General features: G+C 39.1%; 2 protein-coding genes across 9 annotated transcripts; one reads left to right on the top strand and one right to left on the bottom strand.

Annotated features, from left to right (window-relative positions):
* The first annotated feature begins 11,383 nt into the window (after positions 1-11,383).
* Positions 11,384-39,687, top strand: AASS (aminoadipate-semialdehyde synthase). 2 transcript variants are annotated; one of them, XM_062609666.1, is made up of 24 exons: positions 11,384-11,539; positions 13,788-14,008; positions 15,141-15,317; positions 15,957-16,041; positions 16,781-16,848; positions 16,957-17,103; positions 18,090-18,168; positions 18,268-18,395; positions 18,559-18,707; positions 19,882-20,004; positions 20,157-20,268; positions 20,822-20,881; positions 20,987-21,054; positions 23,534-23,655; positions 26,212-26,341; positions 27,208-27,318; positions 28,649-28,757; positions 29,155-29,295; positions 31,109-31,276; positions 33,466-33,561; positions 35,197-35,312; positions 35,471-35,559; positions 35,880-36,056; positions 37,572-39,687. In XM_062609666.1, exons 2-24 carry the CDS (start codon positions 13,796-13,798, stop codon positions 37,688-37,690), a joined length of 2,787 nt encoding a protein of 928 aa, XP_062465650.1. In that variant the 5' UTR covers positions 11,384-11,539; positions 13,788-13,795; the 3' UTR covers positions 37,691-39,687. The 2 variants fall into 2 exon arrangements, with proteins under 2 accessions (XP_062465650.1, XP_062465648.1); XM_062609664.1 differs by having other exon boundaries at positions 20,157-20,295.
* Positions 39,688-43,510: 3,823 nt separating this feature from the next.
* On the bottom strand, positions 43,511-178,999 carry PTPRZ1 (protein tyrosine phosphatase receptor type Z1). Of its 7 annotated transcripts, none has more exons than XM_062609667.1 (31): positions 178,741-178,999; positions 146,186-146,251; positions 109,654-109,833; positions 107,645-107,796; positions 106,071-106,166; positions 105,740-105,806; positions 100,877-101,034; positions 100,158-100,308; positions 93,643-93,827; positions 92,787-92,913; positions 86,127-86,170; positions 79,088-82,655; positions 75,245-75,389; positions 68,033-68,124; positions 64,825-64,910; positions 62,534-62,554; positions 62,258-62,354; positions 61,405-61,487; positions 60,531-60,665; positions 59,117-59,250; positions 57,944-58,111; positions 57,166-57,249; positions 55,431-55,566; positions 54,302-54,448; positions 52,117-52,210; positions 51,726-51,799; positions 50,570-50,698; positions 47,422-47,568; positions 46,988-47,130; positions 46,216-46,351; positions 43,511-44,531 (listed from the first exon to the last, which is right to left on the bottom strand). In XM_062609667.1, exons 1-31 carry the CDS (start codon positions 178,796-178,798, stop codon positions 44,391-44,393), a joined length of 7,044 nt encoding a protein of 2,347 aa, XP_062465651.1. In that variant the 5' UTR covers positions 178,799-178,999; the 3' UTR covers positions 43,511-44,390. The 7 variants fall into 7 exon arrangements, with proteins under 7 accessions (XP_062465651.1, XP_062465652.1, XP_062465654.1 ...); XM_062609668.1 differs by having other exon boundaries at positions 57,944-58,107; positions 59,116-59,250; positions 178,741-178,998; XM_062609670.1 differs by lacking the exon at positions 57,166-57,249.
* Positions 179,000-243,793: the final 64,794 nt, after the last annotated feature.

Below are 243,793 nucleotides of genomic sequence, written 5' to 3'. Positions count from 1 at the left end.
TCCAGTCTTCCCTGTGATTTCCCTGCTGCTGCTGTGGGAGTATGCTCCTGGCAGGAATGTTGCCTGCTGCAAGATCCCCATTCCAGAGCACAGCAGTCCCTCTGAGGGAGCTCTTCTGCAGAGCCAGCCAGCAGTCAATGCTATGCGGTGAATTTGTTCCAATGTGCAGGGATTAAAAGTCACATTCCTTTGCATTTCTAAATGTCTCATGGCAAACATTTATTTCTAACACAGAATCACCTGTCAGGAGGGAAGCTTGCTCTGGCAAATCTTCTTGAAGGGGTCCCAGGAGCCCTTTGGTGCTTCACCTCTTATGGAAGCACCTTACTGTCACACTGGACCTGGCAGACAGTAACATCCCTCAGAGGTGGGTAATGCTTGACACTGCGTAAGCTGCTTGTTCACTGAATGTCCATCAAATCCTTCAGCTTTATGTTAGGGACAAATTGCTCGGAATAAACTTCAGCTCAACAGAAAGAATAGTCACAAGCCTCAGAGACCTGTGCCACTGAAAAAAACAAATTTCCTGCCCTCTGGATGCTTCTTTTTCAATATCAAGCCACCTGGATTAACCTAAATAGCTCAGGAGTTTTTGTTATTTTTATTGAGTTTACAAATGTTATACTGAGCAAATGAACATTTAGATATTTATTGTTTTTTTTTAAAGTATTTATAAACTGAAGTAATTTTATTTTGGAATGTTTAATAATCACTTACAATAACAGAAGTGTCATTTTTGCCAAACTGGGATTCTACAGTTCAAGCTGAAAAACCATATTATCTTTGAATTCTTGTTAAGTGAAATATTGGAAAAACCCTTCATTTTGGTCACTTCTGATTTTTTCTTTTTGTTCAAGTTCTGAACTGTTATTACCTAAAGTATGTTGTTTCTGTTATATTCAGGGAGATCACTCTTGACAGATCACACTTAAACTGTTGATGATCTTACAGGTCTTTTCCCACCTATCTGATTCTATGATTCTATAATACATACATGCGTATTTTATGGAAAAGATCAGATAGGACATGGCCAAATGCTTTAAGGATCTCATATGAAGTATATTTAACTATGTATGCGTTATATATCTTTGCTTTCCGTGTCTTACCTCTTGAAGGTGCCAGGGATATTGCTATGACAAAAGCATGTACTTGTTCCTTATGCATATGGAAACTAATAAACTATAAGACCTTACATCAGAAGAACAGTGCACTCTTGTTAAAAAGAATGGGAAGTTTATTATTTAATTATTTGGATATGTGATTTGGTTTCTAATATTTGAGAAAGGGAAAATGGTTCTATAATCACTTTGAATAACATCAGAATTTTTCCTGGTTTCTAATTCGCCACTAAGAAAATTCTGCTCAAGAATTGACATCAAGGTAATGGTTTAGTGGTAGGCTTTTGTTGCTATGGAACTATTCATTATCTTATGATATGGCATGCACAGAGCAGAGTCACAAAGATTTGATTTCATAAACAGAATATGAAGCTTTTAATCCTTTCACCCTTATTGAACAATTTATGTGGCACACTAGTTTTTAGTACATCTTTTATTCCCCGAATGTGTGTGTTGGATGTATTTTAAATGCTTTCCTGAAGAAGATGAAGACATAAAGTATGAGTATGCATACATCCATGCGTTTGTATGTGTGTGTGCATGTGCATATAAACGTGTTCACATATACTTATGTGGTGGGTATTTTTTCCCATAGTGTTTTTAAACATACCAGATTTAAAATCTAAATATTAGAAATCACATTAAACCTAACTGAGGTTTAACTTATTGTTCTGCTAGATCAGCATGGGCAAGCAGGGAATCACACCAGATTGGGACAAAGACCAAAGCTTGTTGGTGGGAAGTAGCAGGCAAGGGACACACTAGCTAGTGCTATCAGAGTAGGAAAATACTGTAAACAACTGTAGTAGCGAGCTGGTGGAACATATTAGCTGGCCCTACCTCTGAGAGTTTACCCTAAGCTAAAGCCCAACCAGGCAAAAATCCCCTCTTGCTTGAGTTAGAAAAATCTGCTACTCCAAGCAACTGAAACTGAAGGAGAAGCAGCTTGATGATTGGAATAAACTAGTGAAATAAAAATTAAAACCATGGGTAAAAGGTAGTTGAAAATGCATTATGTTCCTAACTGTGTTATGGTGGAAGGATGCGGGGAGAGTATCCTAATTAATCTGGTGACACAAATACCAAGCAAATGCTTTGGATGGTCTTCATGCTGCTAATATGAAAATGTGATTCTTGAACAAGCCAAGGGCAGAGAAAAACACAGCTTCCTGAAGACTACCTTCCAGCCCAGTATGGACATATGACTCAAATTTCCATCCACCAGCTTTTTTTAAAGCAGAAGCACTGACTCTAGAGAAGCCAATTTTGGTCATGGTGGATGTAGGCGGTTTTGTTGTCTACCTGTCTGGGAGAGGCTTTATAGATACAACAACAAAACCAGGGCAAGTCAATTGGCTGAATCCCAGCACTCAACAAAAGGGAGCTAGCTGCAGTACAACTTGTGCAGGGCAATGACCCACCAGGTATCTTTGACACTTTTTGTGAGGGTGGTGGTGCTGCGGAGAGGTGGGGCTGAAATGTTGTGGCTATCAGTAGAAAGTGAAGAGCTACTGGAGTCACCGCTGGCAGAACAGATGAGACAGTGACAGATTTGCATCTGGGCAAAATGCATTCATCTCTGCTCTTCCTTTACTCATTTGGTTCTTTTCATAAACAGGAAGGAAAGCTAGGAATGAGAATGTTTTCTCATTCTTCCTTCACAATGCCAGAGCTGAGGATCAGAAGGACATAACCTGATATTTAACAGTGTCAGGCTTCAGATGCTGGAGGTGTCATTTTGACCAGAAGAGAATGGTCTTCTATCCAATAGAATTATCATCAGAGGTTCAGTCTCCCTGCTAGAGATGCAAGCAGCTGCCTGCACAGAGTTAGGTAAAACTTGGGGAAAAAAGGTTAATTAGATATGAGTATTTGCAACCCATCTGTGCTTGCCTTGCACCTTTGCATGAATAAACTGCACGTCACATTTAGAGAATCAAATTTGACTTTAAACAACCACAGACAACCATAAAGAAATTTCCTTGTATAGGCCAAAATGCAGTTGCACTTCTTGTGCTACAGGGAAGCTGTAGCTCCAAAACCGAGAGAAAGTGTCCAAGTGGCCTTTCCTCTTGAAGAGATGACGGTAATCTCAAATTACATGTAATGGGTAATCTCAGTAGGTTGAATTTTAACAGCTCGTGGTCTAAAGAATAATTTTGATCAGAATATGGGAAAATCTGGTGGCAACTGCATCCTCATCTCCATTTTCCAATCACATTATAGACTAACAAAAATAAACCCAACCATTTATATATGATACAACTTTGCATTTTGGCAGACTGTCATGATAAACCATAACCAGTGAGATCCATTTATTACATAGGGACATATTGTATAAAGAAATTTGCACATTTATGTAGCTCTGAGATCAATACTAACTTCACTACACAGGCTGACAAGTGAGATGTTTTTATTTATGTGTATAATCAATCAGGTAAACTTCTGCTCCTTGGTATGTTTCCTACTAGACAAAGAAAACAAATGGAAGCATCCATTTGCACCCTTGCTTGTTCTTTTTTAGTGCACCACAGAAATTAGGAACACAAAAGACTCATTCGATCATATCCTGATTTGTACCCAAAACTTCAGGTGATGTAAGAATTCCCTTCTAATTTACCCATTGTCCAGTTTGCAGTCGAGCCACTGAAAAAAAAACAAAAAAAAACCCAGAAAAAACAAAAAAACAACCCCACCAGATTTAAAGAGTAGTTTTAAGGAGTAACTTCTGCATTTCAGTATGCACACAAATTGGGTCATAGTAGAAATGCCTTCAAGTAAATATTTCATATGTCATTTGAAAGCAGGCTGGTCCTTGGGGGTACTGTCACCTTCATTTCATGCAGGAGAATATTGGGGACCTAGATTGGGACAGCTGGTTGTTATTCTTGGGTAAATTTTGGTTACACCCTCTGCTCCCACATGTGCTTCTCAATGGAAGCCAAATGCCAGCATATTGAGTCAATAGTCTTTCTTACGTGTCTCCTTTTTTTTCCTTAAGTAGAATTTTCTCTCTCCTTCCATCCCTGTCCCACTTTGTCCTGCCTGCATGCACCTTTGGTTGTTTGAGTCTGCTGAGTTCCACTGGAGAATAAAAAGTATCCTCAAAAAATTATTTTTAAAAATTCTATTAAAATACTAAATAGTATTAAAAGAAATAGTTGTGCTCTTTTTTAGCTAGATCAGTTCTGTTTTATTACAGAAATAGTTGTACTGGTTTAGAACTTGTCACTGCACACATTACCTATTTCCTATTTTGATGGTTTTGTTAAGTTTTAAATCTCTGACTTAAAAGCCCATAAAGAATCAAGAACTCTTGTAAAAATTAGTCAAGAGGTCCTGAACTTCTGTTCTGACACTGATCTGAATGTAAATCATGGGCTGAACCATGATTTTTGTGTCATTTTTCCTACCTTTAAAATGTTAATAGTACCCATTCTCCTACTGCCAAACTGATAATGACAGTGGTACAAAAATGGAAAGAGCTAAATAAATGCAAAAAGGTGCTGGGTTTTGTTGTGATTTTTTTTTTTTTTTTCAGGAGAAGGTTGGCACTTTCTGACAAACTGCTGCTGCAGGAGCTAAGGCAGGAACAACCATTATTTGTTGAAGGAGCCTCAGAAGCAAGGTTGCACTTTTAATGCAGCTATGGCATAATTGGTTTAATGGCCCCTTTAAGCACTAAACCCTGATTCCCTCAAAAGAAGGTCCCTGGTTTGATTTTATTCACACTATGGATCCATACTTAGTGGTTGATTGTTATTGACTTGAAAGCCCTACTTAGAGTGAGCATTGGTAATTTTAATTAATAGACTCAATGAAGATTCTTATGAAAGTATATTTTGACAGATTATTTTAGCTGAGCTGCTGTGGTTTCTTGCAATGAACCTAGCACTTGTCTTCTAATGAGTCAATTCAATAATCTGATATCACAGGCTGTAATTTTCTGTTTAGGTTTATTTGCACAGCAATTTTAAAACACTTAGGTGGGCTCTTAGGACTTATGAATGATTTAAAAGGGCATCTCAATTATGCAGCAGTTTGACTACGCACTGCAAATGCAAAAGTACCGAGTTTTATAGTGAACATGGACATATGTGATGCGACTGTGAATTCTGGTGTGTACAAATGTGAACAGATATACCCTACCTCCTAGGTGTCACTAAAAGTAGAAGGGCTTTCTTTGGGGATGCTGTAAGCCCTGAGAGATGGCAATTTCGCCTACTGGGCAATAGGAATGTAAATACATTCTCTACATGACTGTAGAGAACACAACACTGTGCTGTTCAGTGATGTCTAGTACTCTGCTGTGAGGTCAGTAGTCACAGTGGCAGTCAACAGCCACTGCAGGCAGTGGCTTTTGAATAAAAGGTCATGTTTTTCAATAGCCTTATTCTGATTGAAAGCCTGAAAGCTTCTTGGAACTTCTTGATCTCTGCAGTATAAAATCAAAATTAAATGAGATACAGAGTTTGACAGGTAGATACACAGCCTGCAAAAATCTCTTCAGGATGCCAATTCTCCTGTTCATTTGAGACCTAGGGAGAAACCTTATCCTAGCAGAAGATGGTGTGAGTTTTTCATTGACTTTAATGGATTCAAGGTTTATCTTCAATATTCTAAGAATAAAATCTACGAAGTCCACCTCTCTCTGGGTGCTCTGGGTTTATTGTTACCGTAATGGAAGTCAGCAATCCCCCTCCAGTGCTGAGTAAAAAGCATTCCAGCTGGTTAAGAATGTGACCTTATAATTAGGGATTGTCAGACAGATGGAATCACAGTCCACCCAAATAAGGAGGTATTTATTACAGAATACAATTCCATACTAGCATGTTTGTAAAATTTGAATTCCAGATTTGTTTTATTCTTTAGAAGCAATTCTGCCTTCGCTGTCTGGAACAGAGTACAGTGTGAGTGGAATTCATCTTACCTGGCTTTACACTGTCACAGCATGAGTCTACATTGGTTACTTAGGCTGCCTTTTTCTTTATGGTTCATAATAGGCTCTTCTGGAGTACAGTTCACCTGGTCTGTTTAACATGCAGGAAGAGACTTAAATGGTGCTGATAAAATTCTCCATCTCCCTCCAGAGAGATGGCAAATCTGTAGCAGAAATCAACTCCCTGATAGTAATTTTGGCAGAGTATCTTATTTCACGCATTACTTGTTCTGCTTCTCCTAAAGTTCTGCTACTGGATACATTCAGAGTTGCCAAGTACATCTCTATGAATAGAAATGTGTGGATCGTTGCTTTTCTGACTGTTTCTGCTCAGCCTAGAACTTCATTTCATAGTATAAAATTAACTTCAACCATAGAATGGTTTGGGTTCGTCTAGTCCCAACACCCCTGCCACAGGCAGGGACACCTTCCACTAGACCAAAATGCTCAAAGCCTCATCCAACCTGGCCTTGAACACTGTCAGAGATGGGGCAGCCACAGTCACTGAACAACCTGTGCCAGGGCCTCAACACCCTCACAGTAAAAAAAATTCTTCCTAATACCTAATCCAAGCCCACCCTCTTTCAGTTTAAAGCCATTCCCCCTTGTCCTATCCTTACATGCCCTCATGAAAAGTCCTTTAGGGACTGCAAGGCTGCTCCAAGGTCTCCCCAGAGTCTTCTCCAGGCTCAATAAGCCCAGGTCTCTCAGCCTGTCTTCACAGGAGAGGTGCTCCAGCCTTCTGAACATCTCTGTGGCCTTCATCTGGACTTGCTTGAGCAGATCCACACACCTCTTGTATTGGGGACCCCAGAGCTGGACACAGGACTGCAGGTGGGGTCCCCTGAGAGTGGAGTAGAGGAAGAGAATCACCTCCCTTGACCTGCTGGCCACACTCCTTTTGGTGCAGCCGAGCACACAGTTGGCTTTCTGGACTGCAAGCACACATTGCCAGCTTATGTTGAGCTTTTCATCAACCACCAACTCAAATCCTTCCCCTCAGGGCTGCCCTCAATCCATTCTCTGCCCAGCCTGTATTTGTGCTTAAGACTGCCCTGATTCAGGTGCAGGACCTTGCACTTGGCCTTCATGAGGTTCACATGGGCCCACTCCTCAAGCCTATCAAGGTCACTCTGGATGGCATCCCTTCCCTCCAGCACATTGACCGCACTACACAGCTTGGTGTCATCAGCAAACTTGTTGAGGTGGCACCTCAATCCCACTGTCCATCCAAAAGATGTTAAACAGTGCTGGTCCCAACACCCACCCCTGAGGAACAATATTAATTGCTGATCTCCACTTGGACATTGTGCCATGGACTGCAACTCTCTGAGTGTGACCATTTCTTTAAAATAACGTTCAAAAAGGATCAGTAAAGTACAAACTGTACAAACCACAATAATTATACAAAGAGTACCTTGATGCCAGGTGAAGGGGTGTATACAGAATTTTAGCTAAAAGTGAAGTCTCCTTAATATACATAAGAAGAAATCTCAAAATAAAAAGTTCTTTAAACAGAAATATTTTGAAAGTGAAATGCTTTCATATTAAAAAAAAAAAGGGTTTAAGTACTGTTTTTAAAAATCCAGTTCTGGGTCTGCAGAGCTGACTGGAGCTTCATCCTGTGTAGCTCCAAGCAACAGTCTCAAATTATGAATTAACTCACCCTTCTCAACTACAGGAGCCAATCCAGTTGGTGTCTGGACCATATAATGGCTCCCACAAAATAACGCAGGAACTTTTAAAAGGTTTTTCATTACCATCACAGTAGATAGGTAACTCAGGGGTGACTCAGACCTAAGACCCTTCAGTTATAAGTAGTCATTTACACATCAGTATCTTCCAATGTAAAACACTGAAAGAGGCCCACCTTAGAAACACCAGTTTTCTAGAGCTTATGCTACAGACACACGTTTTTAAGTCAATGTTTTGAATACCACTTCGACTTTGAAAACAGCCCTCAACTTCCTCGTAGAGCGCTCTAAGCATTTGGTTAGTGACCAAACTGGAGTACGTGAGACAAGGGAGGGTGTCTGTGTAACATTTCCATTGGAAAGGCAGATGTGGCCTGGCAAAGGTGCCAAACTCCTTGGGAGAGTTCATAGCTGACAGATCTTGGCAAAAGAAGTCAGCTCTTTCTGAACAGCATTAGGTTAAGGCACAGTGACTTCTCCTGGCACGCTCTGCTGAGTTGCCAGGATGGTTCCCACTCAGTTTCTGTAAATACCTTTCTCCATGCATTTCCTTGTAGCGCAAAGGTTGAGCTCAGGCCTGTGAACTGCAAGACAGAGCACGTTGTGGGTTTCATCCTTCATTTTTCTGAGCTCAGACTCCTATCTGCAAAAGTTAGAAGAGTATGGAGACATAATTTGGCACTAAACCTGTAAGAAACTACTATATGCAGTCTTGAGATCCTACTCAAAGAAAGAACTTCCCCAAAAGCTGAAAACCTAGAAAATAATAATAAACCCCCTCCCCTTCAAGTAGATTTGGGGAGGTCTACTTACTGCAATAAATTCATCATGGTTTGGTTCCCAATTCATTCAACAAACAAAGCAGCTCCTAAAACACTTCAATTAATTCAGTCAAAGGCTATGCAGATGCATACTGATGGATTCAGATACACACTTTCTACTACTTTAAAATATGAAGTAATCAATATGAGGAAGCAACAAAATTATGAAGGATCTTTTCCAATGTCATGGTTGAATTAAATTCTACAAACACCATATAATTACATGCTTTTGCAAGAAGGTCATATTTCAGATGAATTTTGTGAATGAGTGAAGACAAGAACAATCTACTTTGCATATACCAATAATTCAGTTCTTGACAAAGCCCATATTTGAATTTAATCATAAAATGGAAAAAAACTCCAAACCTCGAAAAAATCAGTAAATCAGTTCTTATGAATAGTTTAGAATCATTGAGTGCAAGGACTGAGGAATGGCATAATTCTTATAATTTTCTATTTAGTTTACACTTTCTCCAGTTTAACTGAATTTGCCCTTATGAAGCAGTTCTGGTAAATTTTATCAATAAAACAAAAAGAAATAAACAATTTCTGAATGGCATGGATGTATTTATACTCTACACACGTAACTTACACAAGTATGTGTACTTTATTAATTCCACAAAGTGTAAATTAGACACTGGGGCATATACGCACATATGTTTCCTGAAGTAAGTGTTTGGGGCCAAGCAAAAGGCTCGTTGTGTGTCACTGTTTCTTGGACCCAACGGGAATGTAAGGCTCTCCATGTTTCGTATTGCCTGACAGACAAATCTATCCCAGTCCTCTTGGGTTCTTAATATCCAGATGAAACTGAATCATACATTTTAATAATGTTCTATGTAGGAGCTATGTAGAAAGCCTTAGCTTCCTGCCCAAGCTGATCTCTGTTGGCTGGGTGAGAGGTATGGCTTCCACCTCTGATCCCAAGCAAAGGGCAGTTTGCAATCCATGGTATGTTCACAGACTGCATCTTGACAACCTGTCTTCTGATCTAGAAAATCTTTTTTTTTGTTGTTATTACAGCTTTTAGATTTACTTGACTGGCTAGAAACCAAGAGCAGTTACTGTCCTTGTTCTCATGGCAGAAGGGCTCCCAAACCCAGTGCTCTCCCCGTCCTTCTAGCCAGCTCTTCCCCCCCACCTCGTTCCCATCTGTGGACCCATCACCTACCTGCTACAATGGACATATTCCCAAGAAGAGCGGAAGGACGGACAGGAGCTTCTGCAAGGTGTGCTGTAGACCTTATACCTTATCTCTCATAAAAGAAGGGTCCAGGAGTTAACTAGAGGTAACTCTCTTCTCCATCAGGGAAAGGAAAAGGGTGAAGATCCTGCAGGAAGATGAGGCAGACTGTGGAAGGTCCTGGACACTGAGGGTGAGCAGGAAAGAGTGGGAGTTAGTGAGTGGAAAGACTCTGTACTTGTACAGTATCCCCAAACTCCACCTATTCTGTCCGTTCTGCTGAGGATTTAAACCCTCAGAGTCTCTGCTGATCCATTTCAGGTCCTACTCCCTAATATTCACCTCCAAGAGGCTAAGACGATACAACCTAGATGTTCCCCTTAAGTCCTTACATCCTTTCACCTCCCAAATCTGTGCTGATCCATTCTGCATCTCATTCCATAATGCTCACATCCCTGTATAATTTGTATTACAGCAGCAAATCTGAAGTGCAGGTCAAGCCCCAGTTTTCTGAGGTTTTCCAGCATTCCTGTCCTGGTGAGTTAGGAAAATACTTGGGTCTAAATCAGGAAACCGAAGTTACAGTTATTATTGCCAGTTGAATTCTGCCTGCAAAACCAGCAGGAGAAGAAGAGGGAAAAGTTCAGGGTCATATCATGAAAAAAAGAGCATGTTTTAAAGAAAAGTAAGAAAACTATAAGGAGAAAGTAGTCTAAGAAGAAGTACCTCTAAAGCTATGTAGTGACAACAGTCAAAATTTAACTGTCTCTTAACAAGAGGTCAAGTGCTAGTGCCTAGTACAGGTGGCGCAGGCTGTGCCACGGCTCCAACTTCTCCCTCATCACAGCAAGATCTCGCTGTGGCAAAGTGGAACATGGATGAATTCTCCTCAGACCCTTTAGTCTTTGTGGCTTCTGTTGAGTGCAGTCACGATGTCCCATGTTCTCATGCTCTGTAGCAATGTCTTCATGCCTGCTAACAGAGACTGGCAACAGCAGCTACACCGCCCCCGTGGAGACTCCCCAGGGTATATTCTCCACAGTGCACAGCCTGCCTTTCTCTGACAGGAAAGCCCTTCTTCACCCTGCACACCCAGCACAGGACTCTGCATTTGTTTTTGTTTCTTACACCTCACAATTTGCATGATTTATACTACAACATCTTATTATTTGTCATGATCCAACTTAGCAGTTGAGGCCCATCACAAAGGACCTAATTCAAAGACCGAGTTCCAGCTGAAAACTGGCAACAGCACACGTAACAAATCACAAACTATTTCTATTTGGCAGACAGAACAACTTTTACCATTTCCCGTACCGTGTTCAAGCCACCGGAAAGGCACAGCGTGCCTGAACGCAATGTACAAAAACAATCTGAGACGTTGCGTAGTAGGAAAAAGGTGAGCACGCGGCCGTGGTGACACAGGGCTGTGACCGGTCAGCCGCCCACTGTGCTCGGCGTCGGCGGGGAGAGCCCGAGCGGGCTCAGCCGGAGGCAGCTGCACCCGCAGGGGCGTTGAGGGATCGCTGTGCTGGTGACCGGAGCCTGCCCCGGGCAGAAGCGAGGGGCGCAGCGCCTGAGGGAATGGGGGCGTTGAAGGGGCGTGACGACGTCCGCCGTGACGCAACCGGCAGGACCCCTCTTCATTGGTGGGCAGTGAAAGGTGTAGCCGCAGGGAGGCTCGCGGTTGGCTGCCGCCCTGGGCGTTGGCGGCGCGCCGGACGCTGGCCGACCTAGGGAGCTGTACCTAGCGGCTGTGCCGGGGCTGCCCGGAACACCCTGAGGTAAGTACGGAGCTGCCCCGTCCCGCGGCGCACACGGCGGCTCCTGCGGCGCTCCCCGGCGCTCCCCGTGCCAGTGGTCGCAGCCTCGGCCCTCCGTGCGGGCAGCGCCGCTGGCAGAGCGGCCGCCCTGCCGCGGCCTCTCGCGGCTGGTGCCGCCCCCTTACCGCGGTTCTACCCCCGCCAGTCCGCCTGCCCTCTTGCTTGCCCGCTTGCCTGCCCGCTCCTCCCTGCCTCTCTTAACGGGGATTTTGTTCCCTTCTGCGCGTCGCTCTCCTGTCGGGAGGCTGGAGGGGCCCCGTGAGACCCCCGGCCGGAGGTTCAGGGGGCGAAACACACTGGCAGGGGCCAGCGCTGTAGTTTAGCTGTCGCCCAAGTAGTAAGTGGAGGCACAAGTTGCCCGTATAAGTATGTTCAGCTCACTCTAGAAATAGGATCATATTCAGATTGTGTGCTGTAATGAAGCTCGTTGTTATTCTTTCATTTTACTTTTCCTTTGCTATATTCCTCAGCACTATTGAGTCTCAAAACTAAGCTCAAAACAGAGTGGAGCAGCCCCCATATCATGGGTGATGAGGACCCAGTGCCATTCGGCTCCCTTGGTCAGCTGGGTTGTTGAGGACGCCAGAGATCACCATCTCTGCAGGATTTGTATTCTAAACTTACTTTCACTTTTACAACGGGATATCAGTATCTTATCCAATGGGATATCTGTGGTTAAGCCTGAGCACACACAGAGTCATGTGTACACACTTCTGGCCTGCCAGAGGTCACACTGAGTGTTTGTTTACTGCCCTGGTTCCCTCTCACACGCTGTAAGTGCAGGGCAGCTTGTGCCCCTTTGAAAGCAGCATTGTTCTTGTAGGACTCTTCTGTGTGAGGGAAATTTTCTTTCCCTGCAGGTTTGGGTATGAGGTACGGTGCAGTGGTAGGAATTGCGCTAATCATTATTTTCTAGAGTGCAGTAATAGTGATGTGTGACAAGCCTTCCTCTGTTTTTGAGAGGTACCAACGCAGTCTCTGAGAACCCTCTTAGCCTGCTGAAGAGCAGTGTCATAAAAAATCAACTCCAACTTTTGTACAGTAAATTCTGCTGGTAGGAAAATCTCACGATGGTAGAAAGACCACATTTGGAGTGAAGGCAGAGGACTGTGTGCTTCTGTTCATGCCTTCCTTTGTGTGCTATTCTGTTTAAGCAAGCCTGGAGTTAAATAGGACCTCTTGACGCTTTAGGCATATAGAGGTTTTACAAGACTGGGGCATGAGGGCAAACAGGATTTTCCAAGTGATTCAAATGCAGAGATACATGTAACTATCAGTCAAAACTACTTTGAAATCACCGTTCACGTTTTTGGAGCCTCTATCTTTGAGATCCACATCTTCTAATCATATAAATATCTCAAGTCCTTAGGCTCCTAGGTATTTGGTGCTGGACTGGTTCATACCATTCACAGAGGAGCTGAGCAGTGGCATATATGCTTCACTGTGAGTGAAGAAGAGGAGAGAGAAAATAAAGGGATAATCCTCTGTAGTGAGAATCTGTCCTAATGAAGCCTTTCCACAATATTTTTATTAGGAAAAAAACCTGTAACTCCTGGCCACACATATGCTGACTGCTAAGCAGTAGTTAAGGTCTTGTCCTACTGTTCTGTTTTTGGCTTGAGTCAGAATTAGTTATATAAAAATACTTTGCATTAGTCATACATATAGGACTTTTTTTTTAATCAACTGCTTGTATTGTTGCCTGTGTTCTACCTTCTTTCTGTGAGTTTGTTACTTCTCACTGATCTCGATGCAAACTTTTGTAAGTGCTTCGTCTTTGGATGTTCATGCTGGCAAATGAATTTAATTGGCATTTTTAAGTTTCCAGCATTCTTTTTAAGCTGTGTAAGTAAAAACTTGGTACACTGAACATGTTAAAAGCCTTCCCTTACAATAGCACAAATAATTTGTTTCTGTAAGGACACCCCATGAAGCTGAGGTGCAACGAAGTACATTGAAAGTAAATTCTCAGAATCAAAGAATCACAGAATGAGTGGAGGTTGCAAGGGGACACTGGAGGTCAGCTAGACCAACCTCCCTGCTCAAGCAGGGAAATTTATATCTCACAAAAGTAGGGTGCACCTAGAGTATAAAGTATCTGGTTTGTGTTTTACAGCAGATGTTAAAGGAGACCAGACCTTTTGAACAGTGTTTGAAACATACGTGTATATATATGTATATTTTACTACGTTGTCTTTGCTGCCATCAGGCTTTACCATGCTGCGAGCCTTTAGTCACACAAATGGTAGGTGTGCGTTCCATAATGCTAAGTGTTGGCATCGTCATAAGTCTGTGCTGGCAATCAGGAGGGAAGATGTTAATGCCTGGGAAAGAAGAGCACCTCTAGCACCAAAGCATGTTAAGGAATTAACACAGATGGGTTACAAGGTCTTAGTGCAGCCATCAAACCGGAGAGCCATCCATGAAAAGGTGAGGTCCCATTTTGATTTATGTAAGCAAACCCTTAGTTCAGTTATTAACCATAGCACAGGAAAAAATATATTCAAGGGATATACATGAGAAAACATATTAATTTTGTTGTTGCATGGGGAGTCATTGTGGAGAGAAAAAGGAGTAGTTTGTTTAGCCTTTTAATGTAATGTTGGCATACTGGTGGGCTTCTGGAGTTGCTTTTATTGATTTCTTTTCATCTGTCCCTGAAACTTGATAATCCATTTAACATTGGTGTTTATTTCTTCTATTTGTATGGAGGCAACATTCAAAAAAAATAATCATATTTAAAATAAAGTGGAAGGATGAATCTGATGAATCCCATTCCCACTTCAGTCCTATTACTCATGTAAAATGAGGAGAGAGTTTTGTTTTGGGTTGTTTTTTTCTTTTATGCTGTGAGCTTTGGGACTGAGAGCTTTTACAGTTCCAGTAAGCAACAGTAGTACTCTGCTGTAAGGTATCTGAACCAACAGATAAAAATGGACACATAAGTAGGGAATTAGTGATCACTTGCATGTATCACCTTTTATTTAAGTCACAGGGCTGTTTTTCACCAAAGCATATATCACTCTGGGTACACAAGTATGATATTGAAAGCTGGAATTTTAATATGTTTCTGAAACAAGGGATAACAAGACTAGATTTTGATATGGAAAAACACTCTTTTGGATGTTGCTCTTCAGCTTGGACTTAATCTTACACAATTTTATAAAATCACATGCCATCAGTCTTCAGATTAATATGTCAGATTTATCTAAACTTATTTCCATATATTTCAACATGTTACAAAGGGTTGTTCATTATCACAGCACTTTATAAAATACTTTAAATGTAGTGAAATACCCTTTTTGTAGTCTGTGAATTTATGATGAAGGATTTTACTAAAACATAATTATGTTTTTGCCTTGTATAATAGGATATTAGCACGCAAGTTCAGTTTGATATTCAATATCCCTTTGATAAAGAGGTTTCTGAAGTATCACATGTAGTAACTTGTTTCTGCTTTGGAGAATTATCTGTTTTTCTTCTGTTCTAATTGCTTATGTGCTGAGATCTGAATATGGAAAAACCCAGAAAAAAATTACTTTGATTTTTTTCTCTTTCATAGGATTACATCAAAGCAGGTGGCATTATTCAAGAAGATATTTCTGAGGCTTCTCTGATAGTAGGTGTGAAAAGACCTCCAGAGGACAAATTAATCCCTAAAAAGAACTATGCCTTCTTCTCTCACACTATTAAAGCCCAAGAGGCAAACATGCCCCTTTTGGATGAGATTCTAAGACAGGTAAATTGTGTCATAGAGAAGACAATTGACTGTTAGCATGGGTTGGAAACTGAACTTAATGCTGAAGTATGATCAAAAGCTTGCTGCCTAGCGTGGTTACTTTCAGTGTGCATATTTGTAGTTAGCTAACAAGGACAGTTTTCAGTATCTTTTCCTGAAGTTGAGTATTTCTTCCTCAGAGGATCTTGTGCTTGTGGTGCTACTCTGTTGATGTGCGAGGCAGATGTGCTGCAAGCATGGTGTATTCATGAGAGGTTTGTGCTGTGTGAGCATGAAGGCTTATTGGAAAGTTATTAATCAAGAGCATGTGTTGGCTGTTACAGAGGGAGGCAACCAGTTCACTCAGAAATGAGCAGCCTCTTGGCAGAGTCTCCAGCGGCTGGAATGGCACATTGGGAAACTGTGCCAAGAGTGCACAGGCAGTGCAGAGGCTCTTTAAAACAAGAATTCAGTGTAACCTTTAGGTTTTTATTTTTATACCTAAATCTTGTTATGAATCATTTGCCTGCTCATATATGCCCATCAGCCTCTATCACAAAGGATGACAAAGGCATATCAAAAGGTAATTCCTAGGAGAGTAACATGCCACTGACTGCATTCACTGAAAATTTTAATACTCAGTTTGCTGTGTATTTTCAGGAAATTCGACTGTTTGACTATGAAAAAATGGTGGATCGTAAAGGAATGCGAATTGTGGCCTTTGGAAAGTGGGCTGGTGTAGCAGGTATAGTGCATAAAGTAAAGGCAGGCTTGCAACAAGTAGCTTCTTGTAATACTTCTGGTTGTCTATGTTTCCTGAAAGTTGAGGCTTGCAATGCATTTTTAACTGGATTTTTAACTCTTGCTTTTAAGAGCTTTTTCCATTCTGTTTTGTGCTCCCTACTTTTGATTAGACTACATGTCAAACAGTCTGTGGATTCCTGGCAAATCTACTATTTTATATTGTCTTGAATTCCTATTTGTCTGTTCAACTAATCTGAGGCCGACTAAAAATCTAGAGATGAGCTGAATAGGCTTTTGAGAGAAAGGGCTGCTGTCAGTCCTGCGAGTTTGAACAACATCTGTTTGTCCCTCTCTCATTCATTTATACTGATTTTTGTGAGGCATGGTTCTCATTCCTTTCACTGAACTTCAACGCTGTTTCTTCAGGAGACTCTCTTTATTATCTCCTTCTTTGGAATCTGGTGTTGTGGATACATCTCATGAAAGGATATCCGAATATTAAATGGTGCTGAAATGCCTAATGTGGGCCAAGAGCAGGTTTAAGGTCATAGCCTGCTATTGAATTTCTCCTTCCCTGGTTTTATGTAGACTTTCTTTAGAAGTGAAATATTAATAATAAAATATGGGAAAAAATATCCAGGGTGAGTTTAGACTTCAGTGAGTCTCTGCAGTTTCTATGTATATTCATAATTAATGCTGATAGTCTGATTTTCTGATTATTTTTTTTTTTTAAACAATAGGAATGATCAACATTCTGCATGGATTGGGATTACGATTTTTAGCCTTGGGACATCACACTCCCTTCATGGTAAGACTGTATGTGTATGTATTTTTCTCTAGCAAAATGACACTAGGGCATCTGCACCTGTATTTGAATATGGAAAATATCTTGATTGTTCTATGCATTTGATTTCAGCACATTGGGATGGCACATAACTACAGGAATAGCAGTCAGGCTGTGCAGGCAGTAAGGGATGCCGGGTATGAAATTTCACTTGGATTGATGCCAAAGTCAGTTGGACCCTTAACATTTGTGTTTACAGGCACTGGTAATGTTTCTAAGGTAAGAATTCTGTCTTCAAGATTAAATACTTTATTATTTTTAATATAAATTCTTGGCATTTGATACATACCAGGATAAATGAGTTGATAGGTTCATTTTGTTTGCTTGGACTTCAGGTTTTCCTTTGCCAGTAAGAAGTTTCAAGTACCCTAAACTAATGCCTTTAAGATGAGATCATGCCCGACAAGGGTGACCACACTAATTTTTTACCATGAAAAATGGGTTAAGTCTTACTGCTTCTCTGTCCCACCTGCATGATTTTTATCTCCCTCTCTGCACTTGATTCACTCTGGGCTCAGAAGGTATGTTGAATCACCCCGTTAAAGTATAGAGGGAAGAATTATTTTTTCTAATACTTGCTGGGTTTTATCTGTTTTTGTGCCACTGACTTGGCTTACAGGTCCTGGACTTTAGACATATATTCTATAACATAGGGAAAACGCCTTACTCCTGGTTTTGGCAACAAAGATCAGTTAACTAGCTCAGGCTATAAGGTCACTGCCAGTGTAACTGTGTTTATTGAGCAAAAGGCTGGCGTGTCTGAAGAGCCGGTGTTCTATAATCACAGCTATTGGGAAGGTCATCTCAAAGTTCTTTGCCTTTAGAACAGCCTGGTCGGTGAGGAGGAGCTTCAGGGGTCTTCCCTAAAGAGAAACTGCTCCTCAGAGTGGCAGCAAAACCACCTGTTGTGGCTGAGCTGGGGCCTCCCAGCTCCACTGTCAGAAATGTAAACCGGGCTTTGGACTGTGGGCCACGCAAACTGCAGTAATGGGGAATGATGTAAATTCCTTGTACACAGAGCCCAGGCAGCTTTGTTTTGGATAAGCAGGGCTATGTGTGAAACAGTCTGTACATCTCTGAAGGCCTTGTCTGGCAGGACTCTGTTGTGCGTGGCATTTTTGTATCTGTTTTCCCACACAAAATGAGCAGTGTTACACTATGTTTGTATGCTCTGATCTTTCTGAATCCTAATTCTTGGTTTACAGGGTGCTCAGGAAATGTTCAGTGCCCTCCCATGTGAGTTTGTGGAACCACATGAGTTAAAGGAAGTTTCCAGATCTGGAGGTATGCTGCAACAATAAAGTTTTTGGAAACACTGCAACCCTTTTTGTCCAAATATAACAACAATTTTATTTCTTCTTCTTTTTTTTTTTTTAACCTCAGACCTCAGAAAAGTCTATGGGACAGTGTTAAGTCGTCACCATCATCTTGTGAGGAAACAGGATGGACTGTATGATCCTGTAGACTATGAAAAACACCCAGAACTTTACACTTCTCGCTTTAACAGTGATGTAAGCATCTCTTCTTTTATGAAATGTTTTCCACAGATTGTTGGTAGTTACTACACCTTTGCATATCCATTGATGAGAAAGTGTTCATTTAAATCACTAGACCAGGTGCTTTCAACTTAAAATACTAGATAAGAACATCTGGCATCTGTAACTCTCTTTGCAGATTGCACCCTACACAACTTGTTTAATTAATGGCATATACTGGGAGCAACATACTCCTCGCTTGTTAAGTCGACAGGATGCTCAGAAGCTGCTGGTGCCAGTTAAATCTACTTCTGCTGCCATAGAGGGCTGTCCTGAGTTACCACACAAGTAAGACACCTCAGTTCATTTGTAACAATTCTGCAGCATCCTAATTAAGTCAGAATGCCAGGCAGTTTCACCACAGTATCTACCAAGTGATTCTATTTCTTATGTTCCTCTTGCATGTTGCAGAGTACCGCATTGAACCTGCTTTTGTTCTTCTGTGCTTTGCAGTCTTGTTTTCACAGATTGAAGGTTTTGGAAACATCACAGTATAAATGATTGACAGGTATTGTCTGTCTTTCTGCAAAGGTAGTTCTGCCAATGATTGTTGTGCCAAATGCAGAGCAAACTGTGATATCTGGGAAATGTACCTAATGCACCATTACTGCTAGAAGTTTCTGTGCCTGAGCAGAGTTCATTGTTTAAGTTCTTCCTACCCTGTCATTTGGCTTATACAACTTCAATAACTGTTCCTTCACATCTCTGATTTCTGCAGCTGGTGGTGGAAATGCTTCACAACCTTGAATAGCTTTAAGGATGGAATGTGGGATGCAAATCCAGGGTTAGTCTCCTTTCAGCGGGGGTGGGAGCCACCCTTTCCCTAGTAGTCCTGTGTAATAGTTCTTTGGGGCACTGGCCTGGTGATGGATTTGGGGAGGATATAGCAAAGGATATGCTGGTGAGGAAGAGGTCTTTGTCTTTTCTCTGTCCACTCTTGACACCTTTCTTTCTCTCCTATGAAAAAGACTTAAAAGTGTTAACCTTGAGTGGAGCCAGAGGTTGTGCCTTAGGCTAATGAATACTCCACCTGTGCCAGCTCTCTGTGAACTGAAAGGAGGTAGCCACTTTAGGTTTCCCTTTGTGATGGTGAAGTTATTCTAGTGCAGGACTGCACAGTGATAGCTTGGGGGAATTGGTAGTTGTGTAACAAACGGGAGGTGTTGACAGCACATGGATAATGAGAAAAAATGATGGATGAGTGGATTGTCCTGGTCTTTGACAAGTTACGCATGAAATATGGAACCTTTTGTTGTGAATGGAAATCTCATGACCTGTCTGGATGTCATTGTTCATATTACGCTGACTTCTAAATTGGTTAAGATGAATGAAACTACAAGTATAATATATTTTCTCACATTTCTTTTAAATTTCTTTTTCACTTGTGATCTTTTAAACCTATATTTCTTAGTAATTTGGATAATACTCTATTCCTTTGTCTTTTTTTGTTTAATTGCTTTAGGCTTCTGGCAATATGTGACATTTCAGCAGACACTGGAGGATCTATAGAATTTATGACTGAATGTACAACAATTGACAGTCCATTTTGTATGTATGATGCTGACCAGCATATTATTCATGACAGGTGGGAGAGCCTTTAGGTTTTATTGCTTTCCTCTGTAATTTCTACGATGAAACATTATATTGAAAAATCATGTGTTTAAAGCACTTGTGAAAGGTGATGCCTTTCAGGTACCAAGGCGAAGTAGTTTAGAAGAGCCATGTTGTCTCTTTCAGTGTGGAAGGCTCTGGGATTCTGATGTGTTCCATTGACAATCTGCCAGCTCAGCTTCCTGTAGAAGCAACAGAGTACTTTGGCGATATGCTTTTCCCATATATTGAAGAGATGGTAAGGTCTAATATATCCATCGAGAAAGTAAAAGGCTCAGACTTTGGTCTGCTTGTTTGTTGCTTTTCTGGTCTCCTGTATACATTCAAAATAAATCTGCTGTAGAACATAACTGACTTTGTACTTTAAAAAAAAAAAAAAAGAAAAGAAAACAAAACAAAAAAAGGCTTTCTAAGTCTTGAGCAATACTTTGAAAAAGCAACTTGTGAATGAGACATTAGTGATCTGGATGTCTTAGGGATTTGTCAAGAACACTTTGTGTAGGCAGGAAACAGGCTCTGTCAGGTAGTTCATTGTTCCTGGACTATGCAATAGATGTCAAAATCTGATTTTCTTGAGGCAGATAACAGTTGCTCACAATCAGACTGCTGTTTGAATTTCTGTATTTTCATAGAAGTTAAATGACACTGATCAGGGCCACAAGAATTTCAGATCTACAAAATACTGGTATTGCTGACTGCATTTAAATGTTGCTTAAAATCTTGATGTTTTACTCTGAAAAAATATTTATGGCAAATGAAATGACCAGATTTGAAATAACTTATCTCCATAGCTGTTATCGGAAGGCTCAGAACCTCTTGAGAGACAGAATTACTCAACTGTTGTTCGAGATGTAAGTTTTGTGATTTGTCACTCTGCTTGTCTTCCTCTGCTATAAATCATACAGGTACAAAAAGCCTCAGGTTTTGTTTTTGTTTTTTTTTTCATGTATTTCTAGGCAGTGATTGCATCCAATGGCTCACTGACAGCTAAATATGAATATATCCAGAAACTGAGGGAGAGCAGGTAATGTACAGCTTCTTAAAGATTATTTGGTTCAGGATGTTAAAAAAAATGTTGTCTGCATTCCACCTCCCCTTTTGAATTTATTTACTCCTGTGTTTTTATGGAATACTGCTATATTGCACTGTCTAGTGCTTATGTCTAAATGTCTCCTAGCTTGGTATTTCCTTCTTTCTTCATGCGCATTGCTTAAATCATTAACATATGCTGTTAGTAACTTATATCGAAGTTGAGGAAGTGGTCATTTTTCTTACGTTATGAAGACTGGCAGAAAACAGACACATGCCAGTATTATTCTGTTACTCCTTGCCCTTTTAAAATGGGTATAACGTGCAGTCCTTCGAAAGGAAAAGGCTCTGTACTATACCTTGAATCCTAGTATGGCTCAAGTGCTGTGCTGTATAGCATTGTTCTGTGACTGGATGTATCCAGGAACCTCTGTGAGACTTTCAGGCTTCATTATATTCCTGTAGGTAAAGCTTTAGTCAGTGGCATGGTCAGTGCCAGCTGCACTGTACATCACGTAAAAGTTGAGATTGGTCTGACCACAAGCACTGCATACACTATACACTAAAAGCATAGTGTGTTGACTTTTGCATGCCAAATGTCTCCAGTTTCCTTTGGGAACTTTGGGAGTTCTGGTTATGAACTTGTGCACAACGAGTATTCACCCAAAGTAACATGCTCTTTGCCTCTCAAAGACTTCAGCTCACAGTAATTTTTGTCATGTGCTGTTTGACAGACCACCTCAAGCAGCTGTCTCAGTAACAACAGTAACAAATTTTCTGAGGAATACCTCACACAGCACAATGATCTGGGTTGTGTTTTTTTTTTTTTTTGGTTGGTTGTTTTCCTTTTTTTTTTTCCTTTCTCCATAATTGCTTGTATGACCTACCCTGAGAATCTGGAGATGTCATTCCCAAGGGGGTTTTGTGGGCAAACGTTTGATACTTCTGCGGACCTGTGTGTTGCATGTGATGTTCAGTGGTGTTGCTCAGTTAGCTGTCAGAAAAGCAAAACCTGCTAATGATACCCTCCTTTACTGCAGACTTTGGAGATAATGCAAATTAAAGCGAGGATTTTACTGCCTAAGATGTGATGGTTTAGCTAGAGATAGGCTTTTGTTTAGAGCCTGTAGGAATCATGCTTTTGTTATTACTATAACAAAGTATTATCCTGTGTCTAATTTAGATTCTGAGGGCTCTATTTAACCTAATTGCTTATACCCTTTGGAAGTCTTGGGATATTTTAGAGATAGGATAGCCAGACTGGAGGAACTGAACTGTCCTGAATGCCATTAGAATACAGGAGCAGTTTGTTTTACTAAACTTATCTCTGTTTTTTCACCTTTACTTGCTTCATACCTTCTACGGGTTCCTCATCCACAGCTGCAATGACATATCCCATTAACAGTGTGGACTTCTAGGTATTACTGTTATTTGTTCATAGATTAACATAACTGAATTATTGAGACTTGTATGTAGAGGGTAGGCGTAATATGAAATGTTCTTTTCTGGGACTGTGCAGATTTTGTTCCCACTCTTGATGGGTCATTTGGCAGCCTGTCCTAGAGCAGACATGCTATGTTTGTTTCAAGTCTGACCTCATTTTAGACACTGGGAAAGTTTTTAATAAATATGATAAGAGGTTTGATTGCAAAATAATAGATTTCTTTCCTATAGGAAGTATCCTCTTTGTCAATACTGTTGCTCCAAGCTCCTGCATACCATTTCTGCTCCCTATAGTAAAGGGCAGACAGGAATTATTTCTTTTTCTTTGCCCATGAGGATTTAGCTCTGGAAGAAGATGTTCTGTTAAACTCAATAGGAGGAGGAGGAAGGTCCTTAGATTTGTCATATGAAAGGATATAATGGGTTTAGGAGGCTTTCTGTGAATGGATTAAATCATGATTTAACTTCTTTAAAAAAAAAAAATCAAACAAGGTCTTGTCTGCAAACAGGATTTCTTAATTAGGTATTAACTTGTATTGACTATCATGTTTCTGTGGTGGACTAATATGAGATTAGTATAACTTACCTAAAATATACTTTCACCAGCATGGTTTTGTGTGCTTTAACAAATACTGGTTATGTAAAGGGAGCAAGGCAGAGCCTGAATCCCTTTCTGACAGCCCAGGATGACATAGACAGCTTGTGGGTCCTCAAGTGATCAAGTTACGGTAATCTGGCCATTCAGAAAAATATAGTGGCAACTGAGGAAAAACCTATTGAACAGCTAGTATCAATTGAAGAAGCAGTAGAGATGTTGATGGATTTGATCATGTTTATATTGGAAGAAAGAACCTAGAAGTTCTGCCATAGAAGAATGGGAGCAGTACTTGGGTTAGATAGCCAGGAACTTGACTCTTGGTCTGAGTAGAGCTCTTGGTTTGTAGACTTACTAAAACATGCTTTGTTAGTTTTAGCAGTTTACAGTTTCCTTCTTCTCTGTGGTTTTTAATTTTGCCTGTAACACCTTCTAGAGAATACACTCAAATGCTGAAGATGGATAATAAGAAGAGGGTTTTATTGCTTGGATCTGGCTATGTTTCTGGCCCTGTAATTGAATATCTTAGTCGAGATTCCAATGTTGACATCACAGTTGGTATGTAAGACTTTGCTTGTTTTTCATTGAAAAATTATATCTTATTTAAACCTGCTGGCGTGGCAGAACCTTTCTCAAAGGCAGTAAAGGGATCTGGTTTTGAGAACAGATAAAGAAAATCTTTGTTGTTATACACAGCAGAAAAAGATTTTGTAACTGTGAGCATTTTGAGTTTATATAATTGATTTGAAAATGACATGGCCACATTGAAATTTTACTGTTTGTATGTGTAACTTATGTAGGGAAGTCAGAAGTACTTTTCCTTCTAGCCTGATTTGGTCTTGGGATTGATTTTGTAGGTAGTCAGTCCCTTTTGTTGGTGCTTGGCTTGTGTTTTCAGCCTCACACAACAAGAAAATGAAATTGTTTTTATGGACATCTGTATGGGTGAAGCCCCTGTTCTAGTTATAACCAATACTGTAGTGGTTAACCTTCAGCCCCTGACCTTCTCATCAGCCTCACATGCCTGCTTGTTCATTCCTCTGTTCTGGTTTTATCTGTAGCATGCTTCAGGCTGGGCATCTCAAAACCACTTTTCAGTACCCTTGACGATGACTTTACCCTGATTCTGTTTAAAGGTTTGAATCCCAGGCTGTATTGCCTGAAAGTGACTTTGCTGGGAAGTGATTTCCTTTAAAACTTACTTTTGTATTTCTGTTGATCTGTGGTGTTGCTATTGTTGCTTTGGTTTGTTATTTTCTCATGTTATTTTTGTGCTTGCCTGCTTTTGCTACCTGTTGCAGTAATAACCATTTAACCCCTGGGAAAAGGTATACTAGGAAGAAGAGGAGTACTCCAAGGACTGTGCACCATTAGCACAGTTCACTGCCTGACGCTGTGAACAAGGAAGGATTACAGCAATGTGCAGTGTCCATCCCCTCATTGGTACAGAGGCAGCATTAGTCTCTGCAATACAGGAGCAGTAAGGGAAACCAAGTGAATTGGAAAATGTGTTTTGCCAAGCACTGAGCAAACAGCAGGTGCCTGTTACCTGGGTGTCTTAAAACCATGCAATTTGTATAGCACACGCACACAAAAAACTCAGAAGAGAAGAGACACAGAGGTGTTACTTGTCAAATACTTGACAGTAGGTAGGTGGATGAGGAAAGCTTAAAAGGCACACTGTGGTGCCACATTTGGTTCTCAACTGTTAGGCTACACCATTTTAAATCCAAATGACAAAAGTTTTAATTGGGAAGCATTCATGTAATCAATTTCTTTTTAGGTTGATTTTGCCTTTCTCTTTTCTCTCAGCACAAGTTGATTAGTACGGTATGGAGAATCACCCTCTGGCAATGTTTATTTCCATTGACTTTGGAAAGGCCATAAGGAAATAAGGCCCTAAGTTAGAGGCACAGATGCTTTTAATACTCTGTAAGCCTGTTCCCCACCTGCCGCCTTCATTGCCTACTTCTTTCTCCTGGCCATGTTCCCATTGTCATCGTCGTATTGGCAGCATGGTGAGCCAGGACAGGAGATGGTGTGAGATATGTCAAATACTGGTTGCTTTAACCTGGATCTCTCTTTCAGTTCTGCTTTCATTTTAATTGTAAGTGCTGATGGCAGTAAGAGCAAGATAATTGTAAGGGACAAATGGAAGCAGGCAGAGACTGGATTTCTTCCTTTTAGGGATAATATTTTCACATGCAGGTTTGGTAGAACTAACCCATAGGCAAATATTGAAACTAGTCAGATTGAATCTGGGCCTCTTAATGTTTGAGCTAAACAAAAGCTTAATGTTTTTATCTTTGTTATGTTAAAAATAATGAATGATGTGAATTGGTTTTGTTTTAAGCTATTAAGCTGTTCTTGGTAAAAAATAGGAATTCCTTTTAAAATGTCTGAAAACAGTTTTGAAAGATTTTTTTTTTTTTAACCAGATTTATCTAGAAATGTATGGCTATGTGGAATGAGGGATGGGGTAAGTTTTCTGAGCATGTTTGTTTACTAAGTCTGTTAGTTGTATTGAACCTGCATGTTCATCAAGACCTTAAAATTAGTTAAGGTTTTCCTGTCTCACTTAAAGCAAGCACAGGCTGAAAAAGAGAAAGGCATTTTCCTCTTTGGACCTTTTCCCCATCCTGGACTTTAGTCAGCTTTTTGCATTTCAGTGAAGTAGTCAGTGCTTTTGCAGAAATAACTACTACAATCAACTGATTGAATACTCCACCTCAGCATTTATTTGGCCAGGTTAAAGTTACCATTTTTAAAACCAGGAGAAAATATGTACTGCATAGTGACCTAAAATACTTTCAGTCTCAAGATTAATTGTCACACTACTTGAAAATGGTTGTTTTTCAGCAGGTTCTTCACTTCTGAGAGAAAGTATTCTTTGTGGATTCTAGTTGAGTTATAGCTGTTATGGCTTGACCGTGGCAATTTATAATGAAGTTGACTACTTTAAGGGAAGTAAGGTGCTTTATGCCTGATTTCTCTTCAACTGTTAGTGAAGGAAAACATCCATGCAACTGTTTTTCTTAGGGAAGCACTGTTGTACCTGGGAGTGCTTTGTAATTATCTTTATGTAACAGTTGATGTGTTTTACTTTTAAAACAGCATCTGTCACGAAGGAACAACTTGAACAACTGACAGAAAAATATGACAATATTACTTCAGTTCATATGGATATCATTAAGCATGAGGAAAAGCTGACCTCTTTGGTGAAGAAACACAACCTTGTGATCAGGTCAGAATTGTGTGTAAAACATGACAGGCTCAAACCTCAGTCATGCTGCTTCTTTCTCCTAGTTCAGTGACCTAAATCAGCATACTAACTTTTTTTAATGCCCAAGAACTGGGATCATAGTTGTGTATGTAAATAGTTGTATCTGGCCACTGCCTTCTCGTGTAGTAGGGCATCAGGACTTTCAAAGGGTTTTGACTGCAGCATCTCTTTAGAAGTGTTCACCAATTATGTGGAGAGCCTTCCTAGTGTGAGGGACCAGTTGTGTCCACCAGTGGAAGTGTTCCTGGGATCAAATTGGCATTTTTGCAAGAGGAAGCAAAATTCTGACATCTTGGTCATTTCTCCACTAAGAGAGATCTGTTTTCAGGTATTGAAAGAAGGGAGCAAATGACTTCACAGTCCTTGTAATTTTGTCCCTTTTGCCACAGATGTCATGTATGCTGCTTCTTTTCCATGTAGAGCATGCTTTTCACAAAGTACTTCAGCAAGATCTTTGTAATGCAAGCTTTCTCAAGGATGGATTTACAGCTTGGCATCTTCTGAATCTTCATCATGCCTGTTTAGAAAGTAGCCTTGAGAATAGATCAGTGGCTTGTTTTTTACAAAGACAAATGTGACAGAAGATGCTGTCTAAACAATGACTCCCATATTGTCCTATGCTCTGTCCCAAGTACATACAACAATGCACTTCTGTAGGGTAGCATTTCACTTATGTAGATACGAAACTGCTCAGGGCAAGGCAGGTAGGGCTGTTGCATTTACTTGAGCTCTTTTGTAGGCATACAAAAAACATTTGCGAGTGTCTTTCCAGTGATAGCCTAAGTAACTGGTTGGATTTTGATGTTGCATAATTGTTTCGTTTGTAGTTTGCTGCCTTATTCAGCACATCCTTTGGTTGCTAAGAAATGTATTGACAACAAAGTGAACTTGGTAACAGCCAGCTACTTAACACCAGCTATGAAAGAGCTCAGGGAGAGGTAAGTATGACAGTAGCATCTCCCTGGTGTTACTGCCTCCTTTAGTGCATTATCTGAATATTTTGCAGTCTGTTACACCTGCAATGTTCATTGTGAATTACTGTTTTCTGCATTCTTTCTCCTTCTCTTTCTATGATAGAGGACTAAGTTTTTTTTCCCAAAGTTGCATATGGAGGCTGTGGCAGAGTGGGGAAATGAGTGCACACCCCAATACGGGCAGGCTAGTGCTCTAAACAGTAGAATGTGCTTTTCTGCATACCCCATCTTATTCCATATTAGTGTGCTTTCCCCTATCCCCTCAGACCTGTTAGGATGTTTGAGCTGGGCTGATATTCAAATCAGCAGATGGGCTGTCCTGTTCTACCAGTGACAGCAAGCTTGCTTGTCATCCTTCACATTCTCCTAAGCCACATTCCCCTAATCTACACTAATATTCTATTACCTACTCTAACATCCTCCTTCATGACTCCTTCTTTTGGATAGGAGTCATTTCTCCTTTCTATTAGTCTCAAGCTGGTGACGGTTCTAGCTATTCTATTGTTTCTGTTGTCCTACTTATTATATAATTAGAAGTTGTTTTGGGCATGGACTTTCACCTAGGTACTCCTCTCAGTCTCAGTACTGGATACTCTGAAATTAATTCAAGTGAGTGAGATGAGACTTGTGCATGCTGTGTCTCTACAAAAGATAAAACAGAGAAAGGTAGACAGGTAGAGAACCAGTGTTGCAGACAGTGAGGGAGATTCTTCTAGCTGTGATGCCAAGAGGTCATATCACACTCTCAAAAAAAAAAGAAAGAAAAAAAACCAATTCTTATTTGTAAAAATACAAAGTGATTTTGAAACTAAAATAAATTGCCTCAGTTTGTGGTGATAAGTGAATTTCTCTGGGAATGTGGACAACTGCTAAACCCCAAATGCTTGTAATTTGGGAAAGTAGGTCTTTCATCTCTCTTCTCCACAGGAGCTGTTATGGGCAATTATGACTAGTTCTGTGCCATACTCTTCAGTACTACCTTCATGCACTGTAGCGCTGTCCAGGGGAATGTGAGATATGGAGTTTAGTGTGAATAATAGAATAATAGAATGTGAGATAGGAATTTATTTTTCCACCAGCCCCTAGATGTTGCAGCAAAGTAAGAGAAACCAAGGCTAGAATGACTCTTTAACAGTTGTTACTGCTCAGGTTTTAATATCTTTTTTTTTTACCCACAAGCTGCAGATAGAGCCTAGAATTTGCTGTGTTGGGGAAAGTTCGCTGGGCCTTTATTGGACAGATTTCCTAAATAAAAGTGAATATTCTGACAGCTCTGCATTTCTGTTATTTTTAGTGTAGAAGCTGCTGGTATTACAGTTATCAGTGAAATGGGTTTGGATCCTGGTCTTGACCATATGTTGGCAATGGAATGTATTGACAAGGCAAAAGAAGTTGGTGCCACGGTAAGGTTGGCAGGTAGCACATAGTAACCCTGTCCCTTTACCACCTCCTAGTTTTTGGGCATGTCACTGATGTGTAATGGATTCTGGACACCTTTCTCTCACGCTTGGGATTTGTTGCCAACTAATCCAGTTGGTGAAAACACCAACAATACGGCCTTGCCCCACTATCTGTTTTGGTCTCCTCTCCTTTACAGACAGTGGCTGCAGTGTGACAGCTTGATGCCCTTGCACAGTAAACTTTTGGTTCCACTGTAGATCTTCTGATTTGGCCTATGTGGGGTACAGCTTCAACAGAAAATTTAAGAACTGAAAGGGATTCTGCAGGGCAGCTCTGTACTGTCCACATCCTGGTCTGTTTTCTCTTCATTGTTTCTTTCATTGTGAATAAATCTGACAGGTTGTGTCCTACACTTCTTTCTGCGGCGGCCTACCAGCTCCAGAGTACTCTGACAATCCTCTGAGATACAAGTTCAGCTGGAGCCCACAAGGAGTTTTGCTGAATACAGTTCAGTCTGCTACATATTTAAGAAATGGAGAGGTGAAGTAATCCTAAAATTTCCATTTAAAGCCAGACAAAGAAAGTGGTATTTTTAAGGGGAGAATTAGGGTTTGTAAGTTGCTATGTTTACTTTCAAGCCAGCGATAGTCAGTTGCCAAACTCAGTTGCATGCATAACAAAATCCTATGTTTGGAGTGTGATGGTGCCTGGCACCTGCCAGCATTGTTCTTACTTACTGTATGGAAGCCGATTGCAAAGATGGAGTGTGTTCTAATGACTAAAGCACTGAAGCTGTGTTTCTGCATCCAGCTTCCATTCCCGTTGTGTACTGCTTTTGCCACTTAATTTACCTGTCTTTGGCTCTGTGGAACGAAGGTGAAAGTGCATCCTTCTACTTGCTTTTCTGTCTAGCCATGTTTGTAATCCAGACAGCCTCATTCTATACTTACACAGTGTATGCCAGGACTCTTGATTTCTTTGAGTGCAGTCTGTAATACCAGTAGCGCAATGAGTATTTTTTGTGAAAGTGTACAGTACTTTCTGATGTGTTTATATAAGCTCTGTTTTGCTGTTTGTGCAGGAGACATTAGAGTAGACTTAACCTAGCAAATGTCACTGCATCTGTTTTATGGAAAGATAAAACTGATTCGTGCAAAGCTATTGCAAGCCACTGTTACATTTCTGGTTTCCTGTCCTATCTGTTTGATCACTTCCATTTGCTCAAAGTAGTTACTTGAGCAGGGGCTCTTCAAATGTCAAGGAGACTGCCTTTTATAATCAGTGTAAGGTTCAGCTAATTATCTAAACTTTTTGATCTGCAAAACCGAGAAATCTTTTGAGATGTTTTGTCATGACTTTTTGGTGCTCCAGTGTTCTTATTACAGTGAGAAAGTAGAAAATCAGGGATTGTGTATTGGATCATTAATTAGAAAGCAACAACACATAAGTTTCAGATAAAAGGGTCACTTGGAGAATGTAAAAATATTTATTTAATTCTGACCTGGTTCACCTATGGCTAGGAAAAATTAGATCATGCATATGAATGATTCATTATGAAAGCAGTAGGTGAGCTTGTCAGTAAATTGTGCACTACATCCTTAGCTATCTTTGACTGTTGTACAGGATTCTTCCCCTGTGCCTGGCAAACACAATAAGATCTTTTGGCTTTTGATTTAGTCTTTCTTCTAGGAGGAAACCTTGCCCCTTTGCTCAAAAGTCACAAAATGAGTTTGTATTGATGCTGCATAGCAGACATGTGCATCAGCTGCTTGAAGGAAACAGGGTTCAAGGCTTTGGTTTGGAGTGATAATAGAACTAGTCAATCTTATTTTGTTTTCCTTCAGCGGTGCATTTTCTCTGTGCTTTGTAGCTGCAAGTAAAGATACACATGGACAGCAATTTTGTGTCAGTGTTCTACCACTGAATTTATTTTAATCTTTAAAAGAAAGAGAAGCAAGATCCCTCTTTCTTTTTACATTTGCCTTCTCCTCCCCCATAAAAGAATTAAAAACGACTAAAAAACAGGAAGACTATGGGCAGAATCTCCCTTCACATTGGTGTAGTTTGGGAAAGGAACTTGCCACTTTAGTATAAGAGCAGCAGGAATTAACAGCGTGTGTGAGAAAGATGTGCCTTGTTTTAGCCCTTTGATTAGCAATGGCTGACATAGTGCATGCTCCTCCATCACATGATATATTTCAGTGGCTTGTGCAACTGCTTTGTTTAGATTGGGCCTTTGTTTGCACATGAAATTCTAAGCATATAGTTGCTATTTTGAACATACTTAATATCTTCTGTTGTAAAATAAATAACACAGCACTGAAATAATATTTCTGTTTTTCACAAAATTTAGATTGTAAATATTCCAGCTGGAGGAGCAGTACTTGATTCTGTTACTCCGATGGATTTCTTCCCAGGATTAAATCTGGAAGGTTTTCCAAACAGAGACAGCACAAAATATGCTGAGCCGTATGGTATTCAGACCGCTCACACTTTGTTGAGAGGCACCTTAAGGTACAAAGTAAGTTGTTATTATTATTCATTATTATTTTCCTCAAGAGGTGAATGTTATAATTTAAAGAAAACTGTATTTAAAAATTAGCCTTTTATAGCTCTGTACTTTCTATTTATGAGCTCTCCACTGTCCCAGCTGAGATAACTGAAAGGACTACTCTCGTTTTTTTGAAAGCAGCTTTACCTGATTTACTTAACAGCTGTTTGTTGCAAACCAGAAAAATAGTTTTACTTGTTTTGGGCAGCTGGTCAGTTGGTTTGCATAGTCTGTACCTGTATTTTTTTTTTGTCTCTGGCTCTATATGTGGTGGCAGATCAATAGAAGATTTAAAAACAAATAAATCTGAAGGGGTTGTGTGATGGGCGTTGCTGTTACATGTTTTTAAGAATTGATCCATTCTTTTAAAGATGATAAAAAATGGAGCTTACAATTTGTTGCCTATGTTCCTGTGAAAAACATAATGTAAAAATCTTACAGGAAATGATGTTTTTTCATCAAACGGCAAATGTTTTTCATTAAGTAACTGGAAATCTTGAATTTGAGCAGCTTTAACTTTTCAGTCAGTTAAATAAAATGTTTGATGTGTTTTCCTTCTAACTGATAGACACTATTCCTTTTGTTTGTTAAACTGACTTCTTTTTTATTTTTTTTGCTGGTCAGTATAACTTAAGAAGGAATAAACCTAAAACCATACTGAAGATTTAAAAAAAGCTTTTATGAATGTGATGATATGCCTATTGAGTTAAGGTTTATGTCAAGTATAAGTTGTTATTTTGTCCATGGCTTGAGACGTGTATATGTCTTTTCACTCTTAATTCCTCTATTGCAATACAGCAGGATTTTTCTTCATTTCTGGGAGTGAGGGAGGTTGGGATGCATGCTTAGCAAAGGAAGATGGAAGGCCATTGTGGGGGAATAAGGGTTACAAACTGCATCAGCTCTCCTTTTATCAGTCTAGTTATGATATCTTGTTCAGAAGCTAAAAATATGTGGAAGGCATCTATGTAGTTACGGAATCTTACTGTGACAGTAAGTCTGTCATTTGGGGGGCTGGTAAAATCTTCTTCTTTTGTGTAAGAGTTAGCACAAAGAAAAGCAAAATGTCGGGGTAGCACAAAGAGTTGTTACCAGTGTGCTATAAGAATGATGATTTTGTGGCTAGTGTTGTTTTCTTGTGTTGTTTTCTTTATCCCCAGAGCAGGCTTATCACTTTGGGATGGTGTGATGTTGGTAGGGTTGTATGGAAGAACTTGCCGTGCCTCTACCTGCCTGGTATCTGCATACCAGAACATAGTGCTGGGCAGGGCAGAAGTTAATGTTGACATTCAGTGCGGAGGCTAGCATCTCCTCAGAGTGTCTTTCATAGATTAATTTCAGCTAGCTAATGGAGTCAGTTTAAAAAGAGATCTCACGGAAGGATATCTAAAAGCCATCTAAACTGATAACCTAGTGCTGGTGGAGGTGGCTCCTAATTATAATTAGCTCTCTTTCAGACTGCTTTATTTCCAGCAGTCTGCTTTTTTACAGTGTTTCGCTTTCGTGGAAGTGTTTTCAGGTATCCAGCAGCTGTGTGGGAGTGTTAATGGAGTGCAAACGAAAAGAAGCAGAAACCAGTTGAGACTTCTTTTATCGTGCACATTAAAATTCTTTTTTGGCTGCCTATTGCAGCCATTACAGTTCCTCTTAAATACCATTCCTCCGGTGTCCTGTGTCTCTGATGTTCCTGAAGGAAAGATACAAACACAGAGGATTCTTATCTTTAAAATCAGTCTACCTGATGTCCATATAATCACACTGGTGTAAAGCCAGGGTGACCAGAGTTCAGCTCTGGAGTCTCTGTATTCCGTGGTTTGTTTGTGGGCCAGCTGGCTGATATAACTCTGTGTTTAATGATGTGCTGGAGTTTGAACTAGCCCTTTGATCTCTTGTACCAATGCTACTTGCCATGGAGGTATTGATTGCAGAAGTCATTAAAGAGGGTATTGAAAAAGTAGGGGAAGGGTAGAGAGGGTGTGGGGAAGGTACCACTCTGGAGCAGTAACCCCACTGGCATCCTGTTAATTGTGGCTATCTTCCCATGGGAATAATGTTAACACTAACATGGTTGTGTCCGCTGCTGCATTCAAAACAAGTAGAAATACTTGCCTCAGTTTCAAGTGAATATTAGTTTTAACCATATTATTCTTTTGTTTCAGGGATACTCCAAAACTATGGGAGGCTTTGTAAAACTAGGATTAATTAGCCCAGATCCATATCCTTTGCTAAACTCAACCACTCCACCTCTAACCTGGGTGAGTTACTCTGATTGCTCTGCCTTCTTTCCTCTGTTTTACTAATGATTTTGCTATTTCTAGGCTTGGGTGTGCTTAGAATTGGGAATCATGCATTGCATCCTGGTCATCTCTGGTTTTTGTTTCTGGAAATCAGGAAGATTTTCTTCAGCAGGAATGTAATACAGTGCTGGAACAAGTTTCCCAGGGAGACTCTGGCATCTGTGACACTGGAGATTTTCAGGACTCGGCTAGGCAAAGCCCTGGCTGACTTGAGTGCTGATGGTATTGCTTTTTCTGTCTTGCTTGTTGATACTTCACTTACATCTTAAAAATCTCAGCTAAAGTATGGCTTGTGTGATGTACTGCTGTTATATTTGACAATTAACATTTTGTCTTTGTGGGCAAAGCAGAGAATTCCAGATTTCAGTATGGTATAAAGAGGACTGAACCGACAGCTTATTACTTGTCAGGTCTGCTTGCCTATCTTGTAAGAAATTTCTCTTCCCTTTTGCAAACCTCTGAGAGAGTAACTATTACTCAGACGAACAAAATACAGCTGTTTCCTGTTTCCTTCCTTGTGATTTTGTCAGCATTAACCTGGAAAAAGACACCAGGCTTGTGCTGTGTGATGGTCTGAGGAGAGCACAGAATTTTTCTGATGATGTCATTAGTTCAAGTTAAGAGTGTCTTGAGTGTTCTCAAAACTGAGAAAGCACAAGGTGGAGAGGCCTAGCCTGGCTTGTCTCTGACTAGCTTACAGCACTGCTCATCTACCCATATGGGAATTGCTTCTTTTTTTATATTTTTTTTTTTTTTTCCATTTTTGATTTTAGGGTTGATATCTTCAAGTTTTCTTTGTAGAGATGGCTAGAATTTCCAGTCCTTGTAACCTCAAGGAATAAGTATGCAGTGGCATGTTTGAAAATAACAATGAACTCATCAGTCTCACTGCAAACCTCGTCTCAGCAATATTGTTATATATCAGTGCTTTCCTTCTGCCAACTCTGTGTGGGAAGCAGAGGAGATAGGCTAGCCTGAGCTTCTAAACAGACTCTGCAGTTCTTTCTTGCTTCATATATTGTTCATAACTTCATTTATTATTCATGTTGCTGTGAATGAAGCAAGTAATAATTAGCATCTAGATAGCACAAAATGGCCTTCAGATATGCACAAAAGTCTTCAGAAAACTTTTGGTAATATTCCCAGGACTGACAGAGCCTTGTTAATCTCTTCAGTTTGTTTCCTTCCTTTTGAAAGGGATATTCTCCATTTCTAGACCAGCTGAAAGATATCCTTGAGTCCCCTACGCTCTGGCTGTCTCCAGGTGGCTTCCCTTTCACCCTAACATCCTCCCAGTGTTCCTTGTTTATGCAGATTTCTGTGTTCTTCACTGCCAGAGGAAGGGATAAGACTAAAAAGTAGGGGGAAGCAGCTGGTGTTGGGGAACAAAGTGTTTTAGGAAAAGATGAGCCTTATTCTCATTTGTTGTGGTTAAAAAATCTCAAACTATCACACTTTCTCTGTACCCGTAACTCGTCTCAGAAGTCCTAGATATTAGGTGAGCTTAATGGAGCAGTGTTCTTGAAACCTTGACTGAAAAAGAGTGGAGATGGATGTCAGCCCTTCAGGAACTTTTTTTTTTTTTTAATACAGAAAGAGCTCATGTGCAAACTGGTTGGAATTAAGCAGCCTGTTGAGTACGATGTTCTTAAAGAAGCTGTATTTAGCAAACTGGAAAAGGATCAAAGTCAGCTGGAGGCAGTGGAATGGTAAATGTTCCAGTGATTTTTAAAGTTTGTTGGGCCTTGCAATTCTAGCCATTTTGTTCCATGTTGAGGCTGTTAAACTGATATAAGCTGGAAATTACAAAACTGAGACTAAGCTGTTGGTAAGCAATGATATAAGCCTGTCTCATTTCTTCTGCCAGGCTAGGTTTATTGGGAGATGAACCGGTTCCGGCAGCAGATTCCATTGTGGGAGCTCTTGCAAAGCACATGGAGATAAAGCTGCCCTTTGGTATGTGAAGAATTTTTTTTTCAAGGCTTTTAGTAGAACAAGCCAGTCTCTCTTATCAGCCTTAACTGGAGTAGTTTGTTCACCTTCATTAATAAACCTTCATGTTAGGTTTTGGATGTTTTGTGATATTCTCTAGTCCCCCAATTTATCTTTTTCTTTCCCTGATATATTTTTAATTTCATCTTAACATTCTGTTCTCCTTAATAGTCTGTATCGTAAGTCACCTCCGATACACATGCCGTGTATGCATAGTGCCTTGCATATCAGTCGTGATGTGACTGAAATATAAGTAATTAATAGTTTGTGTGCTTTTCTCTTAGGCACTGGAGAGAGAGATATGATTGTTATGAGAAATGAAATAGGTCTCAAGCATCCTTCTGGTCATTTGGAGAAAAAGTTTATTGATCTGGTTGTCTATGGTGACAGCAAGGGGTATTCTGCAATGGCTAAATCAGTAGGATACCCCACGGCTATTGCAGCTAAGATGGTTCTAGATGGTAAGTGGCTGTTCAGACTTCAGTAACAGTATTTCAATCCCCTGTATCTTTCTGCCTGTAGAAAGCAAATGCATGGTGTTTTGCAAATGTGTATATATGTATATTTTTAAAATTTATGAAAATTTTCTTATCTTCTTTACAGGAATTTTTAATCTGCATGTTTGTTTCAGTGACAACTCTTAATTTACTGTTTAATATATAGATGATGTAGTCTTAAATGTTTCACTGGTGTAGAGGAGACCTTTGGCATAGCAAATTACAATTGATTGTGCCACAGTGAAGCAGGCTAACATATACCTGTGCTGAACAAACTAGTGACTTCCACTACTGCTTTCTGGATTGATGAAATTTGAGGCTTGGGGAATATTACCTGATCATGTTGTGTATAGATAAACAGACAAACTCTGCCTAGTCATCACCCTGTGTAAGGAAATACTGATTTCCCCTTGTTTGCTCTTAATCTTTATAACTTCATTCTTCTGGCTAACTGAAATGAGCAAAAATTTGTTGTGTAATTTTTGTTTTTTTGTTATTTAAAAAAACTGAAACCCCAAACTTTTGAAGTTTAGATACTTTTCACCTAACTGCAGTTTCACAGCTCTGTGAATTAGATTCAAGCTGTGTATGCTTCTATGTTTCAAACACTTTTTTTCCTATTCTTTGATACAGTACTGATACTGTGTGAGAGCATAGTACTAGGATTGATATATCTGCATATATACATATGAAAAAAATACAAAAATGAAAATTTATTTAGCTGCAAATTGATATTTGCATTTGTGGTGTGTCAACCAGGGCTGGCTGCCAGTTGCCCACCCAGCTGCTGTCTCACTCCTCCTCCTCAACAGGACAAGGGGAGGAAACAAAATGAAAAACCTTATGGGTTGAGATAAAGACAGGGAGATCACTTTCCAGTTACTGTCACAGGCAAAACAGACTCAACTTGGAGAAAAAAAGCTTAATTTGTTGCCTGTTAAAATAGGTATGAAAAAAAGACATAATAGACAAAACACCACCTTCCTCTCCACCTGGTTTTCCCAGGCTGCAGTTCACTTCTCCTTTGCTGACTCCTTAGCCTTTTCCCTCTGTCCCAGGTAGGACAGGGGGATGTGGAATGGGGCCTGTGGTCAGTCCATAGCAGCTCCTGTCTGCTGCTGCTTCCACCTCATGCTTTTCCCTTGCTTCCAGTATCGTCTTCTCTGCAGGCTGCAGGGGAATCTTTGATCTGGCACCTGGAACACCTCCTTCCCATCCTCCTTCTCCAGCCTTTCTGTCTGCAGGGCCATTCTCACACTTTTTTCGCTCTACTTACACCTTTGTGGCAGTTCTTCTGGCCTTTTTTAAACACATTTTCACCACCACCTTGGCCAAGGGTCTCAGCTGTGCCCTGCAGTGGATTGGTTGGAGCTGTCTGGAATGGCCTCAGAGGCTGCCCCACAGCCTCCCTGTTACGGAAACCTTGCCGAATAATCACAGTAGAGTACTTAACACTTTCTTTCCCTACCTTTATTTCAGGTGAAATAGATGCCAAAGGCATGGTTATACCATTGACGAAGAATGTCTACGGACCCATACTTGAACGTGTTCAGGCAGAAGGCATTGTGTACAGTACTCACAGCACTGTCAAACATTAACAAGGGAAGCAGTGGATCAGATCGGGTTTTGGCTTTCTTTGGTTTCTCTCCCACCTTTTAACAATCTCAATTTGAACCAGCAAAGGCAGTCCCTGCCGTTGCACACAGATGACACCTTCCATAAATCCAGCTGCCTGACTCTCACTGCAGATAACCAAATGCATGAATTTCCTCTTAAAACTGCTGTGTTTTCATGTACATGTTTTAACATCAATCAGATCTTTCCTTATAGCTTTCCTGAAATATCTCAGGCAAAAGAGATGAAAGCAATACTTAAATTTTAAGTCTTGTCCCTTTAACAGTATTTGTGAATATTTTCACGATAACAATATGCAAGAAATAGTTTAGGAATTCTGCAGTAGTAGCAAACAAGATCCTGTTAGATCTCGAAAATGTTCAGTCGTTAAATATTAGAAATCTAGGTCATAATATTCTTTAAATCCTGTTCTTATTAATGTAAACTTAAATTACATGGAGGAGGAAGTTTAAAGCAAGCCTCTCTCTATACCCTTTCCCATTACAGAGTTGAATCTGGTTGCAATATGTTGAAATACCTGCTGTTATGTGTTGCCTTGTGCCATGCAGACAGCTCATTAGCATTTAGTTCTGCAGCTTGGAAGGGCATTCTGAAATACACACAGTTAATGTGCTTAGAAGCTACTCTAAATGATGTTTACTCTTTCCGCTTACACTGTGTGCTCTGTTCAGGTTAATTATGGTTACAAAGAGAATACTTGTGTAGTTATAAGCAGCTTTGAAATACAGTAGACTTAGAGGTTGAAATAACTACTTTTTGAATTAGCTTCTGTTGTTTTGCCATCAGACTATTGAAGTGTTTATTTGGGAGCCTATCGGTACTGCTCAGTACAGTGCCACTTTAGTCTGATGAGAGTTTGCCAGTGTGTCAGCTTGTGTGGTGCTGCCCAGAGGTGCCAATGGGGTTCTAGGGGCAGTTTAGCTGCGTCAGCCCAGAACTGGACTTCAACCTGAGTGCAGTTTTTCTCCAACAAAACAGCCTCCAGCCAGTTCAGGGCTGCTTCTGTGGGTTTTGCTCAGGGATTTCTACACTGCTTGGCAATGCAAGAATGGCGTAGACTTCACTGCCTCTGTCTGTGAGGTGTCATGCTATGGGCAGATACCATTTGCACTGGTACCTGTGCAACTGCCAGGAGCTCCCCTTTTCTAAAGCTGAACACTGATACTGGAATCTGTCTGCTTTCAGGTTTGTTCACAAGTGCACTTTGCTGATAAAACGCACAGACTTTTATCTCCTGAGAAGCATAGTGCTGTTACCATGGTTCTGAGGGGCTGGAACTCCAGGTGGTGTTCTGCCCGTTAGGAAAAGCATCCATAAAAATAGCTGAAGTTTCGGTCTCTATGTCTTGTTACTCAGGGTTGGATTTTCTTTGTGTAGATGTAATGAAGTAGCAACTGCAACAGAGGAGAGTGAAAGGAGCCAAAGAGAGAAGGAAGAATGAAGAGGAGGGCTTTTTATGCTTAACAAGTGGATGCTTTTATACTGTCAAATTTGGATTCTGTTACAGTGCCAAACATGTTCTGATGAAATCCTGGGTCCACTAAGTTGCTTTTCTCCAAACTGACCTTAGAGGCTGGGGTCTGTTGTACAGCTGATGCCTGCAGCTGGGGTAAGGATGGAGCCGGCAGCAAATACTCCACTCCCTGCTGCCTCCTCCTGCCCCTGGTAGATTAAAGGCCTACAGCTAAGGGTTAAAAAGCCTACAACTAAGGGTTAAAAATAGACTTGTATCTGTTGGTACCTTCCAGTTCAGTGCTTGGTGAGACAAGGAATTCACTGAAGACTTTTCTGTTCCCTCCTTTGTCGCCAAAATGCACAACCATGGTGTTGTGACTCTATATATGCATCTACCTTGCTTGCTTTTCTGCCTGGGAAATGCAGTATGCAAAGAAAATTAGAATGCTTTACAGGTATGTAATGTCTTTGGAGCACTAAAAGGAGAACCACTACAGAGTGCTTTCTTCAAAAAGACACTGCTATTTTTGAAACGTTTTATACTGGAATGTGTTCTTGTTTCCCAGTGCAGTGCTGCTTTTGTTTTCTAAGTTTAGATTTAAATGAATTTATTGCTCAGCTTCTTGTATGAAATTTCTCAGCTATCTTTGCATATTATTGAAAGAAAATTGTATCTTACAGATTGCTTGAAAAATAAATCCGAAATCCTCTGTTTTATTGTCATGTTATCTTTACAGTCTAATGAGATGTATATGAATGGGGTTTGGAATTTTACGTAGATGGTTATATTGAAAAAGGTGTCTACAAATGGACTTCTCTGTGTGCATGAAATGCCTTTCATACTTCTCACTAGAATCACCAGAGAAGACCCTTCAAGGCTTGTTTTAAGCACCCACATTGACTACCCATCTATATGTTTATATACATGTATCTCTATCTAGACATCCTCTTCAGCTATAATCTTGAGATGTGGGCTTTTTAGCACATGTTCTGTGCTTGGGCACAAGGATAGCTACAGAATCAGAAAGCTACAGAACAAACAGTAGATGGGGTCCCCAACATAAGAAGGTCATAGACCTGTTAGAATCCAAAGTCCAGAGGCCACGGGGCTGCTTAGGGAGCTGGAGCACCTCTCTTATGAAGACAGGATGAGAGACTTGGGCTTGTTCAGCCTGCAGAAGAGAAGTTAGCCTTCCAGTATGTAAAGGAGCTTACAAGAAAGCTGGAGAGGGACTTTTTACAAGGGCATGTAGTGACAGGACAAGGGGGAGTGGCTTTAAACTCACAGGAGATTTACATTAGGTGTTAAGAAAAAATTCTTCACTGTGGGACACTGGCACAGGTTGCCCAGAGAAGCTGTGGCTGCCCCATCCCTTGAATTGTTCAAGGCCAAGCTGGATGGGGCTTTGAGCAACCTGGTCTGGTGGAAGGTATCCCTGCCTGTGGCAGGAGGGCTGGAACTAGATGATCTCTAAGGTCCCTCCCAACCCAAGCCATTCTATGATTTTATAATCATATCTCCCTGTGCCCCTATAAGAGATGAAATCTTGGTATCTCACTTGCCCATTTCAGCCCGAATTATCTCAGGATATCATGACAAACTGTGCAGGTAAAACATTGTGATGGAATGTTGCTAACTAGTTTGGTCAATGGATTTCCAAAGTCTATACTAAGTAGTATCCTGTTGTACTGATTGCTGTGAGTTCATATGACTGTTGTTCATCATTTATTGATGACTTTTGTAAAGCTTTCCATAGGTGTTAAACCTCAACACCACAATCACTGACAAGTTGGTGATGTTAGTAGATTACTTTTCTTTTTTTAACTCTACTCACCTATGATTTCTTAGCAGGAATCTCACTTACCAAGTTTTTCTTGGCACACATGATTTGTAAAAATACATAGTAATCTGAAACTGATGTTGTTTATTAATATCCCACTTCTTGCAGGAGATACATAACATCTTTTCCACACTTGACCCAGTTTGAAAAGGCAGGCTATGTGAGTCTGTAGTTTGGATTACAATAAAAAAAATTAATTAGAATATGGCTTTTGTCTGCGACAGGAACTGACACACGCATTTATTAAAATCTGTAATCCATCATGGTTGAAGATTATAGAAGATTTTTTTTTATGATTCTTATTTTTTTCTAGATCAGAACCAATATGTGTGAGTAAAGAGATTATCCTAAGCACTTATGTTTTAAATAACTTAGCATGCTGACAAGATGATGACTGTGATTACAAACATCTCTGGAAGAAACCTTGAATGACAGCTGATTCCTTGGATTATCATTTTAAAATGTCTGCAAAACATTTAGGTTGAAAGGAACAGTTATATCAAGATGGGATTTTAGGAAGGAGGATCTTTTTGCTTTTGGTCCACAGAGGCTTGGAAAACATCATAGAATTAACTGGCCTAAAAAAGACTTTGTGTATAGAACTCTATGAAACTCCAAATACATTAATAAAAGATCTCAATAAAAAAAGCATGAAATTATCTGAGGCTAAAAGCCAGTTTTCTTAAAGAAAAGGCAGAAGTAGCACATGAGCATGAGTTTCTCTTGCTATGTACTGAAGAGCAGAAGTCTATACTAAGAAGATTATGGGATATGGTTTGAAATGGCCATAAGATCACAATTAACCTGTTGCATAAGGCACCCCTAGAGATTAGGAAAGGAAAAATTGTTTCTGTGGTTTTGGAAGGAGAAGGGGGAATTACATATTGTCGCTTTGTTTGCTAGCCTCAGTGTGCAAATGGAGGGTGTTGGCCAACCCAAGTGCTTACAGGAGGGGGTGAAGAAGCCCCAGGCCACCTAGAAAAAGAAGATATACCCTTCCTCAAAGACAAACTATTACACACCTTTGTACACACCAGCTTGGTGCCTGAAAGCTGTGAAGAATATGTATGTGTAATTCAACAGTCCTACAGAAACGTGTCATTCAGGAAAATGAGCCTGTTCTGTACATTTGTAACTCCTGCTGCCCCCAAACCAACACAAATACATTGAGAAAAAAACTCTAGGTCCTATTCTTCAAAGACATTTAACTTAGCTAGGGATACAATGTAAGTTCACTTGCACTTAGCTGTACCTCAGTCCCCTTCTGGAAATGGGCTGAGACAGGAGAATTGCCCTGCATTCGGCACTGGTGAACAGGGAAGGGGAAGCCCCAGGGCCTCAAGTCCAATGGATTCAACCACTTCATAACCTCTGGGACTGCACTGCTGGGGTTATGAAGAGGAGTGGTCAAGTGTAAAAGAGAATTCAAGCACATTTACATGCTAATAAGCTTTACAAAACTAACTATACATTACATTGTTTTAATTGTTTTGTCCACATGATTATTTTTGCTTAAAGAAGAATAGAGCAGGAAAAGTTCTGCTGAACTTTCTAGCTATTCTGTCATTCCTGCCATTCATAATGTATCAACATTATGAGGACTTTTTGAAGTTTCTACTGTTTAGATTCCTCTAACCCCAAATTTGTTTTGGCTTTGTCTCAGTTCCACTTATCCTCAGTTCTACACTGCTGAAGGGTTCTAGATCTATCTGCTGACACGATTTTTCATACACCCTTGCCTTAGGAATCAGTTGATTAAAATCTCCAAGCCTGCTTCAGGTCTTCTCTTCCCCTACCCTTAGTTTTTATCTAAGATATTGTCCATTAGTTTCTGTGGTGGTCTCGTCCAGAGCAGTATCATCTCTTCTCTCAGTATTTCTACATAGCAACTGAAAAGTGAGAAAACAGTTACTCCAGGGCTGTGTTAAAACAAAGCTCTATTCTGCACCAGGCTCCTACGCTCCTCAGTGCTGCAACATTCAGTACAATCAGCATCTTTTCTCTCCAGTTCAGAAGGTTAAAGAAAACAATTGAGCAACCAAGTTGAAACATTCTGCTTTTGCTCTTGCAGAGATTACCTGCTTAATTGCTTCCCAAAGTTTGTCTTTTGCTTTGCCAAAGGAGGCAGCAAAGAGCTCAGCACCTAAATGGAGGATCTGAAGCAAAGGCAGCATGGAGAAGTCTCATGAGGGGACAATTAAAGCAATTTGGAGGCCTGGGACATCCCATTAACCTTGTGGGACCAGACAGGAGATGTGCAAGGAAAAGCTAAAATAAGAGCTAACGTGAACACCATGGCTAGGGGTGGAAGCAGAGGAGAGATTAAATAACAAAAGAGTTTTCCAAAAGCCTCTTCTGAACTCACAGAGTCCATGGGAACAGCAGCTGTCTGCAGGTCAGCCTTGAGTCCTTGCTCTTGTAAGTAAAACCCCTCCTAGGTGACAGTGACGACTCCTTACTGTGTATGGAAGACTGCTAAGCACAGACTGGAATATTTATATTTATTTTTGTAATGCCATAGGTAAAAACAATTTAACAATGCCAAGTACAGGTGTTATTCTCATAAAAACTTCTCGTTTCAAAACAAATGATTTCTATTTCCCACAAAAAGTTAAAATCACATGCAGCTTTATGAAGATTAGTTGCTTAAGATGCACAATTATATATCAGAAGACTTTGTTAAAATAAAAACATACTGGACTACAGCATTTTAACAAGGCAATTACACAGAACTAGAAAACTGACTCTGTAGTAAAATATAAAAATCTACAATTATAAATATAAATTTGGTCCGTGGATCACTACAGAAGTAGCAGTATTTACAGTAAGTATCAGATTACTATTCTAAATCTCTAATTGAAGTCTTAAAATGTTGAATGTTATGGAGAACAGTATTTTATTTACATTCTACTATATTAAAAGTTATATTTCTAGCAAATGTAAATTGTTATAAATACAGCAAATCAATCAAATACTAAACCCATGACATGTTTGTAGTTGGGAATCCCTAACATCTATAAATATGATAATTTTAAGTTCAAAGTAAAGCCAGATAAATCAAAAACTAATACTGAAAAAACATACCACAATTCAATTCTTAGAAACACTGTAAAAGTCAATTAAGTTAGTCCAGACGTAACAACATATTACAAGAAATCTTCCAAGAAAAGGCACACATTGTTAATGATAAAAGTTCCACAGTAAAGTCATATGTAACAGAAATGACTGAGCAACGGTTGGGATCTGGTTATAGATATAGTGACTGGACAGAGTCCTCCCCCCACAGGTATAAAACTGAAAATAACAATGGTAAACTCCAGTTGCACCTGGTGTGACACAGGTATGTGTGTTTAATTTGATGTGTTAATTAAACTAAAGATTCTAAACTTTCAGCTGCATTTCCGTCAGGTAAAGCTGAGCCATTGCTGTCCATAGATGCTGAAGGGTTTTCTTCTTGCCTTGTGCTGACAAGGCTGAGAATAGCTTTGTACAGAAACTGGTACTGTTCCTGGGGAAGAGAAGAGGATATAGTCAGTGTCTTGTCAGAAATAGTGACACTAGATTATCTCCTAACACTGTTCCTCAAAATTAATTAACAGGCTGTTAATGGACTGTGCTTCACAATTCACTGTGTTACTTAGCAGCTTTATTAATTTTCTAACTAATGTCTCCCCCTGTACACAATGCAAAGCACATTAAGGAACACAGTACAGGTAAGGGAGGAAACCAAGTTTTAAAAGGAATATTCTGCGTTGAATCTGATCCTTGTTAAAGTCAACTGCAAAGTTCCTTTTAACTGAATGGGGTCAGGATTAGGGCTACTGCATGTCTGTGGGCTTTTCCCCCACCTTGAATATGATCTCATTTTTGCCCTCTGAATTCTATCCAGGCAGAATTTTTCTCTTTTTTATTTTTGGTACTTGCAGTTAGTGTTTATGTTTTTGAAGATCCTGCCAGGAAAAGGAGGTAGAAGAGAGATGAGACTTTGTGGGAAGATTCACTGAAGCCATTGCCTAGCTGGGTTCAGTGGGAAATGGGGAGCACCAAAGGTTAGCTGGCCTGCAGTGTGTGCTGGGAAGGGGGAAAGAGCAGTAGGCTCTGTGCAGGGAGAGCAAAGGCTGTGCTGCACCAGGTAACAGCGGATGCTCTGAAAGGGCAGGGGAGTATTTTCTGTTCATTGATGGACACATGAGGATAAAGAATTTCCATGATGGAAGGAGTGAGAAACAGTACAGCAGACTAACTAGAGTGGGTTTTGGACTATAAAGCTGGACTAAGAGATATAGGGTAGGAAGAATAACAAATCTAAAATCTGCAGTAGCAGATGGGAAACTGGAAACCTGAAATACAGTGCCTAGGTAATTGCTGGGGCAAGAGCAGTGAAGGTCCTGATCGAGCGGCTGGGGTGGGAAAGGTTTCCATTTTCAATCCATTGTCCACCAGGCTCCTCAATCTGGTCTAGCAGGGCAGGAAAAGGGGCGGACACATCTGTCAATCCCTGTCATGTCCTGCTTTTGCTGTCATTGCCTTTTTTTTTTGTCAGAAATGTGATAACTCTAACCCTAGTTTCACTCCTAAAATGTCATGCTCACTCTTAAAATGTCATGCTCACTGTAGCTCTACAGCCATCAGATTTGTAGTGGGATGACAAAAGGGGCAGGGTTTGTAGTTTTTCATTTCTGTGAAGAAATTTTCATTTGTAGGACACTGACTTAGTGAGAAAGTCTCATTCATTGCACTTTTCAGGTTGTTTGCTTTGGCTGGTTTATTTTTTCTTTCTGTAAGCACAGTGACAACGGTGTCAAGTGACTGTTCACTGGACCATGAAATATCAAAGTCCACCCTGAAATGCAAAACTAGGGTAACTATGTCAGGGTCTATTTGGAGTAGGGGTTTATTCCTGCTGAATAAAACCTTTATTTATATGACATAGTGCAGATCTTATGATGTCGGTGGCAGCTCTGCACATTTTGTATATGACCACTTGATAACCACTTGATGACCACTTCACAGGAAACACTTTGGTTTGGAATGAGCAGCAAGTTCAATACAGCACCTCTGGAAGACAGTTTTGATTAGTTCATGAAGAAATGAAGATGCCAGTGCTTCAGTAATGTTTCCTGAAGATTTAAGCATGCTAATAATACCGCGTATAGGAAAAAGAGTATGCACACATTTTACTTATTACTTACAATGTCTGTAAAGACTCCAGGCCTCATCAAATTGATCATCTTCGCTACCTGGTAAACATCCACTGAATTTTCATTTTCCAGTTGATGCATCAGCGTTGTTAATGCACAGAAAGTGCCTGCTGTCACCCCTCCGTGCCTTTGTAAAGTTAGAAACACAAACAAAACACACACAAAAAATGAGTCTCTGGAAACTGGATCAAGTTTGTGCAGCTGGAGATCACACAGAATCCAGGGTAAACCGGTAAGATTAATTTCTGTCATTTGATCATTACACTTTCTGAAAGAGGCCTGCTAAGCAGTGCCTGAACACAACCTTTGCAGCACCTGGCTACAACTTCTGGAGAGTCTTTAAAAGCCAGTCTTAGAGTTATTTCCCTACAATCCTCTACTAAACAAATCCTGAAGGCCTCAGGTCCTTCAGTATTTCATTACTTTTGGCCATTATTAAACAGCTGGAGAAGAGTGAGGTACCTCATCTGAATAGTCTAGCTTCTTTCAGTAAGAAACAATGAAGATCTGATTGATCTTCTTCCTCTCCAGTGCCCTACTTGACAATCACCCAGAGTATCAAAATGATAGAACTGAAAAGGGAACACTGAAGTGTGATAAAATAAAAATGCTTCTCTTACTAAAGCTGCTGAAACAGAAGCAGCAGCACTGTTGTTAGGAGCAGACTTTGTGCCTTGTTTCATGGCCTTCACTCTAAATGAGATGAAAGGATAGCTCTACAGGCAAAAAAGAATCAGAAGAAACTGAAAGCTGCAGTTCTTACTCATCATGTACAATCATGGGTCCATCACGGTTGGAAGTTTCCTCTTTGATGATGCTGATCAGTTCAAATGTTTTACTAATAGGACTATCAGGATTTGGCCATTTTGGACACTGAAAATGCCTCACTTCAAGTACATAGTCATCCTAAAAGGGTGAAAAAAGCATAAATCAATTTGGTAAAAGATTGACTGTCTTTATTCTTATCTTTCATCCCATTTCAGTCCAGATCCAGCTTACACATACAGAATTCCACTGCTGTGGAGGTTAGACTACCTAGTCCCCTTGTCACCACACCCACATTACCTATAGAGGTTTCTCCCTGGGTGTTTCAAAGGTATGGAATTTTATCACTCACATACATTGAAAAATGTAACAAAATGTAGGCATTACCTTTAACAAATCAAGTCCTGAGTTACGTGTTTATGACTGTGTTACCTGTGTAGCTTCTAAAATAAAGTCTTGGATTATGAGCTTCTCCTCATTAGACAAACACTTGTGTTCTTCAGCAATCATCGTAACTTTGAAGGTCTCACAGTTTATAGGTTCATCTTTGTTTGGCCAGTATACAAATTCATCTTCAGCCTCCAGGAAAAAAAAAAAGAAACAAACAAGAAAAAAGTAAGTAATGTTGAACTCTTAAAATCAAACTTCATCCAACATAATAAATAATAAGTAATCAGTGCAGTCAGCTAGATTTAAATTGACAAGAATTTGAGTGGGATTACAGGCATCACAGGTTTTCAGACACCTCTGTAGTGATGCTGACCAGGAGACCATTGTATCGTATGGAGATAGCGACTCACATAACCTACATGTGCTGTGCTGTGCTGCATGTCCAGCCTGGCCTTCAGGCTGTGTTGTGCTGCCCACAGCCCACAGTCACAGGATAAACCCAGCTTGTGGTTTGTAATGTGGGAGCCTGTAGGCAGCTACCACTGTACTGATGAGTACACCACCTGCATGGCCTTGAGATTATCTAAAAGTGCAGTAAGAAGCACTCACTAGAACAACCTGCCTGTTTGACAGCAGAAATGATAAACAGAGTTATTTTCTTTTATGAAAATCCTCTAATAGTTTGAATGACCAAAATGGGGGTAACCCTTCCATGGATGACAGCTGCATGGTACGATGTACCCTGCTAAGAGACCTATTCAATTCACAATGGAGTTCCCCTCATCTATCTGATGTGATGTAAGTTTACCTCTCCTTTATAGTGTTAGCTCTAATAAGTAGCATTTTAAATGATTCTTTACATGGTCTGAGTGCCTTTCTTATTTGCCTCCTGGCAAAACAACCTCCCTTATCACAAGGGCTAACTTAAAAATATGTCTTAGTTGTACATGTTTTTCCAATCATGCAAGATTCTCCAACACATGGCTTTCCTCCAAACTCATTACAAAACATTATGTCCTTTCACACCTCAAGATTGCTCTAAGTACCAATCTAAAAGCTCTCAAGATATTCCTGCATTTCTAGTAACTGCAAAACATACTAATTTGTATTTAAATTACACATGCAGGATGAAAATGTGTTTCCTTTGCTGTTTAGAGTCAGATAAAACCCAGGTAAATATTTGTTTGCAACTTTAGGAGGTGAGCAAGAGAATCATAGAGTCATTCAGGTTGGAAAAGACCTTTAAGATCATCAAGTCCAACCATTAACCTAGCACTGGCAAATTCACGTAAATCATGTTCCTAAGTGCCATATCTACATGTCTTTAAACACCTCCAGAAATGGTGACTCAATCACTTCCCTGGGCAGCCTGACAACCCTTTTGGTGAATACATTTTTCTAATATCCAATCTAAACCTCTCCTGGCACAGCTTGAGGCTGTTTCCTCTTGTCTTCGCTTGCTATTCTGGAGAAGAGACTGACACTCACCTTGCTACAACCTCCTTTTAGGCAGCTGTGGAGAGTGATAGGGTCTTCCCTGAGCATCTTTTTCTCCAGGCTAAACATCCCCAGTTCCCTCAGACACTTCTCACAGTATCACAGTATGCTAGAGATTGGAAGGGACCTCGAAAGATCATCTAGTCCAATCCCCCTGCCGGAGCAGGAACACCTAGATAAAGTTACACAGGAATGTGTCCAGGTGAGTTTTGAATGTCTCCAGGGAAGGAGGCTCCACAACCTCCCTGGGCAGCCTGTTCCAGTGTTCTGTCACCCTCACTGAGAAGAAGTTTCTTCTCAAGTTTAAGTGGAACCTCTTGTGTTCCAGTTTGTACCCATTACCCCTTGTCCTATCATTGTTTGCCACTGAGTAGAGCCTGGCTCCATCCTCGTGACACTCCCCCTTTATATATTTATAGACACTAATAAGGTCACCCCTCAGTCTCCTCTTCTCCAAACTACAGACCCAGCTCCCTCAGTCTTTCCTCATAAGGGAGATGCTCCACTCCCTTCATCATCTTCGTTGCCCTGTGCTGGACTCTCTCCAGCAGCTCCCTGTCCTTCTTGAACTGAGGGGCCCAGAACTGGATACAGTATTCCAGATGCGGTCTCACCAGGGCAGAGTAGAGGGGAAGGACTCACAGGACTTGTGCTCTGGACACTTCACCAGCTTCACTGATCTTCTCTGAACATGCTCCAGCACCTCAATATCCTTCTTGTAGTGAGGGGCCCAGAACTGAACACAGGATTCAAGGTGCAGCCTCACCAGTGCTGAGTACAGGGGGATGATCACTGCCCTGGCCCTGCTGGCCACACTACATCTGATACAAGCCAAGATGCTTGGCTTCTTGGCTGCCTGGGCACAAGCTGGCTCATGTTCAGCTGCTTTCGACCAAGATGTCTAGGTTCTTCTCCACCAAGCACCTTTCCAGCCGCTCTTCCCCAAGCCTGTAGCATTGCATGGGGTTGTTGTGACCCAGGTGTGGGACCTGACACTTTGCCTTGTTGAATCTCATACAACTAGCCTTGGCCCACTGATCCAGCCTGTCCAGATCCCCCTGCAGAGCCTTCCTACCCTCCAGCAGATCAACACTTCTACCAGCTTGGTGTCATCTGCAAACTCACTAGTGTGCACTCAATCCACCTGTCCAGACCATTGATAAAGATATTAAAGAATTGGCCCCAGTACTGAGCCGTGGGGATTACCTCTTGTGACTGGCACCAACTGGATTTAACTCCATTCACCACCTCTCCTTGGGCTCTGCCATCCAGACAGTTTTTTGACATTGCTCCCGGCCCTGCCCAGGTCCCATCAGCCACTGTTGTGTAAGAAACAACCTCATATTTCTCCCCTTACCTTGTAAAGGCTGAAGAAGCCATATTAAAACTGAAGTAAAAGTAGAACTCAGTGAAAACCAAACTTGCACAACAGACACTTCTGCTGTTTGACTCTTTTTATAAATTATACAGGAATGATTCAATACTTTCTTGTGCCAGATCTGCCCAGACAAGGATCACCAGATTTCCAGTAGATGATTTGGAGATTTTATACTCAGTGCAATATAATTAATGTATAATTTTTTCTTTCTTTTTTAAATCCAAGGTATTGCCTCTTGTCCTGCGCATTTCAAAATGGCAACACTAATAACATTCATACGTAAAATGATAACAATCAATCAGCCACAAAACTTACCATATTCTGGCTGTCAGGAAGCATGACTATTAGCTGGGCATTATGGTCCCATATCATTCTCCAGAAATCCTTGATAGTGTGTAGTAAGGGATGCTGGGTAATAATGAATTCATTACTTTGATAATAACCCTGCAAAACAAACATCAACAGACTCAGAACTGATGCCCAACTATTAACATTGAAAGGAGATTTCTAGTGGACAGAGCCAGAAGCCTATAAAATAAATTACAGCCTAGTGCCTCCTTTGACTTCCTGCAAATATCAGAAGAATATAAAACTTCCAATGCAGTGTTTTCCAGATGAAAAGAATAAATTAAATCACACCAAAATATTTTTTAAAACTTAAAGAAACTTGATTTAAAAAAAAAGACAAATCAGTGGATATTTGAGCAGCAAACTCAGAATGAGAACACAGCTCATACACACACGATAATTGTTCTACATGAGCCACAGCTCCAGAGAAGTTGGAAACCTGAAACAAATTAAAAAATACTTGAAAGATCTGCAAAGCTCCCAGGGGGGTCTCTTAATTTGTGCAGATGTCCCAGATCAACTTCTTACCAGGAAAGAAGTTGATAGAGAATTCCTTTGCACTAATGCACCTGATGAAAGATCATGCATGCAAAGCACAGCAGGGAGTTTTCCCATTTCTTTCCTGAATGTCCAGGAAGCACTTACTCCTCCCTCTCAGCTAATGAAGGGGAAAAGAGTTGAAGAAAACCCAGGGAACAAAAAGATAATGGAAAGCTGATGAGCTATGCTGCCTTGGGCTGTGCCAGTTGCAAAAACTCTGAGATGATCAGGTCTGAAGGCAAGCCACAGCATAGCCATTAAGAACTAATTTGTTAATTAACACTTTCATTTCACCTCTGAAGATTCTTCCAGAGTTGGCATTCAGCTTTATCTGCTTTTAAAACTATGATGGGATTTCTGGTTCTACAGATCATTGAAGTGTAACGCATTTAACCAAGCTTAAAACCAGTAAAAACAGTAATAATAATAATTCCTGGGGGAGTAATTCATTCAGGCAGAGCGAATAATGAAAGAAAGGAGCTTTCAAAATCAGGACTGTGCTACCCAAACTTAGACATGTGGCAGCTCTGAAAACAGCTATACAATGGGACAATGTTTTCACCAATACAGTTAGCTGACTTACCATAATATAAGAAGCATTGATGTAGTCTGTCCCTTCACCAGACAGTGATGAGATACCCACTCTAGATCTTTCCACTGTAAGAAACAAAAGTCATGATCTAGTATGTATGTTGTAATGACTCAGATATTACAGCAATTATCCCACCTACCTCACAATAATGATAACACTGAGCTCCATCAATCAGGATAAAGTGTTATTCAGCCATGTATTTTGTTTTCCTATGCGCAGTAATTAAATAACTTATTCATTAAAAGTACTTTACAGAACACTGCTGTGCACCAATGCAGTTGTTTTCAGTTCTTGCTGAGGAAAGATTAAAGTCTTGACACATACACATCATGGTTCATAAATATTTTGCCATGCAAAGAGAAGCTGATTTGAACAAGCTTACCAGGAATGATGGATGAAGTTCGGTTCTTTTCTCGGTTGCACTGTTTGAGTGCAGTTGAATAATCACACTGCTGTGTGTTAGACTGGCTCAGTAACTGAAACAATGAAGTTAAACAAAAAATCAGGTAACTGTACAAAAACCCACTCCTTCATTAGCTGGATTTAAAGGGTGCATGTATTGCAGGTTGGCTGTCTCTAAGCTTTACGTATGTAGCTATCTGGCTAAACTACTTAGCAAATCATAAGAATATTTTTTTCTTCACTGTTTTATCAGTTCAAATGATTTTTGAGCCCTAGGTTGATAAGTATGTCTTTGAAGGAAATCCTGCTTTATGTTTTCCATAACCAGCCCCTCAGTGCTTGTTGCCATCCTGGTGTCATTTCCATTTTGCCTGCATAGCTATTTGTGTAACTTCAGATTGTCTTGGAGAATGGTAAATGTCTGTGCAGAAAAATCTGCATTGCTGTGAATGTAGTATTAGCTCGTTGTGTGAGGCACCTCTAGATATGTCAAATCTCAGTTATGAGCTTCCCAATTTTCTCTCCAAACCTGTAAGAGGAAAATAGGATGTGGGGAATGTCTTACTGACTTACATGTTTCAACTAATACAATTCAAATAGACAGGAGTATGAGAATGAATACATATATACACCAAAATGCTATATACATACTGCTTAGGCATGAAGTAGGCTTGGAAAGCATGCTTTTCCTAGGCTTTAGGTTGCTTTTTTTGGTGGGGCTTTTTTTTTTTTTTTTGATTTTGCTTGCTAGTAAAATAAACTGAATTAATCAGAATGCTCAAAATAATTTGAAAGACTTCTCTGTGATGTTTTGGGCTGGGCATGTGTAGCTTTCAGAATCTGCCTGCCCTGGAAAAACAGACAGCAAACAAGGGAAGTTCCATAAAAATGAGTTAGACCAGAATTTTGTTTCGTCTAAACCAGTTCTTCAGTAAAACAAGACTCCACATTTTTTTATTATTCTAATAATTTTAGCTTGCAAAGGAAAATGAGATTAAATGAGATATATTCCTTTCTGATAACATTTAAGCTCTTGAAATTGGAGCTAAATGGCTCCTGCAATTTGCACTGCACACTTTATGCTTACATATATTTACAAACTCTATTTGTGTATGTGTTTTATTCTTTCATCTGTATAGGAAGGGTGGGATGCTTATTTCCCAAAGCACATCACAGCTGACATAAGAGGCTCTCCTTTTCCCTAGGAAAAAGTACTGCAACACGATTGGATCATTCAAGCCACAATGGCAGGAAAGTGTGAAATCCTTCAGTCTGTTGTTCCTCTTCTGTTACTCTGTACTGTTCATTATCTTGAAGAAATACGAGTTATTATGTGTGCGTGGCCAAAATACATCAGAAAATAGTAATATTGTTCGTAGCCTCATTATGTACTGATATTATCTACAGACTTATCTGCTTAAGTTCTTTACTAATGATCCAATAGATTATTGTAGAAAGGGTACACGTTGTCCCATGCTATCCTCCTTAGAACCGAAATCCTTAGAGAGAAAGGTTCTAATAATTAATTTCCTGTAAAATTACGGAGACTAAAGTTTGTTTTACCATATAATCTGGAAAACATTTAAGTGTGTTTTGCTTCTCTGGATTCAAATTCATCTGAAAAGGTAGGATTTTCTGTGTTTCCTCTATAAGGGACCCAGGGAGCGAGCCAGACTTCTCATTCTCCCCACAAGTCTCTCATAGACTCTGGGCTGTTCCCGAGTCTGCTCTTTTTCTGGGTTGCCAGAGTGTTCACGTATTGCCTGCTGAGGTGAAGTCTCTCTTCAAACCAGAGCTGTACGCTGAGGGGAATATATTGATTGATCAATATAGTTCATGACATTTTTTGCCAGAATGACAACTTTCCAGACTTTTGTTTCACCTTTGGGATCTTTGTGTAAAGATGTAGCTAGGTTTTTCAAAATCTACATACAGGCCTATTTTTCATGCTTTTTTTTTTTTTTTAATTCCTTCTTTAAGAATATGCAAATAATTACTTTGTCCCAACTGACTGCATGCATTTGTTAAATTGCTCTGAATTTAGGCTCAGCAGTTGAATTTTAGATAAAGAAAGGTCATAAAAGTTGTGTTGAGGGACCTACAATTCTAAGTCATTCAAGCTTGAAAGCCTAAAGCTTTTCACATTGCTATCTGGGAGAGCTCACCTTGAATTGTTTCTCCAGCCTGGTCTTTCCTGTTGGTCCAGGTATTAAGAGGGCATTAACATAGGCATGAATGTGAGTCTCAAGGACTTCAGTTTCTTTACTGAGTATCGCTTCAACCAATGCATCGTGAATGAAGATGTACTGCTCCTAGGAAAATTATAACAAACATCTGAGCTCTAATTATTTTCGGGTTCCTCTGGACACCTCTGGCTGAGCTGCCACTTCTGATGTTGTCAGTACCTCTTCACAGCGTGATGTTTCTCAGAAGTGATCCTCTACAGTGAAGGCTGCCCCTCTGCAGTGGCAGTACACATTTACAAGCACATTTGAACTACACATGCAATGTATATATGATATGATACCAAATCCCCACCACCTGTGGTATCTCATATTCAGAGAAGAGAGTTAAAAACGTGAGCATAGCTTTGAGTCAAGTTTCAAGCCAGCTTGTTATGTGATTCTCCTGCCTTTCTTGCAATAGTGACCACTCCCACTTCCTACTGCTATCCTCCATTTTCTCTCTCATATCCTTTGGAGCAAGTGCCCATGCTGTTGTTGATTACCTTTTTATCTACTGAAAGGCACTGGGGAATTTAACCATCTGTCTTTGAAACCTGAAATAGATTTTCAAATTCCCAGCTGTTGCCCTTATTGTTTTCTTATGGTCTTTCACTATTCTATATACAATCTTCAGTTTAAAACAGCTATAATCTTCTGTCTGAAACAGTTCTTTTTCTCTACTTTTTATTGCCTAATATCAACTGTTTGATCAGGTTCAGTGAAGATCTGAACACCTAATGATGGTGCTTCCTTAAAAGAGTCTATGACAAAAAGGTACTCCCTGCCAAGAAAGTGCTGCTGTGGGAAGCATAACTTAAACAGACTTTTTCTCTACCAAGTTCTCCTAAATAAATAGAGAAGAGTCCATAGACTGGTAATTTCTAGTGCACTGCTCTAAGCAAGCCTAGAAGAATGCCTCTATAAACACGAGGGAAGCAAAAGGGAAAGTCCAGTCTGCTGACTGGTTGCCAGTCTGGCTGGTGATGCCAAAAAGAGGACTGTATCATCTCTCTTCCTGCAAACAGAAATCACCTGTAATAGTCTCTTGCTATACATATTTCATTCTTACCTCAGTCTGCACCAAGTAGTTCCTTTGGGTACGTATGTGTTTTAAGAATCCAAATATGTTGACTGTCCCTTCCTGCTGAATTTGCTGCAGCATGCTGTCTAACACTATGTATGTGCCTGTCCTTCCAACACCAGCACTACAAAACAAAAAAATAGTCTTGAGCCTGAAGTAAAACAATCATGAATATAACTGTTTCATTTACACAGCTTTTTCAACAAACTGGTGCGTAAGCAAGATTTTCCTCTACAAATCGTTTTATTGTGTGATATACTGTGCTAAAACTGCAAGAATGGTAATGAAGAAAAATCTTGAAAACTCAACTTTTTCTGTGCAAGAACAGATCTAAGATAATTTTCTCAAATGATTTTTAAAGTACCAATTGAAATAATCAAAATCAATTGAATAATTGAAACTAAGGGGTTTCCTGCAGGTCTGCAGTTTCCAGGCTTCTGATATTCTTTAGGATACTTTGTCGAATATATCTAGAAAGGGTGGCATATGCCAGCAGCATATGGGCACAGTTAATATGCTCATGCTGCTCTATGCTGGAACACACATCACTTTAAAGGGAAAGTTGCATTATGACACCCACTACAGATGTAGGAGATTTCAAAGACTCCAGACTGAGGAAAAGCTCAGGAAGTGGCAGAGCTGCTGAAGGTGCACCCATGAAAGAACAAGCTTAGTGCTCTTTAGACACAGCTAGCATGGCAAGGTATGGTTGAAACCCTTCTTAAAATGATGCATAAGCAAGGGTTAATCAGCTCACTCCTGTTATGAACTCTGACTCATTTAGCATTAAAATGGTTGTACTGTAAAATTAAAATGCAACTTTTTCTTTCATAAAATATCTGGGTAGGGAGTGCAAGGTCAAGAAGTCATTTTTTCTTATCTAGATATATATAGGAATTAGTCAGTTGTAATTTCCCTCTAAGTTATGACGAAACATATGTGTATTGGTACATGTAACTTGACAGCAACACAGTGCTGGGTCTGCATGGTCCCTTACAGGCAGATCCAAGCTCAGTCTGTACGTGCTAAATAGGTCATCTAATTTCTTCCACAGAGAAGACCCACACCACAGAGGTGGCAAAAAGCATGGGTAGTGTGAGCTCAGATTGCAGTAATAAACTGTCTAAATAAATGTGATATAAAACTGAAAGGTCCATGTTATTAACACTCTATTAGATGCAAAAAAGGATGAAGATTACCAGATACCATCTGTACTTGTTATGAAAGACTGAACGTGAAAAGTACCAAAGCATAAAAATAGCTAAAAAATGTTTCATGAAGTTTATCATGTGTCCTCCATATAGCCTGTAAAGACAAGTGAAAGTTGCACTTCTAACATGAGATAACTCCTTTGAGATTCCATAGTACATGGGGACAGGTGAACTAAAAGCTGAATAAAACTGCCTACATAGACAGAGATGAGCTGCATCTATATATAGGTCTGACTGAAGCCACACAGCTTACCACTGTTCACTTTTTAAGAACTGAATTTAATTGACTTATAATGTATTGCTGATCTGTCAACTCACTGACATAGATCTCAGACTTGGCATTTTGGGGAAACTCTTAGTTTGAACTTCCCAAGAACAGGCAGGATGTAGATAGCAGCAGAACAACCAAAATGTGGAATTTTCATTTTCCAAGCTAAAACCAGATTTCAATCAGATTAGATCATCCCAGAAATAAAATATCTTCATTTGCAGCATTTGTGAGACGACTTTACCTGTTGGCTTCCTCAGAGTCAGCTCCAGAAGGACAGAATTCATGAGGAGGTTCTCTTTCCAAATGTTCCATCAAAGGTGAGGTACTACAGTGGAAAACCAGAACCTGCTTATATATTTTAGAATAACCCGGTCCTTCACGGGCATTGTGGAGTCATTCCAGGCCCTACAAGCCCTTTTTAACCAATTTTCCTTGAGCTGCCCAGTTTTAGTGAGCACTGACAGAACACCTGCCTGCACACTGCGGCACATGCAGACCTCAAACCGTTCCCCATAATGCTCCTCCATTGCAAATCACTGCTAGAGCGTAGAGTAATGTTAAAAACAGCAGAGTTGAAGTTCAGCCAGGAATAGAGTGAGTCTTCTTTTGTGGACAGAGCTCCTCTTAGGATTACAGAGTATCCCTGCACCAAAGAAAGCATGAGCCAAAAACATCCTAACTCACTTGCAGAAATTAAACAATTACTGCTATATCTGCATCTGGTAAGCTCACAGCAGTATAGAAATGTGCAAAAAGGTAAAAACAAAAGCATTTAAAAAAAAAAAAGAAAAAAGAACATAGTGCAGAGCAGCAGCATCTTGTTTATGGAGATATATAGAAATAGCACAGACAGTTGATTAGTTGGCCTTACCAAGGATAGAAATATCAGCTAAGGAATTAATCTTATTCCGTCAGGAACTGTTAAATGTGAGAGTGAAATTTTGCTTAACCCACCATGGAAAAATTCTTTTTTCTGCAAAACAAAAGCAGAGTGAACCTTATAGCAGTAAAAACCACACCTGCAATGAACCACAACAGGCCCGACAGCGTGGCGCTTGGCATGCGATGCCTTCCGCACGAAGGTGAGAACGGGCAGCGTGTATTCTGGGACACCCATGTCAGGCCACTGAGTATAATGGTATTGAGTTACTATACGTCCACTAGACCTCCCTTTCTGGGAACCCTGCAGGAGGAAAATAATTCCATATGTAAGCAGACCACATCTCCTCATAACTTGGCAATATTTCCATACCCATTAGTTCCTGAATTAGTCATGTCCTAATTTAGTTAGTATCATGCCACCTAGCTGAAAATTCCACCTTCCAAAGAGAAGAGGAAGGACCAGTGCCTTCTGTCACATCAGCTTGCCCACAGAATGGAAAAATGACCTGGCACTATCCCTTAGAAAGCCATAGAGAAAGGTTAAGAACACTGGAGGGCCTACAAATTACAGCTGCTCTTGAGAGTCTCCTGCTATTTCTGCCAATCTGCTCCTGTGTTAGGTGGACAGAAATCATCTCACCCAGCTTCAGTGACCTACAAGGGAAGCAGGCTTGTGCAGACTGCTTTTCTAAGTTCCCTCCCTCAGTGACAGCTCAGATGCAGGGATACCTTCAGAGAGCAGGTCATCTTGTTCAAAGACTGGTTTCTAAAATAGGCAGAATGAACTACTTGACAGTAGGTGCTGTACATTATGCAATAATTATACAGGGAGGCTGAGAGACTACATGTCTTACGTTTAGGAGGCTGAAATAAGTGAAACTTTCAGTATTCCCCTCAAAGCAGCCAGTGTCACACTGCTGAGCTGAAAGCATGCTGGTTCTGATTATAATAAAACAAGGTGTGGATCCACCTGTTCTTGAAAAGGAAAATGGATATGAGATGGATAATTTAATTCACACTACAATTTCTGCTAGTTGCTCTCTTTCTGAAAATGTACCCTTCTGCTCACCAGGCAGGCAAAGGCCACATCAGCTCTCCAATGTGATCACTGATTACCCTGATGGTCCTACACTGCACCAGTATCACAGGCCAGAGACTTCTCAGTTTGTTGATCTGGTCAAATTGACAAGCATCTTGGCTGGTTGAGACCTACAGAATTCAGCTTTACGTATACAACATAAAAGAGCTGCCAACTGCCTTAAAAAGTATTCCGAGTGACACTCCCTTTTGCCTACAGGATGCTACAAACCTTTTTGATCTTCGTGTTTCTGAGAGTAAAATTCCTCACAGTGTAATAGGCAAGTACATGAACACTCTTTTGAGTTACCAAGAAGTTCCCATATTCTTCACTACCTTCAGCAGGCCAGTACTGGTCACATTTTCTCTGTTAGAAAGCAAATGAAAAACAGAGAAAAAGACAAAGGAAATAAAATGTCAAACTAGCAAGCTGAAATGTTCAAATTTCAAAGCACAGTCAAACACACAAACATGTAGGGACTCTCAATATACTCAGTTTGTAAGCCACGATCTTCAGTGCAAGGGAACAAATAATGTGCATTTATGTTGTGCTTTAAGGATCGATGGCTGTGCAAAGATGTTCTTTATTTGGAATACACTAAAAAAGAGAGGCTTAAATCATACTATCAGAGTTAAAGGGCTCTAGTATAGTGGAACTTGCCATTCTGCAGGCACCCTGAAATCTAAACAAAACCCTCAGATAATCTATAGGAAAAATCAGACTATATTCAAATCAGCGGGGTTGTATGTGGAGTTTGGTTGCCTCATAGCATGGGCAGAGGATACTTTTATCTGATCAGCAAGGGTAAGAGTGAGTTTGTGTGTGCCAGAATACAGAGAGTTTGATGTCTAGCCTTTTGGTTGTGTAGAAGTATAACCTTCTCTCAGAATACTACAAGAGTATGTTTTTATAGCATGGTATTATAAATGAAGTGGTACTCCCAGTGTGGCCCTTGTCTGCATTTGCTGTCTCTGTATCACCGATAGATGCTGAGTAGGCCATATGACAAAACTTACGTGCATTTTAGGCATTGCTGCCAATGTGTGGCAAATGTGATGCAATGTATCCTTATGTGACTCGAAGGTACATGTATACTCCCATCACATAACTGGAGAAACACACATCCTGTGACGGGGTTTGACCTCATTTTGTCTCACTGCACAAAGGTGTATCTAGTCATGTAGTAGGAAAAGAACTGTGGGTCCTATGGGATGTTAACAGGGAGCAGCCAGTGAATATCCAGAAAATATCACCTAAACTACAGCCTTCTCCTTTCCAAGCTCTAAGGCACCTCTGAGAAAAAGAATGATACAAGAGCAGATTGCTAGCAGAATGTGGCACAAGGTCCACAGTCTGGCCACTCCTAAATACATACAAGAAGTCTTTTTTCAGCATAAGAATTTTTTTTTTTTTTAGTTAGAATATGGTATTTTCAAGACTTGTTGACAGTTGAGTTTAAATATTTTCTTTAGTTCATACTACAAATCCTCACCTTTATACTTTTATATCGTAGCACAAGGAACTACTAGAAAGTGTGTTTTTTGCTCAGTAAATGCCTAAACCCCATTTTTAAAAGAGAGAAAGGAGTCTGCTAGAGGTAGATCTATCAATATCAGAGAAATAGTAATAGACAAAGGTACTCATACCCTTCCTTTCTCAACAAGATTAGTTATCATCACAATAACTTCTATGTTATGTTCCCATATCATTCTCCAGAAATCTTCTGCTGTTGATTTTAGTGGCCCTTGAGCTGCAATGTAGGCTTTTGGCTTGTTGTAACCCTGAATGGAAATACAACAAATGACACTTGTCAAATCACAGTCCATGAGCAAAGGGAGGTTGGGAGATGTGACCTTTTATGTATCTATTTTTAAACAATCTCAAAAGCTTTTAAGTACTTTTGAACTTATAACTATCCAAATTGCAGAAACCCATATGACATATGAATGCAACTGTTATGTCAATGTTTATCATTCCAACAAATAGGATATATATTCAACTGCCTGTGTTTTGGCAGAATGTTGACATGATAGTGATTAAGAGACATCTGTTATGATAGGGGGTTAAAAAAATGAAACAAAATCATTCACATGCAAATTGCTAGGTAATGAAAACTGAATAAATGTTAGGACAGCGAGGCTTGCAGCCAAATAGCATCTTCTTCTCATGAGATTATCTCAGGCAGAAGAATTAACCATTTACCAAGTATATATAAAAGAACATTCAGATGCAAAATGCTTCTGAAATGACTCACATCTTACAGAACAGTTTATTTTCACAAAACTTTTCACTAAGCTGCAGCTGCTACAAGATCAAGATACATTCAAGAAAGAATGGGACTTTTACCTGTGCTTTAACACTGTAGGCTTAACATAGATCATTAAAGCTTTGTGTTTTTTTTTAATAAAATCTATAAAATTGTGATGCTTCTTTTTTTATTAAGTTTGTTCACCGCCATGCATCAGTTTTTACAGAAAAGTCTACAGATGAATAAGCTGGCAGACAGAAAAAGGCACTTACATCAACATAGTTGGCATTAATGTAATCAGTCAGTTTTCCATCCTTTTCTGCAAGCTGTGTTAATTTAACCCTAGTGTGATCATCTGGAGTAAAACAAGAGAGAAAATGAGCACAGTTTTCTGCAAGAGTTATATTCTTTCTATAACATATCTTTTTTAAAAATACTGGAATGGATTTTTACAATACCTAAGACTCAGACATTGATGGTTACATGCACAAACATCCTGTGCGTAGGTATGAATCAGATTCAACAGTCAAGTTTGCAGAAAAACAAACTAATGAATCCAAGGATTCAAAAGATTCACCAAAATGATCAAGAGCCCAGAGACAATATCTTCAAAGAGAGAACAACAAAACTGAATAGATGTGTTTCAGAGAAGAAATATCTGGGATAGCAAAGAAGCGTGATGCTATGGGAAAACGTGATCTGGTTAATGAAGCTGAACTTTTACATCACGGCAAGGCACAACACTATATAAAACCAGTACATTTATAGTTACATTTACAGTTATATTTATATTTGGCAGTAAATATATCCAGGAATTGTGAAAGCTCCTAGACAAGATAAGCCATCATTATTCCAGCTCAAAGATGTATTAATTTTGGCAACAAAACCCACAGCTTCTTTGGCTTTATAATGGCATTATAATGAAATCTGTTTGGGTCATCACAGAAAACACCAATACGTCTTGCTAACACATGCTCATCAAAGCAGCAGAACACCAGAGGCACTAACTTGGACAGATGTGAAATCTCATGCTATTCTCCCCAGGCTTTTTTTTCTGAACAGTAGCTAGAGCTTTCAGTGTATACTGTTTATTTCTTTAAAATACCAAGTGAACCATTTACTTACAAGCAACAATGTTTATGTATCGATTCTTATTCTTGTTGTCTGGGTGATTAGAGCTGTCTGATGTAATACCTAGATCTACAGTACAGCTCTGGATTTCCTGAAATAAAAAGAATAAAATGTATGTCATGCTTTAATGAGCATTAAGATACATAAACTGTCTTAAAATACAGTAAGTCAGCACAAAAAGAACCACGACCTTATACCCAATTATCTATGAAATTTTACAACTATTTCATTGCTAAAAAAAAAAAAAAATGCAGTGAAATAATTCCTTACCTGATAAAACTCTTTCAGTGTCTAATGAGGGAATGAATGCAAGAAAAGTAAAAAAAAAATCAAATTCCACAGCACAGAACAGATGGATAAAAGTGTTTATATAAATTACAACTACTATATGGAAAACAGTTATGGTCATGCAATATATATCTCCGTAATAACAACAAAGCTTAACATTCTGATGTAACTCTTAAAGGGAACAAGAGACAATTTTCCTGTTAAAATAGTGGCATCTGGTTTCCTATCTTTAGCTTTAATGTTAGACCTTAGGCTGGTGAAAGCTTAGACATCTGAGCAACATCACTGACTTTTAGCCAGATTATCTATCTATTTAATTGTTCATTGGATTTGTTACTGGTCCTTATAACTGCATTAGTGTCTCCGGAGAGTGCTGTTGCTCTCTTTGCATTCAACTGTAAAACCATCTCTGGAACAGGACAGCTGCTGCTCAGGCAGCCCTATGGTACTCTAGTGAAGGACAGCATTACAACCCTCAGTCTGACAGCAGTTTCTCAATGAACCCAGTGTTTTTATAAAGAGAGAGATAGGCTTGAAAAGACAGGCACAAAGTCTGTGAGACTCACAAAATAATTGATTTTCTGTTATTGATTTATTTAACTGACAGGAAACTCAAGGCCCACATTGTAAAGTAGGAAATACGTTGTCATTGTTAAAAGTACTGTAATAATGTTTCCCAACACTTTAAAGATTTATTTTAACATTAATCACCTTCAGCTATTTAAATATACATATATATATGAGAAAAGTGGATTCCAGTCTGAAAATTAGCTTTAAAATATGAATTATTTTATAATAATATAAATAAGAAACCTGAAACGCCCCTGTACTCTCCAAACGTATGCTGACTCTGTAAAGACAGTGACTCTATTTCAATTTTTCTGTATCTTCTAAGAAGTTCTTTATCAGTAGAGAAAAGACCAGGACACTAATTCTGGGACAGTCTGTAAAGCTGAAAAGGATCTCCAAGAAATGATGAGGACACTGAGATTTCTGAAACAGCTAAGCTTGAAATATTTCAGTTGGTGTAAGTGTAGCTCAGTGAGAGGCAGTATATTTGGTCTTTGGATCACTGCTGTAATTTAGGAAAGGAACAATTTCAGTTAAAAAAAAAACAATTTAGGATGAACAATTTGATTTTTGTACTGCTGTTCTCACTTATGATGAAAGAAGCTCGTTACCATTGTATTTACACACAGTCCTTTAACATCTGCTCTTGTGAAGAGCCAGTCTAGCTGGAGCCCAGTCCTGCGAGTGTGTATGCACATGCACAACATGTCCTGGACATTCACAAGCATTTACAAGTTTGGTCCCACAATCAAGTGGATATTCTTAATGTTAAATTAATTGGATAAGAAATGCTGATGAAGAAGGCTGGGCGAATGACATGGAATTTTTGGTCCATTAGATGGCAATACATTGGCTGAGGAAGCAAAAGCAAAACCAGCAGATAGGAATCTTTTTGTTTTCAGTATTGTTTTTGCAGCAGGAATGTTACAATCATAGTTTAATAGAGATGACTTAAAAACTTATTTCCATCCCAAATGACTGATCTTGTTAGAAATCACTTGTCACAAATTCTAATAATACATTTTCAATTACAGTTTATAATGTTTATTACAGGGAGTTATAATGTTTATTTTATGTGACCTTTAGTTAGAACATACCTAGCTGTAAATTGCTTGCAATGCATATGAATGTGAAAAACAATGAAGCTCATTAGTTACATACAGTGATAGTAATATTAAATGATGAGAGCACGTTTCAGAATTTTGAAATACCTCTTATGAACCATATACTTTAGAAAGGAACCGTAAGCTGCTATATATGAAGACTACATTTGCTCCCCTGTTAATCAGAAGTCTTGCCATAAGTACTTATTATTATTCCTTTTTTTTTTTCCCTCTGTAAACAGAACAAGCAAATGTGGGTAGCTTCTGCAAAATTCAATTGGCATTAGTGTTGGAAAACCTTTAGATCTATGACTGTATCTGATAAACCATACAGATTGCATTATCTTTTCACAGTTTATTCATACAGTACTTTAGTATTTTATCACAGGGATAAACATTCCCATTTGCATCCCAGTCCTGTCAGCTTTTATAAATCTCCATAGTCCTTATAAAAAACAAGTCCTCACTGGGCTCACAGTACTCATATTTATGAAATTAGTCCCCAGGTCAGAATGTAACACCCAGTTCTCTGTATCCAGCCATTTAAATTTAACATTATCTGTATGTGCTAAGAAGAAAGATGACATCATAGAACCATACCTCAAATTCTTCAGAAAAACCATTACTTGCATGTAAATCTGCAACATGTTTTGGAAAATGCTTTATTGGAATTGCTCCAACATCATCTTAGGGGTGGGAAAAGACAAAAAATATATTTATGAAAAAATAAAAAGCCAGTGACATGAAGAAGTTTATATGTAGGCAATCCACACAACATCCTGAAATAAAAATTTTGGCATGAACTTTGGATATACAATTCCCACAAAAATAAAACCACTCTTTAACACCATTGACATTTCTAAAATCATTGTTTAACACTTACACATTTCTTAATGACTATTCAGAAAGAAGATAAAGAAAATGCCTTGCTCTGTCTCTAAGACCCCAAAAGTAAGGCCCTGATTCTGCAAGATGCTGAGCTTGCTGAGCATTCGTAACTCCCTCTGAAGTCAAGGGAAATCGGAGAATTAGTAGTTTGCTGCAAGATATTCAAAGGGAGAGGGTAGGACCAGGGCTCTAAATAAATACCGGTAAAGAAAGAATGATCAGGCAGAGTTTTCTCGGTGCTTTCGGCTGGTTAGTGTTGCCCCAGGACTCTGATACAGTACATGGACTAGCTGCATAGTCTCAAGCCTACTAAAATAATGCAGCGTTATGCCAGTAGTATAATTTTAACTGATGTGTTGCATGTTTGCATTGGCATCCAAAGCAAACCACAACTAATTTTCATCTTCTACTGTGTTAGTGAGGACTTCCAGTAGGATTTTTTCCCCCATTCTCCCCATAATTCTATGACTATCTATTAATAAATGCTATGTTTGATCCTGGGAGTACTGACTGCAAATTTTCACTTCAGGCTTTATAATTCAAGTTTTGAGTTAAAAAGTTAAGTTTTAGACTTTCTGGATTTCCATAAAGACAATATCTACATTCTTAACCAATGAATGTGATTCAAGCCACTTCTGAGTTGTGATACTGCATCCAAATCTTCCATCTGATGCTTATATTTCAGAACGTCTCCTTTTTACTTTATACAAACACAGAAAAACACTCTTGTGTAGAACATTCATTAGGGATCACATCAAAAACCTTTGGGACTTTCAATCTTCCCTTTCCTGCAAATATGCTATGTAAACAGAGTCATCTGTTCTGTTAATTACCTGTTAAAAGATGACATTATTTCAGCTAGTTTTGGTTATGAAGAATAATTTTGGTGGTTTTTTTTTTTTAAAGTCTTTCATGGATTAAAAATATGTTTATTTCATAATTTGTAATCTCATTGCTGTTTCATATAAGAAAGAAACATCAAAAACATTGAATAAGGACCTGTTATTTACATCAACAGATGTTCAGCATTTAGGCCACCTAATAATTTTAGCTTTCAGTTACAAAGAATTTGTTGATTTGTATTGAGATCCATCTGGTCTTCCACTTACATGAATGGATCTGAATACAAAAAGTGAATTTATCTAGTGAAGCCTAAGAGAAGCTGAACAAATGTGTAACACTATCTTCACACTTCAGAAATGAACCCTGGCATAAAGTGTTTATTCTAATAATATGCAAACACAAAACCAGAAGGGAAGGTAAATGACCCTAAGAGCAAGGACTGTAAGGGATAAAGAGATCTCAGGTTTGGTGTAATTGCTGTTTTTTTTTTCCCTTGCTAGTGATAATCTCCCAATTCAATCACTTCTGACTCCAGGAATATAGTTTATATCTATCTGGATGACAGGTATCACTTCAAACTACTTAATGGATGATAGTGGGTCCTAATATTACCCCGTAATTCATTATTTGTTCTAAAGGCATCTGTGAATTATAATCTGAAGTGCCAGGGCATTTTCTGTGAATAACTTCAATTCTCCTATCTCTGCCAATGAAACCCCAGAAAAGGAAAACTTAACAGATCTGTGGAGTGTGCTTTTAGTCACAGTCTTAACAAAAAATTAAACTCAACAGTTACAAAATGCTCTTCCTGCTCCATGTTCTTTGCCAGTATTGCATTGCAGTTAGTCTCAATTGTTGTAAAATCATGCTGCTGAAACACTTGTGTAGTAGAAAACACAAAAACTGCTCACTTGGTGCCTGTTGCAGGCAAAATAAACCACAACTATTTCCTCAGTGTTTGCAGCTTGTTCTATAAAATATTTTATGTATCTTTCAGTCACTTAGAAACACTTTTCTCTTTAAGATAATATTTATCAGTATTTCAGAAGGAAAACCTCCAGCATCAGACCACATATTTTAAGCACTCAGAATAGCTGTCAATGCAATTCTGTCATATGACAATGGAAAACACTATCTCCCTGAGGTGAGCTGGTCAGGAAAAAAATGCAAGAAAATTATACAGTTGAATTGCAATACAGTTAATGATAGTGAGTAAGAGCAGAGATATCCTATAATAATTGCCACTTGCCATTCATACATCATCACATGTTTTCTGATATCAAGATATATCTCTGCCTATTAACCAAAGGCAATCAGTATGAGAGGCATTTAAAGATGCCTACAATTCAGTTAAAGCAGCAGCCTAATGTTTAGGATTTATTTAATGAAATTTGTTTACTAGCTATCTACACAAGGGCTGATTTTGCTTCCGTTAGTCATTCCAAGGGAACTCACCCCCTGCGCAAAAGCACACTTTGCAAAAGCATTACTTGTAGAACAAGATATCCTTTTCTTACGGGTGAAATGTGTCTCGGGATCTGCTGCAGAATTAATCTATTTAAGGTGGTTTTCATTCTACTGAAAAAGTTGAGGGCTGCACATGCTCTTCCAATACTCTTTGTGGAGGAAACAAAAGAAACAGTTTCTCCAAATATGGGTCCTAGCAAAATGAATGGTCATGTTCTATGAATAGGTGAAAAAATCAAGCAAAGGCAGAAAACCAGCAGAATACATTGCTGGTGTAATCCTCTACTTTGTGACAGTGAACTGCAGCTATTTAGTGTAGCTCAGATGGCTACGCTAGCAGCCATTCCTAGTGAGTCTATGGCTAGAAGGCACAGCGTTAGTTTTGAGACAACTCAAAGGTGAGGCTGTTTCTCTTCTGTGTTACTTACAGGAGAGAACTAGTAACACTATTCTCTGCCTGTGCCAAATGCTCCTGTGCTTATTAGTACAATAGGGTACAAAGCTCTGGTTTACAGATGTTCCAGTAAGTGAAGAATTAACCTATGGACACATACAAAACTGCATCTTTGAATAGCTAGCACCAATCCACAGAACAGTTGACAAAAAATACCTGAGACTGGGAAGATTGGAGCAGGGGGGCCAGAAATCACTCGAGGTGATGTATTATCTTCTAAATAAAAGTGAGCAGTCTGGAAACATTTCCTAGAGGGGAAAAAAACATAAATAAATATTGAAAAAAATAAAAATCATTACCTGAGACCTTTTGGAATTCTGGCATTATTGAGTAAGAAAGAAAATCATGGTTTCAAAAACCAATTTTCACAGAGTGTCAAATACTACTGCTATAATGTAAATATTCCCCCAACACGCCACCAAATTATGCATACCACTGGAAGATACTACATTAACTCAGCATAATACATAGTTCATGCATCTTTACCCATACCAGAGGCAGAAGACAGAGCACACATCAGACATAGTGAAAGCTGAAAGAGGAACTCTGCATCAGGAGCTACTGTAGATGCTTCATAACAACTCCAAGTACAAAAAATGCCATAGTCTTCCTTGCTTATCCAAACTCACACACGTAATTACTGTTCCTTTTTATACGATTACGTTAGCCTGAAGATGGAGCAGTGTACAAGATCAGTTCTGGTAATTCATAGATAGATCCTACTGCAGACACGGAAATGAAGTAAAAGACGTGTCCTGTAACAGACAAAACGGCAGCTCTGGAACTGCTACAACTGGGGCTAAACAAGTCTTTTCACAATTTAATCACAACACTGAGGCACACCTTAACCAAGGAGGACTTCCCAGAGCTGACAGACAGAAAGAGGGGAATTTATAACTCCAGGAGATGTTAGCTTTGTTGCAAAAACATTGGAGTATGAATACAAATGGAATCAACCTTAACTATGACCCACAACACTATTTGTATCTGTGAGGTAATCCAGATGTGAAGATAATAAGAATAGCATCTGTTAAGAGTCCAAGCTGTTCAAGGGACTCAATAACCACCTGCTGCTGAAGAACTGCAAAGCCTCCTTAATTAAAAAATCTCCATATTGATTAGACACGCTAATAACAATCCTTACTCTGGATCACTTAATCTATTTGAACTATTATTCACTAATAACTACATTTAAAAAAAATATGCATCAGGAGAATATTAATCTCATTTTATATTTACAAGATTCTGCATCTTCAAAGCTGTTGGCTGAAGCTATTGTATGACTGTTTGCTATTCTGTGTGATCGCTTTTATTTTCAATTCTTGTGCACTGTTTCTGTATCACTCCAGTGATAAAGTCCCTCATATAATTGTTAGAATAAAATTTTGAAGCTACTTTGAGAAATAAACAGGGAACATGTAGATGTTGACATTTTTTCCAGAACCACTACTGTAGATCATAAAGACTTTGGTAAGCTTATTTGAATTAAGCCTCTGGGAAACATGCCCATACTCTCGAAATGTGTTGGGAATTTTCTGTCTGTGTACAATGCAGATTCTCCTAAAACACAAGTGGATAACTGCATCAAAGGGAAAACTGTGGCATGCAAAACATTTCTGATGATTCATATGACAAATTTGGAGTCCAGCTAGAATCCTCTAAAAGCATACTTGTGATGTTCATAGAGGAACTTTGCCTTTGCATGACATGTTTGCAGTAAGACTATCCATTATGTACTTAGTTTTACTTATGACAATTTTGGATGCAGACACATGTGCCTGGGGACATATTTCTAATTTTTAAAGAGGCTCTAACATTAGCACCCCAAAGAGTTAGCAGCTGATGAGGCAAGAGAAGTTGTCTCAATGCTAGCACAGTACATAAGAGTCAGTCTCAGGACTGTGTGTGAAATGTCTGTGTGAGGTAGGTAAGTAACAAAGTACTTCAAATCACTGAACACTGTTTGAAAGTGTGGCCCTGCCTCTTTGACACAGAGAAGGCTGATGTACTGTGCTCATTAAAATCAGCACCAGCCAACCAACCATACATGCCAACCAGCCTGACACTTGAGCTCTAAAACCAAAAAATGTCCTCCCCCTAATGCCTACCACTTATGAAATATGATCATAGATAAAGTTTCTGGACTAACATTACGGAGTTTTGCCACCTCCTTGCTTGAGAAAAGATTGAGCTAAAAAGAATTTAATTAGCATAATGGCTTTCACATCTAAGCAGTACTTAAAATGTCTTCATAATGTGCCATACATTCACTATCCCTCACTGAGCCACTGTATCTTTAATCTTTAACAAGTTAATTGTGGCTGAAAATAAATTACCCCCTTAGCACATTTGGGAGACAAATTCATAGCAGTTGACTTAACCTGTAATAAGACTCATAAATAGGCACTCCATCTGCTTCTGCATCAGCAGTGAAAGCCTTCATGACTAAATGCTAATTATCACTTGTTGTTAATGAAAAAAGTGATGACTATTTCAAACTTCCAGACAAAGGTCCCATCACTCAATGTTAACCTGATTATTTAATTTACACCTTTCATCACAGCATTTAGATCTTCAACCTAAAACTGTAATTTGTAATTTAGACACTGCACTTATTCCAACACACTTTATATATGAAGATAGTGCTAAGCCACTGAATTAATTACAGTGCCTGTATCTGTACAGGAAGGCATGCAGCAGCAGCTCCGTGGTTTAACAGGAGAGATACTAGATCTGAATGAATACTTAAATGTGAACTACTTGGAACAAGATTACACCTCAGACTGCAGAGGACATTGTTTTTCTGGTGTGCAGGCTCTTGGACCTTGAATGAGGATATGTGCTGCACATTTCTCCTCTGGGGCAGGGACTGCTAAGAGCTGGACTGGAATTGTCATGGAGGAGAGCAGCACAGCATGGTGCAGGGTGTTCACCACTCACATCTGTTGAAGAAGGGAGCTGAACCTCAGAAGTCAGAGGCTTCTCTGACAGGATGGGTTTGTGCATTCACTGCTTGCCCAGAATGGTCTTAGATGCATGATTATTTCTGCCTGGTTTCAGAAGATTTCAGGACCTTTTCTGCTCACAGGAGGCCAATAGGTAGTTGCAAACACTTACTAGAATTTATTTTTAAAAGGCTCTGATCATTTAGAGATCCAGTGGATGCAAATGTTCTTTAAATCAATCCTCAATGGATCCAGTGATTCCAATTACTCATTTTATAAATTATTCCAATTAATTTTAGAATGCTTCTTAACTGAAATTTAAATTTCCAAATATTGTTAACACTTTTATTTATAATTCGATGTCACATAGTTAAGAAGTATTTCCTTCATGGAGGGATGAGTGTAGCCTTTGTAAATTTAAATCTGGTTTTAGTGTGTTTTAGCACGTGCTATCCTTAGAGAGAGTTCTCAGCTCTGTTCCCATAAACCTAACAGAGGACTCAAGGCATCAGTTCAAATCATGGACAAAACTATGAACATTCTCTGATAGCTCTGTTTCAAAGATATAGGGTGGTAGAGGAAAGTTAAAATTTAAATGACTACTCAGGGTGTTGTCTGTCCCTGAGTTGGTCATTTCTGAAGCACTGCTGTCACATAACTTCTAGGAGGCTTCATGACAGCCAGCTGATGTTCAGTATGTCTCTAGATACAAATGGAGCTGGAACTCCATTAGCAGTTTGCTATTCACATTATTAGAGCTAGTCTTTTACTGACATTCACATATCCTTGTGGAAAAAGATTCCTGAATGGCACAAATCTCACTGACAGCTGTTACTATTTTACTATTTTCCAAGCTTTTCTCACAATAGCCATTGTAACAAGTGATCTACACAAACAGCCTGACATTCCTTCCTATACATCATTTAATCAGGTTTATTTTCATTGACGACTTCTATAAATTGTTCCAAAAAAAAGAAAAGTTATAAAATGTGTAAGTGATTTTCAGTGTATTCTATGTCAGCAGAGAGAAACTTCAGTTTCAGTGACCTTAACAAATACCATTAATTGAAGCCATCCAGAAATGAAAAGAGCAGGGGAAGGAGATTCAAATATCCCTGCTGCATCTATGTTGCAAGGAATCATTCAAGCAGATAGATACTGAGAGAGATGGACAGATACGAGATTTGGACAGAAGATTCTCTCTAAAGCTGTAATAAAAAAAATATCTATTGGGACAACAAGGCCATTAAACAGGCAAAAGAATCTCCTTACTTATTCCACTGTAATCTTAATCATGCTGAAGAAATGAAAGGAAAATAACATGGCTTGAAAATTGAATTATAAACACAGAACTACAGTAGTTCAAAATTGTGTATTTTCCTAGTGGCAATATTGCCATTAAAAGTTTTCAACCCTGTCAGAGAAATGAATATTTTATCACAGAAAGATTGAAATTGTGCCTAATGAGATAGCAAAGAGATTGGGGAATTTCCTCAAGTGCTGATTAACAATTTCATGTACAAAAAAACCCACCAAAACCCAAACAACAGATGGTACAGAATTATTTTTCTGATATAAGTCATTTAAGTGAAGAACAAAATAATTTTGTTTTTTTTTTTAACCTTGAGAGGCTGGAACTTGTCACTCTTGGTAGTTACGTGGGTTTTAAACCAAATAACACACCTTTTGCATATTAAACACACTTTTTGCATATCCAAATTAGGAGCTAATAGTACAAACAACTCAAAGCACTATCCACTCAAATATCTGGCTGGGAAACACCAGTATAATTTTTTGAGAACTCTTGCCAAAGGAATGCAGAGTTACTTCTTGCAAACCTAAACTTTCTATGACCTTTAATAACCAAAACTAATTGGCTCACATAAAAAAAACCACAAACAAACAAACAAAAGCACCCAACCCATTGACAGCTTACATCACGTACTTCAAAATAAAGTAAATCTAACCATAAACATTCTTACAGACTTTATGCTAATGTTTTCCAGACTCAATAAAAAACTGCTTAGCGGTGAAGTTAATGTTCTGATTTTTCCCAGGCTCTAAAAAAAAGGTGAGGGTCTTGGCACCTTTGAAAGAGGGCCATGAAGTTCTACCCAGAATACACACTGTTTATGTATGATTCCTCTGAAACAAAAAACATGCTACTGGTGTTATAATGCCAAGAGAATTTCCTTGAGGATTAACAATAAAAGAGCTCCATTTTTTATTTTGTAGTACACCAGAAATACAGAAAAGATTAAATTCAAGTCAAGAAGATATTACTGCTAACGGGATTTCTGTTTTATTTTGAAAAGACCTGTGTTAAAGAATTGTTCATTCCCAGAGAAAGAATACAAAATGAACACAATGTTATTCGGCAAAGAAACAAGCTTGTAACTTGTAGGATTACTAGAACTGAGCTGTACAATCTGGGTCTTAAAATGGATGCTGCTCTTTAGTAAATAGAAGAGATTTCAAATACTATTTATCATCAGGGATGAAACACTGTGGGAAGATGAATATGAATGTTCATGTTGCATAACAAGAAAGACAGGAAAAGGTTCTCAATATGAAAGTGGTTAGCTGGAAATCCTGTGATGGACAGTGTAATTATCCAGCTAGACATATACTAAGAAATGAGTTGTGCAATACTTACAGCTATTAACTACCTACTTAGAAAGAAGAAATTGTGATGAAAATTTATTGCTCAAAAGTGTCTTTAATCATGCCGGGGGCTGTCTGACTCACAAGCACACTTGCCCGGAACAAAGGAAGCTCAAAGTCAATTTCTTAAGTCTAGTCTGTTCAGGGACAGGACGTATTCTGTCCCCATGTGGGGCACTTCCTGCTGGGCCGGTAGGAAACTGGTGTCAGGAGATTAGCGGAAAAGTCAGTATGCGCAACCATAATGTTATGTCCTAGATAATATAGTAGTGAGCAGCTTGGGAAGGGCGGCCCAGGTCTAGTTCCTGGTTCTTCACAACTTTTACCCATTTTAAATTAAGCAGGACTGAGCAGGGAAAAAGAAAAAAAAAGGGAAAAAGAAAAAAAAAGGGAGAAAGAAACTGTGGAAGCATCTGTGAGACGTTTGGGACTGCCTCCCCCCTTGCTCATACAGCTCTTGGAAGAACAAGGTCCTGTTCCTTGGTACTAGTTTACATGTGAGCACTGCAGAAGCAGTAACAGGATTAGGTTCCTGGCAATCACAACACATCAAGAATCAATATGGCAGAATTTTTTGCAACGTTATTGCCCCATTCTGATCCACTACTGTGTTTCCTCCCTTGCAGCCTGCACACCCGAGAAAGGGATAGGGTTGTGCATGGATTTTTAAAGTGCTATGAGAAATTAGGCAAACATGTTCCTAGGAAGCTTTTCTGGCTTTACCTAGAACCGATGAAAAACAGCCAAAGGCTTGAGCACTGCCACATACTAACTAGATTCCAGGTATGCTTTTAGCTCAGGCCAACTTGCGTTAGATCACGTTAACACTTGAGGCAGTTTAGGGTTAGCACAGCATAGAGACCATCTCCAGCTAGTGATGTGAATGCAGGCACTGTTTTTCCCCACTGTAAGGGAAAAGACTTTAGCTCTAGAGATCTGTGCCATGCCAGCTGGTCTGTTTTATTTCACAGTATAGATATTTTCTTTTGCCCTCACTAGTTATTTATCATGACTTCTTACACCTATCACTATTTTTTTCTGTCTTATATACTTATTGAGTCACAGAGAAACACACCCATGAGGGAGCCTCAGCATGTACATGCACATGAAACACATATTTAGTTACCTGCTGAATGGTTTGAAAGGTGAATTTTGGTGCGGCAGAATCACAAAGTAGAACAACTTTGCAGTCACAGAACATCGTGACTACTGTAAGAGCTACTCAGTAGCATTTACACTATTACAGTATCATTAAACTACGCAATTTCTGTCTTGCATACAATGTCAGGTACAGCACACTCCTACTACATTAATGACTTAGTCACACAGTCCCGTTGAGGACTATAGATGATCATTCAAAATTGTCAACTACCTTTTTTTTCACTGTTAAAGTATTGGAAAGACAGGAAACTAATCTGTGCCATGCTATTATTTTTCTTCTCCCTCCTGTTCTTCCCAGTGTTCTGTTACGTCACTTAGCTTTTAAGCATTAATAATCACAACTAACTGTTTAGTAAAACCTCTCAACTGGAAATAAGCTATTTGCAATGTTTCAATCCTCTGAAACAAACAAACAAACGAACAAAATTGTAGTTGAGCATTTTGGACACAAAACACCTTATTTTGTCAGCTTTGTATCATGCTAAGAGACAAGATCCAGGCTCCCTCCTGTAAACCAGGAGCAGCAGTGTCAAACACATTTTTCAAATCAGAGCTCTTTAGAACTGAAAAAAAACCAAACAACCAAAAAACCACTTACCTCCAGTATATGAGAATACCCACAAGAATCACTAGACAGATAAAAGTCAGGGCTGATACGACCACAAGTGGTATAACTGTCTTCTTCTCTGATTCCAGACTCTCAGCTAGACCAATACGAGACTCATGGCTAATATTACTTGCCTCTGCAGTCAGAGAAAATTGAAACAGTCCATGTTTAAATTCTGTGGAATGCACAACATGAGTGAATGTGTCTTATAAGAAGCCTACTTAATACCACTTACCTCTATGTTTTACTATGTACTGCAGAAAGTACATAAATTTGCAAACCAGCTTACAGAAAAAAGCAGATAGAGGGTAAAGCAAAGTGTTGAAGCTTATGTGACTCGGCCTTCCAGCAGTGGAGACTTCTCTTTTAAAGAATAGTAGATTGTTGTTAAAATATAGGAGAACAAAGTTTTTTAATTTCATCTGTTTATTAGCTGAAAGCCAACTGAGTTAAAGAATATGAATATATAATATTGGAATGTGCAAAGAACACTTTGATATTGAACTGTCACTCATATAATGCAAATCACTCTCTGGCTAATGGCTTAATAGAAAATTTTCTTACAATACTCCCTGTGTGCTTGCCACATTGCACTTAAGCCTTCTGTATTCTAGTACTCATTGCCCATCCTGTAACTTGCCTTGTAGACATATCCTGCTGCCTTTGAATTCAATTGTAGTACTTCCTCACCCAAGTATACTGGAGCCAGAATTAAATTTCCCACCTCTGTCTTTACAGGTGACCAAATTATTATTAAATAATGTCTAGATTTCACATTTCTGTCAACCTTGTAATGCTGGGTGAGAGAAATATTTGGACATAGGAATCTGTAGGAAGATTAAAACAGTATCTTTTACAATCTCATTAAATAAGGGAACACAACAGTGAATGAGACCAACCCTGCCTTTCTAATTTTTATCATACCTTAAGTAGATATTTTAGAACTGTGATTTTGACAAAAAATTACTGATTCTTTTAAATCTGTGCAGTTTACTGTGACCTCTGGCCATCACATTAGTAAAAGCACAGAAATAAGCACTTGCACTTGTTAGAATGGAACCCCTAGATTTTCTAAGACTGTTTTTTGCTTTTGTGACCAGCCCTAATTCAATGCATGTTCTATATGGGAACAGAATTTTGCTGTTTAGAAATCAGCTGCACTCCATCAGGATTTCAAGGGACCAATTCTAATGAACTAAAATCTTTCAGACAAAAGGGAGGAGGGAATGGAGTTGGATCGGGGGGGGGGGAGGGGAACCCAACAAATCACATGTTTTAAATAGGATGTCAAACCCCAGCTTCACACAGTACAGATTTCCAGGCAGCTCTTTGCTTGCTTCCATTTTCTTGAGTTTAGAGTTTTTCAGGGCTTTATATGCAAAAACATCTAGGCTCTGATCAGACATCAAGATCAAACATCTTCTTGGTTTTAGTTCTAAGTACTCTAATACCCAAATCAATTACTACTCTTTAAGTCATGTAGCTCAGTGGGCAAAGTGATTGCAGGCACAAGTTGCTTCTGAAAAAACTGTTGCCAAGTTTCTGGTGAGTAGGCTAAAATCAGTATTTCCTACTGATTCCAGCAGAAACCAGGTGTACACATTAGAGATCAGAATACGACCCCTTTGAAGCATTCGTACTTGCTTATCCAACTCTGGATTAATTCACAACATAAAACCCAGCCTTATCTGTGTGATGACAAGGTTCCTTCAATCTGCATGACCAAGTCCTATTAGGATTCCTTCTACAGGGAATGAAGAGCAGGCTTCACCTGTAATGGAGAGTTTCTTGTCCACTTGGCCATTACTCCAATGATGGCAGCTGAAAAGGCAGTCTCATCTATAGTAAGCATCTTTGTTCCCTAATAATTGATGTATTTGGATCCTTTGCATGTTTCTTTATATTAATTTCTCTTACAGTTTTTCAGCTGAAGTTGAAAGATTTAGGTAGCCATAGAGGTCTTATGCAGAAAGCCTTCGTTAAGAACCAGCATAAATATGCATCAGCAGCTACAAAAACTGAGAAAAGTTTCAATGACAATTTTTCTGTAATGGTCACAAGAAGAAGACATTTAATAAATTTCTGGTGAATTCACTGCAATGTATAATAAGTTCTCTGCTGAGAGTTTTTTTTTTTGTTTTTTTTTTTCTCTTTTTTTTGTATAATTTCTTTATAATTGAATTAAATGAAGATGTCTTTGATTTACAAGAGACCATGTTAGACATGCTCACATTGTATTTTCAGTTTATTAAAAGACAGTATTTGGCATCATTTATTGGAAAAAAATAATGTACATGAAATGATACTGTATAGTGTCTTTCAATAATACCTACAAGAGAAACTCTAAGTCTGTTGCACTACTACTTCAGTCTCTTATAATCCTTTTTACTGTTGATAACAATTAAAATGACACCCATATGTAAACTATAAATCTCTAATGGTAACACTCACTCACATTAGTACCATAGGTTGTGAAATATTGATGTTATTTTTTTTCTGATTTTTAAAGAAATATGTATTTCACATAATGCAGTAAGTACTTACCTACTGAACTAACTCACTTATTGACTCAATTTTATAACACCTACCTTCTTAGAACTCCTACTAATTTCAGTATGTTTTTGATTTTAATTTTTGTTTTCCATTTTTCACATTCTACTAGGCCCAGCTACACAGAGTGTAAATTTGCCACTTTTTCATATTAGTATTCTAATATGAAAATATAACTCTAATGTACATGAGTAATACAACCTCATGTGATTTAACTGTGCATTTGTAGGACTGGGCCGAAAATTTCCCATGCTCTGTGGATGCCATTCTTTAGTGGGTTTAGTTGAATGATACTGCCCTCTACAGATGCTGTTAGTACCTAATTGAAGTTCAGTTAATTTTCTAAAATACCAATTTAACCTTGTTCTTTGTTCTGTTTTGCTTTGTTTTTCAAACATCATAGATAATTTCTGACTTTTGGATTTTCAATACTCTAGCAAGAGACAATGGAAATAACGTGTCTGAATACTCTGTGTTTTCCATAACACATTTTTCAATACACAAGAATGTTTTATATTTATATTTATCCATGTGAGGTTCAGTTTTGCTTTCTGACCTTATCCTTGGAATCACAGATAACAAATACTGTTGCTGACTTTAAGAGAACCAAATAGGAAAGCAGCACTAAATAGAAATAGGTACAGGAGAATCTGGCTCCAAGTATTTTGGAAATATTCAAATCTGGTACAAAAAATCTGCATTTCACTGAAATCTGAAGGTGGCATACAGGGTAAGAAAGGAAATGGATGTTTTTTATGAGTTAAGATGAATCAGAATCAAACTGAAGCATCTTCTTCCTTGCCCAATACATCTTAGAAAACAAAACAAAACACAAGGAGAAAATGTGCTGCTGTAAGTTAAAAACCAGAAACTCAGAGGCATGGTTTCCTCTGGTGTATTTCCATAAAGGCAGCACTTGTCTTTGTGCAGAGAACTTAGGTCCCTCTTAAACCTTTAAAACTAAAATGAAACAGTTAACATTAAAACAAATTCTGGTTTCAGACTGAGCACCACCCAACTTCTGCTGACAGTACACATCTATCCAAAAGCAGAGTATGAATCTTCTTATTGAAGAATATTTCAGGTGCAGTTTTAAGTAGCCAGAAGTAGCATTCACATGACAGACAGGTCAGCATGCACCCCTTGTTCCCCAGTGCTTCCTTAATCACACCCCCTGGCACTGTTCTCCTTTTATTATATGTAAATAAACTTCTTATTCTCTATGGCAAAAAAGTATCCTCTCACAGCTTTCCATGCTATTCATTAGACTTATCCATAACTAACCTGCCTCAGAGATGTTGAATACTGATGGGTGATCACTAGTAACAGATGAAGCTGATGACTGTGATGATCCAGGAGTTAATTCTGAGTTACCTGCTTCAACTGCCCCTTCAGAGTCTCTCTCATTAAGGTCAGGAAAACTGAAATCTGTTGAAGTTTCATTATCATTAAGGCTATCTGAGGTACCTTGGCCAGAACCACTTTCTTCATCACTTGTAAAAACAGCCCAAGACTCTGACGTGTTTTGCAAAGGGATGCTAGCAGTCTCAATGTGGTTCTCCAAAACTGTTAGGTCGTTGTGCTTCTTAGGTATCATGCTTGCTGTCAAAGTTGGTATGGATGTATAATTATGCCTGTCCATGGCACGGTTCATCTGACTGTCTGATGCAGCAGCTGAAATTTTCTCTTCTTCTTCAGGTTTCTTAGAATGTGAGCTTATAATTAGGTTACTCTGATCCTTGTTATCGTTTACCTCTGTATCTTGTTCCTCAACTACCATATCCTGAGCTTCTCTATGGGAAGTGCATGAGATACAGTTACTCACAGGGAAGCCATCGTCATATTCATCGTAGTCATCCTCAGCTACAGAAGGCCACAAATCAGTACTGGACATTACACTAGGAGACAAACCAGAGGATTCTCTGGAAGGAACCAGCAACCTACTCAAAGTTACAGGGATCTCACTTTTGGGAGGAATGGCCGTAACAGAAATACGTACATTTGGTAAAGGAAGAGTGTGATGAATGGACATGTCAGAACCAGAAACAACTGCAGATATATTGACAGGATCAAAACCAAGTGTAGAACTTGAAGAGACACTGTCAGCCTCACTTCTTTCGAAAACACTTGAAGAGATACGGCTGTCTGCAGGAGTAGCTACATGTGATAATGTAACACCTGTTAGGAATGGAGTTGTTACGGCATTCACTGATTGTGGGGGGAAGGCATTTGTGTTTTCTAAACTGGTCAGCTGGAATGAAGCATCGCTACTGTACAATGAAGGCATAACCTTCTGAACATCTTCACTGTTAAGCACACTGGATGAAACATACTCCTTACTTGCATGAGAAACAGGTAAACCTTGAAGTGACGCTGTGGGCTTACTAAAAGTGTTGGAGAACATACTGTCAACGGAAGGTGCAAATGTAGAATGCAGCATGGCTTCAGTTGTAGCAGAACCTGGTTCCATTTGATGCAATATATGGTCAAATGTAGAACTATCTTTATGAACCCTGGAGCTTTCAGCCAATATTGGATCACTAGGCACAACTGCAGCTGTGTTAAGCAGAGCACCATCGACAGAAGATTGTAAGGAGGACTGCAGTAATGCTTCGTTATTTAATGTAGCTGAGGTCTCATAAAAGTACGGCTGAGTTGAGGATAACATTTTGCTATAAGCAGGGGCAGAGAGAGCTTGATCTGAGCTTGCACTAAGCATAGGTTTAAGCAAAGTGTCATCAAAGGCTGGAGTTGTAACATGCAAAGGCTGAACGGAAAGGTGGTTTTCTGTAAGTTTACTAATATCATGATCAAATATCTTAGTAGTGGGAAAAGCAAGAGAGACTGGAAGGATTCCCTTTGTGCTAGAAACAGGAAGTAGGCTTTCTTGCAGAGATGGATTCTGCTTAATTACATCAATACTAGAAACAGATATAAAAAGTTCAGGCATCGCTTTACTTTCAGCATTGGAAGCCATTTCACTTAAAGAAGAGGAAATATGCAGTTCTCTCTCATCTCCATCTATAACATCACCTTTTTGAAGTATCTTATTAACGTCACTAAACCCAGATGATTCATATGTAATTTCATCTACAGAATCAGAGGAAGAAACGTTAAGTACCATCAAAGTATCTGTATCGGGCAAAAGGGACTCACTACCAGAGTATGCTTCAGACCAATCCATATCACTAGATAGAGAGCGTGTAGGCTGCAGCAAAGTATCAGCTTGTGATATTACAGAAGAAGTTTTATGCACCAGTACATTGTTATAGCTGCTAAATAAAGGATCTTGACGGAATACGTCAACAGAATCGTGCACAAATTCTGCAGAGTCATACGAAACAGTAAAGCTTTGGAGGGAGCCCACATTACTAGACAAAGAATAAGGAAGTTCAGACACTGTAGATAGTACATGCATATTTAAATCACTGCTGGATGGTTCAACTTGAGAAAACATATGAGTTCTATTATGACCAAATATCAGTGTCTCTGAAGCAGCATGAGTAGTCTGATGTGACATCACATCAGCATATTGAGCAACGCTTGGCTGTATTAATGCATCACCCTCTGCCAATGTCAAAGAAGCATGCAGGGACACCTTATCACTTGCAACAGCTGGAGTAGCACTTTGTGGAAACATTTGAGAAACTGTATACAAACGGTGAAACATTTTACTACTGGAGGAAGCAGAGGAAAATGTAAGCAAAGGTACATCATCATAGGAAGACAGGGTGGGTTCAAATGACACATCAACACTGGGAAATACAGGTGTAGCATGCAAGGTCACATCACTATCTGATGTAGCAGGGGTAGTGTCGAGCATCTGAGAGTCAAACAATAAAGGGGTGACTAGAGGAAACACTTCACTACTGTAGGAAGGTTGAAGAGGTATCTCACCATTATAGACTGGTTGAGTTGTCTGAGAGAGTACCTCACTGGCAGCAGAAGCAGAACCATATTCTCCAGAGCTTGAAGGGATAGAGTGAGGTGATAATTCAGCAGAGGAGAAAGCAAAGGTAGAGTAATGTGGCAATTCTAAATCCGCATGCGAAGCGTCTTGTGAAATCACTGGGCTGCTGGAATAGGGCACTGTAGCTGGCTTTAACCCCTCTACATAACCATCTGTGTAAACGGTCTGAGACAATTGCCTCCTATGTGATGTATCAACAAATTGAGCTGTCTGATCCGTAGCATTATGAAACCATACATTTCCATCAGTGGAAGAAGTATGCTTTGGAGACTCATCAGAGCTTGAGGGTGCTACACCTTCTGAAACATACTTAATGGAGCCTTGGGAAAGAACATCATGCATGCTTATATCTGGGCTTCCTGAAGGAAGCTCTTGGGAGCTCTCCTCTGTAACCAGCTGTACTGAAGAAGTGGTAACAACTGTACTCCAAAAGTCATCAGATTCCTGATTAGGTTTAAAAGGAGTCAATAAGAAATCTTCCTCGCTATGGCCAGTAGTGGTTATTCTTGTTGGTTCAGTGCCTGAAGAAAGGTATATGTATTCTTCTTCTATGCCTTTGGTGGAGTCAATGAGTTGAGGAGGAATTCCAGTAACTCTTTTGGTTTCCAAAAACGGATCTTCCTCTTCTTCAGAATTTTCACCAAGAGGTGGAGAAGTAGGGTAATAAGCTGCTTTGAAAACATCATCCTTACCATGCAATTCTTCTTCTCTTGTTAAGTATCTATTTGTTCTAGCTTCACTGGGTCTTGTCCCCATTTTTCCTTGGCTGTAGCTGGATGTAGTCACCTGGACACCTTTCCTTATTTGGTTTACCATACTGTCAGTGCTAGGAGTCACTGCAGTTTCTTCATTCACCTCTGTTTCCTTTTTCTCAACTTCATCCTTTGAAAAAATATCATAGCCGAAGACAATTAAAAATATAGACACTGTAAATAAATGAAAACTCAAACTGCAAAAAAAACCCCATTTTTCTGGCTCCATAAAAACAAAAGGCAAAACAAGACAACACTTGAGAAGATCTCTTAGTTTTAAAGCAAAATATTTAGCTGCAAGAACAGGTATCCTCTCTTGAAAATACTACTTTGCAGTAGAAACAAAAAATCCTGTATCCGAACAATTTCTTACATAGTGCTACTTTTACCCTGAGAGACATAACCAACTCACAGTATTTATCTACTCTATTAAAAAAGCTCTACCTCTTTACTAATAAAATGAAATTGTATATGCAGTACACACCAATGAAAAAATGGGTTTGCTATCAGAAGTTCTTAGAGATTTGCATTAATATCCTGCTCTTAATTAAACTGTCATAGTAACAGAGTTTTTAAAATATATTGATGACCTGTCCTCAAATCACAGTTTCACAGTATGCTAGAGATTGGAAGGGACCTCAAAAGATCATCTAGTCCAATCCCCCTGCCGGCGCAGGAACACCTAGATAAGGTTACACAGGAATGTGTCCAGGTGAGTTTTGAATGTCTCCAGGGAAGGAGACTCCACAACCTCCCTGGGCAGCCTGTTCCAGTGTTCCGTCACCCTCACTGAGAAGAAGTTTCTTCTCAAGTTTAAGTGGAACCTCTTGTGTTCCAGTTTGTACCCATTACCCCTTGTCCTATCATTGTTTGCCACTGAGTAGAGCCCGGCTCCATCCTCGTGACACTCCCCCTTTATATATTTATAGACACTAATAAGGTCACCCCTCAGTCTCCTCTTCTCCAAACTATAGAGACCCAGCTCCCTCAGTCTTTCCTCATAAGGGAGATGCTCCACTCCCTTAATCATCTTGGTTGCCCTGCGCTGGACTCTCTCCAGCAGCTCCCTGTCCTTCTTGAACTGAGGGGCCCAGAACTGGACACAATATTCCAGATGGGGTCTCACCAGGGCAGAGTAGAGGGGAAGGAGGACCTCTCTCGACCTACTAACCACCCCCCTTCTAATACACCCCAGGATGCCATTGGCCTTCTTGGCCACAAGGGCACAGTGTTGGCTCATGGTCATCCTGTTGTCCACTAGGACCCCCAGGTCCTTCTCCCCTACACTGCTCTCTAACAGGTCGTTCCCCAACCTATACTGGAACGTGGGGTTGTTCCTGCCCAGATGCAGGAATCTGCTGAATCTTCAATTTCTGGAGAACATTTCAGGATGGTCACCATGACTGTAATAGTTTCACAAGTGTCGTGAGTGATACCGCTTGCTCCCTGTTATGATCCTTTGTTTGGTTATCATGAATAATGATACTTTGTGAAAAATGTGTGTTGCAAATTTTCATTTCTAAAGACAGATCCAAAAGGGGGGGGGGGGGAAGGCCTAAATACAATCAGGATTTGGGCTGTTCTTGAGGATCTAAGTTCAAACCTTTTTACCCCCTCTCCAACTTACCCTGCACTAAATAAAAAAACACAATGCGGAAGCATCTAACTTGCTGCACAGGCATTTTTGTTTTGACCTAGAAACAGCAGTGCTCACAGCTCTCTGTTGTGCTCCAATCTAGAACTGCACCAGAACCAAACCTGTCCAAGCAGCACTCTGCAAACTAGATTGAGGGGCGCGTTCAGTTTCTGAAGGGACTTGATTTGATAGCACACATAGCCCTAAGAGACACCAGCAGGACAGAGCCTCTTGCAAAACACGGTTGCAACTCCTTTTTCTTTTGAAGATCTGGCTTGGTGATGTGGCAGCAACACCAACCTGTCCTTATTCAAAAGCATAACGTTGAGAGAAAACACCCAGAAGATAGGAGACTGAGACATAGTTATCGGTCTAAGAAATCCTCAGTTTCCACTGTATTTTAGACTGAGTAGATCTCCCACTCCAGTACCAAAGTGAACAAGGCACAGCAGAGAGGAGAATGTAAAATCAACAGCCTTTGAAAGAAATGCCCAAGATAAAGCACTGCTGAATAAATTGTTAACTAGAGCACTTGCTACTAGGAGTTGTTAGCTTTTAGTCAGTCTCACCAGAGTGAGAGCTTTAACCGCTAAGCTAGAGCTATGCTTCACACTGCTGTCCTTTTTTAATACCAGGAACCCCCTGTGCACTAACAGAATATAAGGTACCTCAGATATGACTTTCAGGTTTGGGTTTCATACTGAGAACTAAATACGTAAAATGTCAGGACAGCAGCAACTAGACTGTGTGTCCTCAAACTCAGACAGCACTAGACAGGCCCTTGTTTCTGAAAATCTACTTTCTGTAGAGCAATGCCTGCACTTGTAAACTTTCTTAGTTCAAGTAAAAATCAGTTGACATTCACTGGCACTCAGTTCCTGTCCTGATAGATGCAATATAGCAATCTAGCTACACAGCTTACATCACCAGAGAAATAGCTGTATTATTGTTTACTCAGTGTCCACAAATACAAGGAAGGGTAAAAACAGATAGCCAGGTAAGCACAGACTGTCTGTTTAACTAACAAGGACTTGCCACTCAGTGAGAATATTGTGGTCATAGACTGAAACTATAAAATAAAAATTCAGAGGGAATACTTGGTACAAATGTAGGTTTTACCAAAGGAACTGTCCATGTTATAATAGCGATATTACAGATTCTTAAAAACATAGTTGTGGTATTTTCACCTCTCTCCTTGCTGGGACACCACAAACCTAGTTACCAAATATGAAGTCTGCAGAGGCTATCACAAAAACATCCAAAACTGTATAAAATAGAGTTATACTGTAATATCTAACTTGAATTTTAGAAGTAAATGAACCTCCAAGAATTCTGGAGTAACTGTTAAATTCACCTGATAGCACACTCATAGGTGACACGTGAATATTACTCCTTTGGACAAACTGTCTTCTTCCTTTAGTTTACTACATGGTAAGTAAGTCCACCATAGAATAATTTGGGTTGGAAGGGACCTTAAAGATCACCCATTCCCAAACCCCCTGCCATGGGCAGGGATACCTTACACTAGATCAGGTTGCTCAAAGCCCCATCCAACTGGGCAATCATAAGCAAGCCCAAGCCAGATTTCTCATTAAACAAACTAGAAAACCTAATGGTGGGTGCCAGCTTTGACTCTGCTAAATGAACAATTTTGTCATTCATTTTCATTCAGAGGTGACAGTAACTTGATGCCCCATTTTCAAAAATATTTAGGGATACCCTCTGATATCACTTACTTCTCCATGTATCTCCAGCACCACAGGACTAAATAGAGAGATCTCTCTAGTTGTCTAGAAATATAACTGAAAGAGAAGGCTGCATATGCATATATGAATATGTATATATGAATGCAGAAAATACATTCAGTTGGTGACATAGTTTTGTAATTTTTCATGGAGTATAAATTCAATTTAGTTGAAATGTATGCATTTGAAATACTCTCTTAAATATAAATGAATGCTATACCTCATATTCTTCAGTTTCATTCAGTTCAGGAATGAGGTCAGCCTCTATAAAACAAAAATACACACCATATAATCCAACATTTCAAATTCTCAGAATTACTAATTCTGCAAGGACTCAACTAATTAATTAATATATTTATTGAAACCCAGTCTAAGATGTTTTATAGGATTGTGTTTGGAGATTGTGTTGAGGACTAGCTTGAGGGGTAGCAAAGTTCATTCAGACAAGAGACGTTCAGCCACAACAGTTTTGCCTGCTTCTAGTCTGATACTTCAACACATGTTGGATCTGCACTGAGGAACCACATCCTGGTCAGGGAGAACCAAGTTTATGAAAACATTTTCTATGAGAAAGTACAGTTTAATGCAGAAATATAGGTGAGAGAAAAAAAGGTAACCTGTGCACCCAGGCTTGGAGTTAGGTACTAGCACAACAGCCATGCCACCATGTTCAGTGTGCAGAGGAGCTGCTTGTCTCCATCAGGGCAGACCAAAGAGACCCACCCTTCCTAGAGTCCAGCACTGTAAGGCCTTTTTCAAACTCCTCCTCCACTTGATTTAATGTAAGGACATGAACCCACATGTATCACATCCTATAAGAAGTTCCCAATAAACAGGTATGAGGTGCTCTGTGAAGAGCTACTCTAAGGCTTTTGAGGCCTCCTCACTTTTCATAAATAAGTAACAGCTGAAACAATATCAGTAAATGAATCTCCTACAGCCTAGGTGAAAAATCCATCTGAGTTTAGAGTTAGTCTCTCACCTTCTTTCTGTCTGTCTTTTTAGCTAAATCCAGTATTTTACTTCTGATGGTGGTCAGGAAGGGAGGCTTCAAAGCAGGTTGCAAGAAACCTACAAATCTCTGGTAGGAACTGTCATAGATCTCCAGTGATGAAATCTAATACCCCTTACATGGCATTAACTCATCTGACTGCTGCTTTGAGCCACAGAAAGGTCCATTCCCTTTCTAAATCTTTCTAAGCCTTTCTCCTAAGCAATGTTCTAGTGCTCTGCCCGGACACCAGTGCTAGCATGCATTCTGAGGGCTGATTTGCACTAAGCGAAAATGCCAGTCCCTAAGCCTGGGAAGCAATTCTAACAATAGCATCACAGAGAGCTCCATCTCTGCATTTCCTCCACAATTCCCAAATAAAGTTTCCTTGGTATACTAGTACAAAGATGCCATCTTTACACTTCTCATCTCTGCAAGTCAGATGTGGATCTATGACTTAATTTGTATTCTCTTTGGTCTGTCTGCATCTACTTTTCAAAACAAGGTGAGACATGTTATATGCACTACATAAAGTTTATCAAACTAACAAGCTCATACAACTTTACTTGTAGTTTATAGCATGTAAACAAATTTTCGCTTCACAAAATCTTCGTAAGTTGTTCTTTTGTAACAAACCTTCATAAATCACCAAATACTGAATTAGCTTTTCATTAACAAGGTAGAGAAAAACGATCTTACCTCTGACTCCTGGAAGCCTAGGAGTCTCCAGGGCAGGGTGGGGAGGGGAGAAGAGGGGAGGAAGGGGTGAGGAGATAATGATATTCCCTGGCTTCTCAATGATAAAATCAAATACTGTAGTGATTAGTTTGAAAGTCTTCTCACAGTAGACCCATACCAGGTATTATGTACTCAATAGACTTCTCTGAAAAATATTTTTAACACAGAGGAATTCCATCCATTCTTTCTGTGGTCACTATTCTTGAGTTGAGCTTTAATCAGACTCAGTCAGAAAAATAAAATATGCACATACAGTATACAGTAGGGTATGTGCTCTCATATAACACCAGGAAACTACAGCTTCTCGCTGTTTTCCCCATATATAAAACATACATTAACAGCACTAAATCTTCAGGCATTTTACAAACTCTATTTAAATTTAGTTGGTCACAAAAAATGTATTTGTCAAAAGCATTAGAGACATACACTTATAGAAATTCTGTCAATCCTGTTGCTGTGGTTTTGATTTGACAGGAGATGATGCAAATTGCTAACATCCCCCAGCCAAGAAGAACCGCACCCTCCAAAAAACAACCCATTGATGTAGGTTGATGAACAAGCTTGTTTATTTTTAATGGAACCATATATTGAGTATTCTGTAGCTTACATTTTAAAAGAAAATAATTAAATAATTAGTTAGAAAGTTTTTTAGAACTTTTCATAATCCATTTTAGTGACAGATAGAGCAGACAAAAAAAGGTAACTATTTCCCTACATTTATGTTCAATGCAAATCTTTAGAAAACTCTCTTAAAACAGCCTGATTTGTAATTGTAGAACAACTTGTACAACACAAACTGTTTTCATTTCTGTACTGTCTTAGGTAATAAACTGCATGGCAAGAACAAAAGTTAAGCCTGTTTCTTCTGATTAAATTAGTTTTCAGATTTCTACATTTATCAACACAAAATTAGAAAAAAACATCCCCTAAACGAAACATTTAATATATGCTTAGCATTTTTTAGGACAAAAATCACAAAGACAAGTTACAAAGAAATTCCATAGTTAGACCCTCACAAGGCATCGCTGACAGCATGAGCTGCCATGGAGGAGACAGCATTTGAGAGCCTTGTCCCAGCATGGGCTTTTTTTTTTATAAACAGCAAGTCTACACAAAGGAAGATGAGAGATATACTCTTATTTATCATTTCCTGTGTCAGCAAAAGCATGTAACACTAGTATTAACTGCACAATAAACTACTGCAGAACTTTTAGAGCTATACAGATGTTATCTAGAGAGTCAAAGCACACATTTAGATAGTTATTCAAAAAACAATTCTACCAGAAAAAAAAAATTAAATTGGTAAATAAAGACTGAATTTTTATCAAAGCTGACTAAAACACTATGTACATGACTCCTACCATTTTCAATGCAGGTTGTGTAGCTACATCCAGTGACATTTACTAAATGGAAATGAGCTGGAAAGCATTTTAGTGTGCACACACACTATCTTGCAAGATAAAAGCCTGCCACTCAGAACAGTTCAGGAAAAAACAAAAGAGGTCTCAAATTAGGGGTCTCAACTATGATCATTTGCCAAATGTCATATGAGAACTTCGGTGGCTTCCACATACTGAGGCAGAGCATGGCCTGAAAGAGTTCCTTCCTCTTATGAAACACTGCCGAGAACGAGAGGGTTTAAACCTGGTCTGTGGATCACCCAGAACCTGCAGAGCCCTTACGAACCACTTGCACTCAGACAGGGTGGGGAGAAGGTAAGAGAAACATTTTCTTTTGCAAGATCGCAAAAGGAAAAGGTTAAAACAATGGTTGCCAGTTTTCTGAACACCAGATTTGTGTTGCACAGTATACTCAAACTTCCTTCATTAAAAGTAAACACTCCAAGGTCGGAATTCTTCCTGGAAAAGCCTCATCTAAAGCTTTTCCATGACTCATGCCTCACTTTAGCTTTTAACATGAACATTAATGGGTCTGGAGGTGACTGCAGTGAATTTCATCTTAGTTAAACTGGCTTATTCAGGGTAATTCTTGAAAATGAAAGTTTTAGTTTATGCTTTATGTGAGTCAATTTTATTTCATGTCTTCATGGTGAAGGTAACTTTTCTTTCATAAATTCATAAGCAGGAGCTCCAAGAAATCCCCTTTTGCCTCAAGATCTATAAAGCAGATCACAAAACCAATTTGATGTTATAATTGTAACCAGCAAGTTGCTCTGAACAGATCTTTGTCATTAGATTTCTACATTCTTGCATCTCTGTTGTATGATACTTGCAATATTAAGGTACTAAATATGAAAATATTTGCAGTATTTGCAGCAGTTAATTCAGAGGTAAATAATTAGTAAAAGTAAGTATGCGAACAAACAATATTAGAAATGAACAGAAGCTTTTTTTCATATTTTAAAATTATATTCAGGGTTACAAGAGCATCTATAAAACTTACAGAGTAATGCACACCCATAGGAATAATACTAATTAGATGGGAGGGATTTTTCCCTGAATTTTCCTTATCTTACATTTTAAGATGTACCACTATGGAAGCATGAAAATAAACAAACACAAAGTACATTTAATAGCTTTATGTCTATTTCAGATTGGAAATATCCCAAAGAAAAAGTTTTCTGAAACACACAAAATATTAATTTTGCTATTTCATTTTTACTTTAAAAAATTTCCCTCTTTTTATTTCTTAATGTAAAACACCCTTGAAACACTTCATTTGACCTGAAATAATCTTCCTCAATTTTGAAGCTTTTGGAAAACTAAATGAAAGCATTAGACACACCTCAATCTATTACAAATTTTCAGGAGTGCCTGAAATAAAAAAAAAAACAAACAAAAAAAAGCAGGTAGTTCTACAGTTGTGATAAGCAGATTATTTAACTCTCCTCTTTACAATGCTTTATTTAAAACCAAGAAAGCTCATGATTAGAATATACTTGTATGCATTAATACAACATTAAGGAGACATATTTGAATGTTCAAATGACAGAAGACACAAAAATGCCATTCTCATAGTTATGCTAACCTGCTTATAATTTATACAGATACATCTTTACATTGTTACTCCTCCTAGGTATTCTTCTACTCTATTTTCTCATTTCTTTAATAAGAACAAATTAGTAGAGTGTCTGGGTAAAAAGGCATGAGAACATCAGACCTTCACTCAGAACTGCTAAATATAACATTTACTGCACCACATTATCTTGTCTGAGAGTACACATCTCAGAGAAATTTCTGCTTATTTGCCGGAAGGTGAAATGACTTTTCCAGTATGTGTTTCCGAAGCAAGGCCCATGCTCTTCCTTCTACTGAAATGAATGCAAAGCCACTGCTTTGCCTGACTTCAACAGAATTTCAGTGGGTATGCCGTGACCGGTGGTTGTACCTATGCCACTAGCCAGCTGCAGGCTAGCGAACACCTCATCATCCTCTTGCCAAGTTTGCTCCCCGTCAGTAGCTGCTTGCATGACAGGTTCACTGTGCAGTTACCCAGCCCCAGTGCTCCTGTCTCCCCCCATGCCTCTGCATCCACCTTTCCTTCCAAAGGAGCTCAAGGAACGAAGCAAGTGGGGTGGTATGCAACTCATCCTTAAGGAGGGATGCAACAGTACTAGCGGGTTGGTTCATTCTATAGACATTATCTATACTGGATTTTGGTTTGCAATGTCTGTTTTCAGAGATTTTCAAGCTGTAATGGCAGCATTGCACTGACTTGATTTGTTGAACTGTTGCTTAATAATGACAACATCATGCTGCTTATTTGTCTTTCCATGTAGAAATGGATGGAGGTATAGAGATTATGTATGTATGTGTCTATCTATCTACCTGCCTACCTACCTATGTAGTGGGGGTTCGCAGACAAACTCTCATCTGAGAAAATTCCTCAAATACAAAACCAGTAAATTCTGGAAAGGAAGTGGAGGAATATAGTATCTAAGAGGTAGCTAAAGGATAAACAGAAAAGTGAAATGTCAGGCAGAATGTCAGAACTTTGTATGGACTTCTTAGAAAGCTGAAGAGAAATACGAAAATTCTGGCAGATATTAGTTTAAGACTCCAAAATGCATTCTTCTTAATACATTGTTTTTGAAAGGCAAGTTAGATATCTGTTAAAAATTTATACCTGAAACTGCACCTCCCTTGTTCAGACTAAATGCACTATTATAAGCCTATTACCATTATTAGTTCATAATTCATGAGATAGAGATTGTGGGGAATCGTAGTCTTTTTCACTGCAAAGGAATATGGTTGCCTTGAAATTAAAAACTGACCTATTGTCCCAAGTATATCACAACATTGCTAAGGTCTTTGCTGTAGCTAAACAGACAGTGTAAAACTGAACTTACAAAATCCACAAATGAGCAACAAGAATTCAGGCCCTTAGGTAAAAAATGGTTTCTTGTATGATCAGAAAGTCTTTGATTTTTCCTATGATTAATTAAAAGGTTCTTGATTAATAGCACAGCTCTCACTCACTTCGATAAGAACTGGGTCTAATGCTAAAACTTCCACAGAATTTAAGGAATTATTAAGGACAAGATCAAGCTTCATGCTAGAGTTTCAAATTATTTCATATTTACCAGCAGGCAGAAGAAGTAAATCTGGCCGTGAAATCAGTAAGATTTGGTTGTTAGGCCTTTCGATTTTTTTGTGAGGCAGCATTAAGAAGCAAGGGAATTCCATCACCACAAGTCCTTTGAAATCAAACTCCAAGTAATCATAAGAAATCAAATTTCAAAATCAATTGATATAGATTTCTCAGTCATATTGATACAGACTTCTAAGTCATATACTGGGTTTGTATTGCTTGTTTGCTTAATATTTTTGCTGTATGGATTAATTTTGGGAGGATGCTTGAACTATAGGGAAATAATACCAAACATGGTTTTATTTCCCTACATTACATTACTGAGATACACTTGTGAGATCTGAAATCAGGTAGGTGTTTTTCAGAATATTAAGAAAAATAACATGCAGTCTTTCATAGATCATGTTTACAAGGAATGGAGAATTACATCAGGTAAAATATCAGAGGCAAGGAACATGCTGAAAGTTAACTGCAGGGATTTTGAAATTTAATTTTAGCATATTTTGGTAGTTGTGAAATTTAACTGGTTTGCAAACAAATTACTTCTTCAAATACAGATTTTCATCTAAAAGTGATAACCAAACTCCAAAGACCACTTACCTGTGTCCTCTAAAGGCATATCAACAATGACTTGGTCACTGTATTTTCCATATAGACCATTAGAGCAAAGAGCAACTATCTGAAGAACATAACTTGTATTGGGCAGCAGATTATTTAGAATAGCCCCCTAAAAGAAAAAACATGTTTAGTCATTTACTTGCAAATAAGATTCAAATATTTGAAAATGTTAATTTTTTCATAACACATTTTTATATGAACCATACAGCTACTTTCTTCTAGGACTCTTAATGTATGCTTTTTACATTTTACTGTCACAAATGCTTTTCAGTCAAAAAAAAAAAAGTCTTGTGAATTTTTACATGGAGGATACCAAACTATATGATTATTTAATGCTGAACACTAGCTTAGGTAACATTATCTCTGGTAAGTAGATAATAACCCCCTTTAAAGGGGGTTAGAGGAACAGATCATGTTATTAAAACACCATGAAGCTGTAATCAGTAACAGCTGTATGACTGTACTGAATCTTATTGATTGTGTAGATTACTCTTTCACATCAGTAAGCTACAAAGCATAGATCACTATTAACTGACTAAGGGGTTTATGGCTAAGGAGCTCTGAGATTAATATGGTCATAAACTTCTGGGGACAGTAAAAGCAAATCAGAACAGCAACCAGCAAAAGCTTTCTCTCTTCTGGGCAAGACAGCCTGTTTATTTTTCTTGGTCTTTGTAGCTTCACAGCCGAAGAATGGAGTACAGCTTCTGTGAGCTGCAGCCAAAGAAGTGATTTTTCATTGATTCAGCTCCCAGCTACTGTTTAATCCCTTAAGATAATTAACAGTGAGTGTTTTGCCATCACCCCTTTGTATGAAACTTGAAGAGTTTACAGTTACCAAGTCCTGATACCCATCTGTCAGAAACTCATGCTTAGTCTGGTCTTCTCCATCCAACTGTTGATAAAAGACAGCAAATCTCTCAATAGTGGTGTCATACACAACCCGAGGTCTTTCCCATGTAACAAGAAGACTGGTATAATTCTTTGGATCAGATTGAACATTTTCAGGTTCTGAGCTGCAAACTGGAAGAAAGAGGAAAGAATACGCTATTTTTTAAATTGTACAAGTGACTTTACTGAGATCTTGAGCCACCTCCAGAGAAAATTAGTGCAAGTCTTTCAGATGCCTCATCTTTAGTTTTTGACTAAAATACCCGAGATGCCACGCACTATAAACAGAGCCAGTATTTAAACAATAGATTTTCGAAAGCAAGTTAATTTAAGGATTACATTGCCATCATCATCCATCCCCCCCCATATTTTGTGAAATATTAATATGCAGTTCACAAGAAATAAAATGTAAACCACAAAACATATTCATATATATGTCCTGGGGATGAAAACTCTCCATTACTATGTCTTTATCAGAATCACAGAGTCATAAAATCACAGAATCAACTAGGTTGGAAAAGACCTTTACAGTAAGTCCAACCTTTACCCCAGGACTTCCAAGTTCAGCACTAAACTGTATCCCTGAGGGCCTCACCTACATGGTTTTTGAACACTTCCAGGGATGGTGATTCCACTACTTCCCTGGGCAGCCTGTTCCAATGCCTCACCATCCTTTCAGTGAAGACTTTTTTCCTAATATCCAGTCTAAACCTCCCCTGGTGCAGCTTGAGGCTGTTACCTCTTGTCCTGTTACTTAGAGAGGTTTTTAAAGGTTAAAGGTAAACCCACCACACTTGAATTTTCTCTCAAGGATGTTTGAATCTTTTTATAGTACCAAAAGAAGAAACAAAAGGCAAACAGGAGAAGCAGATGTGTCATAAAAGGGAAACATTTAGCAATGCTGAGCAAAGCCCATGCTTCTCTTTCTCCTGTCAACACATTAATCAGCTGTCAGACAGAAGCTATCATTGTTATCTGGTATGTGTCTAGTTAATGCATTCTCTCCTTCAGCAAAAATGATGAAGCTAGCAGGTAGTGATTTCATGTTATTATACTATATTAAGGCACCATCTAGACATAGGCTGAAAATGTCTTAGTGGACTGCTGTAGTCCTGGGCCTGGCTCATGCACCTTCTTTGTGAGCCTGGAACTTGCACTCCTGGTCAGGCAGCTGCTCTTGCATGTGTTTCAGACTCTCCCCTCTGCCAGGCTTTTTCATCTCATTCAAGCAAGATCCACATTTCAATACTTTTCTAGACATACAGATATATTGATTACCACTGTGCTATAAATTTACTGAGACTCTGACATTTGTTTTTTAAATCGCCTGAGTACCTGTGCGCGGTTAAAAAATAACATACAAGCCAAATGTAGACTAAACTGTATGAAAAAAATACATTAGCAGAAAATGCAAATGATTTCGCTGAAGCTCATTTAAAAATGACCAGTAAGTTGTGATATACGAAAAAATAAAGCAACATTATATAGAGATGCATCATTCATGGTTTGTTTGGGTTTGGACTGAGACACTATTCTCCCTCCCCCACTCTCATCATCCTCTCTGTTGGTGGGGGCACTGTGTCCTAAGACCCAGCACTGAAGAATGGAGATGACTGTCAAAAGTGTTCCTAACTTTTGTTTCCTAATTTGAGAGTAGTGCAGCTCGATTTGTTTTGATGTCTCAGAATGAGGGCCAGGGATCCCTGACATAAATCCCTCTTTGTTTGTTGTGGCTATCTGCACCTGCCCTGGCTTTTGGAAAGTTCCTTTCTTACGGACAGAATTTCCTTTCATATGTACTGAAAAGACATACTATTCAGTCTATTGCTTCATTTACTACCTTATTTCTACTGCTTTATTTAATCTATTAGACTTCTCAAAATCACTGATCAAAGTACATGAAGTTTACTTTGAATCATTCAACAGTTTAATTAAATCTTACATATTACAATGATTAGATGAAAATATTTTTATTACAAAACTTTTAGCTTGACTTTTGCACCAGTAGTTACTTAATCATTCCTTATTTGGAATAAATGAAGAAACGTACTTTTCAAATGTTGGAATCTGTTTAAACCAAACTCTGAGTACCTAGGAAAAGAAAGCAAAAAACCCTATCTAGCTAATTAACAAAACAAGTGTAGAATCTTTGGAGTTCTTTTAAAGGAAGCAAACAACATGATACTGCAACAGTTTTGGTTGACAATACTGCATTTTGAAAGAAAGGAGAAAAAATTCTTTCCATTAACTTTGCAATCTGACACTTGAACACAGGAGGGCACTGAAACCCCTCAAGAAAATATTCTGAAAAACGACCTCATAGGATCACAGAATGATTTATCTTGGAAGGGACCTTAAGGACCATCTACTTCTAACCCTGCCTGCAATCAGCAGGGACACCTTCCACTAGACCAGGTTGCTCTAAGCCCCGTCCAACCCGGCCTTGAACACTGCCAGGATGGGGCAGCCACAGCTTCTCTGGGAAACCTGTGCCAGGGCCTCACCACCCTCACAAGAAAATTCTTCCTAATATCTAAACTAAATCTGCCCTCTCTCAACCTAAAGCCAATTTCTTCCATTCTGCACGCTGGTGGGCAGGTTTGAGCAGTGCTGGTCTGAGCTGGTCAATGGAAAATAATCACTGTTTCTTTTTGTGTGTGTGTGAGCTACTAGTAGGAGCAGTGTTACTCTATGTAACTTTGTTGAATTCTGTAGTTGCCTTGAATTTCCTGTGTTATATATCCAACATAGCATTTTATTCATTACACGGAATTCTTTGAATTGACATAAAGGAAGAGCAAATTTAAAAAACAAAAAAAACCAAAACAAAACCAAACCAAGTTGTGTACGTTCCATCGCATTACTAAAATTTGTCGTTCCACCCCACTTCCACCAGATGGCAAAAAGAAATCATTAGACCAGTAGTTCTCAATTCTGAGCCTTAAGGAAGATGACAAACTCTGGTTTGTTTATTTATTCTTTTTTTAAATAAATCTAAATGCTCTTCAGCTATTTTTTTGAAGGTGTTTAAAATAACTCTCCACTTTTTCATAGTATAAGTACAAAGCTTCTCACTATTTCAAACTCTTCTCTACTGTCCTTTTTCCTCCCTTTTTAATCTGAGTGAATTTGGTTGCGAGTGTATTCAGACCAACTGAGCAGTATTATAAAGCTTTTAAGGGTAAAAGATTGGTGATTCCAGTATTATTTATTTCAGTTTTCCTGTTTTCTTTACCAGATGCTTCTTCCAACTATTTTTTTTTTTCCCTATAAAAAGGTGTCTTCCTTTTTTTTTTTTTTTTCCTTTGATGCTTGGTCCTGTTCATCTCAGCAGTGACCAACAATATTCCTACATGACAGTCATCTGCATATTCTTTCACCTCAATTCCTTCCCAGGCGTTTGTTTTTTGCCCTTCTTCTGGATGCCTCTTCATCAGTCATTCTACTTGTGCTGTTTCCTTTCTTTTCCTGCCAGTCTCAGTAACACAGAAGTATTTTGTTCTTGCCTTTTCCCATTTTTCCACCCTAGAGACTGGTAAAAGCAAGGACACCACATAACAACTTACCTAATTAAAGACTTCTGCTCTTATACTGACTTATAGGAAATCTGGGCAATGAGACTGCAAGAAAGGTAGTTATTGAGTCTGTTACTAATCTGAAATCACAGATATTCAACTGGATTATAAGTTTCAGGCAGGAAAATACTTTTCACAGGAAGACACAGACCTATCCAAGCCCCTGCTGGGCTTGATTCTGGTCTCTGCTTTCACCAGAGATGCTGGTTTTGCATATGATATCATGATAATACACCTGTATTCGCTTATCCTTCTGTGGAGTAAAATGCTACCCGTGTAATTTAGAAGTTCTTAACCTAAGCCGAACTGCATCATCAGGTAGCACCCGGGTACATTAGAGGAATAATTTTAAAAAAATGCCTGGACTGGTTTTTTTTGACAAAAAGACTTTCATAAGCTGCCCAAATTTGCCTTATTCAGATATATATATTAAAAAAAAAAAAAAAGCCAGGATTTATGCATCTATCAGTTTGAAACAGTTGGAATAAAACTACATATAGTTTTGAGGCAGCACCGGATAACTCGGTATTTTTTCCACATTTGTTGCTTTCTTCTACTTTTAGTTGAATATGGGTTTGAGATTTTTATCTTTTAAATCCAATTTTCATTTGTGGAAGCTGTGAAAACACTTCATTTGCATTAAGACATTCAAGGGTTTTTCAGCTCTCTGCCAGTGTGTGGTAAAAAGTAGCTTGTCAGTATTCCCATCCTATCTTTATGAGGGAGGTGGAACAGCAAAGTATATGTGAGAGTTTGACCTTGGCTGGCCACCACGTGCCCACCTAGCCACTTTTTCAGTCTCCCTCCTCAGCATAAAAATAATGGAAATGCCCTTGGGTCAAGATTTTTCAGTTATCTACTCAAGTATAACCCACTCTAGTAATTCCTCTTGCATTGTCTAAAGGGATTTCAAAGATTGCTTTTTCTCTGTTGACTACAAGAATTTTGGAATACTAGCCATGAAATGCATAAGCCTATTTATTCTTGGGGACTTGGGCATTCATGTTACAGTTTTTACATCTCAACATTTAAGTTTAATGATTCCCAGGACTTTTAATTTACCTTTTCTTAAAACAGAGGTAAAAATATAAATGCTCTTCAAATGTTCTATACTAAAAAAATCCTATAATTGAATTCATGTGTTTATAAATACATGTGTGTACATAAATATGTATATTATGTATGTGCATGTGATCTTATTGAATTTACATAGTGCACACAAATAGCAGCAAAATGTGAAATATATACAGGTAGACTTGAAATTTTCATGATCCTTTCTGTCCCTCCTTGCTTATGGCCAAATTTTTTAACCTACACTCCTTCAGGTATCTGCACATGGAGTGGACAGAAGGAAGCAAGGACCTGTCTTAAACAGTATTACTCAGTTTTATCTCTTGCAAATCTCCATGGAAATCTAGATTAGGATAGCACAGCTGAAAGTAGCTTCCTTCTACTGCAGCGACAAGAGCCAAGGCCAAGGTCATGGCTGTACTGTAACCACCTAGGAGGCAAGAGAATTGCAGATGGCAGAAGTGCCAGCCTCTGCCTTCAAAGGTGTTCTGCCTATGACATTTTTTTCACTGTAGATTGACTCCTAGTTACTAAGGACTGAGAAGATTCATTTCCTACTGACACATGGACATAAGTGGTCTCTCTCCCAGGGAACTTCATTAAACAGAAGGACTTGGGGAATCATGATCTTTCTCTAAGTCAGGCCAAATCAACAACGTCTTTTGTAAGTCTATTTGGAAACAGAAATGTATTTAATTGTGTCAATTTGCTCGATTGTTGCAGCTCAATTCCATACTCTTCCAAACTTCAAAATTTCAAGCCCTACTTTGTACCTGAACAAAGAAACCCTGCCAGAATAGCTGTTTCTTGGCTTTGGCCAATACAAAACATTCACATCCTGAGCACACATCTGAGGGGTTAATGACAAGCTGAGGCCAAAACAGAAAAGTCATGGACTAGTTATAGAAATGAGGCAGTAAAGTTATCCTGTGAAGCAGTATGGCAAAACAGCATCATGTACTTGCGCAGTGGACCCAGCCCTCCAGCAGTTCTGAATGATGAATGTTTGCTAGCTTGTATATAAGTCTTATACATCATATTATTCCAGTGGGAAAAAACATATACACCCAACTAAGGTGAATTAAAATGAAGTCACACTTCTTTCTCACCCAGAGACAACTACACCACATGCTTCACTCATTTGTTTATGTCTAATTAAGCACAATTCAACAAGTTTAGGAATCTACAGGTATCCCCACCCGAGCAGCAACATAACCCCCACAAATAGACATTTACTATTTATTCCTCTGTGCTTGTAAGTATAGAAATCATTGACTTCCATATTTAGTGCTAGATCTTGTTTCCCATTACAGAATGTATTGCTTTGGCCATATAACCTTCACAAACCTCCCGGAGGTTTTAGGTAAAACAGAAAACAGAATCTGGCTTCTGGGATTCTCTCCATCTATCGCTTTCTCAGCAGACTACGTGAAATTAGTTCGGTGACCTCACTTCAGCCTTTGCTGGAACATTACACAACAAAGAACCAAATGGATTTGCAAAACAAAATCCTCTTGCAGCCCCTGAAAAGGCAGCGTTGTATAAGTCTGAAACATTTAAAGGGCAGAGCAAGAAAGTTTGAACTGATGTGATCTTCACTGAACGTTTGGTCAAGACAAGCATTTAATTTTCCACTCCATTTAATCTGACATGTTTTATGATTGCTATTTTTTTCTCTGAAGTGATAGATTTATGAGTAATAATACAATGTGCTACTTTTTACACAATTTAAAATGAGTACCTTCATGCTAGGATGATTTTTTTTACTGACAATTGTCTTTCAACCTGTGGAGAGGAATAACTGTTCAGTAAATACCTGCTTCATGAATTTCTTCTTGTCCAGTGTAAGATGAAAACACTTGCCCAAAGAATTTATACTGCTGTTCTCGAAAGTTGTTTTGCAGGTAGTCCATCAGCATAACATAACCAGACTGCTGCATTGTAAGGACTTCACAAAATACAGCTAACTAGAAGAGGCAAGGGAAAAAACAGAAGTCAGAAGTCATAACAAACTAACTGGATACTGTTAACAGGGAAAAGCCCTGGGGAAAGAGATGGTGGGTAAAGTCTCCCAGATGAGCTCTCCTGGGTAGCACTGAACTTTTGTTCTGTATCAGCAGTATATCTAATGCTTTACTTCACCTGTATTTCTCAATCACTCTGCTGTTGGAGCTACGCTTTGCCCAGCACCACCTTTTAGCTGGGGGAATATGGGAAGAGTGTTTTGCACTCATCTTTGTCTGGGCTATGTAAGTCCAAACAGCCTGCAGAATTAGGAAGTGTGCTCTTACTCCCTTCTAAGGCAAGAAATGATTCAGAATCTAGTCCTGAACTAAAAAAGAGAAAAGATAATACAGTGGAGTAATAGATATACTTTCTAATTTAACATCTGCATGAAAAAATTGTAAGTATATAGAAGAAAATCTAGGTTGTTGGGCTGGCAATAAATGCCATGGCCTTTTACCATATACATAGCAACTGCTTTTCTTTGTTATTATGTACTATTGTTTGGTTGGAATACATTAAGCAGATTACCTGGTTTTCAGAAATACTTATGGTATCTTTAAACACAATCCATTCAACCGTTTCAAAGCAGGGAGGAGTTGACAAAGACCCATTGTAAGTGTAGTATTTGTCTGTTGCATTCGGCAAGAGGTTCAGCAAAATAAATGGTTCTAAGGCAGCCTGCTTTCCTGGAAAAAAAATTGAGTCATACACTTAAGATACTGTATAAACGTTATTTTATGAATTTATGAATATGAATGTATTTTAGAATATTTTCATATACATATATGAATGTATTTTAGGAATTAATAAATAAACTCTCCAAAAGAATCACCATTATAGAGACATGCTAATTTTGAGGCCATTCAAAATTTGATACCCAGAGAGACTAGCATAAAAAGAAATTGCTGAGCCTTTTCTATGTAGTTTAAATATCATCCCAAAACAACTTTATTTACTTGGCAAGTTGTGATGAGTTACTCCAGTAATAAGTACAGTAATCAGTATGTTGGTTCATGACAATTTGTTCAAGTTTACTCGCAAATGTCAAAGATGCCAAGTCGCTGTCTCGCATATGAACTTCAAAGAAAAAATATGTTAAATCTCTGTTCTTGATCTCATGACACAGCTTCAAATTCTTATTGAATTTGTCCAAATTGTTGAGTTTCTCACAGGATCTTAACCGTTGCAGAAAACCATTGTTGTCATATTAGATCTGAGAGTTGTGTTACTCTTGACCCCAGAAGCAGAATTCCTATGGATCAGGGGGTTTAAAAATACAGTGAAAAACCGTAACAGCTCTGACACAAAGCAGAGAAGGATGCAAAGAGCTCCTCCAGGAGAGTATGACCATTCTGTTTATCATCCTGTGAAAACAGTGTCATGTCTTTCAGGTCAACAGTTTACCTGGTACCTTGTCAGTTGGGAGCATGCATGAGGATTGCTGGGAGTCCATCCGCAGAAACTTAAATTCATGCTGATATGCAGTAGGGTCCAGTAACAGAAATTAGCAGAAATGGTACCAACTGGCAGATTTTTCCAGGCTGTGACAATTATCAATTTTGTAAGAATTATCTGCCTTACTGTCTGTTGCATCCAAAATAACACTTAGCTTTTATACCTTGAAATAACATAGATCCTTATGCACCTTTTTTCAGTGCAAAGTTACTGATTTTAAATTTCTCTCTATTTGAGGAGTATTCACTTATGAATACCTAATGAATTTTCAGACTGTGCGTTAACTTGTGGTTTTACAGATATTACTTCTTGAGCCCTGTACAGATTTTGAACCTATCTTTATGTTCACAATTCGTTACAAATATGGTGAGGGCAGCAAAATACATTAACAGTTTACTACAAATCAGTGATGTCTTTCTTTATACAGTGACTGCTCCACTGAGGTAAGATTTAAGAGCTGGCTCTCTCTTATCCATATGTCGCAAAAGGGGAACATTTGGCAGTGCCGAGCAAAGCCTATCCTATTTCTTCTGTCAACTTGTTAATTAACCTTAAGAAAGAAGTCATCATTGCTGTCTGGTACGTGTCAAGTTAACACATTCTTCCTTCAGTAAAATGAATGGCCAGTACATTTTACATAGATATCTTGGAGACACAAAACTTCTCATTTACAGTTAAGAATCCTGCCATTTAGATTTTAATGTGATTAGCAGTCTAGATTCTAAAATCAAACACCTATGAACAATGACGAGAAACAGGACTGTTCCTTTGCAGAGCTTGAGAACTCATCAACTAGGATTCAAATAAGCACAATACAGATATGACTAAGAAGATCAGATCATGCACATCACAGACAAGGACAGATCATGTGCTCTTCATCTCTCTTCAGGAGGAACAATTTGATTTAGTAATGACCTGAATTTTCAGAGCTCATCTGCATTTTGATCAGGAAAATGATATTCTACTCATTGTTGAAGTGCCATGTAGTGGCTGTATCTTGAATCTTGCTGCTGATAGTTTTACAGCTCCTTCCAAGGATGTAGAACAGTGTCTGCCTTGATGCATTACTCATTCTCCTTTGTATTTCATACAAGATGGCACACAAAGATAATGAATCTTAACTGCTTTATATTTCCCCGTCCTCTGCCTTCGTGATTTATGAAAGTTGCTTCCTTTCACATTTGAGAATGGTGTTTGTATTCTAGAGAAAATCAATCTTGATTTTAGTGCCATAATTTTGAAAGCTTTTAAAATATTGGGCTGATAACTTTTTACACTTTCAAACTGTCTATATTACGAGCCTTTAAAATCTCAGGCGTCACTGCATATAGGAAAACTGAGGCAAAGTTAGCCATTTACTTAAGGTCATGATGTTAGCTATGATGTATGAAAATACCCAACAGTGCTCATTCATGCTTATTCTTCTGTGAAGCTGCTATGAAACTGATATAGAAATAGAGCCCAGCTCTCCTCGTGCACCACCCTGTAGCCCATGTGCTCTGACGTGAAACCACAAGGAATTCTAACACCAGACTGTCAACATTTTGTTTGAGTAAGGCTAGTACAAATATAATAAAATTAGATTATTTCAGATTTACATAGAGCAACCACAAAAAAAGCATTAATCTCAGCTGAATCTACTGAATACTGATATTCAGACAGCCTTGCAGCCTTGTCTAAGACACATCTTGAATGGCTACAAATAGGTTATTTGGTTTCCAATCACATATAAAAGTCCAGAAATGTATGAGTAAGAAAATTCATACAGTGAATATGACATTTCTCTTGATTTAGTATTTAAAGAGTTGCAAATTCATGATGATATTTATTCACCATAATGGACTTCTGCAAAGCGTTTGACACTGTCCTGCACAACATCCTTGTCTCTAAATTGGAGAGACATCAGTTTGATAGATGGACCACTTGGTGGATAAAGAACTGGCTGGATGGCTGCACGCAAAGAGTTGTGGTCAGTGGCTTAATGTCCAGCTGGAGACCAATAACGAGTGGTGTCCCTCAGGGATCGGTGTTGGGACCGGTCTTGTTCAACATCTTTGTCGCTGACATGGGCACTGGGATTGAGTGTGCCCTCAGCAAGTTTGCCGATGACACCAAGCTGTGTGGTTCGGTCAAGGGACCTTGACACGCTTGTGAGGTGGGCTGATGCCAATCTCATGAAGTTTAACCATGCCAAGTGCAAGGTCCCACACCTGGGTCGGAGCAATCCCAGGCACAGCTACAGGCTGGGCAGAGAAGAGATTCAGAGCAGCCCTGCAGAGAGGGACTTGGCGGTGTTGGTTGATGAGAAAATGAACATGAGCCAGCTTCAGTGTGTGCTCACAGCCCAGAAAGCCAATCGTATCCTGGGGTACATCAAAAGGAGCATGACCAGCAGGTCAAAGGAGGTGATCCTGCCCCTCTACTCTGCTCTCATGAGACCTCACTTGGAGTATTGTGTGCAGTTCTGGTGTCCTCAACATAAAAAGGACACGGAACTGTTGGAACAAGTCCAGAGGAGGGCCACGAGGATGATCAGAGGACTGGAGCACCTCCTGTATGAAGATGGGCTGAGAAAGTTGGGGCTGTTCAACCTGGAGAAGAGAAGGCTGCATGGAGACCTCATAGCAGCCTTCCAGTATCTGAAGGGAGCCTACAAGGATGCTGGGGAGGGACTCTTCTTCAGGGCTGCAGTGGTAGGACAAGGGGCAACGGGTTCAAACTTAAACAGGGGAAGTTTAGATTGGATATAAGTAGGAAGTTCTTTACTGTGAAGGTGGTGAGGCACTGGAATGGGTTGCCCAGGGAGGTTGTGAATGCTCCATCCCTGGCGGTGTTCAAGACCAGGTTGAATGAGGCCTTGGGTGATAGGGTTTAGTGTGAGGTGTTCCTGCCCATGGCAGGGGAGCTGGAAGTAGATGATCTTTAGGTCCTTTCCAACCCTAACTATTCTATGATTCTACAATTTATACCTCTGTTGTTACAAATACTGAGTCTTGGGAAATGGATCATAGAATCACAGACTATCTTGTGTTGGAAGGGACCCATAAGGACCATAAGATCCTCACAGGACTACCCTAAACTAAACCACATGACTAAGAGTGTTATCATAACTAACATGCTCCTCGAACTCTGACAGTCCTGGTACCATGACCACTTCCCTTGGAAGCCTGTTCTGACTGGCCACCCTCTCAATGAAGAATCATCTTTTCCTAATGTCCAATCTGAACTTCCCCTAATGCAGCTTTATTACATTTCCCTGTGTCATATCCCTGGGCCTCAAAGAGAGGAGTTTGGCACCTCCCCCTCCACTGCCTCTCTTGTGGAAGCTGTAAAGTGCTATGAGGTCTTCCCTCAGCCTTCTCTTCTGCAAGCTGAACAAACCAAGTGGCTTCAACTGCTCTTCATTAAGTCTTGTCTTCAAGACCTTCCGCCATCTTGGTCACCCTCCTCTGGACATACTCTAACTGTTTGATGTCTTTCTTATATTGAGGCACCAAAACTGCACGTAGTACTCACGGTGGGGCCACACGTGTGCAGTGTAGATTGGGACACTCACCTCCCTTGATCAGCTGGTTATGGAGTGCTTGATACAGCCCAGGATGCAGTTGGCCCTATTGGCTGCCAGGACACATGCCTCATATTCAACTTACCATCAACTCCACATCTCTTTCCATGGGGTTGCCCTCCAGTCTCTCATCCTCCAGTCTGCACATGTAAGGAGGATTACCCTGTGCCGGGAGCAGAATCTGGCACTCATGTTAAATTTCACATGGTTAGTGATTGGTCTATCCAGATGATTTTTGTTGTTTCTAACAAAATATACACAGCTGAGCTCTAGAGAACCATGCTCCCCAACGCCTTTAGAGGTTTCATAAAATTACACTAAAATAGGATTTAGCCTATTCAGTAATCAATACAACATGGAGGCAGACTTACCGAAACGACTAACACTATCTACTCCATTAATGATTGGGTTATAATCCAGATTATCTTCTAGACCAATCTGTTAAAAAAAAAAAAAATCACATTTTTTTAACAGTACAGGCTTCATGAAAAAAAATAATTGAAAGTTTCAGTTTACCATCAAAATTATAGATGAATTAAAGCAGAGCAAATGTATTTTGCCCAATTGTTTTTCTGTAAGAATACATTAGAAAGATATATGCAAATTTCTAAGTCAGTGATCATACATTGGAACTGGTTAAATTGTTTGAACATGTGCCGTGCTTCAAAGCTTTTTTAATGACACAAGATATACTTTGTTTACCTCAAACAAAACCGATAAAGCTCTTAACTTTCCATTTCCTTTAACAGCCTCTTCGAAATTTGTAAACTGTTCTGCATCATAGCAGTAGATTTGCATCTGCAAATACAAATATATTCAAATGTTATGTATGGAAAAGTAATAAAAAATATTCAATGTAGTTATTTGTATTCCCATTTTGAGAAAAAATGTCCAAGCAATAAATTCAATTACAAACATATGTCTATTTTATCTATCTCACATGTGTTATCTCAAGATACAGAATGGAGTTCATCTGCTGTTAGCTTTCCAACAATAACCTCTCCTGAAAAACCACTAAGTATGCAGGAGTTAGTTATCCTTTCAAGGAGCATAATGCTCTTCATGGATAATAAAGTAAACTGAGACAACCTGCTGATAATGGACATCTAACCTAAAGAATTGAGATGAGATGAATCTTGTGGTAAAACCTAAATCACTGGTAAAACATGAATAATAAGTCAAGATGTCCTACTAATATGCCTTGCAGTAAGTGTAGAGAAGCATTGGCCATAAACAATTATCAATATTTTGTACCCCCATTTGTCTGCTGTCATGGGCACTGGGTTTGTTGGCACCCCTTCCTCTCTTCAGATGCAGCAGGGAAATCTCCAGTGCCAGGTGACCAACATGAATGGGGGACTGTCCTGCTCCTACTCTCCTACTAGGTTTTTGTGTGATGATGATGGAAGGGAATATTCTCTTAGATGCCTTGGCAGGACAGGTGGAGTGTGAGTGGGAATTTTTAAATGGGTAATGAGCTAAAGCAAATGACACTGCCCAGGGAAAGTTCCTGGCTCACAGCTCTCCATGGAGCCATGGAGAACCTAGGCTCTATTGCTCTGGTCTGATATAGAAGTCCAAAGGGCTCAGAGTGAGGAGCAGCACAATCGCCTAGCATAACCATATCTTTTTAACTGGAAAATGATCACAACATCAAGTTAAGGATTGAAAGTTTGGTCTGCAGAGTGCCCCCATGGATCTCAGTGGGAGCTTCTCCCCTCCTCCACTCCATTCCCATGCTGCTGCAAGTTGTTCTGCCAAACCACCCAGTGGTACAGAAGTCTGGGTGCCTGCTAATGCTCCCACATGGGGGCTCCTGGTGTGCTGCTGTCAGTTGTTTACAGCCCAGCGACACAGGTCACGCTTTGTCCTAGTAATGCTCAGCAGCTCCCATGGGCAATCAGCAAAGCCCCAGCTTTGAAAAGTTCATTTATAATCTAAACAACTGACTGCTGTGGAATATGATGGGTCAAACTTGTAGGAGCTTAACTGTTAGTGGGAGCTTGAATGCTGTCAGATTAGAAGACCCAAATTCTAATGTAATCTTAAATGACATGTGTGAAAACACAGTTTAGACATTTTCAACATGCCATGGAATAACGCCTTATGCTGCTCTTCTAGAATGCATCATCTAAATGATTTTAATTTGGATTTAAGTGAATGAGTATATTTGCAAATAGACATAATCAAGTGACAAACAAAGCTATTTCATAAACAGTGTTACTTTTAGCAGAAGGCAAATCTTCAAAATCATCAAAATCTGTTTTGTACTTTACCTCAAGAGGAAATCTTTGTCCTTCTAAACTATGTTCTGATCCATCTGATGATACGTTGCATTTTCCCCAGTGAAAAGTGATCTTGCTTGCTTTGAACACAGTGTCTAACCCACCTCCACTTACATAGTAATCATTTGTCAGGTTAATTTCCACTGAACAAATTGAGAGAGAGAGAGAGAGGGAAAAAGGAGTGTCAATATAAAAGCCAGCCAAGGCATCTATGACTCATATTTCAGTGTTAGGTGCTAAAAGGTAAATAAGATAGGCTTATTTCCCTGTATTTCATAAGCAATTTGTCAGAAAATTGGTTATTTAAACTAAGTAAAAAGTGTAGCAATTCACTGTTAGCATGGAGAAATACATTTCATTTCATGTTGCAATTCTCAGAATAGTCATCTAATGTAGTGCGCTATTATACTGGTCTCCGGTTGACTGAAACTAGCCACATAACTACATTAAAAAAATTCACAGAAAAGGCTTATCCACCAAGCTGTCAAAGAAAACAAATCCCTGAAATACACAGCTTCCTGAAAGCAGCTTTGTTTTTAACAAAAAAGGAAAATCCTCCTTCATTATTATCATAATTCTAGACACAAATCATGTGGCAACACAGGAAAAGAAAATTGTAGTTATTTCCTAGAAAGACTGTCCTGTCTTTGATAACCCTTAGCTGTGGAACAGTCTCCCATGGAAGAAGGTGATGACAGGTATTCAGATGGAGATAGATGGACACATGCTGTAGCTGGGAGTGCTTGTCTTCTGGAGGGAATGAGCAGGGTAGAATAGACCAAAGCCCCACATTCAGGTTTCCAGTGATAGTGAATTGTTTGACCTCTTGCTAAAGCATCACTAATGGAGTTCAGTTTTATTACACTCCTTTCCTCAAAACCTTGAAGACAATTTTAACTGCAGAGCTTAGCAGTTCCTCTTACAATACCTGAATTGCCAAAGGTGATGAAGAGCTCGGTTCACATTTATGGACTTTAAAATCTGTTTCCTCAGGGATCTCTTGAAAAGACACATACACTACTTACCTATCTCAGCTGGTAGGGCAAGAGGGAAGTAAGTGATTTGTGGAGTGGTATGTAGGAAGAAGGACATAATGGGGTCAAGAACAAAACCCAGGAATAATGACAGTAAAATAAGATGAAAACAAACCAATATAAAATAAACCAAAACAAAATAGCTGTTCTAGTGCTCCCACTGGAACTGGTAGAAGGTCAAAGACAGTTGTTAAGGGATTCCTTCCTCCACACCTATGCCCAAAACAAGAAACAATACTTTCAACAAGCAGCTTTTAGTTACTGCTATCCTAGATTTATAAGTGGTTGCAAAAAGATTTGTCCAATGATGTAAATGCCACCATAAGTTTGGTTTATGGCTGGGAGAAATAAGCACTTGTAGGCATAAATCACTTCTTTCTAAAATACATTTCTAAGATAGGTAAGAAAAATTGGGACCATAAAAGTACTGATTTCTCTTCTTTGACTTAAGAAGAAGTCTAAGTGAGTAATTGAGACAGAAATGTCTACATCACAGATATTTATGTGTAGGTTAGATGAATTCCATCCTGAGTTTTTTGAAAGCACAACTCATCCATTAAGTGCTTCCAGATGAGCAGACAATTTATTCATACTTTTAAAAAATCCTTTTTGTATACTTGTCACAGATTCTAGGAGTGTAGTAACCATTATCATTATTTTGAAGCAAATGCTAGATTAATGTCTAGCTTCAATGCAGTGCCTGTGATGGGAGAATAGTAATGATGTGATTACTTTGGCTCTATCTGTCTGTGCACATAATTATTTGTGTGATTTCTCCATTATGCTTGGCTATTGTCATCACCTATTGTGGTTTGGTTTTTTTTTTTTTAGTTTTATGGACAAATTCAGAATGCCCCACGTAAGGGAATGTGAAATGAAAACATTTAATTAAAAGTTCTTGGTTGATTGTCTATCCTACACCACTTTTCTGACCTCATTTAACTCCATGTAATCTTGACATTTTACCTGTTTTGCCAGTGTTGCGAATGAAAGTATCTTCCAAAGTTTCCTTTTCCCATCCATGGAACTTAAGTTTCTTCAGATTCACATTCACTTGGGTAAGATCTTCATCTATATTAATAGGAGACTGTTTGGCACCATTACAGGCTGAATATTTCTTTCCCCAGTTCTTTTGGTTCAAAGTTCCTAAAAACCAAAACATTTGGGGTAAATACACTTAAAACCTAAACTAGTATCCACACAATTTTTAGTGTGGGACAGTTTAAATACAGTTTGCAATCTGTAATCAGAGTACCCGCCTTTCTTTTGGGCCTCATCTGTAGCAATAAGCACACCTAGCATTGCATACTGCCTTCAGTAGTTAAGTCGCTTTTTGACCATTTTAGAAATCATACATGCACGCTTATGAATCTTTAGGGAAAGCAGGAAACAACAAAACCCTCCTCACACACAACATACAGAGATAATAAAAAAAAATGGGGAAAGGGAAGCTTTCAGATGAAAGAAGCTGGCATTCAAGGAAACTTGGGAATTACTGCAAAACCCTCATTTCCAAATAACTCTTTCAATAATATGAATGCCATTAAGGTTAATTCTGCCCAATGAGGTCAGCCATCCAGTAATAATTTTTGAATAAATAAAAGCAGTAAGATGTTTTTTAAAATCCTTACACAGGGGGAAAAAGATGAAATGATTCTATCCTGAAAAAAGTCACTGATGCTCTGGTAGGAGAGCCTGGTTGTATGGTCCAGTTTTGCCCATGCTCTCCAGCCATGACCCTTTGCAGTCGCCTGGCAAGAGCGGCCAGGAAGTTCTGCATCTTCTTCAGGGCCCAGAGCCTCCATGGCCATTTCACTGTTGACAACTCATACATAGACAACATGGACACACAGACTGCATCTTCTTCACCAAAGATCGGATTATTTTCCATAAGAAATGCTCAAGCACTCTACAGATCAGTGTGAGGAGTTAGCAGCTGCTATGAGAAACTTTTGTTTATATAATATAATAATATAAATACTACAGCACTTTGTGTATTTTTATGTATTTGCATACATATAAATATTTTTTCCTGATAGGGAATTCTGATAACGCTTCAAAAGGCTAATTAAAACCAAGAGTTAATTGCACAGACCTAGGAAAATGTAATTCCTTCAGCTAGCTTCCCACTTACTGGTAGTTCAGAGCTAATAGCAGTGCATCCAATGCACACATTTTAATTCAATTAGACATGTTGAAATGAGCCAGTACTCATTTACAGGCTGCTGTGCTATATCCAAGCTTGTCAGTGGAAGATTTGCTATATTGTACCATAGGCAAGGACAGCCCTCATATTGCACTCGAGAAGAGATACAGCCAGTCCTGTAACCATGACGATAGAGAGTAATACAAGATGGTTATCTGGACAGCTACCTACCGAGAAACAAACCCGAGCTAAATTATTCAACAAGTATCAAGTCTGGCAAGTTACCAATATCAGTTTGCTGCATCAGAATTAGTACATAAAAAATGCATGTATACTACGTATAAGCCAATGTATAAACCAATTTACTTCTTGCAAAGAGCAACAGGAGAAACTGCTAGGGACAAGCAAACCAAAATGAATTTAAATCACAGGGTTATGAATCTGGCTGTCCTGCAGTGAGGATCAGAGGCCTGTAAAGAGCAACTGGTACCCTGGGAATGGCACATGGGGTAAGCTTCCAGCTCCTTCTAAAGTCATGCTTGTCCTGGACGTCAGCTGTCAGTTACAGTTTATCTCACCTGTGAATAGAATGCACTATTCTGATTTCTACTGTGCTTTTCATAAGGAAAGAGTGGTTACTATTCCATCTTCTCCTTCCAACTTTCAGTTTCATATTTTGTGGTTTTGTTATGCAGAATGTAAATTCTTCAGTTTGCCTCAGTGTGTAATAGAACAAATTACTAGCATGAAGCTAATGATAACAACAGTAATCTTAGCTCATCCCAGAAGACAGTGTCATGCCAACACTGTAATCTGTTACAACATTTGGAACCAGGGCATGTGGACTTACATAGGATGCTGGCTGTAGGCACTATGGTGATGCTGTGGCCTGAACGATAAAAAGAAAGTTTGCAGTTTCACTCTGGATGTGAAGCTTTTCCTAAGTATTGCCACAGAGAAATTAAACAAATTAGAAGGCATGATAAGCAACATTGTTTCCTTTCCAGGGATGCCCCATCCCTGGCAGTGTTCAAGGCCAGGTTGGATGAGGCTTTGAGCAACCTGGTCTAGTGGAAGGTGCCACTTCCCACGGCAGGGGTTTAGAACTAGATGACCTTTAAGGTCCTTTCTAACCCAAACCACTGTATGAGTCTATGATTCCTATCCCCCAGAGAGGCCTCACACTTCCTAAAGATTCCTAAAGCTTCCTAAAAAGATTTGAAAATGTTCTGCCTTTTTACTGTGTAGAAACAAAGGCAATTCAGACAAGCGATTATAATAAAAAGTTTCTCCTTTCATAAATAACTTTATTGTTTACAACTTCCTAAAATCTTACAGCATTTATGAATCTTTATACCCCAAAGAAAGTTTTAGAAAGTGATTTTCATGTAATTACATATTGCTATACACACACCAGTAGTCATGGTAAGAAGCTGATCTATGTATATTATGCATGAAAAAGATGCAAATAATGTTTCAGCTACAGTCTAGTTAATATGTCTATCCTATCTGTATGAATGTTACCTTGAAATCAACCAAGAATAAATGAAAAGCATTTCACGGTTGCAGAGGACAAGAGATAAGACTTCCAGCTATGACAGATTAACTGAATGCTCAAATCAATGTTCCTGCTGGCAAATCTGAATATGTATTTGACAACTTTTAATCAGTTTTCTTCACTGTGGTCCAGCAGCTGGTGTAGCTGAAAAAACTACAAAAGCAAAGCAACCATTACTGCTTACAGTTGCAGAAGTACCAGTGATCTCAGCACTGAGAAACACAGACAGTGTACAAGGTAAAAATGATATTAAGCATAGTAATGAGGAACAAGATGTGTGTACATTTTGCGTTTCAAGAGGAAAATCACACTTGCATAATCACTGAGTAGTTGTAGCACTGATCCAAAGCAATGGAACAAGATGTGCAGGAAATCAATGGCAGGCTCCAGGCTGGGGCAGGAACACAGGGAATTCCAGAAGGAACTGGAGTTCAGTCATGATGATCTAAATTATATTTGAACAGCAAAATACATGCTTATGCATAAATTCTGCAAATTCTGGAGCAGATATTGGTTGTGCCTACATTAGAAAGTAGTGCAGACCAACACGAGCAGATTTACAGTGTGAGGACCAGATGTCCATGCCATATGTCTTTGAGAAGATTTTTACCTCAGCCTACCTCTGGTCCCATGGGCAGAACAACCATTGGCTTCTTAAGTGCACTAGATAAGTCCCTGACACACATCTCCTGTTTAGTATTAGTTGTGATGAGCCTATGTCACGCTCTGTGAGACAGCTCTACCTTGAGAACCAAAGCTTGGCAAGTGGGGTACAGCCAGGATATTTGCTTCTGAAGTCCATTCCCAATCTGAACTAAACTGTTAACATAAATGCATCCAGTGTAGGCAGCAGCTGGTGAAACTGCTGCAGTTTACATGACTTGCAGAAAGCCAAAGCACAAGTGAAAGAACCAAATGTTTTTAAACAAGAGCAGATTGTTTTACTGTAGGTGTTATGATGGAAATCATAAATCAAAACCATGCCAGCCATTTTGAAAAATATTGCTGCAACTGAGCTTTGAAAATGAATTCCCCCAAACTGTGTTTTGGAAATATGAGAAGAATAAAAATGTGCATGATATATCTTCGAGAGTGCACTGAGGAAGCAATGTTTGTCAAAGCTGTCAGTGTAGAAGATATAACTGACAATTCACAATGAATGAAAATGAGCCTCAACAAAAGATTATAAGTTAATGGAAGACTGCCTATACCATAACCTTTACCTCTCTTGCCCAGGGCAGCATATCCAAAGAAAACTCTCCTACTCTATCTAAAAAATGCTCGTACCTAAATCTGCTCCTCATCCTTAGTCCCAATGACCATCCCTGCAACAAGTATACATTTCTCCTTTTGGCCTCCAGTTATATAGAATAAAAAAATCATAGAATGGTTTGGGTTGGAAAGGTCCTTAACATCACCTAGTTCCAACACCTCACACTAGACAATGTTGCTCAAGGCCCTGTCCAGCCTGGCCTTGAATACTCAGGGATGGAGCATTCACAACCTCCTTGGGCAACCCATTCCAGTGCCTCACCTCCCTCACAGTAAAGAATTTCTTCCTTATATCCAATCTAAACTTCCCCTGTTTAAGTCTGAACCTGTTACCCCTTGTCTTATTGCTACAGTCTCTAATGAAGAGTCCCTCTCCAACATCCTTGTAGGCTCCCTTCAGATACTGGAAGGCTGCTATGAGGTCTCCACGCAGCCTTCTCTTCTCCAGACTGAACAGCCCCAACTTTCTCAGCCTGTCTTCATACAGGAGGTGCTCCAGTCCCCTGATCATCCTCGTGGCCCTCCTCTGCTGCTGTCTTTGGGAGACCTGGCCCACAAGGTCTTACTGTACTTCTGTATTTTGTAAAAATACTTGAAAAAAAAAGCATGTCAGACAACTCTGTGTAGCAGTATCCTTTGCAAGCAGAAAGGCTGAGCACGGATGAAGACAAGCTGTGAAACTGAGTGGGCTGCGGTCCTCCCAGCATCTTACCAGGAGAGGGGTTTTCACCAGCTTTTGCTTTCACAATTATATATTTAATTTTATAAATAGAGATTGGACACATATAGAGGATGGAGGATATCCCTTCTGTGTGGGCTGCTAATAATGGATTTGCCTTATCAAATATGCTACTAATCACTTTGAAGTGGTAAATGATTTGAAGGGGGTTTTTGCAGAGTCAACACAATTTATCTCAGATTTGAGAAATCAGAAATAAGGCCATGAAAAGATGTGGGTACTTGTACTGGGACAAAGATTAAATTTAGATACCCAGTCAATATTGCTCTGAATACCAAACTGCAGAGCTATTCTTCCCCCTCTCCTTTATTTCTGCTTTACAGTTTAGACAGTGCATCCAAACCGGATGAACAGAGGAGATGGAGATCAACAAACTTCAAAATACTTCATATCATTAATAGCTATGGCATTTTGCTTATTAGCAGAAGTTGCAGTATGCAGTCTCTAATCTTCCAAGGCAGAAGAAGTATTTCAATTCATGCCCTGGATGAGTGTGCCACTGGCACAAAGAGAGAAGCCAATTAGCCAATGCTAATCCTGTGAATGTTACCATAGCTTATATTACAAAAAACATAGAATCATAGAATAGTTAGGGTTGGAAAGGACCTAAAGATCATCTAGTTCCAACCCCCCTGCCATGGGCAGGGACACCTCACACTAAACCAAGTCACTCAAGGCCTCGTCCAACCTGGTCTTGAACACTACCAGGGATGAAGCATTCACAACTTCCTTGGGCAACCCATTCCAGTGCCTCACCACCCTAACAGGAAAGAATTTCCTCCCTATATCCAATATAAACTTTCCCTGTTTAAGTTTCAACCCATTACCCCTTGTCCTATCACTACAGTCCCTAATGAAGAGTCCTTCTCCAGCATCCCTATAGGGCCCCTTCAGATACTGGAAGGCTGCTATGAGGTCTCCATGCAGCCTTCTCTTCTCCAGGCTGAACAGCCCCAAATTTCTCAGTCTGTCTTCATACAGAAGGTGCTCCAGTCCCCTGATCATCTTTGTGGCCCTCCTCTGGACTTGTTCCAACAGTTTCATGTCCTTTTTATGTTGAGGACACCGGAACTGCACACAATACTCCAAGTGAGGTCTCATGAGAGCAGAGTCGAGGGGCAGGATCACCTTCTTTGACTTGCTGGTCACGCTCCTTTTGATGCAACCCAGGATACGGTTGGCTTTCTGTGCTGCGAGCACACACTGAAGCCGGCTCATGCTCATTTTCTCATCAATGAGCACCTCCAAGTCCTTCTCTGCAGGGCTGCTCTGAATCTCTTCTTTGCCCAACCTGTAGCTGTGCCTGGGATTGCTCCGACCCAGGTGTGGGACCTTGCACTTGGCATGGTTAAACTTCATGAGATTGGCATCAGCCCACCTCACAAGTGTGTCAAGGTCCCTCTGGATGGCATTCCTTCCCTCCACCATATCAACTGAACCACACAGCTTGGTGTCATCAGCAAACTTGCTGAGGGCTCACTCAATCCCACTGTCCATGTCGGCGATGAAGATGTTGAACAAGACCGGTCCCAACACCGATCCCTGAGGGATGCCACTCATTACTGGTCTCCAGAACATGACATAAGGCATTGCATTCTAGGGAAACATTTTGGTTATCAAAAAGAAAAAAAAAAGGAAGGCTTAAATGTTACATATTACTGAGTAGAAGACAATGCTTCATCTTCATCTTCATTGTGAGGATTTTTAGGGTTTGTGTTTTTTGCCTCCAAAAGCCCCAATTATCACCACAGCCTGTTTACAACTAGTATGATAAAGTTTATAAAAATTCTTCAGATTGCAAAAATCCAGACTTTAATGGGTGAAATTACCTGTCAGGACAGAGTCACAACTACAGAGAGCGAGTTTTGCCTTCCAGGTTTGGGTTTAGCCAATTATAATGCCCGTTTCAGTGATTTAACTGTTTGTGGGTTTTCCAAGACTGGATTGCTTGCCAATGTCTACGTCAAATATGAAATTATACTGGTTATGTTAAAGAGAGACAGCCCTCTGAGTAACTGGATGACCACTCCAAAAAAAATTAATAGCATTTAAAATCTCAGAGTTCAACACTCATAAAGTAACTTGCGTTTGAATGATCAGGAGCCAAATATATTTATCCCATGGACTTTCTGGCATGCATACAGGAACAGAGAAATGAATGCAATATATTTCCCTGCTGTTGGGTGCAATATTTCAAATAAAACAAACAAAATCTAAAAAAAAAACCCCAGTTCCTTTGCAACCAGATGCATTCAGGCAAGCCAAACCTTCTAATCTATTATTTTGTTCAGTGCCTTATTTGTCATTTTTGTATGCAAGTATTAACACAACTACACTGTATTCTGCGTATTGTGTGTACGTGCACACAAAAAAACCTATAATATACACAGACAAATACAGACTTTTCCTGAGAAGAATATCCTAAAAGATGGCACAGCACTAACCTGCCTTCAGCTGAACTCTGCTAAGTTAATCTTCTCTATTCTGCATGCAAAACATGCTGGACCACTTATCCCTTGTTAAAATCTAACATAGAAGATAAATCAGGAAAATTCTGATGAAACATTTTGTTATCTTCAGATTATTGGATCTTTCATCTTTTGTTTATTTATTTGAACATAAACTTTATGATTGATTCACATCTACGGTAACTCAGACATTGCTCTATAAAACAATCAAACAGCAAGCAAGTCAGAAAAATATTTATTTTAATTTTTTTTTCTTTATCCCCACAGAAAAACACCCCATCAGACAGAATCATAGAATCAAAGAATAGTTAGGGATGGAAAGGACATTAAGATCATCTAGTTCCAACCCCCTGCCATGAGCAGGGACACGTCACACCACCGTTGTTGAGATACAATGGAAAACTGCAATCAGTATTATTAATACAGTGTCTGTCTGGTGATTTTTCTTCCTGGAAGTCAGTCTGATGATTCATAGTCGGAATAAGTGAATTACTGAGAAAAATGAGTAGGAGGATAAATGCCAATGGACAGCTTTCTTTCAGTATAGCAGCGGTTTGCTATTCCTCTTCTCTTTCTTTCATTCCCTGATAAATCTGGCCATTGCAGGCTAGTTAGAAAATATATAATCAAACACTTCTATGCTAGAGAAAAACAGATGATCATTGATGCTCCATTTGCAGTGCACTCAATGAGATAGCTGTTTAGACTAGGGGAAGGATTATGGGAGAGATTCAGTCAGCCTTTCAAAATACCTCTTTTCTATTATTCTCATCCCACTGCTCCTAAATTTGCATATAACTGCTGCTAGATAATCATGTAGCAATATATAATGAAAACTTGCTATGTAATTTTTTATAATTAATGTAGCATTAAGATCTGAGCTATATTTTTCAAGTAAGTATTAAGGAAGGAAATTTGGTACAGGGCCAAATCAGAAAATGTCCAATGTAAAAGAAACATATTCTTCTCCCTGCTTTTATTTCATCTTTAACAGTTTCTGAAGCCCTGAATACTTCCAAACCTTGCTCCGAGGAATTCAGGTTGAAGCAACGATTTCCTTTACCTCTAGTAATACTTAAGATAATGGAACTTAATACACCACCGCTGAGTGAAACAGATCATTCCAATATCACAGATAAGCAGAGCTGAAAACAATGGGAATTCACTTTTAGGGTAAAAACAGACAATGCCTTTTGCCCAGTGCTGAGGAGTATGGCTTATTCCTTCATTTCATATATCATAGAATCATAGAATCATAGAATAGTTGGGGTCAAAAAGGACCTTAAGATCATCTAGTTCCAACCCCCCTGCCATGGGCAGGGACACCTCAAACTAAATCATGCCACCCAAGGCTTTGTCCAACCTGGCCTTGAACACCACCAGGGATGAAGCATTCACAACTTCCTTGGGCAACCCATTCCAGTGCCTCACCACCCTCACAGTAAAAATTTCTTCCTTATATCCAATCTAAACTTCCCCTGTTTAAGTTTGAACCCACTACCCTTTATCCTATCACTACAGTCCCTAATGAATATTGCATCCCCAGCATCCCTATAGCTCATCTTCAGATGACGAAGATGTTGAACAAGACCGGTCCCAACACCGATCCCTGAGGGACACCACTCGTTACTGGTCTCCAGCTGGACATTGAGCCATTGACCACAACTCAAAAAGACAAAGCCTGTCTTTTATTCGTGACATACTTATAGAATCCCTTCCTGTTATCCTTAACATCCCGAGCCAAATTTAATTCTAAGTGGGCCTTAGCTTTCCTCACCTGGTCCCTAGCTTCCCATACAACATCCCTGTATTCTTCCCATGCCACCTGTCCTTGCTTCCACCTTTTATAAGCCTCTTTTTTCCTTCAGAGTTTCCTCAGCAGCTCCTTATCCATCCAAGGAGGTCTCCTGGCCCTCCTGCTGCACTTCCTTCTAGCTGGGATACAACACTCCTGAGCCTGTAGTAGTAGTCCTTGAATATCATCCAGCAGTCTTGGGCCCCCTGCCCTCTAGGGCTGTATCCCATGGAACCTTACTAAGCAGGTTCCTGAAGAGGCCAAAGTCTGCTCTTTTGAAGTCCAGGGCAGTGAGCTTGCTGCACGCTCTTCTCACTGTCCTGAGGACCTCAAATTCAAGCATCCCATGACTGCTGCAACCAAGGCTGCCCTGGAGCGTCACATTTCCAACAAGCCCTTCCCTGTTGGTGAGCACGAGGTCGAGCATGCCACCTCTCCTTGTCGGCTCCTCTATTACTTGCAGAAGGAAGTTGTCTTCCACGCAACTGAGGAACCTCCTGGATTGTTTGTGCTGAGCGGTACCATTGCTCCAACAGATACCAGGGTGGTTGAAGTCCCCCATGAGAACAAGGGCCTGCGAGTGCAGCTGCAATTTTTTTCATGCTGGATATCAGAAAATTAGCTGTCAATTTTGTGTCATGGCAATGTCAAAGGCTTGTATGATCTTTCACAAGCAGAGGACTCCCAAACTGGTTTTAAGCTGTTTGGTACACTGCTAGCAAGGAAGGACAAATAAAATGGGAGTATTGCAGGCTTTGTCATCTAAAGCCACCCCTGATTTGCAAAATAAAAGCAACAGGTTTCCAATATGGTACAGCCCCATCACAGTTCAGCTGTACTTCCTAAAAGAAAGCTTACTCCCAGACTTAGAGCTACTGCACAGTAGTGGATATATACTGTATTTTTGTTGGTGAACATGGGCATAAATGAATCTTATGGCATAAGCTTCTGTCCTGTATCGTTTGAGTACCATTCTATTAGAAACATAAAGGCTGCCTATGGCAAAAATTGTGTGGACTCAAAGCTTGCGTGAGTTTTAAACAGAAATAAAAGATGAGCTTTAAAGGATGATCAGCTTGAGCAAAGTAAGAGGAAGCAGCAACCTATTTCAAGTGTAGCATTCAGCAGAAGCAGGCACTCAGTATAGAAACAAAATGCAACAATGAATTTTAAGAGTGCATGTTATTTTCTCCTTCTCAGCTTCTCAACAGATCAACAGACCTAACCATGTATCTCAGCTTTCACCGAGAAAACCAGTATGGTTTCCTTTTCTCTCCTGTTATATGACCTCCTCTCTTCCCCCACTCCACTTCCCCCACTTCCTTCTTCCTTCTTCCTTTCTCTCCTCTCTTTCTGCCCTTTCTTCCCTCCTCCTGGACCACTAAATGGTAATGAGCACTCTGTTCAGTTCCATGAAAAGTCCTGTGGTGGTATACCACTTGTTCCTCTTACAAAACACGTGCATTATTATATTGTTATCATCTACAAAAACAACTTTTGTCAATACTAGCCTGTCTAGAAGAATAATATATCTCATAAAGGCCACAGCTGTAAGTTATGATCCAAAGCCTGCTGAAGTATATGAATAAATCACCAGTAGGTTCTCTGGCGCTTTGGATCAGATCAGCTGTGCGTACATAAGAAATCACTATTAAGCACCACCGGTGGAACCGTGGATGCATAAATTCCACAAATAGCCATGAAAGAGGTTGGCATTTACTCTCAAGTAGCAAAAAGGCACTTATTTCCACTGTAAAGAATAACAAAAAGATCCTGAAAAGCAAGGACAAGGCAAAAAATAAACCAAAGTGAGACAAACATAAGGAAAAAAATATAATCCAGTAAGGATTACTGGATTATATCACTGGTCAGCAACTGCTAGCAGGTAAATTACCCTGATGTCCAAAAGAACATAGAAGTAATTATGTTTTTTTCTCCCCAGGTTTCCGTTTCTACAGAGCTTCAAATTTTATAAAATTAAGATCCTACATATCTCCTAATACCATAGGAAAATGGGGATTTCTTTTTAGCATCTTTTAGTAGAATCTGACATCACACTTCTGTGGAAATTTCAATACATATAATGTTTGCATAATGGCAAAGATAAGAGGAGGTGATGGGCAAAAATTTATTACACAGTATTATATTGAGCCATATAGATTTCATATACATGCGTGCTTATTACGCAATTTCTTATCAGATTTTATTTCTACTTTAGCAAGCCAATTCTAGTTCATAAAACAGCTCTTTAGAAAGGACTTTGACTGAAATAACAAAAACTTAAATTCTCTTTCCCTTTCCTCCCAAAATTAAAAGAAAATCCTTTGAAAAATGCAGAAAACCCACCCCCTTCCTAACATTCCACAAACCTGCCTGCACTAATGGTATTTTTTATTTGGACTAAGTATAATTTCAGTGCTATCATTACACTTCCATTTTGTCCACAGACTTTATAACAGATACCTTCAGAACTGCCACAGACATGTCAGTGGATGTACATGACCCTTCCTCTGATAATATTCCATGTTAAATTTAAATTTAAATAATACTATTATGGGATTAGACGATTACATCATCAAAACCACTCTTAGCCATCTCTTCCATTGAGTGAGGTTTTACCCAGCCTTGACTTGATAACAGCATTATGTAAACTACACAGTAGATATTCCTTCCAAGTGTTTTTTGCACAAATACGTTGTGTGAATCTCTGTTTTTCCCTTGCAGATCTGTAAAAGGCCAAACCAGTAAATCTTTCAGTCACTTTCTGTGCTGACTAGTTATTCTTTAGAGTGCATAGCTGAAACCTATTGAGCAGCAGGAGTATCTTACCTCAGATGGGGAACTCTGTCCATTAATAGCTTCACAGTTCCTCCATTATACTCTACGGTGGAAACTTCTTGAAATGAGAATGGAAGCTGCATTAACTGCTACAGAGGCACACATGTAACTCATGCACCCCTGGGCAACTGTGGCCTAGCATCTACCTCAGTCAGGCAGTAAGTTCTTGGCCCTCTCTTGAGTCTTGTGATGCTAAAACTGGCCTAAAATGTCATGCGGCTGTTAGGAGCACTGCTTTTTACCTCACATTTTCTGAATCTAAGATTTAATTCATTGCACTACTCATACTGAAAAAATAATAAACTGTCTCCTCACCTACTCCCCCTGAGCCAAAAGTTCATAGTGGGGATTCCAGTTTCCATCTCGGTATTGCTTTATATTTACTAAACACTTTCATGGTTTAGTACTTCTTTTTTTTTGTTTGTTTCTTTTTATCTAAGGCTAATACACGGAATAATAAAATTCCATTGAGATTTATGCCATTCTTTTTCATTTCTCTGAGGAGTAAAAGATATTTTCCTTTAATTTCTACACACAGGAAAGTAAAGAGGATCAGAGAAGCATGTTACTTTCTTTACATTATTACCCAGGAATCAAATACGTATTTTTTACGCCCTGCAGATAAATGTTTTACTAAGTGAACCATTCAAGGAGGAAGATATATATATATAGCATACTTTATCACAGCTGGATAAATTAAAGGCATGTTTCTTGATTCATTTATGTATTTTAAGCAGGAAGTTAGTAGGCAGAAACAAGAGGAACATATGGTACTCCTGACATATTAATGCTGTCTAACCATTATATCTCTCCCCAGTGCAGAGGAGCTGCACAGAGTTACGCTATCATTCACAAAAAGGAAATTAGCCAGACCTAAGAGGGGGCTGGATGCACACAAGTGACTTTAGTACCAAGTGATCCCAAGTATTCAGGAATTCAAACATTTCTAGATTTGTGGGGGGCTTCTATACAACCAGATTAAGTTTTATTGGAATTTTAACTACTGCTTCTTCTCCTTTCCTTTTCTCCCTTAGTGAAAAGTATGAATTTTATGCTCAGCAAATAGCTTATGCTACCCTAAACATGTTATTTTGAATGTAAATGTTATTTTGGTATGTTATCTTGAAAAATGCACTTACAACTTCTGAATTATTCCAGAAGAAAAAGTTTCTGACAAGAATCTTCTTGTTCAGCCTGAGAGGAACTGGACAGCCATAACGAAAAGAAACCCAGATCTGTAAGCTGTTAGGACAAAATCTCTTCAATACATGTTTATTGTGCTGCTAACTGAAATGTAACTGATCAAGCTCAAGAGACCAAGCTACATTATAGTTCATAGGTACCCAAATTTTCACCAAAAGGTCCCTAAATACTCTGTCACTGCCTGCGCCCTGAGGCACTGTCAGTTTGACTAAGCTGAGCAGCCAAAATGAAAGCACAGTCTGGATTCACAAACAAATCACCGCTTGCCACAACCTCCCAAGGCACTAGCCAGCATGCACCTAGCGACTCTCAGACTGTGCAGCCAACAGCACCAAGATGAAAACAAAGCTCTGCAGCTGCACCTCCTGCCATTCAACAGCATTCAAGTGGATGCCCATTTTAATACAATATCCCAGCAGACAGCAGATACAGCCAGGCAGTGTATTTAGGAGAACATGAGTTAAATACCCTTTTCAGCCAAAAAAAAAAGATTATTCGTGATCCATATTTTGCATTTCCCATGACAAGGCCTGAGAATATTAAAAAGAGGGAGAACAAATCACTGCCAGTGTTGTGATACAGTGAGGCTAAAAATTCAAGATGCAAGATGAGGAAAGAGAAGGATGACTTTGTAGACCAGCAGATGGAGCATACAGCTGTGAAACAGTAGGGATGACACAACTGAGCTGTCACAGGCACCTTTCTGTTAATTGTGGATTCCAAGGCAAGTAACTCCCCCTTGTGTTGTTTAGGTGCTTAATGTAGACGCCTAACCTTGAATTTTAAACTTAACAAAGATATTCATTCCCTATGATCCCTAGTCATCAATACTTTTACAATGGGACATGCTAAATCTTTGTGCACTTGTGAAGGCTACACAGGAAATTACTGCAAAATAATTACCACATTTCAAATTTGCATCTTAGATTATTCCACATATAGCTTACACTGGCACAATAAACACTAAATCATAGTCTAATTCTTCTGTATTATTTCTCTGGTGTTTTGGTTCTCATTTGAATAAGGCCTTAGCCCCACAACCAGATCCATGTGGACAGCCAGCTATTCTTGTCACAGAAATGATAGCCGTAAAACACCTTGTATAACATTAGTCTGTTCATATAAATAGGTACTATTTTTGTGGCAAAACAAACCCCACTATTATTAACGCAATCAGAGAAAGTAATTGTTAAAAATAATTAAATATAATAAATTTCTAATTGTATATTTGCTATTCCAACACAATGGCTAGTGTAAACAATACGGCATTTAACATCAAATAGCAGTGCCTGAATTCAGAGATTTCTGACACAGTTCCATTACTGTTCAATTACAGAATCATAGAATACAGGGTTGGAAGGGACCTCAAGCATCAACTGGTCCAATCTTTCTTGGCAAATCATGACCTAGACTAGGTGTCCCAGCACCCTGTCCAGCTGAATATTAAAAGTGGCCAGTGTTGAAGAATTTACCACTTCCCTGGGAAGATTATTCTTCAGTGTCTGATTGTTCTCATTGTGATAAATTTTCCTCTGGTGACCAAAGTCACAAGACCTCTGCTGATCAAAGTCTGTATCAAATGATGCTTAATTCTCATATTCTCAAACAAGAAACTCAGACTGCATATAAAAATCATAATCAAGAAAATCAGAGATGAAAACCTCACCTAATTATCTAAAGTATAAATGAACCACTTACTTTTTTAAAACACATATAAGGCCAGAATTTCTAGCTAAGGCATATCTAAAGCATACTAAAACCCAAGTACTGAATCTATATCTCTTGGTAGTTTTGAAGATATATGAAAACATTAGTCTCACTTGTGAAAGACTTCTATGATATTTACACAAAGAAGTCAATTTGAAGGGGCTGATCAAAAACCCACTGTAGGTTAATTATATGATTCTTCCACATCAATTCTATGATAGGGAATAACAGGTTAGATTAGAAAAATGTGGGAGCTTGGGGGTGGGAAAGTAAGGCAAAAGCACTATGTAAATGAAAGTTTCTGAGAAAATGCAGAGACAGCTTCTTGCATATGTAATTGTGAACTCTTTCTTTAATAACTTCTTTCTGCTGTAGGCAGCAGCAACCTTTCCCTGCATAAGAATCAGCTTTATCTTGGAATAATACCCAGAATCTCTTTTCCAGTACAGCCTATCTCCCTGTGGGGAAACATCAAACCTAGAACACTCAAGGACTGGAGATTCCACGGAATTGTTTCTGCAAAGAAAAGATGGTTTTGACTTCACAGAAAAGGCTGCCAGTCTGTGACTGTGAGTCACAGGAGACCTTTTGAAAAAGAGGTTTTTTTCCTATACCGCTCCTACTTTCAGTAATATCCTCTCACACCACAGTTCTGATAAATAATTCCTTGACTGGTGCTTATTGTTGAAACTCTTACTCTGTGAAGACTTGTCATGCAGATTTAGAGACTTGCTCACCCTTGTCATCTCTTAGCTTGTCATTCTTCTATTTCCTTCCTTCTTTCTCCAGTTTAGTCATGATGTCTTTTGTCTAAGACTCTTACTCAGAATCACAGAACCACAGAACAGTTGAAGGTGGAAGGGACATCCAGAGGTCACTGTCCAATCCTCTTGCTCAAACAGGGTCATCTACAGCTAATTTCCCAGAACCATATCTATCTGGCTTTTGAGTATCTCCAAGGATGGAGATTCCACAACCTCTCTGGGCAACCTGTGCCAGTGCTCAGACACCCTCACAGGTAAAAAAGTGTTTCCTGATGTTCAGAGGGAACCTCCTGTGTTTCAGTTTGTGACCATCACCTTCCCTGAACTCCCTCCAACATGTCTGCAACTCTCTTGTACTAAGGGAGCCCAGAACAGTACTCCAGGTGTGGCCTCACCTGGGCTGAGGGGAAGGATCACCTCTCTAAGCCTGCTGGCAACACTTCTAATGCAGCCCAGGATACCATTAACCTTTGTTTTTGCTGCAAGGGCACACTGTTAGATCATGTTCAACTTGGCGTCCACCAGGACCCCCAGGTCCTTTCCTGAAAAGCTGCTGTTCAGCTGGTTGGACCCAGCATGGACTGGTGCCTGGGGCTGTTACTCCCCCCAGTGCAGGACTTTGCACTTGCCTTTGTGGAACTTGAGGCTCCTGTCAGGCCATTTCTCCAGCCTACTGAGGTCCCTCACCAGTCCTTCTAGTTTTGTATCATCAGCAAGCTTTTTGACGGTACATGCTGTCCCCTCATCTAGATCACTGACGAAGATATACAGTAATACTCTTTTCCCATTATGCTGGACCTTGTAAAGAAAAAAATAATATGGACTTGTGATGCCAAGTCAGAAAGAATACCCATTCACCAGAGCTGCATAAGCTATACCAGAGCTTATCACTCCTAGGGCATTACAAATGTTCTGCATGGCCATCCTTGGCACCACACCTCATTTATGGAATACACAAAACCTGGGGATGAATTGTGCAACTCCACAGGTTGGATAATTATATTCCATGACCACACTGGCAATGTCAGGAAGTAGAGTGCTGTCCTTGCCAGCCTCTGCTCTATCAACCCATAATATTACTGCCATACTACCAAACCAAAATACTGAGGACACTGTGAGGGACTCATGATACTAGCATTCAGTCTCATATTAAGGGGGGATTTTGTTGACAAGTGTGTTCTTGTCTTACTTCTTAGCTGAGCAGAATTTAATTGAAACACATTTCCTGGGAACACTTGATCACTATTCAAGTCATCCTCAGCTTGCAAGTGCAGAGTACTATGGGAGCTTTACTCCCTGCCCTTGCCCCTCCACATTCCCATGCCATTTGACTTGACTGCAGCCGTATACTTGCATAAACTCACTGCTTCAGACTAGGTCTGACAAGTCCCTGTTCCATAAGTAGAGCCCATTGAAAGACCATAAAGCATGATCTTGCCTTTAATTTGGTACATAATTTAATGTGGTATTTGGACAAACTCTTGGTTGCATAAGATAGATATTACCATTACACATACCACAATGGTTCCCTTGTTAATGCTGCTGCTGATTGCTAAAAATTTGGCAGCTGCATTTCTCCAGATGTGCTACTTAAATGGCCATTTAGGATGGAGAATTTACATCCTCTGCTTATATAGTTTTATCATTTTCATCCTTGTACATACTAGGCATTTGTTAGAGCACAAATATATAAGATCTCACTCTATTTTAATGGGTTTTGAAACCAAAATGTTTCTTTACAAATACTGCAGGAAACAAAGTGACATCAGCAGTATAGTCCTGTCTCTTTCATATCTGGACAGCACTGAAATGGCAGTAGCTGACGCTGAAAACAAATTTAGCAATTTTCAGCTGTGCTGGCCTAATAAGTCCTTAAGGGATACCTTATGAGGGAGATAGAGAAACGAAGAACATGCATTCAGGACAGGCGATTAGTATTGGGTTCCTGTGAAGCATTACCTTGACAGCTATGTACAAGCCAACAGTATTTTTGTTCTCTCCTCTCTACTGGGGGTATTGTTTCAAATCACGCTGCCGGTTTGCAAGTCTGACATTTATGTACATTGTTTAAAAATCTTACAAGACCTCCCATTAGAATAATGGGTCCTGACATATATTTCCTAATTTGTTGCATGATATAACTACTGTGGACAACTGTAATCATACTCCAACTGTTTCTTTAGAAAGAGGTTCTTAAAAAATTGCTGAGATATAATCTGCATCTGTGATGGTACAAACAATATGTCCTGTGGGATGACAGCATTAGTATTTTATTAATAACTCCTTGCACAGCCTCCCACATGAGCTGTGGAATGTAATAACAACCTTCATTGAAGGAGAGGATGGAAAATAAGAAGTGAATATATAAATAACCTTTAAGAAATATTTAGCCATTTCAGCATTTCATAAATTGCATTTCTGCTTCAGATTTTGGCTTTCAAGCTGCAGGTTTGCTGCCCTGCATAAAGTTTAAAGGATGCTTGCTGTCAACTTGCAACCTGGTCGGTCATTTTCAAGAGAATCAGATTACTTGGTTTGAGGGATCACATTTGTCAGCCTTTGAGGTTTGACAATCACATTGCCTATTTTAAAGGATGCTTTTATGTTTTTCCCCGTAGCATCCATACGCTATAGCTTCACTTAAACAAAAAGAGAAAACTGAGAGGGAAAGTGCATTTAAGTTTTTGGACAGGCTTAATGCAACACATCGAGTGCAATTGGTGAAATATGCTAAACAGCTGAAGGTGAAGAGTCTTGTACATCACCTAAATGTCTCTCTTCACTGGCTATATTGAAAGCAAGCACCTTCCAGAGGGCAAACCAATCTGTCCAGGTAGTTCTCTCTTAATGGTAATGGGGACGATGGCCACAGGTAAGATACTGCTGCCTCTACACTAGTGGTTAGAACACTGGGTGCGGAAGCGGTGACTTGAATTCTTGGGTTTATTTTTCCTGAAAGAGTTATTCCAAGAAAGTAGGAAAAGGCCTAACCAGTAAAAGAAAGTAGTGGTTGTCCCTTCCAAAAAAGGCTGGGCTGCTGTTGGCCTCTGGGAAGAAAGAGACCTCAGCTCACAAGGTGAAAAGAAGCCTGATTTTCACCTGCTGGTTATAGCATTTAGCAGAGGGGAAGAAGGGGAAGGAGGGCAAGGGAACAGCCTGAAGTCTGGTTTCTTCTTCTAGGTCTGCTTTTTGCTTTTTATTCAGAGATCATCAAATTTGAGAGGTGGGGAAACCACATATGGAACCCCAATTCCAGGGAGGTGCTCTTATTTACAGGTATCGTGGTTTAAACTCAGTCAGTAACTCAGAACCTTGTAGTCACTCTCTCACCCTCCCCCCTTCCTCCCCCCAGCTCCTGGAGGGATGGGGAGGAGAAGCGAAAGAATGTAACTCCCATGGGTTGAGATGAGAACAGCCCAGTAACTAAGGAAGAACACAAATCACTGCTGCTGCCACCAATAATAATAATGAGAAGGGAAATAACAAGGGAAGAGAATACAACCACTCACCACCCACTGACTGATACCCAGTCTGACCAAGCAGTGACCTAGCCCTTCTGGGTAACTGCCCCCAGTTTATATACTGGGCATGATGTGCTGTGGTATGGAATACTTCTTTGGTCAGTTTGGGTCAAGTGCCCTGTCTCTACTTCCTCCCGGCTTCCCCTCCTCCCTGCCAGAGCATGAGACTCATAAAGTCCTTGGTCAGACTAAACATTACTGAGCAACAACTAAAAACATCAGTGTTATCAGCACTGTTCCCAGGCCGAAAGTCAAAACCACAGCATTGCACCAGCTACTAAGAAGGAGAAAAATGACTGCTACTGCTGAACCCAGGACAGCAGGGTAACTGCACCATACTGTAGGAAGAAGAAAGGGGCTGTAGGAGGTTACATAGAGTAGTTACACTTCATGTAGCAGCCTGCAGCTTTCAGACTTAAGCTGTAAACTTTGGTGTGTGGAAGATGGAGAATACCAATAGGTAAAAAGAAAACTGAATGCACTTCCAAATGGCATTTTAAGAGAAAAGTATTGTTTGACTGTATATTTCATTTCACTTTAATTAATAGCAGTGGATGCTTCCTTTGAAAATAAAACAACAAGTGATACTTGAGGCTGATGAACATGGTGCCTTTATGCAGAGACAGACAGCCCTGCTCCTCATACACACCAGTACTTCTGTACTGTTTCCAGAAAGAAGCCAGTGGTTTCTGACAACTAGAATAGCCACTTCATGAGTTATGGAAAGATGTCAGAGTGAAGAAGAAAGATGTTTGGGAAGTGACAGAGACATTTTTTTCCTGAATCTATCTCCGTCTTCAAATGACCCAAATGCATAACCCTGTAAATTGCAGTGTCTTCAGTTCCCAAAGGACTGCTTAGCTAGAATCAGGTCCTAAATGTGTAGTTAAAAGAGCATTTACTTAAATGTGCCCTTAAAATGTGCCATCTTATCATAAAAGCGTGCACAGAACATCCAGTGATGTCATTGCTCTGGGCTGCTCAGCAAGCAAAAAGTGGTTTGTGTTTGAAAGAACACACACAAAAGATTGACAAGCATATACAAGTGCAAGCCTGACATTTAAAAAAGTTATTAACAGTTTTTTCTAGATCTGCTACTGTTAGGTTGGTTTTGTTTGTAGCTATTCCATTTCTAGGCAAATATTCTGGCTCCAGTATGCAGTATCATGACACACAAAAGAAACATTATCCTCCCAGGGACACAGATTCATCACATACCACGGTGCAACCACCTCTGGAAATATAACAAGGAACTCATCAGCTAGGCAGAAAGCTCAAAAGTGTGACATGAAGGAAACTGATTCACCAAGGACAAATGCGTGAGCATCACTGGTGCACCGTGCTGCTTGAAGGAAGCTGTGGAGGTGTTCTGAGACAGCATGCTGGCAAAGATGATTTCTCTTATCACTTTGATGTAAAATGTAAATGCTACAATAAGCACAGAACATCCACTAGAAGCCCTTAGTTGGGTGAACTGTGATTCTGTGTAACTGCATTGTTATGACAGGGCTGCAGAAGGTTTGATGAAACGACAGACTGCTATTCCACACTGTGCCTACAAATACAGAGGATGCTAAAAGCAGTACAAATATCTAACCCTTGGGCTGCTCTGATGGGAAGGTCAGCAGGTTCCAGCTGCTGACAGCCCAGATGCTCCCTGCTGCTCAGCAGCAGGAGAAAGAAAGCACTGCCAGCCCTTGAAGCCCCACCATAAAGAGCTTTTCAATCAGACAGAGCAATGAGCATGCACGACTGCAAGTTTGCAGTAGTTCATGACACAGAAAATGAAATCAATTTGATCTCAAACTGTATGCACTAACTGTCCAAAGACAAGCAAATCACTTTTTAATGTCCATGCAAAGCAAATGAGTTTGGATTTCAAAATGGGATTCAAAAGCTTTGGAGAAGCAATTGATAAGACCCACAAAAAGTTATGAACTTAAGAGTTACAAGAAATCTCGTATGCATGTCAAATTTGGACTGTAGATGCGAATCACCCAAGCCTAGAAACAAGCCTTGTGCCCTCACACAGGTGTTTCTGCCCCCTTAGACTCTACTGTATTTGTATTAAAAAAAATTACAGCCGTCTAATCACTTAGTAAATTAATCCAACACATATTTTATGTCAGGGCATGGTGGTAAGAGCTTTCCTAAGAAACACTTGCCCTAAGACAGAAAGTGAGTTGATAAAATAAAAGCTACCTCATCATTCCAGGTTCCAGATACAAAATGAGCCATATTAGGGCTTTCAGAGAAAATATTGCCTTTCTTTCCTTTCTTTTTCTTTTCTTACCTTTTTTTTTTTCTTTTTTCCCATAAGAGAGATGCTTTAAATTTTTCTGGGTCTCACTGTAATAAGTATTTTTGTCTGGAATACTCCGTATAGTGTTTCCTCCCACAGCCCCGAACAGTCAAAAATGGGGAAACAACCTAGCATAGAAAATAATTTTCCTAGACTTAGACTGATGATTATCAAAGTAGTAAAGACCTGAAAATCTGCGTAACTTCAAGAACTGTTGGTGGTATTCTCTTTGTCTATGCAACAACATGCACCCTAGGTGTTGTTTGGAAGATTATTAAATAGGGTCTTAAGCTATCCCAAAGCATCTCAACTCTGGATCCTTTCCCTCCTTACAGGATCAAGCATAACTAGAGTGTCCCTCACTAATGCCTGTCTTCTCCATTTTTTGAAAGAGCTTCGGTGAGAGGGATTCCACAGCCTTCTTAAGCAACCTGAGTTTAGCTATTCTTGCAGTTAGGTTTTTCTAATATTGCACCTAGATCTTCTCTTCTTCAAATTAAAGCGAGTCATCCTTGGCACTTCAGTGGAATGAAGAGCAACTGATCACTTCTAACAACTTTTAAATATTTGAAGACTGTTATCATAACTCCCTTTCTATACCAAGTTATTTCTTTCAGGTTTTTTTTCCAAGGATTTTGGGCTTTCTAAGACCCCCTTCATTCTTTTTGCCTTTTCTCTGGATCTTCTCTCAATTTGTCACTGTCTTTTCTACAAGTGTGAGGCCCAAGGATGAATATAGAACAGCTGAGACCTTCCTAGTGACAAGTAGAGCAGAATAATTGCCTCCCATGCCTTATACATCATTCCTGTTAATTCACCTTAAAACAGGATTGCCTTTTTTGCAACAACAGCATATTGTTAATTCAGATACAATTACAGATAATGCCATATAGCCAGCTAAGCAGCCAGTCCTCATTTTGCATCTATATGCTTGATTTTCTTTCCCAATTGGAGTATTTTGTTCTTATTGTTACCATTGCATTGACAAATTCTATTTGATTGATTTCAGAACATTTCTCCAATTCATTAAGCTCATTCTGAATTCTGATTACATCATGCAAAACTCTCGCAACTTCCAGCATGATGTCCCCCATGAATTTGCATATGCCCTCTCTTTCTTCTGTCATCTGAGATACTAGAGAAAATACTGACTACATCACATCCAGAGAGAAGCTTTGTTGGACATATCTTGATATGCACTCTGAAATTACTTTATATTTTCATATTACAATTAATTTTGTAAAAGTCTCATTCTTAGTTGTGCAGAAAAAGCTGTACTTGCATGCATTAATTTGGATCTGGTACTACCATAGACTGAAACAATAGCTCTGGAAAGTGTAAATTGAACCATTCATCTTAGTGAGATATTAAATATGAAGTTTCAGGACAATTAAACGTCAACATTAATTTTCACTGATGATCAACTTCATAGAATCAAGCTAATATGCTTGTTATTTCTCTTATAATGTAAAATAATGAGGGGTCTGGACAGGGACAGCTAATTCCCACTGAGTATTAGAGAGGGATTCCTCACCTAACTGCCAAACACTTCTAGCTTTGCTATGAGAAGTTTTGTAATCATTTAATAATTTTTACGCACCAAAAGTAGAATAAATATTTGCAGTGCATTTCTGAGTAGTTCTGCTACCCATGCCGTCATCTGCTAAAATCTAGATATTTAAATTTTATTTAGAACCATAAAACATTGTTAATGTGATATAAATTGATTGTAACTATATGGTAAGACTGATTCATTAAGGGGTATCTTTTCATTGATTTTTATTGACTTTAGTTGAGGCTGTTAGACTGAAGATTGAAATACAGATATAGGTAATTAGCTGTGGTTGTAAAACTTAGTACTTACACGGCAATAATTACAATGTTATTTATGTAGGAATTTGTCAAAATGGGATTTATCTGTGGGTGATAGCATAATAAAACTGCTAACTAGGTATTTAATATTCATACAAGCATTTATTTTAAGACTATAAATCATTTCAATTTAATGATGCTTGAAAAGGAAATATACTTTGAACATAAGCGATATTTTGCATAGGACACAGAACACTTTATGAGCCAGCTTCCTTATATTGACTCATGCTTATCATGTCAATAAAGTGAGGCTGAATTTGCCTGCAGAATATGAATGATAACATAGCCAGCTGTTTAGCTGGTATCCAAGTTCAGATATCTTGGGAGAAGGAAGGGAAGATGGAAGTGGAGAAGGGAGGGAAAGAAAGAGAAAGAGAAATGAAAGAAAGAGGGAAGAGAGAGAAAAGGGAGAAGGAAGGGAGGGAGGGAGGGAGGAGAGAGGGAGAGAGGAAGGAAGGAAGATGAATGAGAATATGAATATATATTCATATGTCTATATTTTTGAAATAAAGACTGATTTTGAAAAACTGAAAATTGTGCTAAATAGATCAGTAAATACTCCAGTTGGTTACCACAGTATGGAACAAACCAGTACTTTCACTTGTTTAGTAAATACAAGAGCAGGAGAAAAATAGTAAGCTGTAGTAAATGACAGGTACTAAGCTCTGTGCATGCAGTTTCTCAGTTCTGCTAATTACACCTACTCATGGCATGATGTGTGAAAACATGCCATCACAAAGAGGTCCAGTACAGCATGTGGGAGAAACTGCTGACCCTGAGAACTGGAGTAGTAGAAATGGCATGAAATTCAACAACGCAATTTGTAAAACCATATATTCAGCAACTACTAGTGGGAGGTTTTGTTACTAATGAGAATCTCACCATAGGAAAAACATGGGGGAGGAAAAGAATCAGACCATGTCTGACAGTCTCAGAGGACTGCAAACAGACAGTATGATGGAAAGGCAAGTGATTGAAAGGCAAGTGTGTTCTGAAGCTGTAACCAAGCAACTCCTAGTAAAGATAGGAAAGTATCAATGTCTCCACACAAAGTCCTGGGAGAGTTCATCTGCGATGAGTGCAGGAGATGCCGGTAACCTATGCTGAAGACAAAAGAATTTTTGCTGAACCAGGGGTGAGCAAAAAAATCTTGTGCAGTAATCAAAAGGGGACAAGAGACTAGACAATTTTGGTTTAATTTAAAAAAAAAAACAAAACAGAGAGGGATACCAGTGCAGGTAAATATTTGCAATAGAAAAGAATTCTCAGAAAAAACAAACAAACTAATTCTACTAAAAGACTCAGACGACCTTAATGGTTTGCTAATGCAGTTAGCCTGGAAATCCAGGTAAGTTTTAAAAGTCAAGAGTGAGTTTCTGAGATAGCATTTCAGTGCAACTATGACACAAAATAACATAACCACTTTTAAAACAGAGTTCAATTAATTTTATGCAAGATGTAGATGGCATGACTGTTTGTAGAAGCAGGATTTTGGGACTTGGCAAGTTCATAACTGGTCTCAGTAAGAAAAACCTGAAAAGTTTAATGAAAGGAACTTAATCAAGCTGGAAAAACATACCGACTTCATTCACAAGGGCTAAAGCTGTGCAACTGGGAGAAGAATATTTTATTTCCATGAAACATTTATCAAGAAGACAGACCAAAGTACACTGTAGCTCAGAGCTCTTCTCTGTATGATCACTGATCTGATACTACATATTTCCAGTCTAACTATTTCTTGAACATAATGCAACCAATTTAATCTGAAACAAGTGACTGGAACAGAACTTACTGGTAGCATTATCTGGAACAAAGGCATTTCTTCATGTTTATGTTTGAAATCTGTTTATAAGTGAATTACATATTTTAGCAACAATACTGTGACACAGTTGCATGGCATTTCAAAGTGAGTTTTTAAATCTCTTGGAGTTTTAAACAGGATTTTGTCATTTCAGCTACAAATCTATCTACAGGTTGCTAGCTATAAACCTGAGGTTTAAAAAAACAGGGTTCTCTGATGGCTGGGTGCATTGTACTTCATTTGTTTTGACTTTCCCACCAAGAAACTGTACCAAAGAAAAGCTTTTTTTTGCTAGTAACAATGTTTCAGATTGAATAATATGAGGAAATAGAAAGCACCTTCAAATCTTTTTACAGAAGGTAGTTAATGAATACAGCACAGTATAAATCTCACTGTTCTTCATCAGCATTTACATTTACAAGCCAGTTTATATGCATAACTTGTACCACATCTATAGATATACCAACACTCTCATAAATGGAAGCACAAAGAAAATTGATGGTTTTTACGATACCAAACTGGTGACAATTTTATACAGAACATGCACCAAAAAGCACCTTTCATTATGTTCTATTTAACTGTGATACAGCAGGTAAGTGCCTTCCCTCATGGCATGTTCCTATAAAGGTGCAGTGGGTGTGCTGGCTCCTGTGAACCCTTGCAGGCATGCTAGCTGAGCGCACCATGGTAACCACGCTGGAGAGCATCCCTGACATTTAGGAAAAGGCAGCTGGGAGAGACTGCAAGATAGTCCAGGAAACACTCAGCCACCTCTTTCTCCATTAGTTACTCAGGAGGAGGAAAGCTTTCGCCTGGAAACACAGAAGAGAAAGGAGCAAATTGACAGTTACTTTGTGCAGCCATTAATGAATGTCAGGGAGAGGTAGACAGCAAAACCCTGTGTGATCACTTGATGGTGGGAAAAATAAGAATTTGATAATACAAAGGGGAAACAAGTCATGGCTGCACCATAAGAGGTGAAATAAACAGATATGACAAAAAGTGTCAAATGGAAAAGGTAGGAAGGCCTCTCTTGCGAAAGGGATGGAGGAAGAAAACACAGGAAGTCATCCAAAAAAACTCCTCTTAGCACATGTTCCACAGCTTCTCTAGATAAAACAAATTATTTCAAAGGGAACTTCAGATATGTGATCAAGCCACTTCAACAGATTATCACTGGTTCCATTTATGCAGAGGAAAAGAAGTATTGCTCTCATTCTGAACAGATACACATGGTATGGTCACATTAGGACTGGCAGGTGTACAGATCTTTTCTTGGAGGTTAGATGTGTTGGTAAAGATTAGTTATGATCATGTACAGGATCTGTTTGAAGTGGGTACTTAACAGCTGAAGAAAATGACTGTTTGCAATATTTAAAGTATTTACCTCCTCTGCAAGAAAACATGTTACATATTGTCTATTGCCTGTTTGTACTGTTCGCCTTCAATCTGTTCTGGATATTCTGAAAGCAGGTAAAATACAAATTAAAGAGGTGATGTGCTAGTGCTGCCATTTAGAGAGCTCTGTCCCCACATGCCACAGTCCCAGCCCTATTGCAAAGCTTTCAAAAGGATGCCTTTGAATAATAATAAGTTTAAGAATGTTTGTGATTTTTCCCTGACTGCACTCCAGCCACAAATATTTGCTTTTCTGAAAACTGACAGAAAAAATATAGCTGGAAAAATAAAATGAGATTGATCACACTGTACTGCGTTATACACAAAGTGGTCAAAACATGTATAAGCAGGCAGAAAATCCTCTCTATTGTGAAACAGGAGAAAAGCATTTATGAAACATTGACTCAGTATTCCTAAATACTCCGATAACAGTATTTTTTTTTCAGTTTTTTTCCTTTCAGTTACTCAGGCAGGGTAATGCACTTTAGGTTTTTTGTTGGTGTGTGTTTGCTTTTGCCATTAACTCAGGAAAAATAATTGTTGGCAGTCTATGATCACGCACCCAAACCCTGAATGGACTCCTTAAGCAGCTAAGGGAATACCAGAAGTTTGACAACAAATCTGCAAGTCCTTATATGTAAACAATTCTCCTTTCTCTTTTCCAGATTCAGCACACTGTCCATCTCTTTGTTTCTCCATTTTTAACATCTTAATTTTCTTAACTGCCTTTTAAAAATGTCTCTGTCTCTGTTTAGCACAGTTTTCATCAGGTAAAGCTCACTGACAGAGAAGGCCTTCACAGAGAAACACTACATTCAGAGGAAAACAGCTTAGCTCTTAAATGCAGCATCTATGATAAAGGATGAAAGAAGACAGTTATTTCTGTGGCTCCTAAAATAGGATCAATGCCAGGCAATATCAAATCAAGCTATAATTTAATTTCTCATAAAGATACCTCTTGGAAAAGTTCAGAAAGATTGCTACAGGACATATATGGAATTTGCTGCAAGCACAACTGTTAAAGTCTAGCAAGAACTAGCTAAATATGTATGCAGGTAGGTGCCTTGACCTGGCTTTCCACAGAAAGGATTTTGTGCATCTTTCACAGCTGAAACAGATGCCTGGAACAGAACTTCAGCAACAATGGAGGGAGCAGTTGAGTTGATCCACTGGTAAAGCTAGCGGATGTACACTGCCACAGCCACTGTCCTGTGCACTGCTACAGATTAACAGCTATAGACTGACAGCTTTCAGCAAGACTTCCTCCACAAGAACTGATGACTTTCAATGTCGAAGATTGGTTTTATATGCATCACAACTGTAAAAAAAGGCAAAGGGAGGAAAGACTGAAATTCAAGGCCAAGTGCAGGGGCACAGAGCCTTAATTTGGATTATATACTTCCTTCGGGACCTAAGAAGCTTTTTGACTTGCCCACTGCTTCTTCAGGGTGGTGTATAAAGCTTGTTACACTGCTAGAGAAACAGAACACAGGCTTCTGTAGGAAAAATCCCTAGAGTGTATCATCTCCCCACTGGAAATAATAAGATGTATAGCACTCCTGTATAATTCAGGTTTCTTAGAACTGTGCTAATCTGCCAATATAAGCCATGATACTGCATGCAGAACAACTGTATATAAATAAACACCACGCACCATAAATAAACATAATAAATAAACACCACACACCATTCCTCAGAAACTCCTGACAGAAAGTACTCTGTGTACAAACAAAAATTGTTCCTACCCCTTGCTAATTTATCTTCTTTACTGCGAATTACTACCACTTACAGCAAGCCTGCAGACCAAACTAGCTATGCTACAAACTGTTCTGGCTCCAACATGCAGATGAATATAAGCAGAAGCTTATTTTTACCTCGGAAATTAGAAGGTGACATGCTTTACATGTGATAGGGGCAGAACCATGGAACTGAAAGTGACATTTCTACAAGTTAATTTTAGAAAGGTGAGATTTTTCTGTGGTTTAGGGTTTTTTGTTTCAATTTTTTATTTGTTTTCCAGAAAGCTCTGATTCATCCAAAACGGAACTGGTGATGGGTTTCCCTTCTTTATCAAACTGAAAAGTTTGGGAAAAAAGTCATATTATTGCATTTGAAAATGGAATTTCAAAGTACAGCCTGAAAATGTGGCTTGAGGTCATTTGCAGTAATTTACAGTAACTCAGCATTCAAAATTTCAAAATTGAAGTCGTATGTGCTGCCCCTCCTATGCTCTGCTTAACTAAGTCAGGTGCACTTGCAAAATACCAAGCGTATACCCATCACTGAGCTTGATGTAGTTGGGGCTTCAGATGCACCTGAGACTAGATGAAGAGCTTTCTGTTGTCCATGGGGGCATTACACTCCTCCTGTCCCTTCTCAGGATCTTCCCTTCTTCATCTTCCTCCTCCTCTCTGAACTCTTAGCCAATCTGACTTGTCTAACCATGCCTTTTAGAAGGCTGCTTTAACACTTACTGATCCATAGAAAAACTGTCTATAAAGGTTTGTTTTCTATTCAGTTAATGAGTTACAGCAAGGTTGTGAATGGCTTCAAATTTGAGAATACATTACAGAGAATTAAATTGCTCTTACTCGAGTACATTAGCAAACTGTGCCTACCAAAATCATTGTGATTTTAATACATTAAGAAAAAAAATAAAACCAACAACAAACAAAAAAAAACCAACCAAAAACCAACCAAACAAAAAAAACACAAAAAATAAAACCCCCAAAAAACCCAAAGAACACCCAAAAACGTTATGAACACAGTAGAATAGCCTTGAAGTAAAAATGTTCCTAAAAAAGCCCTGAACAAATAGGCTATAGCAGGTGAATAAAGCAAGGCTGCCTGTAAACATAAGCAATGGGACAATATTTGCTGGCCTTTAAACTTCACAAATCCATAAATCACGCTGATATGAAGGTTAAGATGATCTCAAAGCAATCATCTGCACATTTTGTAAGCAAGTAGGCCTCAAGAATATATCCTTCCCACTGCAGCACAGATTTAACACAACTGTAAACGAGAAAACATTAAGTTGTATATACATGAGGATATTTTTATTACTGTTTTGAAGGGCAAAGAGGCTTAATGAGAGGCTGTAGTCTACTATGAGATATCCACAATCTGCTTTTCTTCATTTCACTTTGGTGTATTCCCAAAGACAGCATTCCTAAAAAACCTTTTATTTCAAAACACATGTACTTAATGGGTAGTCTCTGTGTCTTTCTGACCCCCGGCCAGGCCTTACCAAAACAGCAGTGTCACCTCACACTTTGATTTCTATACTTCAGAAACCATCCCTCCTGCATTTAAATAATGAGGCTGATGATCAGAACAAGATGCTGTGCAGTTTCTGAAAATGACCCCTCTTGTTGCCTTTGTTTATAGCACTACAGGAGTAAAATGGGGGAACAGGTCCTACTAGAGTTCCTTATCAGTAAACTCTGCCTTTAAATCTTAAATCTTTACTGAAAGAAAAATGCTATAATTTTACCACCGATAAGCCAAATATGAATAACATGTGGTTCTTCACACCTGGCCTACAACCACCAAACTTTGAAAAGTCCACGAATATGTGGTCCGATTCTCTTATCTCCTCCCTAAAAATCCTCTGCAACAGTTTTCCACTCAGTTTGTCTTACAAATATTAGAGTCACAGAATGGTTTGGCTCAGAAGGGACCTTCAAGATCATGCAGTTCCAACCCCCTGCCAGGGGCAGGGACACCTTCCACTAGACCAGGTTGCTCCAAGCCCAATCCAACCTGGCCTTGAACACTGCCAGGATGGGGCAGCCACAAATTCCCTGGGCAACCTGGGCCAGGGCCTCCCTCTTGGTGAAGAATTTCTTCCTAATATCTGATACTATATGTCATGGTTAGATATTTATATAACTAATACCTGATACTATTTCCTAATATCTGATACTGTAAGTTCATTTTTACATTTCTGTAGGCTGGGCATTCCAGACTGGGTATGTGGAGAAATGAAACTGATTGAATCAAAGCTAAATAAATTGCACTTTGCTGCTTGTTGTCTTCTACTGCTCAGAGATCAGATCTCCTGATTGTAAAAAAAGGTGTTTGAAACCAACTATTCCAAACCATATCACTTCATATGAATTCAAAATTCATACATGTACTAAATAGATAAGTTACTTGTGTTGAATAACATGCTCTATGTGTTGATTCAGTACACTGAGATATCTTAAAAGGAATTTCTTTATGGCCAACCATGTTATCATGTAGGTTCCCGCTTGAGGACACCTTGTCCCTTTGATGTAAACAGATGCGTAACACTGTAATTTCTGTTTCTGAATCATCAGCCTTCCCAAAGCCATAATAACGTAATAGGCTTTTTAATTAGTGAGCCTGTGAATTTAGTGACAAAACACTGGAACCATGAGTGACTGTGATCTGGGGAATGTAAATACATGTAATGAACTATCATGCTACAAAAGGTATGACTGCCTCCGAAGCATAAAGTCTACTAAAAAAGGCTCTCTGCAGAGCTATTTCTTATGCTGCATCCTTCACAGAAGGAACCCACATGACCAAAGAGTATAGGCTTTTCTTTATTACTCACAACTGATGCAGTGCATCAGTCATGATTATACTTGGTGAATATAAAACACAAAGTGATTTATTTCACAGGAGGCTATAAAAAGACCGTATCTTCTCACAGAGTTATGATGATAATGCCATGGTAGTTAGCTAGCAACAAAAATGTTGAACTTAATTTTGTATGCATCGTCTTCCCCAGAATATCATTTTATCTAGTCAGTGAAGGCAGGAGGTTTCATCAGCTTCTGGCCAGGGCTCTCTTGGAGACATTTCAGTTTGGTCTGGTGGAACTGTCCATTAAATCAGTTAGTTCATCAGCCAGCTCCTGGATCTCACCTCCAGCAGACTCCTGCTGCTGCCTCCTGCCCTCCCACACAGCCCAATTGTCAGGATTTGGCTCATGAAATGGCTCCTCTACCATACATTGCACCTGGCCTGCAATGGATAGGACTCAAAACCCACACCTCTATGCTTTAGCTCCCTTTGCCCCCCTCCTGGAGCTGTTTCATAAGGAGCATGCATGGGGTGGCCATGCTCACACACTCTTCATGACAGCTTCTCCACTGCAGCTGCTGGGCAGAAAGCAACACCTCAGCGCCTGCCCTTGTCCATCTTCCCAGCAGATGGCTGCTGAACAGGGAGACAGGGCAAGAATGAGGGGAGAAGCTGAAACTTCCCATTTTACCTGTGAAAAATTGTGGGGTAATAGAAGCAGCAGGCAAGTTACAGAATAAGTAGAACTAGCTGCTAATGTTAAAATAATTCTCTTCAGCTGCAGCAGAGATGGTAGTGCAGATTCTTGCTCAGCTTTTCGGCTGAGTGAAAATACACCTGTTAATTATTATGGATCTAACCAACAACCTACTTTCCCATAAACTTTACGAGCAGTGACTGCAGCAGAATTTCCTCAGTACTGAAAGATGACAGAACATTTGGAATTAAAACATTAGATCTTGCTTGGGCAAGAAAGAGAATCATGTTTTCCCAGTACCACTGAAAATAAGGCCATTTTCATTTTCTCAGCCAAACTATAGGCACCAACATTTGAAGCCATCACTGCAAATTTCCAGGACTTGGGGTAGCAAAACCAGTCTTTCAAATGAGAACCGAGGCTTTGTCAATGTAACAATAGTAATGGGGAATGATAAACTCAGGTGATATCTCCAGAGGGTGTTAAATCAGACATAGAATGATAACAATTTTAATCTTAACAAGATTAATTCAATATTCAACATGGGAGCAAAGCCAACAAGCCATTATGTTTAGTCATTGTTACTGTGGAAAGTATTGATGTAAGGGCCACAAGAGCCTCATCAATTTACTGCCAAGTTTTACTACTGAGATATACCACATATTAAAAATTATCTGAAAAGATCATAATTATCCTGATGGACAAGGAGTTGTGTGTGAGTCAGCAGTGTGCCCTTGCAGCCAGGAAGGCAAAGAACATACTGAGCTACCTTAGCAAGATTGCAGCCAGCAGAACAAGGGAAGTGACTATTTTCTTCTACCGCACAGTAGTGAGGTGGCATCCAGAATGCAGAGTCCAATTTTGACTTCCTCCTCAACCCAACATGAGATATATTTTAACAAACTAAAGGCTATTGAGATGATCAGGGCATCAGACTACATTACATATGAGGAAGACGCTGAGGCACCTGAGTTTGCCGAGGCTGGGGATGAGAAGGGGAATCTAGCTAAAGTCTACTGCTATGTAAAGGCAATCTACAGAGCAGTGCACAGAGAAAGGGCAAGAGGAAATGATCAGAAGTTGCAGTAAGAGATAGTGCAGTTGGATAAATGAAAAAAGTTCTTCCACATGACAGTGGAACATGCTGCCCAGGCAACAGCATCTCCCTCCTTGGGGATTTTCAGTGTTCTGCTGGACAAGGTCTGAGCAACCTGCTTCACCTCTGAAGTTCACTTTGATTTGAGCAGGGGGTTGGACCAGATGATCTTCAACGGCCCCTTCAAATCTAAATTATTCTGTGATTCATGATGCTTCCCTCCAGAGAAAAAGGAAATATGACTCATGTTCTGCTTGCAAATAACAGAATCGTTCTTTGAATACACAGAGAATCAACAGTTTCTATTAAAATCACCCTTTCCTCAAGATTAGAGTTGCCAATGTTTATAAGGCAATTATGTATCGGCATATCACATGAAGAATGGCAGTACAAATTGAACTTAATACTCCTGAATGAGTAGACAAAGAACACTGAACTGGCTGTGCTATTCATTTACACAGAATTCCTGGAAGATTATTTAGAATGTCCTGCTTCTAACAGAATTAAGCTGCTCTCCCTCCTCTCCCTGCCAAGAGTAAACACCCAACAAAACAAAACAAACAAAAAAGAAGCCTTCTTTGTGGTGTAATTTGATAATTCTACATGTGAGCATTCAGATATGGAGTTTTCATGGACTACTGTCAACCAGCCATGTTGGAAAAAAACCCAACCAACCAAGAGAAAAAAAGCATTGTAGCATCCCTTCTGGCAAAAACAGTGCAGGTAAACAAAGCATCAATAAAAATTAATCTTTCACCTCTATGATAGAGAAATAATTGAAGCTCACACTTCTCACTTTACAGTTTGAAATAATCTGTGATTGTCTAACCTTAGTGGCACAGCTAAATAATTTCTAAATGATCGTTGGTCATCAGTTAGCATGTAAGTGATTTGAGGAAATGAACTTTCTTAGTACACTTGTTTTTCTACAACAAAAAAGGTTGGATTCACTTTTAGTTAATATTGAGATTCAGAAAATATACATTATATTATCAAATTTTTATTTATATCATTGCTTTAAGGAAAAATGAAAAGTTTGTTAAAATGAAATCATTTTGCTGATAAACTAGCTTTAGGAGCCACTTATTCCTGAAAAACAATGGGTGCATCTGTAATGAGCATTTGCACCTTCCATGTCTTTAACACTGCATTTGTTTATGCAGATATATGCAAAGTTAGGACACAAAAAAACTAGATTCTTGCTTGCAAAAGCTGGATTTGTCTATGGCTTAAAGCAGAACCCTTAGAAGTACTATAAAATGATTCCACTTACATTTACACATTCATTAGACATTACCTGAGAGTCAAAATCTGATGACTCACATTAAATTACAGTATGTGAAATTGCTTTATTATGAAACTCCACCTTCAGAAACTGTATGGTTTCAGCAGGTAAGATCCAAGTTATTTCTCTTGTTCCATTTTACTTTTATCTCACACCATACAAGGAGTGTGTTGACCCACTGTGGGTAATGGATCTGAAACTTTTCATTCAATATAAAGAAGTACATCTGCCCAAACTCATATTAGCTTATCAAGCCACTTAGATTTTTCTTAGTTATGATGGATCAAACTCTATGGTTGCAGGATCCCCAGGCCCACTAATAACACTTCACTAGCACACACAGTCTAATTTTTCAGGTCTTTCAGGGGGCAGGTTATAAGACAGAAGACTGTAACTGGTGTCTGGGGAAAGGCTGTACTGACAAAGCATTGGTAAACCATTCAGAAATGTACATGTTGGTCTGTGCCTCAAAACCATAAGTATGAGCTAGGTATAGCAGTTATACATACAGTACTCGATATCACTTGCCACAGGGATAAAAAAATGAGATTAAAATAAACAAATTATTATAAATTAATGAGATCAAAATAAGAATGCCTCAGCCTCTAGACTTCTGTGTCTCAACACAATGCTGAAATTTGTGATTTTTCTTCCCATTCAGGAAGACTGTCCTTTTTTAAGTGAAAGCTGAATTTGTATATTCCCTTTATATAGAAGGGAATATTTATTTAAAAAAAAAAAACAAACAGCATTATATCAACCCTCAATCAATTGCCTGGTGCTTCATGAAAGCAAGTACAACACCAAGTATCTGCTTTACATGCAGCTCCCCCCAAAAGCTTTGAAAATCCATGTTTGACCAGGTGTGGAGCTAGCTGTGTTATGAGTGCTGGGGGCATATGGAGCCCATTTGGCAGAGAGTCCTGTGAAGCAGCAGGAACAGGGGTAGGATGCTGCTGGGACAGGGAGCACAGTGCTGAACAGGGCTCCTCTCAAATTCAGCCACCCCATGCACCACATGCACCTGACTATACAGGTCTTGGATGGGGAGGAAGGCTTTGCCAGTGGTATCACTAGGGCAAGGCATAGGAACTGAAATGATTACATGAAGGTATCTATCTCACATGTTAAGGGAGAGAACCAACAGGTACGGATCCTCCCGCTTGCAGAGTCTGTGCTGTTTTGCCATCCAAAATACCCAGCAAATGCAACCTGTGGCAGCTGCAGCAGCTGCACAGCGGGGCGTGTGCTCTGTTCAGGCTAGGGAAGAGCTCAATCCTCCAATATCCTATGCCAACCCCATACTCTATTGTTTAAAGTAAACTCATAAATTGCCCTCTGGTTACCTGTAATCCTGGAGGCTTATCCCTGCATTCCTCTGACTGCAATATTAAAAAAAGTATGGATTTTGAACATGAAATATTGTATTGATTGAGCTTACGCTTGAATTTTGCAGTACAATCTGTGTAAGTGGGAGTTTTCATTATAAATTTCATTTTGAAGGGCTTATGACTAGCCTGTTTCAATTCTCTCTAGGCTCAAAACTTGTTAGATATATTTTACCCTGGAAGATAAAAACTATCGTCAAAATGAGAAAGTGAGAGAGAGAAAAAAAAAAATGGTGTGACTTCCTTTAACTACAGGAAAATATTCTGAACCAAATATATGAAAGACTGAAATTTGACAGTCCTTATTTCTTTTCATTAATCAGTGGTTTTTGAAACAGTAACTTAAATCACTAAAAATGTAAGAGTCTATGCTTATCCTCAGGAAGTTACTTCTTACATTCTATGTAAAATATACCTATAGCTATACCTATAGGAATATACCTATAGCTATACCTATATATATACCTATATATATACACCTATATATATACCTGTATATATACACCTATAGCTATACCTATAGGAATATACCTATAGGAATAAATTACCTTTTCAGTATTACTGAAAGGGGCTTGACTTTTACAGGAGAATCTAGGAAGCTATTTGAGTATTTCCCATAGTACTTCTGTGATGAGGCAAAGGTAGCACAGAGCCCAAATGACTGATTTTTTAGGACAATCAGGATGTGACCTGTAAAGGATGGATGCTCAGGCTCTCAGAAGTAAAGTGCAGAAGATCATATGCAGTATATGGATATGTTCTTACCCACGTAATGTACCGTGCCTCGTTTCAGCTTTTTTTCAGTTTTTCAAACTTGCCAGAACAGTAATATTCAGATTATGAGTGAGCATCTATCAATTTATTGGCCCAGCCTTCATCTCAGGTTAAGGTTTCAAGGAAGCTGACTTTCTCAGATGTAAACTGTTGTAAAGTTCCTGTAATGTTCCAGATTCCATTTCCTACATTTTTACTTTAGCAATTGTTTAGGCATATGGTAAGTGGTATATGGATATAACAGGCTCTTTCAGTTATAACAATGAATATGAAGATGTCAAAGTGGATTAAGTTCTTCAGTAGACAGTTTTGCTTACCTGTGTATGACCAATCAATCTCTTCAATCAATTTCCGCTGCTGTCTATAGTATCCATACACCAAATCTGAAAATAGATATGAATTTACAATATAAATATAGAACCCCAACAGGAACATGAAATGTCAATAACACCACCACCACCCCAACAAGATCATCAATGTTTTAATTACTGATTAATTTGTTACTTTGTCCTTATCTTGCCCCTCAAATGGCAAGTATTGTTTAAACAGAATATAAATACCATCAATGTCATAGTATATAAAACACACAAAGCAAACGGAAATGATTTTCAGTTTACCCTTTCTTCCTCTCCCCTTTCCCCCTTTCTCCCTCTTTCCCCTCCTCCACATTTCACTAGAATCATGCTTTCCCTTTTAGAATGAATGCAACTCTCTCTTGAAGAAACCATCTTCTGTGATATACTTTAGAAAGAACTGATCTAGATTACTTGGAAATCATGCAAGCTAAACTTTTGCTTCAGGGTGCGCAGGACTTCACATACTTTATCTAACTTGGTACTACTTATGCCATTTAAAGATAGTGAACAAAATACTCTAAAATTTCATTTCACTGTATATTATCAGCAATATTATAGCTGAAGTATGTGAAGTTATTTGTATCTCCATAAAGTTTATGGCGAGAGAAGTCTAGATATTAGATACTTTTTAATGACATTATACTTCTCTAGGGAGAAATATCTAACTGTATAAATACTCATTGATTTATTCTGACCACTGAATAACCTTCACTGTTATCCTTTTTATGCCAGTACAACTCTAGCTACACAACTATTGATGCGTGCAAATAGATGACTATTCCCCCTTATTAATATATGTAAATTGCAGCTGTAGGTTTTCTGAGACTGTCATTTCGAGAGTCATAATGTTAACTAGCTTCATAAAATACTCTTCTAGAGAGTACAATATAACCTGTTCAAGAAATAATTGCATATGAGTAAGTTGAGCACACATATGGATTGCTTCTTTGAGAAAGCACCATAGCATTCAGCTCACATTCTACAATAAACATAAATTTAATGAAACAGTTTCATAGCATCAATTTATTTTGCTTTAATACAGAGCACTATGTAGTTCTGATTACAGGATGCTAAACCATAATTGCTGTTTGCAAGGTTAGAAATGTTGTGCCTTATAATGACTTTCCGCTACCTCTCTGAAGTCCATGTGTTTTAATAACTTCACCAGGACTTCTGCCTCCCTCATGAAACTGTGATTGCCCTTAAATGTTTTTCTCTTTCCTTTCTCCCTCCTCACCTAAAAGCCCACTTGCAACACTTCACAACTTTCACTCATGACTAAGACTTTTACAAAAAGATCAAACCTCACATGTAAGTAATGGCACTGAAAAAGGATTTACATGCAACAGCGTTGCCCTTGGATCACATTTTCAAGTCAATGTGCATTGTGCCTCCTTCTTCAATTAATTATGTAAAAGAAAGCTGTTGAAGTTCTGATTCACAGGTGTTAGTTGATGTCTCCGGTTTCCTCCTTTATCCATTGTCCTCCTAATTGTTACTTCAAACAATCAGTTGGGCATTCATATGCTAACTAAGCAGGGTTTGGGCGTGAGAGCGCCCCACCACTTTTTAAATTCCACATGGAGGTCTGATGGACAAGGAGTGATAGCTTCAATGAACAAGAAAAAAAGGGGCAAGGTTCACTTTTTTTGGTGCATTACACACTTTATAGACCCAGTAAATCTTAAGGAAAGTCTTTATAAATGGCCAGAGACATTAGGAGTTCATACACCTTCTTTTCTCTGCTATTCACCTATTATTGTGCTGCCAAAGCCTGTTGCAGAACACTCACAGCCATGTGCCTTCCCACATCTGCAGGGATTGTAAGTGGTTTTGGTCTTGCCTCTTTCCATTACAAACATGTGGCAAAACTGGGGAAGGAAAACGAATTTCCCTTGGGGAAAGAAGAAACTGAAGAATCATAGATAGCGCTGGTGTCTCTTCCCATGAACTACTTGTGTAAACTGCGCTGGCAAAACAGAACCATACATCCTATAAAGTGTTCTTGTGTAAACTGTCAGTGTTGACCAGATAACAGTGCAGAGACCAGATGGAAGGAAATTATCTTTTTCTTCTACAATTTTATTTTACTTAAGAGTTAACAAATTGCCATCCGTTTTACTCATGGTTTATGAAAGCAAAATACTGCTGTTAAAATACTGTATTTAAATTCCTTACATTTAATTTAAATTTATATAGGAATAAAGAGAACATCACAAAAGAGAAGGCAAAAACAATGTCAGATTTGTGGGTTTATATGTAAATCTGTGATACTGATACTTAATCAGCTTGACAGTCAGAATGACTCCTGTGACACTGACATTTCCAGTTAGTGCCCAAAATAGTTTGAATTTTACTGCTTGAGGTGCTACTTTATGAAGAAAAAATCCTTAATGTTCTCTTCTGATCCCAGGAAGCTGTTGAGCATGTTTCCATAGATTGCTTATTTATTCATAGAACAAGGCAGCTCAGTTGTGGGATGATAATTTAAACAGTTATATAGTTATCTTTCTATCCCTGTCAAAGAGACATGCAGAATATCATTAAATGCTTTTTACTCCCTTTTTCTATGCTTCTTCAAAGCCAGAGTTTTCTGTCTGAGGTTGTTTCTTTCCATATTGTGCCTGAACAATGAGCGCCCCAGTGCCCAAGGCCCATGAAGTCAGGAATAACAGTGGCAAATGCTCTCCTGCTCATGAGGGGTAGCTAGACCAACTGATTTGTAGCTCACCTTGTCTCATGTTCAGCCATGGGAACAGAGAAGATGGGTTTCTGGTTAAAGCATAGTCATGGTAATAATAAGTTCTTGTAGATATTTCTCCTGTTTAAAAGTAAAAATAACCGGGTTTTCTTCCTCCTGACATGAGTCTGACATTCTTTTTATACCTCCAGGCCTTGGTTGAGTTGCTTTTGATTTATTGATGTGAATGAAACTTTCTGATCCTCAATGCGTATTTATTCATATGTAAAGGTAAAAAATTAGTAGCTTTCATGATTAACAGAAAAATGTATCTGTGAGGGAGACCCTCTTGATTCGGCACTCTGTGCCAGGGAAAGGAGTCAGAGAAGTGAAAATGGGAGTTTGAACCTCTGAATTCTGTTAGAGAAAATCCTCTCAGAGATGCGGAGGCAACAAGCCCCAAGTATCCATCAGAGGCCCTTCTAAACATCTGTAAAAAGGGTATTTTGAGGACAGCACCAAGACACAAGGTATGTTTGAGGATGCTGCAATCAGCATGATGCTTTGATAGACATGATACAAACTCAGGTGTAATCTGGCACTGCAGTTTCTACCAGCATGCTATAATTTTACCAGCCCCTTCTGCTTGTCCTTTTTGACACAGCAGCATCAACAGATACCAGCTGCTACACTCAAGAGTTAAAAAGGACAACCTCCTTATGGTTTTACCTTCACTCAGCTGAACTGAGCCACCATTTATGAGATGTTGACATCAGAATGACTTATTTATGGGAACTGGAACACAGTAATGTCTGCATTTATGAGATTTTCTACAACAGGGCACTGATGTTCTGCATGTACAGTATGGGTAAGCACCATTAACTACACATTTAGGCTGCCAACACAGTTTGGTCCTGGGAAATCAGGTGTCACTTGGTATTTTCCTCCTGTATTAAAATCAAATCTGAGAGCAAAGTGAATAGATGCTAAAGGCATAAGCATTCATTTAGTGTAAGTGGATAACCAGCAGTGTTATTACAGTTACAGAGATAAAGGCTGTGCTGGTACTAAAACTGATGGCAACTTCAATTCACATGAGCAGAATTCAACCTGTTGTTCTTAGGCCAAGGAAGAGGACAGGAGCTCTTGGGATGCCAGAGAGGATGTGATCAATCATTGAAAATATGTGATAATTTTCTTTTTGAGAAATACAGAAGTTTTTGTTTTAAACAATTTGTGTCTCATGAGATCTCTCCACTATGTACACTCAAAGTACTAACTCTCTGCAGCAACTGGAAGCTGTCAATACCACAAACTCACACAGGTTGGAAAGATTTTAAAAATCTGTGAAGGAGAGAGCCACAAACACCTCTTAAACACAGTGACACCACTTCTGGCTCACTAAGTCCACTGATAAAACTGGGAGGATGGCACTGGGAGTCATTGCACATTTGCCCTGTTTTAATGCACTTGCCTAGGCATTTGCTATTTGCAAGAGACAGGTCACCAGACAACTGGCATGAACTAGCAAAGTGGTTTTAAAATTTTTATTCACACACATATTGTGCTTGACTGGACACTCATCAAACTGTTTAGAAGGATGAAAGACTATTTTTGCCTGGTTTCAGGTATTCTGTCACACAAACTGAACCAACTCCATGGAAAGCTACCAAGATGAACCAATTCTGTAACGGGATCTATAAAATCCTTAAAATGACAAAAATGCTTAAATAACCCACCTCTACAACTTCGTATGTTTTTTCTCCTGAAAATGTGTCAAAATCTTTTGTCAAGATGGATCTGAGATTGTGTAGAGAAATTTATAAATCTTTTTTATCCACAGTTCCTTCTGTGTAGCAATATTTTAGGCATTGCTACATATTTGGGTATCTATAGCCAGTTCCCTTCATTATGCTTGAGTGTAGGATGCTCATTCCAATACAGATGAAAAAGTGTGACTTTCCCTGCACTAAATATGAAGCTAAAACAAAACTCCTTTTACAGCTTGACAATTGCTGTGATATATTTACTGAAACAAATTGTTTTAACTCTATTGAAAAAAAAACCCCAAACAAAACAAAACCAAACAAAACCAAACAAACAAGCCAAAAAAACCCCACCATCTAAAAAAAAACCAAAAAACCCCACAACCCACTAAACAAACTGATTGGATGCATTTAAAAGCAATTATCACTAAGCAGCAGAGTAGTGGCACTCCTAACTTTAACCTGTCACAACTTTACAGGGAATAGTGCCATGAATTAAAAGATAATTCCTGCGGTATTAGCTTAGGTTTATTAATCACATTTAACCATAATTTTCTAGCGCATTTGTATATGCAAATGCAGCAAGGACCCCAGTTTGACCAATTATGTTCTACTCACGTTGGAATTTTAAATGCCTTTTACATTTAAATGCTCCTGAAATTCTTAAGCAGCCTGTGGAAAGTGGGAGGGATCTCAGGATTGGGCTTTTTCCAGTGTGGGGCATGTTCCAATCTATGTAAATTACCTAATTCCACCTTCCCTCTGACTACAGGCAAAGTAGTAGGAAGTGCTCATTTGAAAGGTTATTAAAAATCTTTACTATGTTTCCCCAGTGCTTCTCTGCTTGTTAATATTAACATCTACAGACCAGTAAAGCTCTACAGCTTTGGTAATATTTAAAACTCTTGAGAATAGACCTTATGCAAGTCATCTCAAAGGAACATTTACTGAAATAAATGCTTTTTAGCACAGCAGGGTCTGTGAAGTCAAGCTGTTAGAAACTTTCTCTTTTGTGAACTCTTTCAGTAGTTAAAATCATCTTTTGCACCCTAATGAACAGACTTAGACTGAATTCTATGAAGTGTTGGTGGGGGGGATATTGAGAGAAATATATTCTCTGAAGGAGGAAGTCTTTAATTTTTAAGTATTTTCCTTTCCCATTTATTTGATGCTGGAACTGTAAATTCTACTCAACCATTATCCCTCCAGTCACGTTACTGTAAATTTCCTGAAAGGTGGCTCTCTTGATAGCATTACCTTCTTTTGCTTCAGGGAGGTATTTACTTGAAATGTCCTTTTTTCAACTACAAGTGGGAAGACAGAGGAGCCACTCTGGATGATTTTGTTATAAGTATTCATATCAATCTAGGGATTATACCACACACCTTTTATAAAACCGTACCAAAAACATTCTGCTCCCTTGAGAAAGCTCTACACTCAACATCAAGACTGAAAACTTCCAAGGCTCATCATGGACATCTGATATCAACTGCACATCTACAAAAAAAATCTCTATTTGATAAAAAAATATATTAACATAACGCAAACAATACAAAAAAAAAAAGGTAAACAAATGTAGAACCTGACATTTTTTGACAAATCCTAACAATTATATATATGCATATGTATGTCTAGATATATGTATATTGTGAGAATTTCTCAAAAAGGGGTATATAAATATAATCACATACATACTGCATTTTCTTACGATTGTACCATGCTATAAATCTCATGTTTACTCCTTTAGCCACTTCCTTATTGCAACCGATTACATAATAATATATTTGGAAAAGAAATGTCTCGTGATTGCTAGAGACAACAGACAAAAATGTGACAAACACTGGCACCCTAAAAACACAAACTAAAGGCAAAACAAAGACACTTAATGTGTTGATTTGTTTGGTGGTTTTAAGTAGTAATTTTCTTTTTACTAGATTACAACAGAATTATTAAAGTGGCATAATGAAGATCACAGATAAAATAATCAGGATAATTACAATTACTATTAAATTTATTCATGATACTGTATTTCAAAATACACTGAGGTGAGGAACCAAAATCTATGCTCCTTCCTTCCCCATAACTTCACTTCTCATGGGACCAGACATTCATGTGGCCACTTGTGTTTTCTTCCCCTCCACTTAGGTTCCCTTCAGCAAGAGCACAGGGCAGTACCTCCCTCCTGTTCCATCTGCCTTTTGGGTGCTTTTGAAGAGGAGCTGCCACGTAGATTGACATCTCCCCAAGGCAGAGGAAGGAAGTAAAGGAAAAGAATGGAATTTTCAAGACAGCAGGATGTAGTGAAAAGGAGAACTGGTGTCACTAATACCTTACATGGAGCTTAACACTACAAATGTGTGTTTTAACATGTTTTGACAAGGTTTAACTTTGAAAGGGTGCCTGAGAGGTGACTAGGTCTTTTTATTTAGAAGCATATTTTAGATATAAAATAGCTTTAAGCTGCTCTACAGTATCCAGACTGAGAAATTCTCAGCAAATTCTAAAGCACAATTTTAAGAATTTGTGAGACTTTCAGGTTAAGAACTGGGCTATCTGAGCAGTCAGAAATGATTTTTCAGTATTTTCAGGGCTTGGGTAACTTTGTACTTGAGGGTGTATTGTCTGTCTAAGTTTTGCTTTTCAGTCTGACTCCTGCTGCTTAAAATTACAGAAGTCGTTGGAAAACTCACTGTTGAATAAGTCAAATCACAGCTCTCGACTCTAAGTACAGTTTAATACTAACAGAGATTTTACCCCAGCATATTTGGAATGCACATGGAATTTAATTTTTATGGCACAACCTAAAACCAGAAACGACTGGAAAAGAGGTACATGGAAGTGATGGATTATTGTAGCTAACTGCAGCAATATTAACACTTGAGATTTTTTCTCCATAAAATTAATAAATATAAAAAAAAAGGGCCATACCCATTTAAAATCTGGTTTTGTCACACTTTCTGTTTTAATTTATCTTTTTATTCTCTCCAGTACCTTGTTATCTATGCTGTATCTACAATTTGATGTAATTTTGAGGTCAAATTCTGTCTCATGTTTTTGTATGTCCAAAACTACTTTGAGGGAAACAGAAGTCCCATCCCAGTCCTGTCCCACATCACCCACAAAACTGTAACTTCATAGACAATTTGGAATTTAGATGCTAGTAATATTTGGAAGTGCAGGCTCAGGTGTTTTAATCAAAATATTTTGCATTATCTATGTAGTCTTGCAGGTTCATTTTTATTTAATCAATATGTTTTTCATTCTGGAGGAGGGGGAGGTGAATCTGCCTGGGAAGCTATATGAGGCTTATGGGAACACAAACAACACAAACCCACTGTACAGGCATGCATCCCTCACCTGCCCATCCTCCTTGCGCCTAACTCATAAACATTTTACATAACAGTAATAGGAGACAGAATACAGCTTCATGATTTCAGAAAAAAAAAACCCAAACCCACAGCATTGCTTTGTTATTTCGTATTCTTTCAGTTCTAAACCCTTTTGAATTCTGTCAGCAGACATAAACCTCGTTGAGCAAGGTTTGACCCAAAATGTGTAAATAATAGCCCTGTAAGATGATAGATACATGGTTTAATCAATCATTGTAAATGTAAAATTTCACCGTACTACAATAACCATTTCCCCATATAATCCACCTCTCACTAAGGCACTGAAAAGCCTTTTCCCAGGTCTCAGGTGGTGGTGGCACTCCATGAAAAGCCTTAATTTGTGCACTGAACCGCAAAATGGAGTTTCTGACCTCTCGTTACTTGCAATCCTACACCGAGTGTATAACACAGTTTGAACTGAGAATCTCATTGCAGCAATCCTAGGTTAGGATTAGTTCAATATAACTGAAAGTTCATATATTGTGGCAGTCAGCTGTCAACACTCAATAACCAACTGCAAATTGACTGTGACTTTCTAACAGTAAGAAATTAAATCATTGAAACAAAAATCAGGAAGCCTGAGAATGTCATTAGGATTCATAGGCAGACTTTTACTACAAACTAAACACTGCAAAATGAAGAAATTAAATGCTGCTTACCTAACTTAAAATTTGTGTTCCGTTAATTGCAATGACTCATTTACCAAGATTAAATTATTTTTATAGCCAATTAATGAAGTAATTAATTGCTTTGGCGATTAACAATCGCAACCAGAATAAGGGGTAAATATTATCTAAAAATGTATCTCGAGTTAATGGTTTGAACATGCTTAAATATTCTAAGTAGGATTCAGTGCACATAAAGTGACTTTGAATTTAGACTAGGACTAATAAAGTCATTCCCACACTAAGAATTCACCTGCCAAACTCTTTTCTGGTTTGGATCTTAACTTCCAACAGAGCTAAGGGGTTTGGGCTCTTAAGTGATAGAGAATTTCTAGAAAGAGATTTTAACACTGAACTCCCATTGCAAGCTCTCAAAGCCCTTGATAAAGAGACACCTTCCTTAGGTCTAGGTGTAGAGCACTAAAGCCCTGGGTAAAGGCATTAATTAGCAGCCTGTGAAGTGTGTGTGCGCTTGTCTCCCCCTCTCTTATGAATATTTATATAAAGGTTTTATGGTATGGGGGAAAACTTCAATAGACTGGATTCAGAGTGTCTTCTGTGAATATTCATTGGGCACGTAATTAGGACACTTTGTCCTAGAGCTATTTAGACACTTCTGCCATTGTGCTAGGGAGGAAGCCTGACTTACACATCATGCCTAGTAATGCAAAGTTATGAATAGGGGATGGCCTGGAAGTTTACATATAGACTTAGAAGAAGCTCTCTCACTGCCTATTTTCTTATGAATGCTTCCAATTAAGGGTGCTGGCCCAAACAGAAAATGAACAGAGTGCTAAAACTCTCTTCCTTGAGTGAGCAAGAACGGTTTAAACTTCTAGGCCATTGAAAACACATGGGGAAAATAAAACTGGAGAGGAACATAGAGCTGACTCTATACCAAAACAAAGTCTGAGCCCTTATACATAAAAATATGGCTACACCACAACGTCTAGCAAAGAAAAGCAAACTAAATTCCTATCAGGCAGCACAGTGTAACAAACCAGTAAGATTTCAATGACCATATGCAAAATTGGCAAATGGCTCAACAGGACAAAGCTTAGCGAAACAATGCAGATGCAAATCTGAAAAGTAGCTCCTGAACAGAAACAAGTAGAGGCCATTCCTGAGAAACTCATGTAACATGCACAGCAGACAGGTCACCTAGAGAACAGCAGATGAACCATTAAACAGCGATGACTGCAATGCAAGTTGTAATTCAAGGGACAGCAATTGTGCCAAGTTAGTACACTGACACCAACATTTAGCAAATAAAATGCACAAGTTTTTAAAAGATCCCCAAAATAAAAATATTTCCAGTTTTGATAGCAATGACACATTTTAGAAGTCTTCAAAATATCTACTGATTTTCCAGAACATAGTTAGTTAAATTCAAAGATTCAAGAGGGTATGCCAAAATGCTGGGATGCACTGATGTTTCAGTTATTTAGATTGGATTTCGAGGAAGTTCAGAAAGCTATAACAATCAAGGCAAATGTGTACAATGCCAAAAGATTCAGCTTTGCTACATCTGTTCAGCTTCAGCTTTTGCTATATCTGTTCAGCTTTGACAGATGTAGCAGTAAAAAAAACTGGGGGAACAAAAAAAGGCACTGAAAACTGCTAAAATACTTTTACTTTGTTGGGTTTTCAATTAATTGCATAAAGCGATAGAAGAGACCAAGGCTAAATCAAGTTCTTTATTCAGTGTGTAGCTGGAGCCCAAAGAGAAATTTCAAAATATGTCAGAAATGATGAAGAAAGAATTATTGCACCTTAACACAAATCATCAGTGTGGTTTCATCTGGAAAAATGGGTTTGTGCTGGTCTTGCCCTCTCAGAAACAATTAAGCAGAACACGGGTGAGAGGGACCACTGATGAAAGTGACCATGGAAGAGTTCCAAATAAAGGGAGATGGGAAAAAAAGGTTAAGAATGCTTATTTTGGGAAGAAAACAAATACAAAGAATAATGAATGTTGCTAAGATGAAGACTGGGAACTTTTTTCCCCCTCTCACTAGAAGAACAAGGACACCTGGGGGCATTATGAGGAATCTGACAGTAAGAAAACCAGTGAAAGAATACATTTTTTTCACATCTAGGCAATTATCACTGCAAGAAATCGCTGAGGCTAACAGCTAAATGAAGACTGAAATAGCTGTAAAGATATCAAGAATATTTGGAGTTATCACATTACATTTAGAAAGGCACCTGGCACACATAAGACGTGAGAAAAGACTTGGGAAACATCTCACTTCTACCTACTGTGGGATTTCATGCCTGTTATTCTGAAGCATCTGCACTGGCCTCTGTCAGACAATACTGAATTTAGGTATGACTGAACATGGCTATTCCTGTTATTTGCATACTACACATGAATGACCCACAGCATCTGAAACAGTAGTAATGCTTGTCCTAAATGAAATGCAGCTACTATTAAAACTTAATATACACATCACATACTGTTCTATTACAGATGCTCTACTTGCATTCAGGTAAGACACAAAGTTAACTTCAAAAAGTTGGCTAAAGCAAGTGATTTGACTGACTCTTCCTTTGATTAGATTCAAGGGAGTGTGCTCCCAGATGCTTTTTAGCAGTCTCAAATTCCATCAGACACAGCAAAACGTGACTGTGAACTGACATACCTAATAAATGGAAAAATCTCAGATCCATCCATTGCAGCTTACTTACAGAACTAGGGATTATGTGACTCATGTTGCAATATCCACCACGTTCAAAGATCAAATGCTGGTTTTATATAGTTTTGCCTTGCACTCCTCTTGCAAGAGAATAGGATAGAGCAGATTTTGGCCTAAGAAACACTACAGAGTACACTTTCTATAAAGTCATGGTATTTTCAAATTATGATCATGCATCAGTGGTCTTTTCCCTTATGCCTTGAGCAGTTAACGGTGTTTCTCATTATAGTTTTAGTCCAAAGATCTTCACTGGTGAACACGCACAAGGCACAGTAGCTCTTATGAAAATAATTCTGGGAACTTACAGCTCTTAAATTGGATTAGGGGCAAATACCAGCTGTTCCTGCTGTGTTAATTCAGAGCTCTGCATTGAAATACCTGCTTCTTCCCACTGGAAAGCTGTTGGGTAATGCCATTTTCAAGGAAGGCCAGGAAATGGAGTTACAATGCTCTCAACACATCTTCACTCAGCAACTACAGCAAATTCATTTAGCTAACACTGGTCTAAAGTGTTCAAGTAGCACTAGGCAGATACTATAAAAAACCTTACAGGAATTGCAGACACTGAATATTTTATTTTCTTGCATAAATTGTATTTATTATTTTCAACCTTGTCATCCTCATCATCATCAAAAGCAAGCCACCCCTAATACAAGTCTACCATTAATCTGTGGAAATATCTTGTAGCAAATTAATTAAGATACAGAGCAGAGGGATCTATTACTTTCACTTGCTTAAACAAATGAAGCTGAGACAAGTATTATTTAATCTTGCAAACTAAAACTCTGCTGAATAGCCAAATAAACACAGGTTGCCTAACATAACCTTGTACTGTAATTTAATTTAAATGCAGGAGAAAAACCCAAATGAGGCTGCTACATATGATTTCTTCTGGTAAAGGTAAGGGAATGTCTTAATCACTTCCTTTCCAGGGCAGGCGAACCAACATCATGATTATGTCTCAGAGAAAGCTAGATGAGGGGTGGAACTAGACCAGAATTCTTGTTATGTCCCGTGAAGGTTGATAGAAGACCCCAAATTGCCATAGTTGCTCAAGCACCTCTGTGCCTTGCCCTCTCAGGTGTGCTGGCAACCCCTGCTCAGGCAGGACTCCCACCACAGCCGGCAAGGCAGTGAGGACTGGCCCTGCTGAATTTCCAGTCCTAAAGAAGCTCCACGCTAATTCACTCAGCTTTCAGTGGCAGACGGCAGGTAATGAGCCAGGACAGCTATGGCGTTTTCATGCTTTTAAATGCCCAAGTAGAGATTATAAATAACTGCAGGATTTAATAATTTTTGTTTGAGTTATTTCAGGAATGTATCCATCCTTCAGTTTACTGTTCAATTTTTATGCTCCTTTAAAGATAAATAAAGTATTTTCACTTAGCAGGTGACCCGCATTAAGCTTTTTCAAAGAGGAGCCCTTAAAAAACGACGTCCACCTCTGATTAAGTTGACTATCTGAATTCAAAGTATGTCTTGACTGCTTTCCATTAAAGCAATTGATCCTTTTCATGGGTTAATGCCATTGTAACTTCCTCTACACATTGAACAGATTACCATGGACACGAATTCAGACTCCTTCCATTCACACAAGGTCCCTAGAAATTTACATAAGTCTGCGGAGAAAACAGGCAGCCAAGCTTTCACTGGCATGAATATTGTGATGAAACTTTCAAACAATACATACTTTTGTATCCTAAAATACAGTTTACAGTAAAAACCTGCAAATTAGTTAAACAGTAAGAAAAAATATTTTAGGTAACTCTTAAAACAGTCTTCTGAAATAATCAGTATCCACCTACCTTAGCCTAATTTGCTGCAAAATCAAAATAGTCTGGAAATATCCTATGTACAATAAAAATGCTACTCTGCTATGCCATAATAGTGAGCTTTTTTGTGTCAAAAAATCACTCTGCAATTCACAACAGTGCATCTGTCACACATAAAACAAAGATAGTATCTTCACTTGACCAACAAGGAATCCTCAGCACAATTTGGCTTTGCTGACCTTGTTACAAATGACAGGCATTTTTGCCATAACTGGGCTCTTGTGAACATAAAGAGGGCACTTCTACTGCCCTGACACCCATTCTGATAAATTTTGTTTAAAAAAATTCCCTGAAATCAGTTGTGGTCCATAAGACATCACTGTAATTTTGCACTCAAGGACTTTGAATGAGGAGAGTCCAGGACAGGGCCTCCCAGGTATTGGATTTATTGCAAATATATTCATTCATCATTATTAAGAATTAATTTCTAAAAAGAGCTTGGGAGATTCCAGTGTTCCAAATTCAAATGCTCCTACTGGATACAGCACACCTATATGACATGAATTCTTTTAAAACTTTTTTCTTGAAAAGCAGCAATATACCTCCTGTTACAAAATGACTCTTGAGTAGAAAACCAGATGTTTCTGAGGAATTTGGGTCAGTCCTGTTACACGAACCTTTTGGGAAACAGTATGTTACAGCATGAAGGTCAGCGTCTTAGTTGAACAGTCTCTTACTCCAAAGGCAATGAGAGGGACACAGCCTGTCCCAAATGCTTCAGCTTCTACTTGTGAGCTTACTGCCATCTAATCTTTAGTCTTCCACTCCTCTCAGCTCATTTAGGGTAACCAATATTGTGTCTTCCCTCCACAAAACCCTCCCTCTACTGGCTTCTTTCTCAGCAGCTTCTGCTCCTGCAAAACCCTCCCTGTGATTCTGTTGTGTACGTGCTGAAGGAATTTCCAGGGTTTTACTTATTTATTTAACAGAATCACACTGAGGTTTTAAATTGACCAACATATTCACAGTAAAGCCCTTTCCATCTTACCAAACTAATGGTTTTCAATGAAAGGAATTCTATTTTTACAGTCCGTAAAGATAATTGCAAATTGAACAGATTTCTCTTTCACATCTAAGGACGGAAATTTTACAGGGTTCACAGTTAATTGCTAGTTTCTCTGACAAGCTGTGAATTACTTTAAGTCAGACTACCATATAACAAAATAATTACTAAGCTTCTTCTTGTCTGTCTTACACACCCAAGCCTCTCCAAGAAAACTAGCTCTACTAAAGGACCAGGAAGTTTTGCTACTGATTCTGCTGAGACCATTAAGCTCAAGTGGGATCTAATAGTACAAAAACCCCTCATAACATTATCTAAAATGTTCTCAATTCAAATAGCTTGGAACACAATTTACACAAATGAACCGAAGAAAGTTTTCTTTTACCTATTCTCCTCTAAAGCTAAGTTCCCCATATGCTTTAAACTATCTGCTCATCCCAATACAGGGTTTAACCATTATTTCTAAACAATAAAACACATTTCATAGTAAATTAAAATAATTAGTAGGAGGCATTGGATATTCTGAGTAAATTATTCAACCATTCACTGTGTGTGTGAGAGAGAATTCTAGTAAGTAAAATCCTTACACTGACATCAATAATCATGCATGCATTCATGTAGTGACCTGTGTCTGGGACTTCAAATCTAATCTTGAGTCTGTACCTTAAATTCTGCTCTTAAACTTAATCTGGGAAGAATCAGAGAATCCTGACATTCATCTGAAAAAGACACGAATCCTGAGTTTCTAAGAGATCTTTGTCCAAGGGCACGCACAGAATAGAGGAGAGTTGGGAGAAGAAACTGGAAAAATCTTTCTTTCTTCAGTCCATAAACACCTACCATCAACAAAATTATACATCTTTCATATATCCACATAGCTTTCTGCAATTTAGCATTTAGTACTTCATAGAATATTCTCTGGTACTTCTTATCATTAACTTGCTACTTCAGTTTTACCGTCAGCTTCAAGGAAATTTCATGAAAATCAGTCTCCCCATAAAAAGGAAATAGTTTTGCTATGTGAAAGCAGTATACAAAATATAAACTTTCATTTATGGGAAATGCAAATTTTCCAAGCTACAAGTGATTAGCTTTGAAGTTATATATAATGTATGATGAAGAGTACCGTATCTTCCCAAACCATCGGTTTCTGCAAAAGTGTACCAAAGCAAAATAAGAAAAGAAAGTAAGAAATCAAACTTTTTTCATTCTAAGAGAATGACATATGGAAGTAAGCAGGAAGTGCTCTCTTTGGAGTAAGGCACACCTGCTGTTGGTGTGCTGGCTACGATCTGTGCGAATGGTGCCTTATGAAAATTCTCATGAGGCATGTATTATAGGTAACTGAATTCAACAAGAAATAGATAACTGTACCAAAGTCTACATTAGAGAAGTTCTAATCTTCATCCCAAAGGGTAAAGACTTTTGGCCCCTGAAGTGTTAGAACATATGGATCAGCATTAACTCTCCCTTCTCTTGTATTAAAAGGCACAATAGTGGAAAGGACTATCAATAGCTGCAAGCAGAAAATCAATTTTATTTTCTAGAGTGAATGCAACCCAGTCAAGCACATGTTTCTTCATGACTAGAGCCTTGGGTGGAATCTTAAAATAGCACTCATTATAGAAATTGCATCAGAAAGAGCTTAGAGTTGTTTACTCTAATTAAAATAATTGTGAAATTTAGAGGAAACCTATTTCCAAAGACTATCTCCCTGAAAAAGAACTTATGCTTACATGACACACCAGTTTGTCCACTCCTCTTTGCACACTAAAACTCTTCTTGGACATGGTTCCTACAAATCCAAGGTTTTTAACTCTTCTTCAGATGTTCCCTGACAAAACTGGTTATTGCCAAAAGTCTATGCATTTTGGTGAAAACTATCAAAGTCCCTGTTTGATCTCTAACGCATAACTATATTCTGCCCATAGAGGCAGCACTGTGCCACACACAGGAGCAGTGGATTTTACTGTCAAATCTTGGTTTTGCATATTGTGCAAGGAGGTAGTGTTAAGTCTGGATGCATTCATTACAAATGAAATGTACCATTCCAGCCAAATTACCTTTCAGCCTAAGGATATACATTTTTTTCTTGAAAACAGTAAAGCTCCTAGGGTTTTTTTTTTTGTTACAATGGTCATTACAGCCTGAATATCATTGCCAGCACTCACTTATTAACAGCTATTACTATGATTTATTTGTAATATTGTCAGACTATCCTCAGAACTCTAGCTGCATAGGGACTGAATGTTGTATAAACAGAATTTAAATGATAATCTCAGATATGGATGCTTGCCACAGGCAGCAAGTGACAAAGAATCTGGTTTGCAGCACTCCCTCCTCCCCTGTGAGACAAGAACTCTCCTTGCCTCTAGAAGAACAGGATTTTCTGAAGGGAAATCTGGCTCACATCCATACATGGGGCTGAGGAAGAGAAGAAAGGGAAGGGGAGTGCATAAGGTCCCCTATAAGAAGAAAAGAGGAAGGGTTGTGGGTAACCCACAGAGAGAGACCAAGGCAGTGAGGAAATGCAGGCAAGCGGACAGGGGGGTGATGTCTCTTCTGTCCCAAGCCCATTGCTGCTCTTCTTATTGCATCACTTAACTTCTCCTTGCCAGTGTCAACAAGTGTCTTTCTATAATTCCTTTATTATGTATCAGTCAGAAGTATTATATACCTGCATATCTTTTGAGATCACTGTGGTGATGATGCTATGAAAGTTATATAAACAATTCCTTTTAAATGCAAATATATAAAGACTCCTCATCTCTTGCTCTGAACAGTTTTCTTCTCTGTTGTGATGAATGACCATGACATAAACTGTGAAAAAAACTGTGCAAAAAAGTTGTGCAAAAAGCTCCATCCAGCTGCATTTTTTTCTTTTTTATAAGAAATTGGTAGCATTACTCTCTTCATTTTTCACCCTGTGTGGAGGAGAGTCATTAAAAATACCTGAGATTGAAAGCTTGGGGTTCAGTCACTTCATTTCATTTCTCTCCGGGTTTGGTGATGCAATGCCTGTGAAAGTCACAGCAGGAATAATTTAACTTGCTTCCCCAGTCTTCTAGTAGTTACAAATGGTGAGTAGTTACAGTCTGCAACAGCACCACACTTAAAAAAATGAGATGAACAGAACCTGCACAAGATTTATCTGGCACCAGGGACCAACTAGACTACGTGTCTTGCTAGAGATTGAGAAATTGAGATGGCAGCTAATGGAAAATAGCTGCCAACAGCCACCAGCCCTCTACCCATGCTCACATTCCAACCTCCACAAAGAAGGACATAAAAAGAATGACACAGGATGATATGGTTATTGTTATATCATAATCACCAAACATGACATACAGACCCAAACTGTACTGACTGCTACACATGGGGAAAACCTAACTTTTTAGGTTGTCCTACCACACTTCCGGCTATACAGAGCATATGAACATTAAATTACAGAAATTAGATAAAATAACATCAAAGGTATACCCATGCAGTATAACTGTTCCTTTTGTGAGTTGTCAAAAGCTTTTTTTTATACAACAAACACCTATCAGATTTTACCACATTTCTCCGTGCTTTCAGGCTGGGACCATGAGTTAGCAGGCATTGTCACAGTTCATAATTTATGGTACCGCTGGGTCACACAGGGTAAGAATTTCCATTTAGGATTATGATGAGAAAAGTTCCACCATACGATAAATGTTCAGGGTCAGCTGTTTTGACCCAAGCTGTCAGGTGTAAATATACATGCAGTCTCACCTAAGTGAAGCCATATATCATTAGGAAGGCTATGCTCATGCTGAAAGGGCTATCTCGCCATCAGAAGCAGCATACCTAACCTCCTCACATGCCAGTGCTGTCAACAATGTCCTATCTGTGCACTCTACTATTTACACAGTGCTTGTGTTCCTGAACTGACTTCAGGATATTGTCTCAGCTCCGCAGTTAATGACACACTTAAGTTGGCACTGTCTGCAAGGTTCAGTTCCCAGATTTCATGATTTTTGGTTTCCTCCAGATTCACCAGAATACACTGGGTCTCCAGGTGAATGCTTCTCCTGTCCTGTAAGCCTTACCTGGGGCTGACATGGCAAGCAAGGGGCTGCACCAGGGGCTCCAGGTAACTGCAAATCAACCTGCCTGCATGCACATTTTAGGTACATGGAGACTCCAAAGACAACGTGCGCAACTTTCCCAGAGCGGAGCCCTGCCCTATAGCGCAAGATGTGGAGCTAACCTTTTGTCATGGTTTAAGCCCAGCCAGCAACCCAGAACCATGTCGCCACTCGCTCACTCCCCCACCCCTTCCTGCCCCTGCTCCTGGAGGGATAGGGAGGAGAATCGAAAGAATGTAAGTCCCACAGGTTGAGATAAGAGCAGTCCAGTAACTAAGGTAGAACACAACCCACTACTGCTGCCACCAATAATAATAATGAGAAGGGAAATAACAAGAGAAGAGAATACAACCGCTCACCACCCGCCGACTGATACCCAGCCCAACCCAAGCAATGATCTAGCCCTTCCGGGTAACTGCCCCCAGTGTACATCCTGGGCATGATGTGCTGTGGTATGGAATACCTCTTTGGTTAGTCTGGGTCAGGTGTCCTGCCTCTGCTTCCTCCCGGCTTCCCTTCCTCCCTGGCAGAGCATGAGACTCATAAAGTCCTTGGTCAGAGTAAACATTACTGAGCACCAAGTAAAAACATCGGTTTTATCAGCACTGTTCCCAGGCTGAAAGTCAAAACCACAGCGCTGCACCAGCTGCTAAGAAGGAGAAAAATGACTGCTACTGCTGAACCCAGGACACCTTTTATCACTTGAAAGAACTTTAGAAACATGAACATGCTCTTGTTCACACAAAACACCTTTCAGTAAAGTATTACTACCTCTACCGTACAGATAAGGAACTGGACAGACCTGTTTAATACCTCTTCGAATACCTCTCACTTGCAGGAATAGCTAGAAAAGATGTGGCAGATTGCTGCTTCACCAACTGAACTGCTTTTTTTTATACTAATGTATGATTTTTTTCTAGGAGCTCCTCCCATCTTCTCTGTCCTATCAGCCAGTCTTTTTGTATTTTATTTCTAAATTCCCTTGTGTGTCATATTCCTGCTCTGTGTTCACACAGTACCTTATGCAATGAAACCCCTGCACTTATAGGTTACCAATGTATAAATATTAAATGATAGAAATGTCCTGATTATACAACACATGCACAAGTCAGTTTAACATCAGATTCCCTTTTTATTTAAATATCCAACATGTGTGAAAGCCCATTTAGAGGATTAACTTGTCTATCAAATTAAGTACAATGTGTAATTTAAATGGCTATATTCCCCATAACCAGTTATATATATTTTTAAATGTTTGCGTGAATTATTAAGTCTATTGATATTGCATCAATAGGCATAATACTCCTCCAGTGAAAAGTTTAAGGACAAGTTCTCCTTATTTTACTATTATGTAACTTTATTTTGTTATTATGACATAAAACCATTACAATAATATTTGTTCCTTCAAGAAGCAACTTAAAGAGTATTTCTGCACTACACCAGCATAAAAATACCCACACATCCTTAAAAGTTATTTTCTTAAAATGCCCTTATTTTCTTTCTTCTACCCATGAATAACTGGAAGTTATTTGAGGCAGTATAGAAAGTTTATAAGGAAAGACTATACTGCTTTATACCAAAGAACATCTTAAATTTTAATCACTTCATGAAAAATTGAACAAGTTAGGGAAACACTAACAGTTTGGTGGATGTCACTGATGAATGAACAAACAGCACTAGTCAAGCAAAGACCACAGCTTCACGTATTTTGCTCTCAGAAAACACCACAGCAAAAGCAAGCTTCTAGGCAGTAGTTTCTTTACAAGATATTCCTACCCTTGAACAGGAAACAATGGGCTTTCAGACACATTTTTTAAATCTTAGCATTTTTTAAACAAATGTCAATAATGTATCTGTGCTGGAGCATGAGACAGATCAGAATATTTTCACTAGGGTCATTTCTAGCACAGTATTAGAATGTAGTTTTATAATTGCATAGAAATTAAAAAAAAAACTGAAGAGGGCATGAAAGTAAAATTCTTCAATGAAGTCTTATCTTCAGACCATAAGCACATGGAACTGAAGACTTCCCAGGACTTTCACAGTCATTTATGCAACACAGAAATATTGAAAGGGCTTCAAATCAAATTTTGGAAGGAAGAACAGCAAATCTTCCTCTGGCCCTCTGCCACGCCAGTGTATTTAGCAGTTTGTCACTGTTCTTTCACTGGATCTCTCCACAATAAGTCATTTGAGTTATTTCCTGCTCCGCAGTGATCAAAGCTTTTCCATCTAAACCAGAACATTTTAATTGCCAATTTCAAAGGTTTTTAGGAAGTTGCTTCTTAGATTTTAAATCATTAGCAACAGCCTTAGTGTTCATCTACTGAGTTGCATCTTCTAAGTATTATTCAAGCGTTAATTAATTATAAGTTTGACTAAGCCTTTAAGGTTTTGGCTGTATTGGGAGTGGTGTAACATGCTTCGCATCAGCTGAAAGCCTTGGGAGATACTGGGCTTTAGGGAGGCTTAGTGACTCACTGGGGAAATGAATCTGTTGTCTCTATGCCATCTAAAGCAGCTGATTTGCTACAGGAAAGAGCACATGCTGTATTTTCTTCCAGGACACTGCAGCTGTTGCTCACTCAGCTGCCATACCTGCCTGCGGCAGAAAACCTCCTGCTATTCCAACAGGGGTGGTGCAAACGTGCACGTTTCCTACAAAGACTGACAATACAGCTACACGGTTTTCTCTTCTTGGAGAGATACAATACATTATGGGCCTAACTGCTTCAGTTTCTGCAGCATAAAAAAAATAGGAACCAGTCCAAGACTGAAAGATGCACAGACTTCATTGATCCGGGGTAAGTAGGTGGCTATTCAGAGATGCCCAGAAGACCTAGATAAGCATCAGACTGACCTATCTAGGAGATACATTAGCATTCTTCAGCAGGCTTCAAAACTACAGGAGGCAACAGAAATCCTGGTGTTTTTTACATCAGATAGCAGCTAGATAAAAGACAGCAATAATCAAACTGACAGGGACTGGAACCTCATGTCTCATTCCTTTCACTGAGAGAAATAATCCAGCATGGTCTGACTGCTGACCCGTGGCTTTAATCCAGCCTACAGACTGCATTTTCTGGCCTGTCTCTGATCTCCCATTGCAAACAGAGTGACCCTTCCAGCAACACAGGCTGCCTCTGTAGCCAAATGCCTTCATCCACATTTGCATCCATCACAGCAGGAAGATGCACTATTGCAGCCACAGAAAGACAGTGATGTGTGGGGAAGTGGCAGGGAGAGATGGGGAGATGCTACAGCATAAACAGGAGACCAGGGATTTGCTGCCTACACACAGCAGCAGCTGCTGCTCCTGGGCAGGTGGTGGCGGGGGCACAGTGAAGAGGGTAAAAATCTAGCCTGGCACCTTGAAATGCTGTGCTGGAGCACCCTATCTAGCCCATTAGACTCAACAGAGTTAGGTTTTCTCTTCCAAACTTTTCTATTGTTTCCATCGTCAGCCTGCGTATCAATTGCCACTGTTGTCCATCTTCAACTGCTGTGCTCTGTCATCCTGTGGACAATGCTGCTCTTCATATCTGTGGTTCAAATACTCTTACATGGGAAAGATTTAGGATTGCCATCTCCTATTCTCTGGAAAACGTTGTACTATAAGATGATTACGAAAAGTCTCTGGCATCATAATATGGCTGTTTTAGAAGCAGTAGGATCAACAGTTCTGAATTCCAAGATATTTTTTGTCAGGTCTAGCCATGTGTGCAAAATATTTCACCATAGTTATTCCCAATACGAGTCCCTAAAAGGCACTTCCCAGTTTGTTACTTGTTTATGCTTTCTTTCTTATCCATGCTGATCTTAATGTACTGAACATGCTGGCTGCTATGACTCCCAGTCTAGGCGCCTATAACTCTCATGCTCTGTACATGACAAGGAGGATACCTGACCTGGCTTTCTGACTTACACTACAAGGTGACTAAACCTGTTCTTTGATTTAACCATGAAGCTACCCTGAGTGGGTCAAATTTCCTGTTGCTTTCAAATGAAAAGCAGATTTCAGGGGAATAAGGTTTCATACATTTAGAAAAACTCTTGTATATCCAAGGAATTCTTTAACTAATGAACAAAACCCCCTCAATAACTGCAATTATTCCATTAAAACCTGGATTACAGTTTTATTCAAGTGTACTGTTTACAATTGTGATAGAATGTGTAGATCATATTAGAAAAAGCTGATTAATTCACACTACTTATTCACCAAAACCAAGAGTATTATTTTCTGTTTGCTCCATATACATTTTTTTCTGTTTCACTAAACTACATGTAACCTGAAACTATCCATTATGCACCACCGTATTAGCTTCACCTGATTAAGTGATCCTGTCTTCTCCCATTCAGCAGGGCAATAAGGATATTTTTAATCTACTCTAAATTAAGCTTGCAATTGGTTTTAATATAATGAATCTTTTCCTACTGTAAAAAAATGATTGCAAAAGCTAATCAGATCATTTAGGTGTGAGCATATTCCTAATGAACAGTATATCTATTCCTGTTGTCATCTTTCCCTGTCTGAATCATAGAATCATTGAATCACAGAATGGTTAGAGTTGGAAAGGACCTTAGGATCATCTAGTTCCATATGAGTACAGCAACTTCTGAAACAGAATTTGTGTCACAGTCTTATTACCTCACAAAAAAAAAAGGTTGGAATTTCCCACAAAGATAGTGAATACTACTGCTGCACGGAAACGTATTTTCTCTGCTGATTCACACATTACAAATCCCACAGTGGGTAGCACCAACCAGAAAAGAGTGAAAATTGCTCAGATTAAAGGATAGCATCCCATAATCTTTTTGTATGGATGGTTTTGCACTAATGGATCAAAAGAATAATTTCTAGTCTAAGTATCCCCAAATGAATTCTTTTGAAAGTAACTAACTTGATCTCTGATCAAATACATATTATATTGATTTACATGTTCAGGTGGGTTTTTTTATATGTACCCATACAGCTAACGCAGTAAGCAAAATATGAATCTCTTTTTCTTCATCCCAAATAAAGAAGGGAGAAAGTCAGTGATAATAAAAAATGCAGGCAAAACCCACTGTACTCTCCATTTTCAGCTTAAATTTGCATATTGCCAGTTTATATCCATTTGGGTTTGTGTCAGCACTATTCTAAAACTTAAATAGCTCTTCTGGATCTCTTTCTCCTTGATGCTCATCCAGGATTTATTCAGGCACAGTTCCACCAATGTGAGCCAGAAGTAACTCTGTTGTGATCTGTGTATCTACAGTAATATACAGGCTTTTTTAACACTAATGTTAGATTTTTTGTAAAACAACACAAAACAAAACCCAATGGGAACCTGCAACACTGCAAGATACATGAAATGCAAAGCTACTATCCAAACATCAAAGATTACAAAGAAAGATGTAGGCACAGACCACACAGGACTCACTCCGAACTCTGTACAGGTGACAGGTGGATGGTCTGTGCGTGAGTGCACCAAATAACATGAAACGTCCCACACACCTAACAGTAGTGCTCCAGGGCACTGGCAGAAGGCTCCTTTGCCTCACAGGAAGTCCCAGCCTGCCAAAATTGTTAATTATTATACTTACTTACACCTATCAGAATAAGAATTACGAAAGAAAACAATAGAAGCAACTGTCATGAACTTGGAACAAAATAATTTTTCCAAATCACTAGAAATGGATGAAAAGACAGTTGGTCAGTTTGGGAATGGAACTAGAAGACAAACTGCCTGGGGTAACACTAGGTCATTTTTATAAAGCCAGCTGTTATACTGATCATTAGCTATTTAGTCTAAGCAAGCAGATGTTTTTCTTTTTGGGAACTTCTGCTGAAATCATGGAGTTCAGCATGTAAAGCAACTGAAGAACCAAGTCTTTTTTAAAACACTGATTTTAAAGGCTTAATTTTTCCTCAAAATACTTGCTTTATCTTTCAAAAAGCTTTCAGTTTCTTCAGTATAAGCTACCCCTTCAGAACATGATTTTTTTTTAGTTTTCCAAAGCTCTGACAGCTTTGAAAAATAGCATTATATTTGGAAAAGTGTATTTTGAAGAACTATGACACAAACCAGCCTAAATCTCAATGAAGTCAATAAATCCTTCCATTTACTTGAGGAAATTTGCCTGGATAGCATATATAAAAAAAAATAAATACCAAAAACGTGTCTCCATTGAAGAACATGTCATGATTTCCACCGGAATTTTAAATGAGTCAGGAATCCTTAGCCAAATTCTCTTAGGGCATTTACAGAAACATACCTCTTCACTCACTAAGGTATATTTGATTTAATTTATTTTTTATGCAACTTCCTTTATTTATAACATTTCAAAAAACAATTTTGTAACACAGTTTCAATACAGCAAAAGTACTCTAGATGCTTCTTATGTCACTCTTTCTGGTATTATTATTTAATCAGCTCTTCACTGCTTTTATTGTTATCCAATCTCAGCAAACAGATAAATAAGGCAGTGAAGATGGGTACTTCTTCAAATGCTACCTGCTTTGTACTTAGCAGAAGTCTTTTGGCAATGAGGATGACAATTCAGACTCAAGGTACTAACAGATATACTGCTCCTCAAAATACCTAATGAAATCTCTCACTTGTCATGTGAGCAGTCCTAATACCTTCATGCAGAAATATAAATTGCTGAATGATACCCACACAGTAGGACCTTTAAGATTTCAACATCACACAGAAAATTTTCTAGGTAACTACAGTCTCAAAGTTTAGTGAAACATAAAGGGTTGTAGGAAATAGCTACCTTGTGTCCAACTGGATACTATAAAAGTCTAGAGAAGGAAACACTGTTTATTTAGCGAGTAGTCAAGCCATGTCTAGCCCATTCTTTAGCCGCTGAATCTGAAGGTGCAGTGTAAGCGATATGTTTGAGAGCACTGACTTAGAAGCCCAGATACAAGGTGGCATTCAGTTGAATCACTCACCTATTAGGCATTAGTAGTAGGCTCCAGAGCCTTGAAGATTAGGCTCCTTCACTGTGTTTTGGTGAACTAGGCAGCTGAGTGCCGTAACAAGCAACTGGCTTATCCAAATGGTATTCAGCTGCCCAGGACAGCTGGTGCAAAATGCTGAGCTGGAAGAAATGCATCTGAGCTCTGCCCACCTTTGGGAGGTTGATCCTTCAGCTTAGAATTCCCTCCAGAGAGCAGCTAAAGTTTTGACAGGAGAGTAAAACCTGCTCTTTTAAGAGTACAACCAGAGAAAAGGCAGTGGTAGTGAAGGAAGTGGATAATGAAATACCGAGTAGAAGCAAGCATAAGAACTCGTATTTCCTCTCCTGCTGTAATATCTTATCAATTCAGAGTCCTTCCTTTAAAACCCTGAAAGCAGATTCTTAAGGAACAGTAGGAAAACAGCAGTTATGTGATATACTTGAAAATTCCCTTGCAAACTCTATCAGACTCTGCTTCCAGCTCTAAAAATTCCTGAAATGGATGTGGTTTCCATTTGCTTAGCAACCCTCAGTACATTTCTCATTCAAGATCTTGTCCAGTATTCTATCAAAACATTTTGCTCTCACAGCAGTTTACAGCAGAATTTTGTCTGTCCTTATTGCAGGAAGAACTACCTTTTTATCTTATTTCTTTTCAAATCTGTCTCTTATTGCCTTCATTTGCTGTCCTCTTGCTCTTATACTGGAAGAGTCAGTGAAGAATGTATTCCCATCACTCATGAGTTCATAATGCACACTTTTAAATTATCTTTGTTCTTGACAAGGAGTCCTAGCTTGTTTAGTCCTTCCTCCAAACAGATAACCTGTGATACTCCCTGTTGCCATTTTCTTACCTTTTTTTTTCCTTTTTCAAATCTGCTGTGCCCTTTATGAGATGAGGGGAACGTAAGCATACACGATATTTAAGAAGTAGGCTAGCTATGATTTTATGCAGTGGCATAATTGATGTTATTTGTTTGTCTCACTATTCCTTCCATGCAATTCCTATCTTTTGACCTTTAAAAAAAACCCATATGCTTCATCTTATCACCTTATGTAAGAATTATACAGTCCTTTCATTTGACAAAACCTTATGTTTGGAGACAGGCAAAGTAGGTTCAAATCCTCAGATTTGAACAGGTCATCCTTCTGGACTGTTTTGGTTAACACTGCAACCACATGAGAAGGTGGCATAGCCATCACCTTGTCCTTTGTCTTAAACAGAAGTAACAGCAGCAGCCAGATCAAAACTCCTGATCCTGTCAGCTTCTATTCAGGGAAGCCTTACTGACTTTGGGATCAGCAAAGTCATCTGAAAGAACATTTGGATCTGGATCCAAATTAAAATTAGGAGGGAAAGAAGCACTGAGTTGCACATAATAGGGTCAGGTAAGGCACACAGAAGTGGAACTGTACATGCCTGAAAACTTCTCTGAAAGCCCTGAAAGGTACTAGCTGAGTCAGGGACCCTTTTAATTAGAAGTTTTGGTTCACACACCTAAGTTCCACCAGCATCCTACTTTCAGTGATTAGTTTTCCTTATCAGAGGCAGGACAGTATTTTTGTCATCCACGAGACTTGTACTGTGGATGTACCACAGTAATGAGTTCTCAAATTAGCTAACTCAAACAATAGCTCCTGGAGTCTTCAATTAGTAATGGAAGATACTGATTTGTAGGGTGAAACATAGATATTCTGGTGGATCAAAGAAAACCTAAGTCAAGTATGGGCAAGAAGTAGAAGGCAATGGGAGCTTTTGAGAGGCATGCCTCATCTAGAATAATCCATGACACTTTTACACAGCGCTGGTTTTTCTTAAAGAGTCTATTATTTCACTTCAACGAGACACTGCCATGGTATCAGCCAGCAATGCAAAATAAGTAAAATAAGCTCTCACCTTGTTTCCAAAATCTCCAGTTATTTCCACCTGATCCTCAAGGCTGAATTACAACATCACTGGTGGTCAAGAAGAAACTGAACATGAGCCGGCTTCAGTGTGCGCTCGCAGCCCAGAAAGCCAACCGTATCCTGGGCTGCATCAAAAGGAGCGTGACCAGCAGGTCGAAGGAGGTGATCCTGCCCCTCTGCTCTGCTCTCGGGAGACCTCACCTGGAGTATTGTGTGCAGTTCTGGTGTCCTCAACATAAAAAGGACATGGAACTGTTGGAACAAGGCCAGAGGAGGGCCACGAGGATGATCAGGGGACTGGAGCACCTCCCGTATGAAGATGGCTGAGAAAGTTGGGGCTGTTCAGGCTGGAGAAGAGGAGGCTGCTTGGAGACCTCATAACAGCCTTCCAGTATCTGAAGGGGGCCTTAAGGGTGCTGGGGAGGGACTCTTCATTAGGGACTGTAGTGACAGGACAAGGAGTAACAGGTTCAAACTTGAACAGGGGAAGTTTAGATTGGATATAAGGAAGAAGTTCTTTACTGTGAGGATGGTGAGGCACTGGAATGGGTTGCCCAAGGAAGTTGTGAATGCTCCATCCCTGACAGTGTTCGAGGCCAGGTTGGGCAGAGCCTTGGGGTGATATGGTTTAGTGTGAGGTGTCCCTGCCCATGGGGGGGGAACTAGATGATCTTAAGATCCTTTCCAGCTCTAAATATTCTATGATTCTATGATTTGTATTCCACAAGCAACCTGCACCATACCTTCTTACAAAAGTATTTTGCTGCCAGTGGCTCCTCAACAACCTGCTGGAGCCAAGTTTCATTTACAGTCCAAGCCTCTTTGAAAAATTTGCTATCTTTCCTTTACTGGATTTTGTGTTTTCTTAATACTGTAAGTCCTTTTCTTCCTGCTGATTTATCTTTCTAATGCAGAAGCCTTGACATGTATTCAAAAAGGTAACTTTTGTCTTTATGGGAAAAGCAGCTTACTGAATAGTCAAAGGATGTCTCATACAGGAAAGCCACATAAATGGTGCATGAAGCTGTGAGAATCAAGCTGTTAAATGGGAGCAGGGGGCTCCGGAACTGCCGCAGACTTCCAGGCCCTACAGGGAATACTGAGGAGCATAGCACATTTGAAGAGGAATTGAAATTGTCAGCGAAAGAACAGAATCTGTTCACCCTTAAATTCCTAATTAGAGAACTCATAGTGGGAAGTGAACACTTAAATGATGAGCACAGAAAATGAAGGAAAACACCTTCCTTAAAAAATTAACATCCTGATTTGCAATCCAGATTATAATAATTTTAAATTACAACTTTATTTATATATATAGATATCTGTTCTTTCCCTCCAGGAATTCAGATAGAAGATAATTTAGAGATGCAGTAATGCCAAATCCAACTTAGAAAACTCTCCTTATGCACTGTATTGTTTCAACACTGGAAACTACAGCTTTAACTATTTTAGATATATCCTACAGAGCAGTGTGCTGAATAAATATTACACTACACTGACATTAACTTTTTAAATGTCATTCATTTCTGCACAACTTTTCATACCTGCCAATATTTAAACCTAAAATAAATCCATACTGTATATTTACATTTTGGTATCTATCAATCTCTATGGCACAAAAATACATAACATATAGATGGCTACAGTATAGATGGTTAAAATAGATGGTTTAATGGTCCTAAAATCCTTACTTTTGTTTTAGCTCTTACATTTTAGTTACAACAGGACTAAATTTCTCCATAGAAACTATGTATCATTATCCAAAGGCATGTCATCTTACTTAAGTGTAAAATATGCTAAACCTTTAAAAATAATATACAGTAATATTACTGTGATGTAATTGAGTTTGAGGTATCTGGGCTACAAAAATCTCAGAATAAAGAGGTTAGTGCAAAATAGAAGGACCTGAGCCCATAGTACTTTAGCAGTCTAAGGGCTTACTGGATCTAAACATGCAGACACAAGAATGAACAGAAAGTGCGAATGGATTTAGAAGGCTGAGCTATCCTTCAGGTTTTCTTTATTATTAGCTGAGGCTGTCCAATAAAAAGCACAGCAAAGCTGCTTTTCTTCTTGGTAGTGAGCTATATGCTGCATGCTAGCTTGGAAATACAGTCCTGATATCAGTTATAAAAAAACAAATTAGAATATGTAGAATAAATGTTACTACTTTTCTGTGAGTAAAGTCATGGTACTCGGGATGCCAGAAACAAGCTAAAAAATACAGAAATCTCTTAAAAAAAATAAAATTAAGTGAGATACAACTAATGAAACAATTAATAGTTTAATTGGTTTCATTTTGAAAGGCAAAATCCTGGCTGAGGTCAGATAGTGACAGTAGTAAGGTGTAGATGAGCTAATTTTGGAGATAATTCCTACATTATTTGGGGAAATTACCCACATATTTTGCTAGTAAGAGCAGGGAATATTTTTTAAGTCTTGACTAAATATTTACAAGTCTTTGGTTCAAATTTAGCCACAATTATAATATAATTTATTAAAGCATGGTCCTTTTTCTATTAACATTTTCTTGCCTACACAGATTCCTAAATAGTCTACTTATGAAAAGACTCCAGATATTTTTTCCATAAGCACAGTAAGACAAAACCTGCAAAAATGGCAAACCCCATTGACTTTCAGGAGGTTATACGGAACACATCAGTAAGCCTGGGCACAATTTCAAAGAATATCTTCGGCCTGATATCTATGCAGAGTGAAGGTTACAGATTTATATATTTTCTCCTTTAATTTTAGTGACAAAAAGAACTTCATAAAACATCTCCATTCTAACTACAGAGTAGTTTCCACAAATACTCATACAGGAATCCTCATGTGCCCTTACTTGCAACTGAATAGCATTTCACTCCACAAGTAGTTCCACTGAACTTCACTGAATGGCACTCACTGAGAAAAGTCAGATAATACCCTGCTCCATAAATAATTACACCAGTACTTGGCTTCAGTAACAATGTGGAGGAAGGTGCTATTCATATCTCAGCAGGGATATTAGAATCAAGCCCCTGAGCATTTCTTCAACAACACAGCTAACTAACTGTCACTGTCTTGTCATTCCCAGAACTTACTTAGGTTGATTTGACCTCATCTTTTCTGAACACATATGAGACCGAGATTTTCCTGCTCAGCCTCTCAGAGGCAAGAGCAAACCTCCCGACCAGATGCATTAGAAAGGACCTCCTATAGAGCTCTATATGTGACCAGTGGAGAACTCCACAGCATTTTTTGAAACTACAAGCAAATGAGTCTGGGATCTACATGTTGCCTAGCCTCAAATCAGTGAACATAGCCTCCAGAATGCAAAGGCAGACTGCCGTGCTCTTCAGCCACGTCCCATTCACGGAGCCCTGGGTCTGGTTTCTTCCATACCAGAAATGCCCAGTGATAAGGGGGAGCCTGTCTGAGCCAGTCCTCCTCTCTTACCAAGTCCTAGGAACCAAACACTGCAATGATATCACTTATGTTACTTTTTAATTGGGGGAGGGGAGTAAATATCAAAATTCTAATAAAATATTTACTCCTATGAACTAACACTACCAGATGAGAGCAGATTTACTTAAGGAAAGATTCTCAAAGAGGAACATATTCAAATGAAATCTGATTAAATAAGTCTAACAACCTGTACAGGCTATTCATACTCGTGAACAATAATGTTCATCCATCACACCTAGAAAGGGTGTCCCCTTCAGGTCAGGTATGAAAACAACACTGTATCATGCTAAAAAAGAATAGCGGCACTTATACCTCATGTCTCAGTAAAAAACCTTGTTTTCCCATCCTGTCAGATCTTCTAAATTCATTAATATAACATACACACACACACCATGTATTTGAATATTACATTATGCAAAATCACCTTATTTCCAGAAAGGTACTAGGTTAAATTATTAAAACCCCACAGGTTTTATTACAGAAGTTCTGTCACTGTCTTGCATTGCTTGCAATGCATTAGGATCATCTGAACATGGCAGTTAGCCTCCTAAATTGAATTGTGTTGTATTACATTTTGATCATATCACAGTTTACTTGTTCTGTGCTCACATGTTTTCACATACCTCTACACACATACAAACAGCTGCTAATTTGTTTCTTTAAACAGTCTTGGGAATACATCTGATTTTAGGTAACAGGTTGCCAACATCAGAAAGATGCTATGGAAACTTATCAAAAGTTTCATGACAGGCCACTCTTTGCCAAACTAATATAAGAAAATTATTCTAGTATAAGTACCCTGGTTTTAGAAAGAGGTTAGTTAAAAAGTGACATTAAAATCCTGTAAATGCCCTTACAAAGATCATACCTCTTAATTACAGGTCAGTTACATTCAGTACATTTGTAGCTGTATCATTGCACTAAACTTTCAGAAAGGCGGTACATATATTTTTCGCAGGACAAAATTTGAGGAAGCAGTTTCCTGTAACTGGCAGGACTTGGTAGGAAATGGTTTTGCTTCGGAGTAACCTAACACCGATTTTTTTTTATAAGAGCTCCATGGTTTCAGAAGCAGCACCACCTATTGGGTAAGAAATGTAGGTTAGTGCCTACTTTGTCACTAGAGACCTATTGTAAAACCGGGTTTGCACATAACGATCTGAAGCCAAGTTCCTCATACTTAAATACAAGCAAACAACTACCGTTTTCTATAGATCTATCTGATCGGAGCGTACAAATTCAAAGCGATAATTCAATAAGATGCAAACCCCAACACTTAAGCTCCTAATATGTATTTGACAAAGTATTTAAGACAGCATCAATGGCTCACACAGGTTATAACACTAACACAGAACAACTAAGCACTTCACGATTTTCAGGATGCACCCAGGCTGCACAGATCTGAATGAGCTGGAAATTAATTTGGTTATGTAAGTAGTCCTACTAAAATCTATATATGAACCACACTGTAGGCAGGGTCCCACGTGAACGAAAGACGAGCATGTCGCTTTTCGAGGCAGCAGCTACACCTGGGTTTAGAGAAATCATTGACGTTGCCGGTTCTCGGAGCGCGAGCCTTGTTTTGGGCTGAAATCCCGCGCCCATCCCCAGTTCCCTCCGAAAACAGTCCATGCGAGAGGCTGAAATAGCAATTCACATCTCTCGTCCACCGAGCAGCTCGGTGCCAGTGCTGCCTGGCAGGGTTTGCTCCCTTCCTCTCTCCCTCCCGGCACCGGTGCACTGCCTCTCCCGCGGGTGTGGGCTACCCGGCGGGGACAGACCCTTACGGAGCGCTCGGAGGTCACCTTCTTTCTCCGCGGAGCAGCCCGCCTGTGCCGGGGAGGCGTGGGCGCACCGGCGGAGCCCGGCAGCGGGAGGCTGAGGTGACAAGCGGTAGGAGGAACGTTCCCACTCGTAGTGCTGGCAGCGGGTTTTCGCGGTGTGGAACCCCCGGTGCTCTCGCCTACAGCTCTAAGAGGAAGGGAGCAGAGGGACAAAACCCCACCGGAGCGCGGGGAGAAAAGTTCGTGTGGAAGCCCGAGATGAATTCATGCAGGGATCACTCACCCACTCTGAGGATACAGACGAGCTGGATGCAGGCAACCAAGCGCCCTAGAATGAGCATGTCCAAATCGTCCTCTGCCTCCTCCGTCCGTCCGTCTGCCTGCCCGACCGCCTCTCAGCCTGCCGCCTGCTCCGCGGGCAGCTGCACCTCCCCACAGTGGGGAGCCGGCTCCGCGCCGCGGCCGCGCCCGGCGGCCGCCCCCACGCCGCGGGCGGGCGGGATCAGCGGCGGTGGGTGCTGACGGGGCCGCGGCTCAGCGCATGGCGGGGACCGCGCCGCGTACTCCGCTGAGCGGCCGCGCTGCCGAGGGCGGGAGTGGCTGCGGGAAGGAGCGCGCGGGCGGGTGTGCGGGTCTCTGCTTGATGTGTTGTGTGCGTGTGTGCTTGTGTGTGCTCGCGGGGGGGTGGGCGGAGATCGCACGTGTGCGCGTGTCTGCGCGCCTGTGAATGTGCGTGAGGCAGGGTGCACCCACGAGAGGGAGGGAAGGGGCAGACCCCCCCCTTCCCCCGGGTGGGCAGGAAGCTGGCCGGGTGGGGAAGGAGGGGGGGACATCGCCGCAGCCAAAGTGCAGCCCCGAGGCTGAGAACTTCATCGTAGCGCCAGGGTGGGGGAGAGCGGCTCCGCGTGCCGTGTGCCTCTTCCCCGGGGCACAGCCACTGTGCAACGAAAAGTTTATTCGGGAGGGGAAGGGGCTGTGGGCTTGGCGGGGTCTCGGGAGTCAGCGAGGTGAGGGGCCGGTGGGCGCGGGCCAGGCAGCCCGGCGGGGGTGCCGCCGAGCGCGTAGACAGGGAGCCCCACGCAGAAGCAACCGGCTGGGGGACGGTTTCCACCCGTGATCTCAGTGCCCGGGTTTGCAGGCGCTCACTGCTGAGGGTAACCGTGAGAACAGGCGCGGAGACCGGCGGGGCTGTTCCGCGCTACCAGCCCGTAAGCAGGGGGCGTTGGCAGGCTGCTCCCACAGCCGCGAAGCGGAGGGGATGGTTTCGCGTTCCCTGGGAACAGGCGGGGGAGCGGGGAAGGGAATATCATTATCCGCAGTAGAAGTGGGTCAGGGCGCAGGCACTGCCACCGTTTCTTGGGGAAGACAAAACAAGACGAGAGAAAAAGGTAAAAATCCCCTCAAATACCCAAATTAAGGGAAATGAGCACCAGGTCCCGTGTGATGGCGGGCGGGCACCGAGACGAGGTACCCGCGCTGCAGAGCGACACGCTTGAAGCCCCGTCCGAGCCGTCGTGCCCTGCTCGGCACCCCGAGACAGGGGAGCGGCCACCCTGCCCCTGGCTGCGCCTGCCCGCCCCGCGGCCTTGAGGTGGTTTCCCGGCGATCCTGGGGTGAAAAGGTGGGTGGGGGCTGTAGACGTCCCTTCAAACACCCCAGGCTTTAAGATGACGCACACAATCCTCTGCTTCGTCCCAGGTCCACCGAGGTGCTGCTCAGGAGCCGTGTGAACGACTTCTGTGTTTGTGACACTGTTCCCACCCTAGTGAAACTCTACTCAGCGCAGATGTGATGTGACTTTTAATGGTGGGTTACCTAAGTGCAAAATATTTGGTGCTTTATAGGTACCCAGCTCTACTGAGCCTCTTAGTCCTCAGGCACAGGAGTGCTTTTGCCAGCTTGTCCTTCAAGGAAAACAAAAAAGCCCCTCTTGTGTCAGTTTTTCATTTCCATGTCTGTAGACTCTACCTGGCTGTTCAGGATATTGTGAGCTACCTTGACACGAAGCAAACTGAAAATTTCTGAGTGAACAAGTTAGCGGGCAGAGTGCAAGATGCTCAAGCAGTTGATTGTGTTTGGAAAGCAGACCGGGGATGTGTCTTCTCATGCAAGGGCAGCATTTCTAGGGTACTACAGAGTTTACATACAATAGAGGTTGGCTCATTAGGAGAAGCATTAACTTTGAATGACAGATCTTGTTAAATGGACTTTAGTATCACAGGAAGAAACAAGTTCCATGTGCTGAGCTCCACCAATGAAAAAACTATTTTAGGATAGTCCAAAGGGACAATGTTGTTAAAAGACTTTAGCTAATTTTCATGTTATTGAAAGAACCTAGATGCCAGGAAACAACTGCAGTGGTTTACAAACCCATACCCATGGAAACGTGCACAAACACACTGATGCACATATGCAAGATAAAATACCAGTACCTGTGGATAACATATTTGGGACAAGCTCCAGCTCAAACACCATTCTGCAATTGGCTTAGTTTCTCAGTAGGAATAAGAATTACACAGTATCACATATAGTATTATTATACAGTATAAAATCAGTGCCCACAGGACTGCAGTAACGCGTGGTGCTTGGGCTGTAGCTCCACTTGGCTTTCCTCTTAAGGTGGTAGGAGGCATAACTCGGTTGTGTTGGATCTGAGTGCACATGTGCTTGCAGAAGCTTCCAGGTTCCCCTCTCCACCCTGGTGAGGACCAGCTTTCAAGCAGTCTGGTGCCTTTTCCTCTCCAGGCCGAAGCTTTGTGACTGTCTGACAAGGCTAAAGGATTGCTTCTAGCAGCTGCTAACTTGGTGCTAAGCTACCCGGGTAGGTGCTGGAAAAGCTTTAGATAGGTCAGTGCACTCCTTTTCTTAGAGGGTTTCTTTAAGAATTAATCCCCTTTTTATACCATAGACAAATTACCCATCATGAATGCCCCCATGCCAAAGAGCAAACACAGCATTCATAAATGGCAGAACTATTTCCTATTTTTCCACAGTAAATTACTACACAGAGAATCTGGCTCTGACAGTCGTTATGCCAACAGTTAACTTCCACTTCCAGTAGATAATACACTGTAATATTTTACAAGGTGAATGATAAACCTTTAGGACAATCACCACTGAATGTGTTAGACTCTCCATAATTTGTAACTTTTACATCAAAAATTTAGTCTCCTTAAAACATAATCACAAATGTCTGCACTAAGGAACTCAATTTTCAGTTTTACAACTTTTAATACAGAGATAAGAAGGGTGGATTAGAAGGTTCATCTCTGTCTTTTCAGTGTATATGCATACCCAGACAGCATAAGAATAAAATGATAATATCCTGATGTGATAGTACTTTATAGGTGCTTTGAACAAGTGTCAATAGTTTAGAAAAGACACCAGGCCAAAGGCCAGTTCCTACAGTACCCTTTTGGCTCTTGGGCTGATGAATGGCTGGTAAAGAAGCTCTCCTTATAGTGTAAATGCCTGGCTGTGATGGGATTACACTGTTCATCTTCACCTTTAGCTGTCAGGTCATGATGTTTTAGCTTGTGCTCTGTCAAGCCAAATTAACTAAAATTAATTTGGAAATCTGAAAAGCAAATCAATGCACTAGCTCTTAACGACATGATTTCTATTAGTGCTTCCTCCTTTTTCTATTGAAGTATCAATAACCCACAGCATGATACAATAGCAAGCAGACATTATAAAGACTTGTGGTTAACATGGCAGAGTTCTATTTCTTTAAAACTTACTATTCTGATTTTAAAATGACTTACTTTCATCACTGTACCCTTTAGTAAATATCTTGTGGATTTACAGAAAGCTTCTCTTTCATTACACAATATTTCTACTTGTCCTTTTATGGAACATTAACAAGTCTTGATGAGAAACTGGTCCCTGTTTGATTTCTGTGTTAAAATTTTCCCCTTTTGATAAGCCTGCCCTTTCTTTTTTTTTAAATTTTAAGCTTTCTTTTACTCTTTTCATTTGATATTGAATACTTTCTTCAGATCTGCTTTTTATCCATTGTAATATTTTTCTCAGTCTAAATGAATGTCTCCTCAGTGTTGATACTGTGTTTTCCTTTGTATTGTGACAATCTTGTTATTTTCTAGGGTGAGTCATTGCATACCTCGTTCAGCTTTTTTCCTAGCTTGATTTGAGTGCTTGCCGGTTTTCAGGTTTGGTGGTGGGTTTTTTCAGACTGTCAATTTCTTGTTGCATTCATCTTCTGTCCTTGTAGTATATGTTTTCCTTTCACATTATGTCCTCGATATTTGTTAAATCTTCTTTTGTATTTACATGCAGCCTTTATTTTTTGTTTTTCCTATATGAAGGCTATACCACCAGCATGTCTTGATATGTATGGTACAGTACATTAACGAAGAATCTGGTGGACTTCCATCTTTAGTTTCTAATCTGTTGGAGAAACCCATGTGTAAATTCAAAGTATTAAGAAGGTGTGCGCAAAAGGTGTGTTGCCTTGGCAATAGTTGCAACTACCTTCATTAGGAGTCATTCAGACATATAATACAATACCAAAACCCAAATTCTTCAAGTATCATGCTGAAGTCAGATGTGTCAGATCTGCCTGGTTAGAGTACTGTTTTATTCAGAGAACTTTTTCCCATAAGTATTTAATGTTTAATGTTAAAAGGGAAGTATTATTATAACATTCCAAACGTCTTACTTTTTTTATAATATCAAGATACAAAATGAAAGTAGAACTAGTATTTTTGTCTACCTCAATTTTGTTTCTAAATTTTAAGATGCATTATTTTTCTCTCTCTGTAGTTATTTTCCTTTCTTTTGGATTGGTCTGAGGCATTACTTTTCGAATTCAGTTGCCTCCAAGAACACAGAAAGACAAGGAGACAAGAAATATCTTACACTGAACCTCTTACTTAGCCGTTTACTGACCAGAAGATGTAGCTCAACTGCTTTTGAATCTAAAACCAAGGATAGTAGATGGAGTGTATTTTCCTCTCAGAGAAAAAGACCAGAACTTGACAGTTTGACAGCAGCTGGGTGCCATCAAACCCTTGGAAGAGCTAGGTGAGATATAAAGTCTATTCACATAATCTAGTTTTATTATTTTACTTCTCCATAAGAACCAGTTGAAATGAGCTGGGCTGTTAGATGTCTTGAAGACAGTATGGGTTAAACCTGTCTTTTTAAGCTATGTCTGGCCTAGCCATGAAAACAGCTTCAATACCACTTCTTCTGGTAAGCAGATGATCTAATGAAAAGTTTGTGGGCTAGAAATCTTAGCTATCTGTTTTTCACAGCTTTATCAGCTCATCTTGAAATAAAAACCACATCTCTCTACAAACTCTATCTCTTCTGGCAAAACCGGTCTGTATCTAGCTGATTCTCAAAACAGCTGCCCCTTGTTAAATCTGCTGAAGAATGACCTAACCACAGTAGTTACTGAGTAGAGTGGTTATACAGTATGAGAAATAAGCACTGACGGGCTGAAATGCAAACCTTGAATAGATTTGGTTTATATATATGTGCATAAGCACTGATTTAAATTGGTCTACATTTCCTTCATATTCATTTGTGGCTGTTCACTTACAATTTACCTCTCTGCAATGCAGCACTTAACACTATTACTCAACACATACTACTACTACTCAACACCTGTTGCAAACAAGTGTTTCTAACATTTTCCATGAAGATTGGTGCTAGTTTTCCACTCAAAACCTATCTGTGAAGAAAGATGCACCACTGGCTGACTTTCTGACTGTATTTTCAGCTCTGTGAAGAGCGTGGCTGTGTTGTTAAATGCTCTGACTCCAGTTGTAACTCCCTTCCCATGTTCTAGACAAACGGATATGCCTCTAGGGACATTTGGTTATTTTCCCTCCTGCTATGCAGCAGCAGAGAAAATGAAAATAATATTTCATACTCCTGTTTAGTATTCCTATTCATTTCTAATTGGATTAGTAAATGTAAAACTGGGCACACAAAGCACAGCTACTACCACACTAGCATATCATCTCACTGCATGGTTACCTGTTAGCAACACATTAGTTTCCCACAGAGACAGATGAAGTTAACTCCTGAAACAATAGATGAAGAGTGGGCAGGAATGAATTATTTAACATCTGATTCCTCCCATGTTCCAAACAGAGGGTAGAATGACCTTCTGTAAGGTCTTATTTTTGCTTGTCTTTCTGCAGAGGGGTAGGTAGAAGCAGGTCTGCCCAAATGCCAGGGGCAGTGGGAGTCTGGTGCAAAGCCTCTCCCAGCTCCTCCACAACTTATACAGGCACTGAATTTGGCCCTCCACTTAGAGACACGTAAGAAACCCAGCATGCTTTGCAACATCCATGCAGTGAACTGTATCTACAAGTAATTTCATGGGTCTCCTTCCCCTTCAGCTTTCATTACAGAGTGTAAAGAAACGTTTTCTGTTCCAGTGAAGAAGGTTCTTTCCAACAGTAACTGCAGAATAAGGCACTGTTTTCACTGGTGTAGATGATTAAAGGCTCTTTTTCTGATGCCTTCTTTTTAGAGATACTGTACATCCTGACAGGAAATTCAGACAAGTAAAACCAAAATGTATACTTACAAAAACAGCAAGTCAAAGTGGAAAACTCCAGTGATGCTTAAGCTGTGTATTAAAGGCATGCATAGACTCAAACAGAGTAAACACACAATTCCTATGTATGTGGCAGTCTTTAACAATAGCCCTTTTGATAGTAAACAAATTAATAAATAAATATTTCCCCCCTGCAGCCAGCCATTAAACTGAGACCTACTAGGTCTCTTCCAGCCAGAAGCAGGTTGTTTCAGCTCATTTGCAGATTAATCAAACAGTATTTCCTATGTTGACATCGCATTTACCAGTTTTTTTCTGTTTCATTTGTGAATCTGTTGGCCTTCTTATTACAGCAAGTGCTGACCCACAAGCACAATAGATATGAAGTCCCTGGAACAATTTATCGTAATCATCATGCTTGGGTAAGCATTGTTGATGATGTTGCACAGTGGAGTTTTCAAATAATGCATACTGAATGGTAGGAACCCTTCACTGTTGGTAAATGAGGCTCAGATTATTTTTATTTTTTTTTAATGCATGTTTATCTATGTTTTTCTGATATTTTTGCTTATAGAAAATTGAAACACTTTTAGAGGGGATGTTTCAATTATAACTGGAAATAAAAGCAACTTTGATTATGGAACAGACCTAGTATTTGACTGCTATTCAAAATATATCTGCTGTCTGCCATTTACCTGCGGATAAAGGTAAACAGAAACAGGAAAAGGGTATGCTGATATGCCATAACCCATCTCAAAAATAGCCACTACTTGTCAGCATCCAAGGTATTTGCAAAATAAACTATTCAAGCTCATCCTTCTTTTGATAATGCCACCAATGTTGGTACATTGACAGGAAAGTAAACAGAAGTAGACGTTGGCTTCTAACATATAAAACACAGAAGTTTCTCAAGTAGGGAAATGAATAACTAAGTAAAACAATATTCCTCCTTAACATCTAAAAATATTTAAGGCAGTCATTCCATTGTAATGGCTTTTAAGATCTCAGAACATCTGTTGCTAGAAAGAGTAATTTCTTAAATTTGAAAAACATTAATCAGAAAGCATAAATATATCTTCATTTGCTATTAAATATTCAGAGCTGCCTATCAAATGTAGCAATTGAAATATATAAAATGTATTATGTGCATTGAAAACTGTGATGCATGTAGAAAAAAGGATCCTAGGTTCTAATGGGAAATGACAAGTTCTGAGATTACTGTAACCACTCAGGACTCAGATTTGGGGTTATGATAGATAGTGGTGTGAAAATACTAGCTCAGTACCTGGTAGATGTACAAAAAAGGCAAAAAATAAAAAAAAATAAAAAATTGATAATTATTAGAAAGTGAATAGAGAACAAGACAGAGAGCATTACTTATGCCAGTTTATAAATCCTCTTCTCTCTTGCCACTTCTAGCTCAGATCGAATACAAAATGATTCTTTAGGATCTTTTTTTCTTTTTCGTTATTTTTTTTTCCCTCGCTACACGCATTCAAATTCATAAGTTTTCTTCTCAGAAGAGCAGCAAGTGAGGTGGGATAGCTTCTATGTTTAAGGAACAAGGAGGGATATATTTGATGAATTTGAGATAAAGAGGCTGGGATTCCTAAGTCTGGAAAGGAGACAACCTATGATCAAGGTCTGTATAGAACCAGACCAGAGCATGGAAAGGGTAGATGGGAAATGACTGCTTACATATCCAACAGAAGAAACTGTTGGCAGCAAACAAAGCTAGAATGAGCCAAGTTCAAAAAAGACTGTGAACCTCCTTCCTGACACAGGCAATGAGTGTCAGGCCTGTGGAGATCCTTGGCAATATATTCTGAACTCGGTGAATTGATGAGTGTTTAGGGGCAGACCAGCAAGACTTTGAAAGATTCATTAGAGGTTACTCAAGGGACATGTGCCATCAGTCTCAGTAAATCTCCTGAACTCAATTAGCTGGTGGTTACTTGGGGAAAGTATCGTATACCAGAACTGCTTTTCTCTTTCCTAGGCATCTACTAACAGTTGGAGAGAGAATAGTTGCTTTTTCTGAGCCAAAAGACACTTTTGGATTACATTGTTATGGGTGCCTTCAGCACAGATGGATGAGACCTTCAGAGGTCTTGTTAACTGCAGATATGGTCCTGGGTGATGGTATAAACTATAGCACATTTAAATATGCCAGAGGAAAAAAAACACATAACAATGGGGTTTGCTATCAGAATATCAAAATATGCTGTCTGCAATTAATGGGCAATGCCATTAGGTTATGTTTTTATCAAATGTCCTTTGTTTATTTTAAACATCTGGAGAAAATGTAATAATTTCCATGGAAATAAATTTCAAGAGAATTCAAAATCCCTAAGTTTTATGTTTAAGGTGAGGGTTAGGGACCAATTAAGCAAACAGTAAGCAGCCAACTGTAAGGTATGCAGGGAGATGACTGTGCCCTGGCTGGAGGTTCAGCTAATTGAACATGACATGAGACATTATGTTGTGGGGCGTAATGAAGAGTAGAGTGAGAAGCTATTAGAAGTTACAAATAGTCCTGTGAAGGCTGGCTGGATTGTCACTTCTATTGTGATCCTTCACTGCTTTAAAGTACTGTATAATATAATTCAGATAGATACTGGGATGATAGTCAATCCTGAACGTCAGTTTATATGATATTGCCCTACCAGAATCAGTAAGCTGTCTTGTCTGTGGCTGTCCTTGAAAAGGCCAAGCTGAATTCCTGATTCTGTTTTAGATTTTCTCGACAGGGAAGCTATAGTTTGCAAATGAAGACACATACATATAAAAGCACGCAAGATGACTATGCTCCCATTATAGCTCATGGAGAACTGGTCAGTTTTCTGACCAAATGTAAGTGTCTGCTTTTCAGAGTATGTTGAATAGCTCTCTAAATGCCATAGTGTGTCTTGGTTTGGATATTTACTGACTACTGTGAGAACTTAGAAACCTCTCATACATGGAGACATATAAAGGCTTGATTCAGTTTCCTAATTACAGTATATTTTAGAGTATATTATATACGTAGTATATATAGTATATTTTATAGTATAGTATATTTAGTGGTATTTGAGAACCTGAGAAGCTCCATGACCTGCACACTGTGCTGTTCAATCTCTGCCTCAGGACTTAGATGGCTTACAGCCATAAGGAGTAGCATGAAATTCATAAAGCATCTCAGGTGTCACCAGATGCTTATACATAGGTACATGCACTGAGCCATCATCTTCAAGCTGGATATTCTCCCTGATTTGTCACCTTGAGGGTACTGCTAGGAGCTAAATCCTCAAAGGGGCATTGGTGCATGAGTGTTGAGTTTCATTCCATTCTGCATTCAGATGTCTGGTTATTGGAGTACCATTCATGATGCTGAGGTAATTGCTACCCCCATCAGGGGTTAGGGATGGGCAGACATTCCCTCTTTCTCCAGATCAGTGTCCTCCTTTCAGGACTCACTGGTGCTCATGTGCGATGGGGGTAACAGCCCTTCCATGTACTTGGGATTGAGGATGCTTCTGTTTGGCCCCCTTCTTCCCCATGGTGGAGATGAAGAGATAGCTTTCATCCTGCTGTGGTGTTTGTCAGGATGGCTGGGAGAGAATACAGTTAGGCTGATGTTGCCAGAAACCAGGAAGATGGCAAGAAAGGCAAGCTGTTCGCACAATGCAATTTGAGGACTGATTGTGCAAGTGCTGTATATGGGGAGGGTGGGCAACCCTGTATGAAAATGCAAAAACAGATCAAAGAGATGGCAGAACTGTGCTGGGGGGAAAGGGAAGATGTAATACTTGTATGGAGGAGGAGGAAGAAATGGTTTTTTCTTGGGCTTGGAGAGGGGAAACATGAAGTTGACTACTTATGTGGGGGATGAAAGAAATAATAGAGTACTTATAACAGAGGTAAACAAAGCCGTAACAGGTCGTAAAAACAGATCTGGAAACCATGGCTGCTAAGACTTAACTATCTTGGTCTAAATAATCTTTCAAGGCACAGACAATTGGCTCACTTTTCAAGCACAGCTGAAAGGGGAAATGGCCACTTTGTGTGTATGAACAGAAGCTCTCACATAGGGACTAGAACACCTAGGTCCTCTGCCCACCTTATTTGCTAAGTTCACTGCTTCTTTTCACTCCCAGAGTTTGCCTGAAGATCCTGGGACCCATTAAGTTGTGTAAATGCTTTTGTGGATTCTGCTTCTTTGTTTTTCTGCTCTACAGGTTTCTATCTGCTTGAGAAATATAACAGCCCTTCTCTACTCACATGGATTTTGGAGATAAGAACTCTGCAGACAGCTCAGTTACAGGAGTCTTTCAGACAAACATAGCATGTGCAGCACCTAGTACAATTTGTGGCACTCCAAGCTCTATTGAGATTAAACACTTTGTGAAAAGGAAGATTATTATCGAGATCCTGCACCTATCTAGCATAATTATATATGAAAGTATGAATAACCTTGTTGAAACATCTTGTATTTTGCTACATTATTATTAATAGGAGACAGGGAGGCTTAATAAATGGGATTAACACACATGAGTGGCTACATTAGCGTAAATGAAATACTTTGAACTTTCATCATTTGCAACAAATAAGCTAGTTCAGCTCCTGAGTGATTTATGAAGGTATCAAAAATACCCTGAAACCTTTGATGTGCAAGATAGATAGCTACTTTACCAGGGGAGGCAGGAGGGAAGGGCGGACCATTGTGTGTGTATGTGCGTCTGAGTGGAGCACAGCAAGCTCCCACGTGTTTTATTTTTTTATATTTTAATCTCAAATTATCCTTCAGACTCCATCAACAGTGAAGAATATATATAAATACTAAAACATGAGGACAAATTGCACAGTTCTTCCCTTATGGCCAACTGTAGCCAGAGAGGTGTAGGTTATTCTGTACTTTGGCTCACCCTGAGCAGTGCTGAGCTGGACAGTCAGACTTGCTAAGGTCTCCCTTATCTGCTAACTTCCCTGAAGTTGGCAGCAGCCTTTAAAAAGACTTTCTGTGTGTAAAGGTGTGACAAATTCCATAACTACAAGATGTAGGACTCGAAAAACAATGGCCCTTTTCCCTACTTCTAGAGCACATGCTGAAAGCGTCTGATTAAACCACAGGTTGGAATAAAACCTGTGGTTTGCTATGTCAACTGCTCAGATCAACTGAAAACGCACAATTTGCTCCCACATAGCAGAAAATAGGCGCACACCTCTAATATTTTTTATTAAAATGAAGTATCACCACCAATTTATGATACAGGCAAGCATGTTTGTAATGAAATTAATGAAGTTTTGTAACTTAAATCTTGTGGCGCTGGATGAAGTCCAATTGTGACAGGCAACAAATGTGCAGTAGCTATAAAACATCTTGGCTTCTTCTTGAAAGAACAGTTTCACAGTTTCTTGGTATATATGGTAAGTAAAGACCAAATTTGAAGTGTTTTGCATTCAGTTTCTTTGTACTCAGAGCATTGAACAGCAAGGGTTTTCATCTTCCAGCTGCCTGTACTTGTCAACTGGCTGTGAAACTCTAGCAGAACTTAAAGAGTGATTCTTTAAAATGCCAAATTGACACACCTTTCCTTTGTGAGAAATGTACTATGGGTAAATTCAAAATTTAGAACATAATTTCTTTCATCCTTGAACTGTTGAACTGTTTCTGTCCTACTGTAGGACTTGCTATAAATTATTATAGGAGGCATACAGATTGCTCTTTCTCAGGACTGGTGGATTTTATGAACTGTACTGTGTAAAATTAAAAAGCCTGGTTTAAATGCTGTTTTCCTGATGTGCTTCTCTCCCACAGGATAATGATTGTTGCTTAAAATGAGCAGTCCTTCTGGCATGGACTGTAGCTTTACCGTGGTGGCCCCAGGTCAAGCCTGGGATGAGAAGGCCTTGAAAATATAGATGTCCTTTCTTTTCTCAGTATTTCCTACATTATCCCATATAAACCCCATATAACTACCTCTTTGTGAGGAATGTTCTCACAAGTTTATGTAGGACAATGACAAGGGCAGGATCTGTACAGGTAAGACAGTCCTTGTCTGGTCCCAAGGTGTATCTGTAAAAATACACTGTGAGTTTTAGGCCTTGGATTGACAGTACTGTAGTGCTGTATCTTCCCACTCCAAATCTGTCTTCATTTCCATTCAGATAAGAATATTGAGTCTTTACAAAACATGGTGCATCATTTATGAGGACAGTTCAGCCTCAGATTACATGGAGGGGAGCATTTATAAATCTTCCATGGAATGCAATGTGGATGAAATCCTGGCCTCTGGTGGAGTCAGTGGTACAGCTCCCCTGTTTACAAGCGTTCATAGTTTAATCTAATACCCTGTACTTTGTAAAGTACCTTTGTGTACTACAGCCTCATTTTCTTTGATACTTGGAGACTCCTGTTCAGCTCTGAACTTGTTAGCAGAATAGGTGCTGCCCTTACACTTTCAAATGCTGTCATTCCCTTCTGCCTTTGGAGAGGCCAGGTGTAAAACAAATGTTTTTGAAAACCAGATTTCAAAGGCAGAGAAATAATCTCTCCAGAGTGATCAGAGAGGAAGATTTCTACACATATTGTGACATGTTGTTCTTTAAAAGCAACAAATGAGAAAGTGTAGGAAAAACACTGGTGGAATAATTAAATCATGTAATTACAACTATTAAAACATGTCAAACATATAATCTGTATTACCTAGCCTATCCCCACCCTGAAATTTGCATAGATCTCTTCTCCATTATCTCTTAAATACCATAGACAAACAATGCTACCATGTTTTTTTTGATCTAGAGACATGTCTATATTATTGCATCTTTTGATACAATTGAATTCTATCTAAAAAAACCTCAAACGGTATACTGATCTTCCAAAACAATTATGGAAATCCTCAGAGGATAAACCAGTCTGAATTGTGTTCATGTATTAAAACAGAGGATTACTGAAAGAGGTAAGGGCCCTGAAAGTTCACCCTGAAATGTTTGACTATCCCAGTACTCATTCAGCCTCTGGTGTGTGATTTGTCTGGCATACATAATAGCCACAAGAATATACAGAAAAGAGCTCTTGAAACAGCACCTTTCCTTTCGCTCCCTGAGCAGCCTTAAAAAAAACATGTCTGCATCATGTAATTCTGAAATCCTTGTAAATTAGGAAAAAGCTATTTCTTACTAACATTGAGTGAAGGAAAGCTCTCTGTAGTTTATTTTTATGTCAAGAAAAAGATTTTTCTCCTAGTACAAACGTATTGAAGGCAGTTTTTGCCCCAAAATTTTCAGTTGTTGTTAAGAGTCACGTTGCTTCTCTATACGTAAAAAGCAAATATTATGGAATACCTGTGAAATCTGTGTAGATTTCAGAAAATGAATCCAAATTGTAACATGTTTCAGAAAGATTGCCTCAGCATTTGGGAAGAAAATGCAGCAGATGGCAATTATTTTTTAAATCTTAGACTAGAAGTTATATTCTCCAAACTGAAAAGGATTTCAGCCCTGTGTACACAAGTGCATAGAAAAAAAAAGTGCAGGTACTTTATTCACTTTTCTTTTAACTGGGTAGTCTGAATAGAATCAGTATTAGTGAGACAGGTCAGCTGGAAGTCCACAAATGTGTATTTTTTAAGCCTACTATCTCACTAAAGGCCAAACTGTGCAACTCTTTCTCATGCTAATGAGAAGTTGAAGTTAATGGGACTTGACAACTGAACAACTTCAGTAAAGGCTTCATAATCTGGTCCTAAATGCTTTTGCTTTAATAGAGGTCTGTCTCACCTTTTTGCTATCTTGCTGCCTCTCTGCCTTTTGAAAACAGGTTATCTCTAAAACTTCTGCTGGTGATCTATTGTGAGAAGAGAGCTCAGTAGGCTTCCTGCCACTTTTTGAAAACCTGTTAACAGTTGATATTGCCATTTGTTCTCAACTTCATTATAAATATAATTTTATGCTGATCTGGAAGTTTCATCTGACAGTACTGAGCATCATAATATCAAAATATCTACAGTATCCATCAGCATGACTGACACAGATTAGACAGTTGTGCTTTTTATCAATTAAGTTCCTATCTCTGAAGTTACTCTCAGTGCAGTGGAAAGCCAAATAAAGTGCAAATAATAAAGTGTAGTTATTAAACACTGAAAAAAAAGACATTCAACACATTTCTGTGTGTATTTTTTAAAAAGATACTAACTCTTTGATCTTCTGAAATGGGAGGATAAATGTTTTGGTGGCCAAGGAGGGTCCTTGAGAGGAGACAGGATCATTCTGGCCCTGTACCTATATGTTTGTTCCGTGGTTATATTTTATCTATGGACTACATGAGATAATAAGGACTTGAAAAATGAAACTGAGTAAAATTCACACAGATATCATGACACTTATTCAATAGACGAGACTCTTCCCTTTGGGCATGGGGAACCAGGCCCTACTCTGCCTACTGGAGGGCAGCTTAGTCTAACTGACAGGACTAAGTGAAAAATTAAAGCAATTTCACTGATAGAACCTGCTGCTAATACACGTGCATCTCTCCTTACCGTGCAGCTTGAGGGCTCATGTTCAGCTAGCAGTGCTAGCTAGCTAGGAGGATGTGTTTTATAAATCACACAATCAGCAAAAAGACAATCTTTAATTTTACAAACTACAAATGACGTGCATCTATATTGTATTCTTTGCACTGCATGCTTAATACTGGGACTAAATGGTATTCATTATATCAAGGAGACATTTTTCACTATGATGAATTTCAGTCTAATCTGCAAATGAACTCCAGATTATTGGCCTCTTTGTTTTTCCCCTTCCTTTGAAGCACATGAAAACCAGTAAAACAGCTGCAGTTGACCTTGGACTGGGGTCACTGTAATGCTGTCATTGTTAGTGATTTACCTCCCTTTTCATACTATGGAGCAACAGAAGGAACTCCCACTCACACAGCAGGGCAGCTCTAGGTGCAGTATTCTGTATCTGCTGCAGTCATGGTCTGTTCTTGCCTCATCTCTTTGCTGAAAAGCAAGGATATAGTTATCACCAGTATCTCCAGCTGTGGTAATCTCTTTCTCAGTCCTGCTGAAGGATGTATGATGAAGCCCTGGGGACAGAGCCTTTACAGCAAATATTTGAGCATATTGCATTGCTCTCACAAAGGTGACCAGGTTGAAGTCAGTGGTGAGCAGGGCTGCAGCTGATGCTCAGCGAAGTTTCCAGGCTAACGCCACTCCCATACTACACATCCCCTGCAGGCTGTAGCTGCTCAGGACTGAGGAGTCACACAGCGATAAGATTTAAGGATTAGTATAAAGCAAGTGTCTGCTCCATGTGTCACCAGTAGGTAAGCGGTGCTGTTTCCAAACCAATTTACTGTCCAGCCCTATCCCAATCATCTACATGTGATGCTGCATGTGTATAGACATTGGTACATGAGCTGTAAAACAAACGTGTTTAATAGGCTGAGTTGAAGAAGTTGAAAAGCCTTTATAGAAAGAAGAAAAAGTGCTTTGGGCCACAATGACTTTCTTCTTTTTGCCAGTTCACTCCCTGCTAACTTCAGGACAGTTAGCAGGCTAAATTATGCTGATTTTTTTGTTTCTTTCTCTCAAATTAAACAAGGATTTTCCTCTATCAACTCTGTAACAGGTGTTTTTTGTGTATCTCTTACTGCAGGTTTGAAGGTCCCTAGCCTCACTATATTTATCAAAGTTTAGCCTTACTGGCTTACTAGTTAGGGGAAGGTATCCACAGCTGAAACTCCACCTGCCCAGCAAAGCATATTGCCATTCTATGTTCAATCCTGTATTGCAAGCGGTCCAACCATCCTTACTTATCCTTTCCCCGGGAAACCTCAGCGTACTGCTGTTGAACTGCAAGGCAACATATCTGTATTCTATATTTGCATTTCTAATCAGAAGCTGATCATGGCAGAGGAGTTGGAACTAGATGATCTTAAGGTCCTTTCCAGCCCTAACCACTCTATGATTCTATGATTCTATAATTACTTTAATAACATGTTAATTTGCACTGAAATAACCTCAGATATTACTACTGAAATTAGTGGATTTGCTCCACATAAACATCAGCTGAGCTTTTATTTGGAGTGCTCGCATGTGAAAAAGCCAGAGTAAATTGCAAACACTTATAAGAATCCAATGCCATTCTCAAGAACTTTGGAGGCTGTTGATATGAAAATCATGAACCTACACAAAAGAAAAAGCCCCTTTTTTATCTCAAAATATATCATAAATCTAAGGGGCTGCAGATCAGTAATGGTCCAGAAGTTAGAAAAGAAAATAAACATCTAGTTCCTGTTTGTCTTGTTAGGATGCAGAGTGTGCAGGCTGGCACTCTTTTAAATAATTTTATTGAAGCAGTAGAAGACAGTAGCACTGCATTGTGGCACGCCAAATCTACACCTCTGCTGAGATTGCTCTGTATTTTAGACCTAAGTCTTCTACTTCTGTTAGGAACACCCATCCACTAGGCTGCTCTCCTGGGACAAAGCTGAGACAAGACCTCATAGCTATAGATACAAAACTGAAGATCTGGGTTCCGAGGTTGAAGGGCTTGACTGCTTCTTCATAGGAAACTGCACAGTAAATGGGCTTGCTGCTCCTGCGACGAAGGATGATTGAGTACAGGAGGTGTTAATTGCTACCTCTTCTCCTCAAGGTGAAAGCTACTTCCCTGGCGTAATATAGCCTGGCTACTCCCTAAGAAGCACAAGCAAACTTGGTTTCTTAGAGACAGGAAAAGTAAGAAGTAGAGCTCTATTCGTTTGATGCCCTTTGTGATTATCTGTTGCAGAAAACTGTTTATAATTCCTTTCTTGATCTTATGGCAAGCTCTGTTTTGACCAGAAACTCCAGCTTGAAACTTGGAAATGTTTCTAAATAGATAGGTTGATAGACTGACAACCTCAGATGAAAAAAAATGGTAGGAAAAACTCCTGAGCAGCACTGATCCCCCCAAAAAACAACCATCCAAACAATAAAGCACAAAAAACCCCTCAACCAACCAACCAACAACAAAAAAAGTATTCTTCAACCCCATGGGCACTTACAAAAATTTGGTTTGGTTGGGATAGCGATAACTTTCTACAGTGCTGTGTTTTGGATTTAGTGTGAGAATAGTGCTGATAACGCATCAATATTTCAGTTGTTGCTGAGCAGTGCTTTTCAGTCTCTTATGCTCTGCAGTGAGGAGGGGCACAGGAAGCCAAGAGGAAGCAGAGACAGGACACCTGACCCAAACTAGCCAAAGGGGTATTCCATACCACAGCACATCATGTCCAGTATATAAATTGGGGGAAGGTGGCCAGGAGGAGCCAATAGCTCCTCAAGTCAGGCTAGGTATCAGTCAGTGAGTAGTGAGCAATTGTACTGTGCATCACTTGCGTTTATTGGGGTTTTATCTCTTCTTTCTGTTTCCCTTTCATTACAATTAACTATTATTATTATTTTTATTTTATTTCAATTATTAAACAGTTCTTATCTCAACCCACAGATTTTACCTTTCTTTCCAATTCTCCTTCCCACTCACCAGGGAGAAAGCAGGGAGTGAGTGAGTTAGTTACTGGCTGGTGTTAAACCACGACAGAAGATCACACAAATATGTGTTGCCTCATCAGATCATCAGCTACAGATCATCAGTTATATTTCATCGGCATTCTCAACTGCCTCTAACAAAATGCTGCATACATTTGGTTTGTGTTTGTAGAAGTGAGAGTAATTGTAAAAACTTTCTGTGAGCTGTTATGGAAATAATAAAGGTCCAAGGGAATGCCCCCAGAATGTGAACTTTCATGACATACCATATTTATCTATCAATTTAACAACTGAACATTTGCATAAAGCTCAGGTAGAGCTATTCCTATGAATAGTCTTACACAATAACATCAGACATCTCTACTAATCCTACAGAACATCAAAAGCAGTGCTGGCTGCTATTCAACACTGGGTTCAGTGCCATGACAACAGATGGAATTCATGCCTGAGGAATAAAAAAAAAAGACTTCCATCCCCCTGTCACTTTTTGTAAGAATCCCTAAAGAGAAAATTATGCAAACTGGTAGAAACTGAATGTAGATAAGGAACGCCTATGAACGTGTGGTGTCTGCATTTACACAAAACAGCTTATTTGTGAAACAGAATGTAAGTGGTAAAAGTAGATATGGAAATCTTCTTTAATCTTGCAAAGGGCAAAGAAGGGGAGGAGGGAGAATAGGTTGGATTTCTCTTCCTCTGAGTTCGAGGGGAGCAGACTGAAATTCACAATATTATGGTCACAGGCAGATGACATGAGAATGATTTTTCTGATGTTGTTAAAATGAGTCTTCCTATGTTTTATGAAGAGATCATTCTGAGACATTTTAATCTAAATATGTATGTTTTGCAGTAAAATTTTGTTTGGCAATATTGTGATATCTTTAGAATGATCTTTTTGGACATTATTGTCCTATTGCATAAGAAAACGATAAATGAACATCTAAAAAGTTAAAATTATTCAGTGGTTTACATCACCCATTAACAAGAAAACTGTTGAGATGAATGGTATTTTCTAGTCTAAAGGAAAAGTGGTCTTGGACTAATTTTTGTTGTCTTTTTTTCTCTGGTCAACAGCCTGCAGATTTAAGGTGATGAGTCAGATGTGTCAACTATGAAACTAAAGACCAATGTTGATTCAAAAGACCAGGAAGTCAGGCTCACCAAGACAAAATAACCATAATTTCTGATGCACAAAAAGGTCAAGTAACACTAGGCTTAGTCTTACAGGTAGAAATGAGAATTCTGGGAACTCAGATGAAAATGATGAAATGGAATCTTAAGGGCTGGATTCTGCAATGAAAAAATATACATTTGTAAAAATATAGTTTTTTCATTTTCTAAGATGTTTCTATGATCAAAAAATACATGGAGCAGAATAACGAATAGAAATGGCAGCTCTTTAAAGGTACTTTCTGGTTACCTATTCCTGTGTCTAATAGAAGAATATTATGTTCCATAAATAGATTTTCAGAATTATCTTCACATTTTCCTCAGCAATAAAAATGTAGCTTTGCATGATAATGTCCATCAGAACCATCTGTAGTTCAGAACAGAAACATAAGTGATTTTTGCTTGCAAGATGGTAGTCAGAACTAACCATATGGTTCTGCATTCATTTTATCCTAGAATGCTTATTTAGTACCCTGGTGATTGGGTACTGCAGGAGAAAAAGGAATGTTTTAACATTTCCTGCCCTAGCTGTAAGGGCTGTAAACCTTTGCAAGAATACATAAGGAGCAAAAAGCCTAGCTGAGTATCTTATGCCTGTATCCTTGACCTTTGAAGAAGTTTGGTTTAAGGACTTGTTTTGTGTCCTCAACATATCTCTGAGAATTTTATTTTGTTTAATTTTCCACATACAGTGAGAAGATGTTTCCTGTTTTATTTTTCTTCTTATTCTCCAATTTCTTGTCAGTAGGTATGACTCTAAAATACCTCTGTAACGTTTTTGTTTTTTTTCCTGAGATACCCAGTGTTTGTGTCTGGTTTGTTGATCTGACCTATGGCAAGGAACAAGAACAGATGTGACAGACTTCTCTGACCTAGCAGTGTGATCAAATGCTGAGCTGTGCATAGCTGCATTCAAGTGCATTCAGTTGCAGGTGTCAGATTTGAGGGGCATTTTCAAAGTACGGTCAAGAGTATAAGCTATGTGTCAGCCTTGTCTTAGATTCCCAGTTCATATACTATAAAAGTGTTTATTTGGCCTTTAGAAAGGACTACTCCTTCCTTTACATTTTACATAAAAGTTAGTGTATGACTAAATCAGCCTTTTTAAAACTGACCATCAGTCAAGCTGAGACAAAAATTACGAAGATAAAGTCATAGACAAAGTTACATCTTTTTAAGGCTAAGGAGGATTTTAATGTGCTCATTAAAAAAAAAAAAAATTCACTAACAAAGTTAACATTCTCATACAATAGAAAAATTCCTAATTCCTTGATATACAATGGGGCATCCAATTTAGAAAGGGTCAGTGAGTTTCAGAGGTCCCTTTCCTCCTTTCTGGGGGGAATACGTCCTTTGGAAACCTACCTTTTGAGGAGAGGGTGGAAGGCAGCAAGACCTATTGAGATGACAATGAGATCAAAAAAGAAGGAGTGATTATTCAAATCCCTCAGAGAAATAAAAGACTGAAGTGAGAAGAACTGAACCCAAAAAGGAACAGGCAGGGTGGGAAGCGGGCAAAGGGGAATGAGAAACAGAAACTGAATGCAGAGGGCAAGGCCTGAATGGGAAGCAGTGAAAGAATTGGGAGCTGAAAAGGGAAGGAGGAGGGGATAGTAGGGCTGAGGAAGAGAAGAAGGCAGTGAGGGGCACATCATGGTGAATGAAGCAGAGATGGAAAGTTTATTCTTCCCAGCCTGTAGCAGCTCTTTTGAATACTTTATATGATGGGTCTATGATGTTAAAACACAGTTTAGTCATACTGCTTGTCCTGAGGTCAGATTTATCAAAGTTTCCATTTTTGTGTCTTTTAGAGTGGGCCACACTGGTGAGTGACAGGTACTGTAAAGTTTCAGAAGGCCATGAGACAGCACATCCAGTCTTCTGCTTGGTTGCTTAGATACACTAACAAATTGTATTAGGAATTTCTCACCTCACATTTGGACTCCCCTATGCTTCAAGTGTTGCATTTCAGATAATAACATGAGCAGACTCCTGACGTGCAAAAATAAATTATTTTTTATGAAGAAAACTACTTACAGAATGGCTGCAACCCCAACAAGCAATTTATCAGATAGACTGATTTCCTCCTCATCCTTCTTCAACTTCTGTTCTTTCCTCTGAATACCCTGTAAATCACAATAGCCCAGTTCTTGTTACACTGTATACTGGAATAGTCTTCAAAATGAAAGTAGAGCAGGTTTCAAATCCACTGAAGGATGTATCTGATGATGGGTGCCTAAAAGAGGAGCTGGTGATAATCCCAGCAAAAAAACCCTGATGCTTTCAGTGTTATAGCTATACCTTTATATCAGACCAGGAAGCATGTAGCAGGAAATGTGGTACCTTTCTAAAGTGACTAAGAAGATAGCCTGAAACTCTGATCTACAAATAAATTTTACTAGGATTATAACAGAAGTGACCAAACATGTGAGCTTTTGTATGTAACCATTCAGAGTAACTCTGAATATGGTTAGAGAAATACAAGCACTCAAGGAGTGTAACTTACTTAGTATTGTCTTAAACTCCAAAAGGAGGACAGAGAATATAGTGATGTGCACTGATGGGTGAATATTAAGGTTTTTTTAACAGTTGGACCTTAACAGCAATAAATGAATTTATTGGGTAACAAGGATAAAGTCAGGTTATCAGTGAAGTGGAGACACATTCGTGGTTTTCTGTCCATGTACTTATGTCCCAATTAATTTAAACTTCAAAATCTTTAAAAATTTAAAGGCACTTATTAACTAAAGAAAAGCTAAATTTATCCTATCTTAATTCTCATCTGCTTTTTGAGCTTAATAGTCCAGCTGCAAGAGCAGTTTCTATGTTAGTGTTGGCATGTAATAAGATGGGAGTCAGCGTCATTCAAAGCATGGGCCGTAGCTTGTAGGGGTCCAACAGTCAACACACAGAAGACTTGTGCAGAATTAGTTCCTCTTGAGTAATTTTAGTATATTGTGTAATTTGGATCAGCGTGAGTCTCTTTTTGGCTGCCTAAAAATCTGTGAGAGTAGGACTTCCACCTTCAAGTGTCCTAGACATAGATTGAATCTAACCTGTGTCAAGAAAGAGAAGCCGAAGCTGATGCTGGAGAGGAAGAGGAAGGGGAAGAGCAATAGCAAGAAGGGGGACAGAAGAAGGAGCTGAAAATTTGTTCCAGCCAAGTTTGGCCAAGAAAAGTTACAGGAAAGATGATGGATTATCTGGCAGTGAAAACCCTCTTTTAGAAACACTTACATGTTTATGTTTTATTACCTCCCATGAATTTAAGAAAATGCAAGAAAGGAAACTTAACGTATTGTGCTCTTATTTATTTATTCATGAAGAACCACCAAGCCTGTGCTAATACATGCTAACAAATTAGACATAGATGTTAAATATATTGGGTAATATAAATGTGGAAATAATGAAATAAAGTGAAGTCTCTGTATGAATAAGATAATTTGAACATCCTGTTACAATCTTTGCTAGGAAGAAAGTTATTAAACACTGGCTATTAAAAAATAAAAACCAATTTACTGTGGGAAGAACTGGAGAAATAAAATCTCCCACTGAGAAAATAACTCACAAAGTCAGCTTAGCAAAAGATAATTTTAAATCAGTATGAAATATATTTTGCCCTAGGTAAGAATACTTTCTCATGTGCTCTGTAAGTTTGGGGGATTTCTTCTCCAAATTTAGTTAACCTGCTTAAAGACATATTGTGCAAAAAAAATATACAAAGAAATATTGGTGAGCTTGGAGAAGGTTTCTGTCTACTTTTATTTCTGAAAATAATAGTAGATGGCTACACCTGCAATTCTTCTGAGTTCAGTTATAGCAAAGAGCAGATAATGCTCTGCAAAGGAACGTGTGATTCAAAGTGCAGCAAAGATTAGCATCGGCAGACTTCTTCCTCCATGTTAAAGAAGGTGACCTATTTAATAACAACATTTCCAAAGAAATTAATGAGTTTCTATTCAGTCGCCTTCTCTCCCTGTACAAATGCTGTACTCAACGTCCCTCTGTTCCTGTGTGTTCATGAACCTAGAAATGGAGAAACCTGACAGGGAGTCTAAACTGAGTTAACTACTCTTTCTTAATAGCTTCCTTTGACATATGCTTGGATGAAGCTATAGCTTTTGGCAGAAATGAAAAAGAACATTATCGAGACATTTCAAAATGTGGTGGGGTTTTTGTTTTGGTTTTGTTTGGGTTTTTTGTTGTTTTTTTGTTTTTTTTTTTTCCCCTCAGCAGAGTGTCTTTATTGTTTGTTCCCCATGGATAGCAGACATCAACAGATGAGTAACTAATACTTGCCTCCAAAGAAAAATTCTCCTAAGTAGAATTCCCTATGGCAAAAGCATTTCATTCCAAAGACTTTCCTGACATTGTGCTCACCAGGTATAAAACTGCTGAATGGTCACTATGCATTGGCAGCAGCCATCCTTGAAAGTATGTATTAATTGGGTTTCACAAATCCCTGGAGGCTTGATGAGCCCTACACAATGAGGTCACTTCTGTCTCTTCTGGCTAAAAGATGCACATAAAATACCTTAATACACTACTCAGTTGGCTTAACATTTGGACTCCTTCCTGAGCCAGGGAGCAGGGAGCAGCTTAAGTGATCCATCTTAGAAACATTCTGTAAAGGTATTATGACTCAGAGCTTCTCTACCGCATCATGTTACTATATTTGATGTTTGACCAAGCACTGGTTGAGCGGTAGTAATTGTCTACGTATGCACCCTGTGATAACAAGAAAAATAAGATTAGGCCACAGTGAAAGAGATGCAAACTAAGTTGAAACACCTAATGATTGCCCCAGGACCAGAGCATACATCTTGACTGATAACAGCTGTTTGAGTGATGAGTGAAGACCTGTGGAGGTGAGGTAGCCTGTATGTACATCCAAGACCTCAGAGTAACTATTGTTCCTCAGCCTGTTCTTGGCTTGTGGAAGGAATCCTTTGCAACTTCAAAGGATGCAATGCTGATCTCCTAGTCTGGCCACCAAGAGGTAGGTGTGGGACTCTGAAATATGATCCGTGTTCAGCCTGCTCATCCTGCCGTGCTTCCATAGCAAAAAAGGAGGACTTCTGTCATCTACTGCAGACTTGGGATGAAAGCAACACAGACAGAACAAGGATCTCACTCTTGAATTCAGCCAGACAAAGATACATCTAACTTTCAGAAATTTCCTAATATTGCACAACAATTCCTATCGTTTGACTGCTTAAGCATATCTGCTTATTAGCTCTTGCTCCTAAAAAGTCTTTGGTAAGCGCAGTTTGCCTACTTGAGAGGATAACATGTAAGTGTCAGCATTTAGAAAGATGTGCTTAAGTTCTGTATGGAGTTGTTAAGAGACTTGAATCCAAACATATGGTTGAAGACTGAAGAGTAGAAAAATATTTATTTAATCAATGGAAATTTGCAAACCTAAAAGGAAGACATCTGAAGACAATCAAGATTTGGCAGCAAAAAAAAAAAATGAAGCAAAATTTAGAAATTAGGAAGATGAAACTGGTTGATGAGAAAGAAGAGCTCAGGAGGAATGAAGAGCTATTTTCATCCCTGTTACATGAGGCAGATGAGTATATACGACAAAACATGAGATTTTTTAGAAAACAATATACTCTTGGTAGGGTCACTGTGTGAATAAGGTATGTAGCAAGTAGTACAGTCTGTCTTTCCTGTGTGACTTCCATAAAATTCATATTCAGCAAGTCTTGCTTTATACCAAACAATGGGACATTCAGCTTATATGTGAGGGGAGAGGGCATTCCAGTGAAAAGAGAGGGCACAGAATGGGAAAGAGAAGCAACATTGGCACAAAAGAGGCAAAGAATGCCGATTCAGAAGGCGGGTGTGAAAGTAAAATCTGCTTCCATGCCTGCTACAGCATACATTACACAACTGGCACTTCCTTGGCAAATCACCGCTCAGGCACCGACCTTGGCAGCATCACAGGGATAACTTCTATGTGAGGAAAGACTGTTCTTCAACAATATCTCCAAAATGTTTGGCACTAAAGTACTTTTTTAAGAAAGCAAGCATTTCTTCTAATTCGTATTTCAGTTGAAAACCAGCATTTTCTTTTGGCTGCAAAGGAGACATCCTGTCTGTGACTTTTGGTATATTCTTCATATGGTGTTCCAGATTATTTGATATTGCATACAAATGCCATTGCACAACCATCCCATTTTGTGGCTGTTCCCATGTTAGAGAGCAATGGGTGTATTCAGATCGTTGCTCAACTTAAATGATCTCCTTGTTAATTATTTGAGTAATTATGACAGAGTGCTTGGGGCTGCAATGACCTGGTAGAAAATTTACTGAAAGAAAAATGGAAAGCATTCCAAATACTGCTGAAACTGAGGTGTGTCTTTTCCACTGAGATGCTATCTTGCTCACAGTAGTGAAAGAAAGATTGGGGATGTTAGGAAGAGGTGTATTTTACTTCTGTAACAAAGTAAATCTATTCACTTAAATGGTTTGCTGGAAGTTATATGCTTACATTATGTACTCAGATCATGTAGAAACTCAGTGCCCAATTCTATAAACATGATAGTGAGTGCCACTGATTTATGAGAGCAAAGTTAGGAACATGTTCAAGGCATCATAGTATATACTTTTTCGACAGCTACTTTAAAGAGGGATGGGATTACATGAGCCCTAGAATAAGATTGGGTAAGTGTTTCTAAGCACACTCTGAAGATGAAAATCAGTCTTCTGGGTAAGAACTTAAGACTCTTAAAGAAATGTGGGGTTAATTTTGAACCTGATTGTAATTATGATTGCTAGTCTCCAATTGGCAAAGAAAACACAAAAGTGAACAGAGGCAGAGATGTTTATCGCACTGTAGATGAAATTGATTCCTATAGACTTGATATTGATTTGTATTTGGTTTCTAAAGAATAGCTGAAACTTTTTAGTGCAGTCAAATAGTAAGATGTTTTCTTGCTATGCACAACAAATTCAAAAATCTCTGGATCAGTAGGGCAAAAGTCGCATGCAAATATGTTTTGCACTCTATTCAGTGCCTCCCACAGAAAGCCTGTTTAGGTGGAACATGAACATTAATTCTAAATAATGTAGATTACAAGTTTTAAAGAATATAGTCATTCTGAGAATTATTCTTGTCAGGAAAGATTGCACCAATGAACTAACAGATCTCTGTACATAAACATTTTCAGAAGCCTTCTAAATAGTGTTTTGCCCATATGCATCCCCATACTTACTACCAGATGGCGTAAAAACGGTATCACATGTTGATTTCTTTTTTTTTTTTCTCTTTCACTTCCACTGTCACTCACTTTGATGACTAGAGGGTCACAGCTAAAATGACAAACTAGGGAAAATGCTTGGGGCCTGGACAAGGAACAAGGCTCATTTCATGCCCAGCTTTACCATTTAAAGATGGTAGGAAGGGACGGGAACTAGGCCTGATCAAATGGGATCTGCAGTTGACTTTCACCACATTTCTGACCTGGAATGGACAGAAATTTAGTCTGAATGGGACCTTTACCTTGGCTCTTGCTGTGTCTCCATAGTCTGTGGCTGCAATATGCCCTGTGTTGGGTACTGGCACTCCCAGACTGGCTGTGCCAGCCTTGAACATCCATCACGACCAGATAGGCTGCAGATTTTCTGGAGGACTTCACACATCAATTCAATTCCATTATCTTCAGACAAAACATATTTCTTTGGAAGTCTGTGAATCCTGTAGGTAAAAAGATGTTTTAAAGAATGAGCAACAGGTTACAGAAAATGGGCTGAAAGGCCAAAATGAAGGACATCATAAACTCTGGAGTTTTTCAAGGTGAAGATTTTCTTTTGTAGCTGTTGGGGAGACATTTAACATTTCTTCCTCGATTTGTCTGCCATGGAACTGAGAACAACATTTTTCTTAACTATGGTTCAAAGGGAATTACAGAATCTTTACATTTAAGTTATCTGTGCTTCCGCTTTCAGATAATATAGCAAAGTTCATATCAGCGAACTGCAAATTGGCTTTTCATGTCCAGAATATGGTAATTCCTGCTTGTATCTCAAATCTAGGTATCTCTGTAAGGAGCAATGCTCTTGCATTCTAGTGCAAACACTACTTGCTGGATAAATCAAAGAGCTTTCCCTCTCACAGCTGTATTACTGTGGCTTATAACTCTTGCACAAAGATCTTAAGCAGAAGGTTTCTCTCCTCTGCCCAAAATACCCACATTCAGCTGTTGGCTTAAAGCTGAGATGATTACTTCACAACCTAACAGCCACAGCAAGCAAAATATGATGACATGAAATTCAACAAAGATTTTTGATGAAAAAACATCAGCAAGTAACTGTAGATCTGTGAACACGAGTGTTTAATCCTACTGTTTAAAGTTCTTAGACTCCCACATTTATAGTAATTTCTGTGTCTTATCACTGTGGAATCTTTGTGGCTCGCAAGACTCCATGAGCAAAGCAAATAATTATCCCTGTTGTGGGGGAAGGAGAACAGGAGGCTGGGAGAAGTGGCAGTCACGCAGAGCATTCTCAGAGCAGCCAAGATCACAACCCATCCTTCCTCCCCTTTATGAGTTCCCCATCCTTCCTTCCTTTTACTAGACTGTTGGCCAAATAAATATGTGCCTTCTATCCAAAGGTCTTTCTCCTGGTTTTATCATCATGATCAAGCTAATTGGGAGCAGGAGGGTAAATGAGGCATAGCTGATGTACATGGCATGATGCCCAGCTGACGCTACTATTAAGCTAATGCCGGAAAAGTTAGGAAACCATAGCCTGGCACTGAATAATAGGCCTATTGCAACTCAAGTGTGGGGCAGAGAGAGATTTTCCTGCAGCTGGCACCTTGTCTACAAGTGGTGTACAAGAGAAAATAATGAATGATTTGACTCTTTATGTTTCCTACGTTCATTTTATCACAGTTCATCAGGCACCTATGAGTCTAACTGATGACTCTATGTAAAAAGCAACAATAATTTTCCTTAAGAGAAATGAGTGACATATGAAGAATAAGCTCCAATTGTAATCTCCCTTTTCATGGGTTAAGTTGGCAATTTAATGGACTGTGCTCATTAGCTGATTTAAGTTCCAGTTCCCTGGTTTTATATCTGATGTGAATATTTTTAAGTTAAAGATGGCTTGTGATGCAGAATAACAGCTAACAGCTAACATCATAAATAAGGAACACTGAAGATAAACTAAACTTTCATTTAAAACTGAATTTGTTCCATCAAGATAAGGTACCTGGCACCTCACTCAGCACTTTTTCCATTAAAAGACAATGTTTGCCCAAAGGGGAGCATCTGTGAAGATCACTGCTGCCACATGGAAGCTTTTTTCCATATGTACTACATAGAAAATGAAATGAGGGCATAAATTTTTTTCATCACAAATGAAATGCATGTGTTAAGCAAAAGGGAAAACAGCAATGTAAAAGCCCGGCTCTGCCTGGTAGACACAGGTGAAACTCACCTTTTTCCCCATCTATAGCCTGATCTTTTACAAATCTGCTAATTTGCTCTGAGTACCTGATTTTGGAGGGACAAGGCTTGGCTTTTTGGAGGATGACACAGTCAAATCACCAAAGATTTTTATGAAGCTTCAGAGCAATTAGTGGATATGTTACTGCTGGGTTGGAGATGGTGATGATTTACAGGAAACTTGTGGATAATTAAAGGCTTCACAGAGTGGTAGCCACAAAAAAAAATTCTTTACTATTGATTAGCATATTATGGTGAGGCTAATTAAGCAAAGTAACAACTTATTCAGTGTATCGATGGATTTGCCATTTCTGGGAATTTTCTTTAAGCTTGGCTGCTTTTCTAAAAGGTACATGCACATTCAAATAGGAAATCATAGCTAAAATACTGTTTGCCTCCTTTTGAAAAGGTTGTATTTCATACAGCATGGTGTTCTGTTTTTTCCTTCTGTGTTGTTAGCAATGTTATAGGGTTTTGTATACTCAGAAGCTATTGCAACAGTCCTTTAGGGGGTACAATCCTTTGGTAAAGGGTTATTCTTTAACACTGATCTATATGTATTTCCCTCTCTCCTTGGCCACAAGTTGGTGCAGCCAGGAAGCACTGAAGAGTGGAGGCTGAGAGCTACTCATGGCTCCTTTGCTCTACTGTTTGTTGTGTAATAAATACAATTTATTGTATTTATTTTATGATTAGAAGGTCTTCTAGTCACAAAACTATATATAGGGAACTTGCAGATTAGACACAGAACTGGTTCTTCAAGGTTATTTTCCCATCATAAGAGCATGAATCACCTTAGGAAGGATGGAGGGACAGGACACAGCAACATGGCAGAGCCATCTGAGAAGCTTTTGTGGGTCAAAAGGTCATAACCAGTAAAATACCACTCCACTGTAATGTCTCGCAATAGTGTTTAATCCATGTTCACAACTCTAGGAAGAAATATAGCTGCATGGGCACTCCCCACACCACCATATTTTTCTACTCCAGGGTTTTTTTAGGGGCTCCCTGTCCCTCAGTCCCTTCCAGCAGCTGCTGCTGCTGTGAATTTGCAGCTGCTCTTTCTGTGTGGGTTCTGCTGCCATATGGCACCGTAATTCTCCCTTACTCAACACAGCTCTGCCCACTCTCCTTGTATCCATGGTGTTATTGAATAGTACATCATTTGTTCTTTGAAGAGAACGTTATGTGTTTTGGCTATTAATCACAAATCCAGTGTTTCTATTCCACAGACCTGAAGGCTTAATTAAAGTGATGCCAATTCTTCTGTTCTGAATCATCACTCATTCTTTGCAGTATATGGGAAATTTTCCTCTTTATACCCACCCTTACCTGGTCTGTAAAGCTCTGAGCAGCAGGCAATAAGATGTCCCCAAAGTGCCATCTCTGGGAAGTACAATTTTCAATAAAGCATGTCAAGATCTTTTTTTTAGCTGGGCTGGGAATGTTCATTCAATATGGTGTCCCATGAAATCAAACATCCATGCTGCAGGTCATCTGGGGTCATCTTTCTCAGTCTATCAGTTTAATTTGCTCCTGTTTAATGCCTATAATATCAGGGAGCTGTGGGTAGGCAGATTGGTTTATCTGTCTCTGTCTGGGTTTTCAAGCTTTTCCCATTATCACAGCACCCAGAGCAGAGATGAGAATGAAAGGAAGGGAAATTTAATTTTTTTTTCCTCTCATTCTCTTACCTTTTTGTTATGGTCCTTTTCCATGTTTGTTGCATGCACATGAATAACTGGGGGTTGTAATGGCCTCCCATTTCTTCTGCAAAGATTTTCAATTAACAACACAGATGGACACATGCACATGGACACATGCTTTTGCCTGTCAGTAGCAAGCAACGCTGTTCTTGACCTGTCATATCCTTTGCTCTTTTCTAGAAGAAAGGGAAAGATACTGTGTAGCTTTAATGCTACCCACCAGAAAAATGAAGCCGATTATAGTGCTAGTGAATTTCTTGCACTCATTTGGTTATCTACTGTAAACTATTCACTAGGCATCGAAAACTCTATTAAGCCAAAAGTAACCTGCCTGAAGCCCATAGGATTGAACTGTTGAACCTTTATATTGATGTCAACTGATAGCATCTATGCTTTCTGCTTTGTTGTAATGTGAAGTGCCTCACACAGAAAACCGGATGGCATATGAATAATAAATGTTGCTGAGTAACAGCTGGAGTTTCTCAGGGTGCCTGTGTTCCCCTCTGTGAAATGCTTCCCTGTATAATTTACTAGGTGTCTCTCATTAAAGCAGAGATGGTATATACAATTACAGTCAACAAAACAACACCTTTGAACAAAAAGGGTCACTGTGTTGCCTGGAAACTGTTAGTCTGTCTAAAACTGAGCATCTGCTATTGCAGCCCCGTGTTAATTTGTGCTGTTGTTGAGCAGGAGTGGCTACGGGAGCTCAGCCCAAGAGCAAGACTTGTTTGTGGGCAGGAGAAAGGCTGCCATAGCTGTGAGGGCCTCACAGGGTCACCTGGACAGGGTAAATAGCATTTTACTGCACACTGCAATGCTACGGGGTGGGGTAAATCCCAGTCTCTGTATATAGGAGTCAAGAGAAAACATGTGTGCTCCTGACACTGTAAAATAGTTCTAGACATAATGTGGCTGCTGTGACTCTGCTCTGAATGATGTTCCCTTCAGCAGGAGCATAGCAGCAGCTTTAGACTCTGAGCAAAAGGCAGGGGTTTAGCTTGAGGAAAAGTTTTGTGCATATATTGCACAAAACATATGCTTGTTTCTTTGGTGCGGTGGTGGAAGAGTATTATGGACTTTTCCCTATGATATAATATCACTATTAGTTGTGAGAGCCACTGAGCCTACTATAAGGGACGTTTCATGCAATCATGTTTGCTGAAAAATTTTTTATGCTTGCAAGAGCAAGAATATATACCCAGTTATTTTTAGAGTGGCAATTTTGTCCATGTGGATTTAATTAGAAAATTAATAAAGAGAAAATAGGGGGGTTTTGTTTTCCTTTCTTTTTACAAATCCAAGTTTCAAGAAACAAATTGAATAAATGTTGCTGCCTTAGTAGCCTTTAAGAGGATAATAATATTAACAATAAAATCTTGTTCTCAAAAGGCCAGGAAGGCATGTGATGTAAATAGACTCAGCTCCATGGAAGCTCATGGATTGTGGCCAATTGATACCAATTTAGAATCTGTCCTGACCTTTCATTCCAGGTTATAAAGTGCCCTGATGGCAACTACAGATTTTGAAAATGGCAGAGTTCTTTTAAGACACATTTTAAAGAATAACTGAACCTTGAAAAGAGGAAGATTCAATGCCAGAAAATCTATAATAAGTGGGGTTTTGGAGAGGTGGAGAGGGTAACAAAGTAAGTCATATTTTCTTGAAGGCCATGACTCTGTTAGTCTGAGTTATATTGAATTGAACCTCAGTAGGTGAGAAGAGCCAATTAATTTTGATGGATTTGCTCACAGATCAAGGTGCTTATACAATGACAATTAAGTTGGCAGAATTTGATCTTGTGATAAATACAAATAAAACATTTTTGTGCAAGGCAGGTGAAACAGGGTAGCATCTTTCCAGTCTAGCTACCTCCTAACCCCTTAGGCAATGATCTTCCTCGGCATGTCATTGAAGGAAGGCTAGAAAAAACTTCTCAACACTCACATACATTTGTGCTGAGGAGACACTTCCCACCCTGAACTTCAACCAGCAATCGTGTCCTCTTTGCAGCATCCACTGCTGTTAGTGCTCATCCTTGGGAATAGCAAAGCCTGAATTCAGGCCTTCTTTATCTGAGAGGGATTTGATTCCATTCAGGCTGTACTGAAGGATAGCCAGCCCCCAAACCCTGTGGTATCCTGAATAACAGCGTATTTGGCTTCCTTAAAGCTGCCTTGCAAAGGGGTGGTAAGCTTTGCATAAGGCAAAGGAAGCCAGTGTTCTCTTCTGCGTAAAGGGATGACATCTTTCTGCTTTCAGGCATTCCTCTCCTGCTCTTTCCTGCTGGTGGTAGGCATCCACAGTGGAAGTGTGTCTATGCCTGAATATCACACCTAAGTTGAGTTCTTAGTCTCTACATTAAAATGGGGATGGGAGTACACTCTCTATCTAAATAGCATCCCTTATATTGCAATATTTGAAAGGAGCTGGGAATGGGAAAAACTTCACATGTGGGTTGCCATCACACAGCAACACAGGTAGATCTTTGATATTTCTCCCACCTGCTTTGCTTTTCTTTCCTGTAGTAAAATCCATTGTTATTACTTCTGCCTCTGTCTTCACCTGGAATTTCTGCCCATATCTCCTCTCCTTAATATAACCTTTCTTGTATGTCCGACTTTGCCAAAGCAACTGAGGGCTGCAGCCCTCGAGAGCTGTTTTTATAGCCCTGCCTTGGATACTTTGCTGTTCATTGGGTAACAGTTGCTGATAACCCAAGTCTGTGCTTTGCAAGTTGATTAGACAATATCCAGTGCCACTGTGAAGTTTCTCCCATGGATGCATATATTTCCACGTCTGTTTGATGTCTCTTCATGTGCCAGTAGTCATGCTGTGGCAATGAAGCTGGAGCAGGATAGTAATCAGGAAGTTTTATTTTGCTGATCATTCTCATGTCACAGAGTACGGAGGTAAGAACACCTCTAGCACAGGTCTAATGATCAACTATTTTCCAATTCCTGGCATGACATATGAGTTTTCAAGTGCAGTGTCTAAATCAAATAATGTAATGCACAAATTACTTTCTTTTTTTTAGTTCTCAAGCTGCAAATGCAAAACCTGCAAAGCTGTATTTGAAGGGAGGAGCAAAAGAAAAACCACGAGATATGTTATAGAAAAAGTCTATTTTAGCCACTACAACATGAATTGCAGAGTTAGTTGTTTCAGAATCATTTATAATATTCTGTATTTTGAGAGATGACTGAATATTAACTGTATATGGCTTGGAGTTACAAGTCAATTGAAATCTCTGGAATTTGGTGCCAAAATATATGTGCAATATATATGTGCAATAAGACTGGGATGGGATTGAATACAGAGAAACCAAGTAAGGCAAGCTGTTGAAGGATATTTAAAGGGGAATAAATGTTGTAATACCTAGGTAGATAGACTACAACAAGTAACATTAATTGGCATTAATTGGCATTAATTGGAGAATTGGAACATAAAGGGCCTTCATTACTCTATCAGTAGATACTGCATTACCTTATCTGAATATGTAAGTATAAGATAAGAGATGTGGTACAAATACAGAAAATGGTAAAAACAAAGTCACCCCCCCCCCCCCCCCCCCAAAAGAAAAACCCAAACAACTAAACAACTAAACCACTGTAGTAAAGCTAAGGTATTGGAACAGAGGGTTGTATTTATTACCAACCAAGAAGTTAGAGTTAATAAAATAAAGAGTAGAAGGAACAAAGAATTAGTGTAGTGCTTCATAAGCAAGCATTGATTTAACTGGCTCCATCTTAACTCTGCTCCAGAATAAAAAAAAAAAAAAAAAAAGAAAAGAAAAAGAATCAGGTCTTTGCATATGTAGACATGAATGTAATTTAACAGAACAGGCTGAATCATGAATTTAATTACACAGCAAGTGCAAGTAAAGTGGTTGTAATGCTCTTATGGAAATGTGACTATGATAAACTTACTCACATTACATTCTGTTGCTAATTCAATTCCTATGTACAAGCCCAGAATGCTAGGTTTAGTTCTGTCACTACAGATGTAACAAATCCAGTATAAAGGAAGACATGCTTTGTAGCTCTTTCAATAGCTGGATATTAAAAAGCTATGTTTTCCTTCTTAATAAAAGCTATACTTACAATTAAACAAGTAAAAGCACAAGTTTATAGCCAATCTTTATGTCAATGGGTGATATAAACTGCATTAAAAAAATTGAAGCAATAAAATTATACATGAAAACTCATGCTGAAAATGAAAGGGGAATAGACTTGAAGGAAATCTTAGTGACGTTTAGGAGATCTATGGGAAAAGAAAATTTGTTTTATGCTTGACTCCTCCGCTACTCATCATTATTACACAAGTATTACAACACCTGCACTTCACAGCCACAATCATCTTACTAATTAAAATGTTAATAACTTCTTAAAATGAGTCTACATATTTGCTCTTCCATGCACTATATGAACTGTAATCCCTGTCTCTGCCAATCTTGGATTTTTGTTACAGGGTGGGGAAAGCCCTGGAAAATGTCTGTGTTGTTATGATCTAATAAGTTCTAGAATGCACAGTTCAGGTATCTGCTGTCCTGATGACATAAAATTTCATAAGAATACTTATTTTTTGCCAAAAGGTAACAATTTTAAGCTGATTTCATGTCTTCTTTTTCTAATTTCCAAAAGCTGAGGGTAAGGTTCAACAGCTGGATATACACAACCAAGAAAGCTGTTGCTGGGAAGGGGGGAGCAGTGTATTACTGCTCTGTGGTAAATAATAAATGCAACTATTTTTACTCTCTGTTGGTATGTGAGGTAAGTGTGGAAGAAAGAACTGCAAACTACATGCACACAGGAAGTAGCTGATATTAATAAGCCCTTTCCCTGAGATAGCTTGCCTGCTGGTATGTTGGTTGTACCTTTACATCCATCACAGAGACACATCCACAGCCTTGATGTTGGAAAGGTTTTACAAACAGCCTAATACCATCATAAAGTTGCTGTTGATGTCGATGACTTGACTTACCAAGGTCTTTTATTGGTTTTTGATCTGTGTTCTACAGGATTTACAGTTGGCTAAATAAAAGCTCTGGTTCCTTGGCAATAATGCATATGCTGTTCATAGGTAGGTCTCTGAGAAAAGATATACACATTTTTGATGCCAATAAAAAGCTTCTGACACTATAGTAGCAAGAAGAGTATTATGCCAAGTATAACGTATAATCTGGTTTGCAAGAAAAAGAAACAAATTTAAAATATTTCATTAGGACTTGAACGAACAAAGGGTAACGGGTTCAAACGTAAATAGAGGAAGTTTTGACTGGATATAAGGAAAAAGTTTTTTCCTGTTAGGGCGGCGAGGCACTGGAATAGGTTGTCCAGGGAGGTTGTGAATGCTCCATCCCTGGCAGTGTTCGAGGCCAGGTTGGACAAAGCCTTGGGTGGCATGGTTTAGTGTGAGGTGTCCCTGGCCATGGCAGGGGGGTTGGAACTTGATGATCTTAAGGTCCTTTCCAACCCTAACTATTCTATGATTTTATGATTCTATGATTCTCAATATCATAGCCTAAACCACCTAGTAACTTTGCCTCTGAGAAAGCAATAAATGGCCAAGTTCTGCACCAGAAGAAGCTGGTTCTGATGAAAGAAAACATTGGGGCTTTGATTTTTGTTTGACATCTGTTGATAGAAGCCATTCTGGGGAAGTAAACATGATAGGAGTGATATATTGAATGTAATTTTTAGAGAAGCCCTGGTAATGCCAAACTGTAGTAATCTGTAGCCCACAGGTCTGATGTACGTGGCTCTCAGAGAGGTCACCTGTAAGAATATGCTTGTTCCATAAGGAATCAAGTGATTGCCAAGGCTGGAGTCTCTTCCAGCTCTTTGGAGACTGAAGACTGTGCCTGGACACATGAGGTCCAGGGTCCTCAGAGCTCACAGCACCCTCATCTCAACAAATCACCCAGGAGCTGTCTCTCAGAGGGACCCCAGGGACACACTCCCACCCACAAGTGACTTTCTGTAGTGGTTTCTTAATTGCCATCATGTTGCTGAAGGTGCTGGTCGATGATTTCTGTCATTTGCTGAGTGATCCCCAGCCTGACTGGCCAAAATGGCCTTCTAGGAACAAAAAATGGAGGACCCCTCTCCTGTGTCACTGTTGGCTCTAAAACAAAACAGGGAGACAGCAACACTAGAATTTGCCCACTGATCATGCCAGTTTATTATTTTTGTTAATTCTTTCAAAAGGATGACACTGACACCATCACAGGTCCCAGCCTTTGAAATAGAGGATCACTGTGTTACATACTTCTGATTCTAACTGCTGATGTTTTTGTGTCTTTCCAACCTAGCTCCTTTTTACTTTACAGTTCTTGTTCTTCCTCATGCCTGTCTTGGCACATGCATTGTCCTAAGCCTTACCCCAGCTATGCCCTCAACTGGTGATTGATCTAGCTACCCAGAAACTGAAGCGCTAGGAATTGGTCACCATTGCTTTCCCCTCTAGAGGCTGTGTTTCAGAACAAAGGGACTGATAATATAAATCAGTGAGTGCTCCCACCGATTTACAAAAATTCCTAAAATATTAGACCTCAATGAAAATCCTCAGGGTGTCAACCAAATTTTTGAAAGCTTCCTCTGTATCTTCATTATATATGGCACTGCCCCAATAGGATATGAAGAGCTCGGTAAATATTTAGTATTTTCATTTCAAGTAGGTGCTTGATAGTCATGTATAAAATATCTGATATTGCTGAGACTAGAAAAGAAGGCTGCTAGAGGTATTCCCTGTGATCACGGCCAGAAAAAAACCAGAATTTTACATAGGTAAAATAAAGTAAGGCTTCCTCTGCAGTAGGATATCTCCTGTTCATCTTTGAGAAGTGATTTACAAGACTTCAGAAATTACATTGACAAAAATGTTTTTTTTTTACTACCTATCTTAAATTTCTCTTCTGGCTTCACAGTGTAAATATGCTGTTCTGCCTCTCTATACATGACTCAGTTATATCAGAACTTATGAGTTTTGCTGAGAGGATTTGAACTGTTTTAAATAATTTTACAATATAAGAATCATTCTTCTTGGAAAAAGAGATATGTTTCTGAATGGAAAAATATTATTTTAGTCTAGCAGCAGAAAAATACCAGTCAGGGAAGAAAATTATCACTTAACCAACCAGTAAGCAATAAGATCATAATTTTGGGCACAACCTGATGAAAGCAGACATCAAGATTAGCCTATGGCTAAGGTGGGAATAAGTGTAGTCCAGAGTTACAATCCCTTGAAAAGGAAATAAAATATAAACTGAAGCTCTGTGTGCCTGCTCCATTTCAGGAGTCATCCAAAAAATTCAAGAAATAAGCACTGTGGCCTGAAAAATTTTACTTTTTTTCCATTCCTTCAAAGCAAATGACTAAAGGAAGCCCCAAAATGCTTCATTGCCCCTCTTTTTTGTGCATACATTCACTTTAGAAAATGTGCATTGTTTTTAGGTGGACCAAATATACAAAAAAGCCTATAAGTATTTAATTCATTTGGCCATTCAGTTTCTCTTCGGATAAATCAGGCTGCTGTCTACTCACCACCTTAGCACATGCACTGTTGAGACATTACATGTTTCCAATACAATGTGGCTTTTTTTTATTGCTACTTCTCAGTATAGAAGAAACTCAAACTGAACTTAAGCAAGCATTAGGAAAAAGGACTTTTTAATATACACCTTATCTCACAGCTAGTATAAAGGAAGTTGAATAAATAGAAGTGAAACCCATAATTTTTAAAGCACCATTTTAATTATTTATAATTGAATACGTAAGGAATTTGTTAATCAAGCCTAATTTGTTTGTATAAAATTAATCAGTTAAATGCACACTTGATTGCTGCCTGCTTAAAGAAAGAGTGCAGCTGGAGACAAAGAAATCTCAGAAATAAGTGAATTGACGAGCTAATATAAATAAACCAAAAATGGATTCAGGACTTTATCTAACTTATTTGAGTTTTTAAAATGGATGAACATTAGTCATGGCTGTTTCAGGATTCACTTTAATACATATTTAATAAGATCTGAAAGAACTCAAAAATTCTCTTTAATTTAAGCTTTTCTAAATACTAAAGTGGAATCAACCTTGGATTTAAAGGAATATTAGCTCTCTCCTCACATATTCTGTCTAGTCTTGCAAGAGCTGCCCATTGTACCCAAATACAACAGTTTCTTTAGCAGCGCTGAATCTTAGACACTAAAGACAGCCTCTCCTCAATGGGGGTTACTACAAGGAGAAAAAGAAATTTTCAGTGCATCAGAGAAGGGACAATCTAATCCTCTTTGCTGGTACATCTGCTCTGGCAGTTTTGCTCTACAAATCAAAAGGCATCCCATTAATTAAAGTTCCTTCATTTTCATTCAGCTCAAGAAATGTGACCAGTATTCAAAAAAAAAAAAAAAAAAAAAAGTTTCAGCCCACTTTAGTCACAAATATCCACTGCCAGAAGCACATGCACTTTGGTTTCCGCTTTTTTCTCTTTCTCTTTCTTTCTCCTTTCCTTCTTTCTTTCTCTGTTGCTTTCTATCTTTCCTCCTCTCTCTCCCCCTCTCTATTTCTTTCTCTTTTTATGGACAACCTTCTCCTTTGGCAAAGTGCAACACATTCAGAGAGTTTTACAAAACAAAGCTTTCAGTTCTTGGTCAGCAACAAACTCATCTTTGTTCATGCAGCTCTATTAAGGAAAGAAGGCCAATTCTATGCAGGTTTCTATGGTCTGCAGCACAAAGGCATCTATCTGCATGGAAGCTATCTGGCAGGCACACAGCAGACTATGAGATCATCTATTTTAGCAATCGCCAGCTGCAATGAGGAGCTGTTAAAAAATTATAAACTGGTATATATACTGCTTTTATTTTTCCAAAGAGCAGGCACTACAGATTTATGCATTATTCTGTGGACAGATAACAAGTGCAGCTAATGGGGTGCCTGCACATCTAGATCGCAGGATCTGGTCTGCATTTTCCCCTATGAGTCTAGGTCTGTTTTCATTGGATATTAATGTCATCTATCTTAAGCAGGAAGTGATGCTCGACTGCTTTATCCCTGGGGTTTTAACTGTTGTCTAAGGAATTCTGGCCCTTTATTTGATGGACTTTTACTGTGCTTTTGCAACCATCCACCATTATTCCACAGTGGGTGGCCAGCTACTTAACACTTGCCAGTCACATCATACACTGCCTATAAAAACCACATACTGTAATTTCACAGCATGAGGAAAATGAGAATATTTCAGAATATCTCCTGATAGAAGAGGGAGATTTTTTTAGAAAGGAACTAGAATGCAGTTAGAAGGTCTTTTATATATATATAAAAAAAACAGTACATTATTTGTTTCATTCAGTAGAGTACCACTGTGTAACCTAGAGAAAATCCAGCTCTTACCTATTTGTCCGTTGGGCTATCCTAGGCAGGATGCATAACCTGATCTAAAACACAGTGGAAAGACCCCCTTTCAATCCAGTTGGGTCTGAACTGGATCTGTGGTAAAGATAGACTTACACAAATGAAGGGGCTGGACTGCATTTAGGTGCAGGGTTCACTTAGATGGATTTGCTTGTGTATTACAATAGGTAGGGGAGAAATGAGTCTCTGAGTAGAGAAAGAATGAACCACAAAATCCTTTCCTGCAAGACAGAATTCCTGTGATACACAGTGCCCGCCTTATGAGCAGGTGAGCAAGATACCAAATTGTAAGGTATAGTGGGAAATCGCATTATGTCAACCCTTGCACAAAACACAGCCTAAGCATGTTTATACTGTGCAGTGACTGCCAGAAAGCCAGTACCTCATTGGAGGAGAGAGGATCAGGATTGCTTCATGTCGTGGTTTAAAACCAGTCAGGCAGCTCGTTCACTCACTCCCCCCCCTTCTTGCCCTCCCCCTACTGCCGGAGGGAGGGAGAGGAGAATCGAAAAGAATGCAACTCCCACGGGTTGAGATAAGAACAGTTTAGTAACTAAGGTATAACACAAATCACTGCTGCTACCACCAATAATAATAATTATAAGGGAAATAAAAAGGGAAGAGAATACAACACCTCAGCATCCACCGACCAATAACTCGCCCCCCACAGCCCGACCAAACATCGGCCCATACCTCATCCAACCCCGCAGTGAAGTAGCCCTTCCAGGTCCCTCTCCGTTACATCCTGGGCATGACATGCTCTGTTATGGAATACCTCTTTGGTCAGTTTTGGTCAGGTGTTCTGTCTCTGCTTCCTCCCAGCTTCCCCTCCTCCCTGGCAGAGCATGAGGCTCACAAAGTCCTTGGTCAGACTAAAACATCATTATTATCAGCTCTGTTCCCAGGCTGAAAGTCAAAACACTGCACTGCACCGCACCAGCTACTAAGAAGGAGAAAAATGACTGCTACTGCTGAACCCAGGACACTGCACCATGTAGTTAAAATATCACTTCCCTAAATCTGAAGGTTAAGCCTACTTTCCCTGTGTCAGAAGCATTCTCCTCAATTTATCAATGTAATTCTAAAATGTCAAACCATGGGATTTAGAATTTGTTTTCTGAAAACATAATTTCCCAGCATATACCATCTCTTATATGAAAACATAATTTCCTGTAATTTCTGAGTATCATGGCTCTTTTTAAAATAAAATTACCTAAAAAGCATAAAAAAAGCTGGAAGAAAACAGGATGGTAGTCATGCTTCATGGGGTGTGGGACGTATACTTACCTGATAAATTCAAACAACACAAAGGTGCTCCCTTTCAAGCCTATTTGACTGAGAATTTTAATACACAGGAATATAAAATATTCATAAGATTTTGTTATCCAACACCAGCAGTTTGGAAACAATGAAATTCTGTAAATAGAGAATACTGTGTCCTTCTCATTAAAGTGAGGTATCCAGTTGCAGCTAGTACCATAAGAAAACTCATCATGTTCATGAAAATAATCTTCTTACATCCAGCATATTCTGACCTAACTAGTATGATTCTACCATCAAACCAGCAATTCTTCAGTGCATCCTTCTTGAGATGAAATCCAGGCTTTGCCTTAGGATACACAATTGTAGGTGTCTTAAGCGTTAGAAATGTATTATTACTTTGTATTATTAGTAATTAATATTATATTATTAGATGGTATTAACATTACTGTTTACTAGCCTCAACCCACAGTAGCAGATGTTGCATAAAAGCCTGTGAGAACTCTGTGTGTATTTGAAAAGATGATTTCTCACATTGCTTTTAGCATTTCTTATAAAAGCCAAAAAATAAGTCTTTTTTTGTTCTCAGATACGAAAGAAAAATCATGCCTTCAGTAACACCTTTGTGAGTGGGTGAGAAGTGAGCTATATTTCAAATGAATTATTTAGCCACCCACACACAGTTTTATATGGATGATTAACCTGTTAGTGTGTCTTTTCTTAAAGCATTTTTCATTGTTTATAGTTTTAACTTACACACGTGCATATACATGCACACAAAAAGAAGGCACATACCTACCCAAAAACTTGGGTAACCTGATGTAGGTAGAAGAAATAAAGGAATAGAAAGGATCAACAGGCTCTCAGCAAAAAATACATGCCCTTGTGTAAGGATATTCAGAATAATATTTCAGAGTATAGAACATCTGTAACTATTCCTAAGGATAAAGAAGCAAGCTTCTGTGTGCATTTGTCTGTCTTCAAAGAGCCACTGTGGGATTGTTGGCGGAACTTCTGGTGGGTGAAATTCTGTCTAGGATATGACTGAAAAACCTCTCACGAGCTGAATTTGCATATTCATAATTTCTGAAGTCCTATTCATTTCATTTGCTAATGCTGGAGTTACTACAACTTAATCATCTGCCATGTGTCACGTAGGCCTTTGTAACAGGCTGCATACATACTACATGGGAAGTAAGAAAAAATTGACTGCACTTAACCTGCAAAGGAAGAACTGCTTAAGCCTCATTTGCAGAGCTTAGCAGGATAAGCGCAGTAGTTATAGCTTCTCAGTTGATGTGAAGTAACTTACTATGCTACAGTAATCAGGAGACTGTGGTTTCAATGGGATTTACGTTTCTAAGTGCTTATGTTATTTTTGAAAATGGGACTTTAACACCTTAAGTAATTTAGGCCCTTTTGAAGATTTTACTTTAAGTAATGATATAATGCCTTCCAGCTTTACAGGATTTAGTCTATCCTGGGTTTTTACATTGTGCTGAAGGATGCAGTTTGCTATTGGAGCTGTACACTGTGATGACCTCATGGTAATGACCCCTATTCTTTGCAATATAGCATCCGGGAATGAAGCCAAAACTCTTCAGGTAGGAGGAAGGCTTCATTCCTTGGGAAGTTTTTTGCAGGGTATGTTCAATTCCATGGAAGCAGCTAGGTAAGAAAAGAAGCACAAAACCTGGGACATTTGATATTTCTAATCCAGTGTTGCTGTCTGGAGCCCAGAATTCAGTCCTGTTTGCTTTTTCCCACCTGATCACAGATGCTTCTCAGTATGCAACAAAAGAGTGATACGTGTAGCCATTTGGTCTCCTACTCTGCTAGACAGAAAGGTCCTATCTGGATGTCTAGATATTATGCACATCACAAGTTATGTTCAAATAAATTCAGCCTTTGAAATTACTGGCCACAAGAAAGCGTCCATAAAGCTTCTGTAAGAATGTAGAAAACAAAGATCTGACTTAAAAGGAGGTGCACCTCCAATCTGATAGTTTTTAAGGATCTCTTAACCCTTAGGTAATAGGGATTGATATACCATGGTGAAGCAAATGGTAATGCCTACAAATGAAATCTTAATTTATACAAACAATTCTTTGTCCTTTGTTTTAATATATGAAACAGTCTGTTCATGTCTGGCGTGTAATGCAATACAGCATGATTTGATGTTGCTTATTTAACACAAGGTATTGTGTGCTCTTTGAGAAAACATGTAAAGCTCAGAATTATCTATTACTTTTCAAGCACAATGCATTTCAAAATGCCTGACCAGGGCAATGCATACTCCTATTTGGTGTCCTTTTAGACAATGGCAGCATCTATCTTTTTCCTCAGTCGAGATCTGCAAAACTTAAATGGATTTAAGGAAGACAGTATGCCTGAGGTCATGAAGAGACAACATCTAAAGATCAAACAGCATGAAGCTAACACTTCCTTCTCAAGTAGGAGAAACAGCAAAAATTCTTCCTCTCAGCTCTGCACTTGACTGAAAGTCCAGCCTTTCAGATGATGTAGTGAGGTGCAAAAATAGGCTCTCACAGGATCTTGGTAGACTAGAAGAGCGGTAAGTTCCTTGTTTCTTGACAGAGCTGACAGAGCTGACTGTCTCTAAACTGTAATGAGCAGAAATATAACCCAATTCTACTTCTGAGTGGCATTGTGGAAGACCCTTAGGATGCCTTGGTTGCTGGGCAAGTTTTCATGCTTCTATTCCATGAGTCAAAAGATGCCTCTGAACACCTGTTTGTTTTCTTTTAAAACCTGGGTGACAATTCTTCACCTGCTTTTCATAGAATTATAGAATAGTTTTAGCTCAACTGAGTTTCACAATGCCTTCACAGTAAAACTTTCATTCCCCTACCTGCAATACTATGCTTTGCAGTGGTCACATTGCCAAAACATTCCTTCTTCCTTACTGTCAGACAACAGAGCACATATTTATACAGCAGCTTGAGAGCCCTACAAAGGGAGTGGGAGGCTTTGATGTGCATTTGGAAAATTAAAACCAGAAAGGGGTTTTGATCCTATTAAGGGCCGTTTTCTAGAGTTTAAATTGCACTCAGTAAAGCTAGATACAGGCACTAAATCTTTCATTACAATGAATAGGGGATGATATTTCTGCCTTTATTTTCTTGTAGTGAAGACATTACATTAAAGCAGATAGCATTTGCCACCACTTATCAAGAAGGTAACACAGTTCATAAGTTACAGTGAGGGATTTATCCTTAATTTATCTAGGTGATCAAAAGGAAAATCAACACACAACTTAGATATTTATGTAAGTATAAATATATACATACATATGTATGTACACAACAAGGAGAGATCAGTAGATGCAATCAGTCTTTAGCAGGCAAAGGCAGTGTCTTGAAGTTAAAACAGATAATTAGGTAGTGGTTATATATTTTTAACATTTGAGCTAGTTGTAGCAAAACTACTAGGGAAATGTTGTCTGACTGGAACTTCAAGCCTTGATGGTATTTTTGAGACAAAATTGTTCACTGTAATGTTGTCAATGATCTACTGTCTTTCTTGGCTCTAGAATAATGGATCACATATAATTCTATGTTATCTATTTCTTTGCCTATGCCTAACTTTCTCACTTCATTCAGCAGGTGGAATATCAGTTATCTATTAGAATCATAGAATCATAGAATAGTTAGGGTTGGAAAGGAACTTAAGATCATCTAGTTCAACCCCCCCCTGCCATGGGAAGTCAGTAGACCATGTTGTCCAAAGTTATCCAAAGCTCTGTCCAACCTGGCCTTGAACACTGCCAGGGATGGAGCATTTACTGCTTCTTTGGGCAAGCTGTTCCAGTGCCCCACCACCCTCACGGTAAAGACCTTCTTCCTTATATGTAACCTGAACTTCCCTTGTTTAAGTTTAAACCCATTCCCCCTTGTCCTATCACTACAGCCCCTGACGAAGAGTCCCTCTCCAGCATCCCTGTAGGCCCCCTTCAGATACTGGAAGTTCTTGACCTGGAGGAAAGATCACTGGGTAATGTTCTGTAGCCTGTGTAGGGCAAGAAGTCATGCTGTCTTGTATGTCTCCTTTGGTGTCATGATTTCTGAATAACAAAACTGGGATTCAATCCACCTAACTTCAGACATCTATGCTCTTGTGTGTATGCATGAGCCAACCATCCATGGCTCCACTTATGTAAATAAAGGGAAGTAGGTATTTTGGGGATGCAAATCATCTGTAGAATGAGAATGTAGACAAACTAATATATAAAAAATCCACAAATGAAAACCATTGTTCATTAAACTTCACAGAAGCACATGTGCTCACTGGGAAGTTCTGACGTTTGGTATTTTCCAATCGTAATTTATGGCAAAAATGACTAATGAAATATCATAACTGCTGTACTTTTGAGAAAATTGGCATTCAGGAATGTATAACTTTAAAAATCTTTGTCATAGGATTTGAAATTGTTTCACTGGAAATAGAGGCCTTTCATTAACTTCAGTGGATTTGGGAGTATGTCACAGCATCCTTTTTTTGAAACAGTTTGCATATGCAAGTACCATGAGCTTAAGTAAAAGTTAACAGTGGCATTCACCTCTGATATCTGATTGGTGTATTGGGATGCAGTTATCTTGCACAGAATCTGACTCATGAAGGAGTAGAGTATATTGTTCCTTCTCTTATACCTCACATCACTTAATAAGAAATACCTGTTGAATATATGATCCTCAATAAAAGAGCAAGCAGTTTCTGATTCAAGCTTCCTACCGTGATGACACTTCAAAAATGAGTCATGGTCAGTAGCATTCAACATTCACAATCAGACAAGGCTTCTGTGTTTGACATCAAATAGAAAGTAAATTGGATTTGAAAAGGTTAAATGATGACAAGCCTTCTGATTTTTGTGTGTATGTGTGACTATCTTCAAAATGGAAATGAATCATAAATTCAACACACTTTATAACAACATCAGAATCATAGTCACATGGGCACATCAGTATGGCTCTAGCAGTAGGGTAAGACTCGAGACATTCTTGAATAAAATTCTGAAGAAGTGTTAGTTTATCTTAATTCATGGAATTCAGCACCCAGCTGGTAGCAAACTTTGTGGCAATATAACTTCTGATTTGGTTAGAAAGAATGAAATTCCTTAAGCTGACAAATTATTAGAGGACTTGCCATTCCAATGAGAAGGTAAAAATCCAGACAGAAAGCAGAGCATCTGGATGTGATGTTGTGTGTATTGAAAAGGTATAGTAGCAGTTCTGGAAGCTTTGAGAGAAGATGCAGCAGTGGGCTACATGAAGGAAGAAATACTCTCTGAAGGCAATGAAAGTCCTAAATCGTTAGGAAGGAATGGAAAATATTTCCAGGCTGAAGAGAAGCATTATAAATAATTATTTGAAGATATAAAGGCAGGTCGTAGGTCCTGGCTCAGACCTATGTTATTAGAAAATATTAAAAATAACCTTGTTTTAAATAATTGGAGATATAATTCTGCAGATGGCTTCCAGTGTCTGTATAACTTAAGCTCTGGACTCATGGCTTCTGATGTCATTAGAACATCTTGATGGAATACAAACTTAGACTTTGCTGTGGCTGGTTATTAATTGCAAATGTAACTAGCTACAGCATATATATAAATGCATAGTATTTTCTAGTATGTTATGCCACAGTCAATTCATTGTTCTAATGGTTATTTTACTGTCAGGAGAGGAGCATGGAACATAAGCTATGTAGGCTAGAATGAATTATCGCTAGTACAACTATTTAGAAGTAGTTCTTTAAAACATATCAGAACAGGTGTAGTACTGATGCTATCTATGCAAGTGCATTGAGAGTTTAGCAGATTGCTGCTGACTGATCTGTGTTTGCTTCCAAATTAAACTATGTGATCAGTATACATAACATCACAGAGTCATATACTGAGTCAGAGCTGTTCTCCCAAGGAAGCAAAGAGTTCAAAGCAAACATGAGCTCATTTGATTGCCAAGTAAGATGCTGTCCTGCAGAACACTGCAGGTAGTGGTGGTCAGGAAGCTATGTGTCATTTCATTCATTGATTGTATACTCTGAATTCCAAATTTACCTTGGTTTTTGCTCTGAAAAGGAAGTGAGAATTTTTTGTTTCAAGGAGAGAATGGGGGAACTGACTACCCCATATATACACTGAGAACAAGGACAGCAATGCCTGTAAGAAGAAAGGTGGGGCAACAGCGAAAGCTGAAAGGTTTAGAGCTATGCTGCTCTTGGGAAAAGCTGAAGGATTATTTTAGTGTCTCATAATGACTTGTACAGCATTGCCTTATTATAAACTTTGTAAATGTTAACCACATCACCTTCAGCTCCCATTTAGTAACTGGAAGCCATTGTCTGGGTCATCAAACCACCCACCTGCTGTGCTTCCTTCAAAGGCTGAATGAATACAGTCATCCAAATAGACTGCTTAAAGCCCAAAACTGTCAGGTCTGGTGTTAAGCAATATCAACAAACTCATAGAAAAGTTGAGTTGAAGGGCATTTAGCATGTCATGTTTCACCTCACAAACTACTACAACTCACTACTGGGTTATTTCTGTTCTCACATCCTGAGTGGGCAGAAGCACCCAAGAAGAAACTGCATTTCACTCCACCTACAACCGTCAAAGGAGCAGAAGTACAGCTCGGTGCAGAGATGAGCTTGAGTCCATTCATTCAGCTGCAGTTTCGAAATGGAAGATCTTAGAAACAATGTGTGAACCTTTGAAAGTTTTAAATAACCTATCTAGAAGATATGGAGAATATGAAATGTGATTTAGTGCAGTCTGGGAACTAAAATATTGTTGAGGTCAATTTTTCATCCAAAAATTTGCAATAAATGCCTCAACTTCCTGTTTTCTTTAAAGGCTTGCAAGGTACCATACATTTAGTAAGTAAGGTAATCAGTACAAACTAACTTTGAGCTCAAAGTCATGTAAGAATGGATGGTAACCCTTTTGATGAAGAGTAATTGATTAGGAAACAATCCTGTAAAGATAAGCAGGTAGATTTTGTCACTTAATATGTCTTTCCACATCTAATTTCTGGACAGTTTAAGATTTGCTGCCAATCAGTATAAAATAGCTATGAGGCTTAGGTAAGTTGAACTGTAGCAATTCTAGAAGTGATAAAAGGATAAGATGATTTCACTCCATACTGACTTTCTCTTCAGGCACTAAGGCCTTCAGTAGGCTAGCCATGTATTGCATAGCATTGTCAATAGTGGACAGCATAATGGAACTCATTTTTGCTTCTTCGTGGTTTGACAGGTTTTTGTACATTATTTTGTGGTCTATTCTTTCTATTCTTTTCTTTGGTTCTTAAATCCTATTAAGACTTTTGCAGATGTTTTATAGTCTATTGTAAACATGATTGTGTTTTCTACTAGATTTCTCTCTCTTTCTCTTATGCTGGTTCACATCTGGACATCTTGCTTTTTCCCTGCGCTCCCTAGGCACTGCTGGTTTAATTGTCTAAGGGAAGAGTAACTATGCAGTTGTTAATACAGAAACAATTGAAGGCAATTAAATAAATCTACTGAATACAAATCAAACATTTGACAGCCCACAGTGTCAGTGTGACTTTGAAGTGAAAGGGAGACAACTGCAGGTGCTGAGTGTTGAACCTCAGGTGTTCTCAAAATTTATGCCTATCACAGATGAGCTGCTGCACACTATGTGAGGTTAAGGTTTCACCATGTCTCAGCATCCAGACCCAAGCAGGAGAACTAAAACCTATATGGCTGTGGCTGGTTTCTTTCCTAGGGGGTGGGATGTAGTTTATTGGCTATTAAAGGTTGTAGAAAGTGTTTTGCTACCTTTTAATATTGGCTAATCAAGTTGGGAAACAATTTTGGCAATAAAATCCTAACTAACTGTGCTGACTCTTCTATTTCCATTGACTACAACTTGTATATGAGACAACTGTAGAGATCATACTGATCAAACTGTTTCAGCAGCAAGAGTTGTCCAAATTACAAGAGTTATGGAAGAGCTTTAAAACTCAAATGGGTCAATTCTGGGTTCCTTTTTTATGGATTGTACTATAGGAAGGTGAGAGCTCAGGTAACTCCTCAAGGATTTAAGCCATTTAATTTTTTAAATAAATAAGGCAATTCTTTGGGGCAAATATAGCTATTTTTTCTCATAAAGTTTTTTTTTTTTTCCCAGCAAAATTGACCGTATCTATAAACTGCTTGTGATCACTCCAGTCTTAAAAACAATTGTTCATTACGTTACACTCAGTGAAAAAGGCAAAGTCCTAAATTGCCTTTGAAAAAAATAGCAAAACCAAACCCCATTTCTTCCTAATAAGTGTGAGCTCTGCTTAATTTAAATACATTTGACTTTCATGAGAAATACATGGATTAACTGTAGTTTATAAACTTTGTGATATTTTTCTATCCACAGTGTCTCTTTACCTGCTGTGTCTTCTCTATGACAATGAGAACTCCAGAAGGAAAACAAAATGAATAACTAGTTCACAAGATTTCTGGCTTGATTTAGTAGAGGCTCTCTATGTGTCTGCCCTTCCTTTCCCTGAGAATAGATTGTTACTCTGATGGGAGAGATTGTGACTGATATTGGTACTAGAATAAAACTAAAAATACATCGGGGAAATCAAATGAGACTCAAAGGAAATTCAGGGCAGTTATAAGAGGAGTTATGAAGAAAATGTGTTCTTTAAATTTCTTTTAATCTTACTTTTAATTGCTCCATTTGCACACCAGTGCCTCAACATTTATGCTTCTGGGAAATTTTAGACAGAAGGAAGATCATGGGAAGGGATTTAGGTGCAAATCTATGTTTTAAATGAGCTTAGTAAGAAGATCTCCCATGATACTGGTGATTGCCGGAAGGTTTTGCTCTTTGGTCTTTATAATTGGAGTCTGAAATAACATCTAAGTACCTTGTTTTGAGTGCTTCCAGTTAATTGATTTTTCATTACCATTTTCTAAAGTTACTGAAAATACCAATAATGAGTTGATCATTCTGGGACTTAAATTTATCAGCTCTCCAAGTCATACCGAGAGATCAGAGAGAAGACCTAAATCAAGCACTGTCTCTTCATTTATTTCTGTGCAAAGCACAGAATTTTTTATGTTTTCTCAGTAATCGTAATTCAGGGATTCTGATTTATATCATATGGATTTTTTTTAATGGAGTGCCACAGTCACACAAATTGAAAAATTCATCTAGGTTTTAGAAAGAATGATTCTCCATGATTCTTTGAGATGGTTGGAGTTGACTTTGAATAGACTTCAGAGAACCTGAATATTACTTCCCAAAAAAATTTCACCAGGTTTCATCTGAATTTCCATTCTGAAGGATCTCTGAGATATGAAATGTGATGAGAAGCCAAATAATTCAAAATTCTAAAGAAGAAAAAATTTGGATTGGTCTTCTTGAGATGTTTTGTCTGTTTGGATAAGATTAAGCTGCTTCCAGTGTTGTCTACTTTCAATAAAACACAAAAATCGTTTTCAACTTTATGAAAGAATACACATTAACATTTAACATAAGATAATAATTGAAATGATGACATGAAAATGAATTTTTTGCCTTTGATCAAGACAAAATACATTTCAGACCTGTTGAAGAGAGAATTGTGTTGAAAGTGGAGGGGAAGATTAACTGTTTCTGCTACATTGTGGTTGGTTTCAATCAGAGATGCTCTGTTCTTTTTATTAAGGTTGCTTGGATGTATCTCCTACTTGCAAGAAGAGAGTGATGGGTCCAGAATGACACTCACATTTGTGTGAAATATTTTACATAAGTAAAAATCGGGATTTTTTTTTTAAGGAATATTGTTCACTGTACAGTCAACTTTGAGCCTACAGGAGCCACATCAAAAGCATTGCTGCCTGAAGTGGGGTGATAATTACAATCATTATATTAGTAGAAAAAGCATGAGGCAAAGTTTTAGAATTGCTCTCTGAGCAGGTGTGGTTCAAGTGAACTGAACAGATCTCCAAACCTTATAACAATAAAGTTACAACCAGAGAAAATTGCAACCACAATTACCCTATATAATTATACATTGCTTGCATCTGATGAGTCAGGCTGATTCCTGGATCTGGCAATGGAAAGATGTTTTGTCTCCAGGTAAAATTACCTGGGGATACCTGCCTCAAACACAGGAATTTACATTACAAACGTCTGCAGTGAGTTGTGAGGAATCCCTTCTTTGGGAGACTGCATTTCTTGCTCTTCTTCCTGTCTCTTGAAGAACAGCTGGCAAAACCTTGGTAGCATTCTCAGCCATGAAGGTGCTTGCCCAGAACCCAGATGGCTTTTGGTGCCATCATCTTGCTGTCTTTGTACATTTTGTTAGTAGATTTTAGTAAAAATAGATAGAATAACTGTGAACATCTGTGATCCCTTTATATCACAGGTCAGTTAGATTTTTTTTCCCCCAAGACAATTTTAGCAGCTGTTATAGCAACTAATTCATTTGCAGATTTTAAGCAGCATCTAGAACAATTGATTTGAGAGATTGAACAGAATTGCACTTCTCAGGTGCCAAATGCTTATAAACTTGTTTCTTTAGTGTCTCTCACCCTTCTTGCAGAAGAAAGGGGTATGAAGAAGGAATCTAAATGCAGAAAAAAATGGTTTTAGTGAACAAAACTGATGCTGGAAAGAAACTGGTAGCCAAGGCAATGTATAGAGGAGGATGGAAAAGAGCATATCATGTACTTGCCCTTAAATGAATCCTCAACCTGCCAGACTGTGGTTTTCACACGGCTTTTATTCTGCTGCGATAAGACAGCAAGAGGGCTTAAGGTATGTTCTGTCTCATCCACTCTTTTATAAGTAGAAGAAACATTTTACCACTGTTCTCTACTGTGTCAGTCTCCATGGGTTAGTCAGCTTCAGAATAACATTGTCAGTTTCCCCCTCTTTTTTATGGGCTGTGATTTCAGAACAGAATGCCAATAGAAGTTCCCAAGTGTTCCTTGAGGAAATTTCATCAGCCTAAATCAGTCTACTGACTGCTGGCTTGAGCTGAATTGCAGCACAGACCAAGAAATTAATCTGTCCTACATTGGGCAATATATTATATTCTGTCCTATAAACCAGGATTATGGTGCTGGAGAGGATGTTCTGTAGAGCTTCCCTGATCCTGAAAGCCTAGTGTGTGGTGTCCCATGGTGGTGGTAATGGGATTAGATGACCCAGTGATCCCTTCATGTGTTATGTTCTCATGTTTTACTCATGGTCCATTTCTCCCTAATTCATGACAAGGGGAAACTCAGAAACTGCTGTAGAAAATGAATGAACAGGCATAAACCAGCAGTAGCAGAAGCTAAATCATAGAATCATTTAGGTTAGAAAAGACCTTTAAGAACATTGAGTCCAAAAGCAGCATTGAGAAAGCAGCTAAAGTCTGATATCTCTGTAGCTTCGTGCAACCTCTTCTCTGACATTAGTTGTGTTGGGCAAAGAGTTCACCTCCATATTCAGCAAAACATTCACATGGATTTAAAATGAGTTACAAGCTTGTGTCCTACCAACATGAACAGAACTTTGTCACACACTTGAATTTAGCTATGTGTTTAAGCAGGCTGTTGCTTAGCAATGAACCTGGCCGTCTGCTTATATTTTTTGGTGATCAAAGGACTCTGTGAGACAACAGAAGGCACAACAACAGCTGTTTCATACACTTAACAACTCTTACCTGCCGTTATGCTGTGAAGAGGAATTAGGCAAGGTCAAGAACAAGGTATAAGAACAAGAATCACTCTTCGTTCCTGTCATATTCAGCACTGACCCTGGACTTGCAGGAGCACTCCTGTCCTTGAAATATGTTTTTTTTCTAAACCTGATGTTTTTCTTTGAGTCTTCTGCAGTTAAGTTGCCTGTGTCTTTTTTATAATTCATTATGCAGATCTTCTCCCAACTCCTTTCTCCTCTCCAGTTTGCCTGGCTCAGACATTTTTTCACCAGAATTTTTAATTTCCATTGTAACCCTTACCTTGCTTCGCTGGAGCTTGTATCTTCTGTACGCTTCAGTGAAAAGGGCCTGCCTGCTCCAGGGCAGTCCTTTACAGGAGAATCAGGCTGGAGGCCTGGGCCATCACAAGTGACCTTCATCTGCAAACCTGGGGTTGAGGCTTAGCTATAGCTACTGCCCCTGCTCTCAGCAGGCTTTGAATATCACCAGTTACCTCCCCGCTCTGGAGGACAGCACAAGGCTGAACCTGCCCTACAGCAAACTCCCCAAATCCCATACAGCTGTCTGGGTAATCTGTGTTTAACACACTGCATTTCATTGATGGTTTGAATGGTTTAATTTTCCCTTTTAAACTCGTCGCTCTTTTCTCTACCATAGTTTTTTTGTGTTAGTTTAGTTCCACATTTTTCAGATTTAAGCTCTTTGATGAGGGAGTGGGAATTGAATTTACAGATAGTTGAATAGCTATCTGTATAGATAGCAAGATAAACAACTTAGATTTCACTTGTGGAATAATGTCTTGATATTTTGGAAAAGAATCTGGCAACTTAATGATGTTTTGCTCCTACAGCAATGTCAGTCTGTTTGCAATAAGCCGCAGATTTTCATTCTAAAAATTTTTACCTTTCTACTTTGTATCTTTACCTGCAAAAAAAGCTTCCCATTGTATTAAGAGTTCAAGGCACAACTGATTAGATAGGTAGAGTTGATGTTTTGCTAAGATTATTATAGGTTAGGGAAAATTTTATCACTACAGTTCAGTTTTCTACCAGTTCTGACTGGTAGAAAGAACTCACTACTCAGTAAGAACTGGTAGAAAAGATCTCATTTTCCCTGCCCCTCTGTCATCTTTTCAGCTGTCATTTTAGAGCTCACAGGTATTTTTGTCAGAAGTAATCTACTGTCTCTCTGAGTCTCTTGACACTGCTTATTATAATGCTGCTCTTTTGCATTTATGTATTCATTTTATGTGCATGGGTATTTGAGTGAAGGCTATCAGACTGACAAACTAGAAATTGAAGACATATATTAAACATGTTGGGAAGATACAATTTGTTATCCTTATACAATGTCCAGTGAATGTGGCTCAGGCCTAACTTGCAAGGTTGAGTAAAGCATTAGTAACAGTTCTCTCTTTGGTCTCCTTTAAAAACTACATGTGAGGGAGCTGAATAGAGCCTTTGCAATGATAGAACCTCCTTGTGCAGCAAATAGACTGTGATCATTATATATGGGCACTACTGGGTGGCAGTGAGACAGTAAAAGCAGATGGTTATAATGTGATAGTTTTCAATGAGTGGCTTTGATATAAATGCAAGCCTTTTTACCCCTGCAAGAAACTTCAGTTAAATGTTGGCACCCAGCCTTGCGCTCAATCAGAAGTCTCACAGACGGCTCTTCCCATTTGCTCTAAAATCATCCGATCCTATTTATTATAAACCTAACAAATAGTTTTAGATATTATAGCGTCCAGAAATAATGGCTAGATTCTGACAGTCTAGCTTATCTAAATTAGCTAGTAGTTCAGATCCAAGCCTGTATTGCTCTAAATTCAATTGCCAATATAGTTTCAGTCATGGAGTTTAAGCACTTGGGCTGTCCTACTTGCCAGCATAAAGCTGTTGTGAAAAAAAGACCATACATTTATAGTTACAGCTCTCAGATTAAGATTCTTAAACCTAAGTGTCTACTTATAAACCTTAACTAAGTGTTGAAGCTCTCAAAAAAGACAGTGTAGATTGAGTCAACAGCTCATAAGAGACTCGAGTGTTTTTAAGCTGACCTATATTTAGACGTTTGGGATGCTTTCTATTTTCCACTGTCTGTGCCATCTAGATGGCTAGGATGGGATTGAGTTGTCTAAACACATTTGGGTGTTTAATTTTGGTGTTGTGGAGTGCTCAGCGCCAAACTACCATAAGTCCTGATTCATATCTGCTAGACCTGTGCAGGCATCTCAGAGACTCCAGGACAGCTCAAACAGCAGTAGGTGCTTATCTTTAGGCGAATGCATAGAGTTGACTATAGTCAACTGATGTCTGAGGGAGCTCAGACATTAGCTCACAAGTTGACATTTACCACTTAGAGGAGCCTGTGTGAAAAAGAGACTAAGAGGTGACTGACTGTGTGGTCCTTCAGTACAGAGGTTCTATAACGAGAGGGAGGGCAGGTCCTGTGTCCTTGTTGCTGTGCCACATGCTGCTACTGCCTGTGCTGAGTGCGCTTAACACTTATTGGACAAAATGTGCAAGAAATGTTGGGAATAGAGACTAATTTCATGACTCTCTTACTCCCAGATACTGCCCTGACTTCACCAGGGTCAGGTTACCTCTGCCTTCTATTTACTTTCTGTTCCACATAGCGGTCCACTGCAACAGCTTGTGTAGACAGTGATCAGCCCAGATTAGGCTATAACCAGGCTGTTTGAATGCATTGTAAATGCACACCTTGAAAAACTCTTTTAGCAGAAGACATTGAGGCCAATACCAAACATGTAATAAATGTCAGCTGCACATGCATGCAGACTCTAGTACTGTGGGAAACAAAGTTCAGTATTTGTCTTGGTGCTATGAAGGTTTTTGTCATGGAGCACAGACACAGACTTATTAAAATCTAAGTCAAGTGATGTGACAAACCTGATGGAAACCTGTGGCTTCACAATAAGCCAGTATGACTCAGCTGGATTTGTTTCTTTTCTGCAACCAAGCCAGTTCTCGCAATTTTACATCACCTTCAAACTTTGGGAATCTTGAAGGACTCACAGACACTGCAGCACTCTTTGTTCACCTTCTTCGTCATTCATATGGATTTACATATAAAAAGAGATGTGGACACACACGGAGAAACCTCTTTTTGAGGTTTGAAACCTCTTTGACCCTTTTGTGGGATTTTAACATTTGTGCATCAGTAGGATCTTCAAATTTTAAATGTCAGAGGGAGAAGGGATAGGAATTGATAAATACTTGGAAGGAAGGAAGGGGCAAAAATCTGTACTTCAGCTGGGACTGAGAGTAGGAAGGCATATAATGTTATTTGAATAGCAACTGGGTCTGGGATCATGAACCAGAGCTGGACCTAAGCACAGGACAGCTGTATGGGCCCTCTCTGGAGCAGGGACTTCTGGGCCTGAGCCTGAACAGACAGAAAGGAGAAGTAAGTGCTGCCCACAGAGCTGGCAGAGCAGATGGCAAGGGCTGCCTCATTCTCCACTCAAAAACAGGATTTCCTAATCTGAATCCAATGAGGATCCTCTGAACAGGAGAGGAGGCCCAGTTTGCCAAGAGTAGTGGCGCAGCTTTCAGAAAAGAGGCAGCAGCAGGGGTCTAGATTCTACAAAAGCAGGTTTTATCAAAGGGCTCTGGATCTGGCTGAGATTTTAATGTCCTGAATTGAGCTTCCTCTAGCACACTCTAAATAGGAGGAAACGTTTTTACTTTTGTTTTTAGCTACAATTCATGTGTAACTGAAATAAAGAAAAGAATAAAATGCCTGAAAGAACATAAAGTTGTTTGGAATACTTGTTGAAGCAGTATAGCACTCACTATCCCTCTTTAAATGTCCTGGGAACTGCTGATACAAGTGGCAGCCATTATTGCTAAGGATTATTTTTTTTTTCTGTTCTTCATTTTATTGGTTTTGCTCAAGTGACAAAGTCAATTTTCCCCATTTGCCAATGCAGTCAATTCCTGCCTTACTGTGCACCTCCTGGATGTTTTTTGTAAGGGGCTAACTACTGCAGCAATGGTGGGATGAGTATGGTCCACAGCTCCTCAACTGCAGAAGGTTCACACTGTGGGAAAACTCAGGGATACTGGTTCACCCAGCTGACAGCTTGACTTAAGTCTTCCTTGGGTCTCATCTAACCCATATGCCTGGATCTCCTCCACACAATATTCAGTGTGGTGAGAGCTGTACACAGCCAGGGGTGACCCCAAGATAAAATAAAGCTTGTGGCAAAAGCGTGGATCTAGACCTTGGAGACCAGAAGTAACCCGAGGGCCCCTCAGTTCAAGAATCGGTGTAGGCAGGGAGCTTATAGAACGCCTTCCATCACCTCTCCCTCAGCGTGTGTTGTGGGGACCCCCAACAGGACAGACACAGAAGAGTTTTGGCACAGAAGGGTTTCTATATTTATTACAGACACCACCGTGGGAGTTGGGGGGACACAAATACAGAAATAAACTGCTGAAATGATGTTCACCTAATTATTTTATTTTAATTGACCCAGTTTTTAAGAAAGAATAAAAATGACTTCTCAGGTTCCTTATCATTAAGGGCATACACAAGTCCTTTTCTGATTCAGGACCCTGTGGTTGTGAAAGTTACATTGCTCCATTTACATGAAGGCAGAATTAAGTGCAATAACATGAAATTAGAAGAAAAACCTGTAAAGGCTTTTCAAAATGGAGATTGTGTCTTTATTCACATTGGAATGGGGAAAAAAATTGCATGAGAAGAGAGGTTTTAGGTCTACCAAAATAATTTGTGGATATGGGATCAAATTCCAATTTTTATTTTTCTTTTTTTTAATAAAAGTTTTAATGATTATTCCTTGAAGAAGTCAAATCCTATTTATTTCATTTAGAAGAAAAGAATACCTACAAAATCATTTTCATAAACTCAGAAAGTGCTTGAAACCCACATGTTGTTGCTGTTGGTTTAAAAAAAGGAAATCAGTTCAGGCTTGACCTACAACAAATTAGGAAGTATTTGTTAGGTTCAGCCACCAAACTGAAAAATCAATTAGAGATTTGTACATCTCTAATTAGGGTTGTAAGAAAAAGCCTTACAGAAGAGGAGTATGAACTATGTTTTACAGCCTAGTGTTCTCTATTTTTGTCTGTAGTTACTCACAGGCATTGCTATAACCCTTTCTCTTACAGTTAGTTACGCAGGCTCCAGTGCACCTTTTTCAATTATTAGCAGTACACAGTATCCAAGCTGTCTCCTCTTTGAGCCCCATTAATAAACACAGAAGAGATCTAAGTAGCGCCTTTGCACCACACAGACAGGAGGTAATTCTGCATGCATGGCTGCATACTTTCAGTGGGTGTGTGCTTGCTCTGTGTATGATCACCTTTCTGAGACTCTATATTTTATGAGTAAATTTAGGTTCTGATGTTTCAGTAACACACACTTACCTCACAAGTTCATGACTTAACCTGGACTGCTATTGGATTAAAACCACCACTTTAATATTTTATCAATTACACTGTCATGGTATTCAGGTTACTGGAGCTGTTTCCTGAGGCTAATATTCTTTTTTGCTTAATTAGGACCTTTTGGAAGACCTTGGACACTATTATTTTAAGCTAAGCCTTTTCATTTGTTATACTTCCCATTTCAAGCTGCAATTACTATCACTTCAGTTCTGTGTTCTGCACTCGAATTTCTTCTGCCAAAGAGCATAGGGTTCTTTCCACACAGTTGTTTTCCATTTCTTTCAAATAAAGTTGGTTAGATTATTTTGGCAGCAATTAATATCTCTGAAAGGCTTTACTTAAAACTACTTTCAATGCACCCTGCTCATCCTGGTTTCCACCTTTATTCCCATGATTTGGAATAGTGTTATTATGTTATTGCACAATGTGCACTTTTTCATATGCCATTTTCTATTCTGAATGCTTTGCCTAGATTAGGCAAAATGATTGGAAAGAAAAAAGTATATGAGTACAAACACAAAATATCAGATAAGTTCTTTAAGACACTCTCCTTTTGGTAGTATTGATCATATCTGGTCTGAAAGAATCTCAAGGGAAAACATTTCACACCATTGTCTTTAGAAAATGTAATGTTCATGTTTCTATTTTAACACTGCCTTAATATGGGGCTGAATACCCAGACAGTTCTCTTGGGTTCCTTGTAATGAAATGCAGTCTCCTTCTGCATATTTTGTTTCCCATTAGAGTGGAGTATAATCTTTTTTAAGGACCTGGGGATACGAGGAGCTATGCACTCCTGTATAAGTCTCTTCCAATATAATCTTATCTTTTGCGTCTGTTGTTTTGGTATCAACCTAAAAAAAAATTCAACAATACCTATAAAACAACAGCAGCTATAAAACAATGTCAGCACAATTGCCACCTGTTCTGCAGGAAAAAATAGCAACTCTCTCCACATCTTGTTTACCTTTTAAATCTGAGACGAATATCAGGGTTTATGTTGCAGTAAATATTTTTTCACAGGCTTTCATGTTCATAATTTACTCCAAGAGCTGCTTGCACTTCATACTGAAATATGAGTACAAATTGGTTATTCCACAGGTTTCAGGCAAATGGCTCTCTACATTTAACATTGCCTGTTTTTTTTTTTGATTTTATTTCTTACTTACTGCTCTCATTAGACAGACAGCTTTGTTGAGCTTTTTATTTTTCCCATGTGGAACAGAGAAGACATGGCATTTCACAAACACGGTGCCCTATGCTTGTTAAGTGAAAGACTTATATAAGGAATTTTGTATCTTAGAGAAATACACCCCCCCACCCCCCCCCAGCTGAATGGTTCATAAATGGGACAGACTTATTCAGGGAAGGGGTAAGAAACATGATAGTGAAATGACAGATCCAATCATAGTTTAATGAACTATGATTTGAGTACAGGTGGGTCTATCATCTAGCTTGGACGTGACTAGAGAAAGTAAGCTGAGACCTGGCACAAGTATCAGGTAACATACACTTTAGCATCTGTAAGACATATTTTTAAGATCTGTATTCTGTTATTTTATCGAGAACCTCCATGAAAAGATTATACCCTGGTAGCCTGCTTCTTAGTGTTTAATGACCTACTGCAAAACCTGTGTTTTGGTTATAAGCAGACTTTCAAATAATTCCCCTGGTGACTTTCCTGAGCTGACAGTGCAGAGGGAAGCCTTAAGGATTAAAGTGATAAGAACAACAGCATGGTTGCACTGCCTACCTGAGTGAGCAAACTACTAGATACTTTTCAGAACAGGTAGAACAGACCTGCATTTTACAGCAGGGATCTCAGGTCAAAGGGTTGTCAAGGGAACTAAATTCCCTGAAAATTATTACGCTAAGCGAGCTGCCTCTTAATTCTTCTGGAAACACCTTCTACTGAATATTTTACAGTAGTAGCAACTTTGCAGGAAGGAGTTGTAATTTCCTTTTTTTCAAACACAGTCTCACAGATCAGTATGGTGCAACATTTTCTGTTAGTTAATTTAGTTTCAACCTTCTCTCCTGTGCTGAAAGCTGCTGCATTTTCCTTTGGAGCCATGGACTGGTTTGAAAGGTTCCCTGGGGGTCTGCTGTGAGGGGTCTCTCTTTGTTACCTGTTCCTGGAAGAAGGGGTGTTTTCTGTGACTGCCAGCAACAACTTTCTCAATACAGCGCTTGGCACTCCCAGGCCCCGGCTGACCCTTCCAGCCTGGCTGAGAGCATTCAGCCCTATGTCAGGGTGCACCTCATAAGGGGAGCGTTAGGCTGCCACTTGCATACTTTACCTCCAGCAAACAGAACATGAGCTGAATTTGTCAGCTTCTTTTGGCCTTAACTCTGGCACTGGGAAAGATGATGGGGAAAATTAATGCAAGCTTATTTGAGCAAAGGCAAATCTAAATTCTTAATATCAGGGTTGGAAACAAAGTGGCAAAGGGAAAAACAAAACAGCAAAATGTAATTCTAACTTTCCTCCAACGAAGCTTGCATGTCTCACACCTTGACTTCTGGAGAGGAATTTTAAGAATCAAAAGCGATGTATAGCAGCAGGGTCTTCCTCTCTCCTTACCCCTTTCCCTTTCTATGCAAATTAGGAATTAATTTCTTCCTTAGGGACATCCCTAAAATTCTTCCAAGGTTGCTACAACATTTCAAGCTTATGATAGAAATCTACAAAGGATATGTCATAAAGAGAATTGATTATATTTTTATTTTTGTCCACCAAGCTCATCCTTATCTTTCAATACTACATTTTGCATTGGGACTCTGTCATAAGTAGCTCACTCCCATTTCTGATTAGTCTGGGGGACTCTTATTCAGAAGCTCAGACAAGTGAAGTTCTTAAGCATGTACTTAACTTTAAGCACAGGAAGAGTAGTATTCCCTTGCAGTTCCAAAATTTATTTTAATAGCGTTAATGTCAAGAAGGTTCCAAGCAAGCAAGTCTCGCAGTTACATACTGGAAACCTACCCAGAAATAGCTGTCTTAGCTTGAAAACTCTGCCCTAAACAATCACAGATCATGCTGAGACAGAGGACAGAGATGTAAACCTGGACCTCCCGTCTGAAAAGCCAGTATGTACACAACTTCTTGTGCGTGCCTGCACCTTGCCACCTACGACTTTGTGAACTATGAAAGAATATCATTATAAAAATACCTGAAACAATGGGTTGCTTTGGAACAGAATTGTTGTCCTGGGGTCAGTTGCTAAAATGTAATTGTACTGCAGTCAGCATAGTGGTTCACATGTTTAAAAGTAAACACATGCTTCTGTATCACATGGAATTAGGTCAAATCTCTAACAGCAGATAAGGGGAACAATGCTTATCATGGTTGAATGCCGGTGTACCAAAAGGTCCAATTGTAAAAGGAGGCAGCCCACTGTTCTAGGGACAGGTTGCCACAGGGATCATAGCTTTCTGGGGGTTAATATTTCTTCCACTACTGAAATTACACTGTGGGCACACTGAAGGGAGACAGTGACCCTATTAAGAGCATTTGGTTTTATTCAACCTAACCAAGCCACACAGGTTGAGCAAGTTACTTAGCATAACCAAGCCTTAAGTCCTCAGTATCACTAGAGAGCACAATACTGTGTAATTTTTTCTCCTTTTTGAGATGGCAAGAAACAACTGCTTCCCTCTCGGTCACCTCCCAGATAAACATCCTCACAAATTTCAAAACACATATACTACAAATTTTGAGCCATAGTCAAGGCCCTGATTTACAGTTGGTTATAACCCAGGGTGCTGGTGGGCTATCTGCTCCCATGTACTGCAGGAAGCACTACTCTGGAAGATGGCATTTCCAGCAGCCTTAGGGGGTGTCTTTACTGTATGGAGTCAAATGGCTTTTTCTGGCTTCATGCAGACTACGTGTGCTGCAGCATGTCACGGTTCCAGTAATTACCGATGCTGGTTTTGTTTAAATTACAAGCACTTCAAGTGTAGGCATACACTGTATTCTCGGTGTGATAATCCAGAAGCATATGGCTCCTACTTAAATGTCTGCCTTATACTTTAAGGAGCTACATCCCTTCACCTACATGTAAAGAAGATATTCTTTTCAGAAAGGCAAATTCAGTGTACGTTCTGAGGCCTCATTCTGTGTTTGCAGTGCTAAAATATGCCACCATTTTCCATAATACCATCTCCTGGAAAGTACTCAGTGCCCTCTATTTGCTGAAGAAATGTGGCTAGCATAGTGTCCTTGGTGCTAGAGTCAATTCAGATTTTATCATGGATCTTCATTTGCCAGGATTTTTGTTTTCTCTCCTTTAGTAAGCTTGAGATAGCCCTCTTTAAGTAGTGGTTTGGAGCGGCTTCCATGAGAACCCTACTCAGGAAGAGGGGGAACTGGGTTACCCCATACATCTATACAATCCTTCTCCTCAAAGATCTCAGTGTAACCAGTGAACAAAAACACAAAACCAAAGCCGAATGCTTGATTTTTCTTTCTCTCCACACATTTGTATTCAGCAGAACTTAAAGAAAACACCTCTTAAATCCTTTCTGAATAATTTAGCTTGAAATGTTTACCCTTTGACAAAAAAGCACAAAATAAGTAGGAAATACAAAGTCCTGAAACTATTCCCAGAAGCCACCGTTGCATACACTGTCTACTTATTTCAGTTCCTTTATGCTAGGCAAGACCTTAGGCTTTCTGTTCAGCATAGGGCACAGGAAAATACAAAAGACACTCAGCTCTCCTTCCTCATGGGAATGGGAATCTCAACAGAAGAGAAAGAGAACTGGTTCACTGTGCAGGAAGTTACTTTAGCTTACAGAGAAAGTAATTCTCCAATGTGTGCTGAGAGATATTCAACATAGCTGGAGTTCTCTTTTCATTTAAGAAGTGAGTTGCAAAGCAGTACATATTTTGTCATCTGTGTTTTTAGTATGCTTATGATTTTATGACCATTAATCACCATAATTTATGAGACCACCTTCTTATGACACACGAATCCTCTGTTCCTTAGACACCCTTCATATAAGTACCTGAGCAATAGACTTAATAGTAAATACAACGTATATTGCAGTGTAATATATCAAAAATTAATATGCTTAATGTGATGGCTTCCAAGAGACCAGAAGCCTATCTGTTGAAGGACTCTGGGGAAGGATTAAAGTAGAACAAGCTGTAGTGATGTAATTGAGCCAGGAGGCTGAGATAGTTCAGCTTATTATTACTGTTAAAATTATTATTAAAAAATCAACTGATTGAGAGCATACAATCAAACACTTCAGTTTAGGTGACTAATAAGAGAATATAGACAAGAAGGAAAACTTTTAATTGTACTTTAGACTCAAATGAAAGGAAAAGATAAGAACAAGCCCAGTACTTACCAGGGAATCAGGGAAGGGGAGAAAGTAATAGATGAAAAGAGGCTGAGAAATTCAAAGTCCTTTTTATTTCAAGTATCATGAAAAATTGTTCTTTCTATATGTTCAAAATAAGAAGAATGAAAACCAGAAGTAAGAACCAAGGCTCAAAAAACTTTTAGTATTTTAGATGTTCTCAAATGTGGGAGGTCTTGATGGAGTGTATTACAGCAACCCCCAATGTTGCAGCAATTTTCTTAAGGAGATCATGGAAGCCAAGGCAACCTGACAGCAAAGGTTTTTCTAATTTTGAAATGAGTGGAATGGAATTATAAAAGTAAAATGTTTTGATGGCCAGGAAGTATCAAAAACAAATTACTAAAAGCAGCTAGTGAAGTATCTAAAATAAAATCACATAATAAGAAAAGAAAGACAACTGATTTGCGAAGAGTTAAACATATTCACTGTAATTCCTTTCTTTTTCAGAGAAAAACATCATATACAGCAAGAGAGGCAGCAGGAGGGCATATCTTGAATTTTGGCCTCTGAGATCTTTCCACATGTCACCCTCTCAAGAAAGTCTTGTATAAATGATGGTTTGTGCAGGCTCACAGCTAAAAGCACACATCTGGTTCAGAGCTATTTGTCAGCCATTACTTATTATGCTAGGTTCTGTAGGTCTCTGTCCTGTGCTTAATTTTCTTCAGTATATTCTAAGAGTTTGGAGGAAAGAACTTACTTTCTTTAAAATGTAAGTGAAGATGGCAGGCAAGGTTCACTGAAGATGGTCTTGATTGATAGGCTGAAAAATCATTTGATTTAAAAAAGGTGAATTTCAATAAAGGTGAAATTCAGTATATTGCATTTGGGGATTTAATACAGAAGACAACATTAAATGATTGGCAGCAGTAACACAGAAAGGACCTAAAAGTTAGAAAGCTTCACAGACTAACTCAGAATTCACTATGTATATCATGCTCTTATAAAAAAGCATGTGCCATTTTGTGTTGTCTGGAAGTTTGCTGTGCTGCTGTCTCTGGTATTGGTAAGGACTTAGCTAAAGTACTATATTGAACTAAGCCATCCTATTTTAAGAAAGATGCAATCAAAGAAAATCTAAAGATAGCAAAAAAAGCTCTTCAGAAGATAGAACCCATAAAAAAGATTGGAAGATACAATTATATTCAACATGTATATAAACAAAGTAAAAGTATACAAGAAAGGACGGTAAAAGTCTTTCAATCCTGTAAGTTCTTTATTTTTTTCTCTTCTTTTTATTAGAGGAATAATTCTCTTTTGTATTCCAAGTCCACAGAGGGTAGGGCAACAAGGAAATAGCTTAATATGCTACGTTTTTTTTTTATTTGAAAATAATCTATAATTTTAAAGTGAGTAAAGAATTAGAAAAGTTAGTTTAAGGAGGATGTGCAACCTCAGTACCAAGAGGATTACAAATGTATTTAAATAAGCCTTTCTCAGGAATGCTGTGTTCACTTGATCCTATTGAAATGAAGGTACCTTTTCTCAACCTTTGTTTCTGAGGAATATTCTTCTCATATTCATGTGTATACAAATGGTTTCTAAACAATGTAAAATTGCCAGACTTCATTCAGCCCTAAAGACAGCCCAGCACCTGCTGGGTACAGAAATGGTTTGTCCAGCCAGCTCCCTGCAGGTCATTGCCTTGCTACAAGCATACTCAGGCTGGCAAACTCAACATCCAGGAACCCTCTTCTGCCAGCCTACTTCAGACACAGCTGTAGCCCCCCTTTTTAATGGGCCACCCACAAGGCTCTTTCATGGCTATTGTAAGTCCCTTTAC

The sequence above is a fragment of the Pezoporus occidentalis genome, unplaced genomic scaffold (genome assembly GCF_034315485.1).
Source record: "Pezoporus occidentalis ecotype Australia unplaced genomic scaffold, CSIRO_AGI_Poc_V1 ctg14, whole genome shotgun sequence".
Lineage (NCBI taxonomy): Eukaryota > Metazoa > Chordata > Aves > Psittaciformes > Psittacidae > Pezoporus > Pezoporus occidentalis.
This window is presented reverse-complemented; position numbering and strand designations above follow the sequence as displayed.

Excerpts from the sequence above, each read along its gene's own strand:
- AASS (XM_062609664.1), top strand. The coding sequence starts at position 13,796 with ATGCTGCGAGCCTTTAGTCACACAAATGGTAGGTGTGCGTTCCATAAT. Across the intron at positions 14,009-15,140 it reads GGAGAGCCATCCATGAAAAG|GATTACATCAAAGCAGGTGG; the intron begins GTGAGGTCCCAT and ends TCTCTTTCATAG. Across the intron at positions 16,849-16,956 it reads GACATCACACTCCCTTCATG|CACATTGGGATGGCACATAA; the intron begins GTAAGACTGTAT and ends ATTTGATTTCAG.
- PTPRZ1 (XM_062609667.1), bottom strand. The coding sequence starts at position 178,798 with ATGCTCATTCTAGGGCGCTTGGTTGCCTGCATCCAGCTCGTCTGTATC. Across the intron at positions 101,035-105,739 it reads AGATAGTGTTAGTCGTTTCG|GAAAGCAGGCTGCCTTAGAA; the intron begins GTAAGTCTGCCT and ends TTTTTTTTCCAG. Across the intron at positions 51,800-52,116 it reads AACTTCATCCATCATTCCTG|TGGAAAGATCTAGAGTGGGT; the intron begins GTAAGCTTGTTC and ends TGTTTCTTACAG.